At 42.2% G+C, this 263,834-nt stretch overlaps 1 protein-coding gene and 1 pseudogene across 3 annotated transcripts; both read right to left on the minus strand.

Moving 5' to 3' along the window:
• Window positions 1-31,036: 31,036 nt before the first annotated feature.
• On the minus strand, window positions 31,037-187,065 carry LOC148150581 (uncharacterized; annotated as a pseudogene).
• Window positions 187,066-208,563: 21,498 nt separating this feature from the next.
• lgsn (lengsin, lens protein with glutamine synthetase domain) lies at window positions 208,564-227,540 on the minus strand. 3 transcript variants are annotated; one of them, XM_043681496.2, is made up of 4 exons: window positions 227,432-227,540; window positions 218,787-219,504; window positions 216,401-216,573; window positions 208,564-212,988 (listed from the first exon to the last, which is right to left on the minus strand). In XM_043681496.2, the coding sequence occupies exons 1-4, from the start codon at window positions 227,471-227,473 to the stop codon at window positions 211,810-211,812; spliced, it is 2,112 nt and encodes a 703-aa protein (XP_043537431.2). In that variant the 5' UTR covers window positions 227,474-227,540; the 3' UTR covers window positions 208,564-211,809. The 3 variants fall into 3 exon arrangements, with proteins under 3 accessions (XP_043537431.2, XP_043537421.2, XP_043537442.1); XM_043681486.2 differs by having other exon boundaries at window positions 227,420-227,531; XM_043681507.2 differs by having other exon boundaries at window positions 227,357-227,482.
• Window positions 227,541-263,834: the final 36,294 nt, after the last annotated feature.

Genomic DNA, 263,834 nt, shown 5'->3' on the forward strand with positions numbered 1-263,834 from the left:
ATCTCCTCTTGCACCAGAGTTTCTCAAAAGAAATGCATTCGCCTCTTCAGGTGGCAAAGGCGTTGAGGCAGCAACACCCACCGTGTCCATTTCAGAAACTGAGGTATTTTCAATGCTGGAAAGGGGAAAAACTCACAGGTTCTGGAACAATTGGAAAGGCAGACAAGGAGCTGGGCACATTTTGCTTCCACACTGTTTGCGAGTTTGCAGCTTTCATATGGTCCACGTGCTTGTTCAGGAATGTTGCACCTATTGGAATTTCAGATATCACTGGACCTGACCCCGTTTCCCCGGCCCCCAACGCCTCATCTTCACCATGGATATCCAATCCCTCTACACCTCCATCCGCCATGACCAGGGCCTCCAAGCCCTCCGTTTTTTCCTCTCTAGACGTCCCCAACAGTACCCTTCCACCGACACTCTCATTCGTTTGGCCAAACTGGTCCTCACCCTTAACAATTTCTCCTTTGAATCCTCCCACTTCCTCCAGACTAAAGGGATAGCCATGGGCACACGTATGGGCCCCAGCTATGCCTGTCTCTTTGTTGGCCACGTAGAACAGTTGATCTTCCGTAATTACACCGGCACCACTCCCCACCTTTTCCTCCGCTACATTGATGACTGCATTGGCGCCACCTTGTGCTCCCGCGAGGAGGTTGAGCAATTCATCAACTTCACCAACACATTCCACCCTGACCTTAAATTTACCTGGACCATCTCTGACACCTCCCTCCCCTTCCTGGACCTCTCCATCTCTATTAGTGACGACCGACTTGACACTGACATTTTTTACAAACCCAATGACTCCCACAGCTACCTGATTTACACCTCTTCCCACCCTATCTCTTGCAAAAATGCCATCCCGTATTCCCAATTCCTCGGTCTCCGCCGTATCTGCTCCCAGGAGAATCAGTTCCACCACAGAACACACCAGATGGCCTCCTTCTTTAGAGACCGCAATTTCCCTTCCCACGTGGTTAAAGATGCCCTCCAACGCATCTCGTCCACATCCCACACCTCCGCCCTCAGACCCCACCCCTCCAACCGTAACAAGGACAGAACGCTCCTGGTGCTCACCTTCCACCCTACAAACCTCCGCATAAACCAAATCATCCGCCGACATTTCCGCCACCTCCAAAAAGACCCCACCACCAGGGATATAGTTCCCTCCCACCCCTTTCCGCCTTCCGCAAAGACCATTCCCTCCGTGACTACCTGGTCAGGTCCACGCCCCCCTACAACCCACCCTCCCACCCTGGCACTTTCCCCTGCCACCGCAGGAACTGTAAAACCTGTGCCCACACCTCCTCCCTCACCTCTATCCAAGGCCCTAAAGGAGCCTTCCACATCCATCAAAGTTTTACCTGCACATCCACTAATATCATTTATTGTATCCGTTGCTCCCGATGCGGTCTCTTCTACATTGGGGAGACTGGGCGCCTCCTAGCAGAGCGCTTTGGGGAACATCTCCGAGACACCCGCACCAATCAACCAAACCGCCCCGTGGCCCAACATTTCAACTCCCCCTCCCACTCTGCCGAGGACATGGAGGTCCTGGGCCTCCTTCACCGCCGCTCCCTCACCACCAGACGCCTGGAGGAAGAGCGCCTCATCTTCCGCCTCGGAAAACTTCAACCCCAGGGCATCAATGTGGACTTCAACAGCTTCCTCATTTCCCCTTCCCACACCTCATCCTAGTTTCAAACTTCCAGTCCCCTTGACTTGTCCGGACTTGTCCGACCTGCCTAGCTCCTTTTCCGCCTATCCACTCCACCCTCTCCTCCCTGACCTATCACCTTCATCTCCTCCCCCACTCACCCATTGTACTCTATGCTACTCTCTCCCCACCCCCACCCTCCCCTAGCTTATCTCTCCACGCTTCAGGCTCTCTGCCTTTATTCCTGATGAAGGGCTTTTGCCCAAAACGTCAATTTTGCTGAAGCTCCTCGATGCTGCCTGAACTGCTGTGCTCTTCCAGCACCATTGATCCAGAATCTGTTTTCCAGCATCTGCAGTCATTGTTTTTACCCTGCATCAACAATGCCTCTTTTGCATACAGGCCCAGTCCTGTGCTTCCTACACCAAACTGTATTAATGAGGCAGAAAACTCGGAATGGCATCATGTTGTAAGGTTGAGTGAAATAGGAGTTGATGGGAAGGGTGAGAGCAGGAACAAATTAAAAATACTATACATGAATGCACGAAGCATTAGACATAAGATGGATGAGCTTGAGGCTCTTTTGGAAATTGGCAGATACGATATTGTGGGGATAACTGAGATGTGTCTTCAAGTGGACAGGGCCTGGGAAATGAATATTCAAGGATACACGTCTTATCGTAAGGACAGACTGACGGGCAGAGGGGGTGGGGTGGCCTTGTTGGTAAGGGACGATATTCAGTCCCTTGCGCGGGGGGACCTAGAGTCAGGAGATGTAGAGTCAGTGTGGATAGAGCTTCGAAATACCAGGGGTAAAAAGACCCTCTTGGGAGTCATCTACAGGCCCCCAAACAGTAGTCTGGATGTCGGATGTAAGTTAAATCAGGAGCTGAAATTGGCCTGTCGCAAAGATGTCACTACAGTTGTTATGGGGGATTTTAACATGCAGGTAGACTGGGAGAATCAGGATGGTATTGGGCCACAAGAAAGAGACTTTGTGGAGTGCCTCAGAGATGGATTCTTAGAGCAGCTGGTGCTGGAGCCGACCAGGGAGAAGGCAATTCTGGATCTGGTATTGTGTAACGAACCAGAATTGGTCAGAGACCTCGAAGTGAAGGAGCCATTGGGAAGTAGTGACCATAATACAATAAGCTTCAATCTGCAATTTGAGAGGGAGAGGGTACAGTCGGAAGTGACAGTACTTCTGTTGAATAAAGGGAATTATGGAGCTATGAGGGAGGAGCTGGCCAAAGTTCAATGGTGCAATACCTTAGCAGGGATGACCGTGGAGGAACAATGGCGGATATTTCTGTGTATAATGCAGAAGTTGCAGGATCAGTTCATTCCTAAAAGGAAGAAAGATCCCAGGAGGAGGCATGGGCGGCCGTGGCTGACGAGGGAAGTAAAGAAACATATAAAGTTAAAAGAGAAAAAGTATAACATAGCTAAGATGAGTGGGAAAACTGAGGACTGGGAAGCTTTTAAAGAGCAACAGAGGATTACTAAGAAGGAAATACGCAGAGGAAAAATGAGGTACGAAGGTAAACTGGCCAAGAATATTAAGGAGGATAGTAAAAGCTTTTTTAGGTATGTGCAAGGCAAAAAAATGGTTAGGACAAAAATTGGGCCCTTGAAGACAGAAACAGGGGAATATATTACAGGGAACAAAGAAATGGCAGAGGAATTAAATGGGTACTTCAGATCTGTGTTCACTTGGGAAGACACAAGCAATCTCCCTGAGGTAACAGTGGCTGAAGGACCTGAACTTAAGGGAATTTATATTTGCCAGGAATTGGTGTTGGAGAGGCTGTTAGGTCTGAAGGTTGATAAGTCTCCGGGGCCTGATGGTCTGCATCCCAGGGTACTGAAGGAGGTGGCTCGGGAAATCGTGGATGCGTTGGTGATTATTTTCCAGAGTTCAATAGATTCGGGGTCGGTTCCTGAGGATTGGAGGGTGGCTAATGTTATACCACTTTTTAAGAAAGGTGGGCGAGAGAAAGCAGGAAATTATAGACCAGTTAGTCTGACCTCAGTGGTGGGAAAGATGCTGGAGTCTATTATAAAGGATGAAATTACTGCACATCTGGATAGTAGTAACAGGATAGGACAGAGTTAGCATGGATTTATGAAGTGGAAATCATGCTTGACTAATCTTCTTGAATTTTTTGAGGATGTAACTATGAAGTTGGACGAGGGAAATCCAGTAGATGTAGTGTACCTGGACTTTCAGAAAGCTTTTGATAAAGTCCCACACAGGAGGTTAGTGAGTAAAATTAGGGTGCATGGTATTGGGGGCAAAGTACTAGATTGGACTGAAAATTGGTTGGCTAATAGGAAACAAAGGGTAGTGATAAACGGCTCCATTTCGGAATGGCAGGCAGTGACCAATGGGGTACCGCAGGGATCCGTGCTGGGACCACAGCTTTTTACAATATATGTTAATGATATAGAAGATGGTATCAGCAATAACATTAGCAAATTTGCTGATGATACAAAGCTGGGTGGCAGGGTGAAAAGTGATGAGGATGTTAGGAGATTACAGGGTGACCTGGACAAGTTAGGTGAGTGGGCAGATGCATGGCAGATGCAGTTTAATGTGGATAAATGTATGGTTATCCACTTTGGTGGCAAGAACAGGAAGGCAGACTACTACCTCAATGGAATCAATTTATGTAAAGGGGCAGTACAGAGAGATCTGGGTGTTCTTGTACACCAGTCAATGAAGGCAAGCATGCAGGTACAGCAGGTAGTGAAGAAGGCTAATAGCATGCTGGCCTTCATAACAAGAGGAATTGAGTATAGAAGCAAAGAGGTGCTTCTGCAGCTGTACAGGGCCCTGGTGAGACCACACCTTGAGTACTGTGTGCAGTTCTGGTCTCCAAATTTGAGAAAAGACATTCTGGCTATTGAGGGAGTGCAGCGTAGGTTCACGAGGTCAATTCCTGGAATGGCAGGATTATCTTACACTGAAAGACTGAAGCAACTGGGCTTGTATACCCTTGAGTTTCGAAGATTGAGAGGGGATCTGATTGAGACGTATAAGATTATGAAAGGATTGGACACTCTGGCAGTAGGAAACATATTTCCACTGATTGGTGAGTGCTGAACCAGAGGACACAGCTTAAAAATACGGGGTAGACCATTTAGGACAGAGATGAGGAGAAACTTCTTCACCCAGAGAGTGGTGGCTGTGTGGAATGCTCTGCCCCAGAGGGCAGTGGAGGCCCACTCTCTGGATTCATTTAAGAAGGAGTTGGATAGAGCTCTCAAAGATAGTGGAATCAAGGGTTATGGAGATAAGGCAGGAACAGGATACTGATTAGGAATGATCAGCCATGATTATATTGAATGGCGGTGCAGGCTCGAAGGGCTGAATGGCCTACTCCTGCACCTATTGTCTATTGTCTATTATCTAAACCTCATTCCCTGAATTCAACTTCTCTCTTGCGTAGTAGATTCTTGATTCCACTGTTGGCATTCCTGATACTGTTTCACTTCTGCTCTCCAATGCATCACACCAACATTCTCCCTCAACCCCCGACCCTACAGCCCCTCTGGGTCCAAGAAAATAAGACTTAACCTGGTGCAAAGCCTTCTCTCCATTAACAACGCTGCTGGAACAATCCCTGTACTTGCATGGGGTTGGTGCTATAATCAAATAGGAACCAGGGCAGTTTGGGATCTAGTGAAGCTGTAACCTGTTTCGTTAAGCTGCCTTCAAAGTTTGGACTGCTCTTTCTGCAAGATTATTGGATGATGGATGGTTTGGAGCTGTGCTTCTATGTCAAGTATCATTTGACTTTAGGAAGTACTCAAACTGCCTGCTGGTAAACGATGGCCAGCTCTCTGTGCCTGACACTTCCACGAATCTGTGTATTTCAAAAGATGTTTGCAGGTTTTCTATTGTTGCCCCTGTGTTTGCTGAATAAACTGTATGCACATCCAGCTACTTTGAGTGGGTGTCTATAATGACTAAGAACATTAAGCCTATCAAGGAACTGCATTGTCAATGTGTAACCGAGCCCAGGATTTATCCGGCTATTCCCATAAATCTTAGTGGGTTTGAGAAGATTTGTAGCTCAGGTTGAAGTTTTGGATGTAAGTTTGGTCGCTGAGCTGAAAGGTCAATTCCAGATGTTTCGTTACCCTACTAGGTAACATCTTCAGTGGACCTCATGTGAAGCAATGCTGAAAATTCCTGCTTTCTATTTATATGTTTGGTTTTCTTTGGGTTGGGGATGTCATTTCCTGTGGTGATGTTATTTCCTGTGGTGAAGTCACTTCGTATTCCTTTTCTTAGGTGGTGGTGGATGGGGTCTAACTTAATGTGTTTGATGATAGAGTTCCGATGGAATGCCATGCTTCTAGGAATTCTCATGCATGTCTTTGTTTGGCTTGTCCCAGGATGGATGTATAGTCCCAGTCAAAGTGGTGTCCTTCCTCATCCGTATGTGAGGATACTAGTGAGAAAGGGTTATGTCTTTTTATGGCTAGTTGGTGTTCATGTATCCTGGTGGCTAGTTTCCCACCTGTTTGTCTAATGTAGTGTTTGTTACAGTCCTTGCATAGTATTTTGTGATTGACGTTAGTTTTGCTCATTATCTATATAGGGTCTTTCAAGTTCATTAGCTGCTGTTTTAGTGTGTTGGTGGGTTTTTGGGCTACCATGATGCCAAGGGGTCTGAGTAGTCTGGCAGTCATTTCCGAGATATCTGTGATGTAGGGGAGAGTGGCTAGAGTTTCTGGATGTGTTTTTTATACTTGTTTGTGTTTGTTGCTGAGAAATCGGCAGACTGCGTTCATTGGGTATCCATTCTTTTTGAATGCACGTTATAAGGGATTTTCCTCTGCTTTGCGTAGTTCCTCTGTGCTGCAGTGTGTGTTGGCTCATTGAAATAATGTTCTGATGCAGCTTCATTTATGGGTGTTAGGATAATTGCTTCTGTAGTTCAATATTTGGTCTGTGTGTGTTGCTTTTCTGTAGACGCTGGTTTCAAGTTCCCCATTGGCCATTCGCTCTACTGTGACATCTAGGAATGGCAGTTTGTTGTTGTTTTCCTCCTCTTTAGTGAACTTAATGCCAGTAAAAACTCACTAGGTCCTCTCATATAGGGTCTCCTCATTCTTGAATTGCCAAGTAAAACTGACAGAGGAGGCTTGGGGTTATAATATTCCTTAACTAAATTCATCAACTCTTGAAAGGCTTTTGTATCTGGTACCTCAGGGAAAGTTAGGATCCTAATAACTGAAATACTGTGGGTCCAGAAACTATCAGGAGAATTGCTCGTAGCTTTTCATCTGCGCCAATGAAATTTTTTTGTAAAAAATGTGTGCATTTTTTCCTCATATTGGGCCCAGTCTTTGATAGCAGAGTCAAAAAGTTCAAGTTTCCCAAATAACACCATTATGGTAGAAATGCTTACCCCAACTCAATCACAACTCTTGTGAGTAAATTACTTCAGGAATGTGCCTTTGTCTCATCACCAGTAAAATAACTCCACAGAGGTTGGTGTCCCATCACCAAGTCAACCTTTATTTACATATAGAGAGTCCTTGACGCTGAGCCAGCTTCTTCAGAGCCAGTTCTTAGAGTGAGCAGAACCTCTAACTCTTCAGTTTATTTTTTTGCATCAAATCAACCAGTGTGCATTCTTATAAGCTCCATACACAAAGCATAGACATTTAGGCTTAGCGTCTATGTATGAAATCAAATCACTTGATGATTAGAGTAGATTAGATATCCTATACTGCGGAAACAGGCCCTTTGGCCCAACCAGTCCACACTGACCCTCCAAAGTGTAACCCATCCAGACCCTTTTTCCTCTCTCTAATGCACCTAGCACTATGAGCAATTGAGCATGGCCAATTCACGTGACCTGCACATCTTTGGACTGTGGGAAGAAACCTACCCAGACACGGGGAGAACGTGCAAACTCCACACAGACAGTCATCTGAGGCTGGAATCGAACTTGGGACCCTGGTGCTGTGAGGCAACACTGCTAACCACTGAGCCACCGTGCTGCCCAAACACCATGCAGATTTAAACCCAACATCCCTCACATACTACGCAGGTGTATTAACCAACTAAGCCACAGCACCACCTTTCTTTCAACAAGACAGCACGAAAAGCATAGAGGTAAACTTTCAACTCTGCATTTTTTTTTAGATTAGATTAGATTCCCTACAGTGTGGAAACAGGCCCTTCGGCCCAACCCATCCCATCCAGACCCATTCCCCTACACCTAACACTATGGACAATTTAGCATGGCCAATTCACTTGACCTGTACATCTTTGGACTGTGGGACGAAACCGGAGCACCCGGAGGAAACCCACGCAGACACGGGGAGAATGTGCAAACACCACACAGACAGTTGCCTGAGGTGGGAATCAAACCCGGGTCTCTGACGCTGTGGGGCAGCAGTGCTAACCACTGAGCCACCGTGCTGCCCTACTCTTCAGTTTATATCTGCCAGCCAGGGTTCCCTGATTGGACCAGGTTAACAGCACCAGTAAGGGAACTCATATTCTGTGAGATCTACCTGGTGACCTCGTTACAATCACTACAGCCAATTTATGACAGCGATGAGCAGAAATGTTTTCTCACATTGAATTGTGTGTCTAAGCAACTTCCTTCCTTAAAAGTCAGTAGAAGCAGAATCTTTGTATATTTTTAAAGCAGCGGTAGTTGGATTCTTGATACACAAAGGGGTGCAATGTTATCAGGGATAAGCAGGAAGGTAAAGAAATCAGATGAGCCACAAACATAATTAGTGATGGAGAAGGTTCAAGGAACTGAGCAGCCTATTCTTTCTCATTTGTATGACAGTACAAGGTGAGGTAAACCCCAGTCGTATGGAATTTTGGAAACCAGCGCTCCAAAGTCACATGTTATACCCACCACTTCATGTCACAAATCACTTAGCAACTGAATTCCAAAAAGGTTATTGTCTAAAAGACATCCATCTATTCTTAAAGAGAAATGAAGAGAAAATTCAGGAATAGAAAGTTAGCCAGAGATGTTAGTCTTGCCTTGTCACAAAGTACTGTTTCTTTGACTGGTAGATTTGTCAACTATCTCAAGAAGGTGGACAGAATAGATATGTTTGCAGGTCAACTGACAAGTAATACTAATTGAATTTTTACATCATGATCATTGAAATCATATAGATGTGTGGTGATATAGGAAGACTCCCTTGAAGAAAGGAAGGAAGAGGATACAGGGAGAAATGCAACAATGGGTAAGGTATTGTCCCCAGACAGACATAGAAAGGAGACATAGAAAGATCATGGATTTATGTAACAGTTTATACACCGAAATGGACATCTCAAAATATTTTATGAACAACAGTCTTTTGTTTCTCATTATTATCATTACTTAGGACAAACTCACCAATCAGTTTGCATACAGCTCATTCGCAAAAATGGCAATGGGACTAATGACTAATGACACCAATAATAACTTCTATTGATCCTGGCTGAAGGAGGATTGTTGGCCAAGACACCAGGAGAATATTCAGCTCTTCTTCCTAAAGTGGCTAGAAATGTTTTATAACCATCAATGCAAGCCTGAAATTGGCATTTATTATCAAAGAGGGTGTTTCCAATTATGCAATAGGCCTTGGGCTGAATACGAGTCAACTGGATTAAAACAACAAGATCTGAACCTGCAGTAGTAATTAAAATCATAAAAACTGTAGTTCTAGCAAACATTGCTGCTAATACATGGCCAGTTACATATTCTCATTTTACCAACTTCTGACCATCATGTTCTGACAATTCATAAAGTTAGGTCACTCGTAGATTTTTTTTTCAATGAATTTAATTAGCAAATATCGATAAATTTTAAAATAATATAATCTACAGTTTCATAATGTGAATAGGCTGTAATTAATAAACATACTTCTTGGAATCAAAATCTGACCATTAAAACTACAAAATACAAATTGGAAACATTTTGGGCCTTTGTCATGGTCTTTTCACAAAATTACCAATTGCCATGCAAACATATAATTGATATAGGAATTTATCGTAAATACTTGTGTTGATTAAAATTGATTGATTTGCATGTGGATTAAATACTATGTTATAAAATTCTATAAGGACGTATCATGTTAACAGTGCAATGCAGTGAAAAGTCACCATAAAGATAATTAATGGGATTTGCTGCTCCTCTTACAACCCTCAAATATTATGGTGGGTCATAGATGTGCTAAAAAAAATGATCTCACCAGGGTTAATCAACAATGAGCCATGATTCTTACTATAATGAGCACATTACTTGGGACAATATAATGAGCATTGGAAAAATCTGTCTCCCTGTAGGATTTATTTCATCTTATTATGCTATCTCATGGGAACTTCAGCTTCATTATTATTATTTCCTCCAGTCCACTTTTACATTCCAAGCATGCATTCAAATTCACAACTTTTCTCAAACTGCAAGGAAAGCAAGAGGTGAAGAATCTAATTAAATAGTGGTTTACCAGTGTTAAAGGAAACCTTTTCCAACTTTACAGTGCTTGTCACAACCTCAGAATGTTTCTTTGTAGTCTCTCTATGAAGTTTAGTCACAGTTGTGGAAGAATGTAGGCAACGACCTTCATTGTCACCACCAATTTGTACAAACAGTGCAACTGGCTGATTTCCTATCCCATGGTTTTCAATGAGCAGATCATTGAGTGGGCTCTACAACTGCTGTATCATATCCCTCAGAAAACCTTGCCCTCTAAATTGTCTAAGTGAAAATGAGCTTCAAAACATTATGAATGATATATCCGGTCATTTGTGTTTTAATGCATTCTATCAACATAGTGGATCCAGGATGCTGGATCAAACTCTGACCTTGGACCCATTGACCTACTCCTGAGTCAAGTGCAATAATGAGGGAGATGCTACCTTTTGGAAGAGATATTAAATGAAGGTGCCCTCTGGTCCCTCAACTGGGCGTGAAACACAAACTGGGAACAGGAATAGGCTTTTTGACTCTTCTAGCTTGCTGTTCCATTCAATAGGATCATTTCTGGTCATGCCACTGAGTACGCTGCTCCCAATTTTGTCCCATAGCCTTTGATCCCTTTACCCCTAAGAATTATATCTAGCCCCTTCCTAAAATCATTCAATGTTTTGGCTTCTTTTGCTTTCTGTGGCAGAGAATTCCACAGGCTCATCAGTCCTTGAGTGAAGAAATTTCTCCTCATTTCAGTCCTAAATGGCCTCCCCTATATTCTGAGACAGCGACCCTTGGTCTGAATTCCTCAGTCATCAGAAACATCCTTCCTGCAGTTTATCCTGTTAAAATTCTATTGGTTTTATTATCCCTCCTCATTCTTCTAATTTCCAATAAATAAAAGAGGGAGACCTAATCGTGTTATCACAAGACTATAATCCAGACTATTAATGCTGCCAAAAATACCATTTCCATGAATGCTGCCAGCCACTTCACTTCCATCACAATTTTTGCTCCCGAACACATCTCTTCCACCCCTGCGACTGCCCCTGCTGACATCACGTACTGGGTCACCGCCATCCATGCCACCTCTGCAAATGCCGGCAGGAACACCTACCACCAAAAAGACCACTTCTGCGAATGCCACTGAGAATGCCACTGAGAATGCCACTTCTGTCCCCTTGGTTGCCACCAACAGTCACGTGATTTCACATGACTGCCCCCACTCCAGAGACAATTTCCGCCTTTATGCCAACTCCAGCTCAATACAAGACCCCAGTACCAAGCCCTGCTAGGTATTCACTATCCCCTCCAAACCTTCACCTCACTGAGGATGAATGCTCAGCCCTCAGTAAAGGCCTTATCTTCATCCCACTACACCTATGTCAACGCATTCCATACATGCTGCAATATTGATCTTTCCTTCCTCCACCTCCGTGCTTACTTTGTTGATCCTGCCTCCCATACACCTTCCAAAGACCCCTTCCCCTGCCTCCAATGTAACACCACCCCCTTGGACACCCCACCCTGGCCTCTTACCCTCCCTCAATCTCTTTATCTCCAACTGCCTTTGTGACATTGACTGCCTCAACTTGTCCTCCCCTCTCACCCACTCCAACATGTCACCCTCGTAACACTCAGCCCTCCACTCGCCCTGCTCAAACCCCAATCTCACCATCAAACCAGCTGACAACGGGGGGGTGGAGGTTAGTGGTAGTATGACCCTACTGACTGTACATCGCCGAAGTCTGATGCCAACTCGCCGACCCCTTTCTCATACCACAGCCTCGGCCACAACCCCACGTCCCATCACTAAACTATCTCCCAAATTAACCACAAGTCCATCACCTCAGGGGATCTCCCATCCACAGCCTCTAACCTCACACTGCCTTGTTCTACCTCTTACCCAAAATCCACAAACCTGACTGACCCGCTCGACCGATTGTCTCCACCTACACCTGCCCCACTGAGCTTATCTCCTCACATCACAACTCAGTCCTGTTCCCCCTGGTCTTGGAACTCCCCACATAAATCCTGGATATCACCCATGTCCTCCACCTCCTCCAAGACTTTTGATTCCCCAGCCTCTAACACCTCATCTTCACCATGGACATCCAGTCCCTACATACGTTCATTCCCCCATGATGAAGGCCTACACGCCCTGTGATTCTTCCTGTCCCACCAACCCAACTAGTATCCTTCCACTGGCACTCTCATTTGATTGGCAGAACTGGTCCTCACCCTCAACAATTTCTCCTTTGAATCCTCCCACTTTCTACAGACAAGAGGGGTAGCCATAGGCACCCACATGTGCCCCAGCGATGCCTGTCTCTTCATAGGATACATGGAACAGTCCTTCTTCTGTAGCTCCACTGGTACTATCACCAACCTTATCCTCCGTTACATTGATGGCTGTATTGGTGCCACCTTGCGCTCCCATGAGGAAGTTGAACAGTTTATCAACTTCACCAACACCTTCCACCCTGACCTCAAGTTCACATGGACCATCCCCAACACCTCCCTCCTCTTCCTGGACCTTTCAGTCATGTGACCGACTCAAAACAGACATCTATTTCAAACCCACCGGCACTTACAGCTACCTTTATTACATCTCCTCCCAACCCACCTCCTGGAAAAACACAATCCCTTACTCCCAATTCCTCTGCCTCCGCCTCCGCCGTAACTGCTCCCAAGAGGAGCAAATCCACTCCAGGATATCCCAGATGTCCTCTATTTCAAGGACCACAATTTCCCCTCCCACGTGATCAACAATGCCTTCCGTCGCATCTCCTCCACTTGCTGCACTTCCAGCCTCAAATCCCACACCCCCAACCACAACATGCGAGGTAATTGTGATAGGTTGGTGGGGAGAGTGGAATGGATAGGTGGAAGGAAGATGGACAGGTAGGACAGGTCAAGAGGGCGGTGCTAAGTTGGAGTGGTGGACCTGGGATGAGGTGGTTGGGTGGGGAGGGGAGAGTTGGAAACTAATGAACTCAAATCCCACTCCCCCCAACCTCCCACCCGGTCCTCATCTTCCACCTGACAAACCTCCAGATACGGTGCATTATCTTCCGCCATGTTCATCACCCGCATTCAGACCCCACCACCAAAAATATATTCCCCTCCCTACTCCTATCAGCGGAGACTATTCCTTTTGCGACTCTCTCGTTAGATCCACGCTCTCCATGAACACTCCCTCTACACCAGGCACGTTTGCCTGCCACCACATGAGGTATAAAATCCGAACCCATACCTCCCCCAGCACCTCCATCCAAGGCCCTAAAGGATCATTTCAAATCTAGCAGAGATTTTCCTGCACATCCTCTCATCTACTGCACCCATTGTCTTGATGTGATCTCCTCTACATCGGAGAGACAGGATGTCAACTCACGGAGCAGTTCAGGGAACATCTCTGGTCCGCACGCACTAAACAACCCCACTGCCCCGTGATCAACCACTTAAACTCCCCTCACACTCCTTTAAGAACATGCAAATCCTGGCCCTTCTCCACCTCCAAACCAAAGCCATCTGCCAACTGCAGGAAGAATGCCTCATCTCCTACCTCATGACCCTACAACTACATGGCATCAACATTGACTTCAGTAGTTTCCAAATCTCCACCTCCCCACTGCCAACCCCCCCACCCTACCACCTCATCCCAGATCCAACACTCCAACTTAGCACCGCCCTCTTGACCTGTCCTACCTGTCCATCTTCCTTCCACCTATCCATTCCACCCTCCCCAATTACTATCACAATTACCTCCCAGCAGCATCCACCTATTGCCATCTAATCTACCTTCTCCCAAGACCCACCCCCACCCCTCTGTTTATCTCTCAGCTCCCTTCCCAGTTCACTTTCCTGATGAAGGGCTTATGCCCAAAATGTTGATTCTCCTGCTCCTTGGATGTTGCCTGACCTGCTGTGCTTTTTCTAGCGCCACATTTTTTGGCTCTGATTCTCCAACATCTGCAGTCCTCATTTTCTCCTATTAACCCAGAGACCCAAGTAATATACCTGGAATCTGGATTCGAATCCTGCCATGGTAGATAGTGGAATTTGAATTCAATAAAAATCTGGAATTAAGAGCCGAATGATAACCATGAAACCCTTTCCGAATGTCAGAAAAACCCATCGGGTTAACTAATCCTCTTTAGGGAAGGAAATCTGCTATCCTTACCTGGTCTCGCCTACATGTGTCTCCAGACCCACACTAATGTGATTGATTCCTAACTGCCTTCTGAGCAGTTAGAAATCAATAATAAATGCCAAACTAGTCAGCAACACCCACATCCTATTATAAATTAGAAAAAGACAATCTTACCCGATCCAGTCTCTCTCTATAGGTCAGCCTCGTTATCCCAGGAATTAGTTTGATAAACATTTGTTGCACTCCCTCAGTGGCCAGACCATCCTTTTTCAGTTCAGGAAAGCAAAACTGTGTACAATGCTCCAGGTATGGTCTTCCCAAGGCCCAATACAATTGCAGCAAGGCATCCCTGCCCCTTTAGTCAAATCCTTTCGCTATGAAGTCCAAATCATCATTTGCCTCCTTCAATACCTGCTGCACCTACATGCATACTTTCAGTGATTTGTGTACAAGGATATGAATATCCCATTGCATCTTCCCCTTTTCCAATCTATCACTGTTCAGTTAATACTCTGTCTTCCCAGTTTTGCTACCAAAGTGAATAATCGCACATTTATCCACATTATACTTCAATGGTCCACCTCTGACCCTGCAAAGTCCTCCTTCCTGGAGGTTAATGCCAAACCCGAGAGAGCTGTCTCACGGACAAGTTAAGCAATAGCTTGACATAGTCATATTCATGGAATCAAACCTCACAGACAATGTCCTAGACATGACTATCACCATCCCTTGATATGTCCTGACCCATCAGCAGGACAGACCAAGCAGAGGTAGTGGGAGAATGGTATACAGTTGGGAGGGAGTTGCCCTGGTAGTCCTCAGCATTGACTCTGGACCCCATGAAATCTCATGGCTTCAGTCTAAACACAGGCAAGAAATACTCTAGTTGGTTACCACTTACCAACCTCCTTCTGCTCATGAATCTGTAATCCTCCATGTTGAACAATACTTGGAGGAGGCACTGAGGGTGGAAAGAGTAAAAATGTACTCTGGGTGGGGGATTTCAATATCCATCACCAGAAGTGGTTCAGCACAGCACTACTGATTGAACTGGTCAGATCCTAAATGACATAGCTGCTAGACTGGGTCTATGGCAGGTGGTGAGGGAAGCAGAAAGAGGGAAAAACATACTTGACCTCATCCTTGGTAAAAACAATGACTGCAGATGCTGGAAACCAGAGTCTAGATTAGAGTGGTGCTGGAAAAGTACAGCAGTTTAGGCAGCATCTGAGGAGCAGTAAAATCGACGTTTCGGGCGAAAGCCCTTCCTCAGGAATACCTGATTCCTGTATTCCTGATGAAGGGCTTGTGCCTGAAACATCGATTTTACTGCTCCTCGGATGCTGCCTAAACTGCTGTGCTTTTCCAGCACCACTCTAATCTAGACCCTTGACCTCATCCTTACAAGTCTGCCAGCTGCAGATGTATCTATCCGTGACAGTTTCAGTAAGAGTGATCACCTCATCGTGTTTGTGGAGATAAAGTCCTATCTTGACCTCAAGAATACCCCCCATTGTATGGTGTGGCACTATCAGCTTGGGACAGACTTCAAACAGATCTAGCAACTCAAACTGGGCATCTGTGAGATACTGTCCTCTAAGCACTTAGCAATGGACAATATATGTTAAACTAGTCAGTAACACCCACATCCCATTAATGAAGTGATAGCAGCAGAATTGTACTCCAGCACAATCTGTAACATCATGGTCTTGCATATTCCTCACTCATTACCATTGAACCAGAGTGATCAATGGAGCATGCAGCCACAGCACCAGGCATGCCTAAAAATGAGGTGTCTACCAAATGGACTACATGCATGTAAAATAGTGTAAGCAGCAAGTGATGGATAGAACTAAATGGTCCCACAACCAACAGATTAGTTATAAGCTCGTCAGTCTTGCCACATCAGTCATAAATCATGGTGGACGATTAAACAACTCACTGGAGGAGGAGTCTCCACAAATATCCCCATACTCAATGACGGAAAAGCCCAGCACATCAGTGCAAAATATAAGGCTGAGGCATTTGTAGCAATCATCAGTCAGAAGTGCCTGGTGAATGATCCATCTTGGCTTCCTCCAGTAATCCCCAGCATCACAGATACCAGTCTTCAGCAAATTCAATTTATTCCACATGATATTATGAAAATGTTAGAGACACTGAATACTGCAAAGATTATGGACTGTGACAACATTCCAGCAATAGTACTGAAGAATTGTGCTCCAGAATTAGTCATTCCCCTAATTAACTCTTCCAGTAATAATTACACACTGGCAGCTACCCGACAATGTGGAAAATTGCCGTGTGTCCTGTGCATAAAAAGCAGGACAAATCCAACCTGGCCAATTACCGTCCCATTAGTCTACTCTCTATCCCCGGTAAAGTGATGGAAGGTGTAATCAACAGTGATACCAAGCAGTCACCTGCTCAGCAATAACCTGCTCAGTAATGCCTAGTTTGGGTACCATCCTGACCTCATTACAGCCTTCGCCCAAACATGGATAAAAGTGCTGAACCCTAGAGGTGAGTTGAGAGTGACACCCCGGACAACAAGGCCACAACCTTGGGGTTTCCGTTGACCAGAAACTCAGCTGAAATTGCCACATAAACACTATGGCTACAAGAACAGGTGTACTGTGAATACTGTGGTGAATAACTCATCTCCTGACTCCTGCATAACTTTGGAACTCTCTGCCTCAGATGGGAGTGGGCTTTGGGTGATTGAGTATTTTTAAAGTGGAGTTCAGTGGATTCTTGTTAGGCAGGAGAATTGAAGGTTGTCAGGAATAGATGGGAATATGGAAGGTGGAGCACAAGTAGATTGACTATGACTTAATGGAATGGTGGAGTGGGCTTGAAAGGGCTGAATGGTCTTCTTCTACCCCCTCATTTGTCTGCTTGGATGCAAGGTATTCACCATCCAGTCCTGGAAATATATCACTATTCCTTCACTGTTTAGGAACTCAATTCCTAATAGCACTGACTGGTACCTTCAGTACACAGACTGCAACAGCTCAAGGTGGAGGATCACCACCATCTCGAGGAAGATTTGGGATGGATAATATATGGTCACCTTGCCAGTGTGACTCATACGCTCAGAGTCAATTATTTTGAAATAAATCTGAAGTTACAAATGTTTAGAACAACTCCCCTGCCAGCTGATGTCGCTTCCAAGATGGTTAAAAACAAAACCACACATGCAGTTATCTTGCTATCCCACACCAACCCTCCTGCTCCACCTCCAAGTGTTCCTGCCCTCCAGCAGCTCCCTCATCCTCCCACGCAGAGACAGGTTTCCTGCTCTGTGTCCCAGTTAGCAGAGTTTGAAGATATGAATATAAAGAAGGTGGATAGATAGTGCTGGCTTTGGTTCGAGTGTTTAGAACTCAACTACCACCTACTGAGTCACCATATGCTCCCAGCCTGTTTTCTTTTCGAAAAAAAATCACACACTTCTGCTACCACGTGTGAATATTCCTGCATTTTACCAAATTGAATTTCAGATAGATTTATTTAGTGTGTATGTGTGTTGGCGGGGGAGGGTGGGGGGGGGGGGTTCGGGGGGGCGTGGTTGGGGAGTGAAAACAGACAAAATTTGTTAACCTTGATAATGTTTATCATCCAAGGGAAATTCCAGAGTGGCTTTCTGTTCCACTTTGAGAATTCGGAACTGGGGACCACCAATGTATGATGGTCAGTAATAAATTCAGTTGGGAATTCAGGAGAATCTGCTTTACCCAGAGAGTGGTGAGATGGTGAATCTCACTACTGTGAGGAACAATTGATGGCAATAACATATTTAAAGGGAAACTAGATAAACATATGAGAGAGAAACAATTAAAAGGACAGGTTGATTGAGTTTTACAGCTCAGAGATGGGCAGGGATGACACACTAAACTACAATAAATGACTGCAATAAATAAAATCAAATCAACAAAAAAAGTGAAAAACGTTGGATGCTGGAAAGCAATCTCAGAGGTTGCTGGAGAAATTCAGCACGTCGGGCAACATCTGTGGAGAGGAAGCAGAAATAACAGTTTTGTTTCAGTCATCCTTCCTCAGAACAGATTGTAGCAAAGAAAAGATTGGTATATATTGCTGAAGGTGGCTGGGAGGAGAGGAGGGGAAATAAATGATCAATACAGATATTGCCCAGAGAGAGAAAATAGCTAATGGACAGGAAAAGGAAAGGGAGAATCAAGTGCTGCAGATCATCCCTCAGTCTCCAAAGCTTGAGTGACTCCATGTCTCCATTCATTTTTATTTCCATTCCATTCTAACAGGTTGCAAAAGGCCATCACTGATTTCACACTGGATTGATCCTGACCTCTCAGTAATTATCTCTCAGCTATTGTTTATCTGTGGATGCAGATACAAAAAACAATCGACTTGAATAATCTAGTGCTCGTTGTTGTGGTTTTGTTCGCCGAGCTGGAAATTTTTGTTGCAAACATATAATGGTAGTGTTGTCCCAGTCGAATTCATGTTGCATTATAGGGCAAGCCAAACAAAGAACAGCCAGGGAATTCCTAGAAGCATGGCACTCATCCACAAACTCCATCAACAAACACATCGACCTGGACCCAATATACCGGCCACTACAGTGGACAGCTGAAACTGACAACCGGAAGCGGCAGGGACAGACCACTATAAATGCCAGAGGAAACACCACAGAAGCGCTTCACAGGAGGCTCCCAAGCACTGAGGATGTCACCTAGACAGGGGACGAAACGTTTGCAACAAAAATTTCCAGCTCGGTGAACAGAACCACAACAACGAGCACCCGAGCTACAAATCTTCACCCAAACTTTGAATCTAGTGCTCTATACTCCACTTCAGAACCTGTAACCTTCCTTTTGTCATGTGGTCTTCCAAACACCTCTCGAGGCTTTACAACTGAATGCAGAACTGTACGCAGAAAGAGTGTTCGTTTGGGTTTCTTATGTTCTAATCATTCTATTCATTCAGCTCTCTGCACCCCGGTGGCATTCCCTCACCATTTTGCTGCTCTTTGTGGACTGTCTAGATGATGGGACTCGTCGGGTGATCAAATCATTTCTCCTGCAATTCTGAACTTGCTGCTTCTTAGCCTAGATTCGTACTGGACATGGAACATGCACTGTCACAAGTCTGGAAGCACAGAGATGTCCTTCAAAGCTTTTCTTGAGTGTCCCAGATATCAGAAACAGTTTTTGAACACACTGATGGCCTGCTCAATGGTGGCAGCATTTCTCTCATCTGTACTGAAGTTCCCAGCTGTAGCTATGTGTCACATTTGCAGGATATGTCTTCTATCTCTGCCGAATCAGTGTGTGACCCAATGACACTGATTCCTGTGACCTGTGTGAAGCCTAGAACTCCCACATCCTGCTGAACAACTCAGTGGACTGTAATATAGCTATTCCTCAGAATACAGGGAGCCTTGGACATGTCCCAAAAGAAGCAGTGCACAGTCAACTGTGAGATGTTGCAGAAGAAACATGTCGCAACAATTGCCAATTTCAGAAAGCGCTGTTTATGCCTTGATCATGATTATAGTGAGTGGCTGTTGCAGAAAGATTTTAAAGAGGAGTCTGCGTCCGGTATTCAGTAGTACAAATCAATCTTTTTCAGAGCTTCTTTACCACATGTGGGAGAGGCCAGAGACCACTCTGAATCTGGCTTTCACATGGGGCCCAGTTATCCTCTAAATTATAGCTCAGATTGGAGGTTCAGTGATACTGTACCTTTCAGTAAAATACAGGATATTTATCCATACCATGTTACAATGCTTACATGCAACATTGACATCAGAGCTTGTTTACATCCCCGTGACCTACACATTCAATCTGGTGAATACATGATGAATGATGGACAACTTTTAGTCCACCTTAGGCCCTCCCATTAACTTGTGATGTTTACTATTACCCCTATCATCTTTCCTTGGACTTTCATGATTATTGAACACATTCCAACACTGATTATGATCCTTCCAAGGCATTTGCTAGCTGTATCATAAACTTGCTTATTAGACAATAGACAATAGACAATAGGTGCGGGAGTAGGCCATTCAGCCCTTCGAGCCTGCACCGCCATTCAATATAATCATGGCTGATCATTCCTCATCAGTATCCTGTTCCTGCCTTATCTCCATAACCCTTGATTCCACTATCTTTGAGAGCTCTATCCAACTCTTTCTTAAATGAATCCAGAGAGTGGGCCTCCACTGCCCTCTGGGGCAGAGCATTCCACCCAGCCACCACTCTCTGGGTGAAGAAGTTTCTCCTGAGCTCTGTCCTAAATGGTCTACCCCGTATTTTTAAGCTGTGTCCTCTGGTTCGGCACTCACCCATCAGTGGAAATATGTTTCCTACTGCCAGAGTGTCCAATCCTTTCATAATCTTATACGTCTCAATCAGATCCCCTCTCAGTCTTCGAAACTCAAGGGTATTGTTAATGTCTTTTCAGATTTGATCATGCAATTCATATCCCTTGCTGATTTTAGTACAAAAGATTAAAAATGATGTAATTTCTACCAATCTTGAATAATAGCAGCCATGCTCAGTAACAGTGACTGGCAAACTATCATTGATTATTTTAAGAACCCATCTGCTTCACTAATGTCCTTTAGCATAGAAAATAGACCCTCTTTATCTAGGTCTGCTCTACATATGATTCCAGATTCACAGCAATGTAGTTGGCTTTTAATTGTCCTCTGAAATGGCCCCAGTGAGTCACTCAGTTCAAAAGTAATTAGGAATGGGCAATAAATGCTGGGCCAGTCAGTTGTGCCTACATTCCATGAAAGAATAAAGATAAACTCATAGCCTATGAGGAACAGGCAAGATTGGAACACTTGCCCAAGCTTCCCCACTGATGGAATTTTCTTCACCTCATATCTGGATCTGTATTACTCTTAATAATAGAAATTAATCATGTAACTCCCTGATCCTTTGATTGTGCGACTGTATGGTTGAATACAAATAGATGGGTTTTTGACTTGTATTATTGAATAATCCCTATGTTTCTAAAACTATAAATCTGACCTTTATTTCTACCAGGTACCTACGTCCATATTTTCATTTCCTACTGTATTGCCCAGTGGTCATCATAAGTCAAGGGCAAGAGGGATGATGGACTGTAGCAACAACAACCTGAACAAAAATGTTTAAATTTAATTCTTTAAGTTCCTGGAGCTAATTTTAAATGTCTCTGTCAACTCTTTGAAAGATCTATTCAATTAGTTCCAACCTTATCCTTATTCACATTTTCAGTATCAAGCATATATCCAATTTACTTCTGAAAGTTACAACAGAATCTGCTTCCACCACCTTTTCAGCCACCATGTTCCAAATTATCACTTGCTGATTGTCTTTACTTTTGCCTGTAATTACCAGATTTTAATTAGTTTTGAGGAAAGTAAAACACATTTCTACTTATCTCTTCCCCTCCTATAGAGCCAAGTTTCAAAATTTGGAATTTCTTCAGACCTGTGTGGGAAGCAAATCACTGTTTATAGCTCAAGGAAGTTGGTTAGCCGAGTTGGATTGATGGCTGGTTTGTGGTACAGATTGGTGCCAATGGCAGGGGTTCAATTTCTGCACTGGCAGAGGTTACTGTGAGGATCGCAACTTCTCAATGTCACCACTTGCCTGAAGTGCGGTCACTGCCAGTTTAAGTCATGACAAGTGATCTCTCTCTATAATGAGACAGTATTCCTTTGGGATTATAGCAACTTTGCCGAGTACAAGGAGAAGGATCCATTGACATCTTTGGCAAATGTGGGGTGGGCAACCACTTTAGCTTAACAAATATTCCTCACTTTCAGACAGAGGGTAATGAAGAAAACTGACCCTCATTGGAAAATCGGTCCTGTGCCCAAGAAACATGATGCCCCAGCCCTGGACCGTTTTCATGGAGAAGAGTCAATAGGCATGGTGGTTATGCATGAGCAATAATTGGCCAAATTGAAACAATTTTCCAGTGTCTGAAGCATGTTGGAGGTAGCAGACCAAGGTGTAGGTTGTCAGGGTTCAAGGAAGGTGTTGATGCTCCAGAATACTTTAAAGCCTACCCTGTTCCCCCACACAGAGGGGTGCTTTGGACTTACCCTTGATCCTAAGGTCAGATTGCTGACCTTCTCTTCCCACAGAAAAAAAAATTCTGCTCAATATTTCATTTGTTACAAAACAGCAGTGAACCCTTCTGTTAATTAAACCAAACACTCAGAAAAGCTTGGCTGGCCTCATAATCTGTTAAAATATGAGTGACAGACAACTCCTAAATTCTACTATTTAAAGAAAAGAATATTTATTCTTTAACTCTAAAAGTGAACATTAAACAATAACTATTCACAACTCTAAGTCCCACTTGCTCTTAACTGCTTATTACCTACCTCCAACTCTGTAATAATATGCTGTTCCAATAAGACACTTATTAAAATTACATCAACTTCAGTATCTGTCTGGCTAAAGATCTCTCTGGGGCATCTCCTTTCTTTTTACTGCAAATACAGTTCAAATGAAAAGGTACCTTTGATAGACAGTATTTCCTAATTTCAAGAGTCTCTCTCAATACCAGTTTTACTCACTCCAATTTTCAAAATGTTTGCATTTTTATACTCCCAACATCAGATGATCTCATTGGTTCAATGTTGGCAAAACAATAAAGTCAAACTTGACTGGATTTTGAGTGTACTGAGGCATAATTTAAACTGATTGGTTAAATTTGAATTGTTGTCAAAACATCAGCCAACTCAGGTATCCATTTCACAAACAAATGTTACATATTTTTAATTTTCTAGTACATTCCGAGACTGCCATCTAGTCATATTGCACAGGTGCTTGTAAGCTCTCAGTTCAGAACAGCATTCACTCTCTCTTAAAGGTGCAGTACATGTCCTCAGCTTCACAACACATCTGATCAAAATTTATTGGCCTGAAACAGTAACTATGTACCACTCTCATCAGATGCTGTCTGACCTACTGACAAGTCCAACATTTTCTGATAAGTGCCTGATTAACAACCTTGCCTCTGGTAAAGGCAGAGTCTGATTGAAAGTAAATGATGTGAGGAGGTTGATGAGAGAAAGCAAGACCTTAACATTTCATATCAGAGTTTATGATCCTCGAGGTATCGTAGAGTTCTTTCTTGTCATGGAAGTGCTTCCGGAGTATGGTCGAAAGGTATAGTGTAGAATCATGCCAGCTGATTTACACATAGCAAGATTCCACAAGCAGCAACATCGCAATGGAATTATGCTCTATTTGATCAATAATGTTATTCAAGGGATCCAGAAAGGCCAAGACACCTGGGAGAAATCTCTTGCTCTTCTTCCAAATAGTGCGTGGAGATTTTTTTCCTTCCCCATGAGGAGGTCCATAGAGTCTCAGTTCAGCACATTATCCAAAAGATAGGACCTTCCAAAGTACAGCCCTGCGTGAATGTTGCACAAAACCTAACGTGGATGTGTCTCTGAAAAACTAGATGGAATACGTACTGCATGTTCCTTCTTCAGGCTCTCTCTGGTTTAATTTCAGCATGTTTATGTTTCATCTCCACCTTCCCTATCATGTCCCTTTGTCAGTCTACTGCAGATGACAGGGCTTTGCAACACATAACTCATTTGTTTGTTTTTGGCTCGTGCTCAACAATCTCCATATACTGGCTATCTATTTCCATCTATAAGACATTGGCAAATACTTTAACATCTTCACTGTGCTGGTGATACTGATCAATTCCCTATCATGTAATTAATCCCTGCTCACCATCTGACCTTGCTTAAGGAGAGCTTCTCATTCTGTCTGCTGCCACTCAGTGTGACTTTTTTCCTGCAATCTCTTGTCCCCTTGTCAGGTGTCTACCCAATGTAAACGCTCAGTTGCATGCTGCAATACTTGGGTCAATGAAATAATGTCAAGTCATTTGTTCTCTCATTCAGCATATGTTTAAGAATGGATTCCATTGCAGAGTTCCTCTTTCCCTGGATCCCAGGTTCAAAGATATCTGTCTACTCTCCCCATGATCTATGAATTTTCTTGTCCTATTGTTTGTAAGTAATCTAATTTTATTCAGGTGACTTTTTAACTAATACATTCCTAAGATATGAAACCGCAGGTCAGGACAGATGTTATTGCCCACCCCTAATCACCCTGGTGAAGATAGTAGTGAGCTATGTTCCTGAACCAGTGCAGTCCATGTAGTGTACATAGAGTCAGAGAGCTGTTTATCACTCATTACACTTCTAGCACTATTGCACTTAGAAATAATGACAGCCAAGAAAAGACCCATTGGACTGTCCAGCCCCAACTACTCAATTACATTGTCTCACACATAACAACATACACAATCCACTTTCAACTGGAAGCTATGTGTTCTCCTGAAGTGGGATGATTGATCCTTACAAGATTGTAGCCAGTCTGGGGAGTCTCTGGGCTGTGGGTGACTGCACATTCACGCTCTCCCGGCGCTGCTTACTCTTTTACACTAAGCAAGGTTTTTCAGCTCCTTACTTACTGTAACACTCCTTTACTTGAATCTATGTACAGTAGGTGAGTAAATATACAGCTGCCTGTTGCAGTGTCTCAAATCTTTCTCTTCACATAATCACTCGAGACTGGTATCTTCTCTCTTGCTAATGTCAGAGTCATGTAATCAGTTCCACTTTCATGATTTATAGTACACCTCCTTGCAAGTTTCTCCCTACTTGGTCTATATTGTTGCAATCATTTACCTTTTCCTTACTGTACGTTTTGTGGTTGTTGCTCAATTGGAATGAATTCAATTGACCAGAAATTCTTTTTAGTTCTCAGTTTAGAAGGGACACTTCAACACATAGAGTAAAACAACTCGATAAGTCAAGTAAGACAATAAATTCAAACACATGTTCTTTAAAGATAAATATAAATGAGTACAGAATTTTGACGTTCTTAGAGGAGATAGTTAAGTCCAAATGTATAAGAATATTACATTTATTCAACTACATCTTCATACGTATGGATAATAATGGAACAGTGTAGGTTAGATGGGCATCAAATTAATTTCACAGGTTGTCGCAACACTGAGGGCCGAAGGGCGTGTATTATGCTGTAATGTTCTATGTTATATGTTCTATGTAACAATGTGCTGGGATATGGGGAGAAGTTAAGCACATGGCACTGGGTGAGCTGTTCAATTGGAGAGACTCTGCAATGGACCCAATGGTCGCCTTCTGTGCTGGAACAGTTCTGTGATTCTGAGTAGGGCACCAAGGTCAGTACGGTTTAGCCAAGAACAATGCAGGTCATTTTAATCTATGGCCCACTATTTGGGGTGCTGATGGGACCATGTGTAAAAGTGACTTTATAACCTGCTCAATTTCACTGTCCATTGGGGTCTATGGTAAAATTCAGGTAAACTTACATCCAGTCGTCAGAGTGAAAAATGGAAATAATGGTAAGGATATGGAATTTTTGGTGAAGACCTTCAATTTTCCTGAAACCTAGCTAGAAAATGTTATGACTCATTAAAAATTGAATATTAGGAAGGCTCTCTGATATCACAGAGGCAGTGGTGGGTTAACAAGGCTATCAGAGAGGTTCCAAGTGTGAACCGCAATGGATTCAATTGAGTCAATGTGCAGTCAATTGTTTGTGACCTTCTTTCGAAGTACCATTTCCATGCCCAGCACCTGGTAGATTGCACAAAGAGAGAGGTTGCACTGAGTGTCTAAAACAGGAGAGTGCCATTACATCCGCTTAGATTTGGTTTTGTATGACTGGTTGAGATACAAAGTCAAACTACTTTACTCATGTCTGTGAACTGGAGGAAGTTTATCCCTGTGTGAGAATGTCAGCATCAGCTTGTTCAAACAGGCAACTTTCTCAATCGCAACAGCTTCCTGATTTGGCACAATGACACCTCTATACAATTCCCTTCACTCAAGCCACTAAATTGCACTTCACAAGAAAATATTTCTTTCAATCAGCCCTCTTGAAAACAATTGCAGATAATCAATCTTGTGGGTGTCATTAATATTAATATTTAGAAACAAGTATTTCAACACTTTTTTTTATATTTCAGCAGACCAACAATATACTTGAACTACTGAACACAGGAATAATGTGATTGTCAAATCCAACTAAATGTGGCACTTTTATAACTGTAATAAACTGAAAGTAAAATTCTGGTCAAACTAAGAATTCCTGCTATTTGAGGGCCTCCTCAAGTAACATTTTAGATTCATTAATAATATACCTGCTTCCCTGAAATGTTCTCTCCTCTTTAACATACCCTATTCTATCTTCTCCCATATTTCACCATCTCACAAGGGTTCATTTAACCTTGGCAATAGGATGAAGATTGAATTAGCTGGCTGTTTCAATGAGGATAACAGTGGGGCGTAGAATGGCATCCTCCAGATCTAAGATTACTCCTCTTCCTTATATTGTCTCCAAACTTGAGAATATGATTATCCCTCAGTCTTTGCTTACTCACATAATGTACAGTGGGAGGTTCTGTGGTGCAATGGATAACGTCCCTGCCTCTTTAAAGAAACTCCAAGTTCAACCATCAGGCCTTGAGGAAGCTGCAGTCATAAAATAGCCAAACAGGTCAAGTATCAAGTATCAATTTGTAAATCTTTCCAACAGGCAGGAGAGATTTCTAGCCACTCATGTAGTGGAAAGAAATTGGAGCCTCTACTATGAACATCAGTATTGTTTCAGTCGACAATTTGCATGTAACACACGTATGTTGTCACAGCAACATGAACTCCTTGAGTGAACTGTAACACATAACATTATGCAGGTTTTCATGAAAAAAACCTTACCTTGACATTATCTAATACCATAACAGTGGGGCTTACTTATGCTTCAGGATGTTCATAAAGTCCTTGTTGACCTTTAAGTTTTAATAACTTTTAATATGCACATGGCATAGCAAACTGTAAGTGTCAACTGAAAGCAGCATTCATAAAGCCTTTTTCAGCATTAATGTTGTCAGTCTAGATGTTAATGCTGTGCGGACAATTTTGAAACTGATTGAAGGTGGTGAGAGCAAAAGCAAAGGTGAACTGTTGAAAATCAGATTAAACAATGTCTAATGTTGCTTTCTTGTGCCATTAACTGTTTGCATCTATCAGCAATCAAGAATCACCCATCAAGGATCATCCCTACCATAGATAGTTTCACCTCACATTCACAAACATACCAATGCTGCCATCTATATAACCATGTCTGACAGATTCCAAACACCTTCAGCTAGTCAGCTATCAACCACTTGTTGATGTTCTTCACTTTCTCTTGCAGAGCTAGGCTGCCTGCAAAGACTAGCAGAGAACAACAGAGAGTTTAAGCACCTGCGTCTCCTGAGTGCTTCAGTTGGTGTTGATGGTCTTCCACATTATAGATACCGGCAATTAAGAAGGCCATTGCATCGAGTATAACAGTACATTCCTGCTTGGCATATCTTTTGTAAATCCCATTTCACCGCCAAATTATTATCGGCTTTGCAGTGCAAGCTGCAGGTGAAGCACATGATTTCTATTCCCTTTAGTTCACTCCTACCATCCCTTTCTGCATTTTTGCATTCAGATCCTGAAGAGCTGCTACTTGGCCAGTCACATCAGCCTGAATGTGAAGGACAAGAGAGACAACAGACCTCTGATGAAGAAAAACCATCTACATCTGACATGCACTGTCGCCAGCTCAGATTCTGGCTCTATGTGCATGTGTTAGAGGGTATCATAGAGTCCAATTCAACACATTGTCAGCCACTGGCTCAGCTGGGCTACAGCCAGACAGGGACAGAAAGGTAAATCTCCAGGTCAGTGGAGTGGCGGGGGCAAGTTCTCACAGACATGTTTAATTGCAAAGGCATTCTGTTGAGGAATTTGATGGGGAAGTTTTAAAAAGTTCTAATGCGTGCTTTCACTGAGATATTTAATGAACTGATATGTCTACAGATGTTGGAGGCTATTTTAATACTGGCTAACTCCACAAGGACACATGGACACAGTGTCTGACGGTCAAATTTTTAATTTCTGCAGTAATACAGGAGGAAACCAACTGCATATTCTGAAATCCATGTTTGTTGTTGTTCCATAAGGTAACATATATGAAAGGGTTAATCTATGAGCATTCTGCCACAGAAAACAGGAATGCTAATATTTTGAGTATTTTCAAAGTAGAGGTTGATAGATTTTTGATAATCAAAGGTATATGGAGGTTTGGGGATAGTGTGGGTAAAAGGTATTGAAGAGTTAGATCAACTGCGATGGGATTTAATAATAGAGCATTTAATAACAGATGGGCCGACTGGCTTACTGCTGTTTTTATATTTATAAGTTCCAAGGCTGAAGGTCTGACCACTCTGATACATAACACAGCCAGTGAGAGAAGCAGGAGACAGTTCAGACAAAAAACAGTGGAACACAGCTTGCTGAGGGATATACATGTCCCTTAGCAATAATTAATATGTCTAAGAGTTAACGTAACCTGTACAGAGTTACTGAGATAAACTACAACTTGTTTTTAAAGACAAGAACAATTGAACATGCAACTTCACTAACACCTTCCACCCTGACCTTAAGGTCATCTGGATCATCTCAGACACTTCCCTCCCCATCTCTGTCTCCATTTTCGGCAACCAACTCAACATGGACATCTATTTCAAACCTACCGACTCCCACAGCTACCTGGACTACAACTCCTCCGATCTCTCCACTCCTGTAAAAACGCCATCCCTTACTCCCAACTCTTCCACCTCTGCTGTATCTGCTCCCAGGAGAAGCAATTCTACTCCAGGACATCCCAGATGGCCTCCCACTTCAAGGACGGCAATTTCCCCTCCCACATGATCAACAATGCCCTCCAGCGCATCTCCTCCACTTGGTGCACCTCTGTCTTAGAACCACACCCCTCCAACCGCCACAAGGATCGAACTCTCCCCTGGTCTTCACCTTCCACTCCACTAATCTCCATTTACAGTGAGTTATCCTTCATCATTTCTGCCACTTACTATCAGATCCCACCACCAGCATTACGTTTCCCTCCCCACCCCTATCTGCATTCCGCAGAGGCCATTCACTCTGTGACTCCATCGTTAGGCCACCCACCAACCTACCCTCCACACCCAGCACCTTCCCTTGCCGCCGCAAGATATGTAAAACCTTCGCCTACACCTCCTCCTTCAACTCTGTCTAAAGCTCCAAAGGATCTTTTCACATCCAGCAGGGATTTTCCTGCACATCTAAACATCTCAACTACTGTGTCCATTGCTCTCAACATGGTGTCTTCTACATCGGGGACACAAGACACCAACTTGCAGAATGTTTCAGGGAACATCTCTGGGACGCATGCACCAAACAACCCCACCACCCTGTGGCTGACTGCTTCAACTCCCCCGCCCACTCTACCAAAGACATACAAGTCCTAGGCCTCCTCCACTGCAAAATCCAAGCCATCCAACGACTGGAGGAAGAATGCGTCATCTTCTCCCTTGGGACCCTTCAAACACAAGGCATCAACATTGACTTCACTGGTTTCCAAATCTCCCTCCCCCAACTCTCCAACTCAGCACTTCCCTCTTGACCTGTCCTACCTGCCCATCCTCCTTCCCACCTATCACAATCACCCCCCTACCTGTGTTCGCCTATCACCTTCCCAGCTATCTCCACTCCCAACCCCACTCCCACCTCCTATTTACCTCTCAGCCCTTCCTGATGAAGGACTTATGCCTGAAACGTTGACTGTCCTGCTCCTCAGATGCTGCCAGACCAGCTGTGCTTTTCCAGTGCCATACTTTTTGACTCTGACTCTCCAGCATCTGTAGTCCTCACTTTCTCCTAAACAGTCCCTTTGACTAGCAGGGGAAGAAGAATTGGTGTCAGCACTCTACCCCAACCACAAGTTACTAGTGGTTGCATCACATTAGGTATAGCAGTTATTGGGACCAGTTTGGTACCATGCTCACACCTCACTGCTCACAGGAGTTATGAGACTCCTACAGTAGTCAGCAAACTGTGCTCTAGCAGGTTACTAGGACTACTGAGAATCTGCCTCTGTGGACACCTCTCACAGCATTTGTATTCCCACCACTGCCAACTGGCCTGTGTCCTTACGATCAGCATGGATAGCTGGCACCTGTGCCAAGGTAGCACAGTATGGATGTGGACACTCAAGATGCAGAGCTGCTGGAGATCCTTCTGAAAAACTATAAACAATCTTCCCCAATGAGGGTCAGCAGTCTTTCAATAGCTGTTGAATAGCACTGTAATAGCACATTAAAGTACCCACAAGAAAGGTAGCATGGGCTGTGCAAGCGAAAATAACTTGTTCTTGCATGAACTATTGGAAGTGTTGGATAAAAATGGTATGGAATGGGTTTTTGTGTGAGTGTTTTTTGTTTCAAATTCATAGCCAAGAGGATGCTTTTGATAACAAGTAGCAAATGTATTGAACTATGTGGAACTGAACAGCAGTGGTAATATGGAGATGCAATCTCATGAAAACCAAGGTCTCAGTATCTGCTCATGGACAGCATGTCAAAAAGGAAGGGGTCTCAGATATTTTGCTCCTCCCTCTGTGTGTAGTTTCCCTTCTCGACTGCCGTTACTGCCTCCATCTCCCATCATTCTGCAGGCCAAGAGAAACTGTGACTATAGCCCCTTTTTATTGGCACAGACTTTCTGCTGACAGGCTTTTGAACTCTACTATCCTTCCCATCAGGACTCATCACCATGCCCTTGTGAACCCACCATATCTGCGAAACTCTTCCAATAACAGTCAACGTAGCAAATCCATTAAGAAAAGGGACAAAACATCAAAAGTATCTTTCCAGAGCAGTTCCATGTGGTTTCCGTAAATGTTGTGGTCCTTGGGTTTTGAAGAGTGCCCTTGTGCATGTACTGAATACATGATCAGCTGTGAGATATGAAGAGAGGGCACTAACAGACTCTGCAAAGTCCAAACTGGCAATCTGTGAAGTAATTCAGCATTAGACATTCTGCACGCCTCTGAAGGCCATATCAGGGCCTTTACAGCACATGGACCACACCAAAAGTAGCCAGAGGCATTCCAACTGGCATGTTGAAGACTTGGGATCCAGGGCACTGACACCAGCACTGTTCTGGAGCTCAAGTTATGTCAAAACCTATTAGAATTCTCCAGCTCAGCAGCTCTGACAGTATCTGTGGAGAGAGAAACAGAGTTATTGTTTCAAGTCTGGAATAACTCTTCAGAATTATATCAGTCTTTCATATATATTTCTTTTGCTGTCCACCCTCAGTCATTGTTTTATTGGATTTTCAGAGAGTCTCAGAACAGTTACCAAGAAGGAGAATTGACCAAATGGGCAGGGATTTTGTTTTGAACTTTTCATTTACCTCAAATGCATCTTAATTATTTATTAGAGGGTTGGGAGGGTAGGTAGAGAATCGCTTTAGGAAGTAACAATGGAGTTGGGGTGCCTCCATTAGAAATGGCCTTGCAACGCAAATGCTGAAACAAGGAACACCCACAAATATATCCTGGGCACTGGCTATAAATGCAGCCTAAGCACAAGCCCAGTTCTTGCTGGAAGTGCAAGTATTTGATGTTGAAAAGCAAAAGTGGAGCATAGAAGATCCCATGGCACTAATTCAAAGAGGAGCAGGGAAGCTCTCCAGTGACCTGAATGACATTTATCTCTCAAGTAAGCTCATTGAAATCAGACTATCATATTAATGAATACTTTGCTGTTTTTAGGACATGCAGTGTAAAAATTGGAAGCTGTCATTCCTACATTACAACAATCGCTATACTTCAAAAGTGCTTAAGTGACTACAATACACTTTGGCACATTCTGAGGTGCTGAAAGATGCTGAAACAAAAGCATGACTTTCTCTTCCTCCTGGTAGAGAATATAGGCTAACGGTAACAGAATGAAACGAAGAGACAGTCAGTTTGAGCATTCACAGATCTTATAGAGAACTGTCACGCATTGAACCAATGACTGATAGTTCCCAACTTTGATTCAAGGACTCCCATTCCATATTTTTTAAAAATTCAAAGATCCTTGGCATCATTTTTTTATCTGCAAATGACTCCCATACCCACAGTCTTCACTGTCTCACATACATGGAGTCCTCACTGTCTCCCACACTCACAGTTTCCAATCCTCCATAGAGACTGTGAGGACTATGGCAGAGTAACACTGTGATTTGCTGTTCAGTTTGAAATACCCAGTGCCTGCTCTTTGTCGATACTTCTCTTCCTCCTAAAATTCAAACTGAACTAAAACCAGAAACTGCTGAGTTTCTCCAGCAATTTCTGCTTTTGTTTCAGGTTTCCCTCATCCTCAAACATTCAAACAGAATGGTAGCGTTGTGCAACACAGCAACATGGAGAAGGTTGACAGTGTTGTGAAGACAGTTGTATTGAAAGAGGAAACTCATTAATTAAGATCACACATTTGTAAATTAACATTCCATTACTGGATTAAACAATGGAAAATGCACTACAACATTTGTGGTGGTCCATTTTTAAGTTGAATTTTGACAATGACTTGCTGTATCATCAGCTGAAGTGCTGGCACTGTTTTGTGTTTGCTGTCAATACACTAATCTCTTAGGAAGAGATGTTAACCTTCTTACAGACTACCCAAGCCCCAGGTGAAGTCCTGAACCTAAAATATTGCCAGTGGCATTCTAAGCCTTCAGGTAGCTTTTTGTAAAACAGCTGGCATGTGGTGTATATTTCTTCCCTCACACCACAATGTGCAGCAATTGTACAATACTGATGTAATTTGGACAAAAATTATAGGTGGATTAAAAGAAAGGAAACAACTTGTCTGATTTCAGGACTGAGGTATCCCTGAAAACCTTGGCTGTGGCTTCATGATTAATGAAATCCGGACTATCAGGTTCAGAAGTTCAAATCCATTTGAGTGTCTTAGCGGCCCTCCAGGGATGCCATCTGTAAATAGGTAGCTTAATGAGGTTATAACCTGCCATTGTAGCTGACCTTTTCTTCCTGTGATGAACAGAATGATTAAACACGGGAAACTCTGACAATGATTCTGCAGGAGGATTGAACATTTTTTTTTCAGAAAGGCTTTCCAAATACATCCTGCCCACTAGATACAGAAATGCCCATTGATAGTTTGAGAGTGTGTGTGCTTAATTTTCATTACTTGAAGTGGAAAAGAGGCACTGCAAGCCACAACTCTTATCTCTAATCCCAGTTTCTAATCAGAATTTTGCAAGTGTGGAAACCGGCCGGTCAAGGTCACCTGCGCCATAGGTTACAGCGAAGGTCCTCAGACATCAGTGGATGTCCCCCTGGTGGACAGATGTGAGTTATTGCAGTCTACTGGTGTGGCCCTCCTACTACAGCAGAGCTGCTGGGCGAAATGGAGAGGAAAATTAATTGTTAATTGAGGTGAATTTAATTAAAATTCACTTTGCCTTTATTTGGCCCAGATTATAATTCAGAAGGCCTTTGTTGTCAAAATTGCATGATATTAAAGTTTAGCAGCCTGAAGATAATCATTTTAAGTCACTTCCATATCTTCAAATTCCAGGCTGGTAATTATGGTCTAATCTTTTCGGAAAGAAAAAAGGTTGGATTGCAAATGGCAACCAACATCTGAGAAGTAATAATCCCTTTTTGTTTTTATGTTAATTTGAGCAGCATGGTTGCCACTGCGTAACAAATCCTAACAGAATCAGGTACATTGGCATGTTAAATATATTAGCATAAAGATGTCAGCAAAGAAACAAGCAGATTAGAAAGTGTGTATGAAGCCAAAAGCAACTGTTATCAATTTCTGTTATGTCTGGTCTTGCTTTTTCATTCAGTGTCAGCAATTTAGAGACATAGGAACAGGTGAAGGCCATTCAGCCCCTGGAGTCTGCCCCACTATTCTAAATCATGGCTGACTTTTTAATTCATTCATGGAGTAGGGGTGTTGCTGCTTCGGTCAGCATTAAATGCCCATGCATAATCACTGTGGAAAGGTGATGGTGTGCTGTTTTCATGAATTGTTGCAGTCTGTGTCCTGTAGGTAGACCCACAGTTCCATTAGGGAGGGAGATCCAGGATTATGATCCAGTGACACTGAAGGAACAGCAATATATTTCCAAGTCAAGATGATGAGTGGTTTGGAGGGGAACATGCAAATGGTAGTGTTCCTGTGTATCTGCTGCCCTTATCCTTTTAGATGGTGTTTGTTGCTAATTTGGATGGTGCTGTATAAGGAGCTTTGTGAATTTCTGAAATGCACCTTGTGCACATTAGTGTACACTGTTGTTACTGAGTGTTGGTAGTGGAGGCAGTCAATTTTGAAACTGGTGAATGGGAGCCATTCAACTGAATGGTAAGTTGTTCTGAATGGTAATGTGTTCTCTTATACTCACCCTGGTATGTGGGGAGTATTCCATCACACTCCTTGGTCGTTCCTTTTAGATTGTGGATAGAATTTTGGGAATAGGGAAGTGAGTTATTTCCTGCTGTATTCTTAGCCTCTGAATGCACACTATCCTCTATTTCCTTGATGTTATTAATTCCTAAAAATCTATTGATCTCAGTGATGAACAAACTCACTGACTGATCCTCCACAGTCCTGTGGACTAGAGAATTCCACAGACTCATTCTCAGCATGGAAAAGATCCTCATCTCAGTCCTAAATGACTTGCTCATTATTTTGAGACTGTGCCCCTCGTTCTAGACCTTTCCACTTCCAGCCATGGTAAACAGTCTTTCTGCATTTCCATTTAAGTGGTGCTTTTAATATACATTCCAAACCACTTCATAGAAGTTGCATAGTTGTGTAAGGAAACAGTTATTCTATAAGACAGTGATAGAGAATAGTTTTAAGGAGTTGCTTAAAGGAGGAGAGGGAGTTGCAAGATCTAGGGAGATAATTTCCAGAACCTCATACCCAAGCAACTTAAGGCATGGCCACCAATGGTGGAGTAATTAAAATGGGATGTGCAGGTTGTTAGAATGGAGGACACAGATACCTGGGAGTACTGTAGCACTGGAGAAGATCACAGAGATAGAGCAAGTAAGACTATGGAGTTGAGGAACAGGCTTAAGAATTTTAAAATACAGGATTGCCAAAAAGAGGATTAATCTGGGTTCTGCATAAACAGAGACAATGGGTTAATGGGAGTCTGTTGCAATTTAGCATGTGGCCAGCACAACCTTAGATGAGCACAGGTTTATGAAGAGAGGGAGGTGGGAGACAAACCAATATAATACATCAAACAAATTCACAGGCAAACAGTATTTTGCCCCATCTAGGGAGAATGTTTCATTGGTTCAGTCCTAAAAGTCACAGAGGATGGGGTGTGTTTGCCTGCCTCACTTCTGCTCAAGGACCCGGCCGATGCCATCCTGCAAGGACTTTGTCAGTGAGTGGTGGAGGCCCTTTGAATATGCAGACTGGGGTTCTATGAGCCAATCACGTTCCAGAAGTACCAACCTGGGAGACAATTGGACTGCACCTGGCAAATTCCGGACTTCCTTGCTGGTACAAGTGAAGGAGTTGCAAGTCGTGAAGTATTGAAGTTGTATAAATGAGACCGGGGTATTTCCGCAGGCTCCATAAGTATTATACAACTGGTATGTTCACATAAGCATGAAAGGCTAGTTACTATGAAAAATCAATGAGATTTAGGTGTCTGTTTAACTAGTACACAAATAGTTGGTGCATAGTACAAAGAGGGAAATAGGCTTTGTGTAAAACTTGGGGGTTCATAAAATTAATCGTAATACAGTACAGGAGAGGGCCATTCAACTAGGAGAAAGTGAGGACTGCAGATGCTGGAGATCATATCAACAGGTGAGGCAGCATCCGAAAAGCAGGAGAATCGGATTTTCGGGCATAAGCCTTTCATCAGGAATGAGGCTTGTGGGCCAGCGGGCTGAGAGATAAATGGGAGGGGTGTGAGGCTTTGGGGGAATGTAGTTGAGAATACAAAAGGTAGATGAAGGTGGGGATGAAGGTGATAGGTCAGAGAGGAAGGTGGAGTGGATAGATGGGAAAGATGATGGCCAAGTCAAGAGGGCGGTGCTGAGTTGGAGGCTTGGGACTGGGATAAGGTGGGGGGAGAGAAAATGGGGAAAATGGTGAAATCCATATTAATCCCGTATGGTTGCAGGGTCTCAAGGCGGAAGATAAGGCATTCTTCCTCCAGGTGTAGGGTGGTAAGGGTTTGGCGATGGAGAAGGCCCAGACCCATCATGTCCTTGGTGAAGTGGGAGGGGGAGTTGGTGTTCAGACACAGGGTGGTGGGGTTGGTTGGTGCAGGTGTCCCAGATATGTTTTCTGAAACGATCCGCAAGTTGGCATCCTGTTTCCCCAACATTCACCTACCTATTGCATTCTCAACTGTCTTCCCCTCAAGCCCCATTACCCCATTTATCTGTCAGCTCCAACCCCACCCCCGGCCCACAAGGTTCATTGTTGATGAAGGGTTTCTGCCCGATTCTCCTGCTCCTCGCTTGCTGCTGTGCTTTACCAGCACCACACTCTCGACGGAGGTCATTCAACCCCATGATTTCTGTGTTAGCTTTTTGAATGTTCTTTTCAGTAGTCCTCACACCCCCTCCTTATCATTTCCTGATAAATATACAAGTGAAGAAATGAGGTACAGTTAAACAGGATCCTGGTTAGATCCCATCTGTAGAAACTGTATTTAATCTTTGAATGTTGCACCTCAGGAAGAAGACCTTGCCTTTATTGTGGGCATAAACCTTGATTATCACGGTTCTAATTCTTTCATGGCAGCTCCTTTATTATTGAATAATGTTATGTAAGATTCTTATCTATGCAACATTTGTACTGGTCCTTCAGGTCAGTGTTGATGTGTGGCTTCTGCTGCATTGATGATATGATTGATGTCACATGGTATAATAGTAATGTTGGCTATAGGACTATATTCAGCTTTCGCCAACCATTATTAGCAAATCTCAAAAGGGAGCTCAACCTTCCCTCTATTGCCCTGTCAAATAAGATGACAAGGACAAACTGTCCAGTTGTTAAGGTGCTGAATGCAGTCAGCTACATAAATCCCTCTGGGTTCAGCAGTCATTGCATCAAATAGCCAGACTAAATTTTGTCTGCTTTTTACATCCTAATGTAGACACATGACAAATTAGCATAGCACAGGTCATTACTGTAGGGATTCTGATGATGTGGCCTCTAAGGTTGTATCATTACGTAGACCTTGCGGATAACCTTCTTTTAGTTTTGAAAGTGAGTCTAAATGTGATAAAACTGGGGATGGTATCTGAAATCTGCATGCTGGAGAACACAGGAACAGGAGGGGGTCCTTCAAATTCTCAAATCTGTCTGTAATTTGCAACATCAGCTGTGAATCACAGAGGAAGTCGCAACAAGCCTGCTGTGTTTCCAGCCCAGGTTTTTCTGTAGCATAACTTGGGATGGTGTGGAATTTGGAAGACATTAAAAGAAGTAACAGCTTGCTATTACTGGTATTCAGGTCACCTACACAGATTGAAAAAGGCAGGGACCCCGAAGGGGGATTATATGCAATGTACCCCTCTCTTCTGTCATGTCTGGCATTAATATTTTGTACAGACCTGGTTCAATGATTAATTTATTCAAAGAAAAATTGAACCTAGGCTTTGTTTGCAGTACTGTTTACTGTAACATTATTGTCCAATGTACAAGGGTAAGACCAATTTCTTCTTAAAAGCCTTATTTATTTTCTGGATCCTGACAATAGACTTTCAGCTAGAAGTTGTTTTGTTTTAAATTTTAAATTTTAAAACTAATGGACGGACTCAGGCACAGGTGAGATAATCATCTTTCACTGTGGAGAAAGTCCTAACCTCTGAAGCTGCCAGCAAATCAGTTTGGTTAACAGTTCCAACTGCCCACTCTTGTGAATATATGTGGGCCTGCAGGCTGGTCCTCAAATGTTATGTGGTAAAAACAATGACTGCTGATGCTGGAAACCAGATTCTGGATTAGTGGTGCTGGAAGAGCACAGCAGTTCAGGCAGCATCCAAGGAGCTCCCTGAACTGCTGTGCTCTTCCAGCACCACTAATCCTCAAATGTTATGTGACAATGGGCTGAAGGTTCCATCCAAAGAAAGTATCCCTTTTATTCTTGCCAGTTAAAAACTTAATATATGGCTGCCTACTCCAAAAAATAAAAAGCTCATTCCTGATGAAGGGCTTTTGCCTGAAACGTCGATTTTCCTGCTCCTCGCATGCTGCCTGACCTGCTGTGCTTTTCCAGCACCACACTCTCGACTCTAATCTCCATCATCTACATTCCTCACTTTCACCTTTGTTTTAAATCAGTCTATTTAGAATGTTACTAGACACCTCTGGAGCAGGCGGGACTTGAACCCAGGCCTCCTGGCTCAGAGATAGGAATACAACCTATGGACCACAAAAGCCCTTTCTTGCAAGAAGTTAGAGTTATTTTAATCAACCTGTTTTGAGATCTTGTTACACATTTCTGGAGCAGGTAGGACCTAAACCCCATCTCCTGGACCACAGTTAGGGACACTACGACTGCATTATAAGTAAAGTTGACATAGCCATCGTGAACCATGGGGTTGCTGCTTCATGAGAGAGGGAGAGAGATGACTGGTGGTGGTTTTGCCTCAGGGTTATCATACCTCAGGTGAGTGTAGAAGTTGAGAAGAAAAGTCCTTTGTGGTAACCTGGGCCAGTATGGGAATTGAATTACTAACAGTCAAACTGAAAAGTAGCAAATGGCCTCAGATGATGGAGGTTTAGTTTTCATCGAGAGTTGTGAGTTGTTGTTCCTTTAGTTAGAAATCTGGGTGACTTAGTGGTGGTTTAATTTTTGGAAAGAGCCACACATCACCTACCAGCAAACAAGAAGAAGCATAAATACATCATGTTGTAGTGATAGTGTCCCTACTTCTGATCTAGAAGGTCTGGGTTCAAGTCCCATCTGCCCCAGTGGTTTGTCACAGAATGCATGAACAAGCTGACTGAAATAACTAATGCCATTTTAGCTTAGTACAGAGATGACACCACTTCCAATCCTCAGAAATCAACACTGTTTTTAATTTGAAGGACATCAGCTTTTACTTAAAATAGACTAACATTTACCTTCAATGCAAACCTTCAAATCTCTTCAACAACGTTTTAAAAATCACAAAACGTATATAAAAACAATATGAAGGGATCTTGCAGTCCTTCTTATTATCATTATATTTTAGCTGTGTAAATATTTAATCCAGTATCATGAAGATTAACAGTTTAGAGAGTGAAGTGCAGATATTGGGTTCATTTGGAATATGATAAAGAAAAGCAACAAAAAAGTGAAATATTAAAATAAAAGAGAATTGTCAGTAACATTTAGGCAATGCAACCCTCAACAATTGGAAAGGATACAGATATAAACTTTGACCACAAGCTCTCACATGCCTTCTTTTAATCACATCCTGTTAAACCGATAACTGTCATGGGCCATGGATTCACATTTTCCATTAAAATAAATCACGATACTCATTGGCTTTTTCTGTTACTGGGGGAGCATTATGATGAAGCAAATCCTTCAAAAGTTGCTGGACCAAAGAGAGAGATCCACAGGGAAAATATACTCCTGCTAGAAAACATGTGATGATAACTATAATGTAATTTTAAAGTAAAATAAGTATGCTAATATTATAAAGTGAGCAATTATAAATGGATAAACGGGATGGCCTTGTACCTTCCACAAGTCCAACTTCCCAGAAAGAGAAAAGCATAGTAAGATTTGAGAATGAGACGGACTTGTCTTGTGGATTCCAGAATGGAGCTCCAGTATGTTTATTTCTGAGTGCAACTCTCTCTATTAGCGGGGTTTCCCTCTCAGGGTCCTTTTCAACAGGATCAAGTTTCCTGACATAACTTGCGACCTGGAGACTCTTGTTTCAGGCCAGGTTGTTAATTGTCCATGGACCTATTTGTCCTTAATTTACTTAGTGAGGTGGTAAGAAGCAGGTTGGTTTCTCTTGCACACCATTATTTCCCTCTCTTGCAACCTTCAGGGAGGGCAAAATTGTGCACAATCTTTAACAACAAATGAAATAATGGGTCAAATGTTGCTGGAAAATGAGGAATGGATCACAGAATATTCCATTATTAATGCACCTAATTGTCACCTAATGGCAATGTGAAAAATTGTTCAGGTCTGTCCCCACTCACAAAAAAGCAGGAGACAAGCAGTTTGGCCAATGATTGCCCCAATACTCTATTTGTCATCATTAATAAAATGTTGGAAGGTGTCATCAACAGTGCCATAGAGCTGCATGTGCTCTGGAACACCTACCAGAGTAATTTGAATCTAAACTTCATTCCAGCATTGGTCCATGCATGAACAAAATGCCAGCCTTAAGAGATGAAGTGAGAATTGCTGCGATTGGCATAGAGGCACATTTGACCAAATGTGGCACCAAGGAGCTAGAGTAAAATTAAAACTTTTGCAGGGTCCTCAGAATAACAGAATCATTACAACATGGAAGGTGGCTGTTCAGTCTACTGTGCCTGCACTGTTTCTGTTATATAGTGCCAATCTCCTGTCTTTTCCCCCATATCCCTGCACACCATTTTTATCCAAATAATAATCCACTCCCCTCCTGATTGCTCTAAATGATCCTGCCTTTACCACATTTTCAGTCGGTTCATTCCATACCTCAACTACATGCTGAAAATATTTTTCTCACATCACCCTTGCTTCGATTGTACATCGCTTTAAATCTATGTCCTCTCATTCATTTTTCTCTCACAAGCAGAAACAGCTTCTACCCCCTACTCTGTGAAGACCACTCTTCATTTTAAAAACCTCTATCAAATTTCCTCCTAGTTTTCTTCATCTAATGAGAACTGTCCAAGTTTCTTCAATTTTTTTCTCATAATTGAAGGGTCTCTTTCCTTGAACCAGTCTTGTAAATCGCTTCTCACTCCCACCAGTACTTTCACATCATTCCTGTAATGCAATGCCCACAACTATACTCCAGGTGAGGCCTAACAAATATCTTGTACAAGTTCAACATCACTTCCTTGCTTTTGTACTCTCTGCCACTATTAATAACAATAAGGACATTGTATGCTTTATCAACTGCTCTCTCCATCTGTCCTGCTACCTTCAGTGATCTGTGTAGACATACACACAGGTCCCTCTGTTCCTGCACCTCTTTAGAATTGTACCCCCATTTAATATTGTTTGTCAATGTTCTTCCTGCTAAAGTGCATCACGTTATACTCCTCTGCATTGAACCTATCTGCCCACTTCACCAATTTGTCAATGCCCTTTTGGAGTTCCTCACTGTTTCCCTCACACTTTATCATTATTCCATATTTCATAAAATTCAGGTATTGATCTTCTGTCTTATGTCTCTTCTCCAACATGGTGGAAACTGCAAGGTTTTGATAAATATACAAAAATCACTCTCTCTCTTATTAGGTTTGTTATATCTTAGCAAAACTGTTTAACTTGAAAACACTTTGAAATTTTGACACTGATTTTATTCCACCTGATATTAGGGTAGCTGGAATGCCCTAATATTACAAATGTTTATGTATCACTGAACAATTTGCCAACATATTTGTTATTTTCTCTCCCTTTGACTGCTTGGGGGTCTTAAGTACTTTTCTAGCAGTGTGATTATCCTTTGTCTGTCCCTCAGAGCTGCTTGAACAACCTCACGCAATGATCTGTCGAGCCTGTCATTCCTCAATTACGACATCTCTTCACTGTTCTCCTTTTTTTCTACCTCTCACCTGTGAACACAGTAACCAGTAATGTTGAGCTGCCATTCCTGTTTCTCTCCAAGCCATCTGTCATCCTTAGCTATTTCCAAGTCAAGGGAAGTACATCATTTCAACTAACTGTAGATGGGTAAGGAGACTGTGTGTGTGAAAGGCTGTTTAGACCTGTTTAGCAGCAAGTAATAGATCCTAAGTGACAGTGTCCTCAGCACTCCTCCTTGACCCTGTTTGATTAATGATGAAGATCAAGGAATCAGGCAACCAGATTAGTCCAGATCTATCACTAGATCTATCCTGGTACAGAAACATTTTCATATAAGGAGAGGTTGAGTAGGTTGGGTCTGTACTCATTGAAGTGTAGAAGGTTGAGAGTCCACATAGGATAAATAGACAAAGTCTTTTCCCTGGGGTCGGGCAGTCCAGAACTAGAGGGCATAAGTTTAGGGTGAGTGAGGAAAGATATAAAAGAGGGACAACTTTTTCTCATAGAGGGTTGCACACGTATGGAATGACCTGCCAGAGGAAGTGGTGGAGGCTGGTACAATTGAAACATTTAAAAGGCATTTGGATGGGTATATGAATAAGAAGGGTTGGGAGGGATATGGGCCAGGTGCTGGCAGGTTGGATATCTGGTCTGCATGGATGAGTTGGACCAAAGGGTCTGTTTCCATGCTGTACATTTCTATGACTCTATGACTATGACTCTATTGAAACATACAAGACTGTTTGGGGGTTTGACAGGGTGAAAATGATGAGACAGTCTAGAACCAGAGGACATACACCCAGAGTAAGGGGGTCACTAATTTAAAACAGAGATGAAGTTTTTTTTGGCTTTGAAGCAAATGAATTTGTGGAATTTTGTACGACAGAAAGCTGTCAAGGCATTAAGCACATTCAAGACTTAGAAAGACAGATTTTTAATTGGTAAGGTAATCCAGGATTATAGGAAAATGCAGGAAAGTGGAATTGATGATCATCAGATCAGGTGTGGTCTCATTGAGTTTATAAGTCCTGCTAAGATTTGCTTTCCCAAAATACAGCACCTCACATTTATCAGAATTAAACTCCATCTGCCACTCCTCAGCCTATTGGCCCATCTGGTCAAGATCCTGTTGTAATCTAAGGTAACCTTCTTCGCTGTCCACTACATCTCCAATGTTGGTGTCATCTGCAAACTTACTAACTGTACCTCTTATGCTCGCATCCAAATCATTTATGTAAATGACAAAAAGTAGAGGTCCCAGCACCAATCCTTGTGGCACTCCACTGGTCACACACCTCCAGTACATAAAACAACCCTCTTCCACTACCCTCTGTCTTCTACCTGTGAGTCAGTTCTGTATCCAAATGGCTAGTTCTCCCTGTATTCTGTGAGATCTAATCTTGCTAACCAGTCTCCCATGGGGAACCTTGTCAAATGCCTTACTGAAGTCCATATAGATCACATTTACCACTCTGTCCTCATCAATCCTCTTTGTTACTTCTTCAAAAAACTCAATCAAGTTTGTGAGACATGATTTCTCACGCACAAAGCCATGGTGACTATCCCTAATAAGTCCTAATAAGATCTTATCCTTAATAATCTTATCCCTAATAAGATTTACAAGGATGTTGCCAGGGTTGGAGGATTTGAGCTCTAGGAAGAGGCTGAACAGGCTGGGACTTTTTTCCCTGGAGCATCGGAGGCTGAGGGGTGACCTTATAGAGGTTTACAAAATTATGAGGGGCATGAGTAGGATAAATAAACAAAGTCTTTTCCCTGGGATCGCAGAGTCCAGAACTAGAGGGCATCGGGGGCAACTTTTTCACACAGAGGATGGTATGTGTATGGAATGAGCTGTCAGATGAAGTGATGAAGGCTGGTACCATTGCAACATTTAAAAGACATTTGAATAGGTATATGAATTGGAAGGGTTTGGAGGGATATGGGCCATGGGCTGGCAGGTGGGAATAGATTGGGTTGGGATATCTGGTTGGCATGGACAGGTTGGACTGAAGGGTCTGTTTCCATGCTGTACATCTCTATGACTGTATGCGTGGAGTGTGATCTCATTGGATGTCATCTATGTGGACTTTAGTAAGACATTCGACAAGGTTCCGCATGGTAGACTGGTTAGCAAGTTTAGTTCACTTGGAATACAGGGACAATAAGCCATTTGGATACAGAACTGGCTCAAAGGTAGGAGACAAAGGGTGGTGGTCGAGGGTTGTTTTTCAGACTGGAGGCCTGTGACCAGCTGTGTGCCACAAGGATCAGTGTATGGTCCATTATTTTGGTCATTTATAGAAATGATTTGGATGTGAACATAAGAGGTATAGTTAGTAAGTTTGCAGATGACACCGAAATTGGTGGTGCAGTGGACAGTGAAGGAGGTGATCTCAGAGTACAACTGACTTTGATTAGATGGGCCAATGGGCTGAGGAGTGGCAGATGGAGTTTAATTTAGGTAAATGTGAAATGCTGCATTTTGGGAAAGCAAATCAGGGCAGGACCTCTACACTAAATGGTAAGGTCCTTGGGAGTCTTGTTGAACAAAGAGACCTTGGAGTGAAATTCATAGTTACTTGAAAGTAGAGTCGCAGGAGAGTGAAGAAGGCATTTGGTATGCTTTCCTTTATTGGACAGTACATTGAGTACAGGACTTGGGAGGTCATGTTGAGACTGTACAAGACATTGGTGAGGCCACTTTTGGAATACTGCGTGCAATTCTGATCTCCCTACAATAGGAAGGATGTTATGAAACTTGAAAGGGTTCAGAAAAGATTTACAAGTATGGAGGGTTTGAGCTACAGAGAGAGGCTAAGTAGGCTGGGGCTATTTTCCCTGGAGCTTTGGAGGCTGAGGGAGTGACCTGATAGACATTTATAAAATCATGAGGGGGATGGATAGGATAAAAAGCCAAGTTCGTTTCTCTAGGGTAGCGGACTCTAAATCTAGAGAGCATAGATTAAAGATGAGAAGGGGAAGATTTAAAAGGGTTTTTCATGTTTAGAATGAACTGCCAGAGGAAGTGATGGAGGCTGGTACAATTATAACATTTAAAAGGCATCTGGATAGATACAGGAATAGAAAAGTTTTAGAGGATATCTGGTTGACATGGACAAGTTGGACTGAAGGGTTTGTTTCCATGCTGTACAGCTCAATGACTCTATGAATGGTAGAGCAGACTAAATGGGCTGAATAGTCTACTACGGTCTTATGGACCAAAGGCCCAGTTTTGCCAAGGCAGTCCAAGTTTTTCACAAACATCCTGACTTCTTAACAGTTGTCCCCAGGTTGCTTAATTATGTCTGGGTTTTCAGATGCACTGAGGCCTGTGTTTTTTTTATAATTTCCCATTAGTTACATACATGGGAGAATCAAACAGAGCATATTTATTTTTATTTAAAAGAGTAGGTTCCCTTTAAATTGTAAATTGAAAGGTCTGAACTAACATCCAGATATCTCTTGATTCACCAACAATTAAGTCCTTCATTGGCCAATGACTATTTACTGCCCTTAATTTACCCCCTCCCCAATTACCTGTTTCCCAATGGTCAAGAAATATGACAACTAAGACTGCAATCAATATGAACAGTTCAGCATAGTGTTCTGAAGATAGTTTTCTATCTGATACTTAGGTTGCTGCTCCAGAATTACTTGTTTGTGACAGCAACAGTCAGTGGACTACCATCATCTAAACACGTCAAACAGTTGATTAACTTTGTTTTAGATATAATAGGCCAGTAGATAAATATAATTAGCAATTATACAAAATAGTTCTAGCTTTTCACTACTACAAACAGTGTTATTAAGATGCAAACCTCTTTCAATTTCGAAAGAGAAAGGATTAGGAATAGGTGATGGATATTTTGCCTACTCCGGCATTCAACTAAATCCTGACTAATAGTTCAATTTCCTTGTCTTTGCTGAATACCCTTTGATTGCCTTGCCTCAACCTTGAAGACTGATGTCAACCTTGAAAGTTCTAAATGTCCCCAACAATCATTTGAGGATGTGATTTCCAGAATCCTATACGTACCTGAAGTGTTGCTTCCTGATTCAGCTCCTGGTTATTCTAGGTTTCCATTTAAAGATTAGGTTCTCCCTGTGTTTCCAATTAGGCCACCAGGGAACCTAGCTTCTCCATATCCACCCTGTCAAATCTTTTAACATTTTACCAAAGTGAAAGAGCTACTAATTTTACTACATGCAATTTGTAATGATCTGAGTGTTATATACCTCGGAGCTAGATCTACATTGCTTTGGGGTCTGCATTGGTTGCATGACAGTTATATTTGAACAGAATTCTAGATAGCAGTGGGGGGACCTCCCATCCTGTCTTTGGCAATTTTGGGTAATAGCTACCCTAAGACTGCAATCAATGTGAACATTTCAGCATAGTGTTCTGAAGCTGGTTATCCACCTGATACTTAGGCAGGAGAATGAATGCATTAATTTTATGTTAAAGTAGCTAGCATTCCAGCGCCAGTAGAATATGTGCAGGGATTGTAATCAACACTGCAAATCCATGAATGCGAAATTCTGGTCCAGACAGGTTCATTTGTCTATCGAACTAAATGTCACCAAAGAGAATGAAAGTTCATTTATATATTTGACAGAATATTGCTTTCTGGTTAACAGTGAGTTCAAAAAAGTTGCCAATTGCAAAACCTCCAAAACTTTGGGCTGACCTGGACCAGTCATTGGCCAGAAGTCAAGTTTGCAGAATTTTGTGGCGGGTTTGTCTCCACAAGCCTGACTGAATTTTTTATGTGTTGTCTTCTCAACCTCACCTAATTATCTATGTAGCACGCCCATATGGCACTTCACTTGTTGTATGACCTCAGATGTGCTAATGACCAGGATCTCCTAGGATTCTGGGTATCAAATGCTGGCAGTCTGCAGTCACCCAAATGCTTCATTTTATTTACTCCACACATATCGGACAAAGGATAATTAGCACCCCACTTTGCTGATGGGGTCTTGGAGGTTTTTCTGGACAGAAGGTGTTTGTAGTTGCTGCCCATGAAGCATGGCCTGACTATTGGTGACTGATGGCCATCCAGAGGGGAAAGCAGCAAACTGGAGTTACTAAGTTACTGTCCTGACTTTCATGTCAAGAATTATCACTGTCTATGCAAGGGGGAGATTGGGAAATTGCACATCAATGAGCTGATGTGATGTAATAATGCTGTTGACAATGGAAGCAAATAGGCCTCTCACTGCTTATTTGTAAGAATCTTATCTTGCTATTCAACATTTGGCAGGGGAATGGGACTTTTTTTCCATGCGGTCCCAACTTCTTTCCTAGGTGGGGAGGGAGCAGATAGGTATCTATTAGTGCCTTCAGTTTCTGTGGTGTCAGGTCACTGTCTCTATAACTCATAGTCTATGAATCTCAGAGGAAGAATGGAGCTCATTTTGAATCTGTGAGCCTTTTGAAAGGTAAGTTCAAAAGATCTTCATCATGTCTCTCCTTGCCAACTCATGCCACTTCCATAGTTCCTTATACCTCGTTCCAACCCAATATCAACTCATGCCTGACCTACCCACATTCCAATGACCCCTCATGCTAACCCATGACCATTCCATGTCCATTTATCTGGCATAAACTATCTACAGAACCAATGAACTATATAATAACAATGGTGTTTGTACAATTGTTGAGGGAAAAAATGCATGCACAATTCTTGGGTGCAAGAAACTAATATTCATGCAATCCTATAAAAGTGCCAGTAAAGCAGATCATTAATAACAGAAGCTTGGTGCACTTCACATTCTTAATATTGTGCAAATGAACATTGTGACATTGACAAAAGAGATCACAGAAAAGAAACTAATTATTCATCACGTAAAGATGGAATCAAGCAAAGTTGGCATTTCTCTCCAGATGAGTACACAACATCCTATTCACATACTCCTTTCACGAGTCTGAAACTGAGCTGTCAGCCAAGCATCAATAAAAGGCTTGGTGAGAGCTCGGACCGATAAAAAGCCTCTGGCATAAAGATGTCAAAAGGATTGGGAGGCTGGAGACATTACACAGTTAGAGAGGAGAGAGCCTCAAAATAGCCTTGAAGATACGGATAAGCAATTTAAAATTATCCAAAGAAAGGATGACTGAATATATTTAAGGCAGGGGTGGATAGATACCTGTCAAGCAAAGACATCAATGGTTATTAGGGATTAGTGGGACTGTGGGTGGGATGCAGTCAGATCAGCCACAATCTTAACGAAAGGTGGAGCAGGCTCAAAGGGCCAGAAAACCTACTCCTGTTCCCAATTCATATGTTTGTTTTATTTTGATATAATTGATGTTTTTCATGGATGGGAAGTTATTGTAGGTCAGTGAATAACTGGGGTTAGGAGCAAACAAAACTTGGTGTGAGTCAGGATACAATAATACAGTTTTGTATAAGACATGGCAGGCAAAGTGGATTGAGCACGTGAAGTCTGAACAATTTAAAATTGATGCAATAACTTTGTAAGGAGCCAAATTTAGGATCCCATCTCCACAAACAGTTTAGAATTGCCTCCAACTTGTTAGGAATTTTAAAACACTGCAGACCATCTTTGAAATCAATCAGAAATTTGCTGCATAATTTAGTGAGGTGGTGCAGCTGGTATCTGAACTTTGAAATGCAACATTAAACATGTTAACATGGCCTGCTTTTCATGTTATAACATTTTGTTATAAGGTTTAGCTCACTGATATAGAAAATATATATTAAAAATAAACTGCAGCTCTAATAAAACCTGAGTATACACTTAACCCAAAAAATGAGCCAGCAATGAGTGAAATCAGCAGCAGATTCTATTTAACATACGGGAGTCATTAAAATTTGAGTATTTTAATTGTTAGAAGAGTTACATGCCCTGTGGGGTTGCTTTTTTATGAGAGAATTTGATTGTGTTGGGACTTGTACTGATTTCTATTCTATATAATGTTTATTGGTTATTGCAAAGTGGCAAGCTTTACAACACTCTGAGTTCTCTATTCTCCCTTCAACATTTCTGTTCATGTCGTTTGCCGTCCTCCAATTTTGACACTGCCAACTCACATCTAGTGTGGCTTCACCATGGCAGCTCCGTCACCAGCTTTCTGTGGCCAGTCCTCTGCTGGAGAGCAGTTAATGATTCTGGGCCAGTTATTTGTAACACTGAGCACAATCATTCTGTGGTTCTGTTCCCCCAGTTTTGTTGTGTCCAGGAGTGGGGATTATAGTGATTGCCGGAGATCTAGTTGTGAGCAATCATTTTCTTCCTTTCAACATTGTAAATATTACTCTGAATGCAATGGGCCAAAGGGCCTCCTTCCATAATTAAAAACTCTATGATCTGTGACATCTTTGAGTCGTTATGTAATATTACTTAACTTCCCCCACTGTACACTGTAGAGTTTGCGCATTCACTTTAACCCTCTGGACTACACATACCCCCTCATCGCGCAGCCCCTCTCTGACCAAGTCTCTATCTCTGCCAGTACATTATTTACATCTCCTCAACCTGCAATTGTAACCGCCCATGGCATCCAATCATTCAAGTTTTCATCACTTAGGAGCACAAACCCTAGCTGACATTGTTGATAGTTTTCACCTACTCTTTGCTCCCTCTTCCATAATTACATTAATTCAATTCTACATTACACGATATAGAGTCATAGAGTCACACAGTATGGAAACAGATCCTCAGTCCAGCTAGTCCACGCTGGCCATGTTCCTAAACTAAACGAGTCCTGCTTGTCTGCATTTGGCCCATATCCCTCCAAACATTTCCTATTCATTCAACTATTGAAATGGCTTTTAAATGTTGTAATGTTACCTACAAACACAACTTCCTCTGGCAGTTCATTCCACACGCTAACCATTCTCTGTGTAAAATAGTTGCCCCCATATCTTTTTTTTTAATTTTCTCCTCTCACCTTAAAAATATGTCCCCTTGTTTTTAAGTCCTTCACCATAGGGAGAAGACTCTTGCACTTCACCTTATCTATGCCCCTCATGATGTTGTAAACCTCTACAAAGTCACCCTTCAAACTTCTATGCCCCAGACTATCCAGCCTATTTTTATAACGCAAATCCTCCATTCCTCTCAACATCCTGGTAAATCTTTTCTGAACCCTCTCCAATTTAATAATTTCCTTCCTATAGCATGGCGACCAGAACTGCACATAATAGTCCAGAAAGGCCTCACCAACATCCTGTATGACCTCAACATGATGTCGCAACTTCTATACTCAAAGCTCTGAGTAATGAAGGCAAGCATACTAAATGCCTTCTTAACCATCCTGTCTACTTGTGATGAAGATTTCAAAGAATTACATACCTGAACCTCTAGGACTGTCTGTTCTACTACACCACCCAGGACCCTATCATTAATTATATGCATTCTGCCTTTGTTTGTTTTACCAAAATGCAGTACCTCACATTTATCCAAATTAAATTCTATCTGCCACTCCTCAGACCAAAGACTCAGTTGATCAAGACTTCTATGTAATCTTAGGTAACCTTCTTCACTGTTCACTATACCATAAGAGGGTGGCACGGTGGCACAGTGGTTAGCACTGCTGCCTCACAGCGCCAGAGACCCGGGTTCAATTCCCGCCTCAGGCGACTGACTGTGTGGAGTTTGCACGTTCTCCCCGTGTCTGCGTGGGTTTCCTCCCACAGTCCAAAGATGTGCAGGCCAGGTGAATTGGCCATGCTAAATTGCCCGTAGTGTTAGGTAAGGGGTAAATGTATGGGTGGGTTGCGCTTCGGCGGGGCGGTGTGGACTTGTTGGGCCGAAGGGCCTGTTTCCACACTGTAAGTAATCTAATCTAAACCATCAATTTTGGTGTCATCTACAAACTTAATTCCCTTGCTTCCTATATTCTCATCCAAATTGTTTGTATAAATGACAAACAAAAGTGGACGCAGAATCGATTCCTGTGGGAATACTGCTGGTGACAGGCCACCAGTCTGAAAAACAAACCCCCCCCACCATCACCCTCTGTCTCCCAGAGTCAAGCTAGTTTTATAAGCAATTAACAAGATCACTGAGTTCCATATGATCTAACTTTTGTAATTAGTTGACTATGTGGAACCTTGTCAAAGGCTTTACTAAAGTCAAAGTAAACAATGTTTACCATTCTGCACTCATCAATCTTTTTGGTTACTTCCTCAAAAAACTCAATCAAGTTTGTGAGACATGATTTCATGCAGACAAAGCCATGCTGACTATCCCTAGCTGGTCTTTGCCTCTCCAAATGCAAGTAAATCGTATCTTTCTGAACCACATCCAGTTACTTACCCATCACCGATGTCAGGCTGACAGGTCTGACTGGGCAAATCTTTCTCCCTTCCACTCCAAGTAATTTTTGATCATTTTTGTTTACTCTTATCTTCTGTCAATAATGTTGTTTCTTTAGTTTTCTCTTAAATTGATCATGTATTTTCGGTGCTTTTGCGTTGGTCACTTCAGTGAATTAGTGACTATAGACTAGTAGAAGGGAATTTACCAGGGCACGGGAGAATAATTAATACTTTGGTGTAGTTTAGACCAAATGGGTGATTGTAGTCTGATTGAATATTCAATATGGTTGAGCAGTTTAGTTCTCATTTCAGAATAAAATATGTTGATTGCAAAAATTAACAGAAGCATTCACAGAGCTGTGACAAGAGTACTAATGCTCTTGTTACAGTGTTTCTAACCACACATTAATATATCAATCAGTTAGTGTCCACCAGTCAGGGTTTATTATCAATTCAAAAGGCAGAATGCTTGTAAGTCTGATATTACAATAGAAAATGCTGAAACACTCAGTTTGGCCTGCAAGTGTTGCGAGCACTTTTGTTTTTTGTCTATTTTCAATTAGTTTCTTTAGTTTTCTTTACTTTTCATTAACATGGAGTTTCCTTATTATATGCACAAGTGAAAAAGGGAAGGGCCAATCAGGGAAGGAATTAAGGACAGAGGGAGGGTGAGTCAGAGGAAGTGAATGACAGAGGGAAGGAAGGAAGGACAAAGGCAGATGGAATTGCAGAGACAGAGGAAAGTAGGAAGCAAGGGAAAGAGGCAAATAGAGAAGGAGAGAAGGAGATAGAAGAAGAGGCGAAATGGACTGTCAGAGTGGAATAGAGTGGAAGCAGGCAGAGAGAGAGGACAGCAGGAGACAGAAGTGTAGGGAAACAAGGAAACAGGAAGGAAGGTGCAGACATAAAGGAAAAGGGAGACGGGGGTAGATGGACTCGGGGAGGGAGAAACAAAGACAGGTAGGGAAGGATGAGACAAAGGAAGAAAGTGACAGAAGGAGGAAGGGACAGATGGAGGCAGGGAAAAATGAATTTACAGAGTGGGAGGCCAAAACGTGGAAAAAAGAATAAAAGAGAAAGAAATAAGGGAAGAAGGAAACAATGAGCAAAAGAGAAAGGAAGGAAAGAAAGAATGAAAGAGTGAAATACGGCAATCATAAAAATGAGCAAAAGGTCAGACAGACTGACATTGATGTAAAGAGTAGGAACCTGGACAGAAGCGAATTTGGAAGGAGAAGAGCAAACATTTTTAATTGTTCAGGAACAGGTGAATGTATTTTTAAAAAGCCAAACATTGAAAAACATCAACAATAAATCTTTAAATTAGTCCTAGACTCACGGAGATAGATATAGCAGGACGGGGAAGAGAATTGAACCTGTCATGTTTATGAAACTGTTTGAAAGTACTCTCCATTCAGTCCATCTGCTCTGTTACATAGGCTTATAAAGAATTTCTTTACAAGTATTTGTCTAAATCCCTTTTTGAATGTTACTATTTGGAAGTGCATCTCAGATAAAGATAGTGTATTGCGTAAGAATGAACTTCCTTGTGGTACCATTGGTGTTTTTGTAAATCGCCTTAAATCTGATTCTTCAGTCACTGGCCATTCTGAAGTGGTTCCTCCACATTTACTTGATCAAATCTATTGAGGAGTCTGAACACCTCAAACCATATCTCCTTGGTCTTTGCTGCTGTGTGAAAAACACATCGCTTCTACAGTCTGTCTACAGAACTGAAGTTCCACATTACTGATACCATTCTACCAAGGCTTTAATGTCCATCCTAAGATTTGTTGTTCAATATCACAACTGAGGACTAAACAGTGATCTTTTTTAATATAGAAAACAATAAGTGTTGGAAATCACAGTCGATTAGGCAGAATCCACAGAGAAAGAGCAAGCTTACTTTTTGAATCTAGATGATTCTCCATCCGAGGTCCAGAGATAAAGAGTCATCCAAACTCGAAACATTAGCTTGCTGTTTCTCCACGGATGCTGCCTGACCCACTGTGATTTCCAGCTTGTTTTGTTTTTAGTACAAATTCCAGCATTTGCAGAATTTGCTCCTACATAGTTATCTTTTATAGTTTGGTATAACCATCTTGCATTTGTGTTCTATCCTTTTGATTAATAAAGTCAAGGCAATTAGCAATCTTCTCAACATCCCCTGAAACCTGAATTTTTGTTTTCACACACCCTCAAATCGCTATTGCTGTAATCCCTTTAGAATCACATCCTTTCATTTATATTGTATCTTTTCATTTGTCCCATAGAGGATAGGACACATTTTTCATATTTCTCTGTAGTAAATTTCATCTACCACATGTCTGTCCATTCCACCATTCTGTCTATATTCTTTTGAAGTCTGTCATTATCATTCACAACATTTAGTAGGTTCCTGAGCTTTGTACAACATGCAAACTTTGAAATTACACCATGTAACTAAGTTCATGCCATTAATATATATCAAAAAGAGGGCTGATCCTAATACCATGGAAGAATGTAAATACATTGTAAGTAGTTCAGAGGTTTAATTGACTGATAGCTGTATTGAAATGGAGGGACGGGGGAGGTGGTTGTCTTATGAAGAGAGGCTAGGGTTGAATTTAAGACAAGTGAGAGGTAACTTGATTGAAACATTAAAAAATCCTGGAGGGTCTTGACAGGGTCAATGTGAACTAGATCGTTCCTCGTTTGGGAGAAACTGGAACAAGGGGCTGCTGTTTCAAAAAGTGGAGATGGTGGCATGGTGGTAATGTCATTAAACCCTAGTAAACTAGAGCTCTAGCCTAATGCTTGAGTGGATTGTAGGCTTGAAATCCACCATGAAGTTGGCAATATTTACATAATAAATCTGGAATATAAAGTCAATTTCAGTAATGATGCCAATGATTGGCGCAGCTTGAGTGGGAGAAGGTGGAATCAGATATAACAGTATTACAACTGACTAAGGTACATACAAAGTCATGAGGGAGTCGCTGGCCTGAATTGGATGGAAGGGGAGTCTAGCAGGGAAGACAGTGGAGCAGCGATGACAAGGGTTTCTGTGGATAATTCGGGAGGCACAGCATAAGTTCATCTCAAGGAATAAGAAACATATTAAAGGGAAGACGAGGCAACCATGGCTGACTAGGGCATTCAAGGACAGCATAAAAGCAAAAGAGAAAGCAGGTAATGTGGTGAAGATTACTGGGAAGCCAGATGATTGGGAAGACTTTAAAAACCAGCAGAGGATAATTTAAAAAGCTGGTGGTGAAGATGACATATAAGGGTATGTTTATTCATAATATAAAAGAAGATTGCAATAGCTTTTTAGATATCTAAAGGTTAGAGACAGACAAGAGTGGACATTGGAACACTGGAAAATGAGGCTGGAGAAGTAGTAATGGAGAATGAAGAAATGGCAGAGGAATTGAATAGGTACTTTGCACCAGTCTTCACAATGGAAGGCACCATCAACATATCAGAACTTGAGGAAAGTCAGGAAGCAGAGGTGAGTGGAGTGGTCATCACTGAGGAGAAGGTTCTGGGAAGCTGAAAGTTATGACGGCAGATAACTCACCTGGACAGGCTGCAACTCAGAGTGCTGAAGTAAATAGCTGAGGAAATTGCAGAGGCATTAGTGGTGATTTTCCAGTATCCCAGAAAACTGGAAAATGGCTAATGTAGCACCTCTATTTAAAAAGGCAGGGAGCCAGAATACAGAAAATTATAGGCCCGTTAACCTGACTTAATTGTTGGTAAGATTTGGGAGTCCATTATTAAGGATGAGACAGTGGTGTACTTGGAAATGCTTGGTAAAATAGGGCTGAGTCAGCATGATTTCATCAAGGGGAGGTCATGCCTGACAAATCTGTTAGAATTGTTTGAGCAGGATAGACAAAGGAGATCTAGAGAACGTGATTTATTTGGATTTCCAAAAGGCCTTTGATAAGATGTTGCAGATGAGGTTGCTAAATAAGATAAGAGCCCATGACTTTAGGGGCAATGTGGTGGCATGGATAGAGGATTGGCTAACTGGCAGAATGCAGAGAGTACAGATAAAGGGACCTTTTTCAGAACGGCAGTGGTGATTTGTGAAGTTATAGGTGGGGGCAGGAGGTCAGTGTTGGTACCACAACGATTCACTTAATGCATTAACAATCTGGGTGAAAGAACTGAGGCCATTGATAGTAAGATTGCAGACATCACAAAGCTCGGTGGAGGAACAGGTAGTGTTGAGGAAGTGGGAGACTGCAGAAGGATATGGACAGGGTAGAAGAATGGGCAAAGAAATGGCAGATTGAATACAGTGTGGAAATGTGTGAGATTATGCACTTTGGAGGGAGAATGGAAGCATAGATTACTTTCTGAACAGTAAAAGACTTTGGAAATCTGAAGCACCAAGGGACTTGAGAATCCTAGTTCAGGGTTCTCTTAATATTAACTCACAGGTTCAATTGGCACTTAAGATGACAAATACAATGTCAGTATTCATTTCAAGAGGGCTAGAATACAAGAGCAGAGCTGTATGTCCAAGGCTGTATGAAGCTGTTGTCAGACCACATTTGAAATATTGTGAGCAATTTTGGACTCTGTATCTAAGGAAGGAAGTGCTGGCCTTGGAGGGAGTCCAGAGGAGGTTTACAAGAGTGATCCTGGGGATGAAGGACTTGTTATATGAGCTGCAATTGAGAACTTTGGGTCTGTACTCGGTGGAGTTTAAAGTGATGAGATGGGATCTCATTGAAACTTACAGAATAGAGACGTCTGGGTAGAGTGGAGGTGGATAAGATGATTCCACTAGTTGGAGGGGCCAGCACCCAAAGGCACAGCCTCAGAGTGAAGGGACGGCATTTAGATATTAGATGAGGAGAAATTTCTTCAGCCTGAAAATGGCTAATTTGTGAAACTCATTGCCAGATAATGTTGTGGAGACCAAGTCATTGAGTGTATTTAAGACAGAGATAGATGTGTTCTTGATTGGTAAGGGGATCAAGAGTTACAGGGAGAAGGCAGGGGGATGGGATTGAGAAATGTATCAACCATGATCAAATGCCGAATGGCTTCATTATGCTCCAATACCTTGTGGTCTTATGGTGGAAACCATCTGCTTCACTAATGTCATCTGTCGTCCTTACTTTGTCTGGTCTACGTGTGAGTCCAGATCCACAGCAATGTGGGTGACTGTTAACTGCCATCTGAAATGGCTTAGCACAAGCCACGCTGTTCAAGCTCAATTAGGGATAAGCAAAAATGCTGCACTTGAGGTGACACCCACATCCCATTGTTAGATAACAAAGAGTCCACTTTTTAAGACCACAATGAGAAGAAATTTATCACACAGTGAATCTTTGGAACACTCTTCCTCAAAAGGCTTGGAAGAAGAGACCATCAATACTTCTAAGGCAATAGTCGATTTATTGTCAATAAACCAGGGGTAAAAATTTATTATGGGAGTCAATGAGAATGTACAGTAATCAGATCAGCCATGAGTAGTGGAGTAGACTTGTGGGCTTGAATGACCTTTTCTTGCTCCTCATTCATACATTATACCAATGTCAGAGAAAATAATTGTGTATCTTCCTTCCATTCTAAAATAACAGCCCTTCACCACTCATAAGACCATAAGACAGAGGAGCAGAAATTAGATCATTCAACCTATTGAGTCTCCTCCACCATTCAATCATGGCTGATAAGTATCTCAGCTTCATTCTCCATTTTTCTCCCCATAACCCTTGATCCCTTTGATACTCAAGAACCTATCTGTCTCAGTCTTAAATATACTCAATGATGTGACCTCCACAGCCTTCTGTGCCAATGAATTCTATAGATTCACCACTCTCTGGCTGAAGTTTCTCCTTATCTGCATTCTAAAAGGTCTTCCTTTAACCCTAAGGCTATGCCCTTGGATCCTAGTCTCTCCTCCCAATGGAAACATCTTTCCAAAATTCAATCTATCCAGACCATTCAGTATTCTGTAAGTTTCATTTAGATCCTCCTTCATCCTTCTAAACTCCATCGAGTATAGACCCAGAGTCCACAAACGTTCCTCATATGTTAAGCTTTTCATTCCTGGGACCATTCTTGTGAACCTTCTCTGAACACACCCCAGGGCCAGTATATCCTTCCTGAGATATCGGATCCAAAACTGAGCATAATATTCCAACTTTGGACTGACCAGTGCTTTATCAAGCCTCAGAAGTACATCTCTGCTTTTATATTCAACTCATATCAAAATAAATGCCACAATTGCTTTTACTTTCCTAACTACTGACTCAATCTGCAAGTTTACCTTGAGAGAATCCTGGACTAGAACTCCCAAGTCTCTTTGCAGTTCAAACTTTTGAATTTTCTTCCCATTTAGAAAATAATCCATGTCTCTATTCTTCCTACCAAAGTGCATGACCTCACACTTTCCCATGTTGTCCTCCCTCTGCCACTTCTTTGCCCACTCTCCTAACCTGCCCAAGTCCTTCTGCAGCCGCACTGCCTCCTCAATGTTACCTGTCCCTCTACTTATCTTTATATCATCTGAAAACTTAGCCAGAATGCCCTCAGTTCATTCATCAATGTATAAAGTGAAAAGTTGTGGTCCCAACATTGAACTTTGCAGAACACCACTCAGTAAGGAAAAATCATTACATGCTACAAAATACTAGAAGAAATATGGACAGCTATCTTTCCAATGAGTAGAGTAGAACCACACTTTGACCTCTTTGGGAAGGTGGCTCAGTGATTAGCACTGCTGCCTCACAGCGCCAGGGATCCAGGTTCGATTCCAGCGTTGAGCAACTGTAGAAGAATCACCCCTCTGCAATCACCCCATGTCTAGGTACAGTCCAAAAGATGTGCTGGTCAGGTGAATTGGCCATGTTAAATTGCCAGAGTGTTAGGTTCATTAGTCAGAGGGAAATGGGTCTGGGTGGGTTACTCTTTAGAGGATTGGTGTGGACTTGTTGGGCCGAAGGGCCTGTTTCCACATTGTAGGGAATCTAATCTAATCTTGCCTGCAGTCAAATACTTCAGCAATGCTGCTGCTGTGATGCTAATAACATAGACTATTAAAACTAACTTAGTTAATATTTAAACATAGCTATATGAATATTTTGCTTTCATACCCCAAAGGTCTGTTGTACTTAATACTAATTTGAAAAGAAAGCTCAGGCCAGCAGCAGGGCCAAAGGACTTTGCAGGCTGTAGGAGTAATTACAATCTCTTGTGAATTAATTTATGATGGAAATAAGATGATGTTACTTATATCGTTATTTAAAAAGAACACAGTACATTAGGGAATTCAACTGTAGTATAAAGACACAACTAATATCTAACTATCAATGCTATACTCATGCCACAATTAAATTGCATTGTTAAAGACAGAGAAAACTTGCATTTATGTAGCACCTTTCATGACCTTGGGATGTCCCAAAATGGTTAATAACCAGTCAAGTACATTTGAAATGTAGTTACTGCTGCAATGTCGATAATGTGGTAGTCAATTTCTACACAGTAGGGATCCACAAGTAGTAATCTGAGGAGACAGCGGTGTAATAGTAATGCTGCTGGGTGAGTAATCCAAACAATTAGGCATAATGTTCTGGGCGCATGGGTTCAATCCCATAATGGCAGCTGGTAGAACTTAAATTCAATTCGTAAATCTGGAATACTGAAAAAAAGTCAGTGTAAGAGTCATTCAGGGAGAGTCCTGTGGAGGTAGCACAAAATAACACATTTGAAGTTTAAATTTCTCAGGCAATTACACATCTGAACCTGCAATGGGTCCTAAAGTGTAATAGTGGTTATTGTCTCAACATTCCTGGGTGTTGGCTTGAAGTTTTGACTCAATGAAAAGCTTAACATATGAGGAACGTTTGTGGACTCTGGGTCTATACTCGATGGGGTTTAGAAGGATGAAGGAGGATCTAAATGAAACTTACAGAATACTGAATGGTCTGGATAGATTGAATTTTGGAAAGATGTTTCCATTGGGAGGAGAAACTAGGATCCAAGGGCATAGCCTTAGGGTTAAAGGAAGACCTTTTAGAATGCAGACAAGGAGAAACTTCTTCAGCCAGAGAGTGGTGAATCTATAGAATTCATTGGCACAGAAGGCTGTGGAGGCCACGTCATTGAGTATATTTAAGACTGAGACAGATAGGTTCTTGAGTATCAAAGGGATCAAGGGTTATGGGGAGAAAAATGGAGAATGAAGCTGAGATACTTATCAGCCATGATTGAATGGTGGAGCAGACTCAATAGGCTGAATGACCCAATTTCTGTTCCTCTGTCTTATGGTCTTATGAGTGGTGCAGTCTGACTCTGGTAGGTTTTTGCAAACTTGTCTATGTACACAGTTGTGTACAATACTGGTCTCTGTAAATACACCTCTCACTGGTCCAACTCATCTATGCCAACCGGATAACCTAAACTAATCTAGCCCCGTTGGCCAGCACTTGTCCCATATCCCTCTAAACCTGTCCCATTCATATACCCATCCAGAGACCTTTTACATCTTTGGAATAGGTTTGAACCCTTGAATTTCTGAGGCAAGTGAGTTACCTATCAAATCACAGATGATGTTTAAAAATTAAAATCCATAAACTGCAATAAAATATAAACAACTCATTAAACTTACCCAGGTCTTGTAAATCTTCATTGTTCATGATTACAGTACTTTTTGTTTTAGTTCAGCCAGGTTATTATTATCCAAATCTATTGAATTAGCAATGCTATCACCATCTAACACTCATAATTCAGGAATATTATTACAGTCCACTCTTGTTAACCCAGCAAGATAACTACAATCTATTCCGCTTATTTGAATAATATTATTACAATCTACTCATAATTCACAGTTTATCAATTCCAATAATCTGGCCATTCATTACGTTCAGAATCAAAATTCCATTTCCCTTGTTTATTTATTTCATTTCATCTAGCGTGTTGGATAATTCAATATTTCAGAAAGCAAAACTACAACTGAATTATCCAAATTAAGTTATCATGTGATTATTATTGATCCAACTGATGTGCTTCACTTACCAATCTATGAAGACAGGCTTTCCTGTAGAGTGACAGCTTTGTTTTGTAACACGAAGTATCTTTTTGTACCAGAATACATACTTTAAAGACATTATTATCATGCATCTCATTTAACTTGACAGGATAGACTTTTATCTCTCATCCTGATTGCCCCAAGGGAGGATACATTAAATATTTATCAGCTCGTGAATTGCTGATGATTCTTCCTGGATATGGAGTGTGTTTTGAGTGTTTTATCTAGTGACAGTACGACTCTATGCCAGCTGGAACTAGTGTAAGCTGTATTTTTCGACAATGTGACCACTTCTACATTTGAGCTGTAATGATGCTTTGTAAAATCCACTATAAAACATGCTGAAGAGGATGTTGTTGTGTTTGACCCTGCCATATACAACATGTTTGTGCTTATCCTAAATAGAAATGAGGTACTAGCACGTTAACGTGTTCATGAATCGTACATTAGGACAACAAGATCTGACTGAATCTCAGAGCTTCTGTATATATACTGCCTTTTACAACAACATAAAACATTTATTTTTAATTCACTGCAGGGATGTGGGTGATGCTGGTTGGGACAGCATTTATTACCAGCCCGTTTCCCTTGAGAAGGTAGTGGTGAGCTGCCTTCTTGAACCGCTGCAGTCCATGTGCTGTCCATATACCCACAATGCCGTCAGGGAGGAAATTCCAGGATTTTGCCTCAATGACACTGACTAGACAGCGATTTATTTCCAAATTAGAATGGTAACTGGCTTGGAGGAAAACTTGCAGGTGGTGTTCCCATGTGTCTGTTGCTATTGTCCTTCTAGATGGAAGTGGTCATTGATTTGGAAGATGCTGTCTGAGGATGTTTGGTGATTTTCTCAGCCCACCTTGTAGATCATGCAAACTGCTGCCAAATGGTGTCACTGCTGGCAGGAGTGGATGTTTGTGAAACAAAAGCAGGAATTGCTGAAAAAAGCTCAGCAGGTCTGGCAGTATTTGTGGAGAAAAAGCAGATCCAGTGACCTTTCTTCAGAACTAATGGCAGCTAGGAAAAGGTTGGCATTTATGGGTAAGGGAGGGAGAGGAGGAAATGATAGGTGGAGATATAGCCCTAAAAGAAAGAAAAACAGTTGGACAGAAGAAGGAATGGGTAAAGGTCAGCCTGGGAGGATGAAGCCGTGCTAATCAGGACCATTAGTTGCTGACAATGGGTTGGTTCTGGGAGTAGCCAATGTGACAACAAGGCCTGGTGTATGGGGGGTTTGGGTAAGGACATGGGAGATGATGGTTAAGCCCTAAAATTGTTGAGCTCTATATCGTGTCCAGAAGCTTGCAGAGTTCTCAAGTGGAAAATGAAGTGCTGTTCTTCCAGCTTGCACTGAGTTTTGCTGGAGCTTTTCAGCAAACCTAAGACGGCGGTGTTAGCAAGAGAACACAGTGGTATGTTGAAGTGACAAGCAACTGGAAGCACAGTGTTACTTTTGTGGCAGAACATAGGTGTTCTGCAAAGTGGTCACCCAGTCTGTGCTTCGTTTCCCCAGTGTAGAAGAGATCACTTTGTGAGCAGTGAATACAATAGGCTAGATTGAGTGAAGTGCAGGTAAAGCACTGCTTCACTAGGAAGATGGGTTTGGGCTGAGAATGATGAGGTGGGAGGAAGTAAACAGGCAGGTATCACACCTTCTGCAATTGTAGGGGAAGGTGTCATAGGACTCTGGCAGGATGTTAGGAGTGAAGAAGAAATGCACCAGGATGTCTTGGAGGGAATAATCCCTGCAGAAGGCTCAAAAGGGAGGGGAGGGAAATATGTGTCTAGTGGTGGCATCCCACTGGAGGTAGTGGAAATGTGTTTTATAATCCTTTGGATTTGGATGCTAGTGGGATAGTAGGTAAAGACAAGGGGGACCCTATCGCTGTTATGGGAGAGAAGAGAAAGGGTGAATGCAGAATTTCGGGAGATGGGTCAGTCACAGCTAAAGGCCCTGTCAAACACAGTTGTAGGGAATCCTTGGTTGAGGAAGAAGGTGGAATTTCAGAGGCCTCCTTGTCAAAGTTGGCATCATGAGGACAGATGGGATGGAGACAGAGGAACTAGGAGAATAGATTAGAGGCTTTACAGGAAGCAGCGTGTGAGGATGTATCATCAAAGTAAGTGTGGGAGTCAGTTGGTTTGTAGATGGATATTGGTGGCCAGCCAATTCTGAGAAATGGAAACAGAAATGTCGAGGAAGAAGGGGCCACAGAAGGGAAATCCATCCCACTGTATCAACAGCAATGTGTGAGATGATGGAGTCGATGTGCTGGTGATTTATTCCTGTGTTTGAAAGAAGAATTCTCTCACATTTTGATGTACTTTATGTCTTCAAGAGGTGAAAATTAAAGGAAAGAAGGAGTGAAGATTTAGCCAATTCTTAACGTAATGTTGTTTCCTCTCTCTATCTCCCTGTACCTGTGAATGCTGATGGTATTGGATTCTCAACAGTAACACCTCTCAGTATATGATGATGAGAAATGCATCAAGAAGGTGACAGAATTCCCAAGTCTTAAAATCATTAAGTATTTGCATAAAGCACAGAGGAAGATCAGCAGGCCAATATGGTAATAAAGTGCAGGCCTATTTACCAGATTACTGAGGGAAGTGTTTCAATAGGATTTGTGTGTGATTTTCTGGTTGATTTTCTGAGCTCAGAACCTAGTTTGAAGCCCAAGGAGCATCCTGAAACACGTATAAACACAAGGGAGGGGGAGCATGTCATTAGAAAGAGTGGGTATCTGAATGCAGCCACTACCATATTAGTTTTGTAGAGTGTCAAGGGGAACTCTTTCTTGGTAAGCCTGAAAAATAATTTGACTGTTATGTTCAGAGGGACTTGTCCATTTCCATCTTCTATGGAACTGATCGGAGTCCAAACATGTGCCGGTTAGGTAGATTAACAATGGGAAATGCAGGGTTACAGGGATAGAGTAGGGAGGTGGGTCTGGTTTGGATGGTCTTCGGAGAGTCAGTGTAAACTCAAGGGCCAAATAGCCTGCTTCCACATTGGAGAGATTCTATGATTCTGTGATTCTAAACAGCACTGCAGCTCCCACCAGTGTTGACCTACAATAAGGACCGGGGTCCAACTTAAGTCATGACCCCCATTCCTATATTTGAAGTGGCCTATCACCTAAAGCTCTTTGGATTCCTGGTGGCTAGGAGAATTGTTTTATCATAGAGGGTTGTGACTTTCAGAACTCTCCTTCTCAAAAGGCAGTTGAAACAGTCATTGAATATTTTTCAAAGCTGTGGTGACCAGCTAAGCAAGGGTGTGAGAGGTTATTATGAGTAGGCAGGATCATTGGCAACAGCCACATTGCAGATTTAAAGGGGTGGGAATGCTACAGACGACATTTCAAGGGCCTTACCACCCCATCGACAGTAGACAAGGGGAATCAAAATTGGCCTTAATCTCAGCTTGACTCTAGTAGCAGCTCTCATTGGAGTGACATGCTGACAGATTCATGACATATGCCAGACTCCAGTCATGTTACCTCGGCTGACACTTGCGTGAGACGCTGAAGATGGTTTGAGATTTTGTTTTCCGCTGCTGTTATTCTAAGAGTTCTATTAAACCTTTCCTAATTTACAGCACATCAGCCCATAAGTTGGGAAAAGTCCAATGATCCAACTGTTAGAAAGAGAATGGCCAACATTTTCCACTCAACCAAACAAAGAAGAAAAAAACAGCTTAGCAAAACATTTTCTATTAGCAGCACCTTGCTGTGCATAAATTGGCTGCTGCTGCTGCAAATCAACAGTGAGTGATCTTGGAAAAAATAACTAAGTCACTGTCAAGTGTTTGAAGTTTGCATGTCTTTTGTTATAAATTTGATTTGAATTTTAAATTGAGAGTATTCAAACAACAGATTTTTTAAAATTTGTACAAGATGAGCATAGCTCCTTTCAGAATATATTTGGACAATAATTACTGTGGCCATTTAAAGCAGGAGAAGGCAAGGGAGTAGGATTCATTGGTTAATTCTACAAAGAGTGGTTGTGACACGATAAACAGAATGTACAAACTAGGAGCACACATAGGTCACTCAGCCTCTTGTGTCTGTTTCATCATTCAAACAGATCATGGCTGATTTGATTACTTTACATTCCTGCTACTCACAATAATCTCTCACACCTTTGCTCATCAAGAATCTGGCCACCACAGCCTTGAAAAATATTCATTAACTCTGTTTCAACTGCCTTTTGAGAAGGAGAGTTCTAAAAGTCACAACCCTCTATCATAAAAAAATTCTCCGCATTTGTCTTTCATGGGTGACCATTTAATTGTAAAGTGACCCTAAGTTCTGGAATCTCCCATGAGAAGAAACATCTTATCTATATCCAACTTGGAGAAAGTGAGGACTGCAGATGCTGGAGACCAGAGTTGAAAAATGTGGTGCTGGAAAAACACAGCAGGCCAGGCAGCATCCGAGGAGCAGGAGAATCGACGTTTCGGGCATAAGCCGGGCTTATGCCCGAAACGTCGATTCTCCTGCTCCTCGGATGCTGCCTGGCCTGCTGTGTTTTTCCAGCACCACATTTTTCAACTCTATATCCAACCTGTCAAGTTTCCTCAGGATCTTACGTGCTTCAATCAAGTCCCGGCTTAGTCTTCTGAACTGCAGCGGATACAAGCCTAACCTGTCCAGTCTTTCCTCACAAGACAGCACTCTCATTCCAGACCTTATCTGAACTGCTTTCAATGCATTTACAACCCTTCTTTAAATAAAGGAGAACAATGCAGTGCACATATTCTAGACATGACATCAGTACTCTATAACTCTAGCATAATCTCCCTACTTTTATATTTAATTGTCCTCACAGAAAAATTATAATATACTATTAAACTTTCCTAATTACTTGCTGTACTTACATACTACCTTCCCTAATAGGACACATGGATCTTAGAACTCTGCAATCACATTATTTAGGTAATTTACTTCTTTCCCTTTTTTTCTCATTCATTCATATGGGCCAGCATTTATTGCCCATCCCTAATTATGTTTGAACTGAATGGCTCGTTGGGACATTTATGAAGATATTTAGAAGTCAAACATATTGCTAGAGGTCTGCAGTCAGATGTATACCATGAAACCCTTCCCGAAATGAAGCAAAATTAACCAGATTGTTTTATTTTACAATGGTTGCCATCAGGTTAGCTTTTCATTTCAGCTTTTTTCAAACAAATTCAAATTCCACCATCAGTCTGGGTCTCTGGATTACTCACCTGCTGACATTACCACTACACCACTCCCTCCCCAATCCAAGTATTTCACATCCACCTTTTCCCCTTTATGCAAGGACCTGTTGGTTCTTCAAAGAAGTGCACCTACAGATTTGTTTAACATGATTTCAAAATATCATGTTAAGACTGCCTGATTGTCTTCAAATGTTCTAGTTGTTCTTCTTCTTCCTGTGCTGCTTGATTGTAAGTGAGAAATCATAGTCATTGGCTGTCCCTCTGTTTGGGATGGTGTCTACTCGAGGTCACAGGTTTCCACAATGGGTCTTCATGTAACTGAAGAATCCAATTCTTGACTCACAGATCTCTGGGCACATGAAACAGGGCATCCTACGAGGAGGGCAAGATTTGCTTCCTTTCCTTCTCCTCCCTTCCCTACTCGGATTCTGCCTCATTGGTAAGTTTCAACTTACAGTATGGTGCAGCTTTACGGAGAAGTTGTCACCATTCTGAATGATTTGTAGCTAGTTCCTCCAAGTCATTAATATCTACGCTGGCATGCTTCAAGGTGAACTTCATAATGTGTCTTTGAAGTATGATCTTTGTTCTCTCTAGAATGTTGTTTATTTGGGATTTGAGAAAACTATACACACTGCCATAGACATATATGACCTTTAGTTTATAGATGATTTGCCCACTCTCTACTAGTTTTACAAGCCATTTGCAATCTGCTCTATGCAAGTTTGCATACATGAGACTCTACCTGTCCTTGAATGTTGCCAAAACAAAGCTCATATGAAAGTGAGTCAAATCGTCCTCCTTTTAAGGATGTTGAAACAGAGAATTTGGAATATGTTCAACACTTGCCAAACCCTGGCAGGCAGCTTTCTCAAAAGGACACCATTGGGAAGATCCAACATCGCATCAACAATACCAGTTCAGAAAGAAACTAGGCTTAAAAAAATCTGACTGGGGGAATCAAGATGGCGGCGATGCAACAGGTCTGCCTTGCTGAGCTCTGCACCACAATTCAGGTGAAGTGGTGCTCTTACCACCCACCACCCACCCCCTAACCCCACCTAAGATATTTTGGAGAAAATTGATAATTAAATATTGGTAGAATTGCTGCATATCTTTCTTTCTAGCAAAGGAAGATGACTAGAGGCAAAGGACTGAACAAATTGCAACATGCAGGACATCCCCCTGCAGCATCAGACACACCCGCGGCCACAGCTTTGGCCTTCTCTGAAACCTCGATGGACTCACCTACTCAACAACGCCTGGCTGCAGAGTTCGTAAAGCTCCAGGAGACAATCAAAGCTTCGATCAAAAAAAATCACATGGTTTGAACCAATCTCGGCCATGCTGTAGAAGCATGAGCAGGAGTTGGAAGGACTTGGGAAGTGAGTGGAGGACGTCAAGCGGCGGATTGCTGCATTGGAGACCGCAGTCGGGTCCGCGGCGGGGCGGATCCAGGCCCTAGAGAAGCAGGTACGGGCCTTAGTGGAGCAGGTCGATGACCTCGAGAATGGAGGTTGAAGAAAGAACATCCCGGTGGTCAGGCTGCTGGAGTGAGAGGAAGGCGAGCAGCCAGCCAATTGTTTCAAAGAATTGCTACTGCAATTTCTTGACTGTGAGGCCGGGGCGGGCTGGCTGTAGATTGATAGAGCTCACTGGGTTGTGATGCGCAGGCCTGGATTGGACCAGCGCCCCTGCTGGTCCTAGTGTGATTCCAGTCCTGTAAGAACAAACAGAAGATAATGGAAGCTTCCAAACCGCTGGGGAAGGATCCACTGGCCCTGATTTACAAAGGATCCAAGATTACGTTTTTCCAGGAACTTTCTGCATCCATGATCCACAAGAGGAAGCCCTTTGATGAGGTGAAGAAGAGATTGAGAGATCTTTGTATTCAGTACTTCGTAAGTTATCCAGTGGTGCTCTGTTTCAGCCATGAGGGGTCTGTGCGTTTATTTGATTCATTAGAAAAAGCAAAAAGCTTTCTGGTCACTTTAAAATAGACCAGATGGCCCAATGGACATGGACAATAATGTTTTTCTTTCTTTCCTTTTTTTCCCTCGCGTAAATCTTCTTTTATTACAGGAAGTGTTGTTGGATTTTTTCCAGTGTTAATTGAGATCAATGTATGGTTGGGGATGGGTGGAATGCCCACTTTTAATTTCTTTGTTCATTATACCTGCTTTTTTTTACCTTTTCCCTGAGTCTGGGGCACGGCTCAAGCTAGAAGGAGCTATGGACGTGTATGTGGGTAGTGTAAGCACCCCGTGGGCAGGAGGTAGAGTCTCCCATCAGAGTTTTTTGTATTTTGTATTTGGTTTAGTTTGTTGGCTTTTATTGATGTAGTTTTTGAAAGTTTTGTTAATGTGGTTTTAGTGTGTGTATTTCCTAGGCTCTATGTTTCTCTATTTATTTATACTCGGTGCGTTGTAAGTAGGGTTCTTCCTCTTGGGGGTTCAAGGGTTGTTATAGAAGGATATGGCTAAATGTTTCATTAAATGGTGTACCTGGAATATTACGGGGAGTCATTTGCCAGTCAAGAGAAAAAAACGTAATTTTGAGTGTCAGGAAGGAGCGGGTCAATATTGCCCTATTTCAGGAAACCCACCTTGATGATAAGGAACATTTAATGTTACAGCAGGATGGGTTTGATCGGGTGTTCTTTTCGCCCATTAACATTAAGAGCAGAGGAGAGGCTATACTTGTTCGGAAGAATCTCCCATTTAATTTATTAGATAACATTAAAGATGAGTATGGGTGGTGCATAATCTCTAAAGCCTTGTTATATGGTGAAAAGTATGGCAATCAAAATGTTTACTGACCCCCAGCAAACCCCCTCAAATTCCTGACTGGTGCACTTTCTAATTTGATTGCCTTTGGAACGCGGCACACTATCATAGGGGGAGATTTTAACTGCCTCATAGACCCCACAGTGGATAGAATGCCCAAATGCCCCCCAAACATCTCTCCACACTCTAAGCAAATGGTTGACTTATGCATGGAATTGGGGCTGGTAGATGTTTGAAGATGTCTCCACCCCACAGATAGGGACTTGACATTTTTTACTAATCCGCACAAGTGTCATACTAGGATTAAATTTTTTTTAGCACACTTGGTTTTTCTGGATTCAGTGATGTTCTGTACAGTTGGAAATATTGCCATTTCCGATCACACAGCAGTATATTTGGAGTCAAGATTAAAGGCAATGGGACAGATTCACTGCATTGATGAATGGATCCTATTATTCTCAAGAACAGTATGTTTATTGAGTACTTCTCGAGTGGGTTCAAAGCGTTCTTCGCTATCTCTTTGGGTATGGTTAGCAGCCCGTCTACTCTGGGAGACTGCTCAAGCATATGCTGGGGGGATAATTATTTCTTATTCGGCCAATCAGAAATGACAGAAGGGAGAGCAACAGCGTCTGCTCGAAGCATGGTTGAAGTCAGCCGAGATGGCATATTTTGATAGGCCATCGGTGACTAAACTACAATGAGTCACAGCTCTCCGCGTTACTTTGAATTTCATGTTCAATCAGACAGCAAAACAAAGGTTGTTTGAGCATCGTGATAGGTTGGGCAAATATCAGGTATATCTGGCCAGGAAAAGTAATGCCCCCCAATCTATGACATCAATCAGAGAAGGCACTGGGATTCCTACTGGTGTCTCTAAAAAGATCAATGCTGCCAGATTGCTGTGAGGATAGGTTGGCTAAGATGGAGTCTTTTTTTAAGAACCTGAACCTTCCAGGTGTGACCTCGGAACAGGCGTCTCTTCTTAATGCTTGCTTAACAGGGCAAGAGATACAGGAGGCAGTAAAGCAGCTTTAAAGAGGGAAGGTGTCCAGCCCTGGTGGTCTCCCGAGTAAATTCTACAAAGAATTTATGAAGATATTGTCAGGGCCAATGCTGGACTTGTACAATTATTCATACAGTCATGACTGCCTCCCGCCATCCCAGAGAGAGACTAACATCTCTCTCATTCTCAAGAAAGGGAAGACACCATTCTCAAGAAAGGGCAGCATGGTGGCACAGTGGTTAGCACTGCTGCCTCACAGCGCCAGAGACCTGGGTTCAATTCCTGCCTCAGACGACTGACTATTTGGAGTTTGCACATTCTCCCCATGTCTACGTGGGTTTCCTCCGGGTGCTCCGGTTTCCTCCCACAGTCCAAAGATGTGCAGGTTAGGTGAATTGGCCATGCTAAATTGCCCATAGTGTTAGGTGCAGGGGTATATGTAGGGGAATGGGTCTGGGTGGGTGTGCTTCGGCGGGTCGGTGTGGACTTGTTGGGCCAAAGGGCCTGTTTCCACACTGTAAGTAATCTAATCTAACCCCAGAGAACTGTGCCTCATATAGGCCTATTTTGCTGTTAAATTCAGACTTCAAAATTTTGTCTAAAACTCTTGTGTTAAGATTAGAGATGGTGTTGTTCTCTATTGTTAAAGAGGACCAGTTGCGTTTCTTAATGGGCTGCAGATCCTCCAATACTATTAAAAGATTATTGAATATGGTCCAAGTGTGTCAGCAGCGATCAGTTCAGGGATTAGTGATCTCTTTAGATGCAGAAAAGGCATTCTATCTAGTCATATATTTTTTACACACTCTAACAGTTTGGTCTAGGTAGCTTTGTCAAATGGATGGAGGTCCTGCACAGTGATCCTCCGGCTGCAGTTCTCACCAATCGTGTAAGATCCAGTAATTTCAGTGTTGGTAGGGGTGGTCGGCAAGGTTGTCCCCTCTCACCTCTACTCTTTATATTGGTGATTGAGCTGCTGGCAGAGGCTATCCATAAGGACCCTAACATATCTGCCTCAGAAGTGGAATCAAGGGGTTCTGGTATTGGCATTGGTGGCTGCTACATCAGCGGAGATGATGTTGGCGAAGTAGGCCCAGTGGCGAAAGGTGGCACCTGAGGAGCGGCAAGTTTGACATTGATTGGGTCTAGCACTGGCAGTGATGAAATGCTGGTAGAATGGGCATTAAAGAGATGTAGATTGGGAAGGCGATATCTGCAGTCAGAGTTGGAATCGGAGATGTTGAGTTTCAGCTACAGCATTGCAATGGGTTCAAATCGGTATTCCTGTGAAGCGGAGGCATTTGTGGGCCCAGAACCCATTGTGGAGACTCCCTCACCCGATGTCAAGCAGAGCACAAGAAAGTGGGGAATTAAAAAGGCAGAATTAAAGACTTTTTTTAACTCTGTTTTACGTATTTACATCTTCTATCTTCAGATCTTCTGTTAAGTCAAAATAGCATGGAGCATGGCGACACATTACACGTTTCACTATTTATTTAGAGTCATAGTGATGTACAGCATGGAAACAGACCCTTTCATCCAAATATCCCAACCTAATCAAGTCCCACCTGCCAGCACCAGGCCCATATCCCTCCAAATCCTTCCTATTCATATACCCATCCAGGGGCCTTTTAAATGTTGCAATTGTACTAGCCTCCACCACTTCCTCTGGCAGCTCAGTCCATACACATACACCCTCTGAGTGAAAATGTTGCCCCTTAGATCTCTTTTATATCTTTCCCCTCTCACCCAAAACTATGCGTCTTTCCCCTCTCACCGAATCCTCCACTCCAGGGAAAAGACTTTGTCTATTTATCCCATCCATGTACCTCGTGATTTTATAACCTCTATAAAGTCACCCCTCAGCCTCTGACACTCCAGGGAAAACAGCCCTAGCCTATTCAACCTCTTCCAATAGCACAAATCCTCCAACCCTGGCAACATCCTTGTAAATCTTTTCTGAACCCTTTCAAGTTTCACAGCAGTGGTTAGCAGTGCTGCCTCACAGCGCCTGAGACCCGGGTTCAATTCCCGCCTCAGGCGACTGACTGTGTGGAGTTTGCACGTTCTCCCCGTGTCTGTGTGGGTTTCCTCCGGATGCTCCGGTTTCCTCCCACAGTCCAAAGATGTGCAGGGTCAGGTGAATTGGCCATGCTAAATTGCCTGTAGTGTTAGGTAAGGGGTAAATGTAAGGGTATGGGTGGGTTTCGCTTCGGCGGGTCGGTGTGGACTTGTTGGGCCGAAGGGCCTGTTTCCACACTGTAATGTAATCTAATCTAACATCTTTCCAATAGGACGGAGACCAGAATTGCACACAATATTCCAACAGTGGCCTAACCAATGTCCTGTACAGTTGCAAGATGACCTCTCAACTCCTGTACTCAATATTCTGACCAATAAAGGAAGGCATACCAAACGCCTTCTTCACTATTCTATCTACCTGTGACTCCACTTTCAAGAGCTATGAACCTGCACTCCAAGGTCTCTTTGTTCAGCAACACACCCTAGGACCTACCCATTAAGTGTATGAGTCCTGCTAAGATTTGCTTTCCCAAAATGCAGCACCTCACATTTATCTAAATTACACTCCATCTGCCACTTCTCAGCCCATTGACCCATCTGATCAAGATTCCATTGTAATCTGGGGTAGCCTTCTTTGCTGTCCACTACACCTCCAATTTTGGTGTCATTAGCAAACCTACTAACTATACCTCTTATGCTCAAATCCAAATCATTTATATAAATAATAAAAAGTAGTGGATCCAGCATCAATCCTTGTGGCATGCCATTTGTTAAATACAAGTGACAATAAGTAATTCAAATCAAATCATTCAATTCAATATATTTGTAGCCATCTGTGTCAACACTCTGGAATGTAAAACATCGGGTCACGGGTATTTCAGTCTCATTAATTCCATTAAGACTACCTTTTTTTCCATAACTAATTTCTTTCAGTTTCTTATTCTGACTTGTCCTACAGATCGATTATTTTGGGGAGATTTCTTGTATTTATCTCCATGAAGACAGGCACAAAGTTACAATTCAGCTTCTCTGCCAGCTCTGTATTTCCAGACATAAATTCTCCTGTCACTGCCCACATTTATCTTTGTTAATCTTTTCCTTTTTACTTGTCTTTTTTTTCTTTTTTTATGTTGGTTGTTAGTTTTCATTCATTCTCCATTTTTTTAAAAATCAATTTCTTGATCTTCCTTTGCTGAATTCTAAAATGCTCTTTATCCTTGGGTTTACTACTTTTTTGCAGTAATTTTATAAACCACCTCTTTGATGTAATACATTCTATAAATTGGTTTGTAAGCCATGTTAGATTCACTTTTTCTGTTGGGTTTTTGTGTCTTACTGAATGCATCTTAAGAGTTATCAATACATTATTTCGTTAAATATCAACCATCATCTACCTACTGTGATGAAGCTGCTCCTTTAACAAGGTTATGTTGTCCTTGACTTTTCTTCAGAGAGGTCATAAAAGACACAGACTCCGAAAAGTCTAAGTTGAAGGGTTTTAGGGCCAGTTTGATTACAGCTAACAGAATCTGCCTCAGGTAATAGGCTTTCAATTTTTTGAAAAAGAACATTTGTACAATGAAAGGGGTGTGGCCAGTTCTCCCAGCTCAGCTTTTCTCCGGTTTTTAGCAGCAGTTTTTGAAGCAGTTAGACCCAAAGAAGCATGTCCAGGCTGGTACTCTCTCTCTGGCATCTCTCCTGAAAGACCCTGTGTTTGATTTTTCCTTTTGTGCCAAAGGTGTTTATGGGGATTGTTGCAAGTACTGGAACTGCATAATTAAGTTGGGATAATTTGTCAGGTTTTCAGATAGATTAAGTTATTCTGTGTTCTGCTCTCTTTTATTTGTGTTTCATTCAGTAATCTTGTAAATAAATTTTGTTTTGTTTAAAACTAAGTGGCTTAACTAGTGGCATCTCTCCTGAAATGTCCACTTCTTACCTGCTGAAAACAACTAGCAAAGTTAGGGGCTGGGCTTTCTTTTTGAAATGTTTTGAGGGGTCTGGCCTGATCCATAATACTACCATCATATCTTTTAAAGTATTTTCTCATTGTACCCACAACCAACACAACCTTCATAGCCTCATTGTTTCCTTTGTTTAGATTTGAGTTTCTAGATTTGCACTGAACTACATAATTTTCAATGCAAAACTCCATCATATTATTTGAATTTACTGAATTCTTTTATAACAAGATTATTAGTTAGCTGCTTTGCATTGTCTAATACTTGATCTAAGATAACCTATTTCCTAGTTAGTTCTTCAATCATCTTGCACCTTATGTAGAAATTTGTGCTCCATTGCATTGGTGCCTATTATATTTATCCAACTATATGTAGATTGAAGTCATCCAAAATTTCTGTATCTCCCTTACTACAAGAAACTTCCTGATTTGTGCTGCAAAACATAGTTGGCAGAACTATTTGATGATCTGTGAACAACTCTTACTAATGTTTGTTGTACATTTCTTTTCCTTAGCTCCCCTCAAACAGATTCTATATCTTGTTCTTCTGATCTAAGACATTCTCTCAGTAATGTACTGATTCCATCCCTTATCATTAGCACTGCCCCACATCATATTCCTTTTTGTCTGATCTTCATAAATATTGACTATCCTTAAAAGTTCAGTTCAAAGCCTTGGTCACTGTGCAGCCATGTTTTCAAATTGGCAACATGATCATCCCTGCTTATTTATGTTCTTAATTCACCCAACTCATTGTGAATGCTGCACGCCTTTCAGTTGAATGTCTTTAATTCTGCCTTTTTAACATTATTCCATATTTGACTCTGTTTGATGTTGGTATTTGTCTCTGCTGACTTTCTTTTTTTATTTACAATTTTTCTGCTTTCCATAGCCAGCTTTGTTTTCTCTCTATTGAATTTCCTCTCAGGCTCACATCCCCTGTCAAGTTCATTTCAACCTTTCCCTGCAGCACTGGCAAACCTCCCAAGAAGGATATTAGTCCTATAATGTGATCCTGTATGAGCTCCTCATTCAAGATTCCATTTTGGCAATTATCTGCATGGCTATATAAATCTTTTAAAACAGAATCAATGGCTCCCCTTGGCTTCTAGGTGCACCAATTAAACCATGCCCGTTGTAAAATCAGGTTCACTTTGAACTGCAATAATAGTGGAAAGCTTTAATTAATCACTGGAAGTTGCAGTTTCTTTTTTGATGATAATGGTGATGGAGCTGCCACTGAGTACAGCAATGCATTAACCTGGTCTTTATCCTTGGGTTTACTACTTTTTTGCAGTAATTTTATAAACCACCTCTTTGATGTAATACATTCTATAAATTGGTTTGTAAGCCATGTTAGATTCATTTTTTCTGTTGGGTTTTTGTGTCTTACTGAATGCATCTTAAGAGTTATCAATACATTATTTCTTTAAATATCAACCATCATCTACCTACTGTGATGAAGCTGCTCCTTTAACAAGGTTATGTTGTCCTTGACTTTTCTTCAGAGAGGTCATAAAAGACACAGACTCCGAAAAGTCTAAGTTGAAGGGTTTTAGGGCCAGTTTGATTACAGCTAACAGAATCTGCCTCAGGTAACAGGCTTTCAATTTTTTGAAAAAGAACATTTGTACAATGAAAGGGGTGTGGCCAGTTCTCCCAGCTCAGCTTTTCTCTGGTTTTTAGCAGCAGTTTTTTGAAGCAGTTAGACTCAAAGAAGCATGTCCAGGCTGGTACTCTCTCTCTGGCATCTCTCCTGAAAGACCCTGTGTTTGATTTTTCCTTTTGTGCCAAAGGTGTTTATGGGGATTGTTGCAAGTATTGGAACTGCATAATTAAGTTGGGATAATTTGTCAGGTTTTCAGATAGATTAAGTTATTCTGTGTTCTGCTCTCTTTTATTTGTGTTTCATTCAGTAATCTTGTAAATAAATTTTGTTTTGTTTAAAACTAAGTGGCTTGACTAGTGGCATCTCTCCTGAAATGTCCACTTCTTACCTGCTGAAAACAACTAGCAAAGTTAGGGGCTGGGCTTTCTTTTTGAAATGTTTTGAGGGGTCTGGCCTGATCCATAATACTACCATCATATCTTTTAAAGTATTTTCTCATTGTACCACAACCAACACAACCTTCATAGCCTCATTGTTTCCTTTGTTTAGATTTGAGTTTCTAGATTTGCACTGAACTACATAATTTTCAATGCAAAACTCCATCATATTATTTGAATTTACTGAATTCTTTTATAACAAGATTATTAGTTAGCTGCTTTGCATTGTCTAATACTTGATCTAAGATAACCTATTTCCTAGTTAGTTCTTCAATCATCTTGCACCTTATGTAGAAATTTGTGCTCCATTGCATTGGTGCCTATTATATTTATCCAACTATATGTAGATTGAAGTCATCCAAAATTTCTGTATCTCCCTTACTACAAGAAACTTCCTGATTTGTGCTGCAAAACATAGTTGGCAGAACTATTTGATGATCTGTGAACAACTCTTACTAATGTTTGTTGTACATTTCTTTTCCTTAGCTCCCCTCAAACAGATTCTATATCTTGTTCTTCTGATCTAAGACATTCTCTCAGTAATGTACTGATTCCATCCCTTATCATTAGCACTGCCCCACATCATATTCCTTTTTGTCTGATCTTCATAAATATTGACTATCCTTAAAAGTTCAGTTCAAAGCCTTGGTCACTGTGCAGCCATGTTTTCAAATTGGCAACATGATCATCCCTGCTTATTTATGTTCTTAATTCACCCAACTCATTGTGAATGCTGCACGCCTTTCAGTTGAATGTCTTTAATTCTGCCTTTTTAACATTATTCCATATTTGACTCTGTTTGATGTTGGTATTTGTCTCTGCTGACTTTCTTTTTTTATTTACAATTTTTCTGCTTTCCATAGCCAGCTTTGTTTTCTCTCTATTGAATTTCCTCTCAGGCTCACATCCCCTGTCAAGTTCATTTCAACCTTTCCCTGCAGCACTGGCAAACCTCCCAAGAAGGATATTAGTCCTATAATGTGATCCTGTATGAGCTCCTCATTCAAGATTCCATTTTGGCAATTATCTGCATGGCTATATAAATCTTTTAAAACAGAATCAATGGCTCCCCTTGGCTTCTAGGTGCACCAATTAAACCATGCCCATTGTAAAATCAGGTTCACTTTGAACTGAAATAATAGTGGAAAGCTTTAATTAATCACTGGAAGTTGCAGTTTCTTTTTTGAGATAATGGTGATGGAGCTGCCACTGAGTACAGCAATGCATTAACCTGGTCTTGGCTTTCTTTTGAATTGTTAAATTATACGGTATTTGTTGAACTGTTGGTGCCAATGTGCTGAATAAAAGGCCTTCTGTGTTCTCTAGAGGTCTGGTAAAGCCAAGTTTTATCCCATCATTGGTGTATTTGTTATGTTGGGACCGTAGTGAATGAAGTGCTTCTTCTATTTTCTTCCTATTTTAGCATTATGTGAGTTTCTTCTCCTGTGTATAATCCATCTCTGAAAAGCTTTCTGATCATCAGGAGTTTATTACTCATTGTGGACAATTGGTTTATCTTATTGCTTGCCAAGTTCCCTGCTGCGGGCTTTCTCCCACGCTGTTTCGACGTATGTTCAAGGAGCTGGTATAGACACAATGGTTTGAATGGCATCCTTTTGCAACGTTCAGTGCATGGATTTTCTCTTTCCTTGTTCTGGTGCCTGGGTCAGCCTTGAAGTCCATCACTCTCTGCTTCCTGTCATGACTGAGTATCTTTCAGGACTTTTTCCCCACTTCTAGGATTGGATTGTGAGGCTGGCCTTATTGTTCTTCACCAGAGCACTGTGCTATCACTGGAGTTCACTTCAGATTCCACTTGCTTTGCGCTTCCAGTTCTGTGGACCTTGTCACTGACTGCCACAATCAGTAAGGTCAGGTGTAAGTTTAGGTAAATGTATGGCTTTATTAAACACCGCTCTAAACAAGAGACAGGGGTGATGACTTCTGGAATGCTATAGACTCAAGCTTTGATGTCACCATGACAAAGCTGCTAATGCAAATGCTGGTAGTTGTTCTCAGGCAAAAATATCTTTAACCCTTTACACTATAGCAGAGGGGCTGGTCAGGTGAAAGGACTAGGGCAAAGTTCTGAGCAACCATCCCCATCCCCCTAACTTTTCTGACACTCAATCAGGAACTGAATTCCATTTAAGGAACCACCACGATTACCAACCTGCCACCCCCAAGCCCCAGCCAGAAGCCCACAGGCAAATCCTATGGGTTTGTTTCGCAATCACAGTGTGGCAACTCTCCCCTGCTATTGGGTCAGTCCCAGAAATAGTGGGATGAAATCCTCAAGAGACCATGAATTGCCAACACAAGGTTTGCATCCAGTGAGAAGGCCTTCCTCACATGGTGGTTATAGGTAATGGTAATGGTTATAGGTTATGGTAATGGTTACAGTACAGATGCCTTCCTCTCCTGGACTTAATTGAGTGAAGATAGGAAAGTGATAATCTTTTCCCACTTCTCACCCTCGCCGTTGATTACATTCCCTATTCCCACCCCACTCCAAATTCACTGCCAGTACTGGGGCATTAAATTCTGCTGAAACACTGTTTTTCTCTTCACAGATTTTGTCAGAGCAGCTGAGTAATTCTAGTGTCCTGTTTTCCGTTGAGATTTCCAAGCCTCTGCAGTACTTTCCATTACTGTTACATAATATAATTGTTGAAGCAGAATTTCTTAGAAGTACACAGTTGGTAATCAATAATATGCTTTACTTTGACATTTTATTCTGCGCAAATATTAAAAGATTAAAACTTCTTTGAAGGTTTTCCATCTCCCACTAATTTCCAATTCTACTTTGTTTCTAAAAATTAAAAGCATAGAAACTAGGAGCAGGAGCGAGCCATTCAATTCTTTGAGCCTGCTCCACCATTCAATATGACTGATGCTCTATCTTAACCCCATATTCCCATTTCCATACCCCTTATGCCTTTAATATCTAAAAAATTGTTAATTTCTTTCTTGAATGTGGGGGTGTTGTTGCTTTCCGGTTTCATTCTTTGTAGGTCAGCTCTGGTTATCTGTCCATTTTTTTGTAGATTCCTTAGTGTGTTATTTATCCTATTGGTGAGTTGGACCCGATACCCAACATGAGCAAAACGAATGTAGTGTACAAAATACCATGCAAGGACTGCACAAAACACTATATAGGACAAACAGGAAGACAGCTAACAATCCGCATACATGAACATCAACTAGCCACGAAACGACACGACCAGCTATCCTTAGTAGCCACACACGCAGACAACAAGCAACATGAATTTGACTGGGACAACACTACTATCATAGGGCAAGCCAGACAGAGAACAGCCAGGGAATTCCTAGAGGCATGGCATTCATCCACAAACTCCATCAACAAACACATCGACCTGGACCCGATATACCAACCACTACATCGGATAGCTGAAACTGACAACCGGAAGCGGCAGGGACAGACCACTATAAACACCTGTAGGAAACATCAAAGAAGCGCTTCACAGGAGGCTCCCAAGCACTGATGATGTCGCCTAGCCAGGGGACGATACGTTTGCAACAAAAACTTCCAGCTTGGCGAACAGAACCACAACAACGAGCACCCGAGCTACAAATCTTCGCACAAACTTTGAATAGATCACATTGTTTGTATTGAGTCCCAGTGCAAATTGAATGTTTTACCATGAACTAGTACATCAGCATGGGCTCCAGCTCAGTTTGTGGAACTCTCAGCCTTACTGCAGAAATACTACTTTACATATATGTAAGCATGCTTTTGAGGTAGTCTGTGATGTCTCTGTGTAATCAATAGTTGTGTATTGATCATTCCCTAAATAGTGGGACACTGTAAAGTTCGAAGCATGCTGTTCAAATACTATCATATACGGTGTATTGTTTCAATTTAAGTCAGAAGTCTGATATAAACTTATGTGAAGACACATACAGTATTAGAACACAATCCAACATGGTGGCAATGATGGAGTCAATACTGAGGAGAGCTGTAAGCACCACCTATTATGCTCATGTAACATGATATTGTGGGCAGAACAGCTTTGCAGGATTAAAATCTAACAAGTCCTCTTAAAGTCTCTGTAACAAAGTTTATTATATCAATGGAACCTGCTACTAATTGCTAACATAAAATAAACTATGTTGTGTAAACTATAACAGACTCTTCCAGTTAGACCAGGAAATGGTTTTCCTCTACCTTGTTAGACCAAGCATCCTGTAATTTTCTATACTTAAAGAGGATGGTATCAGCAGCCTTCATCATGAATGGCAACTCATATAGTGTAGTTTAAGGTAGGTAAAAACAATGACTGCAGATGCTGGAAACCAGATTTTGGATTAGTGGTGCTGGAAGAGCACAGCAGTTCAGGCAGCATCCGAGGAGCAGCAAAATCGATGTTTCGGGCAAAAGCCCTTCATCAGTTGAAGACTTATCCATCGTGAGGTAAAATGTGACATATTCCAAAGTGGCAGCATGTCTGTAGTAGCCCAGCAGACCTTTCCTTTTCTAAGGCCTTTGGTGAAGGTTGAAAGACTGGCACAGACACTTAAGGAAACTGTAGAAGACATAGTTCCACAGTTACAGAGCAGCCTTGGGTCTACATTTGGAGTAGCAACAAATCTATGTCAGTATTTCTCTATTCCCATTGCTGGAGAGATCCTTATTTGGCAAGGTGTTGATGAAACCATAGCAGCATATTAGTCACTGCCAGCAGCTCTCATTCTGGAGAACATTATTATTGAATGTCATTGAACCAATCAATAGTCTCAATATATTAGAATCATAAAATCCCTACAGCGTGGAAGCAGGCCATTCAACTCATCAAGTCCATATTGACCCTCCAAAGATCATCCAACTCTGACCTATCATATTCCTTGGCTAATTCATATGTGGGAGGAAACCAGACCACCCGGAGGAAGCCCTCACAGTCAGTCATCCAAGGATAGAATTGACCCCTGGTTCCTGGCACTGTGCATACAGAGGTGATCTCATTGGAATTCCTAAAAGTGCACTCCCTGATTCAGAGCAAGAGTTGACCTTCAGATAGGTGAGCTAGCATACAGGGTCTCTGCCTGTATTCCTGATGAAGGGCTTTTGCCCGAAACGTCGATTTTCCTGCTCCTTGGATGCTGCCTGAACTGCTGTGCTTTTCCAGCACCACTAATCCAGAATCTGGTTTCCAGCACCTGCAGTCATTGTTTTTACCTAGTTGATTTTAACCCTACTGTGAATTATCTTGCAAAGATGCCTGCCTTGAAGAAGTTTTACTCCTCTCTCTACAAGAATCTCAGGAGACATCTCCCAGGTACTCTATGCTACTTTCTCCCCACCCACACCCTCCTCTCATTTATCTCTCCACCCTTCTGGCACTCTGCCTGTATTCCTGATGAAGAGCTTTTGCCCAAAACGTCGATTTTCCTGCTCCTCGGATGCTGCCTGAACTGCTGTGCTTTTCCAGCACCACTCTAATCCAGAGCTGGCATACAATGCAGGCCTGATGCAAAGTGTGAAACTTGGTGTGGAAGGGAGGGTGATTCATAGCCTAAGCCTGTCAGTGAATGAAACCTGAATTTGGTTGCTTTGTCCAATCAGAAGCCTGCCAAAAAAATAAGGAAAAGTTAATAACCACCAATTTACAATGCTGGCATTGTGGTAGGGGAAGCATCACAAACAACAAGCTTGTTTAGCAGAAGGCATTCATTGCCCTCACGATGGCAGATTTGACCACTTTCAACAAGGTCATTACAATACAAAATCACATCTTGGATATCCACACAAAAATCACTTCCAGAGCAAAGGAGAGGTTGGTAACAAATAAGCAGCAGTGGTAGCCATTGAAGTCAAATATGTACTATTGATATGTATTCATCAGAAGAGGTAGTATCATTGGTCAGTAGCCTTGAAAGTCAGCATTTTTGATATTCTTTGATTCAGGATGGGCTATATCTGTATTTTCCAACATTTTAGAATGGTTTCACAATGTATGCCTTTGACCACCAAAAGTCAATAAACAGGGTCTGGGTGGTGGCCCACTTTGAAGCAGCAAAATCAGAAAAAAAACCTTGTTGAGTAGGCAAGCAGCTGCACTCCCTATTCTACTCTATGGGGAACTGCCATGCCCAGAGAATGATTTTGATCCATTTTGTGATGACTTACCCCATCAGGCCTAGTTTGGTTGCTTCTAGCAGATGTCCTCTGGCAGCCAATGCTTCAGTACATCAAGCTCCCTCTGACAGCCCTCCATATCAGAGTAAGCAGAATTCTTCACTTAATCCTATGTTGAAGCCAATTTGCATGGTCAGGTCTGTTAACAAGAAGCACTAGGTCTCTATTGATGAAGTGATGGAATTTCCAGTAATTTCAGTGTTATGGGGTGGTCACAATGATATTTCATTCAGTAGCATACAAGGTGTGCCTGATGAGCTTTTCCAGATGTACAGGGAAAAAGGAACTCTGCAGATACAGAAAAATTATTTAGCAATACTCAGGCATGAGAATGAGGGACCAAGAATATTCTTCTCTTTTGTCTGTTGTTCCAGAGGCACTGCTAGACATGACAGTAGGCAACATTTTAAAATTTTATTCATTTTGTGGGATTTGGGTGTCACTGACTAGCCAGCAATTATTGCCTGTCCTTAATTGCCTTGAGAAGGTTGTGGCGAACTGCCTTCTTGAATCACTGCAGTCCATCTTCTGTGGCTTGACCCATAATATCAGTAGTGAAGGAATTCCAGGATTTTGACCCAGCAACAGGAAAGGAACAGCGATATATTTCCAAGTCAGGATGGTGAACGGCTTGGAGGGGAACTTGATGGTAGTGGTTTTCCCATGTATCTGCTGCCCTTGCCTTTCTAGGTGCAAGTTGTCATGGGTTTGGAAGGTGCTGTCTGAGGATCTTTGGTGAATCTCTGCAGCGCATCATGCATCCATCTGCATCTGCATCTGCTGCCACTGAGCATCGGTGGTGGAGGAAGTGGATGCTTGTGGATGTAAAGCCAATCAAACAGGCTGCTTTATCCTGGATGGTGTCAAGCTTCTTGAGTGTTTTTGGAGCTGCACTTATCCTGGAAAATGGGGAGCATTCCATCACACTCTTGACTTGTGCCTTGTAGATGGTAGATAGGCTTTGGGGAGTCAGGAGGTGTGTTACTTCCTGTAGAATTCCTAGCCTCTGACCAGATCTTATAGTCACTTTGTTTATGTGGTGAGTTCAGATGAACTTCTGGTCAATGGTAACCCCCTAGGGGTCCTTGATGTCATACTCTATCAAATGCAGCCTTGATGTCAAGGGCTGTTACTCTCACTTCACCACTGGAGTTCAACTCTGTTGTCCAAATTTGAACCAAGGCTATAATGATGCCAGGAGCTGAGTGGCCCTGGCAGAACGCAAACTGGGCATCACTGATTAGATTAGATTTGATTTCCTACAGTGTGGAAACAGTACTTTCAGACCCTACAGGCCCCAACAAGTCCACACCAAACCTCCGAAGAGTAAACCACCTGGAACCATTTCCTTCTAATTACCAAACACTGTGGGCAATTTAGCATGGTCAATTCACCTGACCTGCACAACTTTAGACCGTGGGTGGAAACCGAAGCAGCCGGAGGAAACCTATGAAGACACACAACGAAGGGGGAATGTGCAAACTCCACACAGACTGTTGCTCAAGGCTGGAATCGAACCAAGGTCTCTGGTGCTGTGCTAACCATTGAGCCACCCTGCCGCCCAAGAGAACAGGCTATTGCTGAGCAGGTGTTGCTTGATAGCACTATTGATGACATCTTTTATTTGTTTATTGATAATCTGATAGGGTGGTAATTGGCTAGGTTGGATTTATTCTGCCTTTTATGCACAGGACATCTTGGGCAATTTTTGACATTGTTGGTTAGATACCAGTGTTGGAACTGAACTGGAACAGCTTGACTAGGGGAGTGGCAAGTTCTGGAGCACATGTCTTCAGTACTATTGCTGGAATGATGTCAAAGCCTGTAGTATTTTCATTATGCAGTGTCTCCAATCATTTCTTGATATCACATAGAGTGAATTGAATTGACTAAAGACTGGTATTTGTAATGCAGAGGACCACTGGAGGAGGCCAAGATGGTTCATCAACCTGGCACTGCTGGCTGAAGATTGCTGTATAAACTTCAGCCTTATCTTTTGAACTGATGTGCTGGGCTCCTCCATCATTGAGGATGGGGATATGTGTGGAGCCTCCTCCTCCAGTAAGTTGTTTAATCATCCACCACCATTCACAATGGGATATGGCAGGACCGTAGAGCCTAGGTCTGATTTGTTGATTGTGGAATTATCAACTCTGTCTATCGCTTGCTGTTATGCTGTTTGGCATGCAAGTAGTCCTTTCTAGTGGCATCACCAGGTTGATACCTCATCCGCAGATATGTCTAGTGCTGCTCCTGGCATGCCCTCCTATTGAACCAGGGTTGATTCCTTCTCTTGATGGTAACAGTTGAATGGGAGATATGCCAGGCCATGAAATTGCAGATTGTTACTGGAGTACAATTCTGCTGCTGTTGATGGCCCACAGCACCTCTTGGACGCCCAGTCTTGAGTTGTTAGATCTGTTCAAAGTCTGTCTCATTTAGCACAGTAATAGTGCCACACAACACTATGGCGGTTATTGTCAATGTGAAAGCAGGACTTGGTCTCCGCAAGGACTATCCAGTGGTCGCTCCTACTGATACTGGACAGATGCATCTGCGGCTGGCGGATTGTTTTCTCTCTTGTCAGTTCCCTCACCACCTGCTGCAGACCCAGCTGAGCAGCTATGTCCTTTCGGACCCAACCAACTTCATCAGTAATGTTGCTGCTGAGCCACTCTTTGTGGTGGACACTGAAGTGCCCCACCCAGAGTACATTTTGTGCCCTTGTCAATCTCAGTACTTCTTCCAAGTGTAATTCAATATGGAGGAGTACCGATTCATCAGCAGAGGGAGGACAGTATGTGGTAGTCAGCAGGAGGTTTCCTTGCCCATGTTTAACCTGAAGCCATGAGACATCATTGGATCCAGCATCAATGTTGAGGATTGTCCCGGCAACTCCCTCCTGTGCTGCCATGAATGCTGGGTCTGTCCTGCCGGTGAGACAGGACACATCCAGGCATGGTGAAGGTGGTGTCTAGGACATTGTCTGTAAGGTATGATTCCATGAGTATGACAGTGTCAGGCTGTTTCTTGACTAGTCTGTGGAACAGCTCTCCCAATTTTGGCACTAGCCCCCAGATGTTGGTGGGAGGACTTTCCAGGGTTGACAGAGTTGTTTCTGCCATTGTCTTTTCCAGTGCCTAGGTCGATACTAGGTGATCTGTCCAGTTTCATTTCTTTGAGACTTTGTAGCGATTGGTACGACTGAATGGCCGTTTCAGAGGGCAATTGAAAGTCAACCATATTGCTGTGGGTCTGGAGTCACATGTAGGCCAGACCAGGTGAGGATGGCAGATTGCCTACCTTGAAGGACATTAATGAACCAGATGGGTTTGTCCGACAATCGTCAATGATTTTATGGTCATCGGTAGATGCTTAATTTTAGATATTTTGTATTGAATGCTAAAGTTTCAGTTGTTTAATATTCTCAAACAGATTATTTGAGGAATAGCTTCTGTGAAACTCAACAAAATTGACACTGAGATGAAATATCATAAGATTCAGCCCATTCAGTCTTAGAGATAATCCTGTCAGTTCAGTTCAGGTTTAATAAATATATAGGTGAGAATTTAAGGTAAGCTGTTATATCTCTGAGAGCTCATTAGTCATGTGTAAGTTTTCTGCTAAGAATTGGACCCTGTACAACTTGACACATGCTCCTCAGTAGCTTTTCCATCTTCTGTTGTGTTCCAATAAATGGTGACCTCAATGTCTGGCTCAAACCCAAAGAACCTAATCTAGCTTCTATATCAAATTGTTTTGTGTCCAAGCATCAGTCCAATGCCTTAAGAATTCAGACTGTCACTTAGAGTACAGTACTGTATGTGTAAACAGTAGGGAGTGCTGTAGTGGTAATATCACTGATCAGGTAATCCTAGAACACCCAAGGTAATACTCTGGGAATATAGATTCAATTCCCACCATGATTGGTGATAAAATTTGAATTCAATTAAAGAAAAGTCTGGAATAAAAAGAAAGGTATTCAAAGAGCTGTCAGTAAAACATTCTGATCCAACCCTATAGGTGCTTCTTTCTCATTTTGATAGCAGTGCTTTTATGTAAATGAGAAGGAATTAATGAAATGCAACCTGAAATAACTGTACTCTAAGCATGACTGAATGCCATAACGTATATAGTTTACCAAATATGTTCCAGCTAGATCATTTCTGGGACCATTGTTTCTGATTTTGTAATAAAAAGATCTAATGTCAGGAAAAATGCCTTGGATGCCAGATCTTTCAGGTTGTTCATACAATGTTCATCTGACTCACACAGATCAGGGACAGCCCAGGTTCAAAAGCCATTCTGTGCCAGATTAGAACTAAGCTAAAAGTGGGCCCTAACAATTGGAGGAAGGGGGACGGACTCACTTTAAACTATCCAGTTACTCCTACTGGCAATTCACATATGTGATTGTTGGCTGAGAATTAGATCAAGGCTTGTGTTGAAGCCTTCAATGAAAACCTCAACTATCATTCACTGCCAAGCCTTCCCCCAACCTTGCAAAAAATGGCTAATAGGTAATAGGTAACTCGATCAAGTAACTAGCCCAATGATAAATCAATACAAACAAAGAGAGTTCACATAGGAGTAGGTGTTAAGCCATCTTGCCCATCAACCCTTGTCTAATATTCAATTAGATCATGGCTGATCTGCTTTTTAACTCTATCTGCCTACTTCATTTTGTTAACAAATATTTTGCTAATCACTTCCACTCATTCTTGAGCTTCCAGACCCTTGTTATTAGAATTCCTGATCCGACTCTGCAACTCTGCTTCCTGTCCTCAGTCTCCTGTATCATTTCAATGAAGTTCAATTCAACCTGAGAAACAACACTTCATCTTTCAATTAGGCATGTTACAGCCTTCCAAATTCAATATTGCGTTCATCAATAACCACCACTCCCTCTTTTCTTCAGACAGAAGAAATTAGAAACAATTCTACTTTATATTAATTCATTTCCAATGTGTGGGTGTTGCCTGTCTCTAGTTGCCTTTGAGAAGGTGGTAGTGAGTTGCCTTTTTTTTAACAGATTACTTACAGTGTGGAAACAGGCCCTTCGGCCCAACAAGTCCACACCGACCCGCCGAAGCGTATACCACCCAGACCCATAGTCCTACATTTACCCCTTCACCTAACACTACGGGAAATTTAGCCTGGCCAATTCACCTAACCTGCACATTTTTGGATTGTGGGAGGAAACCGGAGCACCCGGAGGAAACCCACGCAGACACGGGGAGAACATGCAAACTCCACACAGAGAGTCGCCTGAGGTGGGAATTGAACTCGGGTCTCTGGCGCTGTGAGGCAACAGTGCTAACCACTGTGCCACCGTGCCGCCTTCTTCAACTGGTGCATAGACACCCATGAATACTGTTGGGAAGTGAGGTCCAGGGTTTTGATTTAGTGATAGAACAATAATATAATTCAGGATGGAGTGTGGCTTAGAGAATAACCTATAAGTGGTAGGGTTCCCATTTATCTGCTGTTCTTGTCTTTCAAGATGGGAGGAGTTGTGGGTTGAGAAGATGCTGTCTAAGAAGTTATGGGGAGTTGCTGAAGTGAATCCTGTGGCTGATACGTGCTACTGTTCGGTGTGAAGACAGTGAATGTTTATGGATGCCATGCTAGTCAAGCAGGCTGTTTTGTTCTAGGCAGTGTCAAACTTCTTGAGTATTGGTGGAGCTGTACTTACCCAGGGAAGGGGAGTTTCCATCACACTCCTAACTTCTGCCATGTAGGTGGTGGACAGGCTGTGGGGAGTCAAGTAGTGAGTTACTCTCTGCAGAATTCCTAGCTTCTGACCTGCTCTTGTAGCCAGAATATTCATATGACCATTCCAGTTTAGTTTCTGGTCAACAGTAGTTCCCAAAATGTTGATAATGCAATTTATTGCTCCTCTAGACACATCTCATCATTGATTCTGTGTTGAATTCATTCCACATTTCATCCTATCACAGATTTTTCCTCCTGTTCTTTCCTCTATCAAATCTACCTTTTCCCAGGTTAATGAAGAGTCATTGATCCACAAAGTTAGTATTGTTTATCTCTTTCCACAATTGTTGGCCAACTTGCTGATTATTTTCAATGCTTTATATTTCAGATGTCCAGTACCTTTCCTTTTTTGTCATAACCTATTCACCTCCATTCTGAAATTTCCAATTGGTCCTCAGCCACAACAGCTCTATGAAGGAGGCAGATTCAGATTTCTACTTTCCTTTGTGTGAAGAACTGCTTTCTAACATCACAGCCCAGCTCTAATTTAAATACTATGTCCTATTTAGGGAAAGATGGCAAGGAACATAAATCCTCTGTGGCTTTTTCCAGCATTATTTTATATTATAGTTGTAAATGTTTGATGAGTTATATTGATGTGTTGTCTTGTTGGTAATTACAAATCAATTATAATTTTCTGTTAACTGTGCATGAAGTTGGCCAAGTTAATAAACTCATATATTGGATTTAGTGATCACATGACTTATCTCAATCGATATGTGTAACCAACCGTTGAACCCTTTCTATTCCAATCTGTTCTTTCTTATAAAGCATTTTAACTCCATTCAATGTGTCTCTTACATTTGCAGGATCACAATGCTCTTTTTTCTTCACTATAATGTAATGATATGAAATCATGATGGATGAAAGATAATCTACAGTAAGAGGGGATTTTTAATGCAAAATGTATTCAATGTTGCTGGATGGAGTATTGTATAGGGATAATTATGTAGAACTTGAGCTTTAGTTAGCTCATTTAGCTGTACAGCTGGTTTGTGCTGAGGTGTGGAAACTTTCAGGTCAAACCACCTCTCTGTAATGAGACAGCAGTCCTATTCACCAGTAGGACTATGATGACTTTACCTTTGCATAACACTTGCATAATCACTTTTATGTTGATATCAAACCAGAATCACCTCATGCAGATGCAGAAGTGGCAGTACAACTCTAGTCTTCATCCATTTGTTGATTTTGAGACAGAAATACTTTTCACGTTCTGATACTTCTTTGTCAGTTAAAACATTACCATCAGATGAGAGTTATGCCTCAATCAAGATACCTTTACTTGATCAGACAATGCTTGCTCCCTTAATCTCATAACATAAGAAAGTAGGATGTGCATAATGTGGTACTGAAAAGTCCCACAGATCTTTATTAAAATTCGTATTCAGTAGAAATATTATGTTCATATGCACTTCAATGTCTGGGCTAGCATTAAGTTGTTCAGTTACAAGCAGTAGCACAGTTGCATTAGCATATCATGCTACAAGAGCCCCCAGTTAAGATGCAGCCTGAGACCTTGATACTCTCAGGTCCAATGTTGTGATACAGTGATGTTATCATGAGTCTGTCTTTTAAAGATGTGATATGATTCAAATTGTGAAACATAACACTACGCCCCTTTTTCTGTGCTCCCCCTTCCTGCTTTCTCTTTCCTCTACCCATCCTCTGAACCTCTACCAATTCTGCCTTGATGGTTTATGTGTTCCTTTTATCTCATCTTACAGTGGATATTTTCAATTTCCTCATTCTGATCAGTTTCACAGGTGAGTCACAGCCTTTGCTTCTTTGACATTGACTTCAATAGGGTTTCAAATCAGGCTGAGTATAAGGTGGGTCACTAAGCAGTTCCAGCTGGACAGGTTAGATTGTAAGCACCCCACAGCATTCTATCTGACGATTTAATATAATGTATGCTGGTAATTAGATCAATCTCATTCTGCGAATAACAGCATATAATATTTGGAGACATGGAAATGTAGTGGAGACAGGTTCAATTAAGGCATTCAAGCCAGCATTGGATGATTATTTGGATAAAAATGGTGAACAGGGTACGTGGAAAAGGCAGGAGGTTGGCACTCACTAATGATTTTGGATTAGAGTGGTGCTGGAAAAGAGTGGTGCTGGAGAGCTCCTCGGATGCTGCCTGAACTGTGTGCTTTTCCAGCACCACTCTAATCCAGAATCTGGTTTCCAGCATCTGCAGTCCTTGTTTTTACCTCGTTGATTTTAACCCTACTGCGAATCCTCTTGCAAGGATACCTGCCTTGAAGAAGTTTTCCTCTTCTCTCTACAAGAATCTCAGGGAGTCCCTCTCCCACTGCAACTCCCAGGTCATTTCCTCTGCCCTGAAGCTCTTCAACCATGTACTGAAACAGACTTGCTACCACAGCCACATTCGCTTCCTTAGTGCCAGCCTCCGTAACCAACTCATCCTTTCCTGCTCCTCGGATGCTGCCTGAACTACTGTGCTTTTCCAGCACCACTCTAATCCAGAATCTGGTTTCCAGCATATGCAGTCATTGTTTTTACTCACTAATGGTGCTTGTTTGAAGAGCTGGTGCAGGTATGATGAGCCAAACAGCTTCTTTCTGCATTGGAACAGTTCTGTGATTCTGTAATAAACCATTGCAAAAAGAGTACATTTTGGGGGAGTAAGCATATTTAGAAAACTAAGTTCTAAAGCTCTCCAACAGTGAGTTTTCCTCACCTCACTTCTGAGCCTGTTGATAGGGATTGATTACTCTGATGAGTTTATAACTCCATTATCCCTGTATCATGTGTCAGCCAGAACAGGAGATGGACCTTGATTTTGTTTTTGCACTTAGCTTTACTTGGAAGTGATTTATTAATAAATTAAACTAATCCTTTTCAATATCTCAGAAATCTCATTTACCTCAAAAGTAATTAATTGGCTATAAAGTGCTTTGCAACATTTTAAATTGTGCAAGGAGTGATGCAAAAATAAGTTTCTTGCTTCCTTTCCAAAAGATTTAAGGGAACTCTGCTTTATATTTCCAGTATTGATATGATGACGTGCGCAGTGAAAGAGCAATTTGAAAATAGGTTTTGAATATAAATTGATTCACTGGTCTCCTGAGAGTCAGAAAGGTGTCCTAAAAACTGGTAATGAACATTCTGCTCAATTTTACTCAACCTTCTAGTCACTAATTGGTATGAATTGGACATTTTGAACCCTGCCTTGACTTCTCACACAAGCCATGCGTACGAAGTGTATTAAATTCTCGTTGACAAAATTACTACAACGATTTCTAAAGCTAATCTGATCTGAGACATACTCCCTTATAAAGAATATAATTGCATTTATATGGCTACATTTACATCCCAAGCACTTTACCACTGTATTACCCAACAAAATTTGGCTCTGAAAGATCAAACAGAGACATGAAAATAGATGGCCAAGACCATAGAAGTTGGATGTAAGGAATATTAAAGGAGGGAACTGATGTGAAGACATGATGGAGAAAGACTAGGAAGATAATTCCAGAGCTCAGGCCCTTGGCCACTCAAAGGTACAGCCACCAATGTTGGAGCAATTGGAGGAAAGAAAGGGGCCAGAATTGGAGGAATGCACAAAAACTGTGTTGTAAGGTTGGTGGAGGTGACAGAGATAGGAAGGAGGCAAGGTTAAAGAGAGATTTGAACATAAGGGTGAGAATTTGCAACTGAGGAGTTGAGGAAACCTGGGAGCCAATGTGGGTCAGTGAGCACAAGGATTTGGATGAACAGAATACCTGGTATGGGTTAAAACTTGAGCAGCAGACTTTTGGATGAGCTGGTACGAATGGAGGATGGAAATGGAAAGGCTGGAGAGCATATCATAGTTTGGAAGGAAGTCCAACTGAGGCAAGGACAGACAGATGGTACTTTGTAAACGGAAGTAGGTAGTGATACTGTTAGAGGTGCTGCATTGTGAAATCAGTATTGCTAAGCCAAAGCAGTAGGCACAGTTGGAACAGTGCAGAATGTTACAAGCCAGCCCAAGGAAATTAGACACTTTGGGGAAAAGCATCAGGCAGCAACATGGCTCACCCACACTATAATTAGACTGTGCCAATGTGGCAATAATAACTGGCACAATCAGCACTGAAGGATGCAAGTTGCTTCACAATATGGTCCCAATACACAAAGTGCAGCAGGGTGCTTGATGGAAGTGCGCTGGTGGGTGTAGCTCCTTCTTATGACTATTCTGGCATTTACCTTGCAATTTCTGCTGTTGATTAGCTCAAAACCTTTGAGTATAGTCATCTGCGGAGAATGGTGTAATCATATTGTCAATGGTGACAAGCTTCCAATGGTGTTTCTGCTGGTGCATGATGATCAGTCAGAAGATTTTAAAGGGCATATGCAGAAATTTGTCATCCATCTCACACACTCTTGCTTCAAGTTAAGCAATTATACAATGTCGTATCTCGAAGTATGTTTAAATCAGTCAGTTGCCTGTAAGGTTCATTTGGGGGAGGGGGGGGGTGGGAGGAGGGGTTGCGAGGGTGAGGTTAATGGGGATAAGAGTTAGTATTAGCCCTTCATTTTACTTAGTAGAAGATCCAGGCATTTATCTGGGCTGGTCTTGGAGTTTGATCCAGTTTTCACACATTACACCCATCTGGAAGGTATGAGTGAGAAACACTGCAGTGTGCATTGGATTTATGTGTGTCATCAACAATGATTATTAATACCACTGCATGAACCAATAAGCTGGATTTGGGCAGTGGCTGCCAGCAGGACTCAGCCAGGTGTCTCTGCCAGAGGGCTCTGCTTTCAATTCATAATGGCAGAACATGACTGCAGGGTATATTGAAGAGGGGTTAGCAGGCATTCTGGGTCTACTACTTGCTGTGGAAATGCCTGCAGAGGGAGGTAAATAGGATCAACTTGAGTTGTAGAATAAACACAGAGTTATGGATGCTCACTGAGGCTGTAGCCGAGAGGTGGAAGCTTTTGTTCCTGAGCTATGCAGGAGATCAATAGGAATTGACTGATGGGGGAGATCACCAGTAACAAGGTGACTGGGAGGATGTGAATCCAGTGTTTCAATGATCTCACAAGGTCTGAGAAGTTGTGCAGCATTGAAATACCCAAGTGACAGGCCTTTGCCACTCTACACAGACATGCGCCCATGAGCTCAGTGCATTGCATGTTCACAGGTTTCTTAATATTGTCAGACTGAGCACATACAGTCACATCACTGAGACTTCAGACACCCTCACATGTGGAAGGTAGAAGAGAACTACCTTCAACATTAGATCAGAAGTGATGCATCCACCATTGATTGCTCAATGCTCAGTACCAAACACAACCCCTCAGAAATAGTCTATTTGCCCACATGAGCCATTTACTTCAAGGAAAGGTACATATGAGCAACAAATGCCAGCCTTGCTGGTAACACTCACATCCCTTACAAGCACGTTGACTATGTCTGGATAACATTTAGGCTTGGTGTTATTTGACATGTCAGTAAAGTTTAATGTAAGTGTATGGAATGGTAGACATACAAATAATATTTCCACTGTGGGATGCCCAAAATTAGGGAGCAGATGAAAAAGTTCTTTATCCTGTGAATGTAGGACTTGCTACCAAATATAGAAGTTGAGGCAAGTTTAAGAGGAACCTAGATAAACACATGACAATGATGCATTATGCCTAGCCATCAATGTATCAATATACTATTAAGAGATATGCTGATGGCATCATCAATGTTTCATAGCATTTGACCCAAGAATATAAAAATCTCACACTCCATTTTAACTCAGGTCACTTGAAGCATGGCATACTAATTGAAGTATGTGGTCCTTTGCAACCTAATAGCTTAATGTGAGCCTAGGCTGCCAAAACAAATCTTCAACTCCGAGCTTAAGGAAGGCAAATGTAAAAGAAGCAAACAACAGAAGAGGTTCAAAGACATTTAAAAGCCAATATGAAGAAATGTAACATCGATACCAACAACTAGGAAACTAATGGCAAGGACAGGAAACTCTGGCAAACTATCATCCGAGCAGGAACAGCAATGTTTGGAGCCAATAGATGTGCCGAATTAGAAGAAAAGAGAAGAAAACAGAAAGCGAAGCAGCAATAACCAAAGTCCAATCTGTCATCTGGAACTACTTGTCCTGAATGCTGAAGAATTTTCAAAGCCAAAATTGGACTTATAAGCCACCTGAGAGCCCATAAATAGATCAACGGAATGAAGACGATCATTCTCGACCTCAAGGGATAGCCACAATGATGACGACGAATGTGCCTATAAAAGTTATATCTGTACATATTACATGTTGAGCTGTTGGATCTTTTAATACCCAACCAAAAGCACTGCAATAATTATATCTGTGGTGCTAAAAAGATGCAAATAGCCATATTCTGCTGCTAACTTACCAGTTTTAAATAATTTGTTTATTTGCTTACTTACTGCACAACTTTTCACGTCTAACCATCGCTTATCGATGTTTTTAAAATAAAATTTGTTTCCTGAAATTGAAAGTGCAGACTGCATATATATCTCACACTGCATATGCACAGTCTTCTATATGCATTGCTTGAAAAATTGCCATTTATATGGTTTTTAAGAGACATAACCCTGACAAATTTTGGGACTTTATTAAAGGCAGAAAAGTCAACGAAACATGGTTCAAAAGCACAAGTCTGGAGCACAGGAATTGATGACATTTTTTTCATTTCCTTCCAATTCCTTTTAGTTCTGGGCTGTGTGGCACCTGACTTCTTTCTGCACCAATGCTGTCTTTCATTCACCGGTTGAGAATTTGCCCTTTCACTGGTCTTTGAAGGTGTTTTATTTCTCATTCATCAGAATATTTGTAGAGAAACATGAGTTGGAAAACAGCGAGCTGTTATTGGAGACTTTCTGGTACCTCTGCACAGAATAGAAAGAGATTAAATAGAAAAGTTTGCCTGTAACTATAACACTCTGAAAATGGCAGAAGCTAAGCAGACTCTGGCCTGGTTTGTACTTGAATGTGAGATCACCTGGGAATATTTGGTGCAGTAGGCTTTAAGGGATTTTGCGACACAGTGGTAATATCCATACCTCTGAACCAGGAGGCTTAGGCTCAAGTTCCACCTGCTCCAGAGGTATGTATTAACATTTCTGAAGAGGTTGATGTTGAAAATATCTAGAGAGAGAAGCAAGCACACACATACATACAGAGATTTTTTTAATGGTGTCTCTTTGCAGTCAAGATGTTTTTACTGTACATGGCTTTACAAAAGCAGTGGTAACCTGCCCAGAGTCACTCGAAAGATTTTTGTTAAGCAGTTGTCACCTCGCTCAGAACTCATGGAATCTGTGTTGTCTGGTTATGCTCTCACTGCTCAAGGAAGGTATCATTGTATACCATTCACTATGTGCTTCAATAAACATGATTTTTTAAACTGTAACCATCTTTTGTGCAGTATCTTTGGTTTAAAGCATTATCTTCTTTCTTTTAATACATAGTCCAAAAGTAATGTAAGTCAAAGGTATGATCTTTACAATGAAGAATAAAATTCAACCCAATACAAAATCCACCAACTTTCCAGAATCCATTCTGTAAGAGAGCTCAGTATGGAGTTAGGAACTTCAACACTCTCAAACACTAAATAAAGATATTGCCCATGTGTAAATCTGAGCTTTCTCAGTTTTATTTGATTTTGCCTTATTTTTAAACACACTGACATGAGCAATTAAAATGTAAATGTAGAGTTGGGTTTGTTTATTTCTTTAGTTACATATACAGACTTTATAAAAAGCTGTCATTACTGGCAAGGTAAACATTCATTATTTGTCCATAAATAATGTTGAGAAGGTAATGATGAGATGCTTTCTTGAACTAGTAGTGTCCATGTGGTGAAAATGCCCCTGTGGTGCTTTCAGAGGGCAGTTGCAGGATTTTGACACAGCAAAGTCAAAAAAATGGTAATGTATTTCCAAGCTGGGGCCATGTACGTCTGTCTGCTGTGAATCGTACATCTACTATACTGTATTTGGCTATGTTGCGGGTCGAGGGAATTAATTAGGGCTTCACTTGAGTAATATAAAAAACACAGCACTTGAAGTCTTCTGTGACCGCAAGGGCTGAAGTGAATAATCTCTGCTCAAAACATTTTAATTTTAAATTTGTTTTGAACATTTAATATTTTTACTACAATGCCCCTTTGAGGCACTTAGAGTTGTTTTTGGTTTAAATTAAGCAGGGTATTTAAAAAGTACAAAGATAACGGTGAGGATTATGCTTGTGTCAAATTTAGAGGCATAAGTGAAAATAAAAACGTTGTAAGTAGTAGAAGATGAAAGTTCCTTCAGCAATGGGTTCTGTGATTGGAATCATTTGGTGATCCATCCAACGTTACATAAAATCTTACTGGTTAACCAGACCGTAAGTTAACAACTGCTCTGACATAGGTTGTCTGTTCAAAAGTTTTGTGTCGGATGATTGGAAGGACTCATCAATTAGTCTATGTGTGAGGTACCAAATTACCAACTCTGCTGTGTCAATGGACTGAATGGAAGTGGCACAGATACTACTTTTCATCTGGATCAGTACCTGCAAGTTTGAAACTATAGAGTGCTACAGAGTCTTAATTTTCAATGCTAGTCTTTTAAACCCTGTCATATTCTACAATGAAGCCTCAGATTGTTAAGGATTTACGGATTCAATCAAACTGTGATTAATTTACTAATCCTTATATTTCTGTTCAGTCATATTTCATTCCCATTGTTAAAGGACAAGCTTGTGACCGTGGTTCATTATCAATGCACAATTTGAAGGAAAGTTCCAACACACTGCAGGTCCATTAATAAGAAATGAGCTTGTAGCCAAATTTGTGCAAGGAGTTCAAAGTTGTTTCCATGGCCTTTGACTGTTCAGACAGAAACATGTCTCTCCTTGATTTTACATTTTCTCCATTGTATCTAACGCAAATAGCTGACAGCCTGTGGTAAAAAGACAGATACACAGTATATTTCAGGTCAAGCTCCACAGAAGGATTTACTGACCGTGACCACTTGCGACCCAAATCATTTTGTTGAACACTCGTAATGAATGCTGAATTTTATCTTCATCTGACAAGAAGGCCACTAGAGTTATATGTTGAAACATCAATGACCAGAATAGCCAGCATTAAATGGGTCTGCTGAAATATGGCTATTAACCTTTGGCAGTCACCTTTGTAATCAGTTTGAAAATATCCCACAGTGATGAAAAAAGGCTGTTGAAGAAAACTAGGAAGAAATGGGTAGAGGTACATTTTCTTCTGCTCAGTTTGGATCTTTTTTTTGCACTTTTTGTGCAGCTACCGTCCCCCCTCTCAGTAAACCTCCACTGAGCTTTTCCAATTTGGGCCCTTTGTGCATCACCAATTTTCATCAGCCACTTTCATCTTCAGCTGCCACAGCCATAAACTGATGCTCTAAATCTCTCCATCTCTATACCACCCTCTTCCCCCTTTAAGACCAGTAATTCTGGCCAAGCTTTTGTTCCCTTCTCCCAATAACCCTTTATGTGAATCAGTGTCAAATATTGTCTGGTAATCCCCTGTGTATAACCTTGAACATGTTATAGACTTACAAGTACTTAAGAGGAGAGAGTGTTATAGTGATAATGTTATTGGACGAGTAATCCCAGAGGCTTCAGTTAATTCTCTGGGGATATGGGTTCAAATCCCAAATTGATTAGTGAAACTTAATTTAAACTAATTAAGTATGAAATTGAAAGCTTATCTGAGTTATAGTGACCATGAAGCTATCATCAATTGTCATCAAAACTCATCTGTGTGGTGCTGGAAAAGGACAGCAGGACAGGCAGCATCTGAGGAGCAGGACAGTTGATGTTTTGAGCAATGAGCCCTTCATTAGGATTGTGATGGGGTTCAAAGGGCATGAGAGATAAACTGGAGGGGGTGGGGCTGGCGGAAGGTAGGCATAGGTGGGGTATGGGGTGATAGGTCGGAGTGGAGGGTAGAGCGAACAGGCGGGAAGGAAGATGGATAGGTAGGACAGTTCAAGAGGGAGGTGCCGGGTTGGAGGGTTGGATCTGGGATAAAGTGGGGGGAGGAGAGATCAGGAAATTGGTGAAGTCAACTGGTGAAGCCACCCTTCAAGGGCAATTAGAGATGATCAGTAAATACTGATCTTGCCTGTGAACTACAACATCACATGAATGGAATAAAACAAGATGCAAGCAGTGTTATTTTTTAACAAAAACCTGCTGAGAGGCACAATGCAAATAGAAATCTAGTTAGAAGTTATACTTTATTGGTGGATTCATGGATATGTACATGGGACCAATTTTGCTAATTCTTGCTCTTGGATAAGCTTGCTGTACCTGCCTATGTGCCTTCAATTATTTTACTTGCTTTTAGTTTCTCTATTATCATATTCATTGTTTTATTGTTAAAGGAACTGGAACAAATATAATCATTTTAAAAAGATGTTTCACTATGAAAGATTGGATGTCATTATCTCAGAGCTCAGTCTGAGGAAAGGTAGGTCTTTAAGGTAGAAGGTGATACTTTGTGAACATTGCAGTATACAGAATAATGAAGCAAACTGTTCATTTTATTTGGTCAGATTGTGAATACAGCAAGTGATAAGGACACTGACCCAGACTAGCAGACAGTCAGACAAACGGAGTGAGAGAGATGGGGACAGACTGATAAAAAGACTTAGACAGAGTGGGAGGCAGAGGGCTACGTAGACAGAGACGATAAATATCCTACCTATCTTTCCCCTGGCCCAACCCTCCTCCCTCAATTTACTTCTCAGCCCCCTTCCCCTCACCCAGAACTGATGAAAACCTGAAACATCAACTCCCCTTCTCCTCTGGGCTTAGAATGAGATGAGGGGATAGGAGATTTGGAATGAGATGAGGGGATAGGAGATTTGGAAGTTGGTGAATTCTATGTTAAGGCTTATCCTAACCTGCTCATCTTCTTCCCACCTATCTGCTCCGCCCTTTCCACTGACCAATCACAGCCTCTCTGCATCTACCTATCACCACCCACCCACCTTTTCCCTGGTTCCACGCCCCTGCTATTTATTTTGCAGCCCCCTTCCCTTTCCCCAGTCCTGATGAAAGGTTGCAATCTGGAACATCAACTCCCCTCCTCCTCTGATGCTGCTTGATCTGCTGTGCTTTTTCCGGCTCCACTCTTTATCCACTTTGACTCTCCAGCAATGCAGTTCTCATTATCTCCAAACCCCTGTATTTAAAAAATGATGGATTAGCATTGGAGGCAATTCAATAAAGATTCACCAGGCTGATTCTTGGGACGAAGGGGCTGCCTTATCAATAACAGATGAACATGTTAGTCCTTTACTCATTAAAGCTTAGAAGAATAAGGAGTGATCTTGTTGTAACATACAAAGTCTGAGCAACTTTAACAAGAGAGATGCTGAGAAGATGTTTCCACTAATGAGTGACACATCATAAGAACATAAGAAGTAGGAGCAGTAGTATGTAATCCAACCCCTGCTCTGCAATTCAATGTAATTGTGCCTAATCACATCTTGGCCTCAAGTCCATTTCCCATTTCCCATAATCCTTTATTTCTTAAACTAGGAGACTTAGTTACAGAATAAGGGGACACTTTTAAAACTGAGATACAAAGAAATTTCTTCTCTCAGAAATAGGGATGTCTGGAATGTTTTGTCCCAGAGAATTGTGAAACTGAGACGAGATTAATAAAACTATTCAAAGAGGAGGCAGATTTTTTTAGAATACTGGGGAGTTGAGGTCTCTGAGGAACGAGCACAAGAAAGGAGTTGAAGGCCGGGGCAGATTGTTATAATGTTAGGCTGGTGGGTGGGGATTAAGGGGCTGAGTGACTGACCCCTGCTTCTATTTCTTATTCCTCTGAATGACCATTAGACAGAGTTTTGGGATTGGAGTAGGAGTCCTGGGCACCATTTGTGAGTATATCGTGAAGATAGGCATAGTCAGCTGATGAGACTGCCTCCTCAATTCTGCTGAAAGCAGCTCACAGGTAATGTATTGTTGGATGTGCTGATCACTGCAAGCTTTCAGAAGCCCTGGAGATAAAAATATTCCCATTGGCCTGAAGTTGGTCTGGGAAGATATTCCTTCATAGAGTCTTTGGGGGTTGGGGGTGGGAGGCGGTATTGGGTATTCCCAGTGTGTTGTGGCAGAAAGCCTATCCAAAGCTGGTCCTGCCAACTGCAAAATGTCCAAATGGAGAGACTGCATGTCTTTGGATTTGTTGACCAAGACAGATTTGGAGGGAGGAATATTGATTACTTTTAAGGCAGGTAGATTATTGAATAATAAAGGAGTAAAAGATTGTCAGGGCATGGCAGGAATGTGGAGCTGGATTATCGTCAGATCAGCCATGATCTTAATAAATAGTGGAGTGGACTCACGTGGATAAAATGGGTAACTGCTGCTCCTAATTCTCCATGTATTTATGTTGATGTGTTCAAACAAAAATGCCAATGAAAGTTTTGCTCATCTGGGGTAACCACACATGGTCTACTGGGAAGGGATAAAGTGGGATCCATGTTGAACAGTTCATCTTGTTCCAATTCAAAATGTCTCTGGCTGAATGTAAAACTGTTTCTGTCCTAAGTACATCAGTTGCTCCCCTCAACCCACCCCATTTATGATCCTGCCTCTCAGGAACCAGTATAATTTGCCAGTCATAGAGTCATTGAGGTTGACAGCATGAAAACAGGCCCTGTGGCCCAACCTGTCCATGCCGCCCAGCTTTTACAATGAATCTAGACCCTTTTGCCTGTGTTTGATGCATGTGCCTCCATATCTATTCTATACATGAACCTGTCCTAACATTTCTTAAATGATAAAATTGTACTCGCTTCCATCACGATCTCTAGCAGCCTGTCCAAGCACTCACCACCCTCTGTGTAAATAAATTTCCTCTCTGGACCCTTTTGTATCTCTCCTGTCTCACCTTAAACTTTAGGCCCACTAATTTTAGTTTCCCCTATCATGGGGAACAGCTATTGACTATCTACCTTATCTGTGCCACCCTCAATAAAAGACAGATAGAAATAGTTGAAATAACTCCACAGAGGTATCCCATCACCACGACTCCCTATATTTACACGTGGAGAGTCCTTGATACTGATCCAGCAACTTCAGAGCCAGCTCTCAGAGTGAACAGAACCTCTGACACTCCTGTTTATGCCTGTCAGCCAGGGCTCCCTGATTGGACCGGATGAACAGCCTCAATCAGAGAAGTCATCTTCTATAAGGTACACCTGGCTGATCTTGTTACAAAAACTACCTCCCACCCTCTCTGAATTTGAAGACAAAGGCCTTTTCTTTTGCTCTTCTTGGGCATTTTATCAACAGGGCAGGTTCCTCCAACTCTGCCTCTGATGTGTGCGGTGTGTGACACACAGTAGCTTGCCTCTTGAGCCTGGAGCATCTCATAAGAAATTCATTCTCTTGTTCAAGGCAGTGACATTTCTGAGGTATCTTCAATGTTTGAAGGAGAGGGAGAATCCACAGATTCCAGAACAGATGGAAAGGCTGTTGAGGAGCCAGCTATGTTTGTTCCTACACTAATTGTGAGTATGCAGCTTTTGTATGGTTAACGTACTTGTTTAGGACCATCACATCTACCCAATCTTTATATAGCACTGGACTTGACCTCAAGTTGACCATGCCTCATACCCAGGCAGGGCCATTCCCATGGCTCTTACACCAAATTTCATCCCCTGAATTAAACTCTCTCACTTAGTGGAATCTTGTGTCCGGCCTTGGTATTCCTGATGCAGTTTCACTCTGGCCCCACATGTCTGAGAAGATCAGATTAAACCTGGTGCAGAGTCTTCTCCCCATTAGCAACTCTGCTGGAACTATCCCTAGAGTTGCACAATGGGCTGTCCTATAATCAAATAAGAACCGGGACAGCTTGGTATCCAGTGAAGTTGTAGGCTGTTGCTTTAGCCCTGCCTTCAAAGTTTGGACTGCTCTTTCTGCCACACCATTAGATGATGAATGGTGTAGTGCTGTCCTGATATGTCGAATACCATTCAACTTTAAGAAATACTCAAATTCCCTGCTGGTAAACATTGGCTCGTTATCTGTGACTAACACCTCTGGGAGTCCATGTATTGCGAAACATATGCACATTTTTTTCATTCTATGCCCCCATGTTTGACAAATGAGCTTTCTGAACATCCAGCCACTTTGTGTGAGCCTCCAAAAAACCAAGAACATTGATCCCATGAAAGACCCTGTACAGTCAATGTATAACCAAAGCTATGGTTTACCCGGCTATTACCACGTATTGGAGATGCTGCTGGTGAGAATATTTGTCCTTGTTGGCACTCTAGGCACTGCCCCACCAAAGTGGCGACATCTGCATCCAATCCAGGCCACTAGACATAACGTCTTGCCAACATCTTCACCCCTGGATGACCCTGGTGGATTTCAACCAGTATCTGGAAGCAACCTTTGCTGGAAATAAACAGTCTTGCTCCCTATAATAACATGCCAGGTCCAAAAAGCTTTCAATTCTTTTTGTGATGGCCCTTTGGTTCTCCCACCATCACCAGCTGTTTCAGTTTGGCCAGGACCAGATCTTTCTGTGTCCAAAGTCTAATATTGCCAGCTATGATGTGGAGGTGCCAGGGTGGACAAAGTTAAAAACCACACAACACCAGGTTATAGTTCAACAGGTTTATTTGAAAGTACAAGTTTTTGGAACACTGCTCCTTTGTCAGACAGCTTGTATTTTCAAATAAACCTGTTGGACTATAACCTGATGTGTAATTTTTAACATTGTCAGCTATGACTAGAAGTACGTGCAGAAAATTTAAAACCATTACAGGATCTTCCAGTGGCTGTACCACTGTTGATGTATCTGCCAGCTGGAGATGGCTTGATTCATTCGCATTTGCTAGTTGTACTAGATGGTGTTCCAACTTGTTACTATATGCACTCAGTATTAGAGCCCACTGCTGAAATTGGCCTGAAGCTATGGAAGGCACTGCCTTGTCCTCTTTAAGTAAACTCAGCAGGGGCTTGTGGTCTGTTATTATTAGATTTATGTCCATAAAGGTATTGGTGGAACATTCTGACTCCAAATGTGACCACTAAACTTTTCTTCTCTATCTGGGCATATTTATGCTTTGCATTAGCCGAAGTCCTGGATGCATACACTATTGGGCACTCCTCTCCCCGGGCCACCTATGCGCTAATAATATCCCAAAGCCATACGGAAGGTATCTTAGAGGATTATACCTGTTTCTTCATTTTCCTGAAAGTTATGGCTTGGCCACATGGCCATTTCCAAGATTGACCCTTTTTTAAGAGTTGATGCAAAGATGCCATGTTGGAGGCTAGGTTATTTATGAACATTCTATAATAATTCACTAGCCCAAGAAAAGACCTAAGCTCTGGTTCAGAGGGGGAGCCGGGACACCTTTGATCACCCTTACTTTAATTCTAGAGGGTGTAACTCGGTCTTTTTGAATTGTAGCTCAAGCAGGTCACGTGGGACGTGTGGAACATTTATTTTTCGCTTCAAATGCATATGACGGCCTGAGACAAATGTATAGGGACTATGCCCAAGTTCTCTCAGCGCTTCTTATTGGTCTTCTCTATTATTCATCATTATTCATCATTTGGAGATGGCATTGTGTCTCAGTGATTAGCACTACTGATTCACAGCACCAGGGACCCGTGTACAATTCCATCCTTTGGTGACCGTTTGTGTGGGTTTCCTCTGCGTGGTCTGGTTTCTTCCCACAATTCAAAGATGTGCAGGTTAGGTGGATTGGCCATGCTAAATTACCCATAGTGTTCAGGGATATAGCTAAAGTGATTAATGCAGAGTTATGGGGATAGGGTAGGGAGACTGTGTCTGGGTGGAATACTCTTTGGAGGGTTGGTGTGAGGCTCAATGGTCTGAAATGACAACTTCCTACAGTAAGGATTCTACAATTCCAAGAATCCTTCATCTAGATAAATGGCAACCTGGGATAGAGCTTGTATAGTGTTCTCCATCATCAGCTCAAAAATTGTACAGGCTGTTGATACTTCAAATAGCAGTCTTGTATATTTGTACAAACTCTTATGGGTATTAATTGTAGCATCTAACTGCAATTCCTAGCATGCATGGCTCATGTCCAGCTTTGTGAAGGACAGCCCCCCCATCAGCTTTGCATAGAAATCTTCTAAATGAAGGATTGGGTATTTATCCATCTGTGAAAAGTAGTTTAGTGTTTGTTTAAAATCCCCACAAAGGCAAACCGACCCATCAAGTTTCACAACTGGTATGACTGGTGCTGACCATTCTGCAAAGTTGACTGGTCTAATGATTCCTTCGCTTTACAACCTTCTGATTTCTGCCTCTATTTTTGCCCGTAAGGCAAATGCATTATGCAGGCATTGCAGAATCATGAAACTGCTTCCTGGTCAACATACAAGGTGACATTGACTCCTGTGATAGTCCCTAGGCCTTTCTGAAAAATCTCCGGGCATTGAATTAGGATTTCACTCAGACAGCCATTTTCTAATCAAAAATAGTTTAGCCAATCTAAATGAACCTTTCTCAATCAATTTGGCCCCATCAAGCTAGGGCCCAAGCCTTTTGCTACAAACAGTGGCAACTGAAACAACTTCTTATCATAAAAGACTAGAACCACAGTTTTCCTCTTAATCTGTAGGTGTTCCCTGGTATAGGCTCTCAGTCTAGCTGAGGTCTTGCACAAACTTAAGGGTTGGAGTCCAGATAGAATTTTGTTAAAGATGGTTCTGAAATGGCTGCAACTGGCATTGACCCGCATTTAGAATCAGGTGACCACTTAACAAGATGTTCATTTTGATTGGTTCTGATTTGGATGTTGCTAAGAAATTTAACTGTTCACAAACCAAAAGTGGGTGGACTTTCCAGGGTGCACACTCTCCTGGATATTTGCCGATGAGTTCTCTTATTCAGTTTCAGCCAAATGGGACTCCTTTGCTGTGCTCGAGTCCACGTACCAGCAGCAACTACAGAAAAACACCAAAACAAAGCCAAGCCTCAGCCAAACTGTTAAAATGTTCTTCAGGGTCCGGGCCTGCAAGCAATTGGAAAGTGCAGCAATTGGAACATATGAATTGCAGGGTATTCCAATGGAAGTGGACACCATCGCCAGTCTGACTGAGCTTCAGGAACACAACCTGAGTGAAGGCAATTGCTTAGTTGAAACTTTATTGCTGGAACAGCACAGCAGGTCAGGCAGCATCCAGGGAACAGGAGATTCGACGTTTCGGGCACAGGCCCTTCTTCAGGAATGAGCAGAGAGTGTTCAGCAGGAGAAGATAAAAGGTAGGGAGGAGGGACTTGGAGGAGGGGCGTTGGAAATGTGATAGGTGGAAAGAGGTCAAGTAGTTGGTTTCTACTACAAACCAACCGACTCCCACAGCTACCTGGACTACACCTCCTCCCATCCTGCCCCCTGTAAAAACGCCATCCCATTCTCCCAATTCCTTCGTCTCCGCCGCATCTGCTCCCAGGAGGACCAGTTCAAAATACGTACAACACAGATGGCCTCCTTCTTCAAGGACCGCAATTTCCCCCCCGACGTGGTCGACGGTGCCCTCCACCGCATCTCCTCCACTTCCCGCTCCTCCGCCCTTGAGCCCCGCCCCTCCAACCGCCACCAGGACAGAACCCCACTGGTCCTCACCTACCACCCCACCAATCTCCATGTACAGCGCATCATCCGCCGTCACTTCCGCCACCTCCAAACAGACCCCAGCACCAAGGATATATTTCCCTCCCCTCCCCTATCAGCTTTCCGTAGAGACCACTCCCTCCGCGACTCCCTTGTCAGATCCACACCCCCCACCGACCCAACCTCCACTCCCGGCACCTTCCCTTGCAACCGCAGGAGGTGCAACACTTGCGCCCACACCTCCCCCCTCACTTCTCTCCAAGGCCCCAAAGGAAACTTCCATATCCGCCACAGATTCACCTGCACCTCCACCCACATCATCTACTGCATCCGCTGCAGCCGGTGTGGCCTCCTCTATATTGGGGAGACAGGCCGCCTACTTGCGGAGCGATTCAGAGAGCACCTCTGGGCCACCCGGACGAACCAACCCAACCAACCTGTAGCACAGCATTTCAACCCCCCCTCCCACTCCACCGAGGATATGCAGGTCATTGGACTCATCCACCGCCAAACCACAACAACCCGACGGTAGGAGGAGGAGCGTCTTATCTTCCGACTGGGAACCCTCCAACCGCAGGGGATGAACTTGGACTTCACCAGTTTCTTCATCCCCCCTCCCCCCACCTTGTCTCAGCCGGATCCCTCCAGCCCGGCACCGCCTTCCTGACCTGCAGTCTTCTTCTTGACCTCTCCGCCTCCATCCTACTCCGACCTATCACCCTCACCTTGACCTCTTTCCACCTATCACATTTCCAACGCCCCTCCTCCAAGTCCTTCCTCCCTACCTTTTATCTTCTCCTGCTGAACACTCTCTGCTCATTCCTGAAGAAGGGCCTGTGCCCGAAACGTCGAATCTCCTGTTCCCTGGATGCTGCCTGACCTGCTGTGCTGTTCCAGCAATAAAGTTTCAACTAAGCAATTGCCTTCACTCAGGTTGTGTTCCTGAAGCTCAGTCAGACTGGCGATGGTGTCCACTTCCATTGGAATACCCTGCAATTCATATGTTCCAATTGCTGCACTTTCCAATGATAACATCAGTTGTAGTGTCTATTGGAAGTCCATTTGCCTGCAGCTGGTAGGCGTTTTTGCATGGTTACATTATTAATCCCACAAACCAAACGGTCTCTCGGCATCTCATTAAAGTTTGAACCAAAATCACATGCCTCTGCCAGTCGTCTTAACCTAGTCAAAAATCCAGATATGGATTCTTCGGATTCTTGATTTAACGATTAAAACTGTTAGCATCTCAGAATTAGAGGAGGCTTACAGTTGTAATATTCCTTAACTAAATCTGTCAATTCTTGAAAGGTTTTAGTATCTGATGTCTCAGGAAAAGTTCGACTCCTTTTAACCGGAAAAGACCCACAAGCTGTCAGGGGAATTACTTGTTGTTTTTCCTCTGCCCCAATATCATTTGCCCAGATAAAATAACACATTCTTTCTACATACTGGGCTAAGACTTCGGCGGCAGGATTGAATGAGTCAAGCTTCTCAAATAACAGTATGATGCCAGAATTCCTTAGCCCAATTCAAAGACAACTGTTATGAGAGAATTTCTTCAGGAGCGTGCTCCACAGAGGCTGGTATCCTGTCATCAAGTCACCCTTTATTTACACGTGGAGAATCCTTGATACTGATTTCTCTCCCTCAGAGTGGAGATTCCTGAGGAGGAACATTTTTAAACAGTTGATGGTAATGACTTGAAACTCATTAGCTGCAAGGGGTGTGGAAACAGAGATGGTGATTTCAAAAGGAATTTGGATGTGCTCTTGTACAAAATAAATCAGTTGGTCTGCAAGGATCAAAGGGAAGTGATTGCATTGTTCCATGGTGAATTGCCGTGGACCTGATGGGCTGAATGGCCTCCTTTGTTGGAAATGATGCTATAATCTTCTGTGAAACAATTACTTACTGAATGATACTTCTACTAAGTCCTCTTGTAAAAGTACCAATTAATGCAAGCATTGACTGTCTATCTCATATAAATACATTTAATCATTGATGTACATTTTAAATAAGAACATAACAAATATGAACAGGAATAGGCCATCTGGCCCGTCAAGCATTTAATAAGATCATGGCTGACCTTTCATGGATTCAGTATCTGATGCCTCAGGGAAAGTTAGGCTCCTTTTAATCAAAAGAGGTCCCCAAGCTGCCATGGCCTCTACTTACCTGCCTGCTCACCATAACCCTTAATTCCTTTACTGTTCAAAAATCTATCTATATTTTCCTTAAGTACGTTCAATGACGTAGCCTCAACTGCTTCACTGGCAGGGAATTCCACAAATTCATATTCCTTTGGGAGAAGATGTTCCTCAACTCAGTCCTAAATCTGTTATTTCTTATTTTGAGGCTGTACTCCCTAATTCTAGTTTCACCTGCCAGTAGAAACAACCTCCCTGTTTCTATCTTATCTATTCCCGTCATAATTTTTTATGTTTCTATAAGATTCCCTTCCCCCCATTCTTCTAAAGTCCAATGAATATAGTCTCAGTCTACTCAATCTCTCCTCATAAGCTAACCCTCTCAACTCCAGAATCAACCTAGTGGACCTCCTCTGCACACTCTCCAGTGCCAGAGATCAAAACTGCACACAATATTCCAATGTGGCCTCATTAGCACCCTACACAGATGGAGCACAACCTCCCTGCTTTTAAACTCCATAACTCTAGCAATGAAGGACAATATTCCATTTGCATTCTTTAATTACCTGTTGCACTTGCAAACTAACATTTTGTGATTCATGCACAAGGATACCCAGGTCTCTGTACAGCAGCACGCTGTAATTTTTCATGATTTAAATAATAGTCCATTTAATTGTTGTTCTTACCAAAATCGATCATCTCACATTTACTAACATTTTATTCCATCTGCCAGACCCTAACCCACACACTTAACCTATCTATATCCTCTGCAGGCCTCCAGTGTCTTCTGCATACTTTGCTCTACCACTCATCTTAGTATCATCTGTGAACTTTGACACACTATAGTTGCTCCCCAACTCCAAATCATTTATGTAAATTGTAAACAACTTTTGGTCCCAACACTGATCTCTGTGGGACATCACTAGCTATTGATTGCCAACCAGAAAATCACCTATTTGTCCACACTCTTTCCTTTCTGTTAGTTAACCAATCGCCCATTCATGATAATACATTATTCATAATGCCATGCACCTTTATCTTATCTAGCAGCATTTTGTGCAGCATCTTGTCAACTGCCTTCTGGAAATCCAGATACACTACATCCACTGGTTCATCATTGTTCACTGCGCTCGTTATGTCCTTAAGGAAGTTTAGTAAATTAGATAAACATGAGCTGCCTTTCATGAATCTATGCTGTGTCTGTCCGATGGGAGAATTTCTATCCAGATATCTCGTTATTTCTTCCTTGATGATAGATTCAAGTATTTTCCCCACTATGTAAGTTAAGACAATTGGCCTATAGACACCTGCTTTTCATCTACTTCATTTTCAAACAGTGGCGTTACATTTGCTGTTTTCCTATCTGCCAGAACCACCCAGAGTCCAAACACGCACTAACAGTTAGCTTGTAGGTATGGTAATTCCAACACCTTATTTGATTAGAGGAAGAAAAATTAACGAGTTATATTCATCCCTCAAACAGCCAATCACTTACTGATTTGACTCCACGATCTTGCGTTCCCTGTCACCAGAAGCTGTTTAGCCCTTACTGGATCCCCAATCTCTGCCCTTTGACTGCTCCTGGCTCCGAGGAAAGTCCCTGTGAGACTAGGCCTGAAATCTGCACCACATTAGATTTATAATCCTTGCCAGTTCCAAAGTCTCTGCCCTCCAACTGCCCTGAGGAAAGTCCCTGTAAGACTCAAAATACTAAATTCCACAACATTCTGTGCTAGAGACTTGTCTATGTACAACAATGATACACAACTGCAAAATTACCAGATTGATTGAATGTTGCCAGAGGAACATTTAATCCAGTGTCTAGTGGTTTTGTCTTCTATTTCCAATGATTGTAAACACACAACTATCAGGCTCAACAAATACCATGGTAATTGTATTGATTTTTAATGATGCAAGCTGCAGCAATTTGTTCTGTACACAACTCAAAATATAATGTATGTGGATTAATGATTGATTGGGCTTAGTTTTAGCTTGACAGACAGTAGATCTTCCATTTGACTGCTCTAAGGTCTGATGCCTTTTAGAATCATAGAATCCCTCCAGCCTGGAAGCAGGCCATTCAGCCCATCAAGTACATACCACCCCTTCGAACAGCATCCCACCCAGACTCACCCCATCCCTGTAACACTGTATTTCCCATGGCTAATCCATCTAAATTACATATCCATGAACACTATTGGCAATTTAGCATGGCCAATCCTCCTAACCTGCACATCTTTGGACTGTGGGAGGAAACAGAACACCTAAATGAAACCTACACAGACACAGCAAGCACGTGCAAACTCCACACAGGCAGTCACCCAAGAATGGAATTGAACCCTGGTCCCTGTGATGCAGCAGTGCTAACCACTGAGCCACCGTGCCACCCTGGTGGTTATTTGGATGAATTGGATTAGAATTCAACAATGTATTCATGTTCTTTCTGGTCTGCCATTGTCCTGAGCCCTCTGCCATGAGACAACACACTGGTGGCAGCCATCTTTCAATCACATCAATAAAGATCTAGTTAAATCAATCTACCACCTTGTAATCACAACATGATGGCAGAAGTGGAGCTATGATTGACTGTTGAAGCGTTGCGAAAACAAGCATAGTTACTGATCGGGAGACACAGGAATTTTCAGACCTGTGAAAACAGTGTACAAGCAACTGAAGGAAATTGTAAAGAAAGAAAGAAACAGGCCACATCTGAAACGCTGGGTCAAACAAAACTACTGAAACATTTCCTCTTCCAACTCCAGTCAAAATGAACAATGATGGCAAGATTATGAAATAGTTTGATCTGCTCATGTTCTACTCTTATCCTTGTTCTGAAGACTATTTCAAAGGGTATTCCATCCTAAGTCTCTGTGAAGAACAGAAGAGCTGTGCAGTAACCTTAAAAGTCTTGAACTCACTAGATAATCATAATTTGGGATCTGTACATCTTCAATATTAGGGCCCAAGCTGAAAACGAGTCCAATGATCAGTAAGTGGCCTCATGAATTCAGTTCACAGAATCCTATGAAAGCTGATGTTATTAAAGACAGGATTGTATTAGTCAAAGCATGTTCACTGAGAGGAAAGAAATTTACTCTCAGGAGCTCAGTAGACATGTAAAGAGTGCTGAGATTGTAAAGCAGCAAGTGGAGCATCTTCAGGGTAAAATAGACTAAGCTTTGCATTATGCTGATGGATACTCTCGGCCCAAAGGGCATAACCATCACTTAAAATGGGCACTATGCAAATATAGTGAAAAATGTCGAGTGTAGGGAAAACAATGTTCTTGCAGCAAGAAACAGAATCATTTGCAGACATGTGTAGAACCAGAGGAAGAGTAAGAAGCAGCTACAGATGGCCAATGGAGATTCTGACTAATCACTATATACACTACAATAGACTGGTTCAGACAGGTCAATAGGTGAGGTTTGGTTTGTGACTTTTGGAATGAGGACAGTAGAAGGAGAATATCAGGCCAACATAAGATGTCAGATAGACACTCATACATCATAGGGAAAAAGTGAAGACTGCAGATGCTGGAGATCAGAGCTTAAAAATGTGTTGCTGGAAAAGCGCAGCAGGTCAGGCAGCATCAAAGGAGCCGGAGAATCGACGTTTCGGGCATAAGCCCTTCTTCAGGAATAAGGAGGGTGTGCCAAGCAGGCTAAGATAAAAGGGAGGGAGGAGGGACTTGGGGGAGGGGCGTTGGGAATACGATAGGTAGAAGGTACAAGATTTGCGGTCAAGAAGGCGGTGCTGAGTCTGAGGGTTGGGACTGAGAAAAGGTGGGGGGAGGGGAAATGAGAAAGCTGGAGAAATCTGCATTCATCCCTTGTGGTTGGAGGTCTTCCACCTAGGAACCCTCCAACCACAAGGGATGAATGCAGATTTCTCCAGCTGTCTCATTTCCCCTCCCCCCACCTTTTCTCAGTCCCAACCCTCAGACTCAGCACCGCATTCTTGACCTGCAATCTTCTTCCCGACCTCTCCGCTCCCACTCCCTCTCCGGCCTATTACCCTCACTTTAACCTCCTTCCACCTATCGTATTCCCAACGTCCCTCCCCCAAGTCCCTCCTCCCTACCTTTTATCTTAGCCTGCTTGGCACACCCTCCTCATTCCTGAAGAAGGGCTTATGCCCGAAACGTCGATTCTCCGGCTCCTTTGATGCTGCCTGACCTACTGCGCTTTTCCAGCAACATATTTTTAAACTCATACATCATACAACATCGTGACCATTGCAGACCTGTGCAAAGTGACTCAACATGGCAATGCAACAATCTCAAAAGTGAGATTAAGGCACTTTGATACCATACTCTTGCCATTAGGAAAGACTAGATTGTGAAGCCCATTGCAAGAAGATGAGTAAGGATCTCAGTTCTACATCATAAATGGCAAGCAAACACCACTCATCTAAGACAGAGCAAGTCTAATGCTTGATCTGATAATGTCTAACATGCCAATAGTGACTTGCAACTTACGTCAGCACACTAAACTATTGACCACAGAACAATTTCTAGAGGAGTCTAAAAATATGGTTGTGTATCAGTCAGAGATATATTCCTGTTGAATATCATCTTGAAGCAGATAAGTGTGGGACTAATTCAGCATCCTGTTGAAGAAAGTTCCAGCTGTCTGATATTCAGACAGACCATGGATGAAGCTGGGAGCTGACCTCTTCACCCTTGCCTGAAATGATTATCTTGCCACAGTAGACTACAATTGTGAGTACTGGCAAGTGGACTTCAACTACTAACATTGAGATTGTTGAATGTTTGAAAGCATACTTCAGCAGTTACATTCCTGACATTTTGATGAGTGGCAATGGCCCTCAGTTTATGAGTGAAGAATTTAGCTGCTTCATAAATGACTAGGAAATGAAAAACCACACATCAATTTGACACTATCCCCAGTCAAATGAAAGGCTTAGGTCACAGTGAAAATTGCCAAGGAAATGATGAAGAAATTGAGCAAATCCAATACAGATGTATACAAGTCAATCTTTGAATGGAGAAATATCCACTAAAGACAGGAGAGCATTCTACTACAAAGACTCATGTCACATTCACCCAAATTACTTTTGCAATAATAAAAAAAAGCTACTGAAACCAGAAGTAGAAACATGTGTGAGTAACAAAACCAACGTGAAATGACAGCCAAATCTTGTCTTGACATGACTACCAAACTATTGCCAGAATTGAAGCTTTAATACTCTCAACAAAACCCAGTCCAAATGCCAACATGGGACCTGCATAGAACAGTTGTCACCTTGATTTGTATGCAGCAGAAATGAATGATCAAATACATCAAGCACATACACACATTTGGAGAAGCTATTCCTTAACTGCAGGCAGCTGATCGGGAAAATGTGAATTCGCCAACTGCACAGTCCACACGACAATGGAAATAGGACAACAACAAATAACATGTGAATGACACACCCCAGGGAAGGAACATCATCTAGATGAACAGCCAATAATAACACACATGCATGCCATTAAGACACTAAGATGATTTAAAGATTATTTGCGCAGTACATATGCAGAGACTGACAAGAATAACAGAGTTATTGATTATACAAGGCACAATTTATGTAATTCTCAGTGATAGATAACTCTCAGAAAAAATTTCCCCTTCACTTATTGTGAAAATGGATGTCTGGATTGAAAAATAGTCAGATACAAATGTTCTTCCTGGTCTATTATAGTCATGTGACCTCAATTATGCTGTAAATGTTACCCCACGAACGTATTCAGAGATGTTATTACAACCCTCTGGATCTTGGACTCTAACCTTCTGGATCAGAGGCAGTCTACCATGAGGTACACTCTGGAAGCAGCCAACTTATGAGCACTTCGGTTAAAACATTGTATACCTCCTTGTGAACACAAAACATAGATCAATAAGTTGAAAAACACCTGCATTTATGTACCATTGTTCACAACTTCAAGAAGTCCCAGAGTGCTTTACAGCAAGTTTGAAATGGATTCACTGTTGTAACTTAAAAAACACCACAGCAAGTATGAGCACAGCAAGCTCTCAGAAACAGCAATGTGCAAATGACCATTTATTTCTCAGTGGTGTTGGTTGAGGGCTAAATGTCAGCCAGGACACTGGAAAGAAATACCCCACCCTTTTTTGCAATAAATCTATCAACGAAAGCAACTTTGTCTTAATGCCTCCTTTAGTTGCCAGCTCCCCAGATAGTGCAGTATTCCCTCAATACCACATTGTAATCATCAGTCTAGATTATGTACTGAAGTCTCAGTTAAAGGTATCTATTTTATGAGTCTCTGAAAGATTACTACTGTAGCCTCGAGGTAAAACACAACCTGATGAAGGTTCAGGAATGCCTTTTGATGTTACAGTCTAATCCATTGAACTTCTGTGGCCAATTATGAAAGTACAAAAAATGCACAGCAAGCAGGCTGCCCTGAGGACACTTCAAATGTCAGCAGAATTGAATAACTTTTGCAGTGAGTCAACAGAACAGCACTGGCTCTGCAAAGCATGATAGTTGAAGGCTGTACAATTGTCAGATACGGTTACAGTGGTAGCATGTCTGATGGATTATAGTGCACATTGGTGAATTGTAAGATAATGAAGAGTGTAGGAGGCTGATCTCTATCAGTGGAAAACTGCCTCACTCCACAGCTTGGTTCTTGTCACAACGTGTTGGAAGGAGAATATAAAAGTCTGATTTCCCTCAAAGAGCCACTGTCCCTTGGCTAAGCAAAATTGATTGCCATTTTACGTCCCACACCTCATTCTAGTTTATACTCCCTGTCTAGAGACCATGGAAGCTATTAAAGAAATGTAACAAAATAAAATTAACCACAAACCCAGATAGTTTATACTAGGATGCATTATACTAGGTCTCTGTAAATGACTGGTTAGTTCTTAATTATGGTGAAGAACTGCACCACTTCTGGGCACAACATGTTAAGAAGCATTTAATGTTATGAAGAGACTGTGGAGATTTTCAAGGTTGGGACTGGAGATGAAAGGCTTCAATTATCTAGACAGATGAGAGAAGTTGGACTTTTTCTCCTTACAGATGCAAAGGCCAGGAGAGTATTTTGTAGCAGTGTTCTTATTTAGGAGGAGTTTTATGATGGAAAAGATGAATTATAATTGAAATTTCACTGCCTAAATGGGAGGTAGACACCAATCCGATTTCAAAAGAGAGGCAGAGTTTACAGATCCTTGGAAATATAACAGTCTATATTCTGTCTGCTTCCAACACCTCCTCTGGAAACACTTTTCAGACGCTTACCTCTCTTTGTGTGAAAAATAGGCCACATACATCTCTTTTAAACTTACTCCTCCACACATCGAACCTGTGTCCTCTAATAATTGAACCCTCCATCCTGGAAAAAGCTTCATACTTTCTATTCTATCCATGCCATTCACAATCTTATAAACTTCTATCAGGTCGCCCCTCAATCTCCAGTGAAAACAAACCCAGTCTCTCCAACCTTTCTTCGTAGCTAAAATCCCCCCATACCAGGCAACATCCTGGTAAACCTTTTTCTGTACCCTTTCCAAAGCATCCACATCCTCTGGAACTGTGGTGACCAGAACTCTATGCAATATTCCAAGTGTGGTTTAATTGAAGTTCTATAAAGCTGCAACATAATTTGTCTATCCTTATACTCAATGCTCCTCAATGAAGCATTGAGGAATAGAGCAGTTGGAACACAGATCTCCAACAAACATGTAAGTAAGCTTGATTCCACATACATACACACACCTCCACCAATCCCAAACCTTAACTGGAAATCAATAATACTCAAATGCTTTCCAAAAATGAAAGAAAAATTCTAACTCAACCCAAGACCTAAGTCCAACTGATTGGCTGTCAAATTAAGGATTGCTGCAATCAGAAACAATACACCATCATAATCAAAAACCAAAATAAAACCGTAAGAAATGTCACATCATTCTGCCTCTTTTGGCTTGGGCTCTGATCCACACACTTTGTGCCTTTTTAACCTATATATTTTGCATTATTATACCTCTAAAAAAGACTGTTTGGATTGTCTGTCTGTCTGAGTTATGTGTGAATGAATGTGTGTGTTTATATTCAAAGAGGATACAGTTTAAGTTTCCATGTTTATAATTAATAATCTGTGCCACATACTTGCAGTTTGTTATAAATATGATATTGTTTCCTTGTTCATTGGTAAAACCTGATGTGACTTTCTTTTATCTTAGACAGTGGCCACAGTCAGGCATTAAACATGCTAGAGAGCGAATTAGTCCATTTCACATTTATGATGGCTTATGGACTAGTAGGACTTGATTTCCAACTCACACTTCCCACTAGAATCATGACAACTGCTCCATCAGAGTAAAATGTTCTTATTGCTCAACATTATGACTTCTGAGAGAGTGAGTGCTAAACAAAGGAGGCTTGAACACTGTTGGCTCTGAAGACTGTCGCCACTCAGGTCTCTTAGTAAATTTCCAGCTGTAACAGAAATAGATTTCTTCACTGGCATCAACCTGGACAAGATTCAGGACTAAGTTCAGAGCTAAAAGGTTAGTGTGTCAATCCTGTTCTAGAAGTAAATGTAATGATTTAGTCTTTTGTAAAAAATACTAATTTTCTGCCCCATATAATCCAACATTTACCTCTGTTGGAACAATGTTCACTTCGGCTCCGACAGCTCTGAGGGATGTCACTTGGTGTGTCCAGAAGTGTTCACTCATTGAATTCACATTGCTGTTCTTTTTAAAAGAACAAGTGTTATTATTATTTGTTGGAGGAAAAATGTAAAACAAAAGGAAGAAAAGATCTATGTATCCACATTTTCACAACCTCAGTTCTTCCAAATTGTTTAACAGCCATTTTTGAAGTGTGTTCACCATTGTGTGAAAATCAGTAGTCAATTTGTGCACAAGTTTGAATAAGAGGAAGGAAGTTCTCCCAATTTCATGCCCAATAAAAATGATTATTATTGGCTATCACTCACAAGAAAGGATGGTTGCCTTCCATGAGTCCAAAGGGGACTGATTAGACTAATTCAAAATCTGCAGGCCGCATGTGGAATGCAGAGCATTGGTTGTCAAGTGAGTTGTCTGGTCATATATTCTCAGTTCAGGTTGTTCTTTTTGCTGCCTGCCCTGTTCCTCTTGATTTAATTGTCAATGGATCTCAAAATGCAATTATCATTCCACAGACTTTGCCTCTAACTGGCTGGGTCCAGGGCAAAGGTTTCCAAGGAACTGACATCATTTTTCATGTTGACTTTCAGCACATCTTCAAATCACCTCTTGTGTCCTCCTCTGGTACATCTTCCTTGACTGAGCTGGGAGAAGATTACCTTCTTTGGAAGCCTGGTACCCAATATCTGAACTATATCAGTAACACAATAAAGCTGATTCTGGATGATCATGGCCTCACTGCTTGGAGTGTCTACGTTGTGTGAAGAAACTGATCTTGGTATATTGGTCCTCCCAATTGTTGGCTAGGATTTTTCTCTGATAGTTTGATGGTATGACTTAATTAATTCATGGGATGTGAGCATCATTGGCTAAGCCATAATGTATTACCTGGATATCTGAGGTGCCTCCTACACATTGTCTACTTTCAATCTGGTGATGGGATGTAGGGATCATCATCAGATGATAGACCATGAGCCTAGTTGAAGGAAAGTTAGCATTCACATGCAGATTAGGGTTAAAGGTCCTGTGGTACTATTTTGAAGGTTTGGACAGTGCTCTCTCTCATGTCCTGGTCAATGGTTACCCCTCAATATTCATCACGAGAATAGGTTATCTGGTACTTATCATATTACTGTGCATTGTTCCTTGCTGTGTGCAAATTGGCTGCTACATTGTAAACCTGAAACAGAGGTATTTCAATACATTGAAACTGACATTTAAGGTAGGAAAAGCTGCTATGGTAATGCAAGGTCTTTCTTTATACATATGAAACAGCTCCCTTACTTTTACCTATGCTGTAATGTGGCAAACACACTCTCCTACTCAGTTCTTTAATTATTTATAGAACTGCACACAAAGCATTTTGCATTCATATTCTGTCAAATAGCATTCTACGTTAATAAGTTCCCCTTTCATTCATTTCAAATAGCAACATTTTTGAAACACTTGCAGTAAAACCTTCATCTTAACAACACTGGTGCTTTCAATAATTTCACTGCAATTCTTTTCATTTAAATGACAATACCAATCCTGTCGAAATTACCTATTCAAAGATCTCCCACACTCATAACCAGCTCGAACCATTTCAGGAAAAAATTTGCTGTTGTAAAAAACAAATGTTGCTCATTCTGAATCTTATCCATGCTTCTTTTCCAAATCTAGACTGATACGTAGCAATAAATGCAAGCTTCGGTCTTTGTCCTAAAACTAAGGGAGGAAGAATACAGCCGCACCAAGATATTTGAAAAAGAACAAAACCATGGCTTTAATTTTGTTGTTTCAAAATTCTATTGAATCTATTAAAGGTACTGTTTCAGTATTGCAACATGATTAGGTGCTACAGGAATTGTGTATAATGGTAGCCCATTCTGATATATGTATCAGTTGAAAAACAGTGAGGCTGATGTAAAAGATAGATAAGAAAGAGAATAAAAAGTGGAAATGAGGAAGAAGATAGAGAAAATCAATTAGGAAAGTTATAGAGGTGATTAATGGCTTCAGAATCACGCTGACCTACAATAATGAATGAATTTTACATACTAGATATGAAGCAATTATTGCTTTGATGGGGAGATACTCATTTAAAAGCCAACTCTTGAAATTAGAGCTTAGTTATTCATGAGTGAAATCAGGAAGCACTCCTCACCACAAAGGTCTAATGGAAATCTTGGAGCTTACACAGTTGAAATTGGTAGATACAGGAATCAAGAAATATGGAGCTAAATGGAGTTAAGGTATAGATTAGCCATGATCTAACTGAATAGTGTTACAAGCTCGATGGTATCCTCCTGCACCTATGGTCTTAGATTTAATTTTTTTTTGGAATTTGAACTAAATATTTCCATCTTACAGATTCCAAATTCTTTGCAACGTGGGGGCTTTCAGGCAAAGAAAGGGCATAAAATTCCTCTGGCTATTTATTCAATTATATTTCTCATCCTAGCTCTCAATTTTTAAGATGCTTTGTTAAAAAAAAGCCTACCTCTTCAGTCAAGCTTTGAATACCCAACATAATATCTCATCATGTGGCCCATGTCAAATTGTGTTTGTCAACGCACTGATGGAAGACCTTGGGACATTTTACTATGTTACAGGCCCTCTATAAATACAAGTTGTTGTTGTTATACTTCCTTTAACTCTGGGAGTTGATTTGGTCCAATTAAAGTTATCTTAAATACAGTTGCATTCTAGTTATCCATTTTATTTTCAAAAGAGTATAATCTGCTCAACTACAATTGTGAAATAGCAATTTCATTAATAAACTCTGTTTCTCTGTTAACGAGGCATGCACAAACTAATTACAAGAACAGCACGTACATGTGAGAGTCAACTCTGCCCTCATTCATAATGCACAAGAATTAATTACTCGCTGTGTAGAACTTGTCAATTCATCTGTTACCCATAGATAGAAATTGCAGAGGGAGAATGGGACATGAATGAATTGCATCGATAGGAAACAGAAGTCTCAGAATTGGGGGATATGTCAATTTTGATGAAATCAAGAGATAATACAATCGAACTTGAGAGAAAAAGGACTGATAACTAAGACACTTAAGAAAAAATTGTGTCAGCAAGTCTTAAGCAAAGTATGGAGAAAGGTTTTCAATAAAGTATATGACAAGGCATTAAACTAAAGGGTCACAGCTATAGAAAGCCTTAAGAGGTGTAGCCTAATGGGTGGACATCTTCATTCTGACTCTGAACATTGTAAGTTTAAGTCCCATTCCAAGAGATGTGAAAAGAAATTCTCAGCTGACACTCCAAACTGACAGTAGAGCCTTTGGCTTTCAGCTGAGGGTTTGATTGCCTTCTCAGATTGATGTCAAGATTCCCATGGAACTATTTTCAAGAAGAACTGAGGAGTTCCTTCTTGTGTCCTTACCAATATTGACCGCTCAGTTGGCATTGCTCAGGATAGATGGTCTGGTCGTTATCACATTGCAGCTTGTAGAAGCTTGTGTACAATTGCCCACTGTAATTCCTACATTATATTAGTGACAAGACTTAAAATGCTCTAAAATTGGCTCCAAAGAGCATTAGGAGGTCCAGAGGTTTGTGAGAGGTGCTATCTAAATCAAAGTTTGCTCTTTCTTCTTCTGTATTTGTTTTATTTACATGCTTTCTCACATCTTTGAGGTGCTTGTCATTAGTGTGTAACAAATTTGAGTCTTCCCTGCTTTTGTTTCTGTTAAGGATGAATATTACAAAGCCAGTTTCAGGAAATTCATGCATGGAACTGATTGGGCCCTACAGCAATTTCCATTTCAATTGTAATTGTGTAATAATTACAATGAGGTCAGCCAGGTGGACCTTATGGAAAAAGAGCTCTCTGACTGGGATTTTAATATGGTCCAGTCAGGGAGACCTGGCTGACATCCTGACATGTTGAGAGCTGGCTCTGAGAGGGCTGAATCAGTGTCAAGGACTCTCCATGTGTATATAAAGGATAACCTGGTGATTAGATACCTGCCTCTGTGGAGTTATTTCAGTGATGATGAGAGAAAAATACGCTCCTGAATAAAATCAATCACAATAGTCTTCTTTGAGTTGGGGTAAGAATTTCTGGCATCATGCCATTATTTGGGAACCTTAACTCATTTGACCTGTTGAAGACAGGGCCGAGGATGTGAAAATAATGTGTTATTTTTCTGGGAAAATTATATTAAGGCAGATGAAAAGTAATTCTCCTAACAGCTTTTGGGCCCACAGCAACTTCAGTTATTAGGACACCAAATTTCCCGAAGGCATCAGATATTAATGCTTTTCAAGAGTTGATGGATTCAGTTAAGGAATATTATGACCCCCAAGGCTCCTCTAATTCTGCGATGCTATTGGTTTTATTCGATAATTCAAGAACCAGAGAATCCATATCGGGATTTTTGACTAGGTTAAGATGACTGGCAGATGTATGTGTCTTTGGTTTAACCCTTAATGAGATTCTGAGAGATAGTTTGGTGTGTGGATTAATGATTTAACAATGCAAAAGCGCCTAATAGCTGAAGCCCAACTGGTCTTCAAACAAACACAATAACTGCTTTATCACTGGAAAATGCAATGTGGAGCATATGAATTGCTTCTGATGAAAGCCAGTCAACTGAGCTTAGAGATCACTAATTGAGTAAAATCAATTGCATAGCCACACCCAGGACATATCCTGAACAGAGAGACTCTAGGTCAGCCCACAGAAAAACCCCGAAACAAAGCCAAGCCTTGGCCAAATGGTTAAGATTTTCTTCTTGATCTGGGCCAACAAGCCATTGTAATTGCTGCCAGTTTGTGAACTTGAGAGAGCAAAAGAGACTTAGTATACCAAAATTGAGTAAGAGAACTCATAGCCAGGAATATCAACAGTCTGGAAAGTCCATCTATAAGTGGTTTGGAACAGTTAAAGTATTTAGCAATATGCAAATCAAAACCAATCAAAATAAACGTCTGGTTAAATGGTCACCTGGTTCTTATGGAGGTCAATACCGATGCAGCTATTTCATTGATTGCAGGAACAATCAGAATCAGTCTTTAACAAAATTTGTTGTGGACTCTAATCCTTAAGTTTGCACAAGACCTCGACTAAATTGAGAACGCATACTAACAAACCTTTACAGATTAAGGGTACAACTTCAGTTCCAGTCTATGTGAAAAGCTGATGGTTCAGTTATCATTGATTGTAGTAAAAAACTCATGCCCATCCATGATGGGGCAAAATTGGTGAGAAAGATTCACCTAGATTGGCTCGAAACTGACTGCCTGAGTGAACTCCTAAGTAAACAAACGAACATTTTTCAGGAAGGTCTAGGGTCTATCAAAGGAGCCAAGGCAGCCTTGCATGTTGACCCGGAAGCAATTCCATGATTCTGCAAGGCCCGCTCAGTGCCATTTTCTTTACACCAAAAGTAGCGGCTGAAGGAATCATCAAACCAGTTCAGTTTGCGAAGGACTAGTTGTACAATTCTGAAACCCAATAGGTCAGTTCACCTTTGTGGAGATTTTAAACAAATGGTAAACCATTTTTCACAGCTGGATATATCCTCAAGCCTTCATATATAAGACTTCTTCAGAAAGCTAGCGGGGAGCTGTGGTTCACGGAGCTGGATATGAGCCATGTGTACTTGCAATTGCAGTGAGATGAGGATTCCCAGAAAAATGCCACAATTAATACCCATTAGAGTTTGTGCCAATATACAGACTGCCATTTAAGTTATCATCAGCCTGTGCAATTTTTCAGTGGGTGAAGGAAAATATTTTGCAAGGTTTACCCCAGGTCACCATTTATGTAAATGACGTGCTAATAACAGGGAAGACAAATAAGTAAATTTAGAGAACTTGGACATAGTCCTTAGATGTTTCTCCCAGGTGGGGGTACACCTTCGAAGGAAAAGATGTGTGTTCCAGGCTGCCCGAGTGACTGACTTGGGCGACAGAGTCGACAAGACTGGGTGACACCCATTGGAAGATAAAGTGAGGGAGATCAAAGATGCACCATCTCCCATGTCTGTACCTGCGACAGGTGAATTATTATGAATGTTCATGCATAGCTAGCCTCCATCCTGGCACCTTTGCATCAACTCTTAAAAAGGGGTCAGCCTTGGAAATGGTTGCGTAGTCATGCCATAACTTTCAGGGAAGTGAAGAAACAGCGATCAGCCTCTAAGCACACTGTGATCTCAAACGAGATCAGGTATTGACAAGCAATGCATCCTCATATGCCATCAATGTAGCATAAGTGGTCCAATGGAGGGGAATGCCCAATAGCGTGTGCATCCAGGATGTTGGCTAATGCAAAGCATATATCACTCAAATAAAGAAGGAAGGTTTGACAGTCATATTTGGAGTCATGAAGTTCACCAATACCTTCATAGATGTAAATTTGTCATAATAACAGACTACAAACCCCTGCTAGGTCGACTTAAGACAGTGTTGCCTATACTTCATGCTGAATTCAGTGATGGGCTTCAGTTCTAAGAACATATAATCACAAGTTGGAACAACATCCGGGAAAAAGTGAGGACTGCAGATGCTGGAGATCAGAGCTGAAAATGTGTTGCTGGAAAAGCGCAGCAGGTCAGGCAGCATCCAAGGAGCAGGAGAATCGACATTTCGGGCATAAGCCCTTCTTCAGGAACACATTTTTCAGCCCACTTCATCCGGGAAGCCAAGTAACAAAAGTGGACACATTGAGCTGCTCCCGCTGGCAGATACACCAATGGTGGTACCATCAAAGGAAGAGTCTGTAATGTTTTATAATTTTCTGGACACACTTCCAGTCATGGCCAACAATATCAGACCTTGGATGCAGAAAGATGCAGTCCTTGCAAAACTGAAACAGCTGGTGGTCATGGGGAATACCAAAGAGCTGTCACAAGCAGAATTAAAAGTTTTTTGGTCCCAGAGAGACTAGACCACAGGAGAGGACAACATATTATTGATCGGAGCCAGAGCGATTGTCCCAAGCAAAGGTCATCACCAGATACTGGCTGAGCTCCACCAGGGTTATCCAGGGGTTTCCAAAATGAAAATATTGGTGAGAAGTTATGTCTGGTGGCCAGGAGAGGATACAGACATAGCTGTGTTGGTGGGTCAGTACCCAGAGTGCCAACAAGAATAAAAACTACCACCAGCAGAACCCCAGCATTTGTCGGAATGACCTGGTAAATCCTGGACCCAGGTACATGTTGACTTGCAGGACCTCTCATGGGCTAAATTTTCTTAGTGATTACGGACGCTGACTCCAAGTGGCTGGACATACATAGAGTTTATTCTTCAAACACAGGTACATTACCAGAAAACTATGCACATTCTTTTGCAATACACAAATCTCTGGAGGTTTTTGTCACAGACAACAGGCAATCGTTTCCCAGCAGGGATGTTTAATATTTCCTAAAGTTAAATGGCGATTTGACATATCAGGACAGCTGAAAATGTGTTGCTGGAAAAGCGCAGCAGGTCAGGCAGCATCCAAGGAACAGGAGAATCGATGTTTCGGGCATAAGCCCTTCTTCACGAATGAGGAAAGTGTGTCCAGCAGGCTAAGATAAAAGGTAGGGAGGGGCGTTGGAAATGCGATAAGTGGAAGGAGGTCAAGGTGAGGGTGATAGGCCGGAGTGGGGTGGGGGCGGAGAGGTCAGGAAGAAGATTGCAGGTTAGGAAGGCGGTGCTGAGTTCAAGGGATTTGACTGAGACAAGGTGGGGGGAGGGGAAATGAGGAAACTGGAGAAATCTGAGTTCATCCCTTGTGGTTGGAGGGTTCCTAGGCGGAAGATGAGGCGTTCTTCCTCCAACTGTCATGTTGCTATGGTCTGGCGATGGAGGAGTCCAAGGACCTACATGTCCTTGGTGGAGTGGGAGGGGGAGTTGAAGTGTTGAGCCACAGGGTGGTTGGGTTGGTTGGTCCGGGTGTCCCAGAAGTTGGTTGGTCCGGGTGTCTCTGAAACATTCCGCAAGTAGGCAGCCTGTCTCCCCAATATAGAGGAGGCCACATCAGGTGCAGTGGATGCAATAGATGATGTGTGTGGAGGTGCAGGTGAATTTGTGGCGGATATGGAAGTATCCCTTGGGGCCTTGGAGGGTAGTCAGTGGGGAGGTGTGGGCGCAAGTTTTGCATTTGTTGCGGTTGCAGGGGAAGGTGCCAGGAGTGGAGGTTGAGTTGGTGGGGGGTGTGGACCTGACGAGGGAGTCACGGAGGGAGTGGTCTTTTCGGAATGCTGATGGGGGTGGGGGGGAGGGAAATATATCCCTGGTGGTGGGGTCTGTTTGGAGGTGGTGGAAATGACGGAGGATGATACGCTGTACATGGAGGTTGGTGGGGTGGTAGGTGAGGACCAGTGGGGTTCTGACCTGGTGGCGGTTGGACGGGCGGGGCTCAAGGGCGGAGGAGCAGGAAGTGGAAGAGATGCGGTGGAGGGCATCGTCGACCACGTCTGGGAGGAAATTGTGGTCCTTGAAGAAGGAGGCCATCTGGGTTGTACGGATTTGGAACTGGTCCTCCTGGGAGCAGATGCGGCGGAGACGAAGGAATTGGGAATATGGGATGGCGTTTTTACAGGGGGCAGGGTGGGAGGAGGTGTAATCTAGGTAGCTGTGGGAGACGGTCGGTTTATAGTAAATATCCGTGTTGATTCGGTCACCCGAGATAGAAATGGAAAGGTCTAGGAAGGGGAGGGAGGAGTCTGAGACGGTCCAGGTGAATTTGAGGTCAGGTGGAAGGTGTTGGTAAAGTGGATGAACTGTTCCACCTCCTCGTGGGAGCACGAGGCAGCATCGATGCAGCGGAGGAAAAGGTGGGGGGTAGTGCCAGTGTAGCTGCGGAAGATGGACTGTTCCACATATCCTACGAAGAGACAGGCATAGCTGGGGCCCATGCGGGTGCCCATGGCTACTCCTTTGGTTTGGAGGAAGTGGGAGGATTGGAAAGAGATGTTGTTCAGGGTGAGGACCAGTTCAGTCAGTCGAAGGAGGGTGTCAGTGGAAGGGTACTGGTTGGTACGGCGGGAAAGGAAGAAGCGGAGGGCTTTGAGTCCTTCGTGATGTGGGATGGAGGTGTATAGGGACTGGATGTCCATGGTGAAGATAAGGTGTTGGGGACCAGGGAAGCGAAAATCATGGAGGAGGTGGAGAGCATGGGTGGTATCCCGAACGTAGGTGGGGGGTTCTTGGACTAAGGGGGACAGGACCGTGTCGAGGTATGCAGAGATGAGTTCGGTGGGGCAGGAGCAGGCTGAGACAATGGGTTGGCCGGGGCAGTCAGGTTTGTGGATTTTGGGCAGGAGGTAGAAACGGGCGGTGCGGGGTTGTGGGACTATGAGGTTGGAAGCGGTGGATGGGAGATCCCCCGAGGTGATGAGGTTATGGATGGTCTGGGAGATGATGGTTTGGTGGTGGGAGGTGGAGTCATGACCAAAAGGACAGTAGGAGGAGGTGTCCGCGAGCTGGCATTTAGCCTCAGCGGTGTAAAGATCGGTGCGCCAATACTCCCTCCTCCCTACCTTTTATCTTAGCATGCTGGACACACTTTCCTCATTCCTGAAGAAGGGCTTATGCCCGAAACATCGATTCTCCTGTTTCTTGGATGCTGCCTGACCTGCTGCGTTTTTCCAGCAACACATTTTCAGCTCCATATCAGGACAGCTCCATACCATCCATCATCCTGGCAGAAAGAGCAGTCTGAACTTTGAAGACAGGCTTAAAGAAACAACATACAGCTTCATTCAATAATAAATTGTCCCAGTTCCTATTTGATTATAAGACCGCCCATCATACAACACCGGGGATAGCTCCAGCAGAGTTGTTAATGGGAAGAAAAACAGATTAAATCTTATCTTCCAGGACCTGGGGGAAGGGTGAAATGGTGTCAGAAACATCAAGGCTGGACATAGGACCAGCCTAAGCATGAGAGACAGTTTACTTCAAGGGATGAGATTTGGTGTCAGAACCTGGGAACGGCCCTGCATGGGTAAGAAGCCTGGTCGATGTGAGGTCAGGTCCAGTGATGTATAAAGTTTGGGTAGGCGTGACGGCCTTGAACAAGAATGTGGACCATATGAAAGCTTCAAACTTGTAAACGGTGTGGGAGCAAAACATACTCAACTTTTCGACAGCCTTTCCAAATTTTCCAGAACCCATGGGTCCTCTCTCTGTATGAAGCATTGAACATAGAACATAGAACAATGCAGCACAGAACTGGCCCTTCAGTCCTCGATGTTGTGCTGACCTGTGAACTAATCTAAGCTCATCCCCCTATACTATTCCATCATCATCCATGTGCTTATCCAAGGATTGTTTAAATCTCCCTAATGTGGCTGAGTTAACTACAGTGACAGGTAGGGCATTCCACGCCCTTACCACTCTCTGAGTAAAGAACCAGCCTCTGACATCTGTCTTAAATCTATCACCCCTCAATTTGTAGTGATGCCCCCTTGTACAAGCTAATGTCATCATCATGGGGAAAAGACTTTCGCTGTCTACCCTATCTAATCCTCTGATCACCTTGTATGTCCCTATAAAATCTCCTCTTAGCCTTCTTCTTTCCAATGAGAACAGGCCCAAGTCTCTCAGCCTTTCCTCATAGGACCTTCCTTTCAGACCAGGCAACATCCTGGTAAGTCTCCTCTGCACCTTTTCCAATGCTTCCACACCCTTCCTGTAATGGTAGGGTGTGGAACGGTTTACAATATTCCAAGTGGGGCCGCACTAGATTTCTGTATAGTTGCAGCATGATATTATAGATCTGGAACTCAGTCCCTCTACCAATAAAACCTAGCACACCGTATGCTTTCTTAATAGCACTATCAACATGGGTGGCTACCTTCAGGGATCTATGTACATGAACTCCAAGATCCCTCTGCACATCCACACCACCAAGAATCTTTCCATTGACCCTGTACTCTGCCTTCCAGTTATTCTTCTCAAAGTAAATCACCTCACATTTATCTGCATTGAACTCCATTTGCCACGTCTCAGCCCAAATCTGCAGTTTATCCAAGTACCCCTGCAACCTGCAACATTCTTTCACATTGTCCACTACTCCACCAACTTTAGTGTCATCTGCAAACTTACTAACATCCACCTATGTCTGCGTCTCTGTCATTTATAAAAAATTACAAGCAGCAGTGGTCCCAAAACATCCTTGTGGCACACCACTAGTAACCGGACTCCAGGCTGAATATTTTCCATCAACCACCACTTGCTGCCTTCTTACAGAAAGCCAGTTTCTAATCCAAACTGCTAAATTACTCTCAATCCCATGACTCTGCATTTTCTCCAACAGCCTACCATGTGGAACCTTATCAAAAGCCTGACTGAAGTCCACGTACAGCACATCAACTGCCCTTCCCTCATCCACATGCTTGGTCACCTTCTCAAAAATTTGTGAGACATGACCTGCCCTTGATGAAACCATTTTGACAATCTGCAATCAAATCATTGCTTGCGAGATGATTATAAATCCTATCTCTCATAATCCTTTCCAAAACTTTTCCTACAACAGACATAAGGCTCACTGGTCTATAATTACCTGAGTCATCTCTACTGCCCTTCTTGAACAAGGGCACAACATTTGCAATCCTGCAGTCCTCTGGTACTAAACCTGGAGACAATGACGACTCAAAGATCAAAGCCAAAGGCTCTAACACCTACTCCCTAGCTTCCCAGAGATTCCTTGGATAAATCCCATCTGGCCGAGGGGACTTGTCTACTTTCACTCCTTCTACAATTGATAATACCTCTTCCTTACTAACCTTGATCCTTTCTAGTCTAATATCTCGTATCTCATTCTTCTCCTCTATGATGTTCTGCTTTTCCTGAGTGAAAACTGATGAGAAATATTTGTTTAGCACCTTTCCGATCACCGCAGGGTCCACACACAACTTCTGTCTATGACTGGCCCTATTCCCACTGTAGTCATCCTTTTATTCCTCACATATCTATAGAAAGCTTTAGGGTTCTCCTTTATTCTACCTGCTAAAGGCTGCTCATGTCCTCTCTTTGCTCTTCTTAACTCTCTCTTTAAATCCTTCCTAGCTAATCTGTAACTCTCCATTGCTTCATCTGAACCATCTTGTCTCATTGTCACATAAGCCTCCTTCTTCCACTTAACAAGAGATGTAATTTCTGTAGTAAACCATCATTCCCCTACCTTATCACTTCCTCCCTGCCTAACAGGGACATACCTATCAAGGACACACAATATCTGTTCCTTCAACCAGCTCCACATTTCGATTGTCTCCATCCCCTGCATTTTGCTATCCCATTCTACACATCCTAAGTTTTGCCTAATTGCATTATAATTGCCCTTCCCACATTGATAGCTCTTGCCCTGTTGCATGTACCTATCCCTTTCCATCGCTAAACTAAACAAAACTGAATAATGGTCACTCTCTCCAAAGTGCTCACTTGCCACTAAATCAAACACCTGGCCTGGTTCATTACCAAGTACCAGTGTGGCCTCCCCTCTTGTCGGCCCTTCGACACACTGTGTCAGAAAACCCTCCTCTACACATTGGACAAAAACTGATACATCAAACATTCTAGAATTATAGCATTTCCAGTCGATGTTGGGGAAGTTAAATGACCACCCTGTTCCTTTCACTCCTACCCAGAATCGTTTTGCCGATCCTCTCCTCTACATCACTGGAACTCTGTGCAGACCTATAAAAAAATCCCACCAGTGTGACCTCTCCTCTCCTGTTTCTAACCCCAGCCCATTCTACCTCAGTAGACGAGTCCTCGTCAAAAGTTCTTTCAGCCACCATTATACTGTCCTTGACTAACAAGGCCACACCTCCCCCTCTTTTCCGGCCTTCCCTGTTCTTAATGAAGGATCTAAACTCTGGAACCTGCAACATCCATTCCTGGCCCTGCTCTATCCATGTCTCCAAAATGGCCACAACATCAAAGTCCTAGGTACCTATCCATGCTGCAAGCTCACCTACCTTATTTCAGATACTTCTGGCATTGAAGTAGACACAGTTCAAAACAGCTTGCTGTCTGCCAGCACATTCCTGTGACCTTGAAATCCTGTCTATGCCCTTCCTACTCTCATCCTCCTGTGCACTGGAACTACACCTCAGGTTCACATCCCCCTGCTGATTAGCTCATTAGCACCTGAATAGCACAAGCAAGTTTCCCACCCAGGATATCAGTACCCCTCTGGTTCAAATAAAGAACATTCTGTTTGTAGAGGTCCTACCTTCCCCAGAATGAGCCCCAATTATCCATGTACCCAAAACCCTCCCTCCTGCACCATCCCTGCAGCCATGTGTTCAGCTGATATCTCTCTCTATTCCTTGCCTCTCTATCACGTAGCATGGGTAGCAAACCAGAGATAACAAGCCTGTTCTAGCTCTGAACTTCCATCCTAGATCCCTGCAATCCTGCCTTACAGCCCTATCCCTCTTTCTACCTATGTTGTTGGTATCTACATGGACCACGACTTAGGGCTGGTCACCCTCTCTTTTCAGGACCCAATGACACAATCTGAGACATCGCAGACCCTGGCACCTGAGAGGCAACACACCAACCATGAGTCTCGTTCGTTCCCAACAAACCTTCTATCTGACCCTCTAACTATTGAGTCCCCAGTGACTAACAGTCTCTTCCTTTCCCTCCTTCTCTTCTGTGCAACAGGGACAACTCTGTGCCAGAGACCTGCACCCCACTACATGCCCCTGCTAAGTCATCCCCCTCAACGGTATCCAAAGCCGTATACTTATTTCTCAGGGGAACGACCACAGGGGATCTCTGCACTGACTGTTTTTACCCCCTTCGCACAGTTTCTCAGCTTTCTTCGTGCCTAGGAGTAACTGCTTCCCTGTAACTCTTATCTATCATAGATTCTGCCTCCCAAATGATCCAAAGTTCATCCAGCTCCTGCTCCAGTTCCCTAACATGGTCTTGGAGAAGTGAGAGTTGGGTGCACTTCCTGCAGATGTGAGGAAGTTAAAATGCCACAGAAGGGTCAGTTCCATGCTTTGCTTCTCTTTCAGGATACACTGGGGACTCAATGGTTAAACATTCCACTGCAATATCAACTGAAAACCTGTACTGTTACAATACAGGCAGAATGTCTCAGTAGGGGGGGAGGCTGACTGTATCTCAGAAATAGAGTCTAGTGGAGCCACACATGTGGATTCCCCCACAGCCCCAGACAGAGGTATTTGCCCTTTCCAGATTTGACTGATAGCCTTGGCCACAACCCTGTTAAACTGCCTCTGGCTCCAATTGTCTTACTTCCTCTCCATATTAGCATAGGTATGTGAATCCCCCACTTACAGCAGGCAAAACCTTTCTGCCTTAATGTCTTCCCATCAACACATAATCATGACGAATACAATAATCAGTTTCTGTAATCCATTCACACATTATCACAGGACATTGACAATCTTCAGTCTTTGTAAATTCATAATTGCCTACTTTAAACTATGTGATGACAATTGCCCATGTGACTGATAAACCTTTTGTTTAATTCCTATAAAATATACTGTCTCTGTGTGTAGGGCAGAGATGCGTGGAGAAGTGTCACCACTGGTAGGCACACGGCTGCTTGGGGACATTTGGAATCTCTTGCCAGCTGTCTGATGATAAAGCATCTGCCATTGTACTGACACTTGTGTCACCTGGATTCGTGGAACAAAATATACATCAACAGATGCACTTGGATGGGATGCTAATGACATTCCTCACCTCAAACATCATGCAGGAGGAACATTCCTCTCCCTGCACTGCCATCTCTGCTAGTTCCCTTACCAGAATGTAAAAAAGAGAAGTTTACCTGACATGTCCCTGGTGTTTAAGGTTAGAGGAGGTGCTTGGGTGGGAGGCCCTTCAAAAATAGGGTCTCAGGTTTAGAAAACACTCACTTACATAGCTGGAGGGAAATAAAAAAAGTCCCTCCTTTCCCAGAAACCTGCTCTCCGATGTCAGATGTAAAGATTCAAATCAGTGACTCGCCGCTCCCAACAGGCCGCTGGTCCAAGCTCCCGCCCTTCATACTGTTGCTGCTGCTGCTGAAAATCAGAAATGGGAAGATATCCATATTGACGATATCTTGGAATCTGAGATGGACAAAGTGAATGTTCCCGTCTCTACACCTTTGCCACCTAATGAAGAGAATTAATTTCTTCCAAGATGAACCGGGCACAAAAGCTGAGGTACTGTGCAGGACACCCTGTCCGTATTAGAAGCAGACTTAGAGAAACCTGAGGCGGTGCTAAAACATCCCAGCAAGAGCTACAAAAAAAAGCAACCGATCTATGTCCTCAGAATCAAAGGGGGAGTGCTGTCATAATTGTAATACAGTCAGCCAGGCGGACTGCATAGAATATGAATTCCCTGGTTGGGGCTGTTGATGTGGTCCATTCAGGGAGCCGTGGCTGAGAGATAGGAACAGGAGTGTCAGAGGTTCTGTTCACTCTGAGAGCTGGATGTGCGTGAACTCATTCAGTGTCAAGAATTTTCTGTGTCTAAATAAAGTGTGACTTCATGACAGGATACCAGCCTCTGTGGAGTTATTTCAGGTTGCCTTTCCAATTTATTGCTTTTTATAACCATCCCCTTTCCTTATTAAATCTCTTTATCAAATCCATGTAGAATGAGAGATAACTGCTGTAGCAAATTCAAATTTCAGTGCTTTCCCAACCACTTCTAAGATTACCATTTTGAAGTGCAAATTGCTTTGCAAAATTAGGTTCTTGTAAAAACGATTATGAGAAAACAATTGGAGACCACTGATCCATTTCACGAGTATAAAACTTCTGTCTCTCAATAATTACCCCCTTGTGCACATTTTCGTTCTTAGCTACAACATTAGCAGCTATGCTTTTGGATACCTGACCTCGGATCTCCTAAATTTCCTCCCTTAACCTCTATGTCAGCAATTCATAGCGCGCACACCTCTGAATTAAATGCTTGCGGGTTCAAAATTCTACAGCGGAAACTTGCTCACAATAGCTAGGCTGGCACTCCAATGCAGTACTGAGAGAATGCTGCACTCTAGGAGACTTGGTCTTTGGATGCAACATTAAAATGAGGTCCACATTTTTGATTCAAAGTATGCCTTAATACAGTTTTGAAGAAGAATGGGGAGATCCTCCCAATTTTAGGGCCAATATTAACCAACACCATGAAAAACAAATAGCCTGTTTATCATTTCATTTGTGAAACTTTGTGGTGCATATTTCTAACAATAACTGGAATGCTAAAGTACTTTGATTTTTCTCGATCACTCTGGGACATTCAATTGGTCATGCTCAGAGAAAACCAAGTGCAATTGTCTTCTTCCTTCCTTTCTTTTAAGCTGCTCCTTAATAAGCCTATATATCTCTTTGGTTAAACTTTTAGGCCTGCTACCTTCTTCTTTAACGCAGTGTCAAATTTTGTCTGATTCTGCTCCTTTGCGGTGACCTACAATGTTCAACTGTGTTAAAGGTAAATGGAGATTATTCAGGTAGTGGATGTTGATCCAGCAATTTAAGAGTTAAGCAGCTGTCCAAGCAGCAGGCAGTTGCAGCTCTCCACCAGTTGACTGCATGACTGCTGTTGTATACATAATGACAGATAATAATATGCATCAGACTCCACTGTGAACATAGCCCACATCATGGAAATGTGTACTCCCACTGTGACAGTGTAAATCAGGTTTCAACCAAGATAAGGGATTGTCAAGTCTCTTTGGGCCTGGGGAAACTTTCCAATGGTTTCCTGTCCATTAAAGACTATGGGAGTGAAACAGAGAAAATCCTCACATCAAACATATTTAAAGAGTGATGATAATGTTACCGACTCGAATTCTCATTGCCTCCCTATGTATCCTCAGTGGTTTGCAATTCAATGCTCTCTATTTTCTACTGACCTGTGACCAGGCAGGAGAGAGTGAAGGGGATAAAGTCATATTTCTTTCCCTCACACTCAGATGGATAGTTTGTCTCTCTGTCCATCTGAGACTCTCCAGCAGGAAGGTGAAGAGAGAATCGACAATTGATCCAGGGTGGTTGTTATTTTATTGATGTGCTTGCTCTGCTTTTCTGCTTCTGAAATATTGTATGCCAGAGAATAGTATGAATTAAGGGAGCACTGCCCTAATATTAAGGAAAATCTGGTGATAATTAAAAGTAATTTTGAGCAAATATTAGCATAGCGGTTTCAGCCACATGGCAGTACAAGTACAAAATTACACCAATGATGAGAATGAAAAATGTATGAGAAATTTCGCATTTTAATTCCACATTTATTTCCCTAGTAAATTATTCAAAAATATGACGAACACTGGTAAGTAGGATACATCGATTTGCATGTAGCCTCCATGAAGTTAACCCTGAAACTCCTTTATTGTCTCCTTCTTGCAATATTAAATTTTCATCATTGCTTCAAGTGGATTATAATTTAACACAAAAAAAACTTTCATTCTTACAGCCCTTGTAACATAAAACAGCCCCAGGGATTTCACAAGAAGGTTAAAATAAAATCTGAGACGGAGACGCAGAGAGATATTGGGACAGACGATCAAATGAGTGGTCAAAGTCAGAGTCTCTAAAAAGGAGGGTGCAAGGCAGAGAGTTTTAGGAAGGAAATTCCCGAGCTTGAGCTCAGGCACAAATGGGATTTGTCACTGTTTAAAATGGTCTGCTTTTAAATCAACAGATTGTGATTTTCAGTACTAAAGACGGCAGCATTTTTATTTTGTTGGAAGGACATGTTTTATTTATACCCATGTCTTGTTTTATAGGTCCCAATCACAGTATGAAATTTCTTCTTATATTATGGAAAGAACTGTCATCATAAAATGCTCAAAGGCTGTGTTCTGACATTGACCACGTCTGTGGGCCCACTGTAACAAAACCTGTTCATTCCAAGATTGAACATGAAATATATATGAGCTTTAGATCTATAATTTCAGCTTTGAGGTGAGGTAGGTAAAATATAATAAGAATTAAAAGCCTTGCGGTGACACCAACTGCTTGTTATTATGGTAGGGGACACGATGGGAGCAGCTTCACCAGAGCAAAATAAGTCTATTACTGACATCTAGTGGCTAAATCTTTTAGCAAGTGTGAATGAAGCAACATTAATATAATGAGAAAGGAGCAAAACGTCTTCAAGTTGAACATATCTGGAAAAGATGTGGCAGTGAGTTCAGCATGAAAATAAAACAAGGAACTCTGGATACTTAAGATCTGAAACAAAAACAAAAAATGCTGGAAAAATTCAGCAGGCCTGGCAGAAAAACAGAATTAACATTTCGAATGCAAAGACCCTTCTTCAGAACGCTTCTTAACTCAGCTTTCACCCCATTGATACTGCCAGATCTACTGAGTTTCTCCACAATTTCTGTTTTTGTTTATTGTTACAACCCTAGCAAAGTCTGTCAGCTCCTGAGAAGCATTTCCATCAGAAATTAAATACAAAAGATCCATCAGGTACATTCTGGCTGGATTTTTAGAAGACTGGTACTGGGGTAAAACATTTTCGACTTGCTATTTCAATGTTTATCTTCTTGCGTGAGATCACATAGTACTTACTTGGTATTTGGAATAAATTAAATAAACTTGCATACACTATCCAAGTTAATTTTCTGCTTTGCTCAGTGGGTGGCTCTTTTGCCTCTGGGTTTAAAGGTAGTGGGTTCAAGTCCCACTCTCGAGACTTAAGCACACATTCAAGCTGACACTCCTGATGCAGTGCTGAGTGCTGTTCTGTTGGGGATGCCTTCTATTGGCTGTGAACCTAACCCAAGGCTCTTCTTGTTCTCTCATGTAGATTTAAGCCACATCATGGCCTATGAGTAGATTCCCTATTCACTCATGACAGTATGCTCAATGTAGATTGGCTGTCACATGTCCAAAACTGTAATATGCCTCCACTTCAAAATTTCTTCATTTGCCAGAAAACACTTTGGGAGTTCATGAGAATGTGGAAGACAGTAAACAAGTGCAAAACTATTCTTTTAACCAGATCAAATCACCAGCACATTCAAATGCACTGGACACTCTGAGTGATGAAATGGTTTCTGCTCCTAATTGCTGTATAATTGTGACCAAACTGGTTTGATTTACAATCAGCATCACCAGCCAGTTGTTATAGTCCAATTCCCATATGCTTATGATAAGCCTTTGGAAAAAGCTGTACTTTTCTCACAAAGCTAACGTTTTGAGGCCTTAATCCCGTACTGGATACATTTGAAATGCTGTTGCCTCTCTGAGCATGTTGATTTAAAATATATACAACTGTCTGCTTTGACTTTTTTGGCAGACAGGAGAGTATATGATAGAGTTAGCAGTTCAGAGGTTTTGGCACAGAGCTTGGTGTGACAGGAAAGGTTAGCAAGCATTCATGATTTACTGCCCATTAAAACCTCAATTGCAGTCTTTTCAAACTGGAAAAGAAGTGGTAACAATATATAGACAATGCTTGAAAGACAATGAGGAGGGATGTAAAATGAGAAGCTATAAATAAGAGATAGTCTTGAATAAATCCAATAAGGAGTTCAATAAAGAATGCAGCACTAACCACCACCTACGGTGGTGAAGATGGTGTAAGTGTATTTAAGGGCAAGCTGGATAACTACTTGAGGGCAAAAAGGAACAGAAATATATGTTGGTCGGATGTGATGAACTGAGGTGGAGCATTAACATCAGCCTTGACAATTTGGATTGCACAGCTTGTTTCTGTGCTATTTATTCTGTGTCATACTATGTAAAAGTTGCAATTACTTCATGATTTAAAACATTACAACACAGAGGCTGACGTTTTCCATTTACAGTAAATGTGTGATAGTGAGTTTCATGCTGCCCAGTCTACTGAAGCTGGGTTGATTATTTCATGCAAATGTTACTTCTCACCTTATGAATTTAGCACACAAGCTGTTTGGCAAGTCTCTCAAGGAATTGTGAGGCCGGAGTGAAGCTGATGTTCTTGCCACTGGCGAGACCTTGTGGTGTTCACCTAAACTCCAGCTGCACACCAGTTCAGTTGCTGCAAGTCAGGAACCCTCTCTCAAACAGCAGTGCTCAAGTTTGAAAATGGTGCAGAAGAAGGGCAAACTAGCTCATTACTTCAAAATGGACATCAAAAGTATCCAGTGAATGGGGTGGAGCAGAGGAGAGTTACCCTTTTCCCTGAAGACTATCAAAGGTGGCCGCACCAACAGACCCAACTAAACTGAATAGAGGCAGCAGCATCAGCCATTGCTGTCTCCCATAATTAATTGGATGCAAGAAGGTTAATGACCTTCTGCCAGAGTTAGTAACTCCATTTTCTGTCTACTCCATCACACTCACACAGCCAGCAAGTTCTCTTATTCTGCTGCTGCACATATATTTCTCTAAGGCTCATGAACTGCAATTCTAAATACAATGCACCTCACCTGCCTTATCCTCCCAAAATATGAACCATCTTGCTCTCTGTGTTTCCTAATAACTTGCTAGGGTCACCTCATCCCCATTATCATACCACTAACTACTCTTCCATCTACTTCAATCATAATCAATCCCTCTGTGTCTCATTACAGAGAGAAAAAAAACTGGTCCATCTTTGCACTGTTGCTTAAACAATACCCCTACTGACCTATGGTATCCCTCAGATTGCTTGCACTTGAGCTGCAGGACTGATTGTAGCCAACTCTTTGTGGTGTCATCAGACATGCCCTTGACTGACTGTCGTCCCCTTTCACCTCACTAAGGATTTTCTTTTCCCTTTGCCTCTAAAAACATTGTCATTTGTTTCTAACACATGCAATGTATTTGCCACATAAGGTGCTGCTGCATGCTGCAACTCTGATATTGATGTTGCTCAATAATGTATAGTGTCAGCTCCACCCACTTACTGATAGATAAATTGACTGTTCAGTGATTCCATCATCTTAAGCTGCCTGCTTCTCCCTTTTAAAAAAAAGTATGTTTAACTACAGAGACTGACAGTCTGTAACTCAATGCTAAAGTCATTGTGTGCCAAATAGTGAAGTGGATAGAGGCTGCCAGCCTCAAAGTAAATGCTAAAATCAGTGACACCAGGAAAGCAAGCTCAGAGCCATTAGATGCATGGGTCCACGTCAAAGTCAAAGCATCATGTGCACATGCCTGAAATGAAGGCTGCCCATGCAGCCAAAGCAACCTGGCAGGAGCACGCACGTTGTAGGTGTCCCTGAACTCCAAAGTGTTGGAAGGTTGAAGGAGTGGCTGAATTGGTTTGAGAGTATACAAAATGATGTAGTGAGGCTGATGATTTGTTGATGCAGATGTTACACAAATGAAGGATAATAGCTCTGGAGCAAGCAGGGATGTTGTGCAGAAGAAACAGCTGCACAATGGATAGGATCAACACTTGTCGAGCTGCAGCAACCACTCTGTCAGATTTTTGTGTCAACTAGTTTCTTACTGAAGCAGAACAGAATTGGAAGTGTGATGTGAACAGGCCAAGTTGGTGTATTAATGAGTTATGTTAAGCTAGTCACTGCTCAACACCAAGATTCTGAAGTCGTCACTCAAGGCTTGAGAGTAAAATCAATACATTTTTCTAGATGTCATGAATTTGATGTTTCCATTCCCACCCTACTTTGTCCCACACTCATTACTATTCTTACTGGATTACGGATGGAAAACTTCCACCCACAGGGTAAATCTAATAGTGGTCTGAAGGAAGTGGGCTATAGTGAGAACTGCCCCAAATATGTTTCATAAAATATTTAAACATGTTGATTAAAAATACCTACAAATAGCTCCTTTGCATCAAAGTGAATTCTTAATCACACTTAAAGAATGAAATGTAAGGAGTACAATTTTGAACACAGTGCCAAGAGTTCAGTGAGTAAGGAATTTCTTAATTCATTTTTAAAAGCTTTTTAAAAAATTTCTGATTTAATATTTGATTGTAAAATTCATCCAGTCTTAAGCAGAGTTATGATGTGGAGGTGCTGGTGTTGGACTGGGATCGACAAAGTTAGAAGTCACACGACACTAGGTTATAGTCCAACGGATTTATTTGAAATCACAAGCTTTTCAGAGCACTGCTCCTTCATTGGGTAAAGTGCTCCTTCACCTGACAAAGGAGCAACACTCCAAAAGCTTGTGATTTCAAATAAACCTGTTGGACTGTAACCTGATGTCATGTGACTTCTGACTTTAAGCGGAATTTTGTAAACTTTCTCTAAGTGTTGAATCAATTTGAGTGCAGATGAAAAATGATGAAGGCAAGGAATAACTTGTGGAATAGTGTACATGCCCCTTTAGAGTAAATACACGGGTGGAGTATAATGAAGAAAGAATGGGGATCGGTCAGAGCAGTACTGTGGTAGTCATGAGGAATTTTATAGACACGTAGGAAAAGGTAGGAAAACACACATTATAGAATGTGTTATGATCACAGTCAATGTTACTATTAAACAAGTCAGAGCCTGGATTGAAATCTTGTTTGATTGCTCATATTTTTTAAATTCTTTTCATTTAACATGGCAATCTTTTACTGAAATATTAGAACACAGGGTAAGGATTTGGATCAAATAAATCAAAGTATATATAACATTGAAAATTATCAAAACACATAATAAAACAAAATCCCATCTACTCTCCAAATCCTATCTATCTCTTTACATGTACTGAGAAAAGAGAAGTTTCCTTTCCCAATCAAATCTGTAAGTTCAACTTCACTGAGTCTTGTCAGTTCTGATCCTAAGAGCTGCAAAAGCTTTTCTCTTTGACTCACCCTAACTAAGATCTTAGGTTTTCTCAGCTTTGAATAACCAATCCAGGTTTCTAACCAAACATTCATGGTGTGAAAACTTTTACAGAACTACACTCTCACTATTACAAGTCATTTCCTATCTGTTTTAAGAACCAGATTTAACCATTTTACTTAACTAGCTTAATCAGCGTAATTAGTTGCCCCCATATTTGCATCAGCACTAGGAGACCTTGTTTTCAAACTTTTTTTTTAAACTTTCCTTAGGCCTGAAAGTAGAAAACAAAACAACCTTCTACCCTTTACTTATCTGCAGTTTGTTAGATTTTTAAGAAGGCAAGAAATTAAGATTTATACACTTAATTTCCCACGCTTACCTCAACTTGCAGAGTTTCACCCTCTGCAGCTAGCGCTGATGAAGAGATACTAGGGAGTCAAAAAGTAAGTTACTCACTTCAGAATTGCTAGCCCCTGATTTCAATCACTATACTTATATGGCTGATCAGTTTAGTTTCTGGTCCATGGTAACCACCAAGATGTTGATACTGTGGTAATGATTTTGAATGTTAAGTGGCAATAATTAAATTCTGTTTTGTTGGCAATGGTTCTTGCCTGGTATTTTGGGCCATGAAAGTTACATGACATTTATCAGCTCAAGCCTGAATGCTTTCCAGTTCTTTTTACATGTGGACATGGACTGCTTCAGTTGTTGAGACCTTATAGTGCTGAACAGTCTGTAATCATCAGCAAACATCCCCAGTTCTGATTTTATGCTGAGGAAACATTGATGACGTAACTGAAGACAGTTGGACCCAGGACATTACCCTAAGATGTTCCTTCAGTGCTATTCAGGGACAAAGATAATTGGTCTCCAATAATTACAACTATCTTACTTTGTGCTCGGAATAACTCTAACCAGCAGAGAGATTTCCCTGCTTCCCATTGACTTCAGTTTTGCTATACTCGGTCAAATGCTGCCTTGATGTCAAGGTCAGCATTTGACCAAGCTAGGGCTACCTCATCAGTCATCACCATATCAGTTAATAGTCAAAGCCACATTCCAAGGCTTTGCAGTCTCTAAGCTCCAGCCTCATGCTCCTTTTCAATGTAACCTCTAAACTTTGACCCTTAGTTGCTTTACACAAATGGAAAAAGACCAGCTGAGCTTCAGTGCTAGCTGGAATGAGATTTCTGCTGTTCTTATACAGACAGTGTTTCACACATCATCGAAGAGTATGGTACTGGAAAAACACAGCCAGTCAGGCAGCATCTGAAGAGTAAGAGAGTCAACGTTTTGAGCACAAGCTCTTTGACTCTGATCTCCAGCCACTGCAGTCCTCACTTTCTCCTACTGTTCCCCACATACTTTGAATACATTCAAATGTTTAGTTATTGTGTGTTTGATTCTGCGTATCTGCTAACTTTTCACTGTGTAATTAGTTAATACTGGGCATGGTGACTGAGACCTCTAGTGTATCATTTCTGCCAATCTTCAACTCAGAAAACACAACAATCTCATAGTGGGAGCAGAAATTGTCATGGTTCTTAAAAAACATTTTGAAGGTGCATGTGGAATGCCATATTCCAGAGACCATGGACCAAGGGCTGAAAATCGGCATTAGACTGGGTGACTACAACACAAGCACAAAGGACAGAATGGCCTCATCCAGTACTGTACTTTTTTGGGGATTTTATGTCTCTCTCATCCTGAATGATGGCAACCCTCATTAAAAATGGTCGAAATATGTTGGATATGTAAAAATAACTTGCATTGTAATGTAGCTAAATGACTCACAAAACTTCATACAGTTCTTATCAGACAAGTTTGCCACTGAGCTATAAGAAGAGTTATTACAAACACATAAAAACAGAAATTGCTCGAGAAACTCAACATATCAAGCAGCATCTGTGGAGGTAAAACAGTTAATGGTACATCTCCTTCAGAACATTCAGAAACTTTGAAGAGGTGTCTCTGAATTTGAAATGTTAACTTTGTTTTGTCTCTTCACAGATGCTGCTAATCCTGCTGATTTTCTCCAGAAATTTCTGTTTTTGTGTATTTCAGATCTCTCGCATCCACAGTTCTTTGTTTTATTTTAAGGAGATATTAGGACAGGTGTCCAAATGTTTATCCAAAGAAATGGATTTTTAAGAAATGCCTTAATGGAGAAGGGAGGGATGGAGAGATTTAGGAAGGGAATTCCGATACTGGGATAGAGCTGTCCTGATTTTATTCAGAATGGAATGGTGGAGCAACAGAAGAATCCAGAATACTTGGAGGAATGCAAGGATCTGAGAAGGCTGCAGGGGTATAGTGAGGCAGGAGCCTATGAAGTTAACCAAATATGCTAGGGGTGAGAGTGGTGTAATGTTAACATTACTCAACTAGTAATTCAAAGGCTGATCTGCTGAGAACATGGGTTCAAAACCCACCACAGCAACTGGTATAATTTGAATAAAGTGAATACATTTTGATTATAGAACTAGGTGAATATATCACCTGTTATCAAAGGCAATTAGAGATGGCCACAAATGCTAGACTTTCCAGTGATGCCCACACCCCATGAACGAATAAAAAAAGCTAGTGAAGGTGTGATGTATTACTGGTCACTGGTGAAGTCTGCAACATCCCCTATCCCATTTACTAGCACTTGGCCCATATCTATCTAAACCCATACTATTCATATACCCATCTAGATGCCTTTTAAATGTTGTAATTGTACCAGCCTCCACCACTTCCTCTGGCAGCTCATTTCATACACGCTCCAACCTTTGAACATCTGAACACCAGGTTTCTCACATTCTGAAAAATTGGTCGATCTACAGTTCACATTTGGGTGAATCCTTTATTTTACTTGCTCGAAACCATAATCATATGAAGTTTCTATTGTGTGAAAATATGATGAGAATATAACTGTCGCTGACTGGAATATTGAGTTATAACTGATATTCTGGAGTGATTTGCATTTAACTAGATGAAGGACTTCCTGTCCCCACCAATAGGATGCAGAAGTCCAGATTTAATCAAAATCTTTTGTTATATTCACTCATAGGATGTGGGTGTCGCTGGCTGGGTCAGCATTTATGACCTATCCCTAGTTGCCCTCGATAAAGGTGCTGGCAAGCTGCTTTCTTGAACCACTAGAGTCTAGAGTTTTGGATGACCACCAGGAAGAGTAGTAAGCATGGACAGGCAGTTCAGGAGTCCCCTGTGTTTGATATCCCCTCTCAAACAGATATAGCATGTTAGAAACTTATCAGGGGGAGTGGTCTCTCAGTGGAAAGTGGCAACAGCCAAGTTTGTGGCATGACTGTTGGCTCTGCTGCATTGCAGGGGAGGAAAAGGGCAGGGAGTGCTTTAGTGAAAAGGAACTCAATTGTAAGGGGAATGGACAGATGGTTCTTTGGCAGAAAACAAGACTCTCAAATGGTACACTGGCTTCCTGGTGCCAGGGTTAATGATGTCTCAGAGTAGCTGCAGGCCATTCTAAAAAGGAATGGTGAACAACCAGCAGTCATGATACATGTCTTCACCAATGACATGGGTAAAGCAAGAAGTAAGGTCCTACAACACAGCTGATTTTCCTGGAGCGCAGAGACTGAGGTGTGACCTTTTAGAGATTTATAAAATCATGAGAGGTATGGATAAGGTAAATAGACAAGGTATTTTCCCTGGATTGAGGGAGTCCAGAACTAGAGGGCATAGATTTGGGGTAAGAGGGGAAAGATTTAAAAGGGACTCAAGGGGCAATTTTTTCATGCAAAAGTTGGTGCTTGTATGGAATGAGCTGCCAGAGGAAGTGGTGGAGGCTGGTAAAATTATAACATTTAAAAGGCATCTGGATGGTATATGAATAGGAAGGGTTTAGATGGATATCAGCCGAGTGCTGGCAAATGGGACTAGATTTATTTAGGATATCTGGTTGGCATGGATGATTCGGACCGAAAGATCTGTTTCCATGCCTATACATCTCTGTGACTCTATGACTCTATATATATTGCAGCATATTCCAATGGAAGTGGCCACCCTCGCCAGGGAGGAGAAAGTGAGGACTGCAGATGCTGGAGATCAGAGCTTAAAAGCACAGCAGGTCAGGCAGCATCAAAGGAACAGGAGAATCGACGTTTCGGGCATAAGCCCTTCTTCAGGAAGGCCACCCTCGCCACTCCAACTGAACATGGGGGAACACCACTTGAGCGAAGCTAGGTGAATAGTCTTACTTAGCACATATCCTGAACAAAGAGACTCTAGGTTAGTCCACACCAAAACCCCAAACAGAATCAAGCCTCAGCCAAATGGTTAAACTTTTCTTCAGGATCAAGGCTGGTAAACCATTTTAGTTGCTGCCAGTACGCAGACTCGAGACAGCAAAAGAGTTTCACTTGACCTAAATTGAGTAAGAGAACTTATAGGCCAGTATCTAGGAGAGTCACACCCTGGATAGTCCAATTACATCTGGTTTGGAACCATCGAAATTCTCAGCAACATCTAAATCGGAATCAAAATAAATGTGTGGTTAAATTGTCACTTGATTCAAATGGAGGTTGTTACCAGCATAGTCGTTTTAGTGATCATAGAACCAGTCTTTGACCAAATTCGATCTGGACTCTAACTCTGAAGGTTGTGCAAGATCTCAGCTAGACTGACAACTATACCAGGGAACCTTTACAGATTAAGGGTACAACTTTGATTCTGTATCTAATCAGAAGAAGCTAGTGCAGTTACCACTAATTATAGTAAAAGACTAGGGCCCAAGCTTGATGGGGCGAAATTAGTTGAGTAAGATTCAACTTGATTGGTTAAACATTTTTTGCTTAGAAAAGGGGCAGCCTGAGTGAAGTCCTAATTAAATACCTGAAAGATTTTCAGGAGGGTCTAGGGACTATCAAAGCAGCCACGATCACCTTGCACGTTGACCAGGAAGCAATTCAACGATTTTGCAAGTCTTGCCCCACTGCTGTTTTCCTTACGGCTAAAGGACAGGCAGAAATCAGAAGTCATGGAAAGCAAAGCGATCATCAAGTCAGTCCAGTTTGTGAAATGGGCAGCATTGGTCTTAATGATCGGTTGGCTTACCTTTGCAGGGATTTTAAACAAACAATAAACCACTTTTCACAGCTGGATAAATACCCAATCCCTTGCATTGACAATTTATTTGCAAGGCTAGTAGGCAGACTGTCCTTCACAAAGCTGGACATGAGCCATGTCTACTTTCCATTGCAGTTAGTTGAGGATTCCCAGAACTATGCTACAATTAATAAGGATTTTTTTAGCAATATATGAGACTGCCATTTGGGGTATCATTAACCTCTGCAACTTTTCAGCAAACAATGGAGAACATTTTACAAGGTCTACCCCAAGTTGCCATTTATCTCAATGAAGTGCTAATAACAGGGAAAGCCAATGGGGAGCACTTACAGAACTTGGACATAGTCCTTAGACATTTCTCGCAGACAAGTGTACACATTACATGGGAAAAATGTGTTTTCCAAGCACCCCAAGTGATCTACTTCAGCTACAGACTCAACAAGACCAGGTTACACTCATTGCAAGATAAAGTGAGGGCAATCAAAGGTACCCCAGCTCCCAAGACTGTACCAGAGCTTATGTCTTTCCTTTGACTGGTGCATTATTATGGAAAATTCTTATATCCTGGCACCTTTGCATCAAGTCTAAAAAAGGGGTCACCCTTGAAAATGATCGTGGAGCCAAGTCAAGGAAGTGAAGAAACAGGTATCATCCTCTAAGGTGCTGGTACACTACGATCCCAAGCAAGATCTGGTATTGACATGTGCTGCCTCCCCATTTGGCATCGGGAGAGTATTAGCTCATAGGTGGATCAATGGAGAGGGACGTTCAATAGCGTATGCATCCAGGACTTTGGCTAATGCAGAGCGTAATGATGTCCAGATAGAGAAGGTGGTGGTCATATTAAGAGTCAGGAAGTTCCGCCAATAAATTTACAGACATAAATTTGTAATAATAAATCGACCGCAAAACCCTGCTAGGTTTACTTAAAGAGAATAAGGCAGGGCCGCTTATAGCTTCAGGCCAAATTCAAGGCAGTGAGGTCTAATACTAAGTGCATACAATTACAAGTCAGAACACTGTCCAGGAGGCCAAGTCGCAAATGCGGATGCATTGAGCTGCCTCCCACTGGCAGATACACCACTGGTGGTGCCACCACTGGAAGAGTTCATAATGGTTTAAATTTTCTTGACACACTTCCAGTTACAGCTGACAATATCAGACTTTGGACGCAAAAAGATCTGGTCCTGGCAAAACTGAAATACTTGCTGGTCATGGGGAAGCCAAAGGACCATCAAAACAAGAATTGAAATCTTTCTGGACCCATAGACTCCAAATCACAGTAGAGGATAGTATATTTATTATGGGGGGGCAACAATGATAGTCTGGAACAAAGGTCACTGCCAGTTAGTGGCTAAACTCCACCAAAGTAATCTGGGGCTTTCCAAAATAAAGATATTGGTGAGAAGTTATGGTGGCCAGGATTGATGCAGACATTGCCGCATTGGTGGGGCAATGCCCAGAGTACCAACAAGGACAAAAACTACCACCAGCAGCTCCCCTACATTCATGGGAATGGCTGGATAAACCCTGAACTCGATCACATGTTGACTATGCAGGTAATTTCATTGGCTCAATGTTCTTAGTCATTGTGGACGCCCAATCAAATTGGTTGGAAGTGCATAGAGTTCATTGGTCAAACACGGGGATGGCGATAGAAAAACTACGAACATCTTTGTAATATACAAGCTCCTGGAAATGTTGGTTGTGGATAACAGACATTGTTTATCAGCAAGGAGAAAGTGAGGACTGCAGATGGTGGAGATCAGAGCTGAAAATGTGTTGCTGGAAAAGCGCAGCAGGTCAGCCAGCATCCAGGGAACAGGAGAATCGACATTTCGGGCATGAGCCCTTCTTCAGGAATGAGGAAAGTGTGTTCAGCAGGCTAAGATAAAAGGTAGGGAGGAGGGACTTTGGGGAGGGGCGTTGGAAATGCAATAGGTGGAAGGAAGTCAAGGTGAGGGTAGTAGGCTGGAGTGGGGGTGGGGACGGAGAGGTCAGGAAGAAGATTGCAGGTTAGTGCTGAGTTCGAGGGTTGGGACTGAGATAAGGTGGGGGGAGGGGAAATGAGGAAACTGGAGAAATCTGAGTTCAAATTGCAGGGAATGTCAGTAGCGGCGCAAGGCTGCAAGTGTGGAGCGAAGGATCCGGAGGGAGGTTTGTTGCTGGAGGCTTCGGATTTGTTGTAGGTACTGGTTGTCCTGGTTGGGTCCAAATTTTGTTGGTCTGAACGTAGTCCGGAGTCCGTGCGGGGTCAGTCAGTTCCGTAGGCAGGTGCTGAGGAAGGAGATGTGGTTGTGGTAGCGAGTCTGTTTGAGAACGTGGCTGAAGAGCTTCTGGGCAGAAGAGATGACCTGGGTGTGCAGTGAGAGAGGGACTCACTGAAATCCTTGAAGAGGGAGGACGAGAGCTTCTTCAAGGAAGGCATCCTTGCAAGAGGATCCCTGTTTATCAGCAGGGAATTTGAGTATTTCCTAAAATCGAATAGCATTCAACATAAAAGGACAGCTCCTTACCATCTATCTTCCAATGGTCTGACAGAAAGAGCTGTCCAAACTTTGAAGGCAGACTTAAAGAAACAGCCTACAGCTTCACTCGATACCAAGCTGTCTCAATTCCGATATGATAATAGGACAATCCCTCGTGCAACTATAGGGATAGCATCAGCAGAGTTGCTAATGGAGAGAAGATTCAGGTTAAATCTGACCTTCCTGGAGTTGGGGGAGTGGAGGATGAAACAGCATCATGAATGCCAAAGCCAGCCACAAGACTACTAAGTGAGAGAGCAATTTACTTCAGAGGGCAAAATTTGAACCACAGAAATATCCCTGCATCAGTAAGAGGCATGGTCAATGGAAGGTCAGGTCCAGTGACATTTAAAGTTCAGGTAGGTGCAACGGTCCTGAACAAGTACATGAACCATATGACAGCTGCAAACTCAGAAACAGTGCAGAGGGAAATGTATCCGGCTCATCGACAGCCTTTCCCACATTCCAGAACCCGTTCCATCAAGCATTGAAGATACTTGGGAATCTGAGATGGACATGATAGATTTGTCACCTCAACATCTTTGCTGCCTGAAGTAGAGAATGAATTTCTTCTGAGATGTTCCAGGCATAAGAGGCAAGCTATTATGTGTTACATATCACCCGTATCAGAGGCAGAGTTGGAGGTACCTGACCTGGTGCCAAAGCACCACAGGAGGAGCTACAAAATAAAAGGAACCAGTCTATGTCCTCTTACTCAAAGGAGAGGATGCAGTGATTGTAACAAGTTCAGCCAGGTGTACCTCATAAAATATGAGCTTAACAATCCAGTCAGGGAGCCCTGGCTGACAGATAAGAACAGGATTGAAAAATGTGTTGCTGGAAAAGCGCAGCAGGTCAGGCAGCATCCAAGGAGCAGGAAAATCGACGTTTCGGGCTTATGCCTGAAATGTCGATTCTCCTGCACCTTGGATGCTGCCTGACCTGCTGCGCTTTTCCAACAACACATTTTTCAGCTCTGATCTCCAGCATCTGCAGTCCTCACTTTCTCCTAGATAAGAACGGGATTGTCAAATATCCTGTTCACACTGAGAGCTGGTTCTGAGGGAGCTAGATCAACATCAAGGGCTCTCTACGTGTAAATATTGGGTGACCTGATGGTGGGATGTCAGCCTCCGTGGAGTTATTTTGCAGGGAATCATGAACATCACGGGATATTGAGAGTTTGAAAAGAAAAAGAAAGAAGAATAATTTAGGTTGAGTGTATTAAAAACAGTGGAGGCCTTTCAGAACTATAAACTATACAAAGTTGCATAAAAAGGAAATTAGTAAGGCAAAAAGGGGGTGCAAAATGTCTTCGGCAAGTAGGATTAAGGAAAACCCTAAGACAGTTAATGCATAGTAAGAGTAAGAGGATCAAGAGGATTAAGAGTATGGCCTATTAGAGTCCAAATGGGTAATGTGTGTGAGACCAGTGGACATGGATAAAGTCTTAAATGAATATTTTTCACCTGTATTCACAAGGAAGAAAGGTGTTATAGTCAGGAATTTCAGTTGGGATGGTAAGGTTCTAGAATACGTTAAGATTAATAAGGAGTTGATATTAGATGTCTTAGCAGGCATACGTGGGCATATATCCCCAGAGCCCGATGAGATGTATCCCAGACTGCTAAGGGAGGCAAGGGAGGAGACTACTGGAGCCTGATGGATATATTTGATACCTCACTGGCCAAGGGTGAAATGCCACATAACTGGAGGATAGCTAATGTGGTGTTGTTGTTCAAACCAAGTAGCAGGAATAGACCAGATGATTACAGACCAGTTAGTCTGATGTCAGTGAGAGGGAAATTAATGGAAAATATTCTGACAGTCAGGATTAACTAATACTTGGAGAGGCAGGGATTGATCAGGGATAGTTAGCATGGAGTAGTTAGTGGAAGATCCTGTCTGACTAATTTAATTAATTTTGTTTTAAAAGGTGACTGGATATATTGATGAAGATTGTAAAGTTGATGTGGCTTACATGGATTTCAGTTAGGCTTTGGTGAGGTCCCATATGAAAGGCTGGTTCAAAAGGCAAAGGCAAGGCAAAATTGGCTTGTAAACAGGAGACAAAGAGTGATGATGGAGGGTTGTTTTATGATTGGAACCAGTATGATCAGCAATGTAGCATAGGGATCAGTGCTAGGACATTTTCCTGTTTCTGATGTACATTAATGACTTGAATGTGAATGTGAATGTAAAAGGTATAATTAGTAAATTTGCAGATAACATAAAAATTGGTGATGTGTTGATAACCAAGATCTCAGGTTACAGTCTGAGATTTATCAGCTAATAAATTGGGCAGAGTAATGGCAGATGGAATTTTAACTTGATAAGTGTAGATGATACATTTTGGGAAGTCAAATAAGGGAAGAATATACGCAATGGATGATAGGTCCCTGGGTTGTACAAAGGAACAAAGAGACCTCGGTGTATATATCTATAGATCCCTAAAGGTGTCAATACAGATAGACAGGGTGGGGAAGAAGGCATGTGTGATATTTGTCTTCATTAGCCAGGGCAGAGAACTCAGGAGCAATGAAGTCTTGGTGCAACTTTATAAAATATTGGTTAAGCTGCAAATGGAATACCATGTGCAGTTCTACTCACCACACTATTGGAAGGATGTGATTTCACTGCAAATGGTGCAGAGGAGATTCACCAGGATGTAGCCTGGGATGAATAGGCTCAATTATGAGGAGAGACTAGATAGGGTGGCTTTGTTTTCCTTGGATTGAGGTATACAAAATTATGAGAGGCACAGACAGGATATATTGTGAAAATCCTCTTCCCATTGCTGATATGCCCAAGACCAGAGGGTATAAGCTAATGTGAGTAAATGGTTTAGCAGAGATCTGAGGAAGATGTTTTTTACCAGAGGGTGGTTGAAATATGGAACATGCTGCCTAAGAAAGGGGGGAGGCATGTATGTCACATTGTTGAAGAAGCATCTGAATGAGCGCTTAAAATACCAGGGTGTATAAGGCTATAGACCAAGTGCAGGTAAATGTAGTTTGTTGTTTGTTAGTCAGCATAGATATGACAGGCTGAAAGACCTCATTCTGTGCTGTATGATTCTATGACTCTATGGCTCAATGACTCTTCATTCTCTAGGTCGGCCTACAAGGTTGTTAGGGAAGGGATTCCAGGATTTCTTTCCCAAGGACACTGAAGGATCAATGATATATTTCCAAGTCAGGATGATGGTTAGCTTGGAGGGGAAATTGCAGGTATGGTTTCTGCTGTCCTTCTCCTTCCAGATGATGGTGGTCATAGCTTTAAGAGGTTCTCTCTAAGGCAACTTGTTAAATTTCTGAATCTTGTCATGTTATCTGGCACTCAATTGTCTGAACATTTGATTATCTGACAAAATACTCCCTGCCCGTGTCATTCAGATAATCGAGGTCCCTCTGTACACACAGGTCTTACTGAGCATCAGTGATGGAGTGACTGAATGCTTATGAGTGTGGTGCCAATGAAGTTGGTTGCTTTGTCCTGGATGGTGACAAGCTTCTTGAGTTTTGTTGGACCTGAACTCATCCAGGCAAGTGGGGAGTATTCCAACACAGTTGTGCCTTGTGGTTAGTGAACAAGCTTTTGGAGTCAGGAGGTGAATTTCTTGTACAGTATTCCTAGCCTTTGACCTGCTCTTCGAGCCATATTTATATGTCTGGTCTAATTCAATGGACCGTTGAATTCAATAGTGTTACCATCACTGAATCCTTAATTGTCAACATCTTGGGGGTTGTCATTGACCAGAACCCTCAACAGGTCTCACCAATATAAACACAGTGGCTACAAGAGCAGGTCAGAGGCTAGGAATACTGCAGCGAGTAACATTTCTCCCGACTCTCCAAAGTCTGCCCACCATCTACAAGGCACAAGTCAGGAGTGTGATGGAATATTCTCCACTTGTTGCAGCCCCAACAACACTCATGAAACTTGACACCATTCAGAACAAAACAACCCACTTGACTGGAACTACAAGCATCCACTCCCCCCACCACCCACACTCAGTAGCAGCAGTGGGTACTATCTATAAGATGCACTGCAGAAATTCACCACTGATCCTCAGACAGCACCTTCCAAACCCATGACTGCTTCCATCTACAAGGACAAGGGCAGAAGGTATATGGGAACACTCATCACTTTCAAGATCCCTTCCAAGTCACTCACCATCCTGATTTGGAAATATATTGCCTTTTCTTCACTGTCACTGTGTCAAATTCCTGGAATTCCTGTAATGGATGTAGTGCTATTCAGCCCATCAAGTCTGCACTGATCCTCTGAAGAAATGGGAAAACTGGTGAAATCCACATTGATGCCACGGTTTCCTCATTTCGCCTTACCTGACCCCAGTTCCAACCTTCCAGCTCAGCACCGTCTTCATGAACCGTCCCATCTGTCCATCTTCCTTCCCACCTATCTGCACCACCCTCCCCTCTGACCTATCATCTTTGCCCCCACCTATGTGCACTCTCAGCTACCTTCCCCCCCAGCCCTACTCCTTTCCCATTTATCTCTCCACCCCCGTGGCTCCCAGCCTCATTCCTAATGAAGGGCTTTTGCTCAAAATGTCAATGTTCCTCGGATGCTGCCTGACCTACTGTGCTTTTCAGTCTTGTAATTTAGGAGATGAAGCAGTTGATTTCACCTAAGATGGCAAGTGGGGCCTTGCTTTCATGTCTTATCGGAAATATAGTTCTTGCATCAGTGGATATACAGGCACCCAACCCACTATTTTGCATTGCTCCTGTCTTCACTCATTTTTATGTAATCTCTTCCCCATCCCTCCTGATCCTTTATCCTCTCAATCCCTGTCTGTCTGTCTCTGCTTCTGCATTGTCTTTCTCTCTCTTTATCCCTCTCCCTCTCTATCCTTGCCTCTTTCTATTCCGGTCACTCTTTCTATTTATGTCTTTCTCTGTCCCTGTTCCTCTCTCCTCCTGTCTGTCTTTGTTGCTCTGTTTCTCTCCAATATTGTCCCTCTCTATACCCACCACTCTCTGTCTCTGTCCCTCTCTGTCAATGTTCAATCTAATTTTAAGAATTTTCCAGTCGTCCAGTACCATCGCTGAATCCAGGGAAGATTGAAAAATTATTACTCGTGCCTCTGTGATTTCCACGCTCACTTCCTTTGTTAACCTTGCATGCATCTTACCCTATCCTGGCGCCTTATCAACCTTAAGTACTGACCTTAAGCTTATTCAGTACCTCTTCCTTCTCAATTTTGAACTCCTCTAGAGACTGAGTTTCCTCCCTTGTCACCACGGTCTGGATAGTATCTGCTTCCTTGGTAACGACAGATACAAGTAGTTTTTCTATAACACGATGGTTCTGTTCTTGTGCAGCCCCATATTATAGAAAAACAGCACTTAAAGTGTTGGCGATGTAATCATGTTACAGCCAGCATACGCTTTAAAAGTTCACGTTTTAGAAACAGTGTCCCCAACTCACTAATTACATTACAGCAAATTTGCATTAACTAAGTGCACATTATAGCAGAATGACCTGTACTAAATATTAATTTAATATTTTGACCATGCCCTTGCTTTCATGCATCTTCATCAGGTGCCTCATGTAATCAATGCCGGTCACTCCATTGCAGCCAGCAATATAGCACTAGTGGCACCACAGTAGCAAGGCCTCTCACACAAAGTTCACTTTTAAACAAACAAAGGAGCTGCAGCACTCAACATGATGAATCAGTTCACAGACCTGTCATCACAAAGAGGATAATATATACATCCGATAGCTTTTCACCCCAAAGGCTTACACAGTGGAAAGGCACAACCTCAAAAGGTGGCCATTTAAGTTGAGCCCTCTTTTGGTTTCAGTCCTGCTTGGCTGGCCTGGTCAGGTTCACCGGCATCAACTTAAGTTAAAAATCACACAACACCAGGTTATAGTCCAACAGGTTTATTTGGAAGCGCTAGCTTTCAGATCTGGATTGTTTGTCCGGGTCTTTTTCAATATACAATTTCAGTTACATCACACTATAAACATTTGGTATAAATTCTGTGTCTTACAATCTTATTCTCCACAATCACCTGATGAAGGAGTGGCGCTCCAAAAGCTAGTGCTTCCAAATAAACCTGTTGGACTATAACCTGGTGTTGTGTGATTTTTAACTGTGTCCACCCCAGTCCAACACCGGCATCTCCGAATCATCAGCTTAAGTGGCTGCTTCACTTGGGCAGCTTCACCCTTTACTCTGTAAATGTTTAGCACAACAAATCAGTCTGCATATGCCCAAGACGTCTCATACGCTGATCATCATGGAAAGGCATCACCCTTAATATTATAAGAGTTTGCATAAAGGAACATCTTGGTAATAGAGGAGCTAAGTAAAGGGAGAAATTTGCACTCACCAGAGCTTGGGGGGAGCATTGTACCTCACCAGGTGTGTGCTCATACATGAATGCATATATTTACTACATATCGTCAGATTTGTGGATGTACACATTTTCCATTTTGGCTAACAAGATTGTATCTGTGAAACTTTAATTCCGACAGGCTGTCATGTTAGTGAGTATTCATGATGTGCCATTGAATACAAACAGGATCCTAATCTTCCTGTCTGGGAAACCGACCCATCTGAAAGGTTTTAAGAATTTAATTGTAAAATTTTAGTTAGTCTTAAGGAAACTGGATCTTTCCCAAATGTACATTTAAATTTCCTTGTCTTCTTGTCTTAAAACTCCAGAGAGAAAAGAAAAATTCCACCACTTCCCCTTTGTCTTTCCCTATCTCTCTCTCACTGTGTCCTGCCTCTCTCTGTCCCTGTCCCTTTCTCTGTCCCTATCTCTTTCTCTCTCTGTCCTTGTCTCTCTCTGTGTGTTTCTGAGTCTTTCTCCTTGTCCCTGCCTCTCTTGTGTCTCTCACTCTCAATTCCTACCTCTCTCCTGATTCTCCTTCTCTCTGTGAACATTTTTTTTCTCTCTCTGTCTCTATCCCTGTCTCTCTCACTCCCTTTCTCTTGTAGACAAGAACTTTCAAAAGTCAATTGGGTGGATGTTCACAGGCAAAGCGACAGCTGGAAAACCGGCAGCCTTCAAAAACAAGCTACCGGGAGTCCAGAGACACTTGTTAGGGTGAAGGGCATGGCGGGTAGGTGTAGGGATTGCTGGATGACTAGAGAAATTGAGCATTTGGTAAAGAACAAGAAGGAAGCAGAGGTCAGGTATAGACTGCAGAGATCAAGTGAATGCTTAGAAGAGTATAAAGGCAGTAGGAGTATACTTAAGAGGAAAATCAGGAGAGCTAAAGTGAGACATGAAATAGCTTTGGCAAATAGGGTTAAGGCAAATCCAAATGGATTTTATAAATATATTAAGGACAAAAGGGTAACTAGGGAGAGAATAGGGCCCCTCAGAGGTCAGCAAGGCTGCCTACATGGAACCACAGGAAATGAGGGAGATACTAAATGAGTATTTACTTTGGAGAAGGACATGGAAGATATAGAATGTGGAGGAAAATATAGCAACATCTTGCAAACTGTCCATATTACGGAGGAGGAGGTGCTGAACATCTTAAAATGCATAAAGATGGATAAATCCCCAGGACCTGATTAGTTGTATCCTGGAACTCTGTGGGAGGCTAGGGAAGTGATTGCTGGGCCCCTTGCTGAGATATTTGTATCAATAGCTACAGGTGAGGTGCCAGAAGACTGGAGGTTGGCTGACATGGTGCAACTATTTAAGAAAGGTGGTAAGGACAAGTCAGGGAACTATAGACCAGTGAACCTGACATCAGTGGTGGGCAAGTTGTTGGAGGAAATCCTGAGGGACAGGATTTACATTTATTTGGAGATTTTTGAAGAAATAGCGAAGAGGATTAATGAGGATAGAGAGATGGACTTCAGTAAGCCCGGGTTCCTCACGGTGAACTGATTAGCATGGTTAGATCACATGAATACAAGGAGGATTAGACATTTGGATACAGAACTGGCTCAAAGGTAGAAGACAGAGGGTGATGGTGGAGGGTCGCTTTTCAGACTGGAGATCTGTGACCAGTGGTGTAGCACAAGGCAGTTATATAAATGATTGGGATGTGAATATAGGAAATATGGTTATCAAGTTTGCAGATGACACCAAAATTCGAGGTGTGGTGGACAGCAAAGAAGGTTGCCTCAAAGTACAACAGGACCTTTATCAGATGGGCCAATGGGCCAAGAGGTGGCAAATGGAATTTAATTTAGATAAATGTGAGGTGCTGCATTTCTGAAAGGCAAATCAAGGCAGGACTTATACACTTAATGGAAAGGTCCTGGGGAGCAATGCTGAACAAAGAGACAAGGGTCATAGTTCTTTGAAAGTCGTCACAGGTAGATAGGATAGTGAAGAAGGCATTTGGTATGCTTGCCTTTATTGGTCAGCGCTTTAAGCGTAGGAGTTGAGAGGTCATGTTGCAGTTGTGCAGGACATTGGTTAGGCCACTTTTGGAATATTGCGTGCAATTCTCATCTCTTTGCTATCGGAAGGATGTTGTGATGGTTCAGAAAAGATTTATAAGGATGTTGCCAGGGTTGGAGGGTTTGAGCTATACAGAGAGGCTGAATAGGCTGGGGCTGTTTTCCGTGGAGCATTGGAGGCTGAGGGGTGACCTCATAAAGGTTTATAAATGATGTGGGGCATGGATAAGATGAACAATCAATGTCTTTTCCTGGCAGTGGGGGAATCCAAAACTTGCCGGCATAAGTTTCAGGTGAGAGGGACGGAATCTAAAGACAACGTTTTCACAAAGTGGGTGGGGGCTTGTATGGAATGAGCTACCAGAGGAAGTGGTGGAGGCTGGTACAATTACAATATTTAAAAGATATGTGGATGGGTGCATGAATAAGAAGGGTTTGGAGAGATATGGGCCAAATGCTGGCAATGGGACTAGATTAATTTAGGATATCTGGTCCAGTTGGACTGAAGTGTCTGTTTCCATGCTACACATCTCTATGGCTCTATGACACTTTGACTCTGTCTTGATCCTTGTCTCTCTGTCTTACTCCCTGTCCCTATCTCTTGATCTCTCTCAATTTCTGATTCTCTCTGTGCCCTTTCTTCCGATGTCTCATTCTCTCTCTTGATCACTTTCTATCTCTCTCTCTCTCTCTCTTTCCCTCTCTCTGCCCCTGCCTCTCTCTTTCCAGGTCTCTCTCTATTCCAGTCTCTCTCACTCTCTCAATACCTGGCTATTTCTGTGCCCTTCTCTCTCTCTCTCTCTATCTCTCTCTTTCAGGTTGTCTCAATCCCTCAGTCTCTCTGTCTCCGTCCCTGTCTCTCTCTGGCTGTTCTTGCATCTCTGTCCCATATGTGTACATGGAGGGTAGCTAAGGTAACCTCATTAACTAAAAAGGGAGGTAGAGATAAAACAGGGAATAGACAAGTGAGTCTGGTGTCAGAAGTGAGGAAGATGCTACATTATCAAGAATCGCATAGTAGGGTACTTGGAAAACAATGGTAGATCCAGACACAATCAGCAAGGATTTACAAAAAGTAAATTATGCTTGTCAAATCTATTAGAATTCTTTGAGGATATTACTAGTAGAGTGGATTGGGGGAGTCAGGGGATGTGGTTTATTTGGATTTTCAGAAGGTTTTTAACAAAGTCCCACCTAAGAGATTAATGTGTACAATTGAAGCATGTGGGATTGTGGGTAGTGGACCAAGATGGACAGAAAAGTGGTTGTGGACATGAAACAGAAAGCAGGAATAAATGCGTCTTTTTCTGAATGGCAGGCAGTGACTAGTAGGTTACTGGTGGTATTAGTACCAGGACCTAAGCTATTCACAATATATGTTAATGATTTGGATGAGGGCACTAAATGTAATATCTCAAAACTTTACAGATGACACAAAGCTGAGTGGAAGAGTGAGCTGTAAAGAGGATGCAGAGAAATTGCAGTATAATTCAGACAGCCAAAATGAGTGGGCAAATGCATGTTGATAAACGTGAGATTATCCACTTTGGTAGCAAAAAAAAATTGAATGGCAGATTATTATTTGAATGGATGTAAACCAAGAGAATGCTCAATGACATTGTGTGTCCTCATGCAATAGTTGCTGAAAGTAAATGTTCAGGTGCAGCAGGCAGTAAAGAAGGCAGACTGCATGTTGGCCTTCATAGCAAATGGATTTGAATACAGAAGTAAGAATGTCTTGCTGCAGTTATGCAGGGCATTGGCGAGGAAACAGCTGTAATATTGTGTGTAGTGTTGGTCTCCTTATCAGAGGATGGTTGTTCTTGCTATAGATGGAGTGTAGTGAAAGTTTACCAGATTGATTCCTGGGATGGCAAGACTGATGTATGAGGAGAGATTGATTCGATTAGAATTGTATTCACTGGAGCTCAGAAGAATAAGGGGGAAATCTAAAAGAAATCTATAAAATTCTAACAGGATTAGAGAGGTTAGATGCAGGTAGGATATCCCTGATAGTGGGAGTTGACTAGAGCCAGTGGTCATAATTTAGAATTAAGACATAAATCTTTTAGGACTGAGATGAGGAGAAATGTCATAACCAAGAGAGTGGTGAGCCTATGGAACTTAATTGCACAGAAACTGAGGTAGATATAACTCTAATGGTCAAAGAGCTCAAGGGATATGGGGAAGAATGGGATTGTGGTATTGAGCTTGATGGTCACCCATGATCATATGGAATGGTGGAGCAGGCTTGAGGTGTTGAATGCCTACACATGTTCCTATCTTCAATGTTTCTATCTATGCTGCTTTCTACCAGCAAAGGACAAGGCCTTGTATATTAATGCATGTAGCTTCAAGAACATGAAAGTGTACCACACTTTCAGTCAACTGACAATCGTGACATTTTCCAGAATAATTCCTTATACATTTAAGACTAACCAGCAAATGTTGATCAACTGTAGAATCACATCTAATGTTAGACACATTGTTGTGAGCATTGCAAGCACTACGGTTGCTTATAGCAAACAGCCAAAGGGACATGCTTTTTTTTATACAATCTGCTGGTCTTTGGAATGTAATGTAAGCTTGCATACCTGGCATCACACTGGCACTGAGTTTCATGTACCACATTACTCATTTGTGTGACTGATGGCAGCATACTGTTAATGCAAAAACCACTCCTGTCGCTGCAGCACATTGGCAGCATGCTTCATCTCAGCTGAAACTTTTGAGATAGTTCACTTTTAATGCTAATGTGAGGTAGACTCTGAAATTTTCATGACCAACAGCAACCACCCAAGAGCCTCCTTTGGGCTTGTGTGACGTACAGTGAAAACTGTTCTATTGAGGTAGTCAGTATCACATGAGATAGTTTTATTGTGCCCTATTTCAGCATTAGGTTTGAACAAATGGCTTTGGTCCTATTTATGAGATTGCTGATAAGGCCAATCTTATCACACCTGTAGGAATCCCAATATTTGTATTGGCCAGTGAAGGCAGATATGAGTTTGAAAATAATATTTGTCAGTTCCATTTCAAAAGTATATTTTACTGCAGGATGGAGCCCATTAAGACAGATAAGGAAATTCTTACACAGTGCAGCAGCAGATTCAAATCCTGTTTAATGTCCATCAGCATTCATAAGTGTATTCTCCATGGTATTGCCTTGACCAATCAGACTTCACTTGCCAACCAACCAGCAACTTCCACACGAACTGTGTATCTGCTGGTTTTCCCCATGAATAGTATTCTTGTGAAATGTTCTGAGGCATACAAGATGAGAAGCTTTAATAAAATACATCTTTTGACAGTATTGTGAAGTATAATATACTCTACTTGGCAATCCAGTACTCTGAACAAGTAAACATTGTAGTGTATAACAGCAATTTGAATTTATATAGTGCTGTTGATGCTGAAAAATATCCCAAGGTGCCTCATAGCTTCAAAGTCAAATGAAATTTGACTCTGAGCCACATCAGGAGGTATTATGGCAGATGATCAAAGGCTTAGTCGGAAAGAGAGGTTTTAAGGAGAGACTTGAGGATAGAAAGAGAGGTAGAGACTTCATGTGAGTGTATAAGATCTTTTAGGTGTTTGCCCCATGAGAAACCAAACTCAAAAGCATAAAATAGCATCGAGTTCACTCTTTAAAAAGAGGAACAGAATTACAACAGAGTAAGAGGAACTTGACTTTGATCTTAGTTTGGTGCTAAATTTCTCTGCTGACTTTGATCCAATCAGATACCATTTGATCTGTTTCAAATGACCCATCTTTCTTCCTTCTATAGTATGGAAAGCAACCTCATCCTGCTTTAGTTCACTATGGGATTACTGCTGAAACAACAACAATTGACTGTCACAACTGTGAAGTTCTGTTCCATCCACATAATTGTCAGTCAGTCATGTCTCCTGATACCATTGAATGTCAACAGGGATTCCCAATCTAGTCATTTATTTTCAGAAGGTATTGAAGAGGGTCCCTGTTCTAAGTATTAATCCAGCTTCTTCCTTCAGATTCTATCTGGCATATTTTATATCTACAACTGACTGGTTTTTATATTGAATGTTGACTTTATCTTTTCATCTCAGTATTTTATGAATATGCCTATTGATCTAATACAATTATTAATCTCAGTGGGATCAATTTTATGTTTACTTTATCCCCAGTTATACAAACATTCTGATTATATCCTTGATGGACACGATTCTGTCTGTCAGCATTATCTCCTTCTCTAAGCTTCCCTTACATGAATTTATCAGCTTATTCAACAATTTAGAGTGGATGACATTGTTTGTTAATGAACAGTGATGGGTAAAAGTGGGAAAGATTCAAAGGGAAATTCCCCTGTGAGAGAATTAGCCTGTAGCATAGAGAGTGTGCTTGAGAGATGTCCTTGCAGTGATGACATTGTATCTATGGTCTCTTGTATTGCAGAAGATAATGGTTCTAAAGGGGTTAATGTTCATCTTACATTGGCTCCACTTATTCTACTGGTGTCACACTGAGTCTGTGGAATCAATGAGTTCTAAGCCAGCTTTCAGGGAGAGCAGATGAATCTGTACTAGCTCCTTAATGTGGAACTAATGTGTGTGATAAAATGTGTTTGTCCTAATTTCCAACATGCAATAGACAATCTACTTTTTCGTAGTTTGATTGATTGATTTGAATGATTTATTGTTGTCACGTGTACCGAGTGTTGCTTTATGTGCCACATAGGCAGATCCTACCATTACAAAGTGCATCAGGATAGCAGAACAGAGTGCAGGTTACAATGTTACGGCCACAGAGAGATCAGAATCAACATTGAGAGGTCCATTCAAAAGTCTGATAACAACAGGAAAAGCTGTTCTTGAATCTACTTGTGTATGTATTCAAACTTTTGCATCTTCTGCTTGATGAAGGAGGATGGCAGTGCTTTTGATTATGTTGGTTGCTTTCCTGAAGCAGTGGGAAGTATAGATGGAGTCAATGGGTGGAAGGCTGGTTTGCTAGTGGACTAGGCTGTGTTCAGGACTCTCTGTAGTTTCTTGCAGTCTTTGGAAGAGTAGTTGCCATACCATGCTGTGATATATCCAAATAGGATGCTTTCTATTGCTCATCTATAAAAATTGGTAAGAGTCCACTTGCCGAATTTCCTTAGCTTCCTGAGGAAGTAGAGGTGTGTTGTGTTTTCTTGACCATCACATAAATGTGAGTGCACTAGGATAGATTATTGGTAAGCATCACTCCCAGGAACTTGGCACTCTCAACCTTCTTCTCCTCAGCACCATTAGTGCAGACAGGGCCATATCCTGCACTCTGCATCCTGAAACCAGCTCCTTTGTTTTGCTGATGTTGATGGAGAGATTGTTGTCTTTACACCGTGCCGCTAAGCTCTCAATCTCTTTCCTATATGCTGTATCGTTGTTGAGATCTGACCTACAATGGTGATATCATTAGCAAGCTTGTAAATGGAGTTGTGGCAGAATTTGGCCACATAGTCATGAGTGTATAATGAGTATAGTAGGAGGCTGAGTATGCAGACCTGCAGGGCACCAGTATAGAGGAGTGTAGGAGAGGAGCTGGTTTTATCTATTTTACTGATGACTGTCTATGGGTCAGGAAGTAGAGGATCCAGTTTATCGAGGGTGGAGCCAAGACCTAAGCCTCAGAGTTTAGAGATGAGTTTGTTTGGAATTATTGTGTTGAAGGCAGAACTGTAGTCAGTGAAAAGGAACCTGACATAGGTATTCTTGTTATCCAGATGTTCCAGGGAGGCCAACTAACCATGTGGATTCAAGATTGGCCATAAGGCCAGAGATAGAGGGTAGCTGTGAAATGTTGTTTTTGAGACTGGAGGCCTGTGACCAGTGGCGTGTGGCAAGTATCAATGCTGGGTCCAGTTTTTTGTCATTTATATAGATTTTATGCATGTAAATATAGGAGTAATGGTTAGTAAGTTTGCAAATGACACCAAAATTGGTTATGCAGTGGACAGTGAAGATGGTTATCTCAGAATACGACAGGACCTTGATCACATGGGCCGATGGGCCAAGGAGTAGCAAATGGAGTTTAATTTAGATAAATGTAAGGTATTGAATTTTGGTAAGGCAAATCAGAGCAGGACCTATACACTTCATAATAGAGTTCCGGGGAGTGTTGCCAAACAAAGAGACCTTGCAGGTTCATAGTTCCTTGAAGGTGGAGTCGCAGGTAGACAAGGTAGTGAAGAAGGTGTTGGTACATTTACTGCATCCGCTGCACCCGATGTGGCCTCCTATACATTGGGGAGACAGGCCGCCTACTTGCAGAACGTTTCAGAGAACACCTCTGGAACACCCGCACCAACCAACCCAACCGCCCTGTGGCTGAACACTTTAACTCCCCCTCCCACTCTGCCAAGGACATGCAGCTCCTTGGCCTCCTCCATCGCCAGACCATGCAACACGATGTCTGGAGGAAGAGCGACTCATCTTCTGCCTAGGAACCCTCCAGCCACAGGGGATGAATGCGGATTTCTCCAGCTTCGTCATTTCCCCTCCCCCCACCTTTTCTTAGTCCCAGCCCTCAGTCTCAGCACCGCCTTCTTGACCTGCAATCTTCTTCCCGACCTCTCCTCCCCCACCCCCTCTCCGGCCTATCACCCTCACCTTAACCTCCTTCCACCTATCGCATTCCCAACGCCCCTCCCCCAAGTCCCTCCTCCCTACCTTTTATCTTAGCCTGCTTAGCACACCCTCCACATTCCTGAAGAAGGGCTTATGCCTAAAACATCGATTCTCCTTCTCCTTGGATGCTGCCTGACCTGCTGCGCTTTTCCAGCAACACATTTTAAAGTTTGGTACATTTGCCTACATTGGACAGTGCATTGAGTATAGAGGTTGGGATGTCATGTTGTGGCTGTACAGGACATTGGTATGACCACTTTTGGAATACTGCACTCAGTTCGTGTCTCCCTGCTATCGGAAAGATGTTGTGAAACTAGAAAAGGTGTAGAAATGATTTACAAGGATGTTGCCAGCGTTGGAGGGTTTGAGCTATAAGGAGAGGCTGAACAGGCTGGTACTATTTTCCCTGGAAGGTGGAAGCTCAAAGATGAAATGGTGGAGATTCATACAATAACAACACTTAAAAGACATCTGAATGGATAAATGAATAGCAAGGGTTTAGAGGGATATGGGCTAAATGATGGCAAATGGGATTAGATTTGCCAAGGTTGGAGAGTTTGACCTATAGGGAAAGGCTGATTAGAATAGGTCTATTTTCCCTAAAGTGTTGGAGGCTTAGGGATGACCTTGTAAAGTTTTATAAAATCATGAGGGGCATGTTTGGGATAAATAGCTAAGATTTTTTTTTTCCCAAGGCAGAGGAGTCCAAAACTAGAGGGCACAGGTTTAAGGTGAGAGTCAAATGATTTAAAAGGGGCCACAGACAGTGGTGCATGTGTGGGATGAACTGCCAGAGGAACTGGTGAAGGCTGATAAACTACAACACTTGAAAGGTATCGAGATGGGAACATGAATAGAAAGAGATTAGAGGGATATGGGCCAAATGCTGGCAAATGAGACTAAATTGATTTTGGGTATCGGGTTAGCACGAATAAAGTTGAACGAAAGGGTCTGTTTCCATGTTGTACAACTCTATGATTCTATGACTTTATGAGTGTAGGGCATGGGAGATGGTGTTTGCTGTGGACCTGTAACGTCGGTAGGCAAATTGCAAAGGACCAAGACAATTTGGTAAGCTGGAGTTGATGTGAGCCATGACTAAACTCTTGAAGCATTTCATAATTATAGATGTCAGAGCCACCAAGTGGTAGTCATTGAGGCACACTGCATGATTTTTATTTGACACCAAGACGATGGTGGTCTTCTTGAAACAGGTGGTGACTTCAGTTCTTAGTAAGGATAAGTTAAAGATGTCAGTGAATACTCCCATCAACTGGTCCACAAATGGGATCACTCTCAAGAACGTGGAAGTGAGGACTGCAGATGCTGGAGAGTTCAGTTTCAAAAAGTGCGGCACCAGAAAAGCACAGCTGGTCAGGTAGCATCCGAGGAAGAGAGTTGACATTTCAGGCATAAGGTCTACCATCTGCAGCAATAACTGTGGGTGCACGTACATTCAAGGTGGGTGATATCATTTCACTGACCTTCTGTTCAAGCGAGCAAAAGATGCAAAAAACTTTAGGGAGTAGGGATGTACCATTACAATTCTGTTCAACTTCGCTTTGCTGCCTGTTATGTCATGTAAGCCTTGCCACAAACGATGGGTTTCTGTGTCATTGATCTGGGTCTCAAGCTTAGTTTGGTATTGTCTCTTGGTATCTCTGATGGCTTTTTGAAGGTCATACCTAGATTTCCTGTATAGTTCAGGTTTGCTCAACTTGTACGCCTCAGACTTTGACTTCAGTAGGGATTGGATCTCCCAGTTCATCCGTGGTTTCCAATTGGGGAACATTTGGATTAACTTCTGTAGTACACAGTTTTCTACACACTTACTAATGAAGTTTGTGATCATAGTGGCATACTCATATAGCTTAACTGCTGAGTTCTTGAAATTGGGCAAGTCCACTGAATTGCAACAGTCCCCTAATAGTCTTTTTGTTGACTCAGACTTTGATTTCTGTTTGTAAGCCAGGAAGAGGAATACATCGTAGTGATCTGATTTTCCAAAATGCTGGTGGGGGATGGAGTGGTAGGCATCTTTGATGGTTGTATAGCAATGGTCAAGGATGTTCAGACCTCTGGTGGGTCAGGGGACATGTTGATTGTGTTTTGGTAACACATTCTTGAAGTTGGCCTGCTTGAACCAGCTACGATGAACAAGGCCTCAGGATATTCTGTCTCAAGACTGTTGTTGTAACCAGTTTGGTGGACCCTCCTCAATGTTGGGTCACCGTTGGGTCAGGTCTTGTTTCCACGCTGGTCAGGGAGGGTGTTCCAGGATTTTGACCTAGTAATAGTGAAAAAATGACAAATTTATTTTCAAGTCAGGATCCTGTGTGGCTTGGAGGGGAATTTGCAGAGCTGGTGGTGTTCCCATGTATCTTCTGCCCCTGTCAGAGATGTCAGAGGTTGCAAGTTTGGAAGGTGCTCACCTTGCCTCATAATCTATTAAAATGTGAGTGACAGAGAACTCCCAAATTTCTCTAACTCTAATAGTGAACATTAAACAAAAAAAATTCACAAATCCAAGCCCCCCTTTCTCGTAACTACTTTCTATCTGACCTAAATTCTATGAAACTATGCTGTTCCATCAAGACATTATTAAAATTATTAAAATTAAAAGTTATTAAAATTACATTAACTTAATCTCAAAACTGCACCGTCTATGTCTTCCCCACTGTTTTCAGTTTTCCTGCTGCTGATCTTCCTCAATTGTCTTCTTTTCACTGTGAATAGGCTTTACATGAAAAGATACCTCTGATACCTTTTTTTTGTGTTTTTTTCTGCTTTCTTTAAAAGCACGATGTCAGATGGGCAGTTAGCTCTCTGGCAGTTTCTCTCTCCACAGAAGTTGCTGTCTGATCAATTTTCAAAATGTCCACATTCCTGTGCACCCAAACATCAGATCGTCTCATTGGTTCGATATTGGCAAAATAATAAATTCAAACTCGATTGGATTTTAGTATCCTGGAGCATGATTTAAACTGATTGGTAAAATTTGAATTGCTGTCAAAACAGCAACCAAAACTCAGGTATCCATTTCACAGCCAAATGTTACATATTTTCAATTTTCTGGAACATTCTGGGACTGCCAGCTAGTTGTATAAGCAGGTGCTTGTTATCTCTCAGTTCAGAAAAACATTCTCTCTCTCTCTTATAACACGTATAGATGGTAGACAGGCTTTGGAGAGTCTGGAGATTAAATTACTTGCTGCAGAATTCCTAGTCTCTCACTCCTCTTGTAGCTATATTATTTATATAGCTAGTCCTGTTCAGTTTCTGGTCATTGGTAACCAGTCCAAATGTTGATAGTGGAGGATTCAGTGATATTCATGTTATTGAAAATTAAGGGGTATTCCCCTAGCTTGATATGATAATGGAGCAGTGAATATGTCAGGCCATGAGGTTGTAGAGTATAGTTGAATGCAATTCTGCTTCTGTTGATGGCCCACAACAGCTTTTTAATGGCGTAGTTTGGAGTTAATAGATCTGTTTGAATTCTTTGCCATTTCACATGATGATAGTGCCACACAACACAATGAAAAGTATTCTTAATTTAAAAAGAGGACCTTGTCACATAGGGACTGTGTGGTGGTCACTCTTTCAGATTCTGTCATGGACAGATGTACCTCTAGCTGGCAGATTGGTGAGAATGAGGTCAAGTACGTTTTTCATTCTTGTTGCTTCCCTCACTTCCTGCTGTAGACACAATCTAGCAGCTATGTCCTTTGGGATTCTACTAGCTCAATCAATGGGACTGTTGCTGAGCCACTCTTGGTGATGACAAAGAAATCCCCACCCAGATTACCTTGTCACTTTTAGTGTTTCCATCAAGTGTTATTCAATATGGAAGAGTCTCAATTCATCAGTCAAGGGGTTACAGTATGTGGTAATCAGAGGAGGTTTCCATATCCATGTCTGAACTGACACAATGAGATTTCATGGATCTACCATCAATATTGAGGCATCCCAGTGCAACTCTCACCTGACTGTATACCATTATGCCACCCTCCGCTAGGCATGATCTGCCGATGGGATAGGACATACCCAAGGATGATGATAGTAGTGTCTTGGGACATTATCTGTAAAGTATGATGCCATGAATACGGCCATGACAAACTGTTGCTTGACAAGTCTATGAGACAGCTCTCCAATTCTGGCAATTACCATGAGATGTTAGAAGGGTGATTAAACTGTGGTTGCTGGTAATTGGTGCCTTAGTTAATACCAGATGGGTCGACCCAGTTTGATTCCTTTCAAACGTTTTAGTCTGCTTCAACCAAGTGGCTTTCTAGGCCATTTCAGATGGCAGTTAAGAATCGATCATGTTGTTGCGAGTCTGGAGTCACAAGCAGATAAGGCAGGATAAGGATAAAAAGATTTCCTTCCCTACAGGACATTAGAGAACCATCTGGTATTAACTAAGGCACAAAAAATCAACAACAGCAACCACAGTTTGATCAATGGGTTTTACATCAATGGTTACATGGCTATCATGAGACAAGCTTTTAATTCCAGAATTGAATTCAAATTTCATTATTTGTTATCGTGGGATTGAGCCCATCTACCCTGAATATTAGTTCAAGCTTCTCTTTTTCCATCCTAGTCTATAGAACAGATATTCTACAATGGTACATCCTGTACCTCTAACCATTAGATAAATCAAAAACAAAGAAAGGTAGAGCAAGATTGACAATAACGAATTCCCTTGACATTCAGTCAACATGCTATAAATAAATAGGTGTTATAAATATAATATACTGACGAATAAAGTGCAGTCAGGTATTTAGAATATCTTTTGTCCAGAGAGTGGTGAGAACTTACTACCAATGTGAGTGGCTGAGATAAATGGCACAGATCCTTTAAGAAGAGTTCTTTAGGTCCTCAAGGTAGAAAAGAATAGGTCAGCAGGAGAAAGGTTGGAGAGAAAAGGAGAGCAAAGGAAGGAAATGAGAGGGGAGGAAGGAAGAAGGAATCTAGAGAAAAGGATAGCAAGAGAGGATTAGAGGAGATGAAGAAGAGCAAGTTTGTTGTAAATGTTAATTCTAAAAAGTGCAGATCAGCTCAGATATCATAAAACTCTATAGTATTGTTTGTAAGAAAGGCTGTGTGAGTTCTTAGCTATAAGAAACTAAGAATATTTCAGCAGCTCCATGAGTCTGTCAGCTAAAGATCTTATCTTTCACCTTAGAAGTTAAAACTGACCTTTATGAATATAAATTTACACCCTTCTCAACATTTTTGTCAATGTGGTTAAGAATGATAGGCTTCCCCTTAACAAACAGGACTTAACAGGCTATAAATAATCTCAGTCATTTGGAATCATGCAGTCTTCCTCTACACTGTGAAATATATTCCATATATGTTTCTAATGTAACTGCTGAGCAGCAGTCAGGATTTTTATTTGCATCATGGAGTCTCTCACCCACCAGAAGGCTGAGGTTGACAGCAGCGTTACAGTATTTTACCTGCGAACACAACATAGTTACCCAACTTTAATTCATGCATTATTCAACTGCAAACTACATGTTAACTCCAAGCCCACAACCTCCACCATTGAGAGGGATGCAAGCCACATGCTCATGGGAACACTATCATCCTCAAATTTCCCTTTGAGTAAACTGGCATCCTGATTTTCATTTTAATTCACTGCAGCTAACATTGTCTGGGCCAGCTCTTGTTGTCCAAACATAGTTACCTTGAGAAGATAGTGGTAGACAGACTTTTTGAACCAAGATTAGAATGGTGCTGGAAAAGCACAGCAGGTCCGGCAGCATCCAAGGAGCAGGAAAATCGACATTTTTGGCAAAAGCCCTTCATTCAGAATCAAAAAAGACTTTTTGAACCACTACAGTCCATGTACACTCACAGAGTCGTTGGAAAGGGTGTTCCAGGATTTTGGCCCAATGTCAGTGAAGGAACAGCAATATATTTCGAAGTCACAATGGTGAGTAGTTTGGGAAGAATCTGACTGCTGGTGGCATCTGTACTTAACTTTCTCCATGGCGAAGATCACAGATTTGGAAAATGCTGTTGGAAGTACTTTGGCAAGTCAGAACATAGAACATAAAACAGCACAGCACAGTATAGGCCCTTCTGTCCTCAGTGTTGTGCTGACCTTTCATCCTACTCTAAGATCAAACTAACCTATATACCCTTCATTTTACTATCATCCATGTGCCTATCCAAGAGTTGCTTAAATGTCCTTAATGTCTCTGACTCTACTACCACCGCTGGCAGCACATTCCACATACCCACCACTCTCTGCGTAAAGAACTTACCTCTGACATCTCCCCTAAACCTTCTTCCAATCGCCATAAAATTATGCTACCCTCATGATAGCCATTTCTGCCCTGGGAAAAACTCTCTGATTATCCATTCTATCTATATCTCTCATCATCTTGTACACCTCTATCAAGTCACCTTTCTTCCTTCTTCGCTCCAATGACAAAAGCCCTAGCTCCCTCAACATTTCTTCTTAAGACATGCCCTGCAGTCCAGGCAGCATCCTGGTAAATCTCCTCTGCACTCTCTTGAAAGCTTCCATATCCTTCTTCCAATGAGGTGACCAGAGCTGAACACAATATGCAGCATAACCTCACAGCTCTTAAACTTAACCCCTCTGCTAATGAAAGCCAACACACCAAATGCCTTCTTAACAACCCTATCAAATTGGGTGGCAACTTTGAGGAATCTATTGACGTGGACCCCAAGATCCCTCTGTTCATCCACACTGCCAAGAATCCTGCTCTTAAGTCTGTAATCTGCATTCAAATTCGATCTTCCAAAATGAATCACGTTACACTTTTCCAGGTTGAACTCCATCTGCCACTTCTCAGCCCAGTTCTGTATCCTGTCAATGTCCTGTTGCAATCTACAACAGCCCTCTACTTTATCTACCACTCCACCAACCTTGTGTCATTCACAAACTTACTAAACCACCTTTCCACTTCCTCATCCAAGTCATTTATAAATATCACAAAGAACAGAGGCCTAAGAATAGATCCTTGCGGAATGCCACTGGTCACTGAGCTCCAGGCTGAATACGTTCCATCTATGACCACCCTGTGTCTTCTATGGGCCAGCCAATTCTGTATCCAGTCAGCTACATTCCCCTGTATCCCATGCCTCCTCACTTTCTGAATGAGCCTATCATGGGGAACCTGATCAAATGCTTTGCTAAAATCCATATCCACCACATTCACGGCTCCGCCTTCATCAACGTGTTTTGTCACATTCTCAAAAAATTCAGTCAGGCTGAATATGCCCAGCCAAAGCCATGCTGGCTATCTGTAATCAAACTGTGCATTTCCAGATACTGATAAATCCTGTATCACAGAATCCTCTCCAATAAATTGCTCACCAACGATGTAAGACAGACTAGACTATAATTACGAGGGTAATCCCTATTCCCTTCCTTCCTTGAACAATGGAATAACATTTGCCACCCTCCGATCATCTGGTACTACTCCAGTGGACGGTGAAGATGCAAAGATCATCACCAAAGGCACAGCAATCTCTTCCCTCACCTCCCATAGTAAACTTGGGTGTATCCCGTCTGGGCCAAGGGACTTAGCTGTCCTCATGTTTTTCAAAATTTCCAGCACATCCACCTTCATAACATGAACCTGTTTGAACATATCAGCCTGTTTCATGCTGTCCTCATGCTGACAAGAATCCTCTCAGTAGTGATTACGGAAGCAAAGTATTCATTTAGGACCGCCCTTACCTTCAACGTCTCCAGGCAGAAGTTCACTCCACTGTCCCTGATCAGGCCTACCCTCACTCTGGCCATCCTCTTGTTCCTCACATAAGTGTAGAATGCCTTAGATTTTTCTTTATTCTACCTGCCAATGCTTTTTCATGCCCCCTTCTAGCTCTCCTAAATCCATTCTTCAGTTCCTTCCTGACTACCTTGTAACCCTCTAGAGCCCTGTCTGATCCTTGCCTCCTCAACCTTAAGTAAGCTTCCTTCTTCCTCTTGATTAGATGTTTCACATCTCTTGTCATCCAAAGTTCCTTCACCCTACCATCAGTGCCTCAGTGCCTCCCTTGCCTCAGTGGAACAAACCTATCCAGCACTCGCAGCAAGTGCTCCATAAACAACCTCCACATTTTGTTGTCCATTTCCCTGAGAATATCTGTTCCCAATTTATGCTCCACAGTTTCTGCCTAATAGCATTGTAACTCCCCTTCCCCCAACTAAATACTTTCCCAGACCACCTGCTCCTATCCCTCTCCATGACTATAGTAAAGGTCAGGGAGTTGTGATCACTATCACAAAATGATCTTGCACCAAGAGATCTGACCTAATCTGGTTCTTTGCCAACCATCAAATTCAATATGGCCTCCCCTCTCATCGGCCTATCGACATATTGAATCAGGAATCCTTTCTGGACACACCTGGCAAAGTCTGCTGCATCCAAACTATTTGTACTAAAGAGGTTCCAATCAATATTAGGGAAGTTGAAGTCACCCATGACAACAACCCTGTTACTTCTGCACCTTTCCAAAATCTGCCTCCCAATCTGCTCCTTTGTGTCTCTGTTGCTTTGGGGTTGTATAGAAAACTCCCAATAAAGTGACTGCTCCTTTCCTGTTTCTGACTTCCATCCATACTAACTCAGTAAAAACCCTCTTCGATGACCTCCCTTTCTCCAGCTTTGATACTTCCATGATTAGCAAAGCCACTCCCCCACTTCTTTTACCTCCCTCCCTATTACTTTTGAAACATTTAAACCCCAGAACATCCAACAACCACTCTTGCTCCTGTGATATCCAAGTCTCCCTAATGGCTACAACATTGTAGCTCCAAGTAATGATCCATGCTCTAAGTTCATCACCCTTATTCCTGACACTTCTTGCATTAAAATAGACACACTTCAACCCATCACACTGACTGTAACTTTGCCCTATCAATTATTTATCCTTCCTCAGAGACTCTCTGCATGCTGTATCTTCCTGTTCACCACCTACCTCATCCTTTGATCCATCGCTCCGGTTCCCATCCCCCTGCCAAACTAGTTTAAAGCCTCCCAAAGAGCTGTAGCAAACATCCCACCCAAGATATTGGTGCCCCACCAGTTCAGGTGCAACCCATCTTCTTTGTATAGATCCCACCTTCCCAAGAAGAGATCCCAATGATCTACAGATCTGCAGCCACATGTTCAGCTGCACTCATTCTCTGTTGCTAGCCTTACTAGCCCATAGCACTAGCAGCAATCCTGAATTACTACTCTGCTCGTCCTGCCTTCTAGCTTCCAACCAATCTCCCTATATTCACTTTTCAAGTCCTCATCCCTTTTCCAAGCTATGTCATTGCTACCAATATGTACCACGACTTCTGACTGCTCACCTTCCCTCTTAAGAATCCTGTAGACTCGATCCGAGACATGCCTGACACTGGCACCTGGGAAGCAACATACCATCCCGGAGTCTCAGTGGTGACCACAGAATCTCCTGTCTGTTCTTCTAACCATTGAATCTCGATCACTATCATTTTCCTATTCTCCCCACTTCCCTTCTGAGCCATACAGCCAGGCTCAGTGCCAGAGATCTGGCTGTTGTGGCTTTCCCCAGTAGGTTGCCCCTCCCCTAATAGTAACCAAAGCAGTATACTTCTTATTGAGGGGAACAGCCACATAGTGAGGGTCCCTGCACTATCTGTCTATTCCCCTTCCCTTTCCTGATGGTCACCCAGCTCCATTTACCCTGTAACTTAGGTATGACTACCTCCCTATAACTCCTCTCTATCACCCCGTCAGCCTCCTGAATGATTCAAAGTTCATCCAGTTCCAGTTCCCTAATGTGGTCTTTGAGGAGCTTGGGTTGAGTGCACTTCTCGCAGGTGAAGTTAGGCGGAACATTAGTGGTGACCTTTACCTCCCACATTCTGCAACTGCCCTAGCTTCTATCCCCTATGCTCTAACTTGCCAAAAGATATTTTAAAAAAGCCTTACCTTACCAACCTTCCACACAGGTTTTTTTTTGTTAGAAGGGGAGGACAGGTGGGAGACATTACATGTGTAGTGTTTTGGGTTTAGCCACTGCCCAGATATATTAGTTCATTTACCCAGCAGTCCCCATGTCTCCTTCTGCTCCTGCTCAGCCTTCGCTCTGCCGATTCACAAGATAAGTATTTTATATTTAAATTTACCTTCCCAGCTACCCCTGGCTTGCATTCTCAAGTTATTGCAGTGCATCTGAATCATGTATCATCATTCCCTCATTGTCATTGTATGTTAACTACCCTTATGTGCAGGTCAACAACAAATAAATGTAACTATATTTAGATTAATTATTGAACCAGACTGCATACTGTTCTAATTAGTTGCTAACCTTAGAATCTTGCTGGCTGCTCCACCTGTGATTTGAAACTAATCAATGGTTCACATACATTTTTTTTATTTCAACATAGGATGTTAGTAACACAGGCAAGGTCAACATTTACTGCTTTTCTCTATTTGTTCCGGTGTCCTCTTGAAATGTTGCAGTCCTTGTATGTACCTCCATTATGTTATTTGGGAAGGAGCTCCAGGAGTTGACTCAGTGACAGTGAAAGATCAGCAATGTATTTCCAAATCAGGATGGTCAGTGGTTTGAAAGGGACTAGTGGCTGTGGTGTTTCCATCTACCTGCTGATCTGTTTTGGTGGAAAATGTTATGGATTTGGAAGGTGCTAGCAGTAGAACCATTTATTTATTTATAGTCACATTTATTTGTTGGACTTTTTTCATCCAGACAAGTGGGGTGCATTCCAGTATGCTCCTGACTTGTGCCTTGTAGATGGTGATGAAGAGGTATTGAGGAGTCAGGAGGTATGTTACATGTTAGAGCGTTCCAATCTTTTAACCTGCATTGAAAGCCACAGTATCAATATGGTTGCTTCAGTTTTGGTTCTAGTAAATTCCAACATTTTTACATCCATACTTTTAAATTTCAACATTTTTAGGACCGATGATCTGCTCATCATTCTCATTGCTGCTTGTGGAAGCTTGCTGTGTACAAATGAGCTGCTGGGGATTCCCACAATATATGTGCAATAAAGCTTAATTTTCTGTAAAGTACTTTGGGACATCAGAAAATAATAACAATTGTAACATAAATGCCAATTTTCCTTATCTCTTTTGCTGCTTTTTCAGAAAGGTATCATGAACTATGGTTCAAAGTGTCATTGCCAGTGTCACCCTTTCCCTTATCCTTTTTCTCACACTTATAATTGCCAAAATACAGAAGTAGTGCATGCTCATTGACAACATGACCCTAACAACATTCTAGCCTGAACTGCTACCCGGTAACAGCCATCCCTAATGAGAAAGCCTGCTGTCATTTCCCTGGACAATCAGCAACATCACAATTGCTGAAACCCCCCATCATTAACATCCTGGAGGCTATCATTGACAAGGATCTTAACTGGACCTGTCACATAAGTAATACATTTAGATACTCATCATGAGTGACTGACCTTCTGACCACTGTTCAACGTGTACAAATGGACATTGTGATGGAGAAATCTCCCAAAATTCCCAAATGCACCCAGAAACATTCAAACATGTGGGTGATCAATGGGTAAAAAGTCACCCCTGTGAACAGAATGGTTAGAATTGGTGAAGAGCCGCTCCACTAATCACAGGGTTATTTTCTTATATGTTGCAGAAACAACCACTGATGGCTTGTGCCTGATATAGAGTGCTGCGACTAATTCTCCTTCCTATACTGAGTCTAATGGCCGATCAAATTAGCAGTGCTAACAGATAGATCACTATTGAACTTTATCAAAAAGAGACACTTCTCTTACACAGCAAGACATAATTCATTGCATCTGAGGACTTTAGTTACCAATGTTTGGAAAATTACCAATGTAACATCCTTATTCAAAAAGGGAAAGTGACAAAAAAATAACTAGCTTAGCATCTGTCATTGGGAAAATGTTGTAATCTATTACAAAGGATGTAACAGCAGAGAATTAGAAATACACGATCTAATGAAGTAGCATCATCATGGCTTCATGAAGGGAAATCATGCCTGACAATTTTATTGCAGTTCTTTGAGGAGGTATCAAGCAGGACAGATAATGTGGAAGCAGTATGTGTAATATATTTGGATTTCCAAAAGGGGTTAATTTAAGACACTGCACTTAAGTCTACTTAATAAGATGATACCCAAAGTGTTTGGGGTAATATAATAGCTTGATAAGGATTGGACAGAGTTGGAATAATGGGTGCATTTTTAGAATGGCAGCTTGCAACTATTGGAATGCCACAGGGATCAGTGCTAGGACCACAATTATTTACAATATGATTAGATTACTTACAGGCCTTCAGCCCAACAAGTCCACACCGAAGCACACCCCACCCATACAACCCTACATTTACCCCTTCACCTAACCTAACACTACGGGCAACTTAGCATGGCCAATTCACCTGACCTGCACATCTTTGGACTGTGGAAGGAAACCGGAGCACCCGGAGGAAACCCACGCAGACACGGGGAGAATGTGCAAACTCCACACAGTCAATCACCCGAGGCAGGAATTAAACCCGGGTCTCTGGCGCTGTGAGGCAGCAGTGCTTGCCACTGTGCTGCCCACATATATTAATGATATGCATGAAGAAAATGAATGTATTATAGCCAAGTTTGGAGATGACATAAAAATAGTTTGGAAATCAAGTATTGAGTCAAGTACCATACAGACAGTCAAGGATGGGTCTCTTAAGCATGTGACAGACAGATTTTTAATCACTAAGGGAACCATGGGTTATAAGGGAATGGCAAAAAAGTGGAGTTGAGAGTTATCAGAGCAACCGTGATCTCATTATATGGTGGAGCAAAATTGATGGGCTGAGTGGCCTATTCCTGATCCTACACACCTTTTGGTCTTACAGTCTTATGGTCTGTCATAGAGTCATAGAGTCATAGAGATGTGCAGCATGGAAACAGACCCTTCGGTCCAACCCGTCCATGCCGACCAGATATCCCAACTCAATCTAGTCCCACCTGCCAGCACCCGGCCCATATCTCTCCAAACCCTTCCTATTCATATACCCATCCAAATGCCTCTTAAATGTTGCAATTGTACCAGCCTCCACCACGTCCTCTGGCAGCTCATTCCATACACGTATCCCCCTCTGAGTGAAAAAGTTGCACCTTAGGTCTCTTTTATATCTTTTAACTCTCATGCTTAAAATTGAAAAACAATGTGAGGATTTGAATAAAAGGAGTGAAGTGTCTCAGAATGACTGTTGATATAAAACTGAAGACTACCATTATAGAATTTGTGCTGCACGAATCATTCCCAACCTATCATTTTCAATGAGTTAAGTAACAGTGATTGCCAGCTCCATGTGTTTACAGGATAGAAAGGCTTGTTTTGATAAGAGACTAAGGACTTAAGTGAAATATTTGCTTTTGTAAAGGATTAATTGAAAGAATGCCAATATATTAAATATGTTTTTGCCAATTAGTGTGCTTTTTAATAGTGGCATCATCAATAGTTTTATAACTGAGGGGATTGAGTCAGTTTCAATTAATTAAAGATGAAATTTTTAATTGTATCGTAAAAGCAAATAGAAATGAAAGAAGTGTAAAGGCAGGCTAGGAGTCAGGAGTTACACTATCGACAAGATACAGCCGGCCTTGGGTAAAATGCAGACAATGCCTTTGTAATATCGTTTGAAAACAGTAGCTAATGTTTTAATGATTGAAGTAAAGCTTGTAGGTGTTTGTAACTTACCAGAGTTTAGTTTTACATTTCATGGTGATAAGACTACCATGTCCTGCAAAATAATGAAAAAAAATTTTTATACTGAATTCCTGAGTCTTCTTATGAATTTGTTGAGTTGTCCAATAGCATTGATTTCATCTTAGTCAGCAAGGCTCCTGAAGTCTGTCCATGGTAGAAATTAGGTGAGCTAGAGGGACAGGTGGTGGACTGGGGACATGGATTGGCATGTTAGAACTAAGTTGACATCAGAGCTATAAGAATCTATGAGGATGTGCGATGAGCTGGCATTAATGTTATGAGAAATATGTGAATGGGCTGAGGGTCATAGGCTGCCATGAAAAGTATGAGGAGCCATTGGGGAGTGGAGGGTACGAGGTGATATGGATGTGAAATGGGAAGTGTTTGGGGAAGGGAGGTTGTGTGAAGGGTGCAGTGTGAAAGTCACCCCCTTTTTGGGGGGGGGGGGCGTGGGGGCGGGGGGAGAGGGGGTTAGTTAATTTTTCACGAAGTGTCAATGTATCAAGGGATGGCTTCCATGTCCACTGCCTGAATGCCAGGAATCCCTGGAACAGAAATCCAGAGTTCTCAGCCTCTTTCTCCTTGTGCAGGTTTGTGAAAATGTTGCATCTCTGAGCCTTAGGAGTAAATATCTAAGCTTAAGTGTGGGCTCACTAGAGTTCTGCAGATGGGCTAAAATGTATTGACAGCAGAGATCACTGAACCAGACGACCACTGGAATTTACACACATAGAAGTGACAATGTGAGTGAAGGATAAAATGTTACAAAAGTCAAAGCAAACAGAACTTGAGATAGAAGATATGAGAATAGAAAAACAGTTCAGCATGTCAATGTTGAAACAATCTAATTCAGTTGTCTGAATGGCTCGTCGCCAGAATGGAGTTATTTGCAAGAGTAGAAAGTAATGGTAAAGCCAAGATGGTGATTCCAGTCAGTCCAATGTTCAAAGTCACACCTCACCCAAGAGTGGATGTCAGGGCAGGTGTCAAACAGCACAGAAACAGTGGAGAGGTATTATAGCATTTCACTGGGGTGTCATTAATATTGATGTGAAACCTGAGCCCAAATTGGTAGATGATGCAGTTAATAGATCCTTAGGAATTCCAGGGGATGAGGCACATCAGCCTCCAAATAATCAATGAATAATTTCTACTATTCAGTTTTTTTACTGACATAATTACTTGAGGGAATTTAATATACCAAACAATTCCTTATTTTTTCATAGGATGAGAACATCACTGGCAAAGCCAGCATGGGTTTTCTGCCCCTAACTGCCTCAATGGCTTGCTAGGCCATATCAGAGGACTGTTAAGAGTCTAACACATTGCAATGTATCTGGATCACATGTAGGTTAGGCTGGATAAGTATGGCAGATTTCCACTCTAATGAGCAGTAATGAACCAGGTGAGCTTTGATGATAATCGATGATAAATTCAGAGCACCATAATCATACCATATCATAACTTTCAATTCCAAATATGTTTTAATTACAAGATACAAAAGAAAGTTTGCAAACTCTCTTCCTGTGGGAGCTGTGCCTCCAAAGGTATCTCTGAGACAGAAGGTCATGAGTTCCTGTCATTCTGCAGAGACTTCAGCAAAAAACAAAGCCTGGCACTCCAGTGTGATTATGAAGGAGTCAGGCACCATCAAAGTACTGTTTATTTAGATGCACTGTTGCATGAATTCAATCATGAATTCTCTCAGGTGAACATCAATATGTCTGTAAAGAGAGGTGTAAGCTGGACTTGATTTTGTGCAAATAAAGGCAGCAGAGTTTTAAATTATCATAGAGGATGAGGAATCAGCTATGAACACTTTCAAGGTACTAAAGAAGTAGCCGAGAGTTTCAAGTAATAAATCCTTAGTGAGAGGTGAGTTGGGTGATGCTTTAGGGGTGGAAATGGGCAGTTTCAGTGGTGGAGGTAATGTAGATTCAACTTGGGATCAGTTAGAATGCCAGCATTCCAGCCAGTCATCAAATCATAGCCTGGTTACTAGATAGAAGGGATCATTTGGCCCACCAAGTCCTTGACAACATACTGTTAAAGCAATCCAGCTAGTTCCACACCCTTTAACCTGACAATTGTTTTCTCCCTCAACTACTTTCTTAATTCCCTTTTAAGATGATGAGCGAAACTACCTCTACCACTCTCTCAGATGTAAGGAAAGGTTTTTTTCTCATCTCCCCCCATTAATTTTTTCACAAATCACTTAAAATTTATGACCTCTAGATCCTTCCAACAATGGAAATGACTTTCTGTCTATTCTCTCTAGATCCCCTGTGATTTTGGAAATCTGAATCAACTCTCCTGTCCTCTTCTATTTTCTAAATCAAACAATTCCACCTTCTCCAATCTCTTTTTTTATTCTTTCGCGGGACATGTGTCACTGCATTTATTAACCTTCCCTGTTGCCCTTGAGAAGGACATGGTTAGCTGCCTTCCTGAACCGCTGCAGTCCATTCACCATTAGTAGACCCACAATTCAGTTAAAGAGGGAATCCAGAATTTTGACCCAGTGACACTAAAGGAAAAGCAACATACTTCCTAGTCAAGATGGTGAGTGGCTTGGAAGGGAACTTGCAGGCAGACAGGTACTGCTGCTCTTGTCCTTCTAGATGAAAATGGTGGCAGGTCTGGAAGGCGCTGTCTAGGGATCTTTGACAAATTTCTTGTGGATAAAATGCAGGCAAATTTCTACAATGTTGGGTAGATGCCAGTGTTGTAGCTGCACTTGGAACAGCTTGGCTAGGGGTATGGTAGGTTCTGGAGCACAAGTCTTCAGTACTGTTGCTGGAACATTGCCAGGGTCACAGTCTTTTCAGTATCCAGTGCCTCACTGTTTTGAAATCAGATGGAGTGAATCAAATAGGCTGAAGACTGGTATCTGTGATGCTGGGACCACTGGACGAGGCCAAAATAAATCAGCCACTCAACACTTCTGGTTGTGAATGCCTTATCCAGTGATGTGGGCTCTTCCAACATTGAGAATGGGGATATTTGTGTAATCTCTACCTCCAGTGAAAATAGAATCACAGGCTCAGACCATGCTTTCATACAGGCAAAAATATAAGTTTATAAGTTCCTAAGATACACGAGCAGAATTAGGCGATTTGGCCCTTCAGGTCTGCTCTGCCATTCAATCATTGCTGATATGCTCCTTGCCTCCATTTTCCTGCCTTCTCTCTATATCCCTTCAACCCATTACCAATTAAAGATCTGTCTAATGCCTCCTTAAATTTACTCACTATCTCAACATCCACCACATATTAGAATCCCTACAGTGTGAAAAGACACTATTTGGCCTATTGAATCTGCACCAATCTTCTGAAGAGCATCCCACCTGGATCCAGCCTCCTACCCTATTCCCATAACCTTGCATTTACTATGACTGATTCACTTAGACTGCACATCCCTGGACAGTATGGGCAATTTAGCATTGTCATTCCACCTAACCTGCAAATCTTAGAACTGTGAGAGGAAGCCAGAGCACTCCACAGAAATTCATTTAGACACAGGGAAAATGTGCAAACGTGAAGTGCAGTCACCCGAGAGTGGAATCGAACACAAGTCCCTGACACAGTGAGGCAGAAGTGCTAACCACTGAGCCACTGTGCCACCCCTTAGGGGAGTAAGTCTCAGGCAAGTAGTCTAACTGCCTACATATTTGGGTACCTCATTATACATATATGACAATACCCTACACACTAACTTCCTTCCAAACATCAATTAGCTTAACAGTCAGGGGTGTTGCTAAACAAAGAGGCCTTGGAGTGCAGGTTCATAGTTCTTTGAAAGTAGAGTCACAGGTAGATAAGATAGTGAAGAAGGCATTTGGTAAGCTTTCCTTTATTAGTCAGAGTACTGAGTATAGGAGTTGGGAGGTTATGTTGCGACTGTACTTGGTTAGGCCACTTTTGGAATATTGTGTGCAATTCTGGTCTCCTTTCTATCAGAAGAATGTTGTGAAACTTGAAAGGGTTCAGAAAAGAGTTACAAGGATGTTGCCAGGATTGGAGGATTTGAGCTATAGGGAGAGGTTGACTAGGCTGGGGCTTTTTCCCTGGAATGGCGGGGGCTGAGGGGTGACCTGGTAGAAGTTTATATATAGGGGTTTATATATGGAGGTTTATAATCATGAGAGGCATGGATAGGGTAAATACAGAAAGTCTTTTCCCTGAGGTGGGAGAATCCAGAATTAGAGGGCATAGGTTTAGGGTGAGAGGGGAAAGATATAAAAGGAACCTAAGGGGCAACTTTTTCACGGAGAGGGTTGTGCATGTATGGAATGAGCTGCCAGAGGAAGTGGTGGAGGCTGGTACAGTTGCAGCATTTAAAAGACATCTGGATGGGTATATGAATAGGAAGGGTTTAAGAGGATATAGGCCAAGTGCTCGCAAGTGGGACTAGATTAGGTTAGGATGTCTGGTCAGCATGGACGAGTTGGACCTAAGGGTCTGTTTCCATGCTGTACATCTCTATGACTCTATAATAGTACTATATACACACAATGTAATGTACAATTTGGAATTAGTGACTATTTACGTACACTGGTCCGCTCTCAAGCCTCTTTCACTATTTGCAATACTCCAAAGTGTTAAATTCATACTGTGCAACAATTTACATAGTTCTTTTGTGACACAGTCCAGGTTCATTAATTTCTTGGCTCCTGCTGTTGGAGCACAGAGTCCATAATTAGTTTCTGGATGAGGTCTTTCTTCTAGCAGATGAATTTAACCATGAGGGCGGTGAAGTACATGAAAGTAACATGACGAACAGAATGTGATTGGAGATCTATCACATTTGTATCTGCATGTTTGAGCCCCAGTCCCAAAATTCATCCCACCAATTAATCATTTTGATTTCCCTGATACCCTTTTGAAGTTGTTTTATCTGCTGACAAACAAAAGCAAAAATCTAGTGTGCATTTGCCAGTTATGTCCAGACCTGCTGTACTGTTTCTAGTAGAAGTTCAATGTCAGTGTTGTACTTGTCCCAGTAATCCCCTAAAGTTTGTCTGAGTTTGTCACTGGCAAAAATCTCGCTCCTCCTGTGGATGTCTGTGAGCTCACTTGGGCCTACCCCAGCTGGTATGTGTAGCCTATACAAAAGGTGGTGTTTCATATGTTACCTGTGAAGGTCCCATACTGGTACTGTTTTTGGGAGGTTATGATGCAATATCCTCCCTTTCTCCCATATGCTACCCTGGCCTTGACTGTGGCTTCAGAGGCTTCAGACCTCTACAACACAATTTAGAATGGCTTTTGTCCAAAAACTATACAAGGCATGTTCATTTGAATATATGGAGTGAGGGCATACAATTGCTTGTTTTGTCAGCTGACACTTATCCAGAGTGGAACCAATGAGCCTTCCCACTTTCTCAACAGCATATGAAAAGATGCTGTCATATTCTAACCACACTCTCTCTTGGACAATGTGATTTTTCCACTTGAGGACTTGAAACCTTGATTTGGCGTTATGATTAGGATCCCTGTACCACCAGCACAGCCTTTCCTGGGGTCCCCTTAGAACCTTTGTTAAATCAGACTTTGGTCAATTAGCATAATTGATAATTTGAAATATTAGAATGTCTGTTTCTGTGGAATAAGTGCTATACCTGCTCTCACTGATCCAAAACAGGCCTGTTATTGCTCAGCCTGCTTGAGGTTCTCCCTCAAATGTTCAGTCATCCACTTGCCACAGATGTTGCACATGGTCCTATTCTGCTGCCGACTGTCATCATCAACCTTCTCCTGTATGGTCTTGCTTCTGGTCCTGAATGATCTTGTTTAAGGGCAGCATGGTGGCTCAGCAGTTAGCACTGCTGCCTCACAGTGCCAGGGACCCAGGTTCAATTCCACTCTTGGGTTATTGACTGTGTTAAGTTTGCACATTTTATCCGTGTCTGCGTGGGTTTCCTCCGGGTACACTGGTTTTCTCCCACAGTCTAAAGATATGCAGGTTAGGTGGAATGGTCTGGAAAATGCAGGGCAATGGGGATGGATAGGATGTTCTTCAGAGAGTTGGTGTGGACTTGATGGGTCAAATGGTCTGTTTCATCACCATAGGGATTCTATGGTCCTGGCTGCCCTTCTAGTGCGATCCTCAGGTGTTGGTCTGTCTGATTTTTTTTTATTCCTCCATAAGACATGGGAGCAGAAATTAGGCCATTCAGCCCATCAAGTCTACTCCACCATTCTCAACCCCATTCTCCCACCTTCTCCCTATGATCTTTGATCCCCTTAACAACCAAGAACCTATCTATCTCTGTCTTAAATATACTCAATAACCTGGCCTCCACAGCTTTCTGTGGCAATGAATTCCATTGATTCACCACTCTCTGACTGAAGAAGTTTCTCTTCATCTCCTTTCTAAAAGATCTTCCCTTTACTCTAAGGCTGTGCCCTTGGGTCCTAGACTCTCTTTTTCCCAATATCCATTCTATCCAAACCTTTCATTGTTCTTTAAGTTTCAATTAGACCCCTCTCCATCCTTCTAAACTCCATCAAGACCCAGAATGCTCAAATGTTCCTCATATGTTAATCCTTTCATTCCTGGGATCATTATTGTGAACCTCCTCTGGATCCACTCCAGGACCAGTCTATCCTTCTTGAGACATGGGGCCCAAAATTGCTCACAATATTCTAAATGTGGTCTGACCAGAACTTTATAAAGCCTCAGAAGTACATTCCTGCTTTTATATTCTAGTCCTCTCAAAATAAATGCCGAAATTGTATTGCATCGAATCAACCCAAGGACTTCCAAGTCCATTTGCACTTCAAATTTCTGAATTTTCTCCCATTTAGAAAATAGTTTATGCCACTATTCTTCTGACCAAAGTGCATGACCTCAACTTTGCCACATTGCTTTCCATCTGCCATTTCTTTGCCCACTCTCTTAAGCTATCTAACTTCTTCTGCAACCTCCCAGTTTCAATACTACCTGTCTCTCCACCTATCATTGTATCATCTGCAAACTTAGCAAGAATGCTCTCCGTACTTTCATCTAGATCATTAATGCATAAAGTAAAAGTTGTAGTCCCAACACTGACCCTTGCGATATACCACTCGTCACCAGCTGCCATCTTGAGAAGGATCCTTTTATCCCTTTTATCCATGTCCACAATGACCCTCCAAAGAGTAACCCACCCAGACCCATTCCCCTACTCTATTGCTCTACATTTACCCCTACTAATGCACCTAACCTACACTATGAGCAATTTACCCTGGCCAGTTCACCTAACCTGCACATCTTTGGACTGTAGGAGGAAATCAGAGCATCCAGAGGAAACCCAAGCAGACATGAGGAGAATATGCAAACTCCACACAGACAATTGCCCGAAGTTGGAGTTGAAAATGTGTTGCTGGAAAAGCGCAGCAGGTCAGGCAGCATCCAGGGAACAGGAGAATCGACGTTTTGGGCATAAGCCCTTCTTCAGGAATGAGGAAAGTTTGTCCAGCAGGCTAAGATAAAAGGTAGGGAGGAGGGACTTGGGGGAGGGGCGTCGGAAATGTGATAGGTGGAAAGAGGTCAAGGTGAGGGTGATAGGTCAGACTGGGGTGGAGGCGGAGAGGTCGGGAAGAAGATTGCAGGTTAGGAAGGTGGTGCTGAATTCGATGGATTAGACTGAGACAAGGTGGGGGGAGGGGAAATGAGGAAACTGGTGAAGTCCGAGTTCATCCCTTGAGGTTGGAGGGTTCCTAGGCGGAAGATGAGGCGCTCTTCCTCCAACCGTCGTTTTGTTGTGGTCTGGCGATGGAGGAGTCCAAAGACCTGCATATCCTTGGTGGAGTGGGAGGGGGAATTGAAATGTTGAGCCACAGGGTGGTTGGGTTGGTTGGTCCGGGTATCCCAGAGGTGTTCTCTGAAACGCTCCGCAAGTAGCCGGCCTGTCTCCCCAATATAGAGGAGGCCACATCGGGTGCAGAGGTTGCAATAGATGATGTGTGTGGAGGTGCAGGTGAATCTGTGGCGGATATGGAAGTTTCCTTTAGGGCCTTGGAGGGAGGTGAGGGGGGAGGTGTGGGCGCAAGTCTTGCACCTCCTGCGGTTGCAGGGGAAGGTGCCGGGAGTGGAGGTTGGGTTGGTGGGGGGCGTGGACCTGACGAGGGAGTCACGGAGGGAGTGGTCTTTACGGAATGCTGATAGGGGAGGGGAGGGAAATATATCCTTGGTGGTGGGGTCCGTTTGGGGACCACCAAGGATATATTTCCCTCCCCTCCCCTATATACTATCACATTTCCGACGCCCCTCCCCAAAGTCCCTCCTCCCTACCTTTTATCTTAGCCTGCTGGACAAACCTTCCTCATTCCTGAAGAAGGGCTTATGCCCGAAATGTCGATTCTCCTGTTCCCTGGATGCTGCCTGACCTGCTGCGCTTTTTCAGCAACACATTTTCAACTCTGATCTCCAACATCTGCAGACCCCACTTTCTCCTGCCCGAAGTTGGAATCAAACCCGGGTCCCTGGTGCTATGAGGCAACAGTGCTAACTACTGAGCCTCCGTGCTGCCCTATTAAAAGCGTGGGTTTTACTACTGCCTGTGGTTTTCCAATTACCTGACATGTAGGAAATGTCTGGCAAAATTCAACTACATCCTTGTGCAGTCCAGGACAGTAAAAATGTTTTTGTATTTTAGCTTGAGTTTTTCTTAACCCCAAAATGACCTCTGACTGGTAGTTTGTGCACCATCCACAATACCTCCTTTCTATAACCCATTGGCAATATGACTTGATGACTTTCTGCTCATTTTGCATCTGCCTGACTATGTATTGGTCTCCACTTCCTCATTCAGACATCATTTTTAAGATAGTGGCTTACTGGGATACATCTAAATTATTCTTCTATTTATGCTTTTTGATATAATTGCCTCAAATATTCATCTTTCTGCTGTAACTCAGTTAATTTCTCTGAGCTAAATGTATGTACTTTATCATCTATCTGCTCCTGTTTTGTCTCAACCATCTGATCAAACAGGGTCTCTGCTAATTCCACTTCAACTTTATTATCTGTACTCTTTTGTCTCTCCTGTTTCAACTGGTGACTTTGCAACCTCATTACCACACAGTCAGGAAAACCTCCAGGATATGCAGGATATGGAATCAATGGTTAGTACTGTTGCCTCACAGCATCAGGAACCCCGGGTTTGATTTCAGCCTCGAGAGACTGGTCGAGTGAAGTTTGCACATTCTCCCAGTGTCTGCATGTGTTTCTTCCGGTGCTCCAGTTTCCTCCCACAATCTGAAGATGTGCAGATTAGGTGGTTTAGCCATGCTAAATTGCCCAAGGTGTTCAGGAATATGTAGGTAAAAGGTACATTACTTGCAAAATGTGTTGCTGGAAAAGCACAGCAGGTCAGGCAGCATCCAAAGAGCAGGAGAATCGATGTTTCGGGCATAAACCCTTCTTCAGGAAAAGGTACATTAGTCAAGGGTAAGTGTAGAGCACTGGGATAGGGGAATGGGTATGGATGGGTTACTCTTCAGAGGGTTGGTGTGGACTTGTTGGGCCAAATGGTTCCACACTGTAGGGATTCTATGATTTAATAGCTCAATTGCCTGATTTTCCACTGGATTTTCAACCACAGTAGGCAACACTCCTACCTGTGAACCAGCTGTATCGTTACCAAGGACAGATTGTATTCCTGGAGCTGAGAGTTTTTCCAGTACTCCTACCCACTTCACTACTCTTCACTGAACACTCTAACCTCACTCTATATAATTGAGCACTTCTAGTCTCAATGTAACTTCCCATTAACAGCACTTTTTCTGGCAATAGTCCTTCAGAAGTACATATCTCCTCATCTTTCAACAGGATCCTGCATCTCTTAATATTGTAACCTCTTTACTTACTGTTCCTGGCCTATGCGAGTAAACTTTACCTTTGCAAATAAATGGTTTAAGAAGATCTGGTACTTCCTCCTTAAATAACCCCTGACCAGGTTGTATATTCTGGTGCAGTTTTTTAGCCTCCACTATGCTTTCTGTTACCACTCCAACAAAATTCATTGGCTTAACTCATTTTCCTCCATCTGGCTTCCCAATGCTTTTCCTAACCCACCAACACTGTGATTTAATATGGTCTACTTTATTGCAGTGAAAACACTGGAGCTTTCTAATTTCTCTTCCCCCTTCAAGGGTTTCCTTTTTACCTTGTGCTAAGTTACTCTTATGATCTCCACTGAGATCTACTTTTCCCTTACCACTCGAGGAGTTCTCTTATCCCCAATTTCTATCCCTCATGGATTGAAATTGATATTGGAAGCCAAACTTTGATTTGGCCAAACTTTGATGAGGCCGAACCTCATAATCATCAGCCATTTCAGCTGCTAATCTTGCTATTTTAACTCTCTGCTCTTCCACACGAGTTCTCACTACTTTCTCACTAAGCTTACCTTCTGCCTTCATCGTCACCCTTGGAAACTTTCTTTCCTGTCCAAGTGCCAATTTATGAAGTTCAAACTCCCTCACTCCTTCTCTGTCTCTTTCTCTCTTACGTCTCTCTTTTTCTCCTTTCATCTCTTTCTCTTTCTTTTTGTACTTCCTCTGCTTTTATTCGTAATTCAAACAGTTTCATTTCTTTTTCTCTTTCTTTCCCTTTAACTCAAGCTGCTTCATTTTCAACTGAAGTTTAGTCATCTCCAAAGATTCTCATGGCCTTTCCAGCAAATTTAAATGCTGAGCTATTGCTGTAATAACCACATCTTTTTTCGGAGACACTGACAATTTCAGCCCCAGTTTGTTTGCCAATTCCAGCAACATTTCCTTGTTCACTTTTTGTAAAGCCCCCAAAGCCATTTCTTTCTACCCCCAGAAAACTCTTAGTAACTGAAAGAGTCATTACTATCCCACACTGTTTAAACCAATCACGTTCAACACCCAGAACAAAAGATGATAACACTTACCACTCACCACCTTTGAGCCCATCAAACCAATCCCAAATTGGTACTACAGAATAAATCCCGGACAAACCCCCAGTCTCTTATGGACCAGACGGGACCCCCTCAAGACATTTCAAGAAGGTAGCCCAGATCCTAACTTTCCTAGTTGTTTTGAGCAGGTGGGGAGTGGATATTCCAGGAGTGATGTAGCTGGTCAAAACCCCTCAGTTTTTAACAAAACAGAATTTATTTATAGAGTACCGAATGAAACACAAACAAAAGAGACCAAAATGTAGAATAAAAGCTATTTGAAAACCCAAATGACATGATATCCCCTGCAACTTAACAAAAAGCTGTTCCGATTTCCTGCAACATCCCATAAACTCATCCCCTTGGCAAAAATGTAAATTCAAACACAGGTTCTTACAAGAGTGATATCAGAGAGAGAGTCAGTCAGCCAGAAAACCTCTGATGAATCAGGGGGCCTTTCTCCTCAGCAGTTGTTTTTGACCAGCAGCTTCAAACTAAACCAAACCATAAGAATCCCTGAACTGTGAGAACTGGCCACTTCCCTTTCATTGTACAAGTGTTTAAAAAAAACCTAAGAGCCCTTTTCCCTGATTGTTGCCTTAGGCAGTATGTGTTAGCCATTATTAAAGAAGCCAGTTCAGACATATCAGCACATCTGCCTTTACAACCCTTCTTGAAAATAAAAACAAGGGGAAAACAACCTTGTTAAAGGGGCAGCATCATCACAATGCTAGTACCTTGCCTCTAACACTATGGGTTCCTATCTTATTCAACAGCCTCCTTTGCAGCACATTGTCAAAATCCTGCTGGAAATCCAAGTAGATAATATCCACTGGCTCTGCTTTGTCCAACATCCTCATTGCCTCCTCAAAGAATTCTAAGAGATTTGTCAGGCATTATCTCCCCTTGATGAAACCATGCTGTTTTTGCCCTATTTTACTATATACTTCCAAGTATTCAGAAATCTCATCCTTCGCAATGGACTCCAAAATCTGACCAACAACCGAGGTCAGGCTAATCAGCCGATAATTTGCCATCTTTTGCTTTGCTCCCTTTTTAAACAGAGGGTTACATTAGAGAATTCCAGTGCGCTGGGATACTCCCTGAATCCAGTGATACCCGAAGGATCACCATTCATGCCTCCACTATCTCTTCAGCTATCTTCTTCAGAACTCTGGGGTATAGCCCATTTGGGCCAGGTTATTTATTTGCCTTCAGGCCTTTCAGTTTTTCATGCACCTTCTCTTTGGTGACAACCGCCGTACTCACCTTTGCCCTGTCCGATGCTCTTGAATGTTTGTGATGATACTCGTGTTTTCCACTGTGAAGAGTGACGGAAAGTACTTGTTCAGTTCCTCCGCCATTTCTTTGTTCCTATTACTACATCTCCAGCAGCCTAATGTCCACTTTTGCCTCTCTTTTGCCTTTTGAATATTTAAAGAAATTCCTGCAATCTCCTGCAATTGGCTGGCTTATCCTCTTAGTTAATCTTCTCCCTCCTTATTTCTTTTGTAGCTGTTCTCTGTTGGTCTTTGTAGGCTTCCTAACCTCCTGGCTTCCCACTGCCCTTCCCCACATTATATGCTTTCTGTTTTGTTGTCCCTGACTTTCTTTGTTAGCCATGGTTGCCTTGTTGTCCCTTTAGTATGTTTCTCTTTCCAGGAATGAATTTTGCTGAGTTTCCAGAATTACTCCCAGAAATTCCTGCCATTGCTGTCTTTCCTGCTAGGCTCCTCTCCCAGTCAATTCTGGCCTGCTCCTCTCTCATGCTTCTGTAGTTGCCTTTATTCAACTGTAATACTGTTACATCTGATTCCAACTTCTCCCTCTCAAATTGGGAGTAAAATTCTATCATATTATGGTCATTGCCTCCTAAGGGTTCCTTCTCGTTAAAGTCCTTTATCAAGTCTGCCTCAATGCACAACACTAAATCCAGTATTCCCTGTTCCCTGTAGTGGGCTCCAAAAAGCCATCTCGTCAACATTCCACATATTCCTTTTCACTGCCAACCCGATTTTCCCAGTCCACCTGCATATTGAAATCCCCCATGATCACTGTAATCCTGCCTTTCTTGTACTCCTTTACTATCTCCTGGTGTATCTTGTGCCCCACATCCTGATTACTGTTTGGAGGCTTGCACAATATTCCTATTATTTTTTTTACCTTTGTGGTTCCTCAATTCTCACCACACTGATTCCACATCATCTGTCCCTATGTTGTTTCTGGCTATCAATCTTATTTCATTTCTTATTAATAAGGCAACCCCACACCATCTGCCCATGTGCTGTCTTTTCGATAGGATGTATATCCTTGGATATTTAGCTGCCAATCCTGATCCCCTTGCAGCCACGTCTTCGTGATGCCCTCCACATCATAACGGGCAATTTCAATCTGCACAATAAGCTCTTTTACCTTATTTCATATAATGCGTGCATTCAAATATGACAACTTTAATCCTGTATTTACCTTCCCTCTTCTCATTGTCATCCTTTTATCCAACATACTTGAAGTTAGATTCCTAATCCTTTCCAAACATTCTGTCCTATTTTGTGTTCTGGAGTCTTTAATAACTTCTCCCGAGTTCTCCTTTCTTTTCAATTTCGCCAATATAGTTGAATCCCATCCCCACAGATATTAACCTGTTGCTTTGTTTCGCATTGGCCATTATATTTCTTGGAGTTTTAACCTCCCTTCCATGCTCCCCCCCCCCCCCCCCCCCTCCCCCCCCCCCCCCCCCAACCTCCACCAACACCACACACACACACACACTGATTTTCTACTTCAAAATCCTGTTGAACACCCTTTTTATGTTTTCGCGAGAACATTGATCCCAGCTCAGTTCAGGTGGAGACTGTCCCAACAGTACAGGTCCCTCTGGTTCTCATGCTAATGCCAATGCCCATGAAACTGAATCCCTCTTTCCCACACCACTCCTTAGCCACATATTTACTTTCTTTATTCTTGCATCCCTGTGCCAATTTGCATGTGGCTTGGGTAGTAATCTGGAGATTATAATCCTTGAGGACCCGCTCTTTAATTAAGTTCTTAATTCCTGATAATGTCCAAATACATCCTTCTTTCCTCCTCTTGTCTGTCTTGTTTATCCTGACATGGGCCACAACAACTGGATCCTCCCTGTCCCTCTCCAATATCCTTTCAAGCCAGTTAGAGATGTCCTTCACCCTGGCACCGGGCAGACAACATACCATGCAGGACTCTTGATCCTGCTTACAAATGATACTATCTACTCCCTTAATTATAAAATCCACCACAACAACCACTTGTCCTTTTGCTCCCCCCCCCACCCCTTGAATGTCCTCCTGCACCATGGTGCCATGGTCAGCTGACTCATCCTCCCCACGACCCTGTTCCTCATGCACACGGGGAACAAGTGTCTATTGGCCAAGGTCAAAAGCTGAGGCTCCTCTGTTCCTGACTACAGGATCCACACTCCACACCCCCCACCAACCCAACCTCCGCTCCCAGCACCTTCCTTTGCAACTGCAAGAAATGCAAAACTTGTGCCCACACCTCCCCCCTTACTTCCCTCCAAGGCCCCAAGGGATCCTTCCATATCCGCCACAAATTCACCTGCACCTCCACACACATCATTTACTGCATCCGCTGCACCCGATGTGGCCTCCTCTACATTGGGGAGACAGGCCACCTACTTGCGGAACATTTCAGAGAACACCTCTGGGACACCCGGACCAACCAACCCAACCACCCCGTGGCTCAACACTTCAACTCCCCCTCCCACTCCACCACGGTCATGCAGGTCCTTGGACTCCTCCATCGCCAAACCATAGCAACACGACGGCTGGAGGAAGAGCGCCTCATCTTCCGCCTAGGAACCCTCTAACCACAAGGGATGAACTCAGATTTCTGCAGTTTCCTCATTTCCCCTCCCCCCACCTTGTCTCAGTCCCAACCTTTGAACTCAGCACCACCTCCCTAATCTGTAATCTTCTTCCTGACCTCTCCGCCCCCACCCCCACTCCGGCCTATCACCCTCACCTTATCACCCTCACCTTAACCTCGTTCTACCTATCACATTTCCAACGCCCCTCCCCCAAATCCCTCCTCCCTACCTTTTATCTTAGCCTGCTGGACACACTTTCGTCATTCCTGAAGAAGGGCTCATGCCCGAAACGTATATTCTCCTGCTTCTTGGATGCTGCGCTTTTCCAGAAACACATTTTCAGCTCTGATCTCCAGCATCTGCAGTCCTCAGTTTCTCCTACAGGATCCCTTTACCTGCCTCACTTACACTTACATTCTGCTGCTCCTGACCACTGATCAAATTTAAGATACTTAACCTACCAAGTGTGAATGCTTCCTGAAACAAAGTGTTCAGGTAACTCTCCCCCTCCTGGATGTGCTGCAGTGTCTGTAATTCGAACTCCAGCTCAGCAATTCTGAGCCAAAGTTCCTCCAGCAACCAACACTTGCTGCAGACATGGTCACTGCAGCTTGCAGTGAGATTTGCCAGATCCCACATCATACAGCTATAGGATACCTTGGCATCTTACCAACTGTCCAGATTAATTTTATCCATGGTCAGTGAAGTGGACAAAGGGTTTGCAGTTCAATTCAATTTTATTTACAAAATGTGTCTTATTGAAACACTACATGAGCATTTCCCAAATTCCCACAATAATTACTCCCTATCTTCTCTATCCAGTTGAGGAAGGACATTACCCACAAAGATCCACGTGTTTAAGTTGGACTGTTGGAATCTTCTTCCTCCCCAATGTAAGGCCAGCTCTCTTCCACAAAAGTAGGTCTTGCAGGTCAAGGCAGGTCTTCTCTTGGGTTGCCATGCAGTCTTCCTCCATGAACTTTTCTGTGAGCGTTTGCGGAGGTGGTGGCTTCTGGGTGTGTGTTTTTATCCCCCTCAATCCAGACCTTCCAGAATGTTCAGTGGCCTTTGGCCAATGGGGTTATGGCCTGGGTTCAAAGCATTCAATGGGTTCATGCCAAACCTTTCACTGTTGCCATACTGTGGAGGTATAAATTGGACACCCTCAGGCACTGACTGGAAGTCAAGGTGCCAAAGAGTCTTTCAATACTTTTTCAATACACAATCCTTGGCCTGGTTGTAATTGGCACCCTGAACCTTTGTGACGTCCTTGACTTTTGTTTTCACTGATAACTCATGGCTGCTGTTTAATTTAATGTGGCCAATTTTATGTCAGACCACAGTTTTCTGTCTGTGTGTCAACTTAGAATGTCCAGTTTTGGGCCCATTCTTCATTCTGTCTATCACTTGCTGCTTATGCTGGTTAGCATACAAGTGGTCTTATTTGGTAACTTCAGCAAATTGACTCCTCATTTTTAGGTATGCCTGTTGCTGCTCCTAGCATGCCCTCCTACAATCTCCAGAGGTTGACCCCCTGGTTTGATAGTCATTGAATGGGGGTTTCAGATTGTATGATTTAGCTGTTGTCAATGGCCCACAGTGCCTCATGGATACCCAGTGTTGAGTTGCTAGATTTGTTCAAAGTCTATCCCATTTAGCATGGTGGTAGTTCCCACAATACATTAGAGGATATTCTCAATGTGAAGACAGGACTTCATCGCCACTTGAACTATCTGGTGGTCACTCTTACTGTTACTGTCAAGGACTAATGCATCTGCAACTGGCAGATTGATGAGGATAAGATCAAGTATATTTTTTCCTGTTGTTGGCTGTTTCACTACCTGCCACAGGCCCAGTCTAGCAGTTATGTCATTTAGGACTCAGCTAGCTTGATCAGTAGTACTGCTGCCGAGCCACTCTTGGTAATGGACATTGAAATCCCCCACCCACAGTACATATACACCCTTGCCACCATTAGTGGTCCCTCCAAAAGCTGTTCAACATGCAGGAATGCTGATTTGTTAGCCAAGGAAGCATGGCACATGGTCATCATGATTTGCTTGCTCATGTTTAAACAGATTCCATGAGACTTCTTGGGGTCCAGAGTCAATGTTGAGGACTGTCTCCCAGCTCTATATCACTGTTGTGTCATCTCTGGTGGGTCTGACCTGGCAGTGGGACAGAACATATCCAAGGATGGTGGTGGTGATGTCTGGGACGTTGTCTGGAAGGTAAGATTCCACGAGTATGACTACGTTAAGCTGTTGTTTGACTAGTGGGTGATACAGAATGATGAAGGGCTTATGCCCAAAATATCAATTCTCCTGTTTCTTGGATGCTGCCTGACCTGCTGTGCTTTTCCAGTGCCACACTTTTCGACTTTGATCTCCAGCATCTGCAGTCCTCACTTTCTCTTAGTAGGTGATACAGCTCCCCAATTTTGGCACTAGGTCCACAATGTTGACAGGATTGTTTCTGCCATTGTTGTCTTCAATGCCGAGGTCGATGCCAGATCATCTCTTTATTGATACTTTGAAGTGATTGATGCAATCAAGTCGCTGGCTTGTTTTAGAGGGAAATTAAGACGCAAAAATATTGTTGTGAGTCTGGAGTGACCTTTAGGCCAGATCAGGTAAGATAGCAAATTTCCTTTCCTGAAATATATTTGTGAACGAGATGGGTTTTCCTGACAATCAACAATCGTTTCATGGCCATAATTAGATTCTTAATTCCAGATGTTATTTATTGAATTCAATTGTTCAACAAGATTTCACATGTTAGACTGGCTAGTAAGGATAGATCACCTGGAATCCAGAGAGAGCTAGCCATTTGGATACAGAATTGGCTGTAAGGTAGGAGACAGCGGGTGATGGTGGAGGGTTGTTTTTTGGACTGGAGGGTTGTGACCAGCATTGTGTTGCAAGGATCAGTGCTGAGTCCACAGCTTTTTCTTATTTATGTAAATGATTTGGATGTGAACATAGGAGGTATAGTTAGTAACTTGGCAGTGTAGTGAACAGCGAAGTAGGAAATCTCAGAGTACAATGGGACCTTGATCAGATGGGCCAATAAGCTGAGGAGTGGCAGATGGAGCTTAATTTAGATAAATGTGAGGTGCAGCATTTTGGAAAAACAAATCAGTGCAGGACTTAAACATTTAATGGTAGGTTCCTGGGGAGTGTTGCCATACAACGATGCATTGCGGTGTAGTTTCATAGTTCCTTGAAGGTGGAGTCGCAGGTAGACAAGGTAGTGAAGAAGGCATTTGGTACTTTTGCCTTTATCGGTCTGTGCATTGAGTAAAGGAGTTGAGATGTTATGTTATGGCTGTACAGGACATTATTTAGGCCACTTTGGTAACACTGTGGTCAATTCTGGTCTCGCTGCTATCGGAAAGATATTGTTAAGTTTGATTTACAAGGACGTTGCCAGAGTTGGAGGGTTTGAGCTATAAGGAGAGACTAAATAGGCCGGGACTGTTTTCCCTGGAGCGTCGGATGTCTGAGGGGTAACCTTACAGAGGTTTATAAAATCATGAGGGGTATGGATAAGGTAAATAGCTAAGGTCTTTTTCCCAAGGTAGGGGAGTCCAAAGTTAGAGGGCATAGGTTTAAAGTGAGTGGGGAAAGATGTAGAAGGGACTAAGGTGGTATCTTTTTCATGCAGAAGGTGGTGTGAGTGTGTATGGAATGAGCTGCCAAAGGAAGTGGTGGAAGCTGCTACAATTACATTTAAAATGAATCGGGATGGGTACATGACAAGGAAGAGTTTGGGGATATGGGACTAGATTAATTTAGGATATCTGGTTGGCATGGATGGGTTGGACCAAAGGGTCTGCTTCTGTGCTGTATAACTCTTGACCCTATGATGACCATCTGCTATAACAGGATTTGATCCCAGGTCCCCAAAACATTAGCTGAGTTTCCTAATTAATTATTTAGTGATAATACCATTAGGCTATCACCTCCCCATTTTCACATAACTCTTGTCCCTAGAACAAATCTAGTAAATCTTTTCTGCACCCTTTCTAAAGCATTCCTCTCCTCTATACAATGGGGTCCTCAGAATTATCCACAATACCTGTGTACAGCTGTGGTCAAAGAAATGCTTTATAAAGGTTCATCTTAATTTCCTTAATTTTATACTCAGTACCTCGAGAGAGGACAGAAAGCTGACATGCTTTCTAAACTGATTTTTCATTCTGTCCCTCTGTTCTTTATCTGCATTTTGGAATTTTTATCATGGATTCCCTCTTCCAATTTATTTCGCTAGAAGTATGGGCCTTGGACATTTTAAATTTCATTTGCCACATGACTGCCCATTCCACCAACTTGTCTACGCTCCCTTGGAGCCCCTCACTCTCCTCTTTCAAATTCATAACACTTCCTAGCTTTTGAAACTGTGCCCTGTGCACCAAAGTATGGACCATTAAAATCTACGAAAAAGCGGTGGATTCCCCCAGGACAAAGGGCGGCACGGTGGCACAGTGGTTAGCACTGCTGCCTCACAGCGCCAGAGACCCGGGTTCAATTCCCGCCTCAGGCGACCGACTGTGTGGAGTTTGCACATTCTCCCCGTGTCTGCGTGGGTTTCCTCCGGGTGCTCCGGTTTCCTCCCACACTCCAAAAATGTGCAGGTCAGGTGAATTGGCCACTCTAAATTGCCTGTAGTGTTAGGTGCAGGGGAAAATGTAGGGGAATGGGTCTGGGTGGGTGCGCTTCGGCGGGTCGGTGTGGACTTGTTGGGCCGAAGGGCCTGTTTCCACACTGTAAGTAATCTAATCTAATCTAATCTAATCTAATCTAAAAAAAAGGGGTTGACCTGTCCTACCTGCCAATCTCCCTTCCCACCGATCCGCTCCACCCTCCCCTCTGACCTATCACCTCCATCCCCATCCCCAGTCACCTATTGTACTCTTTACTACCTTCTCCCCAGTCCCACTCACCCCCCCCATTTATCTCTCCACCTGGAGGCTCCCTGCCTCTATTCCTGATGAAGGGCTTTTGCCCGAAACATTGATTTTCCTGCTCCTCGGATAATGCCTGACCTGCTGTGCTTTTCCAGCACCACTCTGATCTAAACTCTGGTTTCCAGCATCTGCAGTCCTCACTTTTGCCTAGTTTTTCCCCCAGGACAAATTTTTGTATAACTTCCTTCATTCTAAAAATGACCATTCACCATTACTCTCTGCTTCTTGTCACTTTTCAACTTCGTATCTTAGCTGAGAAGTTCTGCCATTTAATCAAAATTTATTAAAGTTCATGTACATTTCTTCAATCATATTATTATCATCAACCCACTCCATTAACTTATCAAATAAACTCAGTCAAGTTAATTAAACAAGCTTTAACAAATTCTTTAACAAATCCATGCTGGCTTTCCTCAATTATTTGCCCAAGTAGCTGTAGCCCAGATATTGTGATCAGGGTGGAAACATAATTTTTGACCATGATTAGGTGAACAGTTTACTATTTCCCTTTTAATGAATTCAGCACTAGAAATTCCCAGACAGGGGCCTACTGGAAGAAATCATCATAGACGCATCCCCTTTTTGCATCAGTGTGTCATGTTTTGTGAATTAAATGCCCAGTAGCACAAACGGAGACCTTTACATTTCCTGTGAATGGATAAGAATGTAAGTTAAGTGTGGTATAAGGGTGGCAGGTGCATGAGGGCAATAGGATGCCAGTTTGATAGGGTCCAAGGTTAATGAGGAGGAATAGAGTGCCAGGTGGGTACAGTAGGTTGAGTGCTAGAAGGCCAAGGTGCTAAGTATGTGAAGTGGATTAGCACCACGTAGTTAGGGTGCCAGGTACGTGAGATAATGTTTAGGGTAGGTCAAAGATCAGGGCAGGAGCGGAAGTAGTGAGGGAGGAGAAAGATGTCAGTTCAGGTCAGTTCAAGGCCAGGTGAAGATATATCAGATTGGCCTTTGCTCAGAGGGTGGAAGATAGTACAAAGTTTGGGTGTGAGAATGACTGTTGCAGAGAGAGTGGAGTAAGAAGATAATGTGGAGTTCAGGGATGTCAGGTCAGGGTAGGGTTATGGGTGATGGTTAGGTAGGGATTTTTGAACAGGGTGTGTCAGATCCAAGGTTGTTTAGGCTGGTGCGGAGGTTGTCAGGTCAAGCAAATCCTTCCAGATCTACTCTTCTTTTCTTCTATTTAAAATTTTGACAAATTATAACAAATGCAGTGGGTGAGGGATGAGACTTAGGAAGTGAGAAAGCCACAAAGGGATCAGTTCCATGTTTTACTTCTCTTTCAAGGCACAATGGGGACTCAAGGGTTAAACATTCCCACTGCAGTCTCAATTAGAAGCCTGTCCTCTTACAATATAGACAGAACAACTCAGTAGGGGGGACGCTGACTGTATCCCAGAAGAGCAACCTAGTGGAGCCACACATGTGGATTCCTCTGCAGCCTCAGACAGAGGTATTTGTCCTCCCCAGACAAGACTATTAGCCTTGGCCGCACCCCTGTTAAACTGCCTCCTGCTCCCATTGTCTTACTTCCGCTCCACATTAGCATAGGTACGTGAATTCCCCCATTGAGAATAGGCAAAACCCTTCTATCTTAATCTCTTCCCATCAACACATGATCATGAAGAATATGATAATCAGCCTCTGTAATCCATTCGCACGTTATCATAGAATATCGACGTTCATCGGGTTTTTTAAATTCATAATAACCTATCTTAATGTATTACAATTATCTATGTAATGACAATAAACCATGTGACTGATAAACCTTTTGTTTAATCTCTGGAAAAAATACTGTCCGTGTATGTAGGGCAGAGATTCATGGAGAAGTGTCACCACAAGTAGACACACGACTACTTTTGGGGACATTGAGAATCTTTCGCCAGCTGTCCAATAATAAAGCATCTACAGTTGTACTGAAACTTGTGTCATCCGGATTTGTGGAACAAAATATACATCAACATTTGGTGCCGTGACTTGGACCTCAACATAGGGAATGTCTCACTGGGCTGAGTAAGTGACACGAAAGTTTGAATTGAATAGAATTTGAGTGGTAAGGGCACCCCGCGGTATTTTACCCGAAACTGCTCTTTGCGTACAGCCAGACAATCCGTCCCTTGCCCAGTGGAACTGGTGCCTTGAAGAGGTTGAACAAACCACTCGGACCCAGCTTGTAAGGTTGGAAAGTTTTGTCAGATTGCTCTGAATTGCTGCGGAGTGACATTGGCTACTCTATATTGTTCCTGTAGGAAAAAGGTCGGGACTGGGGACCCCGGTCAGGGAAGTGGTCATCACTACCTGATGGATTCAGTTTAGGGAGCTGCCTCTTTCAGATATGGCTGGTGGAAATCAATATATAATAAGGAAAGAGGGCAGGCTTAGTAAAATTCTCACCCCGCAGTATTGATATGGCCGGTGGAAATTGCTTATAGCAGAGCAAGGTGTTCATAAGGTAAAATGGCTCAGTCCCTGTATGTAGTTGGGAAGGGGGACAATCTGTGAGAAAATACCTGATCAGGAAAATGGGTCTAGAGGTTGTAGGCCCCTCTGAGAGATTGGTCATTTTGGTAAATTGCTTATATAAAAATTAAAGGATATCCAGTTTTAATTTTTGAGTGATTGTGATGGTATGTGAGGTGAAAACTTTCACTTGAGTGGTGAATTGATTCCAAAAGTATGACTTAGCACTTTTAATTGCGATCACATTAAAACAATTGACCGGGGTGTCAGTTTCGGGTTTGTGTTGTTGTTTGTTCTTTGTTTCTTGTTTGTTTGTTTACAGAATGCTGGGCTGAACTCTAAAATGCCAGAAAAAGGCTGTTTCCAGGGAGAAGTAAGTCTTGCCTCTCTGAGAAGGGTGGCCAAGCGTTGGTCTGCCGTTTCACGGAGGACACAGAAGTGCCCTGTTGAAAGAGTCAGGTGGAGGGAAAGGAAATATAGAGGGTGGGTGCAGAGACCCTTTGTGGGGTAGGATTCATGTGATCCAATGTCTGGATGCATTTGGGAAGGTGGCTGAGGGCCATCAGTTCCCTAAAATTAAAGAGATCGCAGACAGCATCCCGAGGGCTCTTTCGGGAAGCCCTCCCACCACCGCGTCGCCCTATTCCCCTCAATACCCCCAAAGTTACTGTCAGTGCTGAGCAATCTGACCCTCGGGTGGACAAGATTGCTGCTTTGGTCCCTCTTGGCCAAGCAGGGAGAGGCTGTTACAATTCTCAATACTAGGCTACAAGCTACTCGTGCCAGTACTCTGCAGGGTCCTAGTGTCTGAACGGAAAGCAGTGGTGATTTGTGAAGCTTATCTGCTCATTCCTTAACAAAAAATCTAAACCCAACGTTGAGGAAAACCACCTCAGACTTTAACATTTATTCATTAAGTGGAGGAATTAAAGTGAACTTTATATAGTTTAATTTAAAAATTGTAAAACAGAGCGTAAAGGTGGATCTGGATATACTAAACCAACAATATTATTTTCAGAAAATGATACTGGTTGAGTCTTTGTTTCGGATTCGTTTACCTCCACTTAATTTTAAGACTGCTGCATCTCCTTTGTCAGTATGGAGTACCATTCGTTGCTTTATTCCATGTCAATTTCCCTTCCTCACTGAGAACTGAAGTGTCAGTTCAACATTATCTTGCAAAAAAATCATGTAAGAAAGGTTAAGATACCATTATAAATATGTGTCTTTGGGTTAGTCATTATTTGTGCATATGAAGCATCTTGACAAGACTTTTATTAATGCTGCTGCAGTCATTTCACAGTCTAGGACATTATAAATGAGCAATGACTGATCAGAACTGCTTGTGAAAAAACCAAATTGGGGATTTAAATTGAAAGACTAGAACCAGGTAATTATAATAGAGTTCAGAGTTGGAAACAGTGTACATTCTACATTTTCGCACTGGATTGTAATTAAATGAATTTCCAGTTTATATTGAAGACTCTTAACAAAACTCCTACTCGATAGGAAAAAACTTGTGATTTGGACAACTGTATGTAATTGAAAAATCCTGTTACAATTTCATATATACAACACTAAGCAGATTTGAATCATTTCTGTGACTTTGAAATCCGTTTGTTCATTCTTATTATTTCACAGTGCGACGTTTAGTCACTTGTTCAGTTTTCATCCCTCATTAAATATGCTTATTACTCGATATTTTAAAACAAGTTGTACTATCTTGAACTGCATTATCACAGTTAGTTAATCAATTAATTGGCAAGACTTTATACATTTCCACATTGTCAGTGATCTGTGTCATTGCCTCATGGTTATGTTAAAGCATGGCTGCTTTGATTAATGTTCAGTTGGTGACAGAAGTTATGGCAATATGAGGAAACATGTAGGTAGCATAGCAACTGAGGAACCGTAAAGGGAAAGTGAGACTTTGTGTTCCTCATGCAAAGCACTGGCACTGAAACAAGAGTTTGAAGAACCTTCTTTGTAGTAGCTAATTTTATTTTTTACTCGATAAGCTTGCCTAGGAGTAGGCCAAATCTAATTGATGGGATTCTTTCCACTACTATTTAGATTAGATTAGATTACTTAGATTAGATTACTTACAGTGTGGAAACAGGCCCTTCGGCCCAACAAGTCCACACCGACCCACCGAAGCGTAACCCACCCATTCCCGTACATTTACCCCTTTTACCTAACACTACGGGCAATTTAGCATGGCCAATTCACCTGACGTGCACATCTTTGGACTGTGGGAGGAAACCGGAGCACCCGGAGGAAACCCACGCAGACACAGGGAGAATGTGCAAACTCCACACAGTCAGTCGCCTGAGTCGGGAATTGAACCCAGGTCTCTGGCGCTGTGAGGCAGCAGTACTAACCACTGTGCCACCGTGCCGCCCAAATTCAGACAGGTTTTGCCAATTGGCCTATGGAATGTATAACTATAAACCGATCTGGGGCCAGATTAGCAGTTTCTTGCACTGCACACACTGAAGAACATCTGAGACAACTGCATTATGGATGTAGGTTTGCTTGTTGAGTTGGAAGGTTCATTTTCAGCCATTTCGGCAACATACTAGGTAACATCTTCAGTGAGCCTCCAGACGAAGTTCTGGACAGTATGGGGGCAATACTTCTCTTAGACGTTGAAATTGGATGTATTAATGACATGTTTATAAAAAGGGAACAGGAGAAACAGCATAAACAAGCTAAAGCTGAATAACATAAACAAGAGGGGCTAAAATAGCAAAGCTGTAGAGAGAACCTAAGCAGTTCTCGGGATCCCAAGCTCAGGTCTGGCATACCAACCCTGTTTGAGGAGGGAGGGAATGATACCGAGGTAGAGGGGGAATGGGGATTTTATCCCAGTGCACCGGTGCCTCCCGTTGAGCCACCTTTGACTCCGTCCCCGCTGCTGTACCGAGTCCCTATATAGCTGATCGGGTTAAGATGCGCTCTAGGAAACCAGCGATGCCCTGTTACCTTTGCACTGGAGTTCACCATCTCCATGTCACCCATCCCCCCCAAAACTATGCTCCCCTTAAGACAGCTACTGAACCCCAAGGTAGATGAGGAAGATGAGCCACCAATTATCGATGTCCCCTGGAAAGCCCAAGAGATTATCGTGATTACGAATCAGGCTCCAGACCTCTAAACATAAACCTGCCCAATTCATCCAAAACGTCCGGTGCACAATTCAAATGGACGATGCAACACCCCAGGATCTGTTTGCTGCCTGGTGTATGATCTTGTCACCAGAAGAAGTTACTAGGTGGCAGGAACAAATGGGACAGGGTGATGGAAAGGGACCAGTCCATGTTTATGATAATTTATGACAGATTCAAAGAGGACACCTCGAATGTTGAGGGCATGGTATGTACATATAACATGGATTGTTCTGACAACACCAGGACACAGATGAGGAGAGGCCTTATTAATTACTGGGATGTCTAGAATGATCTCAAGTTGCCTCTAAAGGTCATACAAAAACTGTGTTTGTTCAGTTGCCCCACGATCACAACGCACTTTCAGCCAGTACTAATGAAATTCATTGGGACCAGAATACCACAGACCTGCCACATGAACATGTGGGCGGCACGGTGGCACAGTGGTTAGCACTGCTGCCTCACAGCGCCAGAGACCCGGGTTCAATTCCCGCCTCAGGCGACTGACTGTGTGGAGTTTGCACATTCTCCCCGTGTCTGTGTGGGTTTCCTCCGGGTGCTCCGGTTTCCTCCCACAGTCCAAAGATGTGCAGGGAAGGTGAATTGGCCATGCTAAATTGCCCGTAGTGTTAGGTAAGGGGTAAATGTAGGGGTATGGGTGGGTTGCGCTTCGGCGGGTCGGTGTGGACTTGTTGGGCCGAAGGGCCTGTTTCCACACTGTAAGTAATCTAAAAAAAAACATATGGACTTCACTTTTTATGTGGATGGCAGCTCAGCTACTTTATTTCACCTACAGTTCAGCAATGCTCCGGATACGCAATTGCTATGGATTCTGAAGTGGTTGCACATACAGGCTGTGCTGAATTGTTTGCCCTCACTCAGGCTTGCCTCTTGGCGGAAGGGAGTTCGGCCAATATTTATACGGATTCTTGCTATGCTTTCAGCATTGCCCATGGATATGGCGCATTATAGGAGCATAGGGGACTTTTAACCTTCATGGGGCAACCCATTAGTAACGCTGGTTTTGTGCAAAATCTCTTGCAGGCCTCACAGTTACCGTCCAGCCTAGCGGTGAAGCTGACAGAATCTCCAAGGACAATGTGCAAGTTGATGCCGCTCCCAAGCAGGCAGCCTTACACCCCACTTTCCTGTTCCGTTGGGCTCACAGCAACATCTTGTTACAAAAGGTATGAGGACAGGTATGCCAGACCTAGGTGAGATACGTCACTTACAGGGGGACACTCCTGCAGAGTAACACAGACTGTGGGTCACAGATGTGGTGCACCCTTAATGTTCATACCAAACTGTGGGACTGGTCTCTGTTCCTTCTTTGCCAACCTTGGTGGATTATGTACATAACTGTACACACGTCGGCAAGGAGGGAATGGTCAGCTACAAACCTGGTGGCACCCTAATTCCCAAAACAATGGCTGAGAAATGAGTCAAAGCATGCTTGACCTGCAAAAAGACAAATGCTAGAAAAGGGATGCCTTGCAGTTCTGGGAGTACTCCCTTGCATGGTGGACCTTTCAATTGTCTACAACTAGATTTCATAGAATTACCCAGGGTACAATATTATAAGTACTGTTTGGTAATAGTGGATGTCTTCAGCGGGTGATTGAGGCAATCCCAACAAGGGACAACTCGACTGCAACAGTGGTAAAATATTGTTGAAAGGAATAATTCCCCACTATGGACTCCCAGAGACAATAAGCTCAGACAATGGGCCACACTTTGTGGCTAAAATTAACCAGGGGATCTGCAGGGAACATGCAATAAAACAACAATTCCATTGCACTCACCACCCAAAAGTGGCTGGAATGGTGGAATGAGCGAATGATGGAATGAGCAAATGGTACCCTAAAAAATAAGCTGACAAAGCTAAAACAGGAAACAGGCCTAAGTTGGTTGAAGGTCCTATCCTTGGCCCTGTTCCACATGAGGGTTACCCCTTCAAGCAAAACCGGTCTGTCTCCTGCTGAGGTGGTTTATGGGAAGCCCATGAGGACTCCATGGGGACCCTGATATAGTCCGACCACCCCTCCCTGAGAGACTAGATATGAACACCCTGAGGGAGTAGGTGATGGCGTACCTGCAGGGGCTAACCAAGTCTCTCCAAAGTTTGCATTCGCAGATACCCCTGGCTTACCAAGAGAGCGACGATCTGCCTGACAGGGACTACTCCACTGCTGAGCCAGGGGATTTCATCCTGATAAAGGACTGGGACTGTAGGAAGCTGGGACCAAGATGGAAAGGACCATTCCAGGTGCTGCTGACCAATCCCACAGCTGTGAAGGAACAAGGGCAGCCCCGATGGATACACAGAACCAACTGCAAAAGAATCAGCGTAGAAGCCAACAACAACTAAGGACGAAGATGTTTTCCATACGAGTGACATTGGTGACTTTGGGAAATGGGGCCTTGAGAATAGATGGATTCCAAATTGACACCTCTCAGCATAATACCTTTTTGCACCTAGCCTATCAGATAGCCTGTGTAATAGGGAGAGACACCCACTGCTGGGTATGTGCCCAAAAGCTACCCTACTCGGTGGGAGGAATCTCTTTGTGGCCCGTACCTTTTCATTGGCATGAATTGGCCGAATGGCTACTTCGTCAAAGCCTTTCTGGTGACCTTGCTAACACCGATAACACACGAGAGCGGCAGTCAGCAGGGTATAACCTGACCTCATTCAGGGACTGGTATCTCCCTAATTACAACCAACCGCATAGGCCTCTCTCCCTTGTCATCCTCAACAATATTTGTTTCAGGCGGGAAGGAAAGCCCTCCAAAGATAATTACATGGGAATGAATGAATGCTCCTCTGCCACCTCTGGGTCGAACCTATTCTGAATTTAACAGAATATGGGTAATTTATATTTGATACAACAGAACCTCAGGCCACCTCTGGAATAATCCTGCTCCCAGGCTGTTGGGGGGTGGGGGTGGTGGGTTGCTGTTTCCACTCTGACAGCTTACAAAGGCACATACTTTCTTTGCAGGTTGAAAGCCTACCCCTGGCCTCCCTCCGATTGGGTGGGGCCATGTTACATGGGGTATGTTGTACCCCGCAATTACGTTTTGGGCAACTTGCCCTCACCCCCGAGATCCAGAAGGTCCCTCACCAGGTTCCACACCTGGGTGGGAATGATCTCTCCCCCGACAGAATCTATTTACATGCCCAAGAACATAGTCAGCTCAGGACCATATGGGAAAGGGTTGCCAATGATACGGCTAGTGCTTTATCTGAAATTAACGTAGTGCTACTTGCATTTATGACTGTGGCCCTCTAAAATCAGTTGACCCTGGACTTCCTGCTAACCAAGGAGGGTGGTACCTGTGCTATTGTTGGAGCAGAGTGCTGCACCTACATCCCTGATGAGTCCACTAACATTACTGACCTCTCTAAACACATCACGCAGGAAATCCAGACTCTCCACACTATTGGCAATGGCTTTAGCAATGGCATGGAGGGGTGGCCACTAGAGGGCATTCTTAGAGGACTGGGAGGCCTGCTGGTACATATTGGAATTACAATACTAATTGTAATTGCCTGCATTCTAGTGCTGTAGTACTTATGGCCACTGTTGTCCAAATGTTTTCACTCTCGACTCTGAGGGGACCTGGTTGACCATCGATTGATCAATGGGAGTGAATGAGGAAATTACAAAGCCGCAAAGGGATCAGTTCCATTTTTTACTTCGCTTTCAAGGCAATCTGGGGCCTCAAGGGTTAAACATTCCACTGCCAAAGAGACTCACTGCAGTATTATTTAGAAGCCTCTCTTCCTACAATATAGGCAGAACATCTCAGTAAGGGGGAGGCTGACTGTATCCCAGAAGAGGAGTCCAATGGAAACACACTTGTGGATTCCTCGGACAGAGGTATTTGTCCTTCCCAGACAAGACACCTAGCCTTCGCCACATCCCTGTTAAACTGCATCCTGCTCCCATTGTCTTACTTCCCCTCTATGATTAGATTAGATTAGATTAGATTACAGTGTGGAAACAGGCCCTTCGGCCCAACAAGTCCACACCGACCTGCCGAAGCGAACCCACCCATACCCCTACATTTACCCCTTACCTAACACTACAGGCAATTTAGTATGGCCAATTCACCTGACCCTGCACATCTTTGGATGAAGGGCTCCAGCCCGAAACATCGATTCTCCTGCTCCTCAGATGCTGCCTGACCTGCTGTGCTTTTCCAGCCACACACTCTCGATTCTGATCTCCAGCATCTGCAGACCTCTCTTTCTCCCTGATGTTAAAGATCTACAGCACAATTGGGAAGGAAAGCAGGAGTATCTTCCCTCATGTTCCAGTAAATATTTATCCGCCAATGTTGAAGAGCACTGATCTGGTCATGATCACATTGCTTTGGTATGAACATTGACTGTAATATTTCCTCTGTGGTAACAGTGATGATTCTTCGAAAAGATTTCATTGCTTGGAAGGTGCTTTTGTTAGAGACAAAAAAAAAACAGCAGATGCTGGTATCCAATATAGACAGGCTGGAAGAACACAACAAGCCGGCAAGCATCAGGAGGTGATGAAGTCGACGTTTCGGGTGTAACCCTTCTTCAGGACTGGGGTTGGGTGTAGGGGGAGCTGCAGATAAAGGGGTGGCAGGCTCAGCATGGTGAAGTGGGGATAGGTGAAGACAGGTGGAGGGTATGACCTACTTGGTCGATGGGAGGAATGAATCCGGTTGGTGGCAGGGAGCAGTGGAAGGGATGGGGCGGAGCTGGGAAGGGAGCCAGGGAATGGGAAGGGAGATTATTTGAAATTGTTGAGTCCTCTGGGCTGTAGGCTGCCGAGGTGGAAGATAAGGTATTGTTCTTCAAATTTGCAGTGTGGCTTGTTGTGGCAATGGAGAAGGCCAACGATGGTCATGTCGGAAAAGGGTGGTTAGGGGAATTGAAATGGGTGGTGACTGGGAGGTCTAGTCAGCCCATGTGGGCCTGGCTGTGATGCTCGGTGAACTGTTCCCTAAGTTTCATTCTGTCTCCCCAATGTAGAGAAGACCAGAGCAGGAACACCTGATGCAGTAAACGAGGTTGGAAGAGAGGCAGGTGAACCTCTGTCTCACCTGGAAGGACTGTTTGGGGCTATGGATGGAGATAAGGGGGGTGGTGTACCTGCAGGTTTTGCATCTTTTCCAGATGCAGAGCAAGCTACCTGGAGGTTCGAGTGGGTCGTTGGGAAGAGTGGCATAAACCAAGGACAGTCGAAGGGAATGGTCCTTGCGGAAGGCAGAATGGGGTGGGAAGGGGAAGATGTTCTTGGTGTTGGGACCTGGTTTGGAGTTGGTGGAAATATTTAAGGATGATGCATAAGATGCAGAGACTGGTAGGGTGATAGGTGAGGATAGCCACTTATTTTGACCCCATTGTCCCAATTCCTCCACCTCTGCTGCATCTGCTCGGACGAGGATACCTTCCACTCGTGAGCATCCCAGATGTCCACCTATTTTGAAAAACATATTTTTCCTCCCTCTGACATTCAGACAGCCCTCCACCACACCACCTCCATTCCCTATTTCACTGCTCTAAACCCTCCCAACACAATAAAGACAGAGTCCCCCTTGTCCTCACCTACCATACTACCAGTCTTCATATCCAACCCATCATACTCAAACACTTCTGCCAACTCCAACTAGACCCCACCACCAAGAATATCTTCCCCTCCCCACCCCCTCTGTGTTCCACAAAGACTGTTCCCTTTGACAGTCCGTGGTTTGCATCATTCTCCCCACCAACCCCCCTTGAACTCCCAGTTACCTTCCCCTGCAACCAGAAAAGATGCAAAACCTGCTGGTACACCACCCCCTCCCCCTCCACCTTCATCCAGGGCCCCAAACAGTCCTTCCAGATGAGATAAAGGTTCACCTGCCTCTCCTCCAACTGAGTCAGGTGTTCCCAGTGTGATCTTCTCTCCAGCCTTCTGGAAGGTGCTTTGGGACATCCTGAATTCATGAAAGAAGCCACATAAAAACAAATTGATTCTTACCTCCACACCTTTTCAATCGCATGTGTCCGCAATTCCATTTACAGTGTCAGCCTCAACATATTCCTACTTATTGCACAATCAAAGTAGGCAGAAATGTTCATAATTCCTCCACCATCATTTCTCTTGGCATCTATTTGAGTCTTTGTTTGAAATACTTCCTTGCAGATTCGATTTGGCGATGCTGGTGTTGGACAGGGGTGTATGAAGTTAAAAATCACACAACACCAGGTTATAATCCAACAGGTTTATTTGGATGCACTAGCTTTCGGAGCGCTGCTCCTTCATCAGGTGGATGTGATGAAGGAGCAGCGCTCCCAAAGTTAATACATCCAAATAAACCTGTTGGACTATCACCTAGTATTGTGTGATTTTTATCCTTGCAGACTGATGGTAGAAATTACACATATTGTTGATGTGTCTTTCTATTGTCTCATAGAGAAGCTATTACTACTAAGATTATGTTAAGATGCTGCCCTCTAGTTACAGCTTTATGTTTAATCTTCAAGTCCAAGGCAGTTTCTATTCATTGCCTCACAGCTTACAGTTGCACGTTGATGCAAGTTGTCTGTTTTTCTTATGCACAGCTTACTGCAGCTAAGTTGCACTTGTTACCTCTGATTATTCAACAAATGGAGATCCCAACATGTACAAAGGCAAAATAAAAACACAACACAATGCAGAAATATATCACATCACAAATATAATACAACTAACAAACATACCACAAAACAGAACTGATGTGGAGGTGCTGGTGTTGGACTGGGGTGGACAAAGTTGCAAGTCACACAACACCAGTCATGATTTAGAGATGCCGGTGTTGGATTGGGGGTACAAAGTTAAAAATCACACAACACTAGGTTATAGTCCAACAGGTTTAATTGGAAGCACACTAGCTTTCGGAGCGACGCTCCTTCATCAGGTGATAGTGGAGGGCTCGATCGTAACACAGAATTTATAGCAAAAATTTGCAGTGTTTCCACATGTAATAGTGGTATCTACGTCCACAATCTGACACGTCTTGCAGCGTCCACCATGACAGGGTTATATGGAGTTGTCCTGAGAGCCGGGCAGTTTGCTACGAACAATGATATGTTTGAGGTTTGGCGGTTGTTTAAAGGCAAGTAGTGGAGATGTGGGGAAGGTCTTGGTGAGGTGCTCTTCCTCACTGATAATGTGTTGCAGGTCACGAAGAACATGACATAATTTTTCAGCCCCTGGGAAGTACTGAACAACGAAAGGTACCCTATCATTTGCAGCACGTGTCTGTTTCCTGAGGAAGTCATCCTCCAAGGTGGACTTTGGGACAGGCAGCAGAGGAAAGTGGCCGAGCAGAGGCTGATAACTAAGTTCGGTACCCAGAGGGAGGGCCTCAACCGGGACCTTGGGTTCATGTCACATTACAGGTGATCACCATTGCACTACACTCACACACAGATATTCCTACAAACACACACTCTCACATACACATGGACACAGGTACACACAGACGCGCACACAGACACCCACACACACCCTTATAGACACACACCCACACTCACACATGCACCCCCTCACAGACTTAAGACACTCTGCACTCACTACACACACACACACACACACACACACTTTCTCACACTCACAACCCCCACCCCATACAGACACACACACACAGACAGACAAAGACCCACATGCACACATATATTTTGTGGGGTGAATTTGTACTTGCAGAGTTACATTGCACTTTGCTCAAAAACTGCATACATTCATGTAGAACTCTGAGCTCAAAAACTGCATGTATTTATGGAAAACTCTGTTATCTCACTTTTTAGATAACAGGGGGCTAACACCTTCAACATATTGTCTAGCTATCACCATTGTTAACAGCTAACCTGAGAATGCAACTTTTAAAAAAAGGTTTTGTGATTTACACATGAAAGAAGTGAAACTATCACTGTATTTTAACAGATGAAAGGCTTAACAGACAACCAATATTTCAATGTATAATTTCAGTTACATCACACTGCAAATTTTTGCTATAAATTCTGTGTTACGATCGAGCCCTCCACTATCACCTGATGAAGGAGTGTCACTCCGAAAGCTAGTGTGCTTCCAATTAAACCTGTTGGACTATAACCTGGTGTTGTGTGATTTTTAACTTAACACAACACCAGGTTATAGTCCAACAGATTTATCTGAAATGACAGCTTTCAGAGCAAAGTGGAGACTTCACCTGATGAAGGATCATTGCTCCGAAAGCTTGTGATTTCAAATAAACCTGTTGGACTATTACCTGGTGTCATGTGACTTCTGACAAAGTATAAAAGCCTATAACACAGAGGTTTTACCACAATGCTGAAATACATCAAAATGGAGATATATGACAAATTATGTAGCACATACACTTGCAGAACAAAACTGTATCCTTTTTAATGCATCTTGTAGTCTGTTCATATTTTATTGAACAACAATCATCAACTGTGTAGATGTTAATCAAGCTAAACATTTTTATTCTCACCAAAGGCTGAACAATTAAAACAGCTCAAAGTTGCAATATTGTAGAAAGTTCAAACAGAATTCAGTAGTTTTACTAAAGGTTGAAATGCATCGTCAGTCCCTATTCTTCTGCTCTTTGGCTGGAACTGGAGTGACGACTTGAATAAATGTTTTCAGTTCAGGCTCTATGTGGTAACTGATGTCTTGGAGAAGGCAGAGAACCATCCTTATTTCTCTTTGGCGTTGTTTGATTGCTTGTAAATGGTAAAGAGCTATTCAATAAATCTTACCAATCCTGCACTTTTCCCATAGCACTGCTCTTCGAGTCTTTGTCCAAGTCCTTTTCGAAAGTTACTATTGAACCTGCTTCTGCCATTCTGTTAGACACTGCCTTCCAGATCAAAAACTTCACTGCATTAAAAAAAGACAGTTTAATTGCCCCTCAAGTTCTTTATCTTAAACCTCTGTACTCCCTTTACTAATCCTCCTGCCAACATATCAAAACCCCACATGATTTTGAACATATTATCCCTTCCCTCACCCTCTCTTTTCTGAGGAGAACAATCCCAGTTTCTCCAGCCCTCCACCCATCTGAAGTCCATAATTCCAAGTCCCTTTTTTTTGTGAAATCCCACCTGCACTTTTTCAAAGGCCTTGACATGCTTTCTAAAGACTGGGCCTAGAACTGAACATAATTTTAACCCGTATTGTGGTCTAACCTAATAGAAAGTTTAGTGGGTTCTCTCGCTTGTGTACCCAATGTCTCTCTTCATAAATTCCAGCATGGCATGTGCTATTTTTGAACAGCTTTATCAACTAGGGCTATACCCTTCAAATCAAAACCTACCTTCTTAATCTAATCTTCACCATGAAGTGGTGTTCTATGATGTTCAGGCCGCTGTGTTGTGATGCTTTGACAGAACTATTACTTGTATTTATTTTACAGACAATGGGCTATGTTCACCTTCATCAGTGGAAACAGCCCTAGAGGCAGCCAGCTAAATCACATTGAGAACACTCCATGATGCATTTTCTCCATCAGCACAATGCCACCCATATCCATTCTGACATGCATGCTATTCCCTAGAGGTAGCAGAGGGAGATTCCAGGGAAGTCGGAACCTCCGTGCTTTAATAGAGATGTAGCCAATCCAAAAGGCTTCTGCTCTAGGGATCCCCTGACTCTTTGCCCACCCACCCCAAATACCCCCAGCCTACTGTAGGCCTCTTCAATATAACCTTTGCTGAAGGTATCAGAGAATGTAATTTGTATTCGTGCTACTTGACCTCACTTGCCTGCCTCAGCAGCACCTCTTGACTATTGTTAGCTAGACATGGCTGTATTCCTTTTTTCAGGCCTCTCCCTTCCTTTATCAACCCACTGTCCTTAACTGACCAAGTTCCTGGAACTGGCTTCTTAAATGGACATCTTCAGGAAAATCCAGACCAATGAGCCACTTCCAGGTTGCTGATCTAGAATGGAGGCTGATGTCAGCATCACAACCCAACTTGGAAAAGCCAATCCAGTTAGTTCAAATCTTGCTACAGCAGCACAAGAATTATATTTCAAGTTTAAACAAATAATCTTTAAATAAAGAGTTAAATAACTATATATCCACCAAACAGGTTCACACCCTTCAAAGAAGGAGATATGCTGACCTTGCCTAGCTTGGGCATACTTTTGACTCCAGTTCCACATCAATATTGTTGACTGTTGCCGGCCTTCTGGAGTGGGCAAGCAAGCAACATTCCTTGTTCCTGTCAGTCAAACAGCCAATTACTGCAAAGGCCATGCAAAATGCTGCTCCTTTAAGTTACCACACAAAAAAGATTATGGAGGCTGTGCATTTAAATAAATCACCCGCATACTCCAGAAAAGAACTTAAATGGAACATTGCAAGCAAGCTACTCTGTGGTCCAATTGCCTCTCAGGGCAACCACAGATCGACAATAAGTCCCAATGATGCCCATGTCCCAAGAATGAACATACAAAATAGGTCAGCTGCTTGGGATATTTAGCTATCTCCCTATACTTTCCAGTGCACTCTTGCTCTGATGATAACTGGAAAGATTTCTGTGCCTATTCAATAACGTTGAAGGATCCTCTGTGCAATTCACTTTTGCTAATACTTCACAATATGGTATCTCAAAGCCTCACCTGTCTTTCCTGTGACCAACACCAAGATTTAATGTTGGTCCAATGCTTACCAATACAAAGATACAGAAATGCCTCAGGACTTGTCTTATCCATTAAAAAATGCAACAAATCGTACACATTGCTAATCTCATTTGGCCATTTTAGGAAGGTGGCAAGACTCAGAGACACTGTTAAATGAGGAATCTATTCCTGCTTTCTGGCAGTCGTGCTCATTTGTATTCTCTTGAGAACAGTTTAATTAAACTTAATGCCTGGGAGAAGGTATGGGCCATTATTTCTCATATAACTCCTGGTATGAAAGCAAGAAAAGTCCCATTTCAATTAGAAATCATTTAGAAGTAAGTTAGAAAGAAAAATATAAAACCAAATCTTCCCAATTTCCTAACTGATCAAACTCCATTTAAAAAGTCACATCATACAAAATTCTGATGCACTATATAGGTATCCACAATTTTATGCATCCACAATAAAACTGGAGGAGGATACAAAAGAAAATGATTTCCTTCCCAAGGATCAGGCTAACTACCCAGATTACTCAACATTAAATCAAATGGTGTAAGCACTTCTAACATCAGGATTTACCCCCACCAGTGCCAGTGGACACCAACTTAAAGAATAAGGACTGAATTTGTGAATTGAGAATTCCGAAACTTGTTATTAAGATGAATTGTCTATCTAGCATGTAATAGATTAGTTATTATATGTTGTACAAGTTATGAATGCTACATGGTATAATCAATCAAATATAATACATTTTTATATAATCACTGTGATATGAAATGCATAGCATTTTGTATATAGTATACTATGAACGATATATTGTTTTTATATATATCTTATCTTTTTTTCAGTATGCAATGTCAATTATATGCTATATGGTATTATATGTGTGATATCTTGTATATGTTGTACTTTACAGATGCTATACTGTGTGCTGTATATGGTGTGATGTATGGTATTCTGCACATGATTTTTAATATGCATTTATGGCCATTTTACTAGATGAAGTACTCTAGGTACTTTTCATCTTCACCATCTAATGCCTGTGTTTTCAATTCAAACCGTTTAACAGCAATGAAATGTTGGATGAAAGGTTCACCCAGTGCTCTCCGAATACAGTAGTCATGTTCCAGTTCAATGAGTGCATCCTCCAACCGAACAGGAATGCTGCAGGGTTTCAGTGGGTGAAGAATGGGCGCACCTTGTGTTGAGCTTTCAGAGGAACCCCTCCTGAGGCCATCAAGGCCTGCAGCCACAGTGGCAGCAAGGACGATGTACGGGTTTGCCATGGCTGATGCCAGGCGGTTTTCAAGACGGGCGCCCCCACCACCATGGAACTTGGTGTTAATGGCACAGCTGTTGTCATTGGAGCCACAGGTCACGTCAACGACCCCTTCATGCTTCCCTGCGCTGTAGCGTTGGCGACAACAGGGGCCAGGTGCCACTAGACAGCTGAGGGCAGCAGCATGTTGTGCCAGGCCAGCTTGCCATCGCTTCCCAATGCCAGACAGCTCTTGCGCTGCCGTTGAATCAGAGAAGAGATTCTGCCTTCCATTGGCATCCCACAGACTGTGGGAAAATGTGCCTGAGTTGCCAAAACCGGAGGGTGTGAAGAAGCTGGCAGCATTATTATGTTTCCTTGCTAGCTCTTTGACTCCAGTCCTGAACGTGAAAGCATTGTCCACTGCACTCATTCCAAATTCAGCTCGGAGAGAGACCTCCATTTGGCCAGGCCCCGAGGAAGAGGAGAAGCTTTCAATATCAACCCCGGCACCATACATATCATTGAATAACTCCTGCACAAAGTTCTGGTCATGGTTATTCAGGAGAGTCGCAGCAGGAAAAGACGCTGGTGTGTTTAATATCTGAGTGAAACTATAAAGCCAAAACTCATATGTGAACGATGAGTACAAGGTGAAGCCATATGCCCGGAGCTGGTTCAATTGAAGCTTTGCTATCTGTCTGGGGGATGTCAGAAGAGGACCTCCTGTTATTGAGCAAGCATCACAAATAATCCTTGCAGTTTTGTCAGCCCAAGGCAGGATTCTGAAGGTTGAGATGTCGGGCATTAAGAGTATGTCACTGTTGAAATTGGGATGATTCATTCCATTTTCCTTCGGGTCCAAAGCTACTTCCAGATAACCTCTCGGGAGAGGCACACCATGAAACACTTTCTCCTGTATAAGAAGCATAAGTTTGGCCAAGTTAATTTCCATGCAATTTTGTGCTGGTGTTTTTAAAAAGTACTTATGTCATCAGTTTAGAGTACACTAACAACATCTCTGGTCTTTAAATCCCTGTGAAAGTTAAAGCATTGTATAAGCCTGTCATACAAAGTGGTTGGGGGGTGGGGGAGATAACTTAATTGGATCTATACAATACACTAGTGAAACACAGCACTCTTTCAGAATCTAAGAAATACTAATCAGAAGACTTGAACAAGTACAGGTCAGAACTCTCTTTAGATCAATAGAGTTATGGAGTCATAAAACACAGAAACAGACCCTTTGGTCAACCAGTCCATGCTGAACATAATTCTAAACTAAACTATTCCCACCTGCTTGCTCCTGGCCCATATCCCTCCAAATCTTTCCTATTCACGTATTTATCAAGGTATCTTTTAAACATTGTAAGTGTGCCCACATCCACCATTTCCTCAGGAAGTTCATTCCACATGCAAATCACTCTCTGCATAACAATGTTGCCCCTCATCTCTTTTTTAAACTCTCTCTCTTCTCACCTTAAAAATATGTCCCCTGGTCTTAAAAGCCCCTATCCTAGGGAGAAGACACCTACTATTAACCCTATCTAAATCCCTTATAATTTTATAAACATTGATAAGGTCACCTCTCAACCTTCTATGCTCCATTGCAGAAATCCCAGCCTATCCAGTCCTTCTTTATAACTCAAACCTTCCACACCCAGCAACTGGTAAATCTCTTCTGAAGCTCAAAGTGTAATTCCTACAATAGATTTTATCTCAGTCCTTTGCTCTCCTGCCAGGCAATAGTACAAACATTCTTAATCCTCAGACCTCAATCAACACTACAGGAAATCCATTCAGCTTCATGGTCCAGCCATTTAGTCATATTCTGCGCACTCTCTGAATTCCCCCTATCGGCCTCCATTCCCCAGCCAGGGCCCCCCCCCCTCTTCCCATCACTCAACATTCTCCCCAAATACATCAGTTCCTTACCATGCTGAGAAATAATGCTTAATTAGGCACATAGGAACAGGAATGGACAATTTAGTCCACAAACCCATTCCCATCATAGAGATGAGGAGTCAGGTAGTGGAGAGGGGCACAGCAGAGAGGCTGGATGGAGAGGGGTGGGGAGTTCCCGAAGCAAGTGGTAAGGATGTTGGGTCAGGTTTTGTGCAATGTAACTGGTCTGGGGAGATGCAGTTGGTAAATACGAGGTAAATGTATGTGTTCGGTTGAATAGTCACTTGGGAGTTAGACTATGTATTTAATAGTTTAACATATCCTGCGTAATTGTATTACTTAATTTCATCAGCACTCTCTGAAGTATCTGATTTATATGGACTCTCTCAGGGGTTCCAGGCATTGATGAATTTCCCAGAAGAAAATTCAATTCGCCAGATGCTTTCTTTGATGTCTGCTACAATGAGGATTTCAGAGACCCCCATAAACAATTCCCATCTGCACTGGAATAAATACAAACTGACCATTGAAAAATCAGGGCCATTATGCTGAAATCCCCCTTTGCTAATCCCCTGTTAATGTATTAAACTTCAGGACTGTTATTCATTGTCCACTGTTTGAAAATGCCAGTAAAAAAAGTCACTTGATTAACATTAACACAGGAACAAATTATTTAGCAGGCATCGGCCATTTTGCCCTTTCAGCCTGCTCTGCCATTCAATAGGATTGTAGCTGACCTGGCTGTGGTATCATCTCTGCACCCCACAACCCTTGACTCCCTCCTCTATCAAAAATCTATCCAAATCAGCCTTGAAAATTTTCAATGATCCAGTTTCCATTTTTTTCTGGGGAAGAGAATTCCATAGAGCAACAACAATCTGACAGTAAAAAGCTTTTCTTTTGTCTTCATCTTCATGGTCTCTCATTCTTAAATGTGCTCCTTAATTCTAGTCTCCCTTACAGGAGGAAACATCCTCAATGTATCAACTCTATCAAAACCCCACAGGATCTCACATGGTTTAATAAGATCATTTCTCATTCTATAAATTCTAGTGGATATAGGCCCAAACTGTTCTGTCATTCTTCATAACATGAGCCATTCATTCCAGGAATGAATAAAGTGAACCTTCTCTGAACTGTTTCTAATGCAATTATAAATTATTTTAAAATAAAAAACCAAAACTGTACAATAGTCTAAATATGGTCCACCAATACCCTGTACAGTTGCATCAATACTTTCTTATTTTATTGTTCCATTTCCCTTGAAATAAACATCAACATGCCACTTGCCTTTCTAGTCACTTGCTGTACCTGCATACTAATTCTTCTTGATTTCTGTAACAGGACACTCAGAGCCCTTTGTATACACCACTGTGTTCCCATGCCAACAGTTCTGTCTCCAATCTTAAGTGCTCAAGTGAGGCTCAACACAAACTGGAAGAACAACATCTCATCACCCACTGTGGTACCTTATAGTCTTAGATCTCAACATTGAGTTTAACAATTTTTGAACATGAACATTCCCTTCCTCATTCATTATCTTTGCTCAAACCCCTATATCCTGTTATACAGCCTGCTCCTAGCATAGCTTTCTTATTTTCAATGATTTGCACATCTCATTAGCACTCTCTAGCCTTTATCTCTCTCTCCCTCAGCTTGTTTTGTTTGCGTAACCGTCTCCCTCTCTCTCTCTCTCGGCCCATTCTCCATGTACTCTATTATCTCCCACCCAAGTCCATCTTTAACACAAATATCACCCCTCCCCAACTATTTTCATTCCTGAAGAAAGGACAATCGAAACGTTAACTCTGTTACAGATGTTATTCTGCTATAGGTGCTACTCTCTACAGATGCTACTAAACCTGAGTTTTTGCAGCATTTTTTATTTGTCTATGCAGAGATGATACTAGGATTTAAGTTTACAGGAACTTTATTTACAGAGCTTATTAAATTTATTTACTTCTTAACAGACCTTTAAATGCCTATCCTTTCACTCTTCAACAGCTTCCAGCTAACTGTATTGCTCCAAATCAATACCCAGGCCTAATCAATCAAGCACAGCAAATAAAGATCAATTACTCAGATTCAGGTAATCAAATGCAGAGAAATTAAACACTACAATTTGCACATGGGTTTAGTGTCTTACTTGAAAGTTTACAGTTTTTTATAATATTGTACTAGGGTAGGTTTGTTGCTGCTCTTAATCCAGACATAGAATTTTTGCACAACATTTATACTCAGAGGTAAAAATACTCCCAATAAAATCAAGCTATGTAACAAAGCTTGTCTGTTACCATTAAAATGAAACTGCAACAGATTACTCACTGACAATGGAAATATGGAAGGCAATTGATTTTTTTACCTGTGGCTTTCTGCAATCAGCATGTTATGTTATCCATTTAAAGGCAAATAGCATATCATACCTGAAAAAAACGAGATGGAATCGTTTTCGATCTTGAAATTCCATGAAAGTCACTTGCTTCAAAACGGATAAATCGTATGTCTTCCCTTGTGATCTGTTGCTTCGCTTGCTCAATAGTGGTGCTTGTTTGTGAGGGAGTTACACTGTTAAGCATAGGCAGGTCTCTCATGTTAACTGTAAAATAACAGATTACTTGATTACATTGAATTGCATAGAATGCAAAATGCAGGAACAGGTCATGTTGTCCAACAGGTTTATAGTTATGGGAAACGTCTTTACAGTTATAAAGGCTATTTCATGACTACTGAACATCTTAAAGTGCTTTTGCAATCAACAGAGTACTTTTAAAGTGTAGTCATTATTGTAATTTTCTGGAAAAATAGCAACCATATCATGCACAGCAAGCTCCCTCAAACTAGCAATGTGATAATGATCAGCTAATCTGTTTAAGTGATTAAGTTAAAAATCACAAAACACCAGTTTATAGTCTGGCAGGTTTATTTGGAAGTACTAGCTTTCGGGAGCGCTGCTCCTTCATCAGTAGCTGTGGAGCAGGATCATAAGACACAGAAATTATGTTGATCATGGAGTTCGGTGGGAGAAAATAAAGTACATGGAGATGGTGCCTAAAGAGAGAGAGAAAAGTTTAGGCAAACAAAGAGGTTGCTGATGACAAGCTGAGGGTGAAAGAGATAACGATCTTTTGCTCTAAATTCTATGTCTTATGATCCTGCTCCATAGCTACCTGATGAAGGAGCAGTGCTCCAAAAGCTAGTACTTCCAAATAAACCTATTGGATTATAGTCTGGTGTTGTGTGATTTTTAACTTTGTCAACTCCAGTCCAACACTGGCACCTCCACATCATGTTTAATGATGTGAGATATAGGACTAGACTGCACAATAAGGTTATATTTCCTTCAGCAAAGCAGATACAGGAGTGATGTTGTTTGAAATGCTTAAGTTAATTAAAGGAATTGGTAGCTGCACAGAATCTATTGCCTGGGATTGAAAGTACTGAATAATTGAAAGTAGCTGATCACACCAAATCCAAAAAGGTGGTCTCCTCACTTTGAAAGTGAAATTCATTTTGCAAGAAGTTATCTCAGACAGTTTTAAGTGCTTTCTTTTAGACTTAGGCTGAACAACTCTGGTCAAGGACAAATTGGCATCTCCTGTCAGTGGAGAAATGATATAAATGTTTTTTTAACAACATTTCTCCATGGTTTCTCCTAAGTCTATGTCAGAATATATTCTTTCATGGCCTTATGCTGTCTGGAGAAGAACTCTGGAATGTCATACCTGCATATGTCACAGAAGCTTCAAAAAGTTAAAAATGGACTGCAAAGTGAGCCATAACCTCTGCAAGTTATGTCAGAACATGAAAAAAAAGACAGTATTCTGTCGAGGGATATATGTCACAAGTCTCACCCTCTCATGAATACAACAGAATGGGGTCAAAAGCCAGTTCAATCGTAGTGTGTGTGAGCTAGTGAAAGAAAGTTTGCTCTTGAGTGGAGGTACACGTATACTATCCTGGGTTCGAGCGCTAATGTGCTGTGTAGATCATAGTTGAAGATCCACCTACTAGTCACCACCATCATTTCAAGGAAAGGAATCTATCACTCTGTATGCTAGACACCAGCTAGCTAAAAAGTCAAAAGAAAACAGGGCAAAAGAATTTCAATCAGCCTGCAAAGCTAAGAACCTCAAAAACAACTGTCAAATATCTACTCTTCACAAGTAATGCAGAGACTGAACCATATATCTTGTAACTTTTATATTTTTTGGACTCAACTTTTTATTTCTACTTTTCATAACTAATCTGTACATGTCTGTGTTGCATTATTATTTGTCACTGTTTTAGTAATGAATTTCTGAATTCACTCTTTTCTGAATTCAAGAAAACCTGGTTAAATTGACCTATTTTTAAAACACAAATTCATTTAGTCTTGGAGAAATATATCAATAAGGCAAGGGATCCTTTATAAATTAACCTTGTTAAAATTATGGCCAGGTGAATAAAAAAGGGGAGCTAGTTCATTTCTCCACACCCAAGATCTTGATAAGTCAAGACATCTGGCTAGAACTTAAATAAACTGAAGAAACCTCACCGCAACTCCATGGAAGTCAAGTGTTGCAGTGGGTACCCCCTGTCTCTGATCCAGAAGCTCTTGATTCATAAAGTACTGATCAAGGAAGGTAGGCCCATTGTTTGACTAAACAGGTTGAGGATTAATGTGCAAATCATTTGGGAGAGATTCTTGGTCAGTCATGTGATGAAAACAAAGGTAAAACCTCTAGGCTGCAATATGTGAATTGAGGAGCACGCTGCCATGAATTAGAACTTTCTCAATGAACTGTAACACATTACCAGCAAAGTACCAACCTTTAACATTTGAACTTGGATCATGCTTTGAGTCTAACCCACTGTCAGTGTGGCTGGGTAACTCCATTGCCTTCAAAACGATTGGTTTGATGTTCTCTGATTTTTGGATATTGGAAGTAGCCACCAACTGTTTTGGCATCTCATCTCCAGCAACTTTCTTGCGTGGTACCTGTGCTGTCAGCTCTCTGGGGCTGCTAGTTTGTGCTTTTAAGATGGTGGAGGATTTACCCTCTTCATCTCTAGGTTTCTCCTCAGGACTCTGTACATTCAAATCAGAGGTAGAACAACTAGTTATATTATTCACTTTTTGCTGGCTGGTAATTAAGGGACTCTCTTTAAGAACGGCTTTCAGTTCATCCATTGTTTCTTTCGAAATCCCAACTTTTGAAACAGATATGCTTTGAGCTTTATCCTCATTGTTGGTTTCCCAGTCTTCTGTGCTGTTTTCTTCTTGTTTTTGACTGTCACCACCATATTGAATATATTTTCTGTCCTCACATTGCTCATCTGTCATTGGTTTGTAAAGTTGCACCCCTGAGACTGATGACAGATCTGTTCTGGGAAGATAGGAATGACCTGTTGACCTGGATGTGTACTTCCTCTCAACTCTCTCCCAGTCCAGGGGTGGCATGAATTTTCCACTGACTCTGACGCCCCTCTTCTGGCGTGTGAAGGATATCCCACTTCCATCGATTACATCTGTCCCATCATTTGCTTCCTATCAATGAGATATTGTATAGCTTTACTAAGTGAAGAAACTATCGCTTGACTGAATCAGGCTGGAACAGAACAGCCTCATCCATGACAAAGAAAAGCAGGAAATCAAAACACAATTTGAACATTTCCACCTGAATGAATTTTTTGCTAAAAGTAATTCTTAAAACAATTAATGTTCATCATTGAATCAGGAACAGCATATCAAAGTTTACTTCAATTTTCAAGGAGCCACAAACATGATAGTTTCCTCCAGCCCCTATCATTTGTTTTGGTTCTTTGATTAGAATGTCACTTTGTGAAAGTGGTAAATTTCCAAATCACAGCATAAACCAATATCATAAAGTTGGGACACCTATAGAATCATAGAATTTACAGTACCATTTGACATATCATGTCTGTACCAGCTTCCAAAAGAGCTACTCAGGCATTCCAATTCTCCAGCCCTATCTCATAGCCCTCAAACTCATTAATTTCAAGTATTTATCCAACTCTTTTTTTTAACTCATTCGGAATCCAGCTCCACCACTCTCCCAGGCAGCCTATTTCAAATCCTAATAACTCACTGAGTAAAGATTTTTCTCCTCATCTCGCTACCAACTCTTTTGCTGAAATCTTGAAATTGTGACCCCTTGTTACTGATATTAAAACTAGTGGAAACAGGATATTCTTCCTTACTCTGTCAAAATTGTTCATAATTTTGAACATGCCAATAAGGTCATCCTAATCTTCTCTGCTCCAAGGAAAAAGCTCGCTTTCTCTGAGAAAGGTTTTGAGAAATTGTCACGCAACCCAAAACATTCACTCTGATTTCTTTCCACTGATGCTGTCAGACTTGTTGAGTTTTTCCAGCAATTTCTCGAATGTTTCCTTGTATCTAAAATCCCCCATTCCTGTTATCATTCCAGTAAATTTCCTCTGCTCTCTCTGCAGAGCTTTAAAGTGTCCAGAACTGAACACAATACTCCAAATGTGGTCTGAGGAATGACTTGTAAAAGTAATAGCATTACTTCCTTGTTTTTATACTCTCTGCCTCTATTTATACACCAAAGGATCCTATAAATTGGTTTAACTACTGTTTCCAATTGCCTGGCCACCTTGAGAGAATTATGCAGGCACATAGGTGCCATGGTGGCTCAGTGGCTAGCACTGCTGCCTCAGCTCCAGGGACCAAGGTTTGATTCCAGCCTCGGGTGACTGTCTGTGTGGAATTTGCACATTCTCCCCGTGTTTGCATGGGTTTCCTCCGGGTGCCCCGGTCTCCTCCCACTGTTCAAAGATGTGCAGGTTATGTGACTTGGCCATGCTAAATTGTCCATAGTGTTCAGGGATGTGTAGGTTAGGGGCATTAGTCAGAAGAAATGTAGAGTAATAGGGTAGGGGAATGGTTCTGGATGGTTTACTCTTCGGAGGTTTGGTGTTGACTTGTTGGGTCAAATGGTATGTTTCCACACTGTCAGGATTCTGTGTCTATGTGAACCCAAGATCCCTTTGTTTCTGTACTCTCTGCAAAGTTATATCATTGAGGCTGCCTTGTCTCTCTATGGTTATTCTACCAAAATGAACTATCTCAGAGGTCTCTGCATTAAACTTTGTCTGCCTATTTGGCCAACTTGTCAATGTCCCTCTGAAGTCACTCAGCGTCATCCTCCCAATTCACTAATCTCCCTAGATTGGTATCATCTGGAACTTTAGAACTTTTGCCCTCAACATCCATCTCCAAATGTTTATATAAATCAGAAAAAGCAAGGGACCCTGGGGAACATCACTTTCAACTCAGCTCTTATCTGAAAAATACTCATCTATACTCACCCTCAGTTTCCTATCTTTTTACCAACTTTTAATCTATGCTATCAATGACACATCAATCCCAAATATTTCTAATTTTTCACTAATCTGCCATTTGGCACCATGTTAAAATGCTTGCTGAAAGTCCAAATATACAACATCCACAGCACTACCCTCATCTACTGCCTGTGTCTCCTCGTCATGAAATTTGTCAGGCGTGACCTGCCCTTGACAAAATAATACTGATTGTCATAGAACATAAAACAATATAGCACAGGAACAGGCCCTTTTTCTCACTATGCCAACTATGATGCCATTCTAAACTAATCCCATCTGCCTGCACACGGTCCATAGCCCTGTCTATTTCTGTCTAAAAGTCCAAACACCTTGGAGTATTAACTTATTTTTCTCTTTACTTCTCTCAGCAATCTAGAATGTATCGCATCTGGGCCTGACAATTTCTCTACCTGGAGTGCTACCAGCCTTTTCAGCACCACTTCTTTATCTATCACTATACAGTTCAGTTGCTCAACATCTTTATTTACTCTCTGCTGCTGAGTGAATTATTTTTAATCAACCTTTATGAATACATTTATTGGATACATTATTCCAGGGAGGACTTGTACCCAGACCTTCTGGGTGAGAGGCAAAGACACAATCATTGCATCACATGATCTTCTTACGTAATCTACAAATAATGTGACGTTGGTATATGAGATCACACAAAGCACTGAAAGAAATAGAAGCATTTATTTAGTGCATCTCATGATCTCAAGGAATCCTGAAGTGTTTTACAGATAAATTAAGTATTTGTGTAAATTGGGAATGTAGGAAATACAGTATCCCGTTTGAGCGTCACATCGTCCCACAAAGCTGTGATCTCACCAAAACCCTGTACAATTGTAGCAGTGCTTCTTTATTCTTGTATTCTTCCTTCCAGTTTACCCCAGCCTTTCTAAATCCATGTCTCAATGTTATTCACTCATCTAATCTTTCTTCTTCTTCAATGTTTTCATTCTCAATTTCCCATTCAATTGTTGCCAGAACAAGACTGTTATGTTTTCATTTGCAATATCCTTACTTGACTATCTTCCTCTCTCTAACTACTAAGGTTGGACTTAGCAGCTCTATTGATTTCTGAACTTATTCATCTTTATTTCTAATCATTCGGGTGAATCTGAGCATCTGCAAAAAAAAAACATTCTCTCATCTTCATTATTCACAGACCAACTTTTGCCTCCACAGGTGCAACACTCCAAAACTAGTGACTGTACTAGGTGTTTTTACCTTTGGAAGCAGTCAAGAGCTGTCTTTTGTCATTGATGTCAGCTGTGGTTCACTGGGTAGCACTCTGTCCTTGATGTCAGAAGGTTGCATATTTAAGCTACATTCCAGAAACTTGAACACAAAATGTAAGTTGATTTTCCAGTGCTATACTGCGGGAGTGGTGTACTGAGAGAGATCTGCATTATCATTGGCGTTGTCTTTCTTATTAAATGTTAAATTTTGGCCATGTCCGCTCTCTCAGATGACTAAAAAGATACCATGGGCTAGTTATTTGAGGGACAATGGAGGACATTTCCCCAGTGTCCTGGATAATATGAACCTTTTTACCAATATTACAGAAATAGATTATTATTGTATCCTTGGACTTATGGAGGTTGCTACATCTCCTATGTGACTTATGTGTCTAGCAAAAAATGCTAAGATTCAGCTGGATGAATAGAAATACAAATGAATAAGTTCTGGAATCAGAAGAATGGCTAAATACAACCTCAGTAATTAGACAGAGGAAGGTAGTCAAGTAAGGACATTGAAATGAAAACATAACAGTCTTGTCCTGGCAACAATTATAGGAGAAATTGGGAATAAAAGCAGTTGAAGAAGAAGAAAGATTAGATAAGTGAATAACATTGAGGCATGGACTGAGGAAGGCTGGGGCAAACTGGAAGGAAAAATACAAGAATAAAGAATGCTCGTTACAATTATGAGACTACAATCTGAGTACTTTGTGTAGTTCCTCTGTTTAAGAAGGGACATATTTGCATTGACAGCAGTACAGCAAGTTTCATTAGTCTCTTCCATGGAATGAGAGAGTTGTGTTATGATAAACAGCTGAGTAAATTGGTTCTATATTCCCAGGACTTTGGAAGAATGAGAGGTGATCTCATTGAAACAATCACGATTATGAAAAAAGTTGGTCAGGATAGCTACTGAGATTTTTTTTTTCTCCCTAGCTGGAGAATCCAGAACAAGGGGACACTGTTTCAGGGTAAGGCAGCAATCCTTTACGATTAAGATAAATAAAAGCAACTTCACTCAAAGTGTTGTGAATTTTTGAAACCCTCCAGTCCAGAGGGTTTTGCACGCTCAGCCATTGAATACATTTAAGGGTGAGATACAGATTTTTGGTTCCTCAAATAATCAAGAGATATGAAGAACGGGTAGGTATGTGGTGGGATGTGGGAAGGATACTTGAAGCCAAAGACAACCAAAATCATACTGAATTATGAAGCTGGTCCCTGGACCCACTCCTCCTATTATCTTCTGTTCTTATGTTCTTTGAGAGGTTGCTTTGGTTGGTCACATGGCAGTTCTTTGGGTCCCCAAAAGCAAAAAACCAGAAGGGGAGATTTGGGAGTGGAATGTGGATACGGGATGGAAAGCAAGAAGTCTCTGTTCACACCATCTTCAATACATACAATGCCAGAAAATTGGATAAAGGTGAAGTGGGAATTGAGAAGGGACATTCTAAAGAAACGTAACTTCATCCCGAATGATCTCAGTGACACCAGATGAAATAGGATCTTGCGCAGTCTATCGCATGACATAGAAAACTGTGTGCCCAGAGGTTTTAGGAGGTACAGCCTTCCTTGCCAGATTCTCTCTTTCCATCTTTGGTCTCCCTATGGTATCTCCTCCCATGAACATTCTGAACTAAGGTCTCCTGTGCCACAACAGGACAAGATGCTGATTACTCATGAATTATAATCCTAGCATCTATACTTTGAGACCAGTTATGGCTTTCCCCTCGTACTTTCATTGCAGATGCACCTATGTGGACTGTTTGGCCAATATATTCTACCCACAAGCAAGTTTAGATCTCTGGCTCCAAGACCATGTGGGATACTTCAACTATTCAATAAATAATCAGTATATTTCAGTGTCAAGACCTTATGACACCAACTTACATTTATATAGTGCCTCTGATATAGCAAATTGTGCTTCACAAGTACGATAATCCAAAATTTGACAGTGAAGCGAAGAAGGAGCATTATGACAGGTCACAAAATGTTTGGTTAAAGGGTCTTAAAGGAACAGAGAGAGGTGGAGAGGTTCAGGAATGATGTTAAGAGCTTGGGGCCGGGACAGTTGAAAACATGGCCACAAATGGTGAAGCCAGGGAAACGCTCTGAAAGGGTTGGAGAAATGGAGGATGTTACTGACTTAAACAGACACAAGGCCATGGAGGGGTTTGGGCATTTGGATAAGAATTTTAAACTCAAGGCTTTGCCAAACCAAAGGCCAGTGTAGGTCAGCAAGTTCGGGGATGTGGAATGAATAGATGCAAGTTATGAATTAGGCAGCAGAGTTTTAAATGATTTCAAGTATATGAAGAGGGCAGGAGAAGGCCAACCAAGAGAGTCTCAGAATAGTCAAGTGTGGAAGTAGGAAACGCACAGATAAGGGGGTCAGCAGACAATGGGCTAAGATTTTGTGGAGAACAGCAAAGCAGCTGAGACAGTGGTGGCAGAGTGAATGTGGGAACAGAAATCAAGGAATTAGTTACAAAGGTTGTGAACAGCACGTAGTTCAATTCTAAATGTAACAAGTGAAGAAAAACTGCTTGTTACCACTGGTTACCAATAAAGCTGGCACCTTAAAAGCAAATTATATTTCTTTTTTCAATACTACAATCCTTGATGAGTCATGAGGTAGAGACTGAAACTAGTTTTGGGAGAGATTATTAAAAGATAGCCTTCTTGACATCATACTTGCCGCCTCTTCAATTCTTGTCCTTGGAATTTTCATTCTACCCGACGACAAGATGGCCCTGAAATTCAAAGCTTGTGACTTGAAACATGAACTCAGCAAGCAGACGATTGTGACACTTCTGATGAATCCTTTTTTTTTCTGTATGTAATTTGTGCTGAAAGCTAGCATTCTGTGAAAATGGCAACACTCTATCGTTCAGCTGCACAGAGAGATCTAAGGGTTTGCTCCAATTGACTGTCCCACAATTAATTTCATGCAGTTCTACCAAAAGATAGAGGCAAGACTAATTGCAAGGTTTCTGATGGGTTGCTGAGCACAGTTCAGGGATCACAGAAGCAAAGTTTGGGGACATATTAGTGTTGAGAAAGAAGCAGACACAGGGAAGATTCCATGTTGAGTAGGACTGCTGTTAGCTGTGCAAGATTGGAGGTGAGGAAAATTCCAGCAGCAGCATTGGTTTGGGGAAACTCACTGTTAATGAAAAGCTGGATAAATGCTTATGACGATGTGCATGATCATAGTTTTCCAGCATCCAGGGGAGCACAAACACAGAAAAGAAAGATGGACCACAAGACCATGAACCGTCATTGAAGCAGGTCATGATGGGATTTCAAAGAATTTAAGAGAATTTCAAAGTCACATTGTTGAAGTGAAGGATTGTAATTTCTTGTGGTATTTAATGAGATTTGATGACCCACAGTTTCATTAATATTTGGAGAAATTGTTGAGAAGTCTACAGGATCTGCCTGTATAATCTCATTTGCTATTTGATGCAAATCTCATTTGCTTCAGTGGAGTTTGACCTCATGTTAAGATTAAGATGTTAGAATACAAGTCACATCAATCATTGTACAGTCTAAGCCTGTCTATCAGTCAATAGTCTTTTTCTCTGTTTGTTTAAATTGCTTTGGTAATAATCAGTTATTTGTTGTTGATTAAAGAAATCTAGCCGACATTTTCTTCACATTGTGTCAGGCTCAATCTGAAACCAATATCACTTTACTGGTTAAATTTATAATTTCCTATGCCCACCAGAGGAATAGGACTAGAAAGGAATCCAAACCTCAGGGTTTAAGTTTTCATTTTCAGCCAAGAAAAGCATTAAGCTAATTACAATGACTGTACGGCCCAAAGCAGGCCTTTCAGTTCCAGCTGTCCATTGCAGTGGTCGGTATATTGGGTCCAGGTCGATGTGCTTATTGATTGAATCTGTGGATGCTAAACCAATGTAGAGTACAAAATCCCATGCAAGGACTGCACAAAACACTACATAGGACAGACAGGAAGACAGCTAACGATCCGCATCTATGGACACCAACTAGCCACGAAACGACACGACCAGCTATTCTTAGTAGCCACGCACGCAGATGACAAGCAACATGAATTCAACTGGGCCAAACAGAGAACAGCCAGGGAATTCCTGGAGACATGGCACTCATCCACAGATTCAATCAATAAGCACATCGACGTGGACCCAATATACCGACCACTGCAACGGACAGCTGGAACTGACAACTGGAAGCAGCAGAGACAAACCACTATAAATGCCGGAGGAAATATCACAGAAGCGCTTCACAGGAGACTCCCAAGCACTGAGGATGTCACCTAAACAGGGGACAAAATGTCTGCAACACAAATTCCCAGCTCGGCGAACAGAACCACAACAATGAGCACCCGAGCTACAAATCTTCTCACAAACTTTGAAGGATATAAGTTTTAATTAGCAAAGAAATTGCAATGGAAAGATCAGAGAGGTGACCATATTTTTCTTTTGTGCCTGAAAATATGGTCTCGCCCAATGGACCACCTGTGATAATGAGGGCCAATAGACTATTCAACCACCAAAGTATCACTGCCAAACCCTCAATCCATTTTGCACTGTTATTAACCTTCAGTCCCTTCCAGGAGAGGTGGGGTAGGTCACCAGATAGAGATCAGAAACAAGGATACTGAGCGATTTCCCTGTCATTCAGCGAGGGATGCTGAAGGCCAATTGCAGTACAATGCCCTGACTTTAATTTGGCAAATACCACAGGACACACAAATCCAGAGTCCATCTGAACTGTACTCACAAGGTAAGGTTATTGAGCCAGCCAGGGAGCCTCAGGTAACATTGAATCAATATGAGCAATTACTTTGTAGCTTACTGTCACTTTGAGGATGTTGTCTTCCTCTTGCATTTCCTCCATTCAATTCACCATTGAACATCATGTAAATTGGGCAGAATATTGAAAGAAAATATATCATTTGCTGAATATTTATAGATAGCAGGACAATTGTGAATCAAAAGAATATTCTGTGTTTCGTTTAATCAGTGATTTTTAGACTAGGCAGTGTGACGGCATGACAGCCTGAAAGGAATTTAGTCCCTCCCAAAAACATCTGACTCCCTTAAAACAAATGCAGAGACTAATCCAGCTGACATGCCCTGGAACCAGAATTGAGTTTTCCAGAAGCCTGAGTACTGTTCAGCAAAACAGCAAAACATTGTGATGGGGAAAAATACGGCTGGTTAAAGAACCAGTGGGATAACCAGGGCTTTGGAGTTTCTATCTGTTTCCAAAGTGTAAATTCTGTTTTTATTCAACAGCAGATAAATAAAAATTAAGCTGTGTTTTGCAAAATGGGTCATGCAACAGGTTTCTACACTGCAGGATTCAACTTCGCATTTGCAAAATTGCACGATGGCATGAAATGCCATGTCTTTGCACATTTTATGTCATCATTCCTCTTATTATTCAATCTTTAGAGACTCTCCGAAGGAAAATAGTGGTGCAATGAAAACTATCACTAGAATCATAATCCAGAGATCCATGTTAGTGCTCTAGGGAAAAATTCAAATATCTCCAAGGCATCTGATAGAATTTAAAAACAAATTAATAAAAATCAGGAATTGAAAATTAATCTCAGTAATAGTGACTATTCTAAATTGATACCTTTCTAAATTAAGATATTCACAGAATATGGAGATAGTGAAGGAAAATGGCATTGATATCTTTCTAAATTAAGATATTCACAGAATATGGAGATAGTGAAGGAAAATGGCATTGACAAAGATGATCAGATTTAGCTAGTTATTTTCTCTTCAGTCACAGATGTGGTTGAAGCTGGCTGGCATTTATTGTCGTTGAGCAGGTGGTGGTGAACTGCCTTCTTGAACTGCTGTTGTCTATATGCTTAGGTAAACCATAACACCATCATGGATGACGTTTCAGGATTTTTACTCAGTGACACTTAAGGAACAGTGATTTTGCAATTCAGAACGATGAGTGACTTGAAGGGGAATTTGTACATGGTGGTATTTTAATGTATCTACTGCCTTTCTCCTTCTGGAGAGTCATGGTTGTGGGTTTGGAAGGTGCTGTCTAAGATGACTCAATGATTTCTGCAGTGCATCTTGTAGCTGGTTCACGTTGCTGCTGCTAAGTGTTGGCAGTGGAGGAAGTGGACGTTTCTGGATGTGGTGCTAGTCAAGTGGGTTGCTTTGTCCTGGATGGTGTCAAAATTCTTGAATGTTATTGGAGCTGCACCAATCCAGGCAAGCTGAATGGTGGAGCAGGATCATGGATTAAAAGGATTACCCCTGCTAGTACCGACAGCCTGTGTACCGAGGTCTGCTGCCTCATTCCCAATGCCAGTGACATTTATGAGGGTGGAGGACGGTGAGGGATGGGGTGGGGGCAGTGATGCTCTTATCTGTATCTATGAACAGACCTATGTCTGTACTTACAGAGCTCAAACGACCTTGTCTCCCTCAGTGCTGTAATTTTCATTCCTATTATATGTCTTCAAATTTCAAAGTATTTTCATGGGATAAATAAGGAGAAACCCTTTCGAACGATGGAAGGGTCATCATTCTATGGATACAGATTTAAAGGTAGGTGGCCAAAAGAAATTCATAGATTCTTAAAAAGGAAATGCATTGCTTTGATGGGGGGAGAGATTTTCCTAAAGGAGGCAGGGAGTCAGTTTCATCTTCAGGTCATGAATAACACCCTACCAACAGAAAGTTGAAGCTTCTTCTTATAATTTTTCCAGAACAACTCATCCATTAGGTTGGGCTAGACTTGCTAGCCGATTAGTCACCAGAGGCCTGGCAACTCAGCATCTCAATGGAAATGTAGGCTAATGTTTAACTCACTTTGGCAGCCATTGCATTTGCACACTAATGTTTTAGGATAGAAGTTATCAAAGTTAAAATTTCTCATGTTTCAGAGAGCAGCCAGAGGCCTGGGACATAGGACTAGGGAGACTGGTTCTTTAAAACTTAGTGAAATATAATTTCTATAATGGGGTCGGAATCCCTCAATCATGGTAAAACACTCCAGAGCCATTTAAAGCTGAGGCAGAATCCACACTTGTGAGTTGGTCTGCAGCAGTCAGCTGTCAAAGACCACTCACCCACCTAGGCATTCATAGAATCCCTACAATGTGGAAACAGGTTATTATGTCCAACAGGTTCACAACAACCTTCCTAAGACCATCCCACTCAGACCCATCCTCCTACCTTTCCCTGTAACTCTACATTTCCTATGGCTAATGATTCTAACATACACATCCCTGAACACTTTGGGTACTTTATCATGGCTAATCACCTAGCTGTGGGACGTAACCGGAACACACAGCAGAAACCCATGCTGACAGGGGGAGAACATTGGAGGAAATCAGAGCACCTGGCAGAAACCCATGCTGACAGGGGGAGAACATGTAAACTCCACACAGTTGCCTGAGGATGGAACTGAACCCAGGTCTCTGGCACTGTGAGGTAGCAGTGTTAATGACTGAGCCCTTAGACATTGGTCAAGTTATGAAGTGCAAGTACCTCAGCTACCTATCCCTTTAAATGACTCTGAGGGAAAGTTCCATATGCCACTTGAACATATTTATTTGACATCACAAGTTTTCCAACATCAAGAGTACAGAAGTTTGCCCGATGCTCTCTCCAACATTGGCATGAACAGGCTGTATCAGGAAGAGCCTCAAACACAGCACATACAAGTTAGTCTCTGCACTGAAGCTTCAAAGCACCAGCAATAACTGCACAATAGAGATGAATTTTACATCCCGAGATTAATTCTCAATGTAATCTATCTTTGAGGACCAAACAGGTTCAAAGCACCAGAACTCTGTACTTCAGAGACTCAGAGTTTATTTGATCAAGAGTCATCAGATAATGATGGGACTTTGATTATTGCGTTTGTGTTATTTCAACTGAATAGGTTAGGAAGGACCAAGGGTCACTTTTCCAGGTTATGAAAGACAAGAATGAGGTTGGATCTCAGAGGCTGTACTATGATTTGCATTGGTTGGCAGCTTGTGTGATGTACAGTGACTCTGTGAGATTTTCAGGTAAGAACAGTGCCTGTTTTTGACTGGGGCAAACAGAACATCATACAAGGGGTAAGTACTATGGTTATATAAATCAGAGATCTCCTGAGATGTTTTAAATCACCAAAAGGGGATTTTTCCAGATATTTATCTTTAAAATTCAGCTGGATAGTTTTCTGGTATTTTTGCCCTTCTCAAGTAGATATGGAGAGGTAAATTTATTCCCAACTCTAGGAACAGGCTGAGTGACCAAAGCGTCTTTTCATGGAATAAAAACTTTCTATGTAGGGGGCCATTCATTCCTTTCCCCATAGGCCTGCAGATTGTTTTACTTCAGCTAAGGATCCTATTTCTTTTTGAAAGTCATAAATGAATCTGCCTCGCACACTCTCAAGCAGCACACTGCAGATCCTAACTATTCATTGCATTTAAAAAAAAGATCACTGTCATTTCGTTCCTCACCCCTTCACCAACGGGGATAACTCCTCCTTATTGTTACTGTCCTGATCCCTCATGATTTTGAGCACCTTTACTAAATCTCCTCCCAGTCATCTCTTCTCGATGTGAACAACCCCAGCTTTTCCACTCTATCCACATTACTTAATTTCCTCATCCCTTGAAGCATTTTCTGCTTTCATATTATTCCTGAAATGCTGTGCCCTGAATTGACTATCATACTCCAGTTGAAGCTGAACTAGAGTTTTATGAACGTCTACTGCAATGTTCTTGCTTTTGTACTCTCCGCTTTTATCCATAAAACTCAGGATCCTCTATGTTTAATTAATCTGTTTCTCAAACTGTCCTGCCAAATTCAATGATTTGTGTATGTCTCGTACCCCTTCACACCCAGCATCTCTTTTAGAAAAGTATCTTTCCATTTAGTATTGCTTGTCTTTGTTCTTCCTACCTAAATGAATCACTTCACAACTTTCATTTGTAATGTGTCTCACCCATTCCACTGACTTGTCTACATTCTCTTGAAGTTGATCGCAATCCTTTCAGATTTATGATCCTTGTCTTGTTTCAACTGCTAATTTTGAAATTGCATCCTGTGCATACAGATGTAGCAAATTAACATAAATTAAGATAAACTGTGGTCCTAACAACCCAACTATAGGAACCCTGCTATACACATTACTCCAGACTGCTAAAAACCACTTCACCCTTTTGCTTAGCCAATTTCATATTCATATTGCCACTGTCCCTCTTAGTCCATGGGATTAAACTTTGATGACCAGTCTGTTACATTGGCACTTTCTGGAAGTCCACACACACACACCAGTATGTCCAGTAACCCTCTCTGCTATATCATTAAAAAAAATTCGAGAAAATTATTGTTATGTCTTACGAGGTAATGTGCTGAAAATCAAGTTCTACTATTCCTGGAATCATCCCAATAATTAAAGGCTTTAAAAAGTAGGGAAAGTTCCCCAATTTACCTGATTTTCAGACCCAGGCTGATAAAAAGCATGGATCAGATTTCTGTACTGAACAAGAATTACTATTTATTACAAATAATTAAATGGGAAATCAGCTATCGACATTGACATACAACTCTAATTCCCTTATAACTTCACCCTTGCATACAAACACACACATACAGGGAAATCAGGTTAGTGGGCAGAGGGGAAAGACCATTCAATAATATTTGTTCTCAGGTTCTGTTGTTGAGATTATTCTAATGACTCTTCTAGAATCCCTACAGTGTGGAAGCAGGCCAATTGGCCCAACAAGTCCACACTAACCCTCCAAAGAGCATTCCACCCTGACACACCCCAAAACCCTATCCCTGTAACCCTGCAATTTTCGTGACTAATCCACCTAGCCTGTTCATCCTTGGACATTATGGGCAATTTAGCATGACTAATCCACCTGACCTGCACATCTTTGGACTATGGAAGGAAAACAGAGCACCAGTCACACAGTTGTTGACAGGCAAAAATGTCTCAGTCACTGATAACTGATCATGAACTCCACAGACCAATGAACTTCATGTTGTCAACAAATGCTGCGTCCATCCATCTCCTCGTCTCCAAGTCATCTGTAACTCAACATTCAATTACTGCTTATCCAAACAGTTGTTTACACAATGTCTGAAATGGTTGTGAGATTACTTACATTCAAAACATACAGCTACTCTTTCAAACACTGATTTTAAATCAGCTCTTCCTCACTTCTGTCCACAGTCTCTTAAAAAGCACAAAATAGAAAGACACTGTCTTCACAATATTCAAACATGATTTGCCCTGAACAAATCCATCCTGGCTTTTCTCAATTAGCCTATATTTTTCCAAGTGACTGTTACTGTAATACTGGATTGTCAGGTCTCCTACTACCAAGTTAAACTCACTAGTTTCTACTTGACGGACTTATCTTTACACCACTTTGACCAAGGGTGTAACATTTACAATTTGAAAGTTATTTCTGGCCTCAGACCTAACATGCCAGTAACTAAGGAGAATTTGAAGTTTATGGCAAGTACCTTTATAACTTGCAGTGTTACCTCAGTCAATATCTTGATTGAGTCTTAGTGACCTTTCAATGTTAACATAACCTCTTGCTGTTTGGCACAGAAGTAGCCCTGCTTTGTGGCTTCATCAGGTCGACACCTCATTCCTCCCTTCATTTGTTCAGATGATGGACCTCCACCCAAAATCTAACAAGATTTTTTTCTCGTCCCATCTCCATGAAGGGTATGCAAGTCTGTCTTCAATATTTGAACACAAGTGTGACAGTCCCTGAGCTGTCTCAAAGCACAGTTTGCAGCAGGGGGAGCTCTTTGACAAGTCAACTACAAGACTGGCCCTTAAGGATTCAGGCTGACTTCCACACAAAACAGCTGCTCAAGTATTGAATTAGAACCCTTAATGAAACAAAGACAATTGCTGACATTGCTCATCATTATTACACTGTCAGCTAGCTACCTCCTGCAGAAAGAAGGACCGACAGTTCTTTAATGCCTTCATTGGTTCAGGACATCCTACAATATTTTACAACCACTGCAGTGCTTTGCAAAGTGTAGCCACAGTTTTAATGTCGAAAATACCACTGCTAGTTTTGCACAAGTTTGCACAAACAGTCGTGTAGTGAATAAACAGATCCTCACCAGTTTTAATGATCTTGGTTAATGGATAAATATTGACCAGGATACATAACAATATCAACCTTTTCTGCCTTAATATCATAAAGATCCTTGAACTCATTTGAGAGGGAAGAAAGGGCCATGGATAAATATCTCATTCCATCTCTGATAGCATTCTGTTTTCACATCCATCTCAGAAACTAAGACAATCACTGTGAAGTAAATAGAGGCCTTTCAAATGTGGATATAGACATACATTAAAAATTCTATATCCAGACAATAAGAGAAATCAGAAGGTGCTTGAAACTTTCAGAGCAAAAGGATTTTCAATAAATGATATCAAGGAAGAAAAATGTCTCAACTTCCATCACTTAGGAGCAGCACGACAGCTCAGTGGTTAGCACTGCTGCCTTACAGCATCAGGGACCCGCGTTCGATTCCAGCTTTGGCTGACTGTCTGTGTGAAGTTTATACATTTTCCCTATGCCTCTGTGAGTTTCTTTCAGATGCTCTGGTTTCCTTCCACAGTCCAAAGATGTGCAGGTTGGGTGGATTGACCATGCTAAATTGCCCATAGCGTCTAGGGATGTGCAAGCTAGGTGGATTGGCTATGGGAAATGCAGGGTTACAGGGTAGTGGGTCTGGATGGGATGCTGTTCAGAGGTTTAGTGTGGACTCAATGGGCTGAATGACCTGCTTCTATACTGTCGGGATTCTATGATTTAATCAGAGCTGAAAGTAAAGATATCTCTTCTACAGGAAAAAGTGGAGGGCAGCAGAAAGTGGAGCAATCTAGGTGCAGTTGGATGGATGTCAGTGATTACAAACAAGCTTACAATGGATGTGTGAGGATAGGTGAAGAAGGCATCTGGATAGAGTAGATAGGATGAAACTGTTCCCATTTGTGAAAAGGTCAAAAACTACTTTTTCAATAGGCAGGTTTGACAACTAACAGGTTCAAGGCAGGTTTAATGAAGGCACTCAAGAGGGCAATAGATGATTATTTGAATAGAAACAATGTGCAAGGCACTAAATCAGGATGATCATTCAGAGAGTTGGCATCGACACGAGAGCTGACATCAGTGCCTCAGCATCTGCACTCTGAGTGTCCACTGGGATTTTATAGGCACATCTCTGAACCCACAGGTTTTTGTCTCTCCCTCCACTAATCACAGCTGAGACATAGGAGGATGGATATTTTAAACTGCATGATATTTTAAACTCCAAAGTACAGATCAACCAAGAACAAACTGAATGGTGGAACAGGTTGTAGGGACTGAATGACTTCCTTCTATTTCTGCATTCCTATATCATTTTGTTCCAGATCAAGGAATCTATCCAAATGGAAGTCAGCTGGAGAGGTGTTATCTGTATTCCTGGCGAGGAAAGGGTACAGTGCTTGAAAGTAATTACACCTAACAAATAAAGTAGAGGTGTCAACAGTGATTATGATGATAACTGCTGACAGAGCAACTTCAAATTATGCCAAGCTCAGATAATATCTAGAGGTTATTTGGATAAACAAGAGGCTTATCCAGGCTTAAAGATGCTGCCTTTTTAAGTCATTTTGAAGTGAGTCACCAGTACAGTAATCAGGATTATGTTCTTTAGGCTTCACTGTTAAATTCAATGAAGGTCGATGTGATATGTTGGTCTCATGTACTGGAATCAAGTAATCTACAAAGTATTTATCTCGCCCTACATTCGCAAAGCCTGGCCATTCTGATCTACATAACCCCAAACTCACAAATAAGGCATACACAAAGCCACCATTTGTTTCTCATAGGCTCACAGGGTAAAATAATAATGACTTACATTTATATAGCAACAAGAAGTCCCAAAACACTTCAAGTCCAATGAATAATGTCTGAAGCATTGCCACTGTAAGAAATGCAGCACCCAATTTGTGCACAGCAAGCTCCCACTGATATCAATATGATAATAATCAGATAATCTGCTTTTAAGTATAAAAATGTAAAGTGTAAAGGATTAATATTAGCCAGGACACCATTGTTCTTCATTGGAATAATGGCCATATGGCTTTTAACACCTATCTCAAGGGGTAAATGCGGCCTTGGTTTAACATCTCAGTAGAAGGATAGGAGAATGGGAAACTGATAAAGGTCAGCGAAGAGGAGTATATAGGAATAGGTATCAGGAGAGACTGTAAATAAAAGGCAAATCCATGGAATTACGTAACATACAGGTTGTTCTGCTAAAACGTGGCAGTTCTGTTCCTCTGTAATCTCACACTATAGAAAATTGCACTATGGGAAACCGTGTGGAAATCGCACTGTAGAAGATCGTGCTATGGAAAACCCCATATACCCATTCAGCAGGAAGTTTGCATTATGCAAACAATAACCACAACTCACCGATCATGTTGTAGCCTATTGTGCTGATAAAATGCACGTTAGAGAAGAACTACCTGTGAGAAGCATGTTAAGGAAAATTTGAACCTTGATGCAATACAGGCAGAGATGGGTGTCAGCCAGAGGCCATGGCTAATAGCGTCAAGGTGAAGGACAATGCTGGACAGAAAATGACCTTTGATACATAGCCTGAGGACACACTGAAGGGATGCATGGCCATGCAATAGACAATCTACAAACTTGGCAAGCCGGAATCGGGTCAACTCAGTGCCTGAAACCTTCTGTCTTTTAATGTGTGACCTAGATTTTCTGTGCCAGACGTTTTGTCCATCCCAGAACTCATGCACAAATATTTCCATGAGCCTTGTTCACATTTCCCTGTGGCTTTTCCACCTTCTCCCTAGCAAATCCCATCTTGATCAGAAATAGGAAAACCAAATTCCACTTTGGAGATCTTGAATGAGAGTGGAATGGGGTGTGTTTCTATTTTTGTCATTCACAAAACCTTTCTCGTTGCTCCCGTCAAGATATTTTCCAAATTTTTTACAACATGTTTAGTTGAAATTATTTGAGTAGTGATTGGTAGTCTGTCAAGGGTGGAGGAGGCAAAGCTGTTGACAAACAAAATAGTTGTTTGTAACAACATTTTAGAAGCAGTAGACTAAGGGTTCTGATACATAAATTGTTAGAAATTTCAGAAGTTTAAAACGTAAGTGTTGATGATGGTAGAATAGAGAACAAAGACAAGGAGATAACTGTAAGCCTAGAAATAGGAACATTGGAACAAGAAGAGATCATTATGACCTTCAAGTCACAAAAGGTTAAGTCATAAGATAAGCGCTCACAGTGTTGGAGGTAGTATACTGGCGTGGGTAGAGAATTGGCTAATGAGCAGGAAACAGCGAGTGCGGATACGTGGCTTCTGTTCAGGTTGGTGACCTGTGACAAGTGGAGTTACACAGAGATCAGTACTGGAACCACAACTATTTACAAGATATATCAATAATTTAGAGGAAGGAAACAAATGTACTGGAACCAAATTTGCAGCAATACAGAAATAGGGGGAAAGGTAAGTTCTGAGAGGTATACACATAGTTTACAGAGGGATATTGATAGGTTAAGTCAGTGGGCAAAAATCTGGCAAATTGAGCATAAAGTAGAAAACATGAAGTTGTTGATTTTCAAGGGGAGGACAAAAGAACAGAATATTATTTAAATGGAAAAATACTGCAGAAAGCAGTAACACTAAGGGACTTGGGGGAACTTGTGCATGAAACAGGTGCAGCAGATAATCAGGAGGGCGAATGGAATGTTACTCCTTATTTCAAAGGTTTTGGATTATGAGAGTAGGGAGGTGTTACTGCATCTGTATGAGGTGCTGATGAGACCATACCTGAAGCACTGTTCGTAGTTTTGGTCTTCTTACTAAAGAAAATATATCATTTCATTGGAGACAGTTATGGACGGTTTGATAGGATGATGCCTAGTGTGGAGAGATTCCTTAAGAGCAAAGGTTAAGCAGGTCGGGATTTTATTCATTGGAATTTAGAAGGATAAGAGGTGATCTCATTGAAACATATAGCATTCTTAAGGGGCTTGAACCCTATCATGATCCAGGAAGATGTGAAAGGATGAGAATAGAAATGTAAGAGATGAGTTGAAAGCGGTTGAGGGTCTCATCTGGGGGGAGGGACAGGAGAGCCCTTGGCTTAGGAAAAAGGAATGATATATCTGAAGCACTGTGGGGAAATTTGCATCATTACAGATAAATTGGTTGGTTAGCTCAGTTGGTTTTGGTGTGGTGTAGATTAATGCCAGCATTAATGTTGTGTATTGGCTGAAGCAGTTCTTGGGTTTGCATCCTCACCTTGCCTTTTGGTAAACCATGATAAGTAACATTCAGGCAATGTGAATGGACAGGCATTATTCCTCGTGGTGAGTCCAGGACAAGAAATTGAAACTAGACAGTCAAGCAGCACTTCCTCTTATGAGTGGAATTCTCAATCTCCCTTTTCCAAGAGGCTGCTGAGGCTGGTGATTATTTGAAAATGACAAAACAAAGGTTGGTAGATTTTTGTTGTGTAAGAGCACTAATGTGAGGACAGCACACATAAGTTACAAAGAGACATAGATAGGCTAAGTGTCTATGTAACAAGGCAACAGATGGAGTACAATGTAGAAAAGTATGAGATTATGAACTTCAGTAATGAAGATGGAAAGGCAGAATATGTTTTAAAAGACACACAAATTAGAAATATTAATGTTCAGAAAGAGTTGGTGTTGGAGTACAACTGCAAGGAACACAAAGTTATCATGTTACACAAAATGCAATTAGGAAGGTAAGTGGCATCTTACTCATTGTACAGAGGGCATGCAGTTTAAAAATAAGGAAGCTTATCAGGCTTTTGATGAGAACTTTCTACATTACTGTGGGCAGTTTTATCTCCATATCTAAGGAACGATATACATTAACAGAAGCAGTTCACTAAATTAGGCCTGGGTGAGGAGAATTGTCATGTGATGAAAGGCTATGAGAATTGCATTTGAATTAAAAGGAGGTAATAACCTAGTAGCATTATCACTGGATGTTAATCCATCACTGGATGTAATGTTCTGGGTACCTGTTTAAATCCTGGCGCAGCACTTGGTGGAAATTCAATATGGAATTAAGAGTCTAATGATCATCATGTATCCATTGTGATTGTTGGAAAAACCTATCTGGTTTACTAATGTCCTTTATTGAAGGACACTGCTACATGTGACTCCAGACCCACAGCGAGGTGGCTAATGTCTAATTGCCACCTGGGCAAATTAGGGATGGGCATTAAATGCTGGCTAGCCAGTAATGCCCTCACCTGTGAGAAAATGAAATATATATTGTTTAGAGTTTTAAAAATGAGAGGTGATCTCATTGAAATATTTTTTTAAAATTAGGGCTTTTTAGGGTAGATACTGAGAGGTTGTTTCCCCAGACTGGGAGTATCCAGAACATGTGGGCACCATCTCAAGGTAAGAAAACAACAAATTAGGATTTAAACGAGAAGACATTTCTTCACTCAGTGTCGTAAATCTTTGGAATCAAAGTGTTTGAAAACCCAAAGAGCTGTAGATGCACAGTCATGGGTACATTTAAGGCCGGATTGGCAGATTTTTTTATTGAGAGGAAAGCATGTGGAAAAGTGGTACACCAGCATGATCACTGATGTCAGAGTCGGTTCAATTGGCCAAAGGACCAACTCCTGTTCCTATTTTTATGTGCTTACCACTTGATCAAAAGTTTTTGATCTCCAACATTTCCTTTTCTTTAGGAAGCTTTTGAATTCATCACCACCTCCCAAATCCACACATATCTTTCCTGAAATTGTATTCTAAGTTATTCCAATTAGGTTTCCACCCCTGCCACTCCATCAAAACAACACTTACCCAAGTCACAGATTGAAGCTTATAAGCTCTTCACAACCTGTCTCCTGACTCTAAAACAAATGATACACAATTCTCCTCCAACCCATTCTCACAGTCATCTGTCATGAGGCCACCCTCACCTGGTTACACTTTTATCCACCATGTCCAAGCCACAGCATCACTTGCAAAGATTTCTCTTCCTGCTTCGACATCATTACCTCTGAGGATCTAACCTTGGTCACTTCCTCTTTCGCATCTGAATGCTACCCCTTGGAAACATCTCCTGAATGAATTTTCACATGTATACTAATGACAACCAGCTCAACCTCAAAAGCATTTGTTTTGAATTCTGTGCTCTCTCCAGTTTATGTGACTGTTTATCTGACATCCTGCGCTCTGGACTAGCAGACATTTCCTCTAACTATATGTTGGGAAAACTGAACCCTTTTTTTCTGGTCCTTGCTCTGAAATTCATCCCATAGTCAAAGTTTGTGAGAAGATTTGTAGCTCGGGTGCTCGTTGTTGTGGTTCTGTTCGCCAAGCTGGGAATTTGTTTTGCAGACATTTTGTCCCCTGTCTAGGTGATATCCTCAGTGCTTGGGAGCCTCCTGTGAAGCGCTTCTGTGATCTTTCCTCCAGCATTTGTCGTGGCCTGTCCCTGCCGCTTCTGGTTGTCAGTTCCAGCTGTCTGTTGCAGTGGTCGGTATATTGCATCCAGGTCGATGTGCTTATTGATTGAATCTGTGGATGAGTGCCATGCCTCTAGGAATTCTCTGGCTGTTCTCTGTTTGGCTTGTCCTATAATAGTAGTGTTGTCCCAGTTGAATTCATGTTGCTTGTCATCTGCGTGTGTGGCTACTAGGGATAGCTGGTTGTGTCGTTTCGTGGCTAGTTGGTGTTCATGGATGCGGATCATTAGCTGTCTTCCTGTTTGTCCTATGTAGTGTTTTGTACAGTCCTTGCATGGGATTTTGTACTCTACATTGGTTTTGCTCATGCTGGGTGTCGGGTCATTCGTTCTGGTGAGTTGTTGTCTGAGAGTGGCTGTTGGTTTGTGTGCTGTTATGAGTCCTAGTGGTCACAGTAGTCTAGCTGTCAGTTAGGAAATGCTCTTGATGTATGGTAGTGTGGCTAGTCCTTTGGGTTGCGGCATGTCCTCATTCCGTTGTCTTTCCCTTAGGCATCTGTTGATGAAATTGTGGGGGTATCCGTTTTTGGCGAATACGTTGTATAGATGTTCTTCTTCCTCTTTTTGCAGTTCTGGTGTACTGCAGTGTGTTGTGGCTCTTTTGAATAGTGTCTTGATGCAACTTCTTTTGTGTGTGTTGGGGTGGTTGCTTTCGTAGTTCAGGACTTGGTCTGTGTGTGTGGCTTTCTTGTATACCTTTGTGGTGAATTCTCCGTTTGGTGTTCTCTGTACCATCACGTCTAGGAATGGGAGTTGGTTGTCCTTTTCTTCCTCTCTAGTGAATCGGATTCCTGTGAGTGTGGCGTTGATGATCCGGTGTGTGTTTTCTATTTCTGTGTTTTTAATGATTAAAAGGGTGTCGTCCACATATCTGACCCAGAGTTTGGGTTGAATTTGCGGTAAGACTGTTTGTCCTAATTTTTGCATTACCGCTTCTGCTATGAGTCCAGAGATGGGTGAGCCCATGGGTGTGCCGTTGATTTGTTCATATATTTGGTTGTTGAATGTGAAGTGTGTTGTGAGGCACAGCTCCAGTAGTTTGAGTATGCAGTCTTTGTTGATAGATTCAACGTCCTGTTGTCTGTTCTGTATGTCCAGCAGGTTGGCTATTGTTTCTCTGGCTAGGGTTTTGTCGATAGAGGTGAACAGCGCCGTTACATCGAATGAGACCATGGTTTCTTCCTTGTCTATGTGTATATTTCTGATGTCCAAGAATTCCTGTGTTGATTGTATAGAGTGTCTGGATCCGCTGATCAGGTGTTTCACATCTGGAACTGACAATCGGAAGTGGCAGATTCAAACCACGACAAACGCCGGAGGAAAGATCACAGAAGCGCTTCACAGGAGGCTCCCAAGCACTGAGAATGTCACCGAGACAGGGGACGAAACGTCTGCAACACAAATTCCCAGCTCGGCAAACAGAACCACATCATCCCATAGTCACTGAATCAATCTCTCTCCCTGCCAATTGTCTTTCTGAGATTAAACTGGACTGTTCACAACATTGGTGTTAAATTTGACTCCAATATAATCACGCCAGCACTAAGTCAATCTATTTCTAACTCCATAACATTATTCAACTTCAGTCTTGCATCCGTCTCAGCTATTGCTAAAAATTTTATCCATGCCTTCGTTGCCTGCAGGCATACCAATTCTAGTGTCCTGGACAGATCGCCTACATTTCATCTTCCATAAACTTAAGATGCCCATCAACTCTAATTTGCCAGTCATCGATGTGTTTGCTGAATTACATTGACTCCAATCTAACAGTCTCAATTTTAAAATCCTCAGTTTTGTTTTCAAAGTATAATCAATCCTTGTCCCCTCCCTATCTCTAGAACTTGCTCTGGCCTCACAAATCTTTGAGGTTTGTGCTCCTCGAATTCTAGGATCTTGCGCATCATTGATTACTTTTTACAGCTCCATCATCTACGCCCTCAGCTACCAAGTTACTAAGCTCTGGAATTCCTTGACTAAACTTCTCCCACTTTCTATTCTTTTTCGTTCCTCAGACACTGTTAAAAATCAACTTTTGAACAAGCTATTGTTCATCTACCTTAATATTTCCTTTTAAGTGACTCAATGCCTCGTGGGGAAATGCTGCACTGTTGGATGTACCATCTTACAGATAAATGCCTTCTGCCCTTGCAGATGGATGAAAATGATTCTGCAGCATTCTGTGTATAAAGAGTGGAGTGCCGGAGGTCTCTTTGATGCCCTACCCAACATTTATAACTTATCCAGTTATTATCTGACATGAACGTATAATTTAGCAGAGGAGTATGCCATTTCGCCCCTTGAGCCATTTAATAAGATCACAGCTGATCTGAATGTAGCCTCAACTCCACTTTCATGCATAACCATCAATACCCATTGACTTCCTCTTTAGTTCAAACTCTACCTAATTTTACTTTTAAAATATTCAATGACTCCGCTTCCAATATTTTCTGGAAAAGTGAATTACAAAGATTCATCATTGTGTGAAAGAAAATACAATTCTTCTCAATTATATAGAATCATAGAGTCATAGAGATGTACAGTAGGGAAACAGACCCTTCGGTCCAACCCATCCATGCCGACCAGATATCCCAACCCAATCTAGTCCCACCTGCCAGCACCCGGCCCATATCCCTCCAAACCCTTCCTATTCATATACCCATCCAAATGCCTCTTAAATGTTGCAATTGTACCAGCCTCCACCACTTCCTCTGGCAGTTCATTCCATACACGTACCACCCTCTGCGTGAAAAGGTTGCCCCTTAGGTCTCTTTTATATCTTTCCCCTCTCACCCTAAACCTATGCCCTCTAGTTCTGGACTCCCCCACCCCAGGGAAAAGACTTTGTCTATTTATCCTATCCATGCCCCTTATAATTTTGTAAACCTCTATAAGGTCACCCCTCAGCCTCCGACGCTCCAGGGGAAACAGCCCCAGCCTGTTCAGCCTCTCCTGTAGCTCAGATCCTCCAACCCTGGCAACATCCTTGTAAATATTTTCTGAACCCTTTCAAGTTTCACAACATCTTTCCGATAGGAAGGAGACCAGAATTGCATGCAATTTTCCAACAGTGGCCAAACCAATGTCCTCCCAACTCCTATACTCAATACTCTGACCAATAAAGGAAAGCATACCAAACACCTTCTTCACTATCCTATCTACCTGTGACTCCACTTTCAAGAACCTATGAACCTGCACTCCAATATTTCTTTGTTCAGCAACACTCCCTCGGACCTTACCATTAAGTGTATAAGTCCTGCTAAGATTTGCTTTCCCAAAATGCAGCACCTCGCATTTATCTGAATTAAACTCCATCTGCCACTCCTCAGCCCATTGGCCCATCTGGTAAAGATTCTGTTGTAATCTGAGGTAACCCTCTTCGTTGTCCACTACACCTCCAATTTTGGTGTCATCTGCAAACTTACTAACTGTACCTCTTATGCTCACATCCAAATCATTTATATAAATGACAAAAAGTAGAGGGCCCAGCCCAATCCTTGTGGCACTCCACTGGTCACAGGCCTCCAGTCTGAAAAACAACCCTCCACCACCACCCTCTGTCTTCTACCTTTGAGCCAGTTCTGTATCCAAATGGCTAGTTCTCCCTTTATTCCATGAGATCTAACCTTGCTAATCAGTCTCCCATGGGGAACCCTGTCGAACGCCTTACTGAAGTCCATATAGATCACATCTACTGCTCTGCCCTCATCAATCTTCTTTGTTACTTCTTCAAAAAACTCAATCAAGTTTGTGAGACATGATTTCCCATGCACAAAGCCATGTTGACTATCCTGAATCAGTCCTTGCCTTTCCAAATACTTGTACATCCTGTCTGTGCCCTACTTTTAATCTCCCTTACAAGGTCGGGGAGGGGCGTGTAACAACATCCTTTCAGTTTCAACCCTGTCAAATCCCATCAGAATCTTACATGTTTCAGTAAGATCATACGCTCATTATTCAAAACTGCAATGAATAAGACTCAAAATAGAGTCAGAGAGTCATAGAGACGTATAACATGGAAACAGACCCTTCGGTCCAACTTGTCCATGCTGACCAAATATCACAATCTAATCTAGTCCTGTTTGCCAGCACTTGGCCTATATCTCTCTAAACCCTTCCTATTCATATCCCATCATGATGGCTTTTAAATGTTGTAATTGTACCATCCTCCACCACTTCCTCTGGCAGCTCATTCCATACACACACCACCCTCTGTGTGCAAAAGTTGCCACTTAGCTCCCTTTCATATCTTTCCCCTCACATCCTAAACGTATGCCTTCTAATTCTGGACTCCCCCACCCCAGGGAAAGGACTTTGTCTATTTATCTTATCCATGCCCCTTATAATTTTATAAACCACTATGAGGTCACCCCTCAGCCTTCGACGCTCCAGGAAAAACAGCCCCAGCCTATTCAGCCTCTCACTATAGCTCAAATCCTCCAACCCTGGCAACATTCTTGTAAATCTTTTCTGAACCCTTTTAAGTTTCACGAAATCCTTCTGAGAGGAAGGAGACCAGAATTGCAAGCAAAATTCCAAATACAGAAGAACCTCGATTATCCAAATGAGATGGGCAGGTACTATTTTGTTTGGATAATTGATTATTCAGTTAATCGATTCAATGCCTTTCCTCTGGGGCTCAGAGTTTTCAGTAAAGTCTGCTCCCTGTTCAGGAGATAAGGCAGCATCATTGCGCGTGAGCCCCCATCCTCCACCCGCCTTCCAACCGCATCCAACCACGCCCCCCCCCACCGGCCCGCACCCAAACGTGTCCAAACTCATCCCCACATGCACCCCAACATTGCGCCCCCCTCCCGCCTGCCCCCAACTCTGACTAAAATCACCCTCGCCCCCCCCAATCCCGTCCAATACCACTCTCGCCCACCCTCCAACCCCAACCAATACTGCCCCTGCCTGACTCCCAACCCCGTCCAACACCGCTCCCTCGCCCACCCACCAATCCTGTATAACACCGCCCGCCCCCTCTGGATTGTTTTTATGTTCTTTCTTAGAAAAAGCAACCAAAACTATATGCCCATGCCTTGTACAACAGTAGTAATCATTTAGTTTTAAAAACATTCATATTCCATTCCCTTGCAATAATGGAAAAGAAAAACTATTCCATATGCCTCCCTAATCCCTCATTACATCCACGTACTAACTTTGCAATTTATCTACAAGGATCCCTGGATCCCTCTGTCCTCAAAGTTTCTGCAGTCTCCCTCGATTTTTATAATGTGCTCCTTTTCTATTCTTCCTACCAAAGTAGACATGTTCACATTTTCCTATACTATGTTCGATCTGACAAACTTTCACCCAATAATTTAACAATTCTATTCCCTGTTGTAGACTTCTATGTCTCCTCCTTCCTATTTAACTTTGTATCATCAGTATACTCAGCTACCATTCAATCAGTTCCTTCATTCAAGTCATTGATATAAATTGTAAATAGTTGAAGCCCCAGCAATACTCCTTGCATTCACCACTCATACATCTTGCCAATCTAAAAATGCCCCATTTATGCCTGTTGTGTTCTATTCACCATCCAATTCTCTACTCTTGCTAATACACTACTTCCTACACCGCAAGTCTCATTTTGTTTTATAATGTTTAATGTGGCACCTTATCAAATGCCTTCTGAAAATCCAAGAACACCATATTCACAGTTCTTCTTCATCCATATTACTTGTTACATCCCCAAAGAACTCCAATAAATTTATCAAGTACGATTTCCCTTTCACAAAACCATGATGACTCTGTTTAAGTGTCTTCCTATAACCTTAATAAGAAATTTTAAACATTTTCCTTATGATAGATGTTCGGCTGACTAGCCCAGTTCTGTTTATTGGATATTGCTGAGTGCAAGTTGGCTGCAGAATCTCCTACATTAGAGTAGTGACTATACTTCAAAAGATCCTTAATTGGTTGTAAATTTCTTTGGGTTGTTCTGGGCCCAACTGAGGCACTTTACAACACAATTTCTTGATTTCTCATCCTGAGCTTTTAATTCCTCTATTGAAAGCTCCTACTCCTAGCCTCCCATGAGAGAAAACCGTTTCATTCAAACTGTTGGGCAGCACTGTCTGAGACTTCCCTACCTTGGCTTGTTGGTAAAGCACAGTCAGCAGTAAACTACAAGCTGACGATTAAATATAGAATAAAGTATAGAGTAACAGCTACTTTAAACTATGATACAAGGCTGTAATTCAATCAAGGGTTTGAACTACATCATGAAGCTAAATTAAAACTCAAACAGTTTATATCACCTACATCCCATACTAAAGTCTGTCTTTTTAACATTCTTCTCGTAATATATTTTGTACAAATCATGGACCACAGTTATTAATGTTGAACTTATAAAGACTTGTCTGGCAAATAAATCTTATGTACAACAAAGTGTCTAGACATTGTCTTTTACTGTCACAGAATCATAGATCATTATGCAAGCTTTTACTACATTTCTTCTCAAAGATGTCCATCTGCTATTTCAATGCAGGATTATTATGAAGCAGTGCTTATCAAACTGAAATTGAGTCATTGTAGACAATATTCCTAGCTAATAAAAACTATTTTTGCAAAGAAAAACACTATTACTCATCAGAGCTAAAAAAAACATATTTTCTACGGCCAATGTGAAAAGGATAAACCTGTGCAAGTCACATGAATAATAGTAGTTTGAATGTGGCTGGACCACCTCCAGTAGTTGAGGCGAATAGTGGAAATGCACTTAAGATGAAGTTGCATAAATGCATGAGAGGAAAGAATACAAGGATATGCTGATAGGGTGAGATGAGGAGCAACATGAGGAGGCTCAGTTGGAGCAGAAATACTGGCATGTGCCACTTGGCCCAAGTGACCTGTTCTATCTGTAAATTTTATACATTTCATATACATCCCAAATGCAGATGGTATGGGTATAATTTTTCCATCTGTGGTTAGTGTTTTATTGAGTGAGAATCATAGCACCCAATTCACCAGGGCTTGGAGTGATTTTTCTCTCACAATCTTACTCTCTTAACCTCATTCATTATGCAATTTGGTCCTTGGGTGCCCTTCTCAGGGAATTGTATGGCAGGAGAGGCAGAAGTGCCTGCAGCTGCAGGGTCATCTGATGCTCACATCAGAGGTGCCAAATTTGAAATGCAGTTGCACACCACTTCATTTGCTCCAAAGAAGGAATTGGCCTTAATCCTGCTCCACCTTTAATACCGAACACATTGCATGGAAGAAAGCTCATTCTTTGTTTTGTGACAGACCTAGAGATATTTGTGGACAGGACGGTGGAGAGGTGTTTGACACATAAACTGCAAAACAAATGCTACAGGTCTGACATTGACATATCAAAAAGGCCACACAGTGACATGTCCATACCCTTTCAAAGTTATTGATTGACTGTTCAGGATTTCATGCCATCACAGGCTGCCTGATGTACATATAAATGTATAACATTTACAGCAAAGAACAGGCCACTTGGGCCAACTGGCACATGCTCCAACTGAGCCTCCTCATGCTACTCTTCATCTCACCCTACCAGCATATCCTATTCTTTCCACTTTCATGTATTTATCTAGCTTCATCTTGAATGCATCTACACTATTCGCCCCAACTGCTTGATGTGGTTGAGCCACATTCAAACTATTATTATCCATGTGGCTTCACAGGATTATCCTTATCATACACTGGCCACAGAAAAGAGGATTTTTAGCTCTGGTGAGTTGGAGTGTTTTTTCTTGCAACAATGGTTTCCATGAGCTCGAGTATGGTCTACCATGACTCACTTTCAGTTTGATAAGCACTGCTTCATCCAGACCCACTATCAAAGCTGTCTGACTGTCCCTCTGTCCGAAAACGCAATGTTAACCACAGAGATGAGAAGCATTCAATTGAGTCCGAAAGACTGAAAAAACAGTGTGAGCCACACAATGACTGACAATCTAGGTCAGTGTTGAAGTCAGTGAGTGTACAATAAGAAATCTATATGATGTAGACAAATGCTGACAGCCTCCAAGTCAGCACAAAGTAAATGACTGCTAAGGATCAAGCTAACAGTCATAAGATGCAAGCTGTTCAAATGCATGAAATGCATGCCTGTCCTCGCACAGAAAGCAAACGTATAGGTGCATGCAAGTCATAGATGCTCCTGAACTCCAAAGTCAAGAATTGAGAGGCTGAAGTGCTGTGTGGGTTAGTATGAGAGCAGGCATGATGATGTGGTCAAGCTGCTGGATTACTACTGTTGACTTGCAAAAATAAAAATTCAAGGAGGATGGTGTTCATGGCATTGCCAGGATGTACTGTGAATTAGTAGTTACATGTTGGGCAGGACAAAGATTTGACAAGCCACAGCCACCAGGTAACTGCTCAGACATATATTCAGCAGTTTGCACTATTTTAGAGACATAGAGTCAGAGGGATGTACAGCATGAAAACAGACCCTTCGGTCCAAACTGTCCACACCGACCGGATATCCCAACCCAATCTAGTCCCACCTGCCAGCACCAGGCCCATATCCCTCCAAACCCTTCCTATTCATATACCCATCCAAATGCCTTTTAAATGTTGCAATTGTACCAGCCTCCACCACTTCCTCTGGCAGCTCATTCCATACACGTACCACCCTCTGATGAGAAAGTTGCCCCTTAGGTCTCTTTTATATCTTTCCCCTCTCACCCTAAACCTATGCCCTCTAGTTCTGGACTCCCCCACCCCAGGGAAAAGACTTTGTCTATTTATCCTATCCATGCCCCTCATAATTTTGTAAACCTCTATGAGGTCACCCCTCAGCCTCCGACGCTCAAAGGAAAACAGCCCCAGCCTGTTCAGCCTCTCCCTGTAGCTTAAATCCTCCAACCCTGGCAACATCCTTGTAAATATTTTCTGAACCCTTTCAAGTTTCACAAATTCTTTCCAAAAGGAAGGAGACCAGAATTGCATGCAATATTCCAACAGTGGCCTAACCAATGTCCTGTACAGCTGCAACATGATCTCCCAACTCCTGTACTCAATACTCTGACCAATAAAGGTAAGCATACCAAACACCTTCTTCACTATCCTATCTACCTGCGACTCCACTTTCAAGGACCTATGAACCTGCACTCCAAGGTCTCTTTGTTCAGCAACACTCCCTAGCACCTTACCATTAAGTGTATAAGTCCTGCTAAGATTTGCTTTCCCAAAATGCAGCACCTCGCATTTATCTGAATTAAACTCCATCTGCCACTCCTCAGCCCATTAGCCCATCTGGTCAAGATCCTGTTGTAATCTGAGGTAACCCTCTTCGTTGTCCACTACACCTCCAATTTTGGTGTCATCTGCAAACTTACTAACTGTACCTCTTATGCTCACATCCAAATCATTTATATAAATGACAAAAAGTAGAGGGCCCAGCACCGATCCTTGTGGCACTCCACTGGTCACAGGCATCCAGTCTGAAAACAACCCTCCACCACCACCCTCTGTCTTCTACCTTTAAGCCAGTTCTGTATCCAAATGGCTAGTTCTCCCTTTATTCCATGAGATCTAACCTTGCTAATCAGTCTCCCATGAGGAACCTTGTCAAACACCTTACTGAAGTCCATATAGATCACATCAACTGCTCTGCCCTCATCAATCTTCTTTGTTACTTCTTCAAAAAACTCAATCAAGTTTGTGAGACATGATTTCTCACGCACAAAGCCATGTTGACTATCCATAATCAGTCCTTGCCTTTCCAAATACATGTAAATCCTGTCCCTCAGGATTCTCTCCAACAACTTGCCCACCACTGAGGTCAGGCTAACCGGTCTATAGTTCCCTGGCTTGTCCCTGGCTTCCCACCCTTCTTAAACAGTGGCCCCATGTTTGCCAACCTCCAGTCTTCTGGCACCTCACCTGTGACTATCGATGATACAAATATCTCAGCAAGAGGCCCAGCAATCACTTCTCTAGCTTCCCACAGAGTTCTCGGGTACACCTGATCTAATTCCTTAAGGAGAAGAGATTTGGAAGTGACATATGAACAAGATGAGTTGGGGCATTAATGAAATGCACATGAATGGAAATAAACTGGTTGGCACTCAGTATTGAGATCCTGAAGTCGCTGATTAAGACTTGAGGAAAAATTGGGAAACTTTTGTCTCCATGTCAAGAATCAGATCTTTTCACTCCCACTGCAACATAATTTTAAAGCGAAAGATAGGAGGTTTAGAGGGGATTGAAGAAAACCTTTTTCACCCAGAGGGTGGAAGGAGTTTGGAATGCACTGCCTGGAAAGATACTTGAGATGGGAAACATCATTAAAAAGTCCTTGTATGAGCACTTGAAATGTTGAAACATTCAAAACTATAGGCCTAGTGCAGGAAAGTGGTAATAGCCTATTCTGTACTAAGTAATTTCTATGACTGCATTCTCTCACCTTTCATGTCACTAGTCACACCACCCCAGAGAGGAGAATATTCTAATCTTTGATTATGGGCCAAGAACTTTTCATTTCCAATGCAATCTTGAAAGAACAAACTTAGGGTCACCATTTCATTGACTTAGGAATCTTTTCTAGAACTTAAGAGAAAATCAGCTTCTTCAGTGTCCAAGACCAAGGGACAGCCATCTTGACATGTTGAAATCAAATGTATAATGCATTCCATTGAGAGGTGAAGAAGTAACATCTAATCATTTCCCTGATGATTTTCTCTTCCTATGAGAAGATAACTCTTCCTTCCCACTCTTTGGGAACAATTTTACTGGCCCCCAGGCAATAAGATTGAAGCTAAGTTTGTTGGGCAGATGCAACATTGCAGGGAGCTTTTACTCCCTATATCAACAGAAGGATTGGTAGCTTACAGACAATTTAAACATGCCCAGGTTCTACTGAGGATTATTTTCCCAGGCTGACATGGCGCAAACACTGCCACACAGAGAGACCACCATATAAATGGAACTGGATTGGAAGAGAACTCCAGTGCTAGACATTTAATTAGCTGGCACCCCTAAATTGAGGAAGGAAGGCCTACCAGCCATCATTGTAAGTTACTGACAGGTATGATGCCAAGATCTGGCCTTACACTGGAAAATCTCTCTCTGTTTCCCTCTGATAGTATGAGCAGGCATCAGGAACTCCTGTAGGAAAAAAATACTTTCACAAGGAAATTTTTCATATATACAGTCCCCTTGAGACAGAAAAAATATCCCAATGTGCTTCGAAGAGAGATCTAAGTGAGAATCTGAAAAGCCAAGCAAATGCCAGTAGCTAAAGGAATTGAAGCTCTGGGTTTTTCAGGGGGGGCTAAAGTAAAGGTGAGAGAATGGAAGGGTCTGGTGGGGTTTAGACAGGGAATTTGCAGAAAAAAGCATATTGATCTATGAAGAGGCAAATGTAGAGGGGTCATGCAGCACACTGCCAGAGAACTGGTGGATCCTGGGAGCTCAGGGACAGGTGGTGCATAGTTACAGTGTTGGATGTAATTCAAGTAAGATGAGCCAAGGCAAGCAGGCATTCAAGCACACATTAAGAAATAAAACTGTCATATTTTGCCTCTATCTTCTCCCTTTCTTTTTAATTCCTTGTACATTTTGTGTTATTTTTGCTAATAGCTAATTTAGGCACTGCCACAGACTGCAGGGGACAGGGCTGTATTCCAAAAAAGGTTTTCTGTTGTTGGAGGCTGTTAATCCATAAGTAACTGTGAAGCAAATAAACATATGCCTTTGGAAAGTAAACAATAAATAACTTCCACTGGGTTAGTAGAGTTCACCACTGAACCGGTTTGGTCAGCATCTCATGAGTGTTTGCATGCTCTAACAGTTTAGTACAAAGGTTGAACATTGATGGCCCACACAAATGTTTGACACATTTGTTTCTCATTGCATCGACTGAAAGTTAGCCTACTTCAGAAGAACAGTCCTGGAAAATGTTGTTGAATTTGGAGGTCAATTGGAAATATAAAAACTGAAGATTAGGGTGAATCCAGAAAAGTTCTTTAAGTACGGTAGCAGCCTCGGGCAACTGTCTGTGTGGAGTTTGCATGTCCTCCCCATGTCTGCATGGGTTTCCTCTGGGTGCTCCGGTTTCCTCCCGCAGTCCAAAGATGTGCAGGTTAGATGAACTGGCCACGCTAAATTGCCCATAGAGTTAGGTGCATTGGTCAGGGGGAATGGGTCTGGGTGGGTTACTCTTTGGAGGATCAGTGTGGACTAGTTGGGCTGAAGGGCCTGCTTCCACTGTAGGGAATCGAATAGAAAAAAAAGGGATGGCACGGTGGCTCAGTGGTTAGCACTGCTGCCTCACAGCGCCAGGTACACAAGTTCGATTCCAGCCTTGGATGACTGTCTGTGTGGAGTTTGCACATTCTCCCCGTGACTGCGTGGGTTTCCTCCGGGTGCTCTGGTTTCCTCCCACAGTCCAAAGATGTGCATGTCAGGTGAATTGGCCATACTAAATTGCCCATCGTGTAAGGTGGATTAGTCAGGGGTATCTGTAGGGCAATGGGTGGGTTGCTCTTCAGAGGATTGGTGTAGATTTGTTGGGCCGAAGTGCCTTTTTTCACATGGTAGGGAATCTAATCTATACTAAAGGAAAATGAATAACTTAAGAGAGAATAGAACTTCTCAAGGACCAAAGTGGACATGTATGTTAGAACTGCAGGAGATGGGTGAGCTTCTCAATGAATATTTCTCCTCTGTGTTTGCCATGAATAAAGACTTGAAGACTTGGGAACTTGGGAAAGGTAGTGATCATATCTTGGCGACAGTCCATATCACAGTAGAGGTAGTGTTGAATGTATTACAAAAATTTGGTCCTGACCAGATTTATCCAAGAACACAGCAAGAAGTGAGAGAAGAAATTGTGGGGTCCCTGGCTGACATTTTTACATTATCATTAGCCACGGGTAAGGTCCCAGAAGACTGCAGGATAGCGACTGTTGTGCCCTCATTCAAGAAGAGCTACCATGAAAATCCTGAAAACTACAGATGAATAAGTCCAAAATCTGTAGTAGGCAAGTTACTGGAGAAGATTTTGAGAGATAAGATGTACATACATCTGCAAAGACAAGTTTGATCAGGAATAATTGGCATGGCTATGTGCATGAGAAATCATGCCTCACAAATTTATTAGAGTCCTTTGATGAAGTGACCAGGAAGGTTGACAAAGGCTGGGCGGTAAAGACGTAGTGCTTATGGATTTCAGTAAGGCCTTTGATAAGGTTCCATATGTAGGCTGCTCTGGAAGGTTAGATCACATGAAATCCACAGTGAGCTGGCAAATTGTATACACAATTGGCTTGATGACAGGAAGCAGAGGGTAATAGTGGAAGGATATTTGTCAATTTGGAGGCTGTGACTAGTGGAGTGCCTCAGGGATCAGTGCTGGGCACATTACTGTTTGTTATCTATATCAATGATTTGGATGAGAATGTACAAGGTATGATTCAGGGGATTCAGGGAAACATAACTGTCTGGATACAGAATTGGCTGGCCAACAGAAGACAGCGAGTGGTAGTAGAAGGAAAATATTCTGCCTGGAAGTCTGTGGTGAGCGGTGTTCCACAGGGCTCTGTCCTTGGGCCTCTATTGTTTGTAATTTTTATTAATGACTTGGATGAGGGGATTGAAGGATGGGTCAGCAAGTTTGCAGATGACACAAAGGTTGGAGGTGTCGTTGACAGTATAGAGGGCTGTTGTAGGCTGCAGCGGGACATTGACAGGATGCAGAGATGGGCTGAGAGGTGGTAGATGGATTTCAACCTGGAAAAATGCGAGGTGATGCATTTTGAAAGGTTGAATTTGAAAGCTGAGTACAGGATTAAGGATAGGATTCTTGGTAGTGTGGAGGAACACTTGGGGTGCAGGTACATAGATCCCTTAAAATGGCCACCGAAGTGGACAGGGTTGTTAAGAAAGCATATGGTGTTTTGGCTTTCATTAACAGGGGTATTGAGTTTAAGAGTCATGAGATCTTGTTGCAGCTCTATAAAACTTTGGTTAGACCGCACTTGGAATACTGCGTCCAGTTCTGGTCGCCCTATTATAAGAACGATGTGGATGCTTTGGAGCGGATTCATTGGAGGTTTACCAGGATGCTGCCTGGACTGGAGGGCTTATCTTATAAGGAGAAGTTGACTGAGCTCGGACTTTTTTCATTGGAGAAAAGGAGGAGAAGAGGGGACCTAATTGAGATATACAAGGTAATGAGAGGCATAGATAGAGTCGATAGCCAGAGACTATTTCCCAGAGCAGAAATGACTAACAAGAGGGGTCATAGTTTTAAGCTGGTTGGAGGAAAGTAGAGAGGGGATGTCAGAGGCGGGTTCTTTACACAGAGAGTTGTGAGAGCATGGAATGTGTTGCCAGCAGCAGTTGTGGAAGCAGAGACATTGGGAACATTTAAGAGACTCCTCGACATACATATGGTCACAGAAATTTGAGGGTGCATACATGAGGTTCAGTGGTCGGCACAACATCATGGGCTGAAGGGCCTGTTCTATGTTCTATGTTCTATGATTAGTAAGTTTGCAGATGACACTAAAATAGGTTGTTCATGATAGTGAGGAAGTTTATCAGAAATTGCAGCAGGACTTTGATTAGCTGGGGAAGTGGGCCAAGAAATGGTAAATGGCGTTTAATATAGATGTGTGAGGTCTTGCATTTTGGACAGTCAAAACAAGGTAGAAGTTTCAAGGTGAATGGTAGGGCCTTAAGGAATGTAGTGGAACAGAGGGACCTTGGGAGTTCAAGTGCACAGTTCTATAAAAGTGGAATCACAGGTAGACAGGGTAGTGAAGAAAAAAGGCCTTTGGCACACTGGCTTTCATCAGTCAGGGCACTGAGTATCAAAGTTGGCAAGTTATGTTGGAGTTGTACACGACGTTGGTGAGGCTGCACTTGGAGCATTGTGTTCAGTTTTGGCCACCTTGCTATAGAAAATATGTTATTAAACTGGAAAGAGTACAGAAGAAATTTACAAGGATGTCTGAGTTATAGGAAGGTGTTGGACAAGCTGGGTCTTTTTTCTTTAGAGTGTTGGAGACTCGGGGGATCTTATAGAAATGTATAAGATCATGAGAGGCATGGGGAGGTGAATGCACTTAGTCATTTTTCCAGGGTTGGGGACTCGAGGATTAGAAGGCATCAGTAAAAGGTTAGAGGAGAAAGAATAAAAGGGAACCTGAGAAACAACGTTTTTACACAGAGGGTGGTATGCATAAGGAATAAGCTGCCAGCAGAAGTGGTTGAGGCAGGCACATTAACAACATTTAAAAGGCATTTGGACAAATTCATGGATTGGAAAGGTTTAGAAGGATATGGGCCAAGTGCAGGGAAATGGGGTTAGCGTGGTTATACATTTTGATGGGCATGGACCAGTTTGGGCCAAAGGGCCTGTCTCTGTGATGTAGGACTCTATAACCTTTGTTTGGTAAGGTTATTAAGGGGTAGAGAACCAAGGTCAGCAAAAGAACTTAAGATACTGATTAACATTGATCTTATCAACCAGTGGAACAGGCTTCAGGGACTGATTAGCACAGTCATGCTGCTCTGCAATGGAAATGTCTGGTTTAATTTTAAAAGTTCCAGTTAAAGGTTTTTCTGTTCCTTTGATAATGAGCCATCAACAGTAGAAGTGTAGCTGAAGTATCAGATAGCTCCAAAGAAACAAAAACAACACTTGTTTCCAAAGATTCCAGCAAACTCAAGTTCTCTTGGGCACAAAGGCCACTGGAAGCCACTCTCAAAGGCAGTTGAATATGTGCTTCCCTGCTATAGTCCTCTGATGTGAATCCCACATCTCGTGAAAGTCAAGAAAACAAAAAAGACCACATGGCTCTGAGGCCGAGGATGTACTTGATCGCCATTCTCACAGTGCCATTACCTCAAAATAAATGATTATCCTTGATCCCTGCCCAAGAACTTAAAGAAAAAGTGCCAGAGTAGACCATTCAGCCCTTTGAGTCTGCTCACCATTCAATAAATTTGTGCCTGATCATCAAATTCAATTTCACCATCTGCACGTATCCCCTTATTCCTTAATTCCCCTCCCATACTACAGTAAAAATGCCTGCCTCCTAATCTGCCGTGTGGATATACCATTACTATTACAGGCATTTCCCATTTTGTAATGGGTCAGGAACAAATAGTGAATTTTATCACCCATGGTATTTAAATGCAATCTTTCAAAAATGAGTAATTTAAAATCATATCTTCCATTTCCAGCATTTCATAACTAAGAAACATTACCATTTCTAAAACGTCTTTAAAGTAATTATTTGGTGGTACAGAACTCAGACAATGCTTAAAAGAGAGACACATTGCTTAAGACTTTATTGTTGCATCCATCAGAACAAATATAAGGATGTCAAGTTTCAAATAATCACATGAATTTATGCTACAGAAGGAAAAAGTGCTGATTAGTCTGCAAGTTAACCTTTGAAGGCTAACAAAATTCCAAAGCACTTCTTGGAATCACAAAGAACTAACTTGCATTTATATGACACCTTTCACAACTTTATGATGTTCAAAAATGCACCAATAAATACTCTGACATACACTCAGTGTGATAAGGTGTACAACGTAAGTGGCCATTATGATGACATAATTTGAAAGATTAAAGCCAAACTGGGATGTCAACATTACAACTTCTCTGGATCATCTTAAATTGTGACCAAGAATGAATAAAGTTGGAGTTGGTGACCAATGCATGATGTTTGGGTTGAGGACTGAAGATGAAGGGTTAGTTTTGCTAGTGCTTTAGTGGCAGACATGATATGTAAAAGTGGATGACTAGAAAAACAATTCAACTGTCCAGTCGTCGTTAGTGGGGAGATGGGGGTTGGGGTTGGGGTTGTGTGGTGGTAAAGGAATTTGAACTAGTCGAGGGATATGGAACTAGGTGCACAAGTCGGAACTTGTATGGATGATTTTGCCAAGAAATTTGAACGTAGATGAGGAAGAGGACGAGCCAAAAATGGATGGCAATTGCCGTGTCTTTCTTAGACATGGCCGTTATTTCTAGATTTATGTCAAGAAATCTAACTAAAGAAAGTGCTATTTATACTGTGCCTTCCATTGTACTTCTAATTAGGCTGATTAAATATTGTTTAAGCATGTTGAGCTAGATTTTACCAGCCTTCTGGAAACAAGTAAAGAAATAGGACGGCTTACAAAATGGCAGCAGAAACCCAATGTCTTCCCGTTGCCATGGGATATTCTGAATGATCAGAGACAGATCAGATGACTGGCTGATAAACAATCACTTTCCACAACCCTGTTAATATTTTCAGGGTTGTGGTTACGGCTGAGAGGTTCAGGCAATGGTTTAGAAATCCAATAGGGTTTCCCTGTGTTCTGCCATCCGCACTTCTCCAATCCTAGCTTGAACCAAGTGCCTGTGTGTGAAGAGTTAACATGGGACACACAAAATACCATTGGTCTTTTACTGTGATCAGACTGCACCACCAACCCAATGGCTAAACGAATACACCCTCCAGGAATACACCCTCTCAAAGACTGTCTGGAGTGTGGGGAGTGGTGGAGGCAGCTTTATGGTTACTCGATGGTCAATGGTGGGAGTCTGTCTGTGAAAACCTGTGACTATCCTGCACCACTAGAGGGTTTGATCCTCTCATTACTGGCACGTGTCTAGCTGGCGTTGAAGAGCCAAATCAAGAAAAGATGATGCACCCTTTGACAGCACATCAACCTGAGCAGCAGTCATGTCTCCACATGACGCTGCCAATGTTGGCAAGGCTGCTGACACAAAACATAGAACTGTACAGCACAGGAATGGACCCTTTGGCCCAGGATGTTATGCTGAACATGAAGCCAAATTAAACTAATCCCTTCTGTCTGCCCTTGGTCCATATCCCTCAATTCCTTGCATATTCATGTGCTTATCTATAACTCCCTTAAATGACCCTATCGTATCTGCCTTTACCACCACCCCTGGCAGTGCATTCCAGACTCCTATCACTCTCTGTGTAAAAAACTTGCCCCTTACATCTCCTTTGAAATTTCCCCCGCTCACCTTAAATGCATCCCTTCTAATAATAGACATTTAAACTCTGGGAAAAATATTCTGACCATTAACCCTATCTATGCATCTTATCATGTTACAGACTTCTATCAAGTCTCCCCTCAGCCTCCACTGCTCCAGAGGAAACAACCCGAGGGTTTCTAGCCTCTCCTTATAGCTCAGACCCTTGAATCCAGGCAGTGTTCTGGTAAACTTCTTCCATACCCTCTCCAAAGCCTCCACATCCTTCCTGTAATGTGACAACCCGAATTGAACACAATACCCTTAAGTGCAGCTTAACCAAAGTCTTATAAAGCTGCAACATTACATCATGACTCTTGTACTCAATTTCCCAATCAATAAAGGCAAGCATACCCATGCCTTTTTTACCACTCTATCTCCACTTTCAGGGAGCTATGGACTCAAACCCTAAGATCCCTCTGTACATCAATGCTGTTCAGGGTCCTGGGCAAGCCAAATCTGAATTCACGTGGTCAAGTCACCATGGATCCTTCACAACTTAATCATCTGGATGAGCCTACCATGAGGGACCTTGTCTAAAGCGTTATTAAAATACAGGTAGACAATGTCCACTGCTCTACCTTCATTGATCATCTTTGTCACGACCTTGAAAAATTCAATTGAGTTGGTAAGACATGACCTGCCCTGCACAAAGCCATGCTGACTGTCCCTAATTAGGCCATGCTTTTCCAGATGCACATAAAGCCTATCCCTAAGAATTCTCTCCAATAGCCTCCCAACAACTGATGTGAGACTCACCGGTCTATAGTTTCCCAGTTCCCTATCACCCTTCTTGAACAGAGGAACAACATTTGCTACTCGCCAGTCCTCTAGAACCTCTCCAGTAGCTAGCAAGGATACAAACATCATGATTAGACCAGCAGCAGGGAGAGGCTGATATCCTGACTTGTAATGGCTTACCAGTCAGTGCCAGTCAAACCATCCTCTTTCCCCCTCCATCCTGGGATCCCAACATCTGACTGTGCAGGTTTGGGATTCACATTTTCATCTCATGTGATGCAGAACTGGGATTTAGAAAAATTCTATCCCCCTGATGTAGAAAACAGGACAGATAACCTGCACTGGGAGAACCACCTTGCTGTTCAAAAAGGGTAATGGGGTGTTAATCAGATCAACATCTCAAACAGCAGCCATAATTGGCAGCATTATCCGAGAGACTGCTGCATTGACAGCAACAGCTGAGAAAGTGTCCATGACCACTCGCTATAAGGCTTGGACTCACAACCTTCTGACTATGATAGACACCCAGTGATCCATATTTGGCCTCACAAAAGTTAAAGGAAAGGAGATTCGTTTTTCAAAAACTGACATTTATGAGAGAGTCAACCTTAAGAAATTCAGTGCTCAGCCCTTTGACCCTTGCAAAAGAATGAAAACTATTTCAGAAGGCCATATACAACACAGAGGAAGATCAAACATTCCTTGGTGGACAAATGCAAGCTCTATGAAACAAATTTATAGTTAGTCCCACTCTCCTGCATTTTCCCATTCACTCTGCACAATTTCCCTGTTTGTATGGGCTCAAATCTCTTGTTACCAGTAATATACTCAGTGCATTTAGAGTCATGGAGATGACTTTGTTCCAACTCGTCCATGCCAATGAGATGACCTAAATTAATCTAGTCCCATTTGCCAGCATTTGGCCCTAATCTGCCAAAACCCTTCCTATTTATATGTCCATCCAGGCGGTTTTTAAATCTTATAATTGAAACAGCCTCGAACACCTCCTCTGGCAGTTCATTCCATAAACCCACCACCTGCTGTGTGAAAAACTTGTCCCTTAGGTCCCTTTTAAATATTTCCTCTCTCACCATAAACTTACTCCCTCTAGTTTTGGACTCCCCTACCCTGTGGAAAAGACTTTGACTATTCACCCTCTCCATGCCCCTCATGATTTTGCAAACTTCTGTATAGTCACCCCTCAGCTTCTGACGGTCCAGGTAAAATAGCCTGCGCCTATTCAGCCTCTCCCTATAGCTCAATCCCTCCAACCCTGGCAACATCCTTGGTAAATCTTTACTGAACCCTTTCAAGTTCACAACATCTTTCCTATAGCAGGGAGACAAGTATTCCATAAGTGACCGAACCAATGGCCTGTTCAGCCGCAACATGACCTCCCAACCCCTGTACCCAATGTACTGACCAATAAATGCAAGCATACCAAATGCCTTCTTCACTACCCTGTCTATCTGCAACTCCACTTTCAAGGAACTATGAAGATGCACTCCAAGGTCTCCTTGTTCGGCAACACTCCCCAGGTCATTACCATTAAGTACATAAGTCCGAAAATGTAGCACCTCCACATTTATCTAAATTAAAGTCCATCTGCCACTTCTCGGCCCATCTGATTGAAGTCCCTTTGTACTCTGAGGTGACCTTCTTCACTGTCCACTACACCACCAATTTTGGTATCATCTGCAAACTTCCTAACCATACCTCCTATGTTCATATCCATATTATTTATACGAATAACAAAAAGCAGGCACCAATCCTTGTGGCACACCGCTAGTCACAGACCTCCTGTCTGAAAAGCAACCTTCCATTCTCTGCCTCCTATCTTTGAGCCAGTTTTGTATCCAAATGGCTAGTTCTCCCCATATTCTATGTGACCTAACCTTGATAACCAGTTGACAATATGGAACTTTGTCACATGCCTTACTAAGTCCACATAGATCACATCCACCACTCTGCCTTCATTAATCCTCTTTGTTATTTCTTCAAAAAACTCAAAGCATTGGTTTAAGGTGAGAGGGAAAAGATTTAAGAGGGATCTAAGGGACAACTTTTTCCTGGATTGAGCTGCCAGAGGAAGTGGTGGAGGCTGGTACAATTACAACATTTAAAAGGCACGTGGATAGATACGTGAACAGGAAAGGTTTAGGAGGATATGGGGCAAACTTATTTAGGATATCTGGTTGGCATGGACAAATTGGACTGAAAGATCTATTTCTGTGCTGTATATCTCTATGACTCTAATTTAGTGAGACACAATTTCCCATACACAAAGACATGTTGACTATCCCAAATCAGTCCTTGCCTTTCCAAATACATGTAAATCCTGTTCTTCAGAATCCCCTCCAACAACTTACTCACCACTGATGTCAGGCTCACTGGCTTCTCCTTTCTTAAATAATTGCAACACATTAGCCAGCCTCCAGTCTTCCAGCACCACGCACGTTGTTATCAATGATACAAATATCTAAGCAAAGGGCCCAGCAACCACTTCCCTAGCTTCCCACACAGTTCTAGGGTACACCTGACCTGGTCATAGGGATTTATCCACTTTATCCATTTTAAGACAAGCAGCAACTCCTCCTCTGAATTATGGACATTTTTCAAGATGTTACTATTTATTTCCCCAAGTTGTCTAGTTTCCATATCCTTCTCCACTGTAAACACTGATGCAAAATATTCATTTAACATCTCACCTATCCCCTGCGGTTTCACACATAGGCAGTCTTGCTGATCTTTAAGGGGCTCTATTCTCTCCCCTGTTACTCTTTTGTCCTTAATGTATTTGTAGTATCCCTTTGGATTCTCCTTGAACCTATTTGGCAAAACTATCTTGCGTCCCCTTTTTGCCCTCCTGATTTCCCTCTCAATTATATTCCTACTGTCCTTATACTCCTCTCAGGATTCACTCAATCCCTGCTGTCTATACCTGATATATGTTTCCTTCTTTTTCTTGATCAGAACCTCAATTTCTCTGGTCATTCAGCATTCCTTAAATCTATGAGCCTTGTCCTTCACTCTAACAGGAACATACTGTCTCATTATTTCATTTTAGAAGGCTTCCTACTTTCCAGCCATCCCTTTACCTGTGAATATCTGCCCCAATCAATATTTGAAAGTTCTTGCTGAATATCATCAAAATTGACCTTCCTCCAATTTAAAGCTTTAACTTTTAGATCTGGTCTATCCTTTTCAGTAAGTATTTTAGAAATAATAGAATTATGATCATTTGTCCCAAGTGCTCCCCCACTGACACCTCAGTCACTGCCTTATTCCCCAAGAGAAGGTCAAGTTTTGCTCCTTTTCTAGTAGGTACATCCACATACTGAATAAGAAAATGTTCTTGCACACATTTCACAAGTTCCTCTCCATCCGATTTCTTAACACTATGGCAGCACCAGTCTATGTTTAAAAAGTTATAATCCCTTACCATTACCACCCTATTATTCTTAAAGATAACTGAGATCTCCTTACATTAATACTGCTAGGAATAATTATTAACTAACCCTGCCAAATAAACTGAAAATTTCTACTGCTTTATCACAGCTGGTGCTTTTGTTTCACTTTCTATCCACTGATGCTCACAAAAGATTGTAAACAGGACACAGTCAATAAATTTTGCAAGTATTTTCACATTCATAAATGATGTATCTGATAATCTCAGCAAAATATTAAAAATTTAGAGAAATTTGAATCAACTGATAAGAACATTGGGTTCATGGTAAATTACGACAATGACAAAACTTTGCAAGCATGAAGTGAAATTGGAATTTAAAATGAGAAATAAAATAATGTTGAAAAAAAAATTCACTAGCTTGTTTGGTGCCATGTTTTATATTATTGATTCTCTAATGGTGTCATATTTGGCCCAACTCAAATAAAAGAAATTGAGTTCAAATCCCACTCCAGTAACAGACAGACAAAGTTAAGACTGATGTGGAGGTGCCGGTGTTGGACTGGGGTGTACAAAGTTAAAAATCACACAACACCAGGTTATAATCCAACAGGTTTATTTGGAAGTAACATTGTAGTGTAGTGCTGCAGTTCTATTTTAAAGAGCATGGGTGTTCACTCCAGTGTCCATGCCAACATTTTTCTGTTAACTCACATCACTAAAACCATACTTTCTGGTCAATTTTACAATGCAATGTATGTGCTAGATGTGCTTAAATTGACAGTATTCCCAGCCTGACCCTAGATGTTAACCTTGCTTTGAATATCCAACTTCTGTTCTTGGGGTGAGAGTGATGGTAAAAGGAGAAAGTGAGGTCTGCAGATGCTGGAGATCAAAGTTGAAACTTTATTGCTGGAACAGCACAGCAGGTCAGGCAGCATCCAGGGAACAGGAGATTCGACGTTTCGGGCACAGGCCCTTCTTCAGGAATGAGCAGAGAGTGTTCAGCAGGAGAAGATAAAAGGTAGGGAGGAGGGACTTGGAGGAGGGGCGTTGGAAATGTGATAGGTGGAAAGAGGTCAAGGTGAGGGTGATAGATCGGAGTAGGATGGAGGCGGAGAGGTCAAGAAGAAGACTGCAGGTCAGGAAGGCGGTGCCGGGCTGGAGGGATTCGGCTGAGACAAGGTGGGGGGAGGGGGGATGAAGAAACTGGTGAAGTCCAATTTCATCCCCTGTGGTTGGAGGGTTCCCAGTCGGAAGATAAGACGCTCCTCCTCCGACCGTCGCGTTGTTGTGGTTTGGCGGTGGATGAGTCCAATGACCTGCATATCCTCGGTGGAGTGGGAGGGGGAGTTGAAATGCTGTGCTACAAGGTGGTTGGGTTGGTTCGTCCGGGTGGCCCAGAGGTGCTCTCTGGCCCAGAGATGGTAAAAGGGCCATCCTTTGGATAAGTATTTGTGGACAAGCTCGCAATCAACAGTCACAAGTTACTTTTCTGGCTTTTAAAAGCTTTTGGTGTTCCACACATATCAT

Source organism: Chiloscyllium plagiosum, unplaced genomic scaffold, assembly GCF_037043375.1.
Source record: "Chiloscyllium plagiosum isolate Xiang-an unplaced genomic scaffold, Cpla_swu_hap1 HiC_scaffold_3, whole genome shotgun sequence".
Classification (NCBI taxonomy): domain Eukaryota; kingdom Metazoa; phylum Chordata; class Chondrichthyes; order Orectolobiformes; family Hemiscylliidae; genus Chiloscyllium; species Chiloscyllium plagiosum.

Excerpts from the sequence above, each read along its gene's own strand:
- lgsn (XM_043681486.2), bottom strand. The coding sequence starts at position 227,473 with ATGGAGGAAATGCAAGAGGAAGACAACATCCTCAAAGTGACAGTAAGC. Across the intron at positions 216,574-218,786 it reads TCCAAGTTCAAATGTTAAAG|TTAACATGAGAGACCTGCCT; the intron begins GTTGGTACTTTG and ends GTTATTTTACAG. Across the intron at positions 212,989-216,400 it reads TTCCATCTCGTTTTTTTCAG|GAGAAAGTGTTTCATGGTGT; the intron begins GTATGATATGCT and ends CTTCTTATACAG.